The sequence below is a fragment of the Podarcis raffonei genome, chromosome 4 (genome assembly GCF_027172205.1).
Source record: "Podarcis raffonei isolate rPodRaf1 chromosome 4, rPodRaf1.pri, whole genome shotgun sequence".
Taxonomy (NCBI): domain Eukaryota; kingdom Metazoa; phylum Chordata; class Lepidosauria; order Squamata; family Lacertidae; genus Podarcis; species Podarcis raffonei.
Window position 1 is genome coordinate 51,524,330 of NC_070605.1, and position 288,358 is coordinate 51,812,687.

Below are 288,358 nucleotides of genomic sequence, written 5' to 3' on the forward strand. Positions count from 1 at the left end.
CCAGTCAACAGTAAATCAATGAAAGGCAAAGAAACTAACTTAAAACATTTTATATATTATTTCAAATATTTGAGGAATTTTATTTTAACAAATGTAGTCTATTCAATAGTCTGATAGACCACATTTTCCATCTACAGTATTATATTGACAGGCTCCTGACTCTGCTTGTATGAAAGAAATGAGCAGTGTTAAATGAAATTAATTATTGAATCACCCTGTATTTCAATTCAATTCACTGAGTGATAACACTTGTGTAACCAAGTGGAAACAACCACATACTCAGAATGTGCTGGTACCTCTTCTTGTAACTCCAGGTTTTTTGGAAGCACAAAACCCTTGAGTGCACCTCCTAAAACCCGCCAGCAGTACCAAAAGAATACAACTTTTGACAAAGAAGCTGAAAATGGGGTGGGAATGGAATGGCTAGAAAAATATGATGGGAGAAAAAGGATAATAAAAACACTAAAGCTATTTTTGAACAGCCTTGGGACTGGAGAGCAGAAGGAAAGCATGCTGGCTTCTACTACTGGCCAGAAGACGTAGGGCCCCTGGGAAGCTGCTCCCACCCTGCCTATGAGGAATAGCATCATGGTAAGAAGATGACTCACCTAGCCCTATCCACTAGACAGAGGAGGAGCTGCAAGGCACTTGCCCTCCATCCACTGAAGAATATTCAGCTCCAACCACCCAGTTGCCCTGCAAAAGCAAGGGGACCTCATCCCCTTGGTCAAAGAAACAAGAGCTACCAATTTCATTTCAAGCAAGAACACCAGCAAGAGAAGATCAACCCGACTTGAACTGGATAGAAGTGCCCTCTTACAGCTCACCCCTTTCATCCGGCCTTGGAAAACTCTCTTCTACCTTTCCCTGCTCCTACTCGCCTTTCCATGTGTGTGTTCTTTTAGTCTGTAAACCTGATGGCAGGGACAGTCTCTTTTTATTGAAGTGAGCCACTTTGGGAGACTGTTATTGTCTGAGAGTTGGATAAAAGCAGTAAATAATATTAAAAGGGGCAGAAGCAATATTTTAACACAGCTGAGACTGGGCATCAACTATGTCCGCTGCCTAATCCTGAAGGAGGAAAAACCCAAAACAGCCCAATGAAGTCTGAGAATGCAGACTGATTGTTGGAGGAAAACAAGGTGAGGGACAGTGGAATGAAGCTGTCTTTCCAATGAGCAAACAAGGCACAGATTTACATTCAACAGAATTCAAATATCCACATTTGAACAATGAACTGTTTATTTAAATTACAACCGTGGGCCTATTCAACACCTCCAGCCACATTGCTGCTGCTTGTGTACTTGCTATCACATCACTTCTGCTCCTCTTCAAATTTGGGCTCTGTCATATGGAAAAAATGAAAGGAAGTGTCAGTTTATTTTCAAAGTGAAGTTTTCTAAATAGATAGTTTTACAACTTGATTCTATTGTCAATTTGCCAGAAATTAAGTACTGCAGCTTTAGCTACACAAATCTGCAAGAGAGGAGAGGGCCCATCAGCACAATTGGAGCATAACACTTTCTCCTTTTTAAATGCAGGGTTTCCACAGATGAAAAGAGTCCACTTCAGTGTAAATGGTGCAAAAGCCACACTTGCTTCCAAGGCAAGTTCCTACTACATGTAAATATTAGCTGCTTTACAAAGAGATGTATAGAGATGTATAGTTTATTGTTGTTGTTTCAGCCATCATGATCCTATCAACCACAGGGGAAATATATACACTAATGCAATACTGAGGAACAACATCAACCAAAATATCTATTTATATTAAAATATACATGTAACAACAACAACAATTCAATACACAAAATATATAACATACCAAAGGTTAATAAATGATAAAAAATTAAAATACAAATGGTTCAAGGAATTAATAATTAAAATCATCCAGTTGCATAAACCCAGAAAACCAATAGGAACTAAATTGTTTAAAAATAAAGACGTTACAAAAGTATGCTTAAAAATTTGTGAAAACATCTGGGGTTACTGACAGCAACCAGTTAGTAAAGGTTTGTTTAAATCACTTACTTTATTTAACATGGCATTTCTAATATTTCAATTATCTACTCTCATGTTTTTACATTACTAAATGAGTCATAAAACTTAAAAGCTTACCCTGAAATTTGAATTCTGGAAATTTGGTCATATCTCCACCACCATACACCCGCTGGAGCTTGACCATTTGTTCATGCAAGCTTTTTTCATATTCTGGACCAGCATCAACAGGGCCACCAGTTTTCCTACAAATGCAGGAGTTAATTGAGCTTTGTTATATCTAGAGTAACGGATGGTGAAAGAATCTAAATAAATCACAAACACTTGGCGAACAGAGAACTTGTAGCACAAATAGAACAATTCAAGTACAGTGGTACCTCGGGTTAAGTACTTAATTTGTTCTGGAGATCCGTTCTTAACCTGAAACTGTTCTTAACCTGAAGCACCACTTTAGCTAATGGGGCCTCCTGCTGCTGCCGCGCCGCCAGAGCACAATTTCTGTTCTTATCCTGAAGCAAAGTTCTTAACCTGAGGTACTTTTCTGAGTTAGTGGAGTCTGTAACCTGAAGCGTATGTAACCCGAGGTACCACTGTATAGGATCTTTAGTGTATAGTGATGCCTATAATGAGTTTTCACACTATGTGAATTGCAACCCTTGTTACAGTTACAATAACTTGTTACAGAGTAATTTTAAGAACTGTTATTACAAACTGACGAATGATTCCGTAGGTGAGAGACAGCAATGTGTAGAGGTGAGAGTATTTGACTTAGATCAGGGTGGTCCAACATGAGGCCCTTGAGGCCTTTTTGGGTGGCCCTCGGGTGACACCTGCAGCCCTTGAGCTGCCTTCCCAAAGCAAGGTAAGCAAGGTGTTGGGCTTTGGGAAGGAGGTGTGAGGGCTCTGACGGAATCCTAGAGTCCTCTCCCTTCCTTCCTAAAGTCTACCTAGTACTTTCCCAGCTTTGGGAAGGCAGTGTGAGGTGTGTGTTTGTGTCAAATTTTGCTCTTATTCCCTGCCCCCACATGACAAGAGTGTGCAGCCCCCGGGTTCTGTGCTGAAGTATGCTTGTGCCCTACTTGGTATGAAAAGTTGGGCCACCCTGACTTACATCAAGGAGACCTAAATTCAAATCCCACTCAACCCTTATGCTGACTGGGTGACCAGGAACTGATCATATACACACAGCTACTTTAGCCTACTTTCTAGAATGGTTGTGAAAATAAAATTAGAGGGGGATCATGCGGTCTTGGAGTAATTTCACAAAGAACATATAAATCAGGGGTCTGATGTTGTTGGGATTACAACTCCCATTGTCCCTGATCATTGGCCATGCTGGTTGGGGCCAATGCGAGTTAGGAATCTGCAGAGCCACAAAATATAAATATACAAGAAATCTAGGCATTGGTTGCATGATAGTTTTATAAGGTGACTGATGTTAAAAAATGCCAGAAAATGGCATGGGTTTGTATTCAATTTACATGCGTTATGGAAACTATTTACCAACACTCTTCTGTGGAAGTCACTGAAGCCTCAAAGACAGAACAAAGAAATCTCAAACGGGAAAGGAGGCAGGAGCCAGCAAACCTTCCTTTTGATATTAGCACAGCTGCAGAAAAGCAAATATAAGCAGCTGCCCACAATGGAAGAGCATGGGGAAGATTTTCAGCCAGGTGATATGGGTTTTTTGGGGTGGTGGTGGTGGAGGGTGGGTTATGCTTTATTATTTAGAACAACTCTGGTTAAGAGTGTGGGAATATGACTAAGGAGACCCAGAGCAAATTCATGCTCAAATCTTAAAACTCATTGGGGTAATCTTGGGCCAGTCACAATCTCTCTAATGTACCTCACAGGGATGTTGGGAGCATGGAAGGTGAGGAATAACCATGTATACTGCCTTTAACTCACTGGAGAAAAAGTGAGATATAAAATGGGATTAATAAGTATGGCTGAATTTCCCCCCTACATATCACAGGGGAAAATGTTTCATTGCTGGGAAAACTAAATCCTATAGCAATAATACAGACAGCACAACTTTCATATTTGTACTTTATTGTTTACCTAATAATTTGTGAACTTTGTGGAACAGCAACTGTTCAATGTTGAATAACTTCAGCATCCCATGAACAGTTGCTATGACTGACTATAGCAACAACTGTGCTAGGTATGCAAGACCATTATGTGGGAAATAGCATTCTGATGCTTTTATTATGCCAGGTAACAACTTCAAATAACAAGCTGTGTGCAAAGTTGACTCTAAATCATGCCTGCAAACAAATGAAGTGGGACTCACAGAGAGCCCCTTTGGTGCTGAGTGTGTCACTGATCAGACAGTTGGCACTGAAAGCACGCCTTCAAAGGGGGTTGCATTCAGTAAGTGCCCTCAAATGGAGGCCCCCTAATGCAGCTGATCAATAAGTCCTGAATGCAAAGAAAAAAATTGGAAGCTCACTTTAAGCTGCCAGTTGTTCTTTTGTGACCATATTCTTACTTGCTCTGCAGCAAACTTCACATATAATACTGCAGGTGGCATTGTCATGGTCAATTAGGACCCCTGCCAGTCCTAACTGGCCCTTGCCTGCAGGTTCCTGGTGTCTGTTTTTATATATTTAAGAAGATTTATGCTCTACCTCTCAATCTAAAAGATTTTTAAGGTAAAGGTAAAGGTACCCCTGCCCGTACGGGCCAGTTTTGCCAGACTCTGGGGTTGTGCGCCCATCTCACTCTATAGGCCGGGGGCCAGCGCTGTCCGGAGACACTTCCGGGTCACGTGGCCAGCGTGACATCGCTGCTCTGGCGAGCCAGAGCCGCACACGGAAACGCTGTTTACCCTCCCGCTAGTAAGCGGTCCCTATTTATCTACTTGCACCTGGGGGTGCTTTCGAACTGCTAGGTTGGCAGGCGCTGGGACCAAGCAACGGGAGCGCACCCCACCGCGGGGATTCGAACCGCCAACCTTTCGATCGGCAAGCCCTAGGCGCTGAGGCTTTTACCCACAGCGCCACCCACGTTTAGAGGCAGCTTAAAAGACATTGTACAACTCAATGTAGGAGGAGCTGCTAAGGGATATCAATTACAATATCATGCTATGGACTAAAGGACTTTTAGGCTACAGCCCTAATATAATGTATATTATGTGGAGGAGGAATGGAGTGCTCTGTCCATTCTCTGTGCCCAGCATAGAAATACCGCAGGCTGCTGGAGGAGAGACAGAGCTCTCCATTGCTCCTCCACTAGCTCCCACCAGGCAAGTACCGTATTTTTCGCTCTATAGGATGCACTTTTTCCCCTCCAAAAATTAAGGGGAAATGTGTGTGCGTCCTATGGAGCGAATGCAGGCTCCCTGGCTTCAGCGATAGCAACTCAAAGCCTCCGGAGCGCAGGCTTTGCTGAAGCCAGGAGAGTCTGGTCTTTGATGTTGGCGGTGGGGGAAAGCAGCGCTTCCCCCCACCGCCAGCCCCACAGGCTTGGGGGGCAGCGGGAAGGAGTGCGACACCTTCGCGCTGCTCCCGGACCTGGTTTGGAGGCTGGCAGTGGGGAAAGCAGCGCTTCCCTGCACCGCCAGCCCCACAGGCTCGGGGGGGGGGCAGCGGGAAGGTGTGCGACGCCTTCACGCTGCTCCGGGACCTGGTTTGGAGGCTGGCGGTGGGGGAAAGCAGTGCTTCCCCCCACTGCCAGCCCCACAAGCTCGGTCGAAAAGCCCACAGGAGCTGCGCGCTCTTCAAAGGGTGCGCGGCTCCTGTGGGCTTTTGCGGGAGATGGGGGAATTCCCCCACCTCCTGCAAAAGCCGTGCGCTCTTTAAAGGCTGCACGGATTCTGCGGGCTTTTCTACAAGGTGGGAGAATTCCCCCACCTCCTAATAAAGCCCGCAGGAGCCGCGCAGCCTTTAAAGAGCATGCCGCTCTTAGGGGCTTTTCCCCAAGGAGGGAGAAGGGACTGACTGGCCGAGTCAGTCCCTTCTCCCTCCTGTGGGCTTTTGCGGGAGATGGAATCCCCCCACCTGCCACAATAGCAGGGAGAAGGTCTGGGAGAAGTGCACAGGCTACATGCAGCCTGTCCGCTGCTCCCAGAGCTGGGGGGTGGGGAATCATATTTTTTTCCTTCATTTCCCCCTCTGAAAACTAGGTACGCCCTATAGAGCGAAAAATACGGTAACTTTTGAGAACTTATTCAAAAGTCTAATTTATGTGTCTGATTTAAAGCTTTAGATGAATTTACTCAACTGTTTCCATGATGCAGAACTTGATTACTTTCCACAAGCAAACAATTAACGTAAGAAATACATTTATATCCATATATATTTCATAGCAGTCTGTGATTACTGGGAGTCAAGTACTGTCCAAGAACCAACTTACAACAATAAAAAAATTAAATGGAAAATTATCAAAATGCCAACAAGATAATCAAATGATTGGAGCCTTGAAATTCTGCATTTACTACATTCACTTACTGGCTCTTTGTGTTATATTCTCTGATCTTGTCCAAAAAGAGTTTCTGCACAGGATCAAGTTCCTTTGCCTTATTAAAAGCAATGGCCGAAAAGCCGATGTTCCTATGCAAGTGGAAGGAGATTGCGGAACGGAAAACAGAAGACAACCTGAAGAGCTTTTGGAGAATCATGATGTATTTGTAGAAGTTTCAGCTAGAAAGACAAAAGGATCTATCAGTTACATCTTACATACGTCTATTCCTATCTGAACCTCCCAGCAGTTGGAGTTCCACTGGGGAAGCCCACTTTCAAGTTCAGCTGATTGGGACACCACAGTAGTTTCAACCAGACGCAGGGCATTCTAAGTTAGCACTGCACCTTTTTGTGGCAGGGGTGCAATGGAATATGTACTGTTTTTTTGTTTTGTTTAATGTTTCAATATTTCTTTCTGAAAATATCTGGTGACAAGCAGCATATAAGATTTGATGAAGAATTTGTAAGATGCTTGACACTATAACAGATAACCTAGTCCAGAGGTATAGAACCTTTTCCAGCCTGAGGGCCACATTACCAAATGGGCAACCTTCCGAGGATGGGTGAGGCAGAGGTTAAAAGGGGGCAAAGTTAGACGTATAAGTGGGCAAAGCAACAAAAGCAACCCTTAACCTAATACAACACACTACATTCCAACAATGGAAACATCAGGTTTCCTTAGTTCATGGACACAATCCAGCCAGACAAAACCATTTGAGAAGGGTGTGGAGCAGGTCCAGTGATGGGTGTTGGCTGGGAAAGAGTACTCGGGGCCAGGTGGGCCTCATCTGACACCTCCCTGCTCCCCAGGCTCAAGGTTCCCCACCTTCATCTAGCCAAAGTTAATGGGGAAAGTTAAATTTCCAACAGACTGCTCCCCCATGCCCATTAATTTGAATGGAACATTTCCACCACTGCTCCTTATTCTAATGGCTAAACTGAAACATTCTTAGCTTTTAAAAACAATTGATCAATAGAAGTTATGAAGTTCTTTTCTTGCATTCTTCTGACTCAAACAATACATCTATAAAAATGCTTTAAAATTCCATAACTTCTTCTTAAGTGTACTTAGGTCGGGGCACCCACCCCATGCATTTGCATACACACACAGAGAGGTGGACGCCTCAATGGCACCCCTCTGGAGGCTTCACCTGAGGCAAAAAAGGGGCTATCCCCTCCCTCCCCCAATAGCTATGGCTTTGCTTAAGTAAACATCTCAGTCTAGACTATCCTCACATGCAGAGTGACATTCTGGTTCTTCTCAGGGATAGCGTTGTTTGGGGGCAGTTGCAGGTGGGAAATTAGGTCAGAAAGAGAGTACCAAGAAAGAGCTACAAGCAGAGGTTGGGCAACAGGAGCATTTGGTCTAGAAACCTCCCAGCATTGTTGGGCATCTGACAAGGCCCACTTTAGAACAGGGGAGTGGGCGCACTGCCAATCCCGATCCTGCTGCTGCATTTCCTTGCCTGTTCATCTGTCCTCTTAACAGGATGTAGATCATGACAAGAAGGAGAAACCAGACTCAGCCATCCACCACCCGCAAAAGCGAATGGACAGTTCTGACTGCGGGGGAAATGCACCCACACTCAGAGAGCATCCTTTATAAGCAAACCCCCACCTCCACCCTCCAAAAATCCCTGGGGAACCAGCACTGGTCCGTCCTTGCACAATCTAGTCTAACCCAGATAGGTTCGCCTCCCGGAGGTCCGTAAATCTCACGGTCGACCCATTAAAATACTGGGACTCCCTCACTTCGGAGACTGAAATTCTTCAGGGGAGCTGCGCTTATGGTTGATTTGCTACCATTCCCCCTCCTGAGATACCGCAGAAGCCTGCTAATTCAAAGGCCCGGCAAGGCGGTTAAACGCGGGTTAAACTTGAAGGCGGTTTCACAGCGACTGAGGAGAACCAGTAAGGCCCAAGCGAACGCACCCGCCCGCTCGGCCTCCTCACCACCGCGCTCTCTCCCGTCCGGATTCAACCCCGCAGAGGAACCGCCGGTCACCTTGCCAGAGCCCGCAGTGACAGGGAGGGCCTGACTCGGCCCCGCCTCCAACAGGCGCAAAGAGCTTCGGGAGTTTTCTCTTTTGAACGCCCGGCCTTTCGACACAATTCTAAGCCGCCTCGCCGTACTTAAGCCTCAGATTCCCTTGCACCGGTCCCTCATAAAGCCCGTTGAAAGGGGGGGAGGGGAAGCGCCTCAGAAACAGCGACGTACCTCCTTTGCTTCCCGTCCCCGCTTCACCGGAAACGGATGGATTCACTTCCGGCTTCAAGTAGGCGGGTGGGAAAAGAGCAAAAGCTAGTTTGAGTTTAACTGAGGCGCTTTCCTCGGGAGGCGGCGGCAGTTTCGCAAGGGACGCCGGGAGTTGTAGTTTTCGCCCCGACGCGGAGGGGGGGATTGTATGTGTGTGCGCTTTTCCCCCGCCAGGGCCCCGCGCGCAGCCTTCTCTGCCCGAGTGTGAGCGCGCTGCGGCCTTCTTCCCGCAGGGGCGGCGTGAGGGGCTCCGGTGGGGCTGATCCAGCCGCCGCGGCTGGAAAGTTTTTTTTCTTTAAAAAAAAAGGCGCGGGGAGGGGAAGCGGCGGGCGCTGCTCCGCCTGCTTTGGCGGGTTAGCGGGGTTTTGCGTTTTGTTTTTTTTGTGACGGAGGCTGAGGTGGCGGCGGCTGGTAAGTCCTGAGGCGCGAGACTTCGGGGCGCGCGGCTGGAAAGGGAGGGCGGGGGAGAAAGGGAAGCGCCTCGCGCTGTATCCGGGGGGGAAGGGGGGGTCTCGTGGCTTCCTCGCTTCTTGTGTTTTGTTTCCGTTTTCTGCCCCGCGCGGCGCGAGCCTCATTTCCGTTCCGAGTTCAAACAACAAGGAGGCGCCGCCGCGGGCGGAAGGGAGAGGAAGGCCTGGGCTGAGGCGGGATGGAGCCCTGCGCGCCTCAAGGGCCTCCTCGCCGCCATCGCCACCGCGGCGGCGCCCTTTCCTCCCCTATTCCTCCTCCTTCTCCTCTCAAACGGCGGGGCGGGAAAGAGAGACGTCCCCGCTCGCCCGGCTCGTCATCCGCCATGGAAGAGGCCGCCGGAGTCCAAGGCCGCCTTCGCCTCCCTTGGGAAAGAGACGGGCCCGGCGGCGGGAGGAGCCGGCGGACATTTCGGGACCCTTCCCGCCGCCTCGCTCAGCCGCCGCCCCCTTCCCTCACTCCGTGTAACCTGGCGGGGTCATCTCGGCCGTTCGGCCTCCTGTCAAAGGTCGGAGGGGTTATTTCAAAGCGAAGGAACATCACAACAACTTCATCCATCTCTCTCTACATGTGTATCTGAAATGTGTACATGCGACAGCGAGGGTTATTCTGTGCCTTCCTTAAAATGCAAATAAAAGGTACCAGAGATTAGATCAGGAGAGCATGTAGCTCAATTGGTTGGAGCATCATAATGTACGGGACGGCTACATATTCCTGCATTGCAGGGGGATGGACCACTAGAGGATCCTTAGGGTCCCTTCCAACTCTGCGTTTCTAGGATTAAGTCTCTTCATAGATGTTTTGTTACATTAAGTGAAGCAGGCAGTACTGGCACCTGCTGACATGCAATATTTTTATTTTTGGAACGAATGAAAATATATTGATCAGTGGCTTGTATACTGCTATGAAGTATACAGCATCCCCCGGTGCAGTTCTGTATGCACTAGTGTATACACACTTCGAAAAGTGTTCCACCAATAAAATAGGAACGTACTTCCCTGTAGGTGTGTTTTAACATTGGGATGTTTTTACTCTTTTTTAAGCAATACCTTAGTTTGACAGCATTATGTTTACTTTGGAACAACGATTATGTGGCTTCAGAAAGAGATGGTCCAGGAACAAATAATCATAGTGTTTTGTTTTTGTTTTCAAGTGGCAATTACAGCAGTGTGCATAACTAGAAACAAATTGCTTACTTTATAAGAATAGCTGTGCTCTTGCCCCAAAGTGTGAAGGTTTTTACCACTTTAGCTATATTTAAATCATACTGTGATCATTTCCCCAAATCTTGCAGCAACTTATATTAAATGAAATAACATCTTGAAAGTCCTCAGCTTCTTGAAAGTTATATTTTCCAGTTCTCTTTGGAGAAAGATCCAGCTGTGGCAAGTTAATAATATAAAGTCGAATGATAAATAGTGCATCGCTTCAGTGTTTCAGACAGAAACTGCTTCAAGCTGACTTCTAGACATTACTCATAATTCATAAGTTGCATGTCCTGCCTCTGAATTCAGCAGAGGAATGGAAAGATGAAAGGATATGAATGATTAGCCAGCATTTGAGATTTACAGCAAGTTGAAAAAACAGTGTTTTAAAAGAGACATCTGTTTTATACTGTATAAGCCTTTTTTTTAAAAAAAGGATCTGAATCCACAAGCTACCAAACATCAGAATAATTTTAATGACAATGTTATTTTGATATATTAGTGGTCTTAACCATTAGCTCAGCACCCAGTTGAAATCTTGCTCCATATTTATGGCTTTGGATTGTGCCCTAAACAACCTATGCAGAAACCGCACTAGACCAATAGATCGTATTTTCAAGTGAAAAGTAAATGAATAAATAAAGTGTACTTATTTTGAACCTGTTATTTCTATTTGTATGTAATGTGTAAAAACAAACAGACACATTTTATTTTGCAGGTTGCCTCTTGAAACATTTCAGCCATGACTAAAAGAGAAGCAGAAGAACTGATAGAAATAGAAATTGATGGAACAGAGAAACAAGAGTGCACTGAAGAAAGGTATATAATTTGAGTCCACAGGAGTGCACGCATGTATTGCTGTTTCGGGTTTTTTTGGAGCTGCATTTCAAATTCAGGAAAGAGAGCCAAGTATTTACTGTAAATCCAGTTTAGAGTGTTGCAGTAGAAGAACAGTGGCTAATCTGCTGTTTGTGGGGGCCTGATGTATCCATCCAAGCAAATTTTTCTGCCCAAACCCCACTGAATTTGGTATCAAAAAGTTAATAAAGACATTTCTGGGAAGGCAAATATTTAAATCCCAGCACCCTGATATTGATGCAAATCACCGCTCCCCAGTCATCAGATTGTTCATTTAACTAGCAGGGAGGAGCAGCAATACCCATCTTGAGCTGATCTGCCGGGGGGGGGGAGCATTGTGCATGTTCATGTGAGTGTTGGGTGGCCACCTTCATCACTGCCATGTGGCCCATGGAAGGTTGGCAAAGGGTGAATGCAGCCCTTGGGCTGAATCAGATTAGCCCGTCTGGGATAGAATGTTGCCATAAAGAGGCCACGGAAAGTGTCTAGCTGTATTTCAGTAACCCAAAGCTTTTTTCTTATGTTGGGTTCTATACGTTAAAATTCACCCACAGTGGAAAAATTCAAGTTTGTTGAATGTCAGATAACAAGTTGCTGATTGCTTTTTCTCCATTTTCTACTTCCCTTATTTCTGATAGAAACTTTTTCTTCTTTCACCAAAAGAAGCCAAACAAGGAGGAATTTCCATTTGAAAACTCCTGCTCATTTAACATCCTCCATATGAGATTAAGTCTCAACACTTACTCCACTGAGCTAATTTCTCCACTTGATCAAGGGCCAAAAAATCTAACTCTTGGAAGTCTCTCTGAGCATAAATAATCACAACTTTAAAATCATTTTGTTTCTTTCTTTTTTCCAGCTGTATAGTGATTAGATGTTTTCATTTGGCAGAAACCAAACTGTTTTTTGTTTTTTAAGAAAACATTTACTGCATGCATGTTTCTATAAAAACTGAAAGATAACTGTGCATAATATTTCTGTTTCACAAGCTTGTGGGCAAAGATTGGAGGGGGAAAAGATGGACAGATGCATCTCCCTCCCTACAGTTATACTACCTATATTTTTCTTAAAGGGTATACTACTTTACCTTAAAATAAAATTAATTGTAAGTCAGGTTTAGGGGCTTTACCCTGCTTAATCACTGCCATTATTTTTTGGTCCTTGGCCTGTTTCATTATAACCTGTGGAATCTTTGTGATACATGTCTTGCAGTTCCCTTGATATCTTTCCATTTGTGTATCTTTGTTACATAGCTATTATCTTGATCCCAGTTGTACTCTGCTAAAAAATTAGCAGATTCCTAGGATTTTTTTTCATTAATTGCATGATTAGTCAGGTAGTATTCAGATATGACAATGACCTAGATGTCATTGCAACTTTGGATCAACAGTAAGATTCTTCCCACTCCCCATTAAAGTCATGGTTTCTATGTCCCGGTGCATTTTCAGTTCAGTGCAAGTTCAGATCGCTACAGAGAAACATACAGAGCAGTTAAGGGAGTTCAAATCCAGCTTCAGATATGTACTCAAAAATTGTTCCATTTTAAAACTTTCCAAATGAGGTTCAGGTCTCTTACTTGAATGTTTATAGCACTAGCACATTCTAACAGTAGTTTTTGTTCAAATACAAGACCCCTTTTAAACTCTTTTGTTTCAGCATTGTTGAGCAAACTTACACCACTGCAGAATTTGTGAGTCAGGCTATTGATATCAATGAACCGGTTGGAAATCTTAAGAAACTACTGGAACCAAGACTTCAATGTTCTTTGGAAGCACATGAAATCTGCCTACAGGATATACAGGTATAGCAAAAGCATTACAGTTAACAGTTTTAATATAAAGGATGGCCTATACTGAGTAGGACTCCTTTGATCTTCTGCCTACATTTTCTATTGGTGGTTTTATTCTTGTATATATTTATCAATATTAATTGATTGGAACACATTGCATAGAATATAATTATCTCTACCAGGGGATGCACATCAGTCAAGAGTAAAACGGACGTAGATATGTGGCCATCTTTTCATTTAACTCAACAAAACTTTACCTCTGTATCATATCTAGCATATTTTTCAACAACTGAGACTTTTGTTTAGATCAGGGTTTTTGAGTAAGTAAGTTCTAACCAGATAAACATATTCAAGCTACAATTCACTCAGGAAAACAAAATAGATTCAGGTTTATAAGCAAATATGGGAATGCTCAATTATAACAAGTAACCTGGCCTGCCTTTTAGGTGATACATGCTAGAGGGCAGGGTAGAGCTGCAAAGAGACTGGTTTATCCTAAATAACTGTTTTGAAAGGCGAGTCCTGTCTTTGCTGTTGAAAACACACAGTCTCTCAGGAGACAAAACTAGCCCCTGCCTATAAAATAAAACCTTGCAATTCCCCCCCCCCATATAATTTTATATGGATAATTGCAAAAAAAATATATAATGTTAAATAATATGTGTGTTTGAGGAGCAGGAAAGAAACGGCTATCTGGAAACACACAGGCCATATCCTCAGAAATATTAACTGAGTGGTCTAGAACAACAAAGCATGATCGAAGATATTGCAGAGCATACCTCCAATTGTGTTCAATAGGCCTCCCAAAACAAAGGCTATTGCAGTCTGGAGATCATATCTTTGATGCATGTTCAACACTGTGGTTTCAAAAGTGCTGTATGATAAGGGCATGTGATATATCTACATACCATTATGGTGACCTATCAGATGTTGTGTGGGAAGGATTCCATGAGAGAGGAAGGCCACTGAAGACAACCACCTGGAAAATCCCCCCAAGGGTGTTCTCCCATCAACTGTCCTGTCCTGATTGTTGTGAACAAACTCATAATAATAAGTTGACTACCTTTCTTTGAATTTCTATTTATCAAGCTGGATCCAGATCGTAGTCTTTTTGATCAAGGTGTCAAGACAGATGGAACAGTGCAGCTTAGTGTCCAAGTAATATCAAGGCAAGGTAAAAAACTAATTCTGTAGATTTATGATGTTTCCTGCATCTGGTGGAGATGTATGTTAAAAACAGTACTATTTAGTGGCAGGGTTGGTATGCAGCCCTTGTTATTGACCTACAGTAATAGCTTTTTCTGTTCAAATATTATTTCTCAATGGTTGGATGTAAATATACACATTACAGCTTAGTTATTGTGAACTTACTACACAGGGTAAACTTTCATAGTAATACATGTCAGTGAGCAGGTAAGAATGATTAATCTGGAAAATTGGTTTCCTTTTAGTGATTTGAAGGACTTTGTAGACTTGCAAATGCTTTTGCACAGCTTATTGATTATATAGAAGTTGATGCTTAAACCTGCATATGATTTTTTAAATGATGAAATTATAAGGTCAAAGTCGATATTGGGAGCTAGTGGGTAGAAAATGAGACAAAGTAAAAGTTGGTGAGCTGGGAATTCAGCGTTTGTATTTCACAAAATATTAATGAACAGCATTTTTTAGAATTTTAAATGTTAAAAGTGATGACACAGTATTGGAGTGAAGCCTTTAAAATTGAAGTTAAAATGCCATTTATAAAGATTTAATTTTTAAGAGGGCTCTGAAATAAAATTATTTGCTCACTGGTTAATGTATGATTGCTGTTGTTGATTAATTGCCTTCTACATATGTCCCAAGGCAATGTGCAAAATATAATAAAAACAGGACTGTATAGTTAACCTTTTATCAGAACAATATGAAGCAGAACAGAACAAATTAATCGTGTTCCAATTCAATACAATATAAGGAATTGGAACACGATTAATTTGTTCTGTTCCACTTTGTGTAGTTTGCATTTTGTGTGGTGTTTTCTCAATTCTCTTTCTCTGTACAGGAATAGAACCAAAGTTAAACATCCTTGAAATTGTAAAGCCAGTAGAAACTGTTGAGGTCGTGATTGATCCAGATGCCCACCATACGGAAACTGAGGCACACCTTGTTGAAGAAGCTCAAGTGATAACACTGGATGGAACGAAACATATTACCACCATCTCTGATGAAACATCTGAACAAGTAACTCGTTGGGCTGCAGCATTAGAAGGCTACCGAAAAGAGCAGGAACGCCTAGGAATACCCTATGGTAATAAATTCTATACAGTGGCACATGTATATCTTTGTGGTTCTTTTCTCTGTCTCCCCCTCCATTTGCAGATAGTTCTGCTTAGATGTCTGATTTGTAATAATGACAAAGTGATGTTGAATAAATATGGTGCACATTCAGTTTCTACTGTGAACGTTTCATGTTGTCAGTTCAGCATCATTGCCAAGGGAATGACATATGAGCAGGGGGAATTCATAACCTCTTGTGCTGAGGTTTAGGTTTGCATTTTCTCTGATGTATGTAGTAGTTCAGGGAGGGGGAATAAGCTATGGAAATATAATTATTTTCTAATTGTCAAACTGTAGTAGCTAAACATTTCTTTGAGAGATTGGTTTGGACCCTGTGATCATCATCCGAGGCCCTTCTTGGTGTGCCTCCTCCATGAGAGGTCTGGAGGGTCAAAAAACAAGAGCGGACCTTTTCTGCCATGGCTCCTTGTTTGTGGAATGCTCTCCCCAGGAGGCTTGCCTGGCACCTGAATTACATATCTTTAGGCACCAGGCGAAAACATTTCTCTATATCCAGATGTTTAGCTGATTAAAATTCTATGGCCTTTTAAATGCTTGTGGGAGCAGGGTTATTGGTTTGTTTTTGGTTGATTTGTATTTTGTGTTCTCATTTTTATGTTGTGAACTGCCCTGTGATCTTCAGTTGAATGGTGGTGTACAAATTTAGTAATCAATCAATCAATCAATCAATCACTGAAGCACTGGATAGTTCATGTCATTCAGAGTAGACAGCACTAGTAGAGAGCTGGATTGACTTGGCGGTCTGGTTCAGATGTAACACTAAATCTTAGTTTACCATTACAAGGATAAGCAAGTGTGAGCCTTGGGGTTGTTTACTCCTTTCTTCCTGTATATAGAAGGGGAGGCAGTTCGAAAGTTTAATGTCACTATTTAGAATTTAACATTACATCTGAATATGTGATATTGTAGTTTATTCCAGTGACATCTAGTTCAGACATACCAGGATCACACTGGCTTCAGATCATGGTGTGCTGACCAACTGTGGATAGAATAAAATATATTTTCGTATATTTGGACATAAAAAGGAGTGGCAATTTGTTCAAAACCATGCCAAGAAGCTTTACATTTTCCTCCTTTTGCATGGAAAGGGGAGACTGAAGCAGTCGAAAGCGCTTTGTTGTGACATCTGAAGTTAGCAGCTATCAGTCATCTCCATAAATTTATATGTTCAACATAATGATGTAGTCATGGATCTTTGAAAAAAAGACTACACAAGTCCATGAGTTACCACTATGTCTCTGAAAATGGTTGTCATAATAAAGCTATTTTCTGAAAACTTGATACTTAGTTAAGTATAGATCTGAAAGTAGTTGGAAAGTAAGATTTTCATAGATAATATATCAGAATTCCTTTTCTTTATTTTTGCTTCAGCTGCATGAACCTGCCATCTGTTGGGCTTTTATGTTCATTTTAAGAATACTTTGTTTGAATGTATGCTGATGATGGTCTAACATAGCCTGTTGCAACATTGGGGAAAATAAGTAGAATATTTCTCTTTTTTCCTAGATCCAGTACAGTGGTCAACTGACCAGGTACTGCACTGGGTAGTATGGGTGATGAAGGAGTTCAGCATGACAGACATAGATCTCAATACTCTTAGCATTCCTGGGAGAGAGTTGTGCAGCCTCAGTCAAGAGGACTTCTTCCAGAGGGTCCCTCGGGGAGAAATCCTTTGGAGCCACCTGGAACTTCTTCGAAAATGTATGTGAGTTTTCTCAACAAGTATCTTGTTTGATTTTTTAAAATAAAAATTTTTAAATAAAAAGTCTACATCATGGCAGTCCTAGTTACCAAGTAATGTATGCATTCAGTCACTATGACTTAAAATGCTACTGACACTTTAGGGCTCTGTACACATAGCACAATTCAAATTGTAAGGGTTCTGAATGTATCAGCTTCTAGACATGGATAATTTAAACACTATAGCAGTTTAGTTTTCTCAAGATGCAAGTATTCTTAGCATCAGGAGAAGAGTTACTGATAATTTAAAGTAAGATTTAAATCATTCTTCAATCTCTATACCAAGCTTCTATACTTCCTATCCTTCTTTTAGTTAAAAATATATATGAGGCAACAGAAGGTAATTACTTAAAATTACCAGATATGAAAGAAATGTGAAATACAGAATTTCCTATAAATCTAATAACATAAATTTTATAGATGTGTATTTCTTTTTTCCTTTCCCTGCATGGCCTTTAGACTTCAAGCATGTTCCTAATTCTTATATTCTTTATAAAATTAGCACTTTCCTTTGTTCTTTCCTCATTTTTTCAAGTGAAAATGTTGCGAAAGTTTAGTATTTAATATTTTTCTTGTGTATCCAGATGTGCTGGCTAGCCAAGAACACTCTGGAGAAATAGCTACAGTTACTATTGATCAACGTAAGTTGTCATTCTATGATTTTGTTTTAAAGAAATAGTATTTTCAGCAGAGTCGTATCATAGTCTATATAAAAATGCTCGAACTTGAAGGTGATCTTTAACCTTTTAAAGATGAAATCAAATTGAAATTAAGAACATTTGTCTCTAATGGTGCATTCGCACTAGCACCTGACCAGTGAACCAGGAGGTCTATTGCGAGGTATAGTCCCATTGCTGTGGGGCTTTAATATTGAGCAGTAGTTCAATATTAAATTATTCCTGGATTATCTAGCAGCAGCTTACTGGCGTTTCTCATGGGATACTTTAAAAAGAGAGTGCAAACAATTTGGGGGTAGAGAGTAACTAATAAGGTCTGTCCTCCTGGGCAGAGCGAGTTTGGTAAGGTTATTATTTCTATGGTGCTTTCACTCACAGTTCTTTACTTTTATTGGAAAAGACTTTGGATAGTTATTTTCTTCTTAGTTTGGGAGCAAATAAAGAGGAGCAACAAAAGTTTTATTGAAGTGGCACTACAAAAGGTACAGAAGCTTCAGTATCAAGCTCACCTGTTTGCTTCTCTTGGCTAGTAGAAGCAGAATACAGTCGTATCTTGGTTGTCGAATGCCTTGTGACTTGAACGTTTTGGCTCCTGAACGCTGCAGACCCGGGAGTGTGTGTTCCGGATTGCAAATGTTCTTTGGAACCTGAACGTCCAATGCGGCTTCCGCAGCCAATCGCAAGCGATGCATTGGTTTTCAAACGTTTTCAGAAGTCAAATGGACTTCTGGAACGGATTCCGTTCGAGAAACAAGGTGTGACTGTACATGCAAAATCAGAAGGTATTTGCATAAATTAGAGTAGTCACAAAATTTGGGGTAACATTGATGCACACTTCAGATTTGTGGTGGCAGAGCCCTCAAGCTTTTCAATAAAAATAGAAAAATGGTAGTATAGACAGGGGTGGGGAATAGGATTTGGCTGGCAGGTGAGATGCTATGCTTACCCATCCTCCACAGGACACTTTGACAGGTGACTTGGGCTGACTGCTATCACATCACCTGACATCAACATATCAGGTGACCCTGTTTCAAAGGAAAGAATCAGGAGCATGCTCTTAAGAGTGCCTGCATGGAGGCTCAGTGGTCTGCAGAAAGAACCAGAATTTTTAGGAATACTCTATTGTAATAAATTACATGCTGTGGCGCGCGCGCGCACACCCACACACCCACACACCCACACACACCCCTTTGTAGTTATCTCTCTCCTCCCTCCAAATAGACTTGAACTCAAGCTGGGTTGCAGAGGATGATACTTGCTGAAAGAAGCTTGCTTATTGATACTGCCTTAACTCCATTTGGGATAAGCTGGAGTCTGCAGACTCTTGAGTACCCCTTATCCCAGCAGGGTTTTCAGTCAGTGCTGATTGGCACCAACTGCAAACTTAGCTTTTGTATCAGGCAGGTGGCCATGACTTTGGTATACCAGCTTTATGGGCCCAATAACGAACCTAGGTGGGCCTGATTTGGCCCATGAGTCAAAGGTTCCCCCTCTACAGACTAGTTGATAAGCCGTCACTACTTCACAACTCAGAAATTCATTTTGTGTGTAATACAAACTCTTTAATTATACAGAGATTGGTTTCCCTAGTTATGCAGACAAACTGAAAGACTTGCTGTGCCAAAAACCACTGTTTCTGATGCAGCATTGTAACTAATAATAATAAAAAATGAAAATACTTTGTTGTTCCAGACATATTTCTGTAGGGAACTAACTCCATCACAAATGTTTATTTCCAAGTGCTAGGCAATGACACCATTTTTCAGATGACTTATTGATAATGCTGTTGGACGTTATCTGGTCTTTGGTTATAGAAGGGCTGAATAAAGCTGTTTGTATACCCTTCAGAGAAAATATTAAAACTATTCTATCTCCAGTTCAATATCCCTTCATCTGTATAGTGCAGATTACTGGAGCTAAAGTTTAAGAAAATGATCTCATAATGTAAATTCACCAGCATTTGTAATATTTTATTACATGTTCCTCTGTTCTTTAACTAGCTCATATGATTATATTCCATGTCAAATGTCTGTAATATCTTGGGCTGTTCCTGTGTCTTGGTATCTGACATGGGAATTTCTGCTTATGCATCTAATACCCATTTCTAATCTTATGGGTATATAATCGTATGTTTTCTCTGTAGCTGTGCAGATTATTCCAGCATCTGTACAGCCGGCTACTCCAACCACTATTAAAGTCATCAACAGCAGTGCAAAGACAGCAAAAGTGCAGAGAGCACCAAGGATTTCTGGAGAAGATAGAAGTTCACCTGGGAACAGAACAGGTATTTTCTTTTAACTAAAACCAAAAGATTTTAAGTATCCATTATAGTATGAATATTCCAGTCCATAGAGAGTACTGTAGAATTTGTTAGTATCTTAGAAGAACAAAGGTCAGTTTTATTTGAATGAGCAAAGTTCCTATTTCTTAAAATAATTTATCTCAACCTGAAGACTCTTGGAGGAAGAACCATCAAGACAGAAAAAATAATGATTTCATAGCTGGTAGATAAAAGAATGCCCATCTTGTGCAACAGAGAGAATAGACACAACAAAAATAGATTTTAAAATTAACATTAATGAAAGATACAAACTCCATAAAGCTATTTTTTAAATAAAGTTGGGATATGAGGTTTTTAATACACCAGTGTATTGATTGCAGATTTGCTTCAGGTTAAGGGTAATTTTTCTACAATAGTAGGGTAATAGGACCCATTAAAATGGTACACAATGTAAGCAAGCTTTCAAGTTAAACTTTTTTTTTATCAGTCAGGATATTTACTTTATCTTGAGTATATTTTATGTTTAATTTCTTACCCCAAGGAGTTTAGTTTACTGGAAAGCTTATTCACTTAAAGCTTTTTAGTCTATTTCACAAGTGAGGCTCATAATGAGATGAAAAACATGGTTTTACATTTGCATTTTAATCATTTCATTCTCAATAGGAAACAATGGCCAGATCCAACTCTGGCAATTTTTGCTTGAGCTTCTGACTGACAAAGATGCTCGAGACTGCATTTCATGGGTTGGTGATGAAGGAGAGTTCAAACTAAATCAACCAGAACTAGTTGCACAGAAATGGGGACAACGTAAAAATAAGCCTACTATGAACTATGAGAAACTCAGCCGTGCTTTACGGTAAGTTAAGAACATAAGAACTGCTTATACTGGATCAGATCAGAGTCTGATTCTAACAATAACCCCCAGTTGCCCACAGAACTTCACAAACAGAGCATGAAGGTGATGGCTTTCCTGTTGTTTGTCCCTGGCATGTGGTATTCTAAAGTACACTGCTTTTGAATATTCTGGTTCCATTTACATTCCATGAATTTTCTAATTCCCTTTTAAACTTTAATGGCCATATCCACAAACTGTGGCAGCGAATTCTTTTGTTAACTATGTATTATGTGAAGTACTTCCTTTGGTCTGTCATAAGTCCAGTGTCAATTTATGAAGAATAGTAAATTAATTAATTAAATTGAATACTGCTCATCATATTGATTTAGACAATACTTTAAAGTGGCTTCCCCTTCTGAATGTGTGGACTTCAGTGAACTATTAACTTTAATTAACTGCATGCTGTCACATATACTAACTGTACTTTATAGCCAGCTAAATACTCTAGGAAAGTCAGCTGAAGGCAAAATTTAACTATTCATTGTAATAAGGCAATATGTCTAAATGTTGAAAGTTTAACTAAAACCCATAATCCCTCAGCTTCCAATGGTGAATACACATTATTATTTTCCACAAAACTATAATGACAGTGTACATGCAGCCCATCTCCTGAACGTGTATCCATGTTGTCCTATCACAAGCATGGTGATTCTGTTGTGCATTCAGTGGTGTTGAACTCCACAAGACCCAGTTTCGTGCATAAAGCAATGGCAAAGTAGATTCTTTCTGCTGCATTGGTTAAATTGAGCAAACAAGTATGCAAGGCTGCATATATCAGAACACTCATTTGCACTGACTGTTGGTTTCTCTAGGTGATAAGAAAGTAGGCTCAAGTGTCCCTCTGAAGCCTCCATTCAGATAGACATTCTCAAACAGTTGAGGCTGCACTGTAATTCAGGGCCTACAAAAGGAAAATAAGTTTGTGATGGTCTGCAAAGTCATCCTTACATTTTGCCACCTTCGCGATCTTGTTAGATGTGAGGCAAGGGGCATGCTTTAAGTTAGAAAGGCAGCTTATTTTTCTCTTTGTCAAATTTTATAGTTATCATCCGTGTTAGTTATCATCAGTTACTTTTTCAAGGAATTTTTGTTCCCTTTTTTCTAAATGAAGGTATTACTACGATGGAGACATGATCTGCAAAGTGCAAGGCAAGAGGTTTGTATACAAATTTGTCTGTGACTTGAAGACTCTCATTGGGTATAGCGCAGCAGAGTTGAACCGGTTGGTCACAGAGTGTGAACAAAAGAAACTGGCCAAGATGCAACTCCATGGTATTGCACAGCCCGTCACAGCAGTTGCACTGGCTACGGCATCTCTGCAAACAGAAAAAGATAACTGAGTACCAGGACCTAAAAGCTTGGGAGCATGAGGCCTTTCTTGTATATCGAGCAGTTTCTGGTCCTAAAATGGGAGCTACTTCATTCCTTGGCAGTTCAATATGATGCATGGTTTTTCTACGGAGAACTGAGACTCCCATAAATTTGGATCTTTTTCACGTAAAGGTATATATTTCATGTATGTTAAAGGCACTCCAGATTCTTCAGCATGAAGACAGACATGATGTGACAAGTTGCTGGATCGGTAAGAGAGCTCAAAATTGGTTGGTGCCATGTTATGCCATACTCACAATTTGTCCAGCGTTTTGAGAAATTGAAGCATATTTACACGATGTGAACCTGTCAATATTCTGAATTTAGTTCTCTGCACTTCCATTTCTAAGCTACCAAATTAAAAGTAATGTATTTCCAGAGGTAAGGCAGCTACTCTTAACCATGCTCATTATCTAAGCATGTCAGGCTGTAAAAAACACACTGAAAAGTACCGTGCTCCTAAGATGATTTCTCATCGCAAAAGAAGTGTACTATAGGCAGAATTGGGAGATCACTGCTAAAGAGAAATCCAAATTTAAGTCCAGCAAGGTCAAAAACCAATTATGAGTATTTTGATAAAATATGTAGATAACGTGTATTTGAGGGAAAGTGCTCAACTATCTTGAGAGACATTGCTAAGCTTAATGTCTGGCACAAAAAAAGTTTTCCACATTTTTCCTATTACGAGATTAAAAACTTGAAATGCTGTCTCTCATCCAAAGAATAGGTTTTGCTTTGTTTTAATCTACACTGCAGAGTATATCAGCTGATTCTGCGTATACTTGCAGTGTAGCTGACTTTGATCTGAAGACTTAAGTTAATCACAGAGAGAAGCCCCTACCTGTTGAGAAATAAAATGTAATCTGCAGGTAAATTGATAAGAAAAGAAGTTTGACTTCTCAATGTTATATAGACCTCTGTATTAAGATACAGAAAAATGCAGTTTTCTTTAAATTCCTTAAATTTCCAAGTTGTTGTTATGATGCTTTGGAAAGAAAAGGGTGTGTATCACTCATAGTTAATTAACATTTTTAAAAAGATAACCAAATTAAATCTAGATAAGCTTATGCTATTTTTCTTTGCCTTCCCTTTGTTTGGTATAAATATCCCTTTGTTCTGAATGTAGGCTTTTTGTTGAATCATCACAATTAAAAGAACAAACTCGTCTGAAGTTGTGGTTTCACTTAACAATCAGTGAAAGTGCAGATGTTAAACAGGGCCTTCATCTGTAAGAGCAAATCACTCAGAGCTGAAAAACAGGCTTACGGTAAAAAGCACTGAACATAAAATGTAGCTTAGTCTTGGGAATGTAAGATAGTAGCTGTAGTTGCAGCTCGACTCATTTGCTTATTTTCAGACTGCTTAGAAACGTAGAAGATATTCTGGTATTTAAACATCATTAGGCAAAGAAAGTGTTTAAACCTTTGGGTGACATTTAATGTTTCTGATGGCCGGTTAAGTCCATTGACTCCAGTGGGACTTGTATTTAACATTACAGGATTGCAGTTTAAGTTACACTAATATTTTATGCTGTTAGTCAAGCTGGTTAAGAATATGTTTTCTCTCAAAGTCTGAATGATAATTATGTTAAGAGGAAAAAACCCACTTTAATCATATATCAAGACTTTGAACTCCTATGCATCACTGGAGCCATTAGTCCATAGCTGGGGTGGGAAGGGGAGGGGAGAGAAGCTGCATTCCTAAAAATATGGGTTTGGACATTTTATGTAGTGCTAAGGAAGACAAGCAACATAACTTCCATTACTAGTTCATATGCATCTCTTTAAGATGTGTTTGAAGTGTACAGGCATCTAATTTTTCCCTGTAAAAGAAGGCAGCCGGTAAACCTTGGGATAGAAAAGGGTGACCACAAATTACATATATTAATGCTGTCATAAATATACTCTCAGCTATGCACATAATTGCACATAACAGAATAAGCCATATTAGTAAACATGGCACATGGCCTTTTATTATATATACATTGGATTTGTTTTCTGAATTTTAAAATTTCATTATACTTCGTTTGTAAGTTTGCTGCACTTCTTGTAATATTTTCCCCATGTATAGAGTACTGATGTGTTTTAAAAACAGTACATACGTGTCAGATTTATTGTGGGGACAATCTGTGACTAATCGAGGTCTTCAGTAAGGTATGGATTATTGTATGTCAAATAGCATTGTGTGGCTGTCAGAAGAAAAATATAGAAGGTATATTCCCAATTTTTTGTAAAATGGAGGGGGTTTTGCATACATTTTTACTCTTTAAGGACACATATTCTGCTAATTATGTATTTCTTTTGTGTTGAATTTTACATAAAACAATTATTTTCTATTTTTACTCTAAAATATTTGTGCATAAAATTGTCAATATAGTAAAGAAAATAAAATTTTACACAACAAAATGTTTTGTCTTCTGTACATTCACAAAGTGTATATAACTTTTTGCAGTGCTTTCTTAGTAAATTTAGTAGATGTGACATGTAGTAGAAAAGGAAGAGAGAATGCAAATGATAAAAAATATCATTGCTCCAGCATTTCTGCAGTTTGTGCATCTCTTAAATTCATTGGTAGACATTTTGCTTGATTGCGAAACAAATGTCAAGCTGTACAATGGTGCTTTCCTTTCATCGTCTGGGTAGACTTCCATAAAGCCCCAAAATTTGCTCTGAGAATTCCCCCAGACCTAAGAAGCCAATTTTGGGGTCACACAAATGGCTACAGGGAGGAAGAAAAAATCCATTGTGCAGGTTGAAATTGTATGAACTGCCACTGGATGTCGCCCAGTGTAACTTCAGCATAATTTCAGTGTTTGCAATAATAGTAATGGGTAATTCTTGCAAAATAATGGCACTAAGGAAATCAGTAAAGTTCCTAAGACAACAATGCTTCAATTTGTGTATACAACAAATATATCTTAAGTTGGATTTCTTCACCTTTTTACTATCTGAATTAGCATCATTATTTTTCAGTCTATGTATATTGTCACAAATGCTCTAATCTGCTTCTGCTGTTGCTCTGAACCCCAGCAGAGCCCATCTTAGCTATTATGGAAGCATACCTGTAAAACAGCAGAATAACCTCTATTTTTGCTGGATTATTTCACTGCATGTATCAGTGGTACATTTTCAGTCCTACAGCATCCCAAACTCACAGTTGTATTTAAAAGCAGCAGGATAAAATAATAGCCTGTGGGGGCAGCTCTGCACAGCAGCTTATAGATTTGAGCTATTTTTGTTAAACATCTTGTGCCTTCCTTTTGGCCTCGGTGAAACCAGGCAGCTGCCTCAGCAACAGCCAAAGGATGCAGTCCATTAGTAACTGGCTGAGTTGTAGTTCAGAGGCGCACCCCAGAAACCTAAAGATGAAAACTGGCAAGTTGCATTCATTTCTGCTTTGTCCTTGAGTGAAAGACAAGTGGATTGCAAATAAAAATCCTTCAGAAATCCAGAATTTGGTCCCCTCCCCCAATGAAATCTGTACTTAGATCTGATGTGCTGACAAGGGATGAAAGGTTAATCCCCACATAGTCCTTTCTGCTTCCAGCTCAACATGTGCTCAAGTTTTAACTTATGCCACTCTGCCTATCAAAATGCACAGGAGGGGGGGGGGAGGTGTGATTTCAAAGACTGTTCACCGGGCAGGCCTCTTCCCAGACCAGGTCTCTTCCAAGGTGTTCCAGTATGAGTTTATATATCCAGCAAACCCTGTATCTGCAATGTATGTCTGCGCTACTGGTGCCTTAAACTAGGGCATTAATGACTGGTTGGCTTCTAAATTGTCCAGCATTTCTTTAATTGCTGGAGCCTCAGTTGACAGCTTTCCTCTAGATTCAAGAGCTACTTGACAGTGAAGGTACCTTTCTGGACCACTTGCCAAAGTCCTTTGGTGAGCCTTAACAACTTGTGTCTGGGATTCCTCAAGTACTGCCTAATCCCTTACATGCCAGCCTGGTCACTTAGGTCTTCTAGGGAGTTGCTGTTTGTGGTCCTCCATGTTTCAGAATACATCCTTACCAAAATACTAAGTAATGTATAAAAGGACATTTTTAAAAAAACCCATCACCCAAATGTGGGTGTTTTCTTGCCACCGCTAATGCCAAAGATACCACTTGGACACTATATTTGTAGTATTCAGATTCACAAGGTAGCATCATTGAACAAACACCATGCCCCTTATAGGTTGCATGCATATGTCTAAAAGCACTTACTGACTATTCTAAATTTTTGGTTTGATTTGCTGAAATAAAAATTACCATATATAGTAGCTACAATATGCGTGCTGAAAAACCAGGCTGACTGAGAGTCAAAGTGCCCTGAACACTTAACACTTAAGTGGATCAAGGGTCCCATCTAATGAACAGTCTTCTTCTTCTTCTTCTTCTTCTTCTTCTGAGTGTTCCGGATTGCAAATGTTCTTTGGAACCTGAACATCCGATGCAGCTTCCGCAGCCAATCTCAAGTGATGCATTGGTTTTCAAACGTTTTCAGAAGTCAAATGGACTTCTGGAACGGATTCTGTTCGAGAACCAAGGTGTGACTGTACATGCAAAATCAGAAGGTATTTGCATAAATTAGAGTAGTCACAAAATTTGGGGTAACATTGATGCACACTTCAGATTTGTGGTGGCAGAGCCCTTAAGCTTTTCAATAAAAATAGAAAAATGATAGTATAGACAGGGGAGGGGAATGGCAGGTGAGATGCTATGCTTACCCATCCTCCACAGGACACTTTGACAGGTGACTTGGGCTGACTGCTATCACATCACCTGACATCAACATATCAGGTGACCCTGTTTCAAAGGAAAGAATCAGGAGCATGCTCTTAGGAGTGCCTGCATGGAGGCTCAGTGGTCTGCAGAAAGAACCAGAATTTTTAGGAATACTCTATTGTAATAAATTACATGCTGTGGCGCGCGCGCGCACACACACACACACACACACACACACCCCTTTGTAGTTATCTCTCTCCTCCCTCCAAATAGGCTTGAACTCAAGCTGGGTTGCAGAGGATGATACTTGCTGAAAGAAGCTTGCTTATTGATACTGCCTTAACTCCATTTGGGATAAGCTGGAGTCTGCAGACTCTTGAGTACCCCTTATCCCAGCAGGGTTTTCAGTCAGTGCTGATTGGCACCAACTGCAAACTTAGCTTTTGTATCAGGCAGGTGGCCATGACTTTGGTATACCAGCTTTATGGGCCCAATAACGAACCTAGGTGGGCCTGATTTGGCCCATGAGTCAAAGGTTCCCCCTCTACAGACTAGTTGACAAGCCGTCACTACTTCACAACTCAGAAATTCATTTTGTGTATAATACAAACTCTTTAATTATACAGAGATTGGTTTCCCTAGTTATGCAGACAAACTGAAAGACTTGCTGTGCCAAAAACCACTGTTTCTGATGCAGCATTGTAACTAATAATAATAAAAAATGAAAATACTTCGGTGTTCCAGGCATATTGCTGTAGGGAACTAACTCCATCACAAATGTTTATTTCCAAGTGCTAGGCAATGACACCATTTTTCAGATGACTTATTGATAATGCTGTTGGACGTTATCTGGTCTTTGGTTATAGAAGGGCTGAATAAAGCTGTTTGTATACCCTTCAGAGAAAATATTAAAACTACTCTATCTCCAGTTCAATATCCCTTCATCTGTATAGTGCAGATTACTGGAGCTAAAGTTTAAGAAAATGATCTCATAATGTAAATTCACCAGCATTTGTAATATTTTATTACATGTTCCTCTGTTCTTTAACTAGCTCATATGATTATATTCCATGTCAAATGTCTGTAATATCTTGGGCTGTTCCTGTGTCTTGGTATCTGACATGGGAATTTCTGCTTATGCATCTAATACCCATTTCTAATCTTATGGGTATATAATCATATGTTTTCTCTGTAGCTGTGCAGATTATTCCAGCATCTGTACAGCCGGCTACTCCAACCACTATTAAAGTCATCAACAGCAGTGCAAAGACAGCAAAAGTGCAGAGAGCACCAAGGATTTCTGGAGAAGATAGAAGTTCACCTGGGAACAGAACAGGTATTTTCTTTTAACTAAAACCAAAAGATTTTAAGTATCCATTATAGTATGAATATTCCAGTCCATAGAGAGTACTGTAGAATTTGTTAGTATCTTAGAAGAACAAAGGTCAGTTTTATTTGAATGAGCAAAGTTCCTATTTCTTAAAATAATTTATCTCAACCTGAAGACTCTTGGAGGAAGAACCATCAAGACAGAAAAAATAATGATTTCATAGCTGGTAGATAAAAGAATGCCCATCTTGTGCAACAGAGAGAATAGACACAACAAAAATAGATTTTAAAATTAACATTAATGAAAGATACAAACTCCATAAAGCTATTTTTTAAATAAAGTTGGGATATGAGGTTTTTAATACACCAGTGTATTGATTGCAGATTTGCTTCAGGTTAAGGGTAATTTTTCTACAATAGTAGGGTAATAGGACCCATTAAAATGGTACACAATGTAAGCAAGCTTTCAAGTTAAACTTTTTTTTTATCAGTCAGGATATTTACTTTATCTTGAGTATATTTTATGTTTAATTTCTTACCCCAAGGAGTTTAGTTTACTGGAAAGCTTATTCACTTAAAGCTTTTTAGTCTATTTCACAAGTGAGGCTCATAATGAGATGAAAAACATGGTTTTACATTTGCATTTTAATCATTTCATTCTCAATAGGAAACAATGGCCAGATCCAACTCTGGCAATTTTTGCTTGAGCTTCTGACTGACAAAGATGCTCGAGACTGCATTTCATGGGTTGGTGATGAAGGAGAGTTCAAACTAAATCAACCAGAACTAGTTGCACAGAAATGGGGACAACGTAAAAATAAGCCTACTATGAACTATGAGAAACTCAGCCGTGCTTTACGGTAAGTTAAGAACATAAGAACTGCTTATACTGGATCAGATCAGAGTCTGATTCTAACAATAACCCCCAGTTGCCCACAGAACTTCACAAACAGAGCATGAAGGTGATGGCTTTCCTGTTGTTTGTCCCTGGCATGTGGTATTCTAAAGTACACTGCTTTTGAATATTCTGGTTCCATTTACATTCCATGAATTTTCTAATTCCCTTTTAAACTTTAATGGCCATATCCACAAACTGTGGCAGCGAATTCTTTTGTTAACTATGTATTATGTGAAGTACTTCCTTTGGTCTGTCATAAGTCCAGTGTCAATTTATGAAGAATAGTAAATTAATTAATTAAATTGAATACTGCTCATCATATTGATTTAGACAATACTTTAAAGTGGCTTCCCCTTCTGAATGTGTGGACTTCAGTGAACTATTAACTTTAATTAACTGCATGCTGTCACATATACTAACTGTACTTTATAGCCAGCTAAATACTCTAGGAAAGTCAGCTGAAGGCAAAATTTAACTATTCATTGTAATAAGGCAATATGTCTAAATGTTGAAAGTTTAACTAAAACCCATAATCCCTCAGCTTCCAATGGTGAATACACATTATTATTTTCCACAAAACTATAATGACAGTGTACATGCAGCCCATCTCCTGAACGTGTATCCATGTTGTCCTATCACAAGCATGGTGATTCTGTTGTGCATTCAGTGGTGTTGAACTCCACAAGACCCAGTTTCGTGCATAAAGCAATGGCAAAGTAGATTCTTTCTGCTGCATTGGTTAAATTGAGCAAACAAGTATGCAAGGCTGCATATATCAGAACACTCATTTGCACTGACTGTTGGTTTCTCTAGGTGATAAGAAAGTAGGCTCAAGTGTCCCTCTGAAGCCTCCATTCAGATAGACATTCTCAAACAGTTGAGGCTGCACTGTAATTCAGGGCCTACAAAAGGAAAATAAGTTTGTGATGGTCTGCAAAGTCATCCTTACATTTTGCCACCTTCGCGATCTTGTTAGATGTGAGGCAAGGGGCATGCTTTAAGTTAGAAAGGCAGCTTATTTTTCTCTTTGTCAAATTTTATAGTTATCATCCGTGTTAGTTATCATCAGTTACTTTTTCAAGGAATTTTTGTTCCCTTTTTTCTAAATGAAGGTATTACTACGATGGAGACATGATCTGCAAAGTGCAAGGCAAGAGGTTTGTATACAAATTTGTCTGTGACTTGAAGACTCTCATTGGGTACAGCGCAGCAGAGTTGAACCGGTTGGTCACAGAGTGTGAACAAAAGAAACTGGCCAAGATGCAACTCCATGGTATTGCACAGCCCGTCACAGCAGTTGCACTGGCTACGGCATCTCTGCAAACAGAAAAAGATAACTGAGTACCAGGACCTAAAAGCTTGGGAGCATGAGGCCTTTCTTGTATATCGAGCAGTTTCTGGTCCTAAAATGGGAGCTACTTCATTCCTTGGCAGTTCAATATGATGCATGGTTTTTCTACGGAGAACTGAGACTCCCATAAATTTGGATCTTTTTCACGTAAAGGTATATATTTCATGTATGTTAAAGGCACTCCAGATTCTTCAGCATGAAGACAGACATGATGTGACAAGTTGCTGGATCGGTAAGAGAGCTCAAAATTGGTTGGTGCCATGTTATGCCATACTCACAATTTGTCCAGCGTTTTGAGAAATTGAAGCATATTTACACGATGTGAACCTGTCAATATTCTGAATTTAGTTCTCTGCACTTCCATTTCTAAGCTACCAAATTAAAAGTAATGTATTTCCAGAGGTAAGGCAGCTACTCTTAACCATGCTCATTATCTAAGCATGTCAGGCTGTAAAAAACACACTGAAAAGTACCGTGCTCCTAAGATGATTTCTCATCGCAAAAGAAGTGTACTATAGGCAGAATTGGGAGATCACTGCTAAAGAGAAATCCAAATTTAAGTCCAGCAAGGTCAAAAACCAATTATGAGTATTTTGATAAAATATGTAGATAACGTGTATTTGAGGGAAAGTGCTCAACTATCTTGAGAGACATTGCTAAGCTTAATGTCTGGCACAAAAAAAGTTTTCCACATTTTTCCTATTACGAGATTAAAAACTTGAAATGCTGTCTCTCATCCAAAGAATAGGTTTTGCTTTGTTTTAATCTACACTGCAGAGTATATCAGCTGATTCTGCGTATACTTGCAGTGTAGCTGACTTTGATCTGAAGACTTAAGTTAATCACAGAGAGAAGCCCCTACCTGTTGAGAAATAAAATGTAATCTGCAGGTAAATTGATAAGAAAAGAAGTTTGACTTCTCAATGTTATATAGACCTCTGTATTAAGATACAGAAAAATGCAGTTTTCTTTAAATTCCTTAAATTTCCAAGTTGTTGTTATGATGCTTTGGAAAGAAAAGGGTGTGTATCACTCATAGTTAATTAACATTTTTAAAAAGATAACCAAATTAAATCTAGATAAGCTTATGCTATTTTTCTTTGCCTTCCCTTTGTTTGGTATAAATATCCCTTTGTTCTGAATGTAGGCTTTTTGTTGAATCATCACAATTAAAAGAACAAACTCGTCTGAAGTTGTGGTTTCACTTAACAATCAGTGAAAGTGCAGATGTTAAACAGGGCCTTCATCTGTAAGAGCAAATCACTCAGAGCTGAAAAACAGGCTTACGGTAAAAAGCACTGAACATAAAATGTAGCTTAGTCTTGGGAATGTAAGATAGTAGCTGTAGTTGCAGCTCGACTCATTTGCTTATTTTCAGACTGCTTAGAAACGTAGAAGATATTCTGGTATTTAAACATCATTAGGCAAAGAAAGTGTTTAAACCTTTGGGTGACATTTAATGTTTCTGATGGCCGGTTAAGTCCATTGACTCCAGTGGGACTTGTATTTAACATTACAGGATTGCAGTTTAAGTTACACTAATATTTTATGCTGTTAGTCAAGCTGGTTAAGAATATGTTTTCTCTCAAAGTCTGAATGATAATTATGTTAAGAGGAAAAAACCCACTTTAATCATATATCAAGACTTTGAACTCCTATGCATCACTGGAGCCATTAGTCCATAGCTGGGGTGGGAAGGGGAGGGGAGAGAAGCTGCATTCCTAAAAATATGGGTTTGGACATTTTATGTAGTGCTAAGGAAGACAAGCAACATAACTTCCATTACTAGTTCATATGCATCTCTTTAAGATGTGTTTGAAGTGTACAGGCATCTAATTTTTCCCTGTAAAAGAAGGCAGCCGGTAAACCTTGGGATAGAAAAGGGTGACCACAAATTACATATATTAATGCTGTCATAAATATACTCTCAGCTATGCACATAATTGCACATAACAGAATAAGCCATATTAGTAAACATGGCACATGGCCTTTTATTATATATACATTGGATTTGTTTTCTGAATTTTAAAATTTCATTATACTTCGTTTGTAAGTTTGCTGCACTTCTTGCAATATTTTCCCCATGTATAGAGTACTGATGTGTTTTAAAAACAGTACATACGTGTCAGATTTATTGTGGGGACAATCTGTGACTAATCGAGGTCTTCAGTAAGGTATGGATTATTGTATGTCAAATAGCATTGTGTGGCTGTCAGAAGAAAAATATAGAAGGTATATTCCCAATTTTTTGTAAAATGGAGGGGGTTTTGCATACATTTTTACTCTTTAAGGACACATATTCTGCTAATTATGTATTTCTTTTGTGTTGAATTTTACATAAAACAATTATTTTCTATTTTTACTCTAAAATATTTGTGCATAAAATTGTCAATATAGTAAAGAAAATAAAATTTTACACAACAAAATGTTTTGTCTTCTGTACATTCACAAAGTGTATATAACTTTTTGCAGTGCTTTCTTAGTAAATTTAGTAGATGTGACATGTAGTAGAAAAGGAAGAGAGAATGCAAATGATAAAAAATATCATTGCTCCAGCATTTCTGCAGTTTGTGCATCTCTTAAATTCATTGGTAGACATTTTGCTTGATTGCGAAACAAATGTCAAGCTGTACAATGGTGCTTTCCTTTCATCGTCTGGGTAGACTTCCATAAAGCCCCAAAATTTGCTCTGAGAATTCCCCCAGACCTAAGAAGCCAATTTTGGGGTCACACAAATGGCTACAGGGAGGAAGAAAAAATCCATTGTGCAGGTTGAAATTGTATGAACTGCCACTGGATGTCGCCCAGTGTAACTTCAGCATAATTTCAGTGTTTGCAATAATAGTAATGGGTAATTCTTGCAAAATAATGGCACTAAGGAAATCAGTAAAGTTCCTAAGACAACAATGCTTCAATTTGTGTATACAACAAATATATCTTAAGTTGGATTTCTTCACCTTTTTACTATCTGAATTAGCATCATTATTTTTCAGTCTATGTATATTGTCACAAATGCTCTAATCTGCTTCTGCTGTTGCTCTGAACCCCAGCAGAGCCCATCTTAGCTATTATGGAAGCATACCTGTAAAACAGCAGAATAACCTCTATTTTTGCTGGATTATTTCACTGCATGTATCAGTGGTACATTTTCAGTCCTACAGCATCCCAAACTCACAGTTGTATTTAAAAGCAGCAGGATAAAATAATAGCCTGTGGGGGCAGCTCTGCACAGCAGCTTATAGATTTGAGCTATTTTTGTTAAACATCTTGTGCCTTCCTTTTGGCCTCGGTGAAACCAGGCAGCTGCCTCAGCAACAGCCAAAGGATGCAGTCCATTAGTAACTGGCTGAGTTGTAGTTCAGAGGCGCACCCCAGAAACCTAAAGATGAAAACTGGCAAGTTGCATTCATTTCTGCTTTGTCCTTGAGTGAAAGACAAGTGGATTGCAAATAAAAATCCTTCAGAAATCCAGAATTTGGTCCCCTCCCCCAATGAAATCTGTACTTAGATCTGATGTGCTGACAAGGGATGAAAGGTTAATCCCCACATAGTCCTTTCTGCTTCCAGCTCAACATGTGCTCAAGTTTTAACTTATGCCACTCTGCCTATCAAAATGCACAGGAGGGGGGGGGGAGGTGTGATTTCAAAGACTGTTCACCGGGCAGGCCTCTTCCCAGACCAGGTCTCTTCCAAGGTGTTCCAGTATGAGTTTATATATCCAGCAAACCCTGTATCTGCAATGTATGTCTGCGCTACTGGTGCCTTAAACTAGGGCATTAATGACTGGTTGGCTTCTAAATTGTCCAGCATTTCTTTAATTGCTGGAGCCTCAGTTGACAGCTTTCCTCTAGATTCAAGAGCTACTTGACAGTGAAGGTACCTTTCTGGACCACTTGCCAAAGTCCTTTGGTGAGCCTTAACAACTTGTGTCTGGGATTCCTCAAGTACTGCCTAATCCCTTACATGCCAGCCTGGTCACTTAGGTCTTCTAGGGAGTTGCTGTTTGTGGTCCTCCATGTTTCAGAATACATCCTTACCAAAATACTAAGTAATGTATAAAAGGACATTTTTAAAAAAACCCATCACCCAAATGTGGGTGTTTTCTTGCCACCGCTAATGCCAAAGATACCACTTGGACACTATATTTGTAGTATTCAGATTCACAAGGTAGCATCATTGAACAAACACCATGCCCCTTATAGGTTGCATGCATATGTCTAAAAGCACTTACTGACTATTCTAAATTTTTGGTTTGATTTGCTGAAATAAAAATTACCATATATAGTAGCTACAATATGCGTGCTGAAAAACCAGGCTGACTGAGAGTCAAAGTGCCCTGAACACTTAACACTTAAGTGGATCAAGGGTCCCATCTAATGAACAGTCTTCTTCTTCTTCTTCTTCTTCTTCTTCTTCTTCTTCTTCTTCTTCTACAACAACAACAACAAATTTATATCCCACTCATCTGACTGTATTGCCTCAGCCACTCTGGGTGGCTTCCAACAAATTAAAACACAGTAAGGCATCAAACATTAAAAACTTCCTCTATACTGTGGTCTGGTTGTGGGGAAGCAGGCTTCCGAAGACCTTGCTGAAAGTCATACCTAAAGCCATTTGGCTTGCTTAGATAAAAGAAATCGCTTGCCAGGCCTTTTCATCTCCCTGCACCCTTAGGAAGTTTAAACAAATGAAAACAGAATTTCAGAAGGCCAAGTTCTATACCAGATTGCATATTTTGTCACAAAAAATGAAATAACATGACACTGAAATGGCAACTCACCACTTTAAGCTCAACGTCTGTGCAGCTGGATCTTTCCTAGGTCAGTTTGGATGTCATCACTGTCATAGAAACTGGGGGTTGGAACTGTCTAAGGTGGAAGAGGGAGGGCATTTTATAGAAGGTAGCCCCATCAGAATTGTTCCTACCTTGTTAAAACGTTGACTGGGGTGCACCTTGACCTGCCATTTGATGAGCCAACATGTTCTTTCCTCAAGTGTTCCTTGTGCTAAAAAGCAACCAGCGTTTGAGATTCTGGTAATGACCTGACTGAGCAGTAGGACAAGCCATTGCATTTCCAATTTCAATAGGAAACCAATAGTGCTGCACAAGTTCTAACAGAAGAGTGCCATTCAGCGAACAGTTTCCTGCTTTCTACGCTTGTTGGAGAAGCCGGAGTACTGAATTCTGTAATGAATGTACAACCTATACAAACCATCAAGCAGAAAATTCAAGGTAACTGCTACAGACTCACACCACTACAATGGAGCTCCTCCAGGAATGTATTTATTTACATTAAAACACTATTATACAAAATGAAAAAAAGGACATTTTAGAGGGAAGGCATGCCCAAGCAAACAGCCCTCTCACCCACCGCTGTTTTGTTCCACTATATTCAAAATGGGAAATCTATGAATCAGGTCTACTTGGAAAGGAAGAAAAAGAACAAAAACCAACCACCACCCAACCCCCTACGTCTGAACATTTGATGGTCACTGTTAAAGTCACCCCCAAAATACTTAGTTCTTCATTCAAATAAAACTCTTGCCCATTGGTTTTATTTGTAATTTATTTATGTAACACAGTGTAGAAAGCTATCAATTCATAAGCAATGATTCTGTACAATCATCCTGCAGAAACGCTTGTAGGATCCCTGTTAATTTTTCAACCAGCAGGCACTTCCCCCCGCCCCCCTATAAAAGTGCTCACAATTAACAAGGATTCCTTTTATTTTTTTAAAATATGAAAAGATACATGGGAAAGGAAAGTTCATCCCCTTAATGCCTAAGGTGTGCACATAAAACAGGCACAAAGAAACAAACGTGTATTCCCATGATTTCTACATCACTAATACAGCAGAAGCAACAATCTGTACAATAAAATGCAACTGCAGAGGAAAATAATTTCAACTCATCTGGAATACTTTTCTAAAAAAAGAAAGAAGAAAAATTCATCTTGACCTTAAAATGCATAGTGATCAGAAAAAGGAAAACTCAGCAAAGAGAAGCAGCTCAACCCCACGTACACAGAAAGCATCCCCCATCGATTCTTAAAGCATATTTCAATTAGGACTTAATTTCCCCCCTTCACAAATCACAAGAATAATATACAACTGGCTAAAGGAGCTATATGATAAATAATTGGGAAAGAAGCTATTCATGCACTAGTTAAGTACAGCTAAACTTTACAGTACACAAAAAACATTCATTAATAATGTAGTGTAAAGACTGAAATGTAAAGAGAGAGAAGAATACATTACTGATTTTATAATTCAAGTTCAGGCATCTACTTGTGTTACAGCACAGCTGTCAAAAGGCGATAATGAGTAAATAATAAAACAAAGTGTTTGTTCGTTCTTGCTTGTTTCCACATTATTCTCTAACTGAACACCAATGGGCAGTGAAGCAATCATTTTGCTGTCCAACTCATGAGGCTGCTGTGGTGTTCTAGTTCTGCATCTGTTCAAAGAACTTGTAGGTTGGATTCTCGTAGCCATTTTGTTGCATCTTGGACAGGTGGCGTTCCTCTGGTGTCACTGCGGCGTCCACCTAAGGTAGGTAGAAGGAAGACCAGAGTCATGGTCCCACACGGGCAGCACACAACTCTCACGTTGACAGTGTAAATGGAAGAAATAGGGTTGCCCCCCCTCCCACACCTCCTGGTCAACTCTTTGAAGCTCCGTGGCTGTAGCTCAGTGGTAAAGCATCTGCTTTGCAAGCAGAACGTCCTGGGTTCAATCCCCAGCATCTCTAGGTAGGGCTGGGAAAGAACACTGCCTGAAACCCTGCCTGTTATCGTAGAAAAGAGATGGAGTAGTTGTCTGACTCAGTATCAAAAATCTTTCTATGTTTCGAAGCCAGCAGACCAGGGTCTCTGCTGAGGATCAGTGTCCTGACAGTTTGCAAGAGCAACCTCTTTCACAAGTCATGCTGAAAGACTCTAGATGTGTGTGTTTGGTGGGGAGACGCAGTAGGTGTGTACATTGACTGTACATACTATGGTCCCCAGTCACAGAATCTCACAGATTAGCAATAGACACCAATGCCGATGTGTATTCTGGGAGCTACACACTCAGTGCCATTGTGAAAAGGCAATGTGAGGGAGAACAGGATACTGGACTTCACGGGCTTCTGCCATGATCCAGCAGGGGCTCTTCTTGAGGCTAAGTCAGGCATAGGCAAACTCACCCCTCCAGATGTTTTGGGACTACAACTCCCATCATCCCTAGCTGACGACCAGTGGTCAGGGATGATGGGAGCTGTAGTCTTAAAACATCTGGAGGGCGAGTTGCCTATGCCTGGGTTAAGTTTTGAGAAGTCCTTTGTGTGTGAAGCACACCAAGAGTGTATTCATGCTGCTGACAGGCTTGATGCTGCTGTCCCCTTGCATGTTCACAGATGCAGGAGAAGAGTGGGTTCAAACCCTCTGTTCTAAACGTATCTTTTTATTTATAAAAGGATTTATATACTGCATGTTACAGCTGAACTGAGGTACCTTATCAACTATGTTAGTTTGGTTCACAGAATCACAGATTGTAGAGTTGGAAGAGACCACAAGGGTCTTCTAGTCCAACATCCTGCAGTGCAGGAATCTTTTGCCCAATGTGGGACTTGAACCCACAAACCAGAGATTAAGAGTCTCGTTCATTTGAACTGGATTCATTAAACTTGTTTTAAAAGGATGGTATTCATATTAAGTGAGATGCGGGTGGCGCTGTGGGTTAAACCACAGAGCCTAGGACTTGCCGATCAGAAGGTTGGCAGTTCGAATCCCCGCGACGGGGTGAGCTCCCGTTGCTCGGTCCCTGCTCCTGCCAACCTAGCAGTTCGAAAGCACGTCAAAGTGCAAGCAGATAAATAGGTACCACTCCGGCGGGAAGGTAAACGGTGTTTCTGTGTGCTGCTCTGGTTCGCCAGAAGCAGCTTAGTCATGCTGGCCACATGACCCGGAAGCTGTACGCCGGCTCCCTCAGCCAGTAAAGCGAGATGAGCGCCGCAACCCCAGAGTTGGTCACGACTGGACCTAATGGTCAGGGGTCCCTTTACCTTTATTCATATTAAGTAATAAAACAGCAAAATCACAACAATATAAAATAAAATGTGGCAAATGGCCCAAAAGGCACCACCAATTAATTCCTAACGTTTAACTTAAGAAAAGTCTAATTTCTATAGTCACTTGCATACATTCCCACTGGAAGAGGCATTCTTGGTGTCCATAGAAAAAATGCAGCAGTTACGGTGAAGCACTGCAGAGAATATACTGCTCAAGGGTTAATTTTTATTGCTCACAAAAGATGACATTGCGATCATGTGAAATTGTATCGTCTCAGCAGTCTTCAGATCAGGTGTGGGGAACCTTTGGCCCTCCAGATGCTGTTGAACAACAACTCCCATCATCCCTGGCCGTTGGCCAGCTCCCGGCTGATAAGAATGAGACTCCAGCAACATATGGAGGGCTAAAGGTTCCCCACAGCTGCTTCAAATGTTCATTAATTCAACAAAAAATAAAAAAAAAATCCTGCTCTGGGAAAATAATTTCTGCATACTTAGCACAACTGATACTCTCACTAACTGCTGAAATAGAGCGGGTATCTGTATGTCTGCTATGTATTCTACGTATGCCTTTATCAGCTTTATTTTAAAATTTTGAAATAAAAGATCCCTGGACGGTTAAGTCCAGTCAAAGGTGACTATGGGGTTGTGGCGCTCAATTCGCTTCAGGCTGAGGGAGCCGGCGTTTGTCCACAGACAGCTTTCCGCGTCATGTGGCCAGCATGACTCAACCGCTTCTGGCACAACCAGAAATTGTATTCCACCTAAGATGAAAGGCTCCATGTCCCCACTGACCCCCTGATCTCTGCCCATTTCTACACTAGGAAAATGAGAACAATTCTTACATTTTGAAGAAGGTCCAAAACCTGTCATTGATAGAACGTGGGGTTTTTTCCCCCTTTTAAGCTTTTTCAAGAAGCAGAGGAATGCTCAGCCTAGCTATATTAGCCATTCCAATCCATCAAGTTTTGGGTGTCCTTAGAGAATGTCACGGCTTCCCAGCGCTACGCTCAAATCCCCTACATAAGAATGTGCTCAGCAGCAGCTTGAACAAATCTATATTGACAATCTTCAGCTCTTGTTCTGCCTTACCTATCAGTTCATGATGAAATAATCCATAACACTACAGACTTGGTATGGATCGGTCACATTCTGCTTTCAACCCATTAGCTGTAGCTGGGGTTTGAGACTGTCTACAGGCCAATTGCTTGAATTGTTCCCATTTAAACATCCCTTAATGTTTTTTCCCCTGCAGATGCAAAAGTTAGCATGTCACTCAACTGAGTTCTCCAGCATATCCTGGGAACAGGGACCATGTAAACCACACCACAAAACTACAGTTATGGCTTCATGTTTGTATCTAATGCTGTGAGAGCAAAGCTCCAGTCATGTTACAGGACTGTCCCTTCCTATCCTACCCACTGCAGTGCCCCCCCAAATTGCTTCAGAGAGTCCCCCCAGTTCTTTGGAGCAGATTTTCATGGTACATTGATGACCACAGGGAAAAGGAGAGAAAGGGGGAGTCTGTTCTGGCACTGCAGCAGCACTTGATATAATTTTATAATTACAATTTGAAATCAGACTCACAGTATTATTTCCCCTGCGCCCCACCCCCTCCATAAGCCAAACTGGTTTTGCAACTGGAAAACAGAATCCAGTCAGAAAATGGAGCAATCCAGTTGACTTCGTAGAAGGGAATAAGCTGTGTTTGGCTGCTATTGTCCATTCACAGAATAATTATTAGTAATTTTCACTTACCTCCACTACACCATGATGGATAGAGGTATATTGTTTCTTCTTAAGCATCACCAAAGTGATGACAATTACTGTAGCAATGACAACACCTCCCACCATTAGTCCAATGATGGCACCTTTGTTCGAACCTACATCTTCAGCAAAGAATACCTAAAATAAAATTTAAAAATGGCAAGTTAGTTACTGAGTTAGGCAACTTGTTACTTGTGCATTTTACACCTTGCCAAACAAAAGAAAAATTCTCTCGACAATCCAATGGTTTCTGAGCAGCGCTCAAGAAAATACCTAAACTTTGTTTCCATTTAAGAGGTAAATTAGTATTACGGTTTCTCTTCATGTAACATGGGAGAATAGAATCTGAAATTGCTAGCATCCCATCTGCAACACATAGAAATGCACATGTGAAGTTGGGATAACCTGGAGCCACAGAGCTGGTGTTAGGATGTGGACGGGGAAGTGGGAAAAGAAATTTGTTCAGCTTGCATTTTAATATGAACCTACCTAGTTTGCACCTCATGGAACAATATGTAAACCAAACCAAACCCATCTATCCTTCAAAATGCACATTTCTCCTCATTTTGTAATGCAGTTCTCCAGCCATGCATATATTAGAGCAAACGTAAAGAAAAACAAGTGTGTCTGTGAAAACAATATTCGACACATTACATTAGGAGAAACCGCTTGCAAAAATGTGTCTATTAGGAGAAGGGCACGCAAACATGCATACCAGTTCTCACCCAGGCTTTGCAAATTGATGTGGAAGCAGGGAGAACTGAACTTAAGATATAGAAACTGAAATGGTTGGCTCCGTCCATTCCTAGCTGCATTGTAGGAGGAACCCAGGTCTGAAGAAGGGAGCTCCCCAGGCCTTCTTCCCACACAGGCTCACAATGAGGAACTCAAACTGTTCACTTTCAAAAGTCACCAAAAGAGACTGAACAAGAATCCAAAAACTTTCTCCTATGTCAGCCTCTTTTCTGGCACTACAGACGTCAACAAGGGCTATTCTCAACTGCCAGATATATCTGAGCAGTAGAGTCTTCATTACAGACCATCGGGATCCTGTCCAAAGGTGATGGACCATTAAGGAAATTGGTGAGGAAATTTCTACTTCCCAATCTGACAAAACCCTCAACTGTGTGACCATCAATTGTCAATTAGGATAGGGGCCACTCTTGTGGAGCCACAGGCACCTATGACAGTAGAGAAAATTGGTTCCAAAGATAAGCCTATAATGTGCTGAGAGTATGCCGAGCTCAGGTACTGAACTGCAAGGTTAACCAGCTTGCCAAAGAACAACACAGACCTATCAATAATCATAAGAGATTTAGACCCAGAACAAACTTGGTTGGTCTCTAAGGTGCTACTGGACAAATTTTTATTTTTATTTTATTTATTTCATAAGAGATTTAGGTTTCAGTGCTATTCTTCTACTTACCCCCTACCCTGCACTATGATTAAAACAAAAACAAAACTGGTGTAGAATAGAAACAAAAACACACAGATTAATTTATTTATATTGAGGGTTGTTACTGAACAATATTGTGCCTTCAAGAAAAGTGTTTGTTTTTAAAACTGCACAATGCAATTCTGTTTGAATTGCACACGCACCCCAGCACAGTAGGGGGAGGAAACAGGTTTAAATTCTCTTTTTAGTGTTGTTCCCCATTGCATACTAGCTCCCATATAATTAAAAGAGAATAAAATAGAAGTAAATGAACTGAAATACACTTTCCCTCCTCTCCCCACGCCTTTTCAAAACAAGTCCTCCCTTAAATGACTCATAAACATGCTAACTCTTGTGAGCCTTGCAGGCTAGCATTTTACACAGGAGAGCTAATGCATTTTGGATTTTTTTTCCCTAGCACTGGGAATTTTTGATCCCCAGAATCTAAGAGCTGATTATTATTATTATTATTGCACGGAACAATTATCTATCCCGAATGCAAATTGGATTCCCACGCTAATTTTAATTTTCAGCACCATTTAGCTTCAAGAATACGTTCCAAAAAGAAAACCTTTCAAGTTTCAGTATCTGAAGTCAAATACTCCAGTACACTTTATTCCTTAAGAAAACAAGGCGTTTCAGACACAGAGAATGACCAGGATATATTCTGGGTTGATTCACATTTGGCTTTAGTTCAAGTTCCAGGTACACATGAAATGTTTCAAATTGCTTAGGTCAAATCAGTTCATTTTGTGCCAATAAAAAAGTTAAACCAATATTCATAGGCTTAGTTTCTGTTTTTTAAAATGAAATGTTCAAAGTGCTTCCTTGGTTGTTATAATATATTGGGAAGCTGGAAGGAAGAAAGGACAGCTCTGGATGTGGGGAACAGCTCTGGGCAGGTGGAACAAGGAAATCCTTGTGAACTGCCATTTACGGAAGTAAAGCAGCAGCATTTGCTTTTTCTTCCGGCTCCCTAACAAAGGATTTTAGAGAATTTCCCCCCTCTTTCTTCCTGCTTCCTTTTGTGTTTCTGGCATTCCCTTCCCCCCTTTCCACTTCTTGCTCAGTTCTTGAGATGTAACAAGGCTCAAAGCTTCTTCTAAATTATACCTTTAGATTGACAAACCCTGTCTTGAAAGGCCAAATTAGGGATGATGACAACAGATCCGTCCCTTTATATGTGGCCTTGCCCCAGTCACATATAAAGGAGTGGCGTCCCCTGAGTTGCAGCTATTTATAAGCAGATGCCCAATGCGTTAAAAGAATATGCACAGTATTTCACTATTGGTGAATGAAAGATCTTGTGGGTTCCAAGGACAAGGATTTCAATAGTCACAGAAATTGGAAACATCCCCAAGCTATTTTCATGAACAAAGTTAGAGTAACATAAAATAAAATTAGTCTTAAGGAGAATAGAGCAGGATCCAGTTTAAGGAAAGAGGGCGCACTCACCAGTTTCTGATGATGTACTTCGTATCCTGAATCATGTCTGTACTCTGCATCCATCTTTAGCTCTGCAGTCTCTTCTGTCTTGACATTGGTTAATCCAGAGCCTATATCAGGCCAAAGAGAGAGAGAGAGAGAAACAAGCACCAGTTTTTGATTAGCTCTATGTGTACCCTCCGCCACTGCTGCCAACAATCATGAGTGCAAGAAAACATATGAAGAAGCCTCTAATGAAAGTGTGCATGGTGAGATAATGGTAGAAGACGCTACTTTAAAAAAAGGGGTGGGTGGGGAGCAAGAACAAAACCAAGCAATAGCTCTTTTTCTACTACTTACTGAGAGACAAACAATGCACTTTCATCGATAGCCAAGGGGGAAAGAGATTCTTTAAAGAACAAAGCATGGAGATTGTTTCACAGCCTTGTTCGTGTGCTACTTCCGCACAGGGCAGAAGCATAGAGATGTGGGGCAGGGCTGCACTTCCAGTCCCACCCCACCATCGGGCCTTCTTTCAATAACTGCATGTTGTGTAGTTGTCTGCAAAGGAGCTCCTGCTCACATGCAGGGGCTCCGTACAATTATGGGTCCAAGGTGCCTAAAGACCCTACTCATGAGCTGCAGCAACTGAGTTGTTGAAAGAAGATGATCTGATGCCAAGGGTGGGGCTAGGGCACAGCCCCACTACACAGGCTTATCCCTTATGTGCAAGTCAATCATGAATGGCTTGCAAAAAAGGGGACATTTGTGATGGGCTGGCTGAGTGAGGAAAATGCTGGAGAACCGAGTGGGATGTGGGGGTCTCTGCCAAGACTGGGGCAGCTGGACAGTGAAGATCTTTGCTGTTTTATCCATGTCCGCGATGAGAACCGCAAGCTCTCTCCACAGCTGTCAGAGCCTCTCTCTGACACTGCCATGGTGCCTATTCCACTGCCTCCCACACTCTGCCTTCCCCAAAGGGGACGTTCCTCCAGTCCCAGCTGCGTCTCAGGAGGCAGAGCCACTTCAACCGTCACCTAGATCTAGAAGGCACCAAAGGAGAAGGAAACAGAGGGTCCCACCTACTAGGCCTAGTGTGATGGCAGAAATTATTGCTGCACAAAGTTGTGGCTGCCCCATTTCTAAATACAGGACAGCAACGGGGTGTGTCAGTGTCAGATCCACACCCACAGCTTGTTTGAGAACCTGCCTTTGTTGTAGCTGTATTTGTGGCATACACACTAAAGTCTAGATGTGCAAGCAGTTCATTTTTTTTTTTAAAAAAAATGGTTGCATTATCTCAGATATACTTGAACAAGTCAGTCAAAGGCTGTTTGCTTATTGGAAGACAATGCATATTGCCCTTCACTTCTAAAATGTAAATACCCACAATGGCGAAACAGCAACCATACTGGGATGAGACCTGCAATTCATCTAGCCTAGAATTTCTGCATCTGAAAATTGCCAGCTGTAGTTATTAATAGCACAGGCTACTAATACCAATTTAATTCCTGGCAGATTGCTGCCAGTCTCTGGGCATTCACAGTTTAAGGGACACCCTACTAGTCAATTGAACCAAACATCCTTTTGAATTGTTGTAAAAATTCTCTTTCGAGTTGTAACAAATAATACAAGATCACTGAAAAATAGTTCTGCCCCACAAATTATCAAAGAAGTCGTTGTGCTATTGACTGAAGTGCGTATATGTTCACCCTCCTGAACATTTTAGCTATATGTAATAGAATCATGCATCTAGGACTGTATTTTTTTCTAAGAAAAGCTTGCATGGTTTAAGAGTACAACTCTTTCTGGAAAAGTGTACATCCTTGAGACTGTAAATAGCAGAGCTTCCAAACAAAATATGGAAGTTAAAAATTTCAGTAAGATTCCTATGAAATCTCTGAAATTTTAATTCCACTCTCTCAAATGCAATCTCTTAGGTCTCTTTCCATAAGGCAAACCATAGGCTTGTCACACGGGCAGCTTGTTATGTGCGCATCTCACAAAAAGCAATTAATCATTCCAGACACTGGAATGCCGTATGTTGTTTGCGCATAAAGTGCTTCAGACTTAAGTTATAAAATGGTAGCCAAATATGCAGGCATCTTGCTACTGGCATGCTACTGTGAATTATGGAAACCAGCCAACTTCCATAAATGAAGATTTGGACAAAGCCCAAGAGGGGAGAAAAACACACACAGAGCCCATTTCTCTCTTTGGTATGAATCAGTACAACTGCTAAACATATGGCACACAAACTCTTCATGGAAACTAGCTATGCCCTAATATGCTTTCATAACCTAGCACTTTTATTTCAGAATATGAAAAGGATGGCAAACCTGCAAAATATCACACTTTCCGTTTTATTCTTGCGTGAGGAACCCACTGGTTTTAACACCAGGAAGAATTGATTTGCTGAATTATTTAACTCTAACTGCGTAGCTGCACAGTGAGATCCAGATGCCACAGATTAACTCTGAAGCACACAGGTCTAACCTTGGGCCCACTGCCCTCTTTGGACATTACATCAGAGTGATTGCACTATATTAGAGGGGTTCTTGCTTCTACAAGTGTACTTCCTGTGTAACTAGCACACCAAACTATAATACATTACAGTGTTACCTCGGGTTACATACGCTTCAGGTTACATACGCTTCTGGTTACAGACTCCGCTAACCCAGAAATAGTACCTCAGGTTAAGAACTTTGCTTCAGGTTGAGAACAGAAATTGCACAATGGTGGCATGGTTGCAGTGGGAGGCCCCATTAGCTAAAGTGGTGCTTCAGGTTAAGAACAGTTTCAGTTTAAGAACGGACCTCCAGAACGAATTAAGTATGTAACTATAGGTACCACTGTAATTGCATGGCATTTTTTTGTTATCAGCAGTCTCTGGACCACTGCTTAGGGAAGTTAGAGAAGCTGAACTCTTTTTCCCACCTTGCAATTATTCTCACACATCTCCCTCTCAAACTATTTACATTTCAAGGGAAGCCCCTATGGCTCCAATGGAGGTTTCCCTTGAAACAGAAGCTGGAAAATGTCCTTATGTTGACACATCAACCAAATCTTTCTTTTCCTTCCTATTAATAAAATATGATATGAGCCAGATAGATTAAAGGGGTTGCCACCACTAGCAATCAACTGCAAGAGAGCAGCAATTTCAGAATTTTTACTATAAAAGCATTAATTAGCCGGATTTTTGTGAGGAAGGCCTGTGAACTAAATGTGACTGTGGCTGCTGGACTTAATCTGAAACCACATTTTGAAGCAAGCATTGGAACGGTTTTGGATTATTCTCTTTGCAAGTGGCACTGAGTTAACTGCAATGTGCTCATTCCCATTATGCTAAATCTGCAGGAACCTCTGGTAGAATGACTGGTGTGGCCAGATGCAGAAGACAAACAGGGCTCCTGTACCTTTAATAGCCATATGGAGGGGGATTTCAGCAGGTGTAGCTGGTCATGTAAGCTATACCAGCTGAAATTCCTTTGTTAAGGTGCAGAAGACCCGTCCTCTTCATAGTATTGGGCCACCTTAAGGATTACTACAGAGTCATGAACTGTAATGAACTGTAATGTGCTTGCAAGCATACATTTTCTTAGCACTGGTTTGCAGGACAAAAATAATAATCCAGCAGTAATAAGTTAAAATTCATAATGTACGGGAGACGTTTGGAAGGAAAACACAGAAATGTCACATAGAGGAGGGAGAAAGGTTGTTTTCTGCTGCTCCAGAGAAGTGGACACGGAGCAATGGATCCAAACTACAAGAAAGAAGATTCCACCTAAACATTAGGAAGAACTTCCTGACAGTAAGAGCTGTTTGACAGTGGAATTTGCTGCCAAGGAGTGTGGTGGAGTCTCCTTCTTTGGAGGTCTTTAAGCAGAGGCTTGACAACCATATGTCAGGAGTGCTCTGATGGTGTTTCCTGCTTGGCAGGGGGTTGGACTCGATGGCCCTTGTGGTCTCTTCCAACTCTATGATTCTATGATTCTATGACAGTATCAAAACAGTCCACTATCATCTACAAGGCAAGGCATTTCTTCCTGCTAGACAGATGACTGTATAGATGCTATGTCATAACGTTCTATTTCTTCGCACACAAAACTTTGGGGAAAGAGAGAGACAAGAATAGATTCCTTTGACATATGTGATGATGACTAAAGGCAAGAAGTGGGTGCAGAGGCAAAAGCATAATCACTAAGCTGCATTTTAGATAGGCAATAGTAACATCACTTGTTTTTCCACGTGTGGTGTCATCAATTGAACAGGCAAATAGCTCAGCCATTCTGTGATTTATCAGGTTCTATTTAGAAAGGCTAATAAGCTACTTTTGTTCTAGAGTGATGTAATTTTGGTGATAAGCAAGACTTGGTCTTTGTGATAAAAGCAAGGCCTGGCCAAGTCATGTAACAAGACAACTGAGTAGACAGAGATTCCCTGTCTCCTAAGGATACCATTACATTTAATGAAGCCTTTCTGAGCACTCCGGTGCAGTACAGGTGACAGTGAGCTACAAACCAGAAATATGATGTGTCATTGCACAAGTAATGAAAGAAAACACTGAGCAGAGAGCTGCAAATTGATTGCCCTTTTGGCAGATGGAGGCTAATCTTTGGAGTGCTTATTTAGACTTTAGCGTTGTACATTAATTTGTTGTTGCTTCCGAAGTCTGGGAAAACAACTGGTGACATTTCTTTTGCTTATGGTCCCAACAACAACAACAACAAAATGTGATTCCGTACAGATGTCTGGGGAAAGGCATGGTACATATAATTGAACTTGCCATTTCATAGTGTCTTGTGAGTGAATGTGTTGTTCTAGCATTAATTCAATACAAAAGAAACTCCTCTGCGCCCTATGTTACATGGTACAGAATATCTACCACCCACTAATTCCCTAGGCACACTCACTAGTGCAGATTACAGTCGCCATTACTCACAAGAATAAAGGGTGAGGCGTCATTTGCATGTTAGGTAAAGGTAAAGGGACCCCTAACCATTAGGTCGTCGTGGCTGACTCTGGGGTTGCAGCGCTCATCTCGCTTTATTGGCCGAGGGAGCCAGCGTGCAGCTTCCTGGTCATGTGGCCAGCATGACTAAGCCGCTTCTGGCGAACCAGAGCAGCGCATGGAAACGCCGTTTACCTTCCCGCCGGAGTGGTACCTATTTATCTACTTGCACTTTGACGTGCTTTCGAACTGCTAGGATGGCAGGAGCAGGGACCGAGCAACGGGAGCTCACCCTGTTGTGGGGATTCGAACCGCCGACCTTCTGATCGGCAAGTCCTAGGCTCTGTGGTTTAACCCACAGCGCCACCTGCATCCCTTCATTTGCATGTTATGACAAGCCAAATTTAGCAAGAACAAGCAATCATGTGGGAACCCAGATCGAAAACAAGTCCTGCATGTGCCAGACTACCCAGATCTCAGCCACGATCTAGTTTAGCATTATGGCCAAACGTGGATTCAGGGTTATTCTCCCCCAAACAAACCATGAACAAACCTTGGTTATTTGCTTGCTTGATCTTGCTAAGCTATGGCTTGGGCTTAGTGTAATGTGCAAACTGGGCTTGCTGATGAGAATAACTATTATATGCACTCTGAATATGCACACTAGATTGGGGCATTACAGATACTTGTATTTCTACCAGCCAGCAAGGTTACTGTAATGTCTATATCTAGAAACCTGTCTAGACATTGTTAAAGCACTTCTGAAGGAGAATGCATTCATTATCTTTGTTAGAAGTCATTGGGCTTGCCCTCCCCCCCACAATTCTGAACTAAATATACTGCAATGAAGCCCCCAAAATTAAAAGTTACCATTGCCTGGCTCTTTACCTAGAGCTCATATATTTGATGACTTTAACATTTTCAATTTCCAAAACAAAGTATTTATTTTTCATGCAGAAAGATATATCACACAACACACACACACACACACTTTGAATGCCCCCATGGCACTGCCTGATGTTAAAGTTACAAGGAAAATATATATAAATGGGAAAAGGAGTTCACAAATCATCTAACCGCTTCTCTTTTAATTCCAGCATATTCTTGGAATAAATTATTATTTTATGGGTCAGGCAGACATGTTTCAGCAAAATGACCTCATTCAAGAGTTGGCAGGAAGTTACTGAGTTCTAAATCATGTCTATGAGAAGACGCAGGAGCTCAGCAGAGGAGTATTACAAAGAAAAGGTGATTCATTCAGCTGAAGCCAAAGATGAACATGCAGGGCAAACACAGGTTAGGTAAAAGCCATGCAAATTATATACCTGGTCGTGTGGTGAGTCCTCTGTCTGCAGCTGGGCGGGCATCAACTGGCTCAACTGGGCACGTGCAGCCAAGAAATAAACAAATAGGAAAGAAAAAGAGCAAATAAAAAAATAAAAATAAACAAAAGCTTCCAAAATAATTTGCCTTTGGTTTTGCCTGGGACAGTGCAGGAAAGTTATATGCCATAAACAAAGTAACATAAGCCAACAGTTGGAAAAGATCTGCTTTAAATTAATCCTGGAAATGAAAGTAAAGGGACAGGAACTATCACGTCCATCCATTTCTGGTTACTTTACATATCACAAACCACAAACAGTGTCTAATGTTCTCCATCTATTGGAGAAGAAGAAAGTCTTCTTCAGTCCTTGAAAACTCCACCTACCTTTTGCTTAGAACTCTGTAACATAAATATCACGCAAAAATGGCTGCTTCTCATCTCTTAACCCCGTCCTTCCCCTTCTCCTTTAGAAGAATGGTTACATTTTAAACACCACTGAACACTATAAGTTTAAAGGCAAGTTATGCGGCAGTCTGGCTTCTCTCAAAATAACTGAGGGAAACTTAGGGGATAAACATTTATCTCTTATATAGTCACAGTGTTTTGTGTCTTAAAAAAGGAGATGAAAAGGACAGGGAACTTCTGAATTGTAGAAATGCTTTATTCTTTAATATTAAGTGCATGTTCCCTGAAACAAGCCTTGAGGAATTGCGTGACAAATGGAAGAGACCAATTCTGCAGAAGCACATCGCTCTCTAATATGGTACAAAACTTCACCTGAAAGTCTCCAGAAAGTGGAATATAAATACTGACAGATGACAAAATGCAGGACTCTAGCTGCTGATGCAGAAAGCCATGAGTCTGAGCGTATCTGAACATCAACCATAACTTTGCCAGCAATACCTTCTGTACACCATCTATGAGCCAAGATATTGTAATAGGGATTCTCATTGTTGGCTGCATCTTACTACTGAATCTCTCTTTCCTGGATTTTTTTCCTGACTGTGTTTTGAATGAGAATAAGACTCTTTATTTAACTAGGCACTGAGTAAAGTTTTTGAAATAGGGAAATTAAATTAATTTCACTAAGTTTCTTAAACTTTATTTCGAAAAGCAGGTTGTTATCCAGTTTAGGTATAGCATATTCATTCAAATAAATACACAAAATTGGGGGGGGGGGGTGGGGAACGACACACAACAACACATGGAAGAATCATATTTCAAAACAAATATCACCACCACTTTGAATGCCATGTTGGAAGGAAAGCCACTTATCCAACTAACATATCCAAGTACAAAAGGTATTGCCAACACAGATCTTTGTATGCTAGGTATTGTAACTAGATTTTTCTAAAATAACGATCCCCCTGAAAAGTCACAACCCTCTGACATGAGTAAGACAATCTGCATGGACTTCCTCACACCCCCTCACAACATGCTTAGCAGTGATTTATGCTTGTGAAGGAAGCATGTGGACTTACCAGCTAACCTATCACACACTCATTAAATCCAAGAAGAACACCCCACAGCTGCATAATGAGAAAAACTCAAAAACATGATACTACTTGTCCCTTTTCCGTGCTACAGGAGAAGATACAGTCTCTCAAACCAACATATGCAGGAGCCAGAAATGCTGAAGGAATGCTAAGCTTCCATTAGTAGAATGCAGTGAAGGCTATTTCATAAACAGCACAGAGTCAAACCCTAGGTTGCCTTATAGTGTACACTAAGGATGGATCTGCAGCCAACCAGCCCTTGGTGACTGCATCTATGTTTTATTATAGACAGACTAATTTCAATTTTATTGCACCTTTCCTCCAAGAAACTCAAGGTGGCATACATAACTCATCTTCCACATTTGATCCTCATGGGACCCCTGTGAGGCAGGTGAGTCTGAGAGGCAGTGACTAGCCCAAGGTCAGCCAGTAAGTTTCATGGAGAAGTGGGTATCCCACGTTCTAGTCTGACACTCTAATACACTCCACTGGCACTCAGGGATACTCTATACAATACTATTCCTGCAAGCATATGTTGGTCGCATTCAAACTTCACATTTTTAGTTTGGTGTTCACTTAAAGCATCTTAATGTGTACCTCTGAAAACAAAACAGTGAAGTTGCTGCAAGTTCTGCATTTATGACACTTATTTATTCAGGCAGCAAAACCACATTTGTGTATTGCATTAAGAGGACCAAAACGAAGGTTTTCTCTTGAATCTGCAAAGGTAACCTCTGTAGCACTGCTGAATGCACACCAATGAAGTGGAAAGGTAAAACAGGGGCAGCTGTCAGGAAAGCAGAGGAAGAAAAGGGCCCTCTAGACTAAGTTAGAAAGTTTTTGGATCCAATCCACATCTCTTAAATATTCTTTAAGTGGGGGTGGCGAGCTATTTTTCCTATTGATCTTTACCAGGCAAGTGCAATGTGAAGCCACAGGTTTCTAATATCAAGTTTATCATCGGGACCATCGGCTGGGTGAGGACTGCAGGGCCTGCTCCATTCCAGGGCCTTTTCCAACTGGCCCAGGGGGCGTGGCCCAGGCCCTCTCTCCCAGCTATAAAGGGACTCCTGCTGCGGGGAAGCCTCGGACCATCGGCTGGGTGAGGACTGCAGGGCCTGCTCCCTTCCAGGGCCTTTTCCAACTGGCCCAGGGGGCGTGGCCCAGGCCCTCTCTCCCAGCTATAAAGGGACTCCTGCTGCGGGGAAGCCTCGGACCATCGGCTGGGTGAGGACTGCAGGGCCTGCTCCATTCCAGGGCCTTTTCCAACTGGCCCAGGGGGCGTGGCCCAGGCCCTCTCTCCCAGCTATAAAGGGACTCCTGCTGCGGGGAAGCCTCGGACCATCGGCTGGGTGAGGACTGCAGGGCCTGCTCCCTTCCAGGGCCTTTTCCAACTGGCCCAGGGGGCGTGGCCCAGGCCCTCTCTCCCAGCTATAAAGGGACTCCTGCTGCGGGGAAGCCTCGGACCATCGGCTGGGTGAGGACTGCAGGGCCTGCTCCCTTCCAGGGCCTTTTCCAACTGGCCCAGGGGGCGTGGCCCAGGCCCTCTCTCCCAGCTATAAAGGGACTCCTGCTGCGGAGAAGCCTCGGACCATCGGCTGGGTGAGGACTGCAGGGCCTGCTCCCTTCCAGGGCCTTTTCCAACTGGCCCAGGGGGCGTGGCCCAGGCCCTCTCTCCCAGCTATAAAGGGACTCCTGCTGCAGTGAGGCCTCGGACCATCGGCTGGGTGAGGACTGCAGGGCCTGCTCCCTTCCAGGGCCTTTTCCAACTGGCCCAGGGGGCGTGGCCCAGGCCCTCTCTCCCAGCTATAAAGGGACTCCTGCTGCAGTGAGGCCTCGGACCATCGGCTGGGTGAGGACTGTAGGGCCTGCTCCATTCCAGGGCCTTTTCCAACTGGCCCAGGGGGCGTGGCCCAGGCCCTCTCTCCCAGCTATAAAGGGACTCCTGCTGCGGGGAAGCCTCGGACCATCGGCTGGGTGAGGACTGCAGGGCCTGCTCCCTTCCAGGGCCTTTTCCAACTGGCCCAGGGGGCGTGGCCCAGGCCCTTTTTGGAACAAACTTTTTGGGAAGGGTGGGAAGTGTTCTGCCATTGCTTCCCTGTTCCAGGTGGTTAATGTGCTTTAAAATGTCCTCAAGCAGTCGGTGGCAATTTAAATTTTTATTTCTTTTTTTCCTTTTTTCCTTTGTTGGGGGTGGGTGGGATGGATATTTGGTTGGGGATTAATTTTAGTATAATTGTTCTGTTCTTTTTTGTTGTTGTTGTTGTTTTATTGGTTCTGTATAGTTTGCGTTTTGTTTTTAAGGGGCGGGATCAGGGCTGCCTGGGAGTGGGGCCCCAGCCAACACGATGGCTGGGACAAGTTCCACAGGGGGGGAAGCACTGGGACATCCGATCTCGGTGATCATGGGCAGGAGGCGGAGTTACGCTAAGACCAGATCATGTCATTACCGAGGAGGCAGGTTTAGTCGTTGTCTGAAGACTATCCCTGCCTCCGGGTCTGGCCTTGACCGGATGGATACTGGAATCAACAGGGGAAACCTACATGACCTGAAGGTGTTGCTGTGTAATGCCAGGTCAATGATGAATAAAACCACTGCCATCCACGACCTGATTGTGGATGGAGGATTTGACCTGGCATGTGTGACGGAGACCTGGTTGGAGGAAGCAGATGGGCCTGTCCTTGCCGCTGCTTGCCCACCAGGTTTCTCTTACACACAGCAACCCAGGTCATGTGGGCGGGGAGGGGGGGTTGCAGTGATTTTTAGGAAGTCACTAGCTTGCACCAGGCGTCCTACTGGGAAGATCCAGTTTTCTGAGTGCATGTTCTGGAAGTTGGGCAATAGGGGCAGTACAGGATTCCTTTTGGTGTACCGACCTCCCCGCTGCACCAAGGATTCCCTGTCTGAGCTGCTTCAGGTCGTGGCGGATTTTCTCCTGGAGACACCTAGTTTGGTTGTCCTAGGGGATTTTAACATCCATGGCGACACGACCTTACAAGGGGCCGCTCGGGACTTCGTGGAAAGCATGGCCTCCATGGGGCTGTCCCTGAATAAGTTTGGCCCAACTCATAGTCATGGACATGCCTTAGACCTGGTGTTCACCTCTAGTGACGTGGGTGATCTGACACTAAGTAAAAGTGAAACAAAAGAAGTGCCATGGTCAGATCACTTCCTGGTGCAACTGGACTTCTCCGCGACCCTTCCCCTCTGCAGGGAGGTGGGACCAATTCGGATGGTCCGCCCCCGCCACTTAATGGATCCAGATGGTTTCCAGAGAGTGGTAGGGGATGCTTTATCCCATGTTGATGGCCTTTCAGCTGATTCCCTGGTGGCCCGCTGGAATGCGGAGTTAACCAGGGCTATCGACTGTCTGGCTCCGAAGCGCCCTCTCCGATTGCATGGAGCCCGGACAGCCCCGTGGTTTTCTTCGGAGCTGAGGGCGATGAAACAATCGCTGAGACGGCTAGAGCGTCGGTGGCAAAAAACTCACTCCGAATCTGACCGGACACAGGTTAGAGCTCAACTTCGAGCCTACCAAGTGGCGATAGCGACGGCGAAGAAGACTTTCTTCACCGCCTCTATTGCATCTGCAGAAAATAGTAGCAGGAGACTCTTTCAGGTGGTTCGCAATTTAACGGAACCACCTTTACCACCGGGGCCTTGTAAAGACCCCAAGATCTCCTGCAACGATTTTGCAAAGTTTTTTGCAGATAAAATCACTCATATTCGGAAGGAGCTAGACACCACCGTGGGAGCAGGGCTGGGGCGGGAGAGTGCTAGAGCTCTGTCTGGTCAAGTTGCATGGAATCAATTTCAATCCGTTACCCCCGAGGATGTGGACAGGCTGCTTGGACGCGTGAAACCAACCACCTGTCTCCTTGATCCTTGCCCATCCTGGCTAATAAAAGCAAGCCGGGAAGGGCTGGGCGATGGGCTCTGCGGGGTGGTGAATGCTTCCCTCTGTGAGGGAACATTCCCAGATCCGCTGAAAGAAGCGGTCATTAAACCGCTTCTTAAAAAACCATCTTTAGACCCGGCCAGTATGGCCAACTATCGCCCAGTCTCAAATCTTCCATTCTTGGGCAAGGTGATTGAGCGCGTGGTTGCTGAACAACTCCAGGCACGCCTGGAGGATGCGGACCATTTGGATCCCTTCCAATCAGGATTCAGGCCTCATCATGGGACTGAAACTGCCTTGGTCGCGCTGGTTGATGATCTCCGGCGAGCTAGGGACAAAGGTGAGAGTTGTTTCCTGGTTCTGCTGGATCTCTCAGCGGCCTTTGATACAATCGACCATAACATCCTTCTGGACCGTCTAGAGGGGCTGGGAGCTGGGGGCACTGTTATGCAGTGGTTTCGCTCCTTCCTCCTGGGCCGTGTTCAGAAAGTGGTGGTGGGGGATGAGTGTTCAGACCCCTGGGCCCTCACTTGCGGGGTGCCTCAGGGTTCCGTCCTCTCCCCCATGCTTTTTAACATCTATATGAAGCCACTGGGAGAGATCATCAGGGGGTTTGGACTGGGTGTCCATCAATATGCAGATGATACCCAGCTCTACCTCTCTTTCAAATCAGAACCAGTGAAGGCGGTGAAGGTCCTGTGTGAGTGCCTGGAGGCAGTTGGAGGATGGATGGCGGCTAATGGATTGAGGTTGAATCCTGACAAGACAGAAGTACTGTTTTTGGGGGACAGGGGGCGGGCTGGTGTGGAGGACTCCCTGGTCCTGAATGGGGTAACTGTGCCCCTGAAGGACCAGGTGCGCAGCCTGGGAGTCATTTTGGACTCACAGCTGTCCATGGAGGCGCAGGTCAATTCTGTGTCCAGGGCAGCTGTCTACCAACTCCACCTGGTACGCAGGCTGAGACCCTACCTGCCCGCGGACTGTCTCGCCAGAGTGGTGCATGCTCTGGTTATCTCCCGCTTGGACTACTGCAATGCGCTCTACGTGGGGCTACCTTTGAAGGTGACTCGGAAACTACAACTAATCCAGAATGCGGCAGCTAGACTGGTGACTGGGGGCGGCCGCCGAGACCATATAACACCGGTCTTGAAAGACCTACATTGGCTCCCAGTACGTTTCCGAGCACAATTCAAAGTGCTGGTGTTGACCTTTAAAGCCCTAAACGGCCTCGGCCCAGTATACCTGAAGGAGCGTCTCCACCCCCATCGTTCTGCCCGGATGCTGAGGTCCAGCACCGAGGGCCTTCTGGCGGTTCCCTCATTGCGAGAAGCAAAGCTACAGGGAACCAGGCAGAGGGCCTTCTCGGTAGTGGCGCCTGCCCTGTGGAACGCCCTCCCATCAGATGTCAAAGCGATAAATAACTACCTGACATTCAGAAGGCATCTTAAGGCAGCCCTGTTCAGGGAAGTTTTTAATCTGTGATATTTTAGTGTATTTTTGGTTTCTATGGAAGCCGCCCAGAGTGGCTGGGGAAACCCAGCCAGATGGGCGGGGTACAAATAATAAATTATTATTATTATTATTATTATTTATGTACCCAGGTTTGCCAGTATGTGCCCTAAAGTCTGTTAGATCAAAAAATGAATATAACTCACGAATTCAGCACAATCCATAATAAAATAAATGGGAGTTTCTCACTGCACAGCTGATCTGTCACACAATGCCTATTTTCACTGGTTGTTCTGAAGGAGAATCTCCCAACTGACTGTGCTACTTTTTATTTTTTTTATTGTTGTGTAGTGTTGAGCTGTATCCAGCAAAGTCCTCCTGGTTCCACAAGGACTTCTACTAGTGCTATTGAGCAGATTTTTTTGGGGGGGGGTTGCAGGGAGAAGGGAGGGAAAGTTCACAATAGCATAAACCATTTCACTTCCTTTCTACACTGTATTACAATTTTCAAGAAGTGCCAAATTTCTGTAACTGATGTCATTTTTGCATGCTTTATAATACATAAAGGAACTGCATATGAAGTTTTTAAATGTCACAGTAAGGCAATCATCAACCTTCTATGCCATCATTAATCCAGAAGTTACCTGTGAGTCTCACTAGCAACAAATAAATCAAATACAGTATAGTGCCATATATTCTTATATATGTTGCTTTGGGGAATAACAAAAAAGACATAACAGGTTAACACATTTTCCCCACATTAATCTTGCAGATCTTTCTGATGTACACATTTTACTTGGATGAATTCCTTTGGACACTTAAAAACAAGAAGACTGCCTTTTAAAAAAAGGATTCTGATATGGCTAGACCCAAATAAAAGCTGACTTTCCAGAAAATTGATTATTATTAAGTTTATCCATTTATCAACTTTACCTGTTACTTTACACAGAGGAAACTGTACATATGGCAAGTTCAACAAAGACCACAATGCTTTCCTAGCTATTTGGGAGGGGGGAATCTTTGGAGGAATATAACAGTATTGATCACTTATCAAAGAATCTTTAAGAGCAGTAGTTTTGAAATAAGACTACTGATAATGACCTCGTTAGATGTAACACATTCCCAACATTCTACTTCCACAGAGTCTCCAAGGCAGTAGCTCTCACTCATTAACAGCTCAAAGCACCCCTTTTAATTAGACATTATTATTTTGACTTGCTTCCAATTCCTACAAGTTCGCCACATTAATTTTTTAGTGGGGGCAGACATCTCACTTAAATTTTGACAGCTTCTCTGTTTCAAGGCAGTACGTGAACTTCTGAATCTCAATGCATTTGCAGTCTATCAAAAGTAAAAGAAAGGCAAGTGTTTCTGGCAGACCTTTCACCACTCAGAATGAACCATTCTTTGCTTTCGTCAGAGAGGCCAAGACCTTCTCATAATACATCCATCTACAATCCCACACCATCTCCATCCAAGAAACTCTTAAGTCATCTTACATTACCTTCGTTTTCAGTGTTGGCTGGGACTGAATCGACTGCAAAGGGGTGCCATGGCTGAAAGTCATCTAGGCTGATTTCCCCATCGACTGGAAGGAGTTCAACTGTTGTTTTAGTCTCTGTCAAGGAAGGCATGAGGGCATCATTTCCATAGCTGATTCTGGGCTCACTGATCATATTTGCCAAGATATCATCTGAGTAGTTTTGCACTTTTTGAAGCAGTTCATCTGGAGGAAAAAGAAACGAGAAACCAGCAATTAATACACTTCAGGAGACTCTAAGCACTCACTTGGCCCTAACTGGTAAATTATCACAATTGGGGGAGAATGCAGAAATGGTTTTAAACTTAGTTTGCAAAACAGAAACAGAGAGGCTGATGACCACAGCATCGTTGGAGGTAGGGAGGGAAAGAGAGAAAGACAAAGAACATATTGTGGTACTTTGCAGTAAAGCTGCAGAGCAGAAGAGAGAAAGGAAACATGGTTATTCCATTGGCTCTGCTGAGACTCCAGTCAACACAGGCGGCCTTTTGATGAAGCAGGGCGAAGCATACTGCATAGGTGGCAGATCTAGACTCCTCCACTTCCACCCTTACTTGCAGGTCTCCATTTTGAAAAACCACACTGTTACAACTTCAGCATAATTTTCAAATGGGAGACTCTGCAAGATCCTTTACTCCAAATTCAGCAATTTACAGTACAGTCCTATGCATGTCTGCCTATCCAACAGTACATCTCACTGAATTCCCAGGTGAGGAGGAAATCTTATACACATGTACCAGGGAGTAAGCCCCATTGAACATAGTAGAGTTTGCTTCTAAGTAGACATTCATAAGACTGAATTGCTAGAAGCTATTCCGAAGTTATCTGAGAATGGGAGGCCTGAGATTTTATTTGGTAGCCGTTTGCTAATGCCTGTTGGTAGACAGGAGCAGTGTGCACATTTTCCACCCCCTGTACTGATAATGTCAGTCAGTTCTGGATATTCCCACTTCCAGTGAGTGCAGGCTACCAATTACAACATGAAAGCATAAAATTCATTCATTAGTGCCAGTTTATTGGTGGATTAAAAAAACAAAACATCCTCACCTTTAGGAAGTGTTTTGAGACAGCCCCTGAAATGTTAATTGCTAGTACTGGCATACTTTTAAAATACTGAAGCTCTGAAATGGAATCTGAAGCCATCTCATTTTCCCCGAGTTCTCTGCTCCCTCAGAGGGAGAAAAAAAGAAATCTCTCTCTACTGGAGAGTCCCAGCTGGAGTTCTGTCTCTCTGAAATAAGGCAGCCATACATTGGGAGGTCTTCTTGGAAATCCCTGCTCTTAAGAGCAAGGAGGGCAGGAGGGCATGGAGCCCAGCTGGGAGGGCAGGGGCAGGGCATTTTGCCCATAGCAGCAAAATGTACTAGGCAGGCCCCGCCAGTTGCATCCCTCCCCAAAACTGACCTAGCTGCAACCATACCATCAGGCAACTGTTTCCAACTCAGCTGGTCTTTGTAAGAGCTATAGCTTTAAGCACTGGTGCTTTTTAGCATGCTCCCCCCTCCACCCCCCACTCTTTGTTGCTTTGTGTTCCATGTCTTTCAGATTGTAAGCCTGAGGCCAGAGACTGTCTTATTATTGATTTTTGCAAGCTGCTCAGAGAGCCTTCTCAGTTGAAGAGTGGGGTGAAAATATTTTACATAACTAAATGAAATGTGTACAAGCATTGGACCCTGCAATAATTCACTTTTGGTTAATGAAGCTATGCTTGCGGTTCTGTGCATTCCTATTTCCTCATCACCTTTAAATATGCAAACTTACATAGGGAGGAATTCAATGATGCAATATTATGTTCGTTTCATTAGTGCAAGCATTTCAGCTTGACAGATGAACAATCTCTCCCCCCCTCCTCCCCCATGCTGTTCTGGGGTTCTCCCAACACTCTGGAGCCAAATTGGGGGAGGCATTTTTTGGGGGTGGGGAGGGCCAAAAGTCCTGTTGCACTAGCAGTGCGCATTGGACTGGCACCTGGTAGCACAAACTGTTTATCTGAATCTGAGCCAAACATGCACACATCACACAAACACACACACACACACACACACACACAGAGAGAGAGAGAGAGAGAGAGAGAGAGAGAGAGAGAGAGAGAGATAGCCTCCTCTCCAACTTCTAGATTCTATTACTTTCCTGATTTCCACTGCGAAACTACAGTGCAGATAGTATATCCACAGGGCAAACATCTATCAACGAGCAAATTATATTAAGTCAGCTGTGTGGATTGCCAGTCACAAGCGTGACCCAATATGAACCATAGCATGTGTTGGCTCGATGCGCTGTGATTATCACAGGCATTGACAAAGACAGACATATCCTCCTGGGCAACTCACTTGTCTCTGCATTATCCAGCTTTGTTGCAAGGAACACATGGAAGGATCAAATTTCTCACTGGCATCCAGTGACCCCAGGGCTGGCCCAAACCAGCAGCACACATTCACATTTAGCATCAATGCCAGCGCTCCCTTCATTTTCTAAATTGGGATAGATGCTGCACTACGTGCACGCCTAGCTAGCTGGGATATCACTGTAACATTTCATTATGTAGGTAGCTAAGCAGTGAAAAGGGATACAGGAAGAAGCTGAAAAATAAATCCTGTCAGCAAGAACACCCAAGGAATGGATTGTTTTATAATCCATTTAGTGATAAGCTGAAATGAGCAGAAATTATTTGAACTACGCCATAATTAAGTTCTTGGTGCTTTCATGGCTGCACATGCTTCTGACTATTATATTTCAAAATAAGCTTTTAATTTTGCAATTCTTATCTATTTAAGATGCTTCCTAGACTGTCAGAGACCAAAGTAGCTTCCCAATTTCAAGACAAAAGATGTTTCTATACGAACAGTGCAATCCTATCCTGGTCTGTTCAGAAACTAATGCTCCTGGAGTTCAAATCAAGGTCATTCCCAGGTGCGCAGGGTGTAAGATTGCAACCTAACTCTCTTACATTCTTGAATCTTGTACTTACCACATGTCCACATTTCTTAATTGTTTTTAAAAGGCACTGGAGCCTTTTAAAGGCTTTTCTGTGCATTCATCACTTCATTTTAATTAGCACTTTTCACTCCAGCATTTGCCTACCCAGTTTACCAAACAGGCAATACCTTTTTAAACCAGGACAAAGTGGCATTTCAGGAACCAATATATAAATAAGGTGGTACATGGAGCTTGCGTTTGCAGGGATCTCCAAATTGAGACAGATAGCTTTTCACCAGCTCCACTTCAAAGCTTGTTACACAATGATCCACTAACTTATTCCTCATTCCATTACAAATCCATCTGACACGGTCTGCACTCTTCAAGATTGTTTAGAATTTTCACCTGATGGTCTTATTTAGACACACCAATTTCCCCTTCTAGGCACCCTTATCATCTCATAACCAGTTCACGTTATTAAAATCCTAGACATGCTGAGCTAAAGAAAAGACTTGCTACTGACCAAATTCACAGAGAAAACTGGTTTACTACCTCAGACTGCAGCCTTTCCACCACATTATTTTGATGAAATTGCCACTGGCTACAAAGGCTAGCATTTCCATGTCTTTCTTTATTCCTTTTAAAGAAGTCTGGCTCCAGTTTTATAGGAAGCAGTCTCCCTCTTGGTCAAGGTGGTTCACAAGAACTAAGAGTCTCTTGAAAGCAGCTATTCAGGGGTGCCTGCAAATCCTCTGTATTTTCTTGGACTGTCAGTCCAAGAAAACAGGATTTAGGAGAGGGAGGAAAGCGTGTGTATTTTCGCGTGCATATCTGTTTATCTGGGTCAATGCAGATAAACTATTTATTTTACCTGTACTTTTACTGCCAGGGAGTTGAGCTCTGCCTAGAAGGTACAACGCTAGGATGTTCATTTCAGAAATGGTTCCAGGTTCTCCAAAATCTCACAACCAGGCTTGAATAAGCCCCTTATAAGAAGTATAGCCTGGCACGCTGTTATGCATTTCCCTTAAGGTTTGGTTGAGCCTTTCTCATATATTGAGCCTCTCATCACTCATGCTAAGCAGCCCAACTCCAGAGAAAATGGGAAAGTCAGATCAGGGTGCCTAACTTGCACTGTTGGGGAAGTTTTTAATGTCTGATGATTTATTGTATTTTTAATATTTTGTTGCAAGCTGCCCAGAGTGGGTGGGGTAATTATTATTATTATTATTATTATTATTATTATTATTATTATTATTATTATTATTATTATTATTATTATTGCAGCCCCTCCAGAAGTCATTAGATTACAATTCCCATCAGCTGAAGTCAGAACGGTCAGGATGATGGGAACAGCAGTCAAGCAATATATGGGTTAGAGGTTAGCTACCCCTGCTTAAAATGAACAGGTTCATGTCAACATTATTCCTCTGCTCTTGCTCTTACGTAACATAAACTTCCCAAAGCACGTTTAAAGAAAGATACAATCCCTGGGCTGAACACACATTTTAGTTTGTTTGCTGGGTTTTCATTCCTTCACAGATATGGCATCTGTAGCGGAAATTTTTTCTGAATATGTTCAGGCAATTTCCAAAGGGCAGAGTCATTCATCATCTCAGAGAGCACAGTAGAATTTGTAAGTATACCAACACTTCAGTCTTCTATAATGTCAGAATAGATTTAATAAAATAAAATCATCCTATGTAGGTAATGTGTGATATAAAAACCTCACCAAGAAAAATCAATTGCTTGGATCCTAAAATAAATTCACCTGAGAAAGTTCAGGAAAGAAAAGAACAGAAAAAGTTCACCTGTACCCCTGAGAAGCTTCTCCAGAGCATCAGCAGGTCTTCTTGAGCAACGTGGAAATGGAGTGTGGGGAGGAAAAGATGAAATGCTTTCCTTCCATGAACTTCCTTAAGTTAACTTTAGATCCATGCCTGATTTAGAGAGATTGTCTTATGGCATAACCTCCCCCACGACCATCCAACACTGATCAGGAGAGCTTCCTGATCCTGAGAATAAGTTTGAGGGCATGCGTTTGAATGCAGGGAGTAGGAAAACTTCCTTCTGTGAATGTTTTTAAGTCAATGGATTCAAACCAGTCTAAATATTTTTAAATGTTTGCATTTTCTAGCCTCTTTTCTGAGGTGAACATCCCTCAAAGTGCACATCTCCCATTGCTTGCACCAGTTCTGCCAGAATGCTCTCCTTTTGTCCTGATTTGAACACACTGTCTCTTCCTGCACTTTTTACCAACCCGAACGAAAATTGACCCTGCAGCAGTCAGAGACAACCACCTCTAAATTTCAGATCAGTTGAGTTTATTCGAGAAAAATTAACTCTTGACTATTTATTAGCATTAGCAGTATGCAATAAATCTGATAACTTTCTCTTGTCTGTGACCATACTGCTCTCAAGCATTTGGGGATAATTCTGATTCTTGAATAGCAGATCATTCTCCCAGCTCAAATTAAGTATGATAGCTGGGATAACATAAATCAGCCTTCCCCAAACTGGCATCCTTCAGATGTTTTTTGGGGGACTGCAGTTCCCATCATCCCTGACCACTGGGCATGGCTAGCTGGCATCACTGGGATCGGCAGTCCAAGACATCTGAAAGACTCCAGGTTGAGGGATGTTACTGAAACTGTTTCTGTTAATATATATTAATGAACTGCTCACGTCGTTCCTTTGCTACCAACTCTCCCCTAATTTTATATGAACATAATTTTAAACTCTGCTTGTGGTGACTTCACCTTTAACTAGACGATATTTCAAATACTTTAAAAAGGCGGGGGGACCCCAAAGTTTAGCAGGATCACCAAAGAAACAACCACCACTGAAGTGTTTAAGCTGCAGTAACAAACATACAGTTTGGATAGCAATTGTATGAAGAGCTGAGTAATGGAGTGAAACCCAGCATCTGTTGAGACAAATATACTCAGCAACCAGATGCAAGACAGATGTTCATAGTAGTTCCAACCATCACTTAAAGTACAGAAATCATATATCCCAGTCATTCATTAATAACATAGTATTGCTTATTGCCAAAAGTGAGCTACCCTAAAGTATGGAAATGCCTTTGGAAATCCATTTGCATATTTTGAAATGAAAGCCTAATTCATACAACATTTGCTAAGAACTGTCTAACATTTGACTACAAGGGATTAGGTCCTGTTGAAGGGTAGCTTATTACCATCACTTATTTAATGTATTTTATCCCGCTCTCTGAGCGGCTTACAAATGATCAACAATAAGGTTTGCAATCTAAAAGTCAAGTCACACAAAAAAGGAAAGTAGACTGGGATGAAGGAGGGAAATAAGTCATTTCAAGCACCAGCTCTTTGTTAATATAGTTTTATATTTTAAAAAAACTCTTTCATCTGCTGTAATGCTTTAAAGCTACAAATAGTTTTTTATGGCTGTTTTAAATAATTTCAATGTTGCACTTTAGTGAGGTGTTGTAACCCAACTCAAGAGGGCAGATACCCTGAATGGTGGTCTAGAAATCCATTAAATAATTAAAAATGTGTACCACTTTTCTGTCCACAGCAGAACCCAGTTCACTTTAAGAGTTTTGCATACTTAGGGAAGAAATATAGCAAAAGCATTCCTGATTTCAAAGCACCACCCATTTAGGGTGGTTACATAGATAGCAGTTATTTCTCTTTCCACATAGATTCCACATAGATTCCCTCCCAGCAAACCGGCCACAGAATGTGTTGCATTAATTTTTCCCCACTCACAGACTTTTATCACCATTTTAATGTGAAAGCTACCATCCACTCTAAATACTAAAGGACCAAGTAGTTTTTAACTCATCCTCCTCTCCCCGCCACCCACCTGCTACAAATGAAAATTAACAGCCAAACTATTTTCAGGACAACAGATCACCGAGCAAAAAGTAAAGCAACTTACCGACTTCATCCTGAATCTCCTCAGCAACCGCTGGCACATTGTAAAGCAAGGAAAGAGACTGGTTCATGCGCTCATATGTCACACGTAGGTGTGTCATAACCTAAAGAATAAACCCCCCACAAAAAACAAGATCAGTTTGCAGTCATGTGTCAAGGCCAATGAATCACCATGCAGTCCCCAGGGTAAGTTGCATATTTCTCAGTGTGATTAAACTATGTAGCATCTTCCACTCCAAAAGGTCTGTGCAAAAAAGGTGTGCCTTGATGAGACGTCAAAATATATACAAGTGACAAACCAGATGAAACTCAGAGGTTGGCCATTCTACCACTTACCACCGCCCCATGAAGTCCACATGGCATTGCAACTGCCAACAGTGCCTCCCTTGCTCAACACCTGACAGGTCCATATGGGAGATGCTCCTTCAGATATTTAGGGATCAAATAGTTCTTCAGGTCAGCATAAGCACCTTGAATATGCAGGTCTTTTAAAACTGGTGTAATATGTGCCTGGCTAGGAGTGCTAACCAGCACCCTGGTGGCTGCATTCTGCACAAGTTGCATCTTCCAAACTGTCTTCAAGCCCAGCCCCACATAGAGTGTGTTATGATAGCCCAGTGTTCAGGTTATTAGAGCAAGGATCATTGCAGCCAAGCACTCTCTATCCAGGAAGGGCCATCGTTGATGAACCAGCCTGAGCTGGAAATAAGACAGCGGAGCCACCTGGATCTCAAGGGTCAATAGCAGGCCAAAGAGCACCTGCAAACTACTAACACAGTCTCTCATTGGGAGTGCCACATCATCCAGAACAGGTTGTCTCCTCACTTCCCAGACCCGAGAACCCACAACACATATAGAAACTCCATCAAAATGCAGGCATCACCACTGCAGCTCTATATTTTCAGAGAACAAGACAATTTGCGGTCCTGTCAACCTTATTGATTTTGTAGTTGAAAATCCATTAGGAAGTCACTAAGTAATTCACTCCTGTCATCCATGTCACAAAGAGGTACGGTTCTGTGGCAGATGTCTTCAGTGGTATGCTTTGTAGCTGTTCCCACCCATGTCAATGAGGATTAACTCTCATTAAAATTGCCTACAAAAACCAACGTCAGCATGGTGCACAAGGTTGGGAACAGGCAGGTGAAGGAATTCCTAATCCATGTTCAAAAGGAACAATCACTTGCATGGGCTGGATCTGCCTGCCTCGCTCTGGGGACTGAAGGGAAGGTGAAAAGGATAAAGGGAATGTTCCCAGATAAACAGGAAGCAGCAAGACAATTTTAACTAAGAAAAGACAGTTACCACCAGTGCTTTCCTTGCAAGGGCAGAATGAACTTCTGCTTGTACGACGGGACTTTACCCCTCTCGTCCTCCCCACACACCATCAAAATCTGCTCCAGAGGATTGGGAGAGCTTCCAGAGCAGAATTTTTCTGGGGGGTGGGGGTAGTGGTGGCTGCAGTGGGTGTAAAGTCCCAGTGCACTAGTGGAAGTCTAGTGGAAGTCAACTCACACATTACTGGATCCAACCCAGATTTTTATCTTCCCTACCAGTGACTGACAGTTTGCCGAGACTGAAACTTCAGGTGATTCCAGGTCGGCAGAATCCTATGCTCCCATGGTTATTTTCTTAAACTTTAAAATGTTTTTCAGTTTCACAGATTCTAGGGATTGAAGCAGAAGTTCTTAAGAATTTTCAGACGCTGTCTGCTATTTTAATTCTTCTATATTTTCTTTGCCAGTTTTTACTCCTGCATAAATGTGCGAGGGTATTATTAAATCTTTGGCACACAGTCTAGAAAACTCCCTGTTAGGAAGCATCTAATAAATTACAAATGGAAAGAAAAGAATTTTCTCAGCAGTACAGAGGTGTCCTTGGCTGCAGAGATAACTGAATGGTAAGCCTCATTGTTCTACACAGTATGCCACCAGGCCATCAGAAAGCCCTTATTCACAGCACTACCACATACTCACAGAGATGGGAATATTTATATAGTCCCTACTGCACAAGTTGCTCAATTGCATGCGAAACAGATAGGCTAGTGGCAACACACCCCTGACACCAACATGTGTGTTTTGCATCCGACCAGTTCACCCATGGGGCAACATGCATCAAACGATTACTGCTTTAATATGCATAGCCTGGGATTTTTGGCAGCCTGCCAGAAATGTCTAAATCGACCCAGAGGGGATCAGAATGCTGAACTGCTCCTAGTTCTCCCCATGAAAATGCCTCTAAAATGGGGTGTCCTGTAAAATGGGATGCCTCATGAGAATACCATTACAATGCAATAATTACTGGGGTGGGCCACATATATTCATAAGCAGTGCCAAAAGGTCACAATAATGAATCAAGGAAAACTGTTGAACAATATAGGGACATATACAAATATATATATAGTCAGAGAAATTGAATGCAGAGCAGCGTGCAGGTAACTCACAACTTACACTTACTTTACCTATGCAATAGCAGCTATGCATGGGTGGGAACAAGCAAACCCACTCTCCATTTATTTATCCCACCACCACCAACACCAGTGCAAAGCTGTGGCTGTGGGCATACCTGGCTTTGAGAAGGTGGTGCCTAGTAAGGAGGTGCCAGGCTTTCGGAAAGGAGGCAGGGACTCTTAAGACCCTGCCAGAGCCCTCGTACCTCCTTCGCAAAGCTGGGTAACCAGCCCTCCATCTTGCAGAGGGCCTGGTTCCTGGCTTTACACAATTTTGCTTACATACACAATGGCCAAGAAGGTCACCCCTGTGGAAGTTGCGAGTTACCTGTACTACAAAATCTATGTACAAAGCCTGACCTCTTTAAAATTGTTATAAAAACCCCATGATCCTACTACCCGACAGAGAGTATCAAATATTTAGCAGGTATCATCATACAAAGAGGGATACTAGTTGACATTAATCGACTGCAAGCTTTGCAAACTTTTTTTTTTTAAATGCTCTGCTTCTTAATTTATCAGTCTTAAGAAATCAGCATGCGCACACTAATAAAAGTTGGGGGTCTCTGATGGACATGTTACCTGAGATCTGATCTGGGCGGCTTTTTTGGGATCCACCATACGGACGTGCTCAAAGTGCTTGAGGGTGTGCTGCCTATCTTTCTGCTCAGCACGCACGTACTTCTTCAGCATGTTAAACACGTGTCGAGGCTGCGGAAACAAAAATCAAACAAACCCACATATATAATTCACAGACCTCAGAGCAGAGTGTGATTCAAAGTCATCTCTAAGGAACACGTAAAGCCTAAATTCTAAGCGCTAAGGACACTCAGCCTGCTGACTTAGACTAATGGTCCACCTAGTCCAGCACTGTCTTCTCGCAGTGGCCAAACAGATCCCTGTGGGAAACAGGCAAGCAGGACTTGAGCACAACAGGACTCTTCACACACACACACACGCACACACACATATATACATATATATATATATATATATATAGGTAACTTTGCGTTAATGTAACATTTTTATATGTAACTGTATTTTTATAATGTTTTGTTTAGGCTGTCTTTGTTGCTTCTTTTTTGTATACTGCTTAGAGAGGGCAAAAATTATTTACCAGAATAGTTGTGATTCAGGTGACCAAGTAGGGAAGCTTTTGTGAACTGGGAAATATATATAGTTTTAGGTCATCTGCAGTGTTAGAAATTAGCTAGGCGCCAGGCGCGTTTAGCAACTGGCGTGGGTCCACTTGCAAAATGTCAAGAGAAGGGATCTGAAATATTTTCCTTGGAGCTTGAATTTGTTGTATTCTGGGTTGTTTCATCTGATGTTTTAATGTGTTGTAAACTGCTTTGAGATTTGTTCTTTAAAATATAAAGTGGTATAGAAATTAAAATAATAATAATAATAATAATAATTCCCAGCAACTGGCATTCAGAGGCATACTACCTCCGAAGAGTGGAAGCAGAGCACAGCCACAATAGCTAGTAGCCACTGATAGCCTTATCCTCCATGAATTAGTCCAATCCTCTTTTAAAGCCATCCAGGTTTGTGGCCTTCGTTGCCTCCTATGTGAGTGAGTGCCATAGTTCAACTATACACTGCATGCAGCAGTAATTTCCTGAATCTTCTAACATATTTCAGCTTCACAAGATGACCAAGAGCTCTAGTCTTATGAGACAGGGAGAAAACCTTTTCTCTCACACTTGCTCCATGCCATGCATAATTTTATAAGCCTTTATCATGCCCCCTCTTACTTGTCTTTTCTCTAAACTAAAAAAGTCACATCACTGATTTGTTAAACAGGATTATGATATCAGCAGTTTCATTTTCAGTTCCTTTCCTAATGATCCGTCACATGATTTTGACTTTTTCACAGCTGCCCCATACTGGGTTGACATCTTCACTGAGCTTTCTATTTTGACCCAAATGTCTCACTCCTGGTCACTGTCCACCAATGCAGACTCCATGAATGTATATGTTTAAAATTAAGATCCCTGCCCACCGCAACATGCATCACTTTATACTTGTTTACACTGAATTGCATTTGCCATTTTACTGCCCATTCATTCAGTTGAGCGAGGTCCTTTTGGAGCTCTTCATAATCTCTTTTTGTTTTAATGATCCTGAACAATTTATAAATTCTTTTTTAAAAAACCAACTGGTGTTACATTGTCCACTTTCCAGTCTTCAGGTATGGAAGTTGATCTTAGCGACAAGTTACATATTTTAGTTAGAAAATAAGCAATTTCACATTTGAGTTATTTGAGTAATGCTGAATTCCACCCAATACATATAAAATATTAATAATCCAAATCTTGCAGTATACAACAGCTGGAATGCATTTGACAGAATTATTTTGTAAATTAAAATAAAATGTCTGTTCCAGGTTGATATCTAAAAAGCCTTTAGGATAGCATCTAGTCAAGTATTCTAAGGTCTGTCCTGTCATATCCTCCAGCACATTCAGTTTCCACTGCTTTCTGTGCTGCATAACTGCATTAAGTAATACATTTACTCCTTTTTTGAATAAGCACCACAGTTATTTACATGTGCAATGTTAGATGTGCTACTGTTTGATCTACAATGCTTTAATCTAAACAGCTCTGAGAGCTTTGTTACAGACAAATAAAGGCATTTAATAGACAGAATTACATGGTAAAAGTGATTGCTTTGGGCACAGCAAATAACTCATGCCATCCAGGTTGATTTTCTAGGTTAGTTCACAGCAGCAGCACAATGCCACAAGCTGCAATACCATGCATTTTCCTTGGAATGAAGGACAACAACTGTAGTTTTGTCAAAACAAAAACTGTTCAGTACATTTTTAAAAGAAGTTTCATTTGAGCAACAGCATAGAATTTTAAGCTGTACTGATGTCTCTCAGGGGCAGATAAGATTCTTGAAAACAGAACTGACTGCGCTTACATATAACCAGATTGGGTGGGCAATTAGCAATTCAAAGTTCCAAGAAAGCAGAGGAACTTCTGTGTGTAAAAGCAACCCAAATTCAGTTTCTCAAGGTTTAAATATGAATGAGATCACTCAAATTCAACATTTTTCAAGAGTCATCTTCTGCTGCTTTCATTACTAAGGAACGTATTTCATGTAAGTTTCAAGTTCTACAGAATATTACTTCCCACAAAGAGGAAATAATACTAATCTAAACAAATCTGTAATTTACAAGATAGGTAATTAATTGTCAGTTTTCCTGGTTATTCTCAGTGAATACTAGTATTTGGATTGTGTGCAATGTAAACATTTGATTTTAACCTGCAGCTATGGAATTTAGGCAACGGGACGCGGGTGGCGCTGTGGGTAAAACCTCAGTGTCTAGGACTTGCCGATCGCATGGTCAGCGGTTTGAATCCCCGCGGCGGGGTGAGCTCCCGTCTTTCGGTCCCAGCTCCTGCCCACCGAGCAGTTTGAAAGCACCCTTAAGTGCAAGTAGATAAATAGGTACCGCTTTATAGCGGGAAGGTAAACGGCGTTTCCGTGTGCTGCTCTGGTGCTGGCTCGCCAGATGCAGCTTGTCACGCTGGCCACGTGACCCGGAAGTGTCTGCGGACAGCGCTGGCTCCCGGCCTCTTAAGTGAGATGAGCGCACAACCCTAGAGTCTGACAAGACTGGCCCGTACGGGCAGGGGTACCTTTACCTTTACCTTTATGGAATTTAGGATGCCAAGGAGGAAGCTCACATCATACAGGAAAATGTATAGAGATGTGTTGGATTCATTCAGAGCTGCACCTATAATCTAAAATCATGGTTCTAGGATCACTTTATAAATTTTGAGATTTACCTTGTAAAGTAACAAATGCTTAGTACTCTCTGATCTTTGCAAATTGCATTGGTGGTATTAAGGTTAAAGTAAGGATTCGGAAGATAAGATGGCCACCTCTCCAAAATCTGATATCCATTTGTAGTATAGATGATTAAGTTGGTTCTTTTCTCAGGATAACTTGTGGATACAATGGAACTTTGGTTTTCAAGCATCTTGGAAGCCGAACGATTCGGAACCTGGACGCCAAAAACCCAGAACTAAATGCTTCCGAGGTGCGTTTATCTATTTGCTCCATTGAAACTGCTGACCGCCCATTGCACCTCGGCTGTCAAACCGTCTTCCGAAACAGATTACATTCGACAACCGAGGTTCCACTGTAATATATTTTCTGCACAGTGGTACCTCGGTTTACGAACTTAGTCTGTTCCTGAAGTCCGTTCTTAAACTGAAACCATTCTTAAACCGAGGTGCACTTTTCCTAATGAGGCCTCCCGCCGCCGGTGCCCTTCCACTGTTCGTATTCCATTCCTAGACTGTGGTAAAGTTCGCAAACCGGGACCAGTTTTGCGGAGTTCGTAAACCGAATCTTTCGTAAACAGGACTGTTCTTAAACTGAGGTACCACTGTATACTCATTATGTTCTTTTCCCAACCTGCTGCCTTCCAAATGTTTTGGACTCCCACTGCTATCAGCCACAGCCCACACATCCAATGGCCATGGATAATGGGAGCTGTAGTTCAACATTCCTGGAAGGCACCAGACTTGGGAAAAATGAATTAGAGTACAGTTTCTCAAGTACAAAGATAAGGTTAACTACTGATAAGGTTAACTACTGATGCTAGCACTTGTACCCATTGCAAGAATTACACAACACCAATACCTTTGTTTGAATCATTGACCTTTGTGGTTAACAGTCTTTGCTGCCTGATGAAATAAAATGCATTTAATAGCAGCCCCACCAGCTGCCTTTCCAATTGGCTGCAGAAGAGTTCCGTGTTAATTTTTAAAGGCTGGAAAGAACATACTAATAGCAGAATCCAGCTCTCCACAATGTAGCTGAAAGTGCATAGTGCAACAACCTTGCTGAAAATAAGCAAGTCTTGATCTATTCAGAGCTGGGATGGGAAAGAAGGTTGGATGGCTGCCTGCCATGGATGCATTGCAGTGGGTTGGAATAGATGACCCTTGTGGTCATTTCCAATTCTACAATTCTATGAAACTGGTTGGGAACCCTATTTATCCCACCTTGGGTCCAATGATGGAAGGCAGGTAGGATGCAACCACCTGGGAGACCATGACTGCTGAAAGAGAAGTATTTTAAAATATACTAAGCTATTCTGGATCTCTTATTCTCCAAAATGGATAACTGCATCAGCCTCTATCAAAGATTAAGTATGCAACATCTATAATTATTGGATCAATATTGTGTTTTAAATATTTATAAGCACATGCAAAAATCCATATTCCAGATATGGTTTGTCGCTATCCCACTTGTGTGTTGTGTGTCTGTGTGAACTAAACAACTGGGGGGAAAACATTACTCATAGAAACCAGCAGGGGCTGTATGAGCTCTATAAAATAACTTCCCACATATACAGAAATTATTTTCACTCATCTTATTAATCTTTGTCAGAAGACATATTTGTTTTTACAATTCTGATTTTCCTTGTTTACACACATTATACAGTATGCTCATCAATTGTGATGGGTATCCTAAATTATTGATTACCGAGACTGACAAATTTCTTGCCAGTCTCACATCAGACAGAATCATAATTCTCACCTAAATACACTATAAATAGCAATAACACCCCCCCCCAAAAAAACCCACATCTTTGTGGGCCTACAACTTCTACCTACGTATTTCTTCCTCTCCTTCTATAGCCTAATGTATCTTCAGAAAATGCAGAATAATTTTGAAAATATATTTAAGTTCTTGCCTCTCTACATTAAACTGTTTGGTTCTGACAGTGCACAAGTATTCCACTCTGCAACTCTTTTATATCTATCCTAAATATCTGTGCTTGTGCTATGTACCCACAAAACTAGCATGTCCGGCTTTGTAACACCATGGGTGCTAAATGTACAATGCCAGGTTGTTGCATTATTATTTTAATCTGGAAAAAGCAACTTGGGGGTGGTGGTGTCGAGTTATGACCCTTTCCTTATCTCACCATGGTCCTGAGGGCAGCCCTCCCAATTAACACCAAAGGGTGCAAATCTCCAGGTGTAACAGTATCTTTGGAAGGTGATTCCATCAGCACTACAGACGGGAGGAATGGAGCATAAGAATGCAACATCAAGTCACATGTAGTTTGGGTACAGCAGTTGGTATGCTCCATCCTAAAACAGTTCTATACTGGTTCATCAAGTCACTGGGTAAGATCAGCTTTTCTCGACTTTTTCATTTGCAAACCACTTGAAAATTCCTGGGGGTCTCAGTGGACTATTAACAAAACTTTCAAACCAAATAAGAAAGCTCAGTTGGTATCAGGTTTGTCCTCACAGGTATGACAAGAGCACACACTGGCAGAATAGTCAAAAGTTGTGCCACTTGTCACAAACACTGGTTAAGACTGATTTTACCCTCAGGTTCAACCCCCATAGCACTTTTACAAAACTATGTGAAACAAGTAGTGAGCTGGCACAGGAAATGATTGCAGTCTCATTCATACCATGTCATATTAGGGAAAAGAAAACAAGGTTGCTTTGTAGCACATACTGTATTTTGGACAATATATTCTAGTGATTTTCCAACAGCAATAGCGCTGAACTTTTAAAACAATGCTGTATGTTTAAAGGAATGGTACCATTATGTGATCTCTGGTGACTTTTAAGAGATCTTTAAGAGAACTTAAGAAAAGGCTCTCAACTCCATACAAAAGTACCAGATGTACTTATAATCCCAAGCTTGTTTACTCAAACGTAAGTCTCAGTGGGGCTTTTCTCACACAAGTGTGCATGGATTCACTTAGGTGGAGACTAAGCCCCACTTGGACTCAGTGGAACCTACTTCCAAAGAAACATGCATAGGACCGGGCTGCTGACATATGCTTATGCCAATCCTTATTTTGCTTACTTTGGGAGGGACAGCCTGCAGAGCGGTGATGTAGTTCTCCAGAGCAACACGGCGACGGTCATTGAGCATGGCTTCAACTCGTGCCATGTGAGTCTCCACTAGCTGCTGTCTCTCATTTGCAGCTTCTTGTTCCAACGATTCCACCTTCTCTTGGAAGTGCTGTTGTAGAAGAAACACAAGTTGTCACAAGACAGCAACAGGAAACTTGAAACCAGCAGATGCCACCCAAGTGATTCTAAAATATCCCATTTTTAAACTGACTCGGAATTGCACTGAATAAACTGGGAGCTTCTGGCATTTAGCGTTTCCTGCATTTCTTATTATCGGGTGCTGCCAATCTTTCCCACTCTCTAAAAATCATGGAAATGACATTTCCGCATGATCCAGTGATGTGGCTTAGTTTCCACTTGGACAGCCAACAACATAAAAATTGCTTGAGTGCGCATAATCAAGGAAAGAGAACCCATTCTTCACCAAGCTAATGATCAAAAAGAACAGATATCTTTTTCCTTTCCTTTCAAAAAAAGCAGGTAATTCTAAACTGAAGGGTTTTTAAAGCAAACAAGCAAGGGAGGAAGCAAAAAATGAAGAGGTCCCAATGAACACCCAGTTACGTCTTAAGCATGCTTGGCACTAGTAGCTGGACATATCAGGCACTGACAAGGGCCCCAGGGGTTCAGCTCAACCCCTCACAGGCCTGACCTGCCTGTGTTGCCACTCACTGCCACCCCATTGGGCAGCTGTTTTAGCAGTGGGTGAGTGATGGTACTCCTTCTGGATGGGAACTGAGGTGTGTTGCTGTGTTGTGGCAGCAATATATAAAAATAAAACCATGCAGCTGTGTGTGTGTGTGTGTGTGTGTGTGTGAGAGAGAGAGAGAGAGAGAGAGAGAGAGAGAGAGAGAGTTCAGTGTTAAGACCCCATCGGTGTCACTGTACAGATGCTTGCCCTGATCTTAAGTTTGGAACCCAAATACCCAACAGGCACACAGTGTTTTGTATGCACAGTGGTTAAGCTCAGACTTCTTCACAGCTACACCTCACAGGTGATGGGTACCATATCATCTTCATCACAGAATTCAAAGAATATGTAAAGCATCCATGTTAAGATCACAAGGAGCCTCCACCCATGCTTCCTTCAAACCATAAAGATGTGGCAAATTGCACTGACAGGGCTGCAGCATGACTCAACATGGAAGTCCTGACTCACACATTTTTCAAATTACATGGAGAAGATGTAGCAATATCCATCTCTTTTTCTCAAAAGGACTATCAGCTGTATTGGTATCGTATGACCAGGATTTAAGCCACCTAGACTTGTGAAGGCAGATTCCACATTGTGTTGAGGGAGTGATCTCCAAATTCACAGGGCAGAACAAGTAACCCTACATTTTCAAACCTCAAGGTACACAATGGAACTCAGTTTTGCTACACATTTATTTTTATTTTGCAATCCTCATTGGTATGGAACATTCCTTTTTCTCCTTACCTGGATGACTGCCTTTTTATCAGCCTTTGGCAAATTCTTTGCTTGGTGTTCTGCCTCCTCCCATTCCCTCATGACCTGCCCAGACATAAAATACAAAACGAGCAAATTGTATTAGGTTCATACTCAGAAGGTGATTTGAGATACTTGGGTGGTTGAAAAAATAAAATTAATCCAACAAAGCTGGCACCCACAACACTTTTATCAATTTATAATTACAGGCACCTGATTTTTATTTTTACAAAAAAAAAGCAGCATTGTTTTAGTGTATAAATTTTTAATTATTAGCTCATGTATCCTCCCAATAATGAGCCCAGAGCAACAAAACTAAATGTAATGTATACACTGCCTTTCAAGGACAGGTTTCAACCCTGCTACTCTGTCCACCCCACCAAGCTAACTATGACCAATATGAAAATAAGTCAGGTTTTAAATGGAAAGCTGGAAAACAAATGGGCAAAAATTGAGTTTCCCTTCAATATACCACTTGCTGTGAAGTGTTTTAGTTTTTCTGCAACAATGGCATACGGCTAAGATCAAACTGACAAGCAAAATAACACACTTCTGAAACTCTTTCCCACAATTAGCGCTCTGAATTTTAAGGTCCTTCACAACAGGCCTTTTCTTTTTTGATGGGGCAGAAACTGAACAGTTATATGAATTAGTGAGCAGATTCTATTACATTATTATGCTCAGGGATTATGAAACATAGAAGGCAGATGATTTGTGAAACCATATATTAAGAGATCAGGTTCTTCATTCCCTAAATATGTCCGCCCCCCCCCCCCGCTTAAAGACCAAAGTACCTTGAACATTATTGAATCTATAGCATTAATTTAAATAACTGTGTGATCTGTTATTTCATCTAACACACTTTTTAAATATAAAAAAGAAAGCTTAAAAGCAGCCAAGGCATAGGGGAAAGAAGACTGAGACTGTAGGTCCGCTGTAGCTTTGTTTTTTGTGTATGTGAGTGTGTGTGTGTGTAGATAAGTAGATAGATGATAGAGATAGATAGTTAGATAGATGATAGATAGATAGATAGGAAGACGATAGATAGATAGATAGATAGATAGATAGATACATAGATAGATAGACGATAGATAGATGATTGTGTGTGTGTGTGTGTGTGTGTAGTTTTGGAGGGGAATGGGGAGGTTGCCTGCTTTTTTGCAGGGCTTTTTTTTAAAAAGGGGGTACAAATATTTTGCCTGTTGTTCTGGAACGGAGGCTGTAAGCGCTGGAATTTTTTTCTTCAATGAACCTGCTATTTTGTGGTAGTTTTGTTAGTTTATTAGCTGTGCCTCCAAAATGGGGGAGTCCTGAACTAAGAATCCATGCAGCTACATCTTTTGTTTTTGTTACATTAATTACAGACACTGCGGGTGGGGGTGGATAACTGGGCTCGCAGTGTGTGGTGTTTGCCACAACCAGCCCAGGCACAACACACACAGCTAAATGTCACTGGTGCCAATGGGTACTTTTTAAACTACGCCTCATAGCTGTGCCCCCCCCCCAATTTTTGTGGTGTGTGTCTGGGCAAGGAAGGGACAAATCTCCCTTCCCTTCCTTGCTGTGAATCTAATAAGAATCATTCCCTTGCGGCTATAATTTTTAAAAAACAAAAACAAAAGATGAGCTGAATGCTATGAAATTAAGCTTAACATATAGTTCAACCTTAATTTTTTCCTTTACCATGAATTATGATATTTGCATTCATACCCACCAGTCTTGCTTGCAAATGCTTTATGTACTGTTGCTTTAAGTACAATTCTTCACACAATAGGTTTTTCCTTTTGTCTTTTTAACCAACCTTCAAATCTAAAGTGCACATAGTTAACACACTCTGTGGAAATTAGCATTACAGTAGTACCTCGGGTTACATACACTTCAGGTTACATACGCTTCAGGTTACAGACTCCGCTAACCCAGAAATAGTACCTCGGGTTAACAACTTTGCTTCAGGATGAGAACAGAAATCGTGTGGTGGCGGTGCAGCAGCAGCAGCGGGAGCCCCATTAGCTAAAGTGGTGCTTCAGGTTAAGAACAGTTTCAGGTTAAGAAAGGACCTCCGGAATGAATTAAGTACTTTGCCTGAGGTACCACTGTATTGCCAATGTGATAAGACAGTATTTGGCTTGAGCAAGTTTTCAACATCTCTCATCCACTCCTCAAACATTTTAAGTATGAGGAAGGTGAGATTATAAAATGGCAGGTCATGAGGCTGGTCTGAAGAGATGCAAATTGGGAGGCCCAGAGTTCACTCTGGTGCAGGGATGATAAATACCTTGCAGAACTTGAAGAGCATGATTATCTTTTAAAAAATAAGACACTGGCCCAAGCTGTTATTTTAGCAGGCTATGTTTTTGTCATCTGTTAAATCTGAATGGTCTATTTACTCTAGCTGGTCAGAAAAATTCATCAGCTTCTGCCAGACACCATCCACATACATAAGTGTCACAAGAAAAGGAAAAATAAATACATTTTGGGTTTTCGTTTTTTGAAGGTCACGGATTTAGAAATAAACTATTTTTTCAAAAAAATCATCTGTGTGGGATGGACAGACCCAAGTGATAGAAACAAGAATAAAAATCACTAGATTAACATGCATTCACTGAAGAAGGGCTCCCCAAGAACCATGAAGTTGTCCTATAAGTGCTTATAAAGCTATTCTCCTTCATTGAAAATACAAAGCTATCACAGCCATACAGATTTATGATACTTCAAAGACTTGGCTGTTTCATGCCGAGAAAATGACAACTTCTGGGCTGAGATTTAAAGAAGGCAGCCATTTCAAAGTCAAACTGTTCTCAGAATTCAGGACACACAGCATGATATAATGCAGGGAAATGGATGGGGAGAAGAGACAACATATGCCATCCATTATTATCAAGGCATATTCTAATCACACCAACCCCATTGTACTTCAAAAAGGAGATTTTAGATTTTATCCTGAGTAGGTGTTCTACACAGCGAGTTTTACGATTATCAGCAGTTCTGATATGTCTGAGGGAAAGGGCATATGGAAAACACCTGCCAACCATGAGGTAATTCTCAAAAAAGCAAAACAAAAACCCCAAATGTCTCTACTAGTTATATGAAGAACACTGTAAAACCTAAGCAAGTGTTATGGCATGACTGCCAAGAGATTGGGTATTCTGCCTGCGCCTGGACAGTTGCTACACGGCCAGTCCTGAGAAGAAGAGAGCTATTTGCTTCAGACCACAGAGACAGCTGTCCGGAATGAATTTGTATGAGGACATGTTAAAAGAAGCTACAAAGCAGGCAAGCTTATATGTCCTAGGAATAAAAAACGTAAGAAACTGATAAGGTGAAATCAGTGTGCATGATAGGGTTTTACTGACGCTTTCAATGAGGATTAAAAACAAAAACAAAACTCTATACAAAGATTTGAAAACCCACCACCACAAACCCATAACAATCAGGATCCCCTTACCCCTTTCCTAGAACAGCAGTGCACACATAACATTAGAGCTGTAAATGTTTCAGAAGAGGACAACCAAGAGGATCAATGGGACAAACCAATTCCCCTTTGAGGGAAGGCTAAAATGGGGCTTTTGAGTTGAGAGAAAAGGTGAGTGGAAACAGGTGAATAAAATTATGCAATGTGTGGAGAAAGTGCACAGGCAATGAAATACAGTCGCACAAACATTAGAGGGCATTGTTGCATGTTTCCCACCCACCCAAACATCCTTTCAGCTCCAAATGTCTCACTGCACTTTGCACAGAACCATAGTAGAATTCCTGCCCGCCCACCCACCCAAATTGGTTCTATGAAAAATGCAAGTCTAATATGTACCACTTTTCTTTCACTGCATGTCAGTAGACTGACTGTCAACAACAACAAAAACTTGTGCAGTAAATTATGCAAGGAGAGGTCTTCTGACCCATTTTAGGGAGGAGAAAGGATATCAAGCTCCAATAGGAAGATCAGTTTATAACACCAACTTGCAGCTCACCTGAGACATTCTTTCACGGTGCTTGGCTTCAAGCCTCTCTTTTGCTTTTTGGAAATGGGAATGCTCATTCTCATCACCAGGTGTCTCCAAGTACTTGTCAACAGCATCAGGAGTGCTGGCAGCTGTGGTGGGAACTATGGATGGGGATTTACAAAAGGAATAAAGAGGCAAAAGGTTCACTTTAAAAGTGAAATATAGAAGCATCTGTACACTTCCAATATACGGCAACTATTTAAAGCAACTAGCTACGAGAGGAATATAAAAAGAGGATGGTTCATAAAGAGAAGATTTTGCTTCATGGCAGTGGGGGGGGGGACCCCACACAGATAAAAGATTTTGCCCACATTAGGAATTAAGAAAGCATGCAAAAATTCAAGTTATTCCAGTTCACGTAAAATATATAAACAATCAGAAGAGGCAAGGATTTTAAAACTAAGTACAGTACTGTGTTTTGAAAACAAACATGTGCCCCAACACATATGCACATATTTCAAAAACATCTCCAGAGGCAATTTAACTCCCGAGCCATACTGCCTGAGGTCCAGAGGGAGCATATTACCACTCTGTTCTACAAAACCCTTTTCTTATACATAACTTCCAACAACACATTTGCATTTTCTGACTGTTCTATACACCTAACCATTTTTATCATCATGTTAGAATTGCTGAGATATACTTTGGTTCTATGTTTTCTATTTTACTGGGAGACGGAAATAGTGTACTAACAAAGAGTTGATATACTGTATGCAGCTCCACAAATTTCTAACTTCCAGAAAAAGTCCACACACTTCTGTTTCTCATTATATGACTGACATTAACAATTGCTAATGGTCAAATGCCAAATTTCACTGTTAATAATTTGGGGTTTGACCAAACTTTCTTTTACCTTTAAGTGGAATTAGGAACAGCCAAAGCTCCCAGGAAAGGTCTTTAAATTCCCCTGCTACCTAACCCTTTCAAGTGGAGTACTAAACCTGAGAGTTTCTGCAGGGAAAAATATGTTCCTGACTACCACTACACTACAATAATTTCCCAAAATACAGATAAAAAAATCAAAAGCTTATTTAAACATGAAATTGTAATCTGTACACATGCAGATAAGCACTCAAAGTGTCTTCCCTGGGATTTTATTTCCCTATATTATTGTTTATCCAAAACTCAAAATGTATTTTAAGCCCTTTTGCAGCATTCTGAATTTTCAAGAACTGATGGAGGAGTAAACTTTCCAAATAGAAGAAATGAACATGAAATGCATTCGACAATGAATTTAAAAAATGCATTTCCAAACTGAAAGATGCTAAATATTTCACATTTCAGTGTTTCCGCAGGAGCTGTTATATAGTTGTATGTGGCACAACCCATATATGACCATTTTTGAGAACCTCTGAAGGCATAGGACATACACAAATTAGAAAAATGTACATTCTTGTGAGCATGCATATTTGAGTACAACTTCACAGTTTTAGTTTCGAAGACAATCAGTACCAAAGATTTAAGGTACAACTACTTGTGCGATGGCTCATTCTTTAGAAAGACTCAAAATTATCTGCAGAAAGTGCCACCCAAATTACCTATCAACAATAGAAAAGTTCACAGAAGCATCTCTCTACTGTCACTATTATAGGTAGGATGACGACGCAGGTGTTGTATCCTGCAACTGTTGACAGAAAGGTTATCAGTTCCCTGTTAGACAAACAGCTAGTTTCAGCATAGAGTCTATGTTAGGAATGGTACCAATACTAATTGAACAAGTGGGACTGCACAAGCTGTAGCCGTGTCCAGCAATGGCAAATTTCTGTATGTTGCACAAAGCAAACCACATCGATTTGAGGCATGTCCAATTTGTACTGCTAATATTTTCCCACAAGGCAATAGAACCTGTTTCCAATTCTGAGAGATAAATGCATAGCCCTGGCTCACCCCACTGGGGAATGCAGATGGCTTCTTCAAAAGAAAGCACATCTGAGGCAAAGCTATCACATTTTGCTGACATCCAGACTACAGTACTTTGCACCCGAAAAATATTAAGTCCCCTTGACAAAAAAAAAGGAAGAAGGAAAAAAAGAAGTTGCACTGAGAAGTGTTTGCACAGCAATCTTAGGCACTCAGCGGTTAGCGCTTGCGAAACTCGTGATGCAATGCTTTCCATTTGGCGGTCATGTCATTTTCTGACTTTTAAATTTCAAACTTTTTTTAATTAATAGAAGCTGGCTGCTCCACTATCATCCCTGAAAATAGAGCACACTGCAAGTACAGCTGCATCTGGGGTGAGGAGGTAGAGGCAGTTGACCCCAGGACACTACTGTATGGTAGCAAGATGGAAGGACTGGTGCAGTTCAATACTTGACTGCTGCCTGGGGCAACTGCTGTTCACTTTAGGCAACATATTGAATAGCTGTGCCAGAGAGCAACCTAGCCCTGACAAGGAAAGAATAAGAGGCAAACAAGATGTGTCAGCAGCAGATCAGATTGCTTAGCTTTTGTGCTTCCCCATTCACATTTAAGGAGGAGGATACAGGGCCATAGAAGAATATCAGCTAAAGGCAAACTGAAAATTGGATTGGACAATGTGTGTCCTGAGGCATGCATGCCCCACACCCCCAACTATTCACAGAGCACAGGATGTGCACATCTGCATTATTCCCTTCAGAAGTAGGGCTAGATGAACAAGTCAAACTATTTTTTTTTATAAATAATTTTTATTAACAGGCCAATCACATCACATTATTCAAATCACATTGGTTCTGAATTATACAGCCAAATTTTAAATTTTTGAGGGTACCCATATATCAAGCTCCGCACGAGTCCAAAATTCCGGATAAGTCCAGACATCACTCATTTTACTGCATTAATTAATCAGCTCTATCCAGTTCAATCCGGATAGTCCTTTATTACTTTCTTTCTCATCTTGTTGTAGTCATATATTCCTTTCTTTGCGATCTCTGATGATTCTCACAAGCAGACTGAAAGCTGGCGTCTCTGTGTGGGTTTTGTACTCTTCAAAAGCTAAATCAGTCCAGGACAGCCTCTGTTTAACGCTTCCATAAACAAGATTAATCTTCGGTCTGTCCTTTATTTCTCCAGGCTAGCCAAATAAATCAAATAGGTCAGAGGGCTCTGTCAGGTCAAACTTTCAATTCCGACACTCCTTCTCTTTCCAACATTCCTGATTCTCCTCCCCCGTCCTTCTTTCTCCGGCAAGCCTGTCTTGGCAAGATGCCATTTTTTAACTGCGTCATAAAATTTTTCCACTTTCTCACCATTCAAATCTTCTCTCCTGTTGTAATCCATCCCCAGACAGTTCTTAAAATCCTGCTTATGATTCTTAAAAAACGCGACGATCTTGTTTCTTTCTGGGGTGGAGGGTTATTTTATCACAACATATAAAGGGGGGGGAAGGGTTTTTCCTCCACCCCCCATTCGTTCCAAACATACAGTCTCTTAGTGGTGACACATCAAAAAATTTACTTATCCATCCGTCGCTCCCAATCACAGAGATCCATTACTCAGCAGCCTTATTGTCGAGCTTTACTTGATATATGTGCTTCAGCTTCATTTCCAATCATATGTTTCCAATTATAATTCCGAGCTGAAGCAACCAGCACGTGCTAATTGGAATCGGCGTCAGGAAGAGCTGACTTCACCGAGGGCTCGTGCCAAGTGTTCGGCACCCCCATCTCTCGGATCAGGGGGTGCATTATGAACACCGCTGGCAAGACAGGGTCCCCCCACCTCCTGGGGGGAAGGGAAGGCTGCCTACTTCCCATAGCAGCCCCTGAATTACCTCGTATGGGTCAGAGAGATGTTATTGTCGGCCATCTTCCAACGCGCCACCTGGTGGCCCCCCAGATGAACAAGTCAAACTAACAGAGCAGTTGAACTGCAAGAACAGGGACGCCCTGAAATTCAGAAGCCTCACACAATAGCATTTCTTTCAAAGCTTTCTTTCCCTATCTGTTTTCTTAGCTTACATGCTAGCATTAATTCTGCATCCTACTTAGCACCAAGATGCTAAGGAAGCTCTAATTTGGGACATGTATTGGGTTTTTAATACAGATAGAGCACGTTAAATACATAATGTCTTCTTATTGCATGACATTACTTGTAGTGGGGGGGGGAGAGCTACGTTATGTAAATCTTAAGAGGTTGCTTCAACATCAATTCTGTGAATACATTCCAAACACAACACAATACATTCTTGCTGTAAAAATGAGCATGTTTATGCCCTATGTAAAAGCCAAAAGAAGCCAAACAAACAAATGTATGTTACTTCTGTCCACCTCCTTTTTTAAAACTGGATTAAATTGCTAGTTTAACCTCAGACTAGCTCATATGTCTGTCTCGCTTTTTGACTTTACCACGCTTTCCATTTTAAGGGTGATGGAACAGTATTTTAATGTCCAGCGTGATTTTTATTCTCAGCCGCTCCACGGCACCTAGCTAGTTGTAAATTGGCTTGACTGAGTACTTTTTGTCACCTGCATCCAGGGATCAATATCAACTCACACATCACGGGGCAATTTCAAACTGACATGCACTTGAATCATTGCAGCAAAAGGATTTACTACTGTGTGGATTAATTACAGCTCCTCGTTCTGCCACTGCCATGGCACTAGTCCACTGCAGAAATGTGCAGACTAGAATTAAATGCTGTAGTATAAGGTTTAACCTTCAAGCCTCTCAATGAAAGATATTTTAGCACAACTAAATGCTAGTTTAACTACTACAGTTGAAGAGTCCATTTTCAACAGATAAACAATACTCAGAGTGCTTTATGATTGTATTTGTGAAAAAAACACTGGTATATAATCATTACTGTTTGCTTGTTACAATCTTTTCCTGGGAAACAAAAGTAGGGATGGTATATTTCAAAGACAATCCTGTGATCTTGAACTCTGAACCTAGGTTTTCAAAATTCAAGTCTCTTACTCTTTTCTTCCCTGTTCTCTTAAAACTATGTGTATGAATCAAAACAGTTACTTCTTATTATTATTATTACTGCTGAAACTTCATAGAATAAAATGTTTAAAGCTTTTAGCCTCTGTAGCACTTCTGGGTAAGGAGAACACACTCATAAGCACACTGTTGGAGAGGGTAATTACTCGTTAAAACAATGCACCTGCAATTTCAAAAGAAACTGTTCTACAAACCTAATATTTCCAAGCAAGAATACTGTCTAGACTATTCCACTATCAGCTATAAAATGGTTAATGCCAACAAATTTTAAGATATTGCTAAACCACTCAACTCACTAAAGAGACTGGCAAAATCCCCAAAAAATTGTGTTTCATTTTCTGGCAGCTTGAGGAAAACATCCGAGCACTAGAGATAAGGAACATTTTCTTTTAAATAGTTTCTTGATTTCTCTGGAACTGGATGGTGCCAATAAAGCAACAAAAACTGGCTTGGTTGGATTCTCGGAGGAATAAAACTAAAGCAGAATGCAAACCTGGTTTTGCTGAAAATTAACTGCAAAGAGAGAATCAGGAAGCTGTCAGTGAAATCACTAGCCAGGATACACCTTGATTTGGTCAAAAAGCAGTGCCAGTTCCTCACTCCATCAGTACACAAGAGGTGATGTGTTCAATGCTCTTATGTTGCTTGCCAGTTCTTACAGACAGCAGATGCATTTGGGACATTGTTAGAATGAAGGGAATAAGCTGCAGTTCCAGGCTACTCTCCCCCTCCTTCAAAAGCTTTTAATTCAGTTTTTGATTAACCAACATTTAGCATAAGGTCCAAAACTTATAAACAGTGGTTTAACTTAACTATGGTTTCTTGAAGCAAGCCATCTCCATACACTTGTTTAAAGTTATCTTGTTTTAAACAAAGTCAAGAAGAACTAGGGTTTGTTGAGTTTGGACAAAATTGACTACAGTTCATCAAAAATAGAAGTGAATGCTTCCGAACTCCTGCTTGTGGACGTGCTGGAGGAAAGGGTGTGAGCCTGAGTCTTACTGTGACTTGTTTCCTTCACAATAAACAATGGTTTACTGTGATGTGCAAATGCAATTCTACAAGGGCAGCACTGAGATGGAGGAGAAGGAAGCTGGCAAGCAGGGCCAAGAGAGAAAGCAGAAAGACGGCGAGGGGGGGCTGGCTGAAGTTGGTGGGGCAGTGCCCCATTCACCCTGATGGACCCACCTCCAGTAGAGAGCCCCTAATCCAGGCTTCCTCAACCTCGGCCCTCCAAATGTTTTTTGTGACTACAATTCCCATCATCCCTCACTACTGGTCCTGCTAGCTAGGGATCATGGGAATTGTAGGCCAAAAACATCTAGAGGGCTGAGGTTGAGGAAGCCTGCCCTAATCTGATATATTCTGCCAATTTGAGAGTGAAATGAAATTCAACAATTAAAAATAGCAGCTGTGCCATAAATCATTTTCCAACAATACAAATATATGGGCTAGGATCCAACAGAATAAGTCCTGTGATATTAAAGGGTGTGTGTGTAGATTTGCTTTTTAAAAACAGCAGCTACTCCAGACCGCACAGCAATCCAGGCAATTCATAAACATTGGGATTATAGGTTTTAAAGGGAAATATTTGAGTGTGTGTAAGCCCCATTATTGGCATCCAGCCATGTTCTAGGTTAACCCAACCCCTTTCATAATTGCAACGTTATTAACACACACAAAAAACAACAATGTATTACCCATACAATTAATCACACTTAAGGTGCACAGCATGCATTTCTTTTTAAGATATCTTTAATTATGCTGTGCTTTAACAGTTGTGGGGGGGAAATCCACCCTGAAATATAGTATTGAGATTTCCTCAACTCTAAATTCTACTGGAGGGGATGGGGGAGAAACTAAAGGTTAAGTGGATTCTATGCATGCATGCAAGGTAATATTTAAAGTAAGTTCACTGTTATCCACCCAGGTCTGACATTATCTCATTTGTTTGCTAAAATAAACGTTGCTTAGCATTTCTAATGCCTGATGGCTAGCTAATTTCAACAAGACTAGAGAAATAAAATAGAAATTATGAAAAAGTTATACTGTTTGTGTATATCTTGCGTTTCTTTATATAAACTAAATGCAAAAAGGTAATAAATACTGCATAGTAAATACTATTCAAATGACTAGAACAAATTTCAAACAATAAAATCAAAGGGGGAGGGGAGAGATATTCCTCATGAAAATTGGGATACAAACTTTTATCCACATTAAAAGATCAGCAAAATAAAAAGGTCCTAGCCACTCACCAGATGCTTAAAAGACAGGTTGTCAATCAAAAATTTCAAGGAAGTTCTACAATATGGGTGCCACATTAGAAAAGGCGCTGTCTTACACCCCAACTAATTATGCTTCTGAAAGTGGTGAGATGCACTGTGGGGTCTCTAGTGTTGAGCACAGTATGTCAAGATTGCATGAGGGGTGGTTTTCCTTCAAACAGCATTTTACTCTGATATAAAGTTTATGATGTATGATGGTGTGTTCTTGATTAAATGGTTACTATCTCACTCAGGAACACTATGCTGAATAAGCATCTGAGGTGAAAAACTGTCTGAAACTGTATTGGTTTCTAGGCCTTCTTCTTCCCAAAGGAGAAGGAAGTACATTGAGCTGACAAGGAAGCAACTGAGGGTTCTATCGTTAATCCAGTGTCTTGGAAACCAAGAATTCAGTCTGTCATACATCGGCTCCAGTAAATGGACCTTTGAGATTCAGGGCAAATTCACATTTGCAAAAACATTAATTGGTGCAGCCGGTCTTGAATGTTACTAGTTCATACTATAGATTGGATGACTGATGCATGTTTGAATTATCTCTCTAGTTTCTACTCAGATTTGACCCAATAGTGCAACTATAACTCATTTTCTTAATGAAAACTGGTTTGGTTGAATTTAATTTGATGTGCTTCAAGATTTGGAGTCCCTTCAGAGAGTCTACCTGAGGGGGCAACTTATCAGGCTTTCCTTTGTCACAGAAGGCGTGAAGTAGTGTGACATGTTTTAGTATAAAAGTGAGAAGCCTTAACCTTTAAAGTTATCTCAGATGAAAATGAGGTGAAATATCCCTTGCTAGATAGAAGACAAGAGAGAAAGAGAAGCAGCCTATATTTCATGTTGAGAAGAAAAGGCTGCAATTATATCATATGTTTATGAAATTCGATTTGCTCTCTCTCTTCAGGTCCCCCTGCCCATGGGAATTCTATGAGGCACAGCTGAGACAACAGGACGGTTATATCAAAGCTATTATATACCTTATTTAGTTCAGACCACAGTTCAGTTTTTTGGCTTTTAAAACTATAAAAACTATCAATTTTTAATCAATCTCCCCACAATACTATATGACGTCTGCTGTGTAGCTATCTTAAATATATTTCTCAAATGTACATTTTTGTTTGTTTTAATCTTGTACAAATTTGCTGTTGGGTTTTTTGCTTTTGTCTCATCATTCAAATATTTTTAAAAATATATCCTAGGACCTTTGGTTTACATCTTTGGACAGATCTTTTCCAAGGCCACCCTAATGGTCAATATTTGAACAATTTGAGACCTCTTCCAGAAATTGGGGTGGGGGAAGGATGGTGCCAATAGAAGATTGTGTTGAAAAATGGGACATACAACTTTCCTAAGAATAAAGCAGTCCAGATGATCTGAAAAGTTAGTCCAACAAATAGTCCAACAAAGCACACTATAGCTAATGAATCCTTGATGTTTCTGCAAACCAAAGACTTACCACAGTTTAGGGTTTGGGCAACATACTAAACTATGGGTAATCAAAAGAAGTAGTGGAAGTTTCCAATCTCTTCCTTATGACTGTATTGAAAGAGAGGCGAGGGAGAATTCCATGAACCAGAGGCCTGTTCCCAGTGTTTATTGCGACGTCCAAACACAAACGTTCAATTGTTTGCTAGCTAGCCAATGTACAAAATAACAAAAACAATGTGCACACATGTGTGAAATAGACTCTTTCCTTATCACCACCGGTGGGGGGGGGGGAGAGAGATCTGTTTTATAAAAGGAAAAGGAAAGATATAAGCAAACTGAGTAACTTTTTCCACTTGAACCAATTTGTTGTTGTTCTTTATAATGTGAATATATGCATCTTGGCATTTTGATGCATGTCTAGTGTTTTCCCAAAAGAGAACAGCAAACAATTATAAAACAACCAAAGGCAGCTTTACAGGCTTGTGGTTTGTTTCTGTTTGAATCATGCATTGTACGTGCATGAGAACAAAGGCACAGACACACACGAGCAAATGCATTTCTAAAGCAAGTCCTACAGCAGAGACTCTCATTCCAAGTGCCTCATCTCCCTGCTTCCATTACCTTGTGCCTATAACAAGTCACAGATGGGAAAACAAAAGTCGCCAATTGTCAAGCTTGAATAGAAAGAGAGAGACACACGTACTAATGGCCAAACACACTCTACAAGATGTGAGCAATTAAGAGAAGCTGACAGAGGGATGTACGGTTAGTGGTGGTAAAGGCCCACTCCCAGGGGAATTAAGCAGCAGAGCCAAAGTGGCACAAGATAGAAAAGAGAGAGAGAGACTGCCACAGGCCGGAGAGGTCCACTTACTGACGCTGCCACAGACTGCCATGCAGTATTCCTCAGTGTCAAAGTTGTTTCGGTTTCCACCGCATCCGCCGTAAAAGAATGGTGCACATTTTCCGTCAGTCACATCAAAGTACCAGCGGGAGATCATTGAGCGGCAAGGACCAGTCTCAGCTTGTTCAGAGCACACCTCTAATTATAGGAGATGTGGAGGAACTATATTTAGCGTGAAAGTGGAATTGTCAATGCTCTTCTACATACCTTTATTTGTAGTTATATACATAGCCCTAGGAGACCAGGAATTACCCTAGGAAGAGGTTAATCTACTAAGTGTCTCTCTACATGCTTGTTACAGGTGTTTCCTGCTTGGCAGGGGGTTGGACTCGATGGCCCTTGTGGTCTCTTCCAACTCTATGATTCTATGATTCTATGATTCTATACATCATTCAAAAACCAACTGCTTTTAGTCCCACAATTCAAATCGGATTCAAACCATTCAAGCTATTGGTTCTTGTCTCAGTGGAGCGCTGAAAGCCCATCAGGGAGGATCTGAACTGTACACTATTTACTTTGGAAATGCTCATGCATTGCCACATTATATAATCACCCCTCAGAAGACAAAATTGAAGTACAGTGAAAGCTATTTCTCCCTATGCCGAAAGGACTGATACACCGATGAAGGCAGGACAGCTGAAGTTACTCCCAATATAGTCCCATTCTCAATAACGACCCTTAAAACAAGAGGTATCCAATTTTGTTTGCTTCTGTGTATGACAGGGGGCTATGTCCTAATGGAACACATCACACATCTACAAGCTTAAATAGATTTTGTTATTTAGGTTAGCTACTATATCTGCCTCTGAACTAAAAATGTAAAAATAAAAATAAAAATCTATATGCTCATCTTAGAATCCCATTATGCATCAGTGTACATATCTGTAGCCCTTTACCAATAATGTTCCAAACAGGAAATATATATATACATATATATATACAGATACACATACTCCTTTGTAAACCTGCAGAACATTAAATGGCTGAACATAAAATGGCAGTTCTTCGGTTGTCATTCCTTTCCGCTTTCCTCATGGAAATAGAGTTTGCCATGATCTTTATCCTGAACATTTTTAGGAGCATAATTTTGTTATTATTCCATCCTATCACTGCATGTTTCTACGTCATCAAACTGCTAACCAGTATGTCTTTCAAATCACTTAAACTGTAAATAAGCCAAATTTCCCTCCCCACTTACAAATGGTTGCTGAGACTTTCAAAGCACTTTTCACCTAGGATATTTATCTTACCCCATACAAAATGCATTTGATCTTACATTTTTGCAAAATTACAAACATCTTTACACTATAAGCCAAGTCCTTCCACATTCCTCCAGTACTCTGAAGATTATCTTGGCAAGTCTGCTCACATCAACTGGGACCAATGGTGAAGAGCTACTGTGCCTGATAAGATTGTATGTGGTCAGGTTCACACGTAACAATAAGCAAAGAACCCTGGCCTAAGGTTAAACCCAATTACTGCTTCCCGGCTGAGTCGGCAAACAATTTAGGAAGGGGATAGCTTAAGAGTTGCATCCAAATCCAGGAGGGTGGCTTGTTTCACCTTAAACTATGATCTATTGTTGGCTTAGAAAGCTTGGCTTGTTAAGGCAGATAAACGCAATCCCAGGTTCAGACACAACACTAATCTATCCCCCTCCTAATGGCTGGTTTATTAATGGATGGTTTATTACATCAAGGTTCTTGGCTCACTGCTACAAATACTAGGAAAACACAGAACACTTGTGTGCATCTCATATAAAAGCAGTAATGTTATGCCACCTTTTTCTGGTGTTGCCCAATTGGCACAGAACCATGACGGAGCCTTCTCTGTGGCCATTTCACACTTCTGGAATGTCCTCTATAGTGAACTGCATCTGTCTCCCTCATTATTAACTTTCAGGAAGAATTTAAAAACATTCCTGTTCACTCAAGTGTTTTATGACTGTTCCTAACAACCCTGAGATTATTAGCTGTGAAGGTATCTGAGTATCTTGCATGTTTTTAGACATTCTTAGTATTTTTAGATGTTTTGGTTTTTAATTGTGTGGTTGGTGGTGGTGTTTTTACTTTTTTGATGTTTGCTGCCATGGACTCCCTTGAAAGAAAGGTGGAAAAGACACAGTCAAGAAATAAAATTAATATTGGAATATTCAGCCCTAAATGGTATGTGGCACCTTTGGCACTTTAGGGTGTATCGGGTACTGTACTTGATAGACTGCATTTTGTAGAGCAACTGTGTCTACATCTGGTCATAAGAACCATCACACTGCTCTGATGTTTTATTTACTGATATTTTACTGAAATGCTTTATTGACAGATTTCTGTTTAATTCCTTTGTTTCTTTGGTTAGAAAATTGTATCTATATATTTTTCTTTGACATTTTTGTTATGTGTAAACTGCTTAGGGATTTTGCAAATGAATTGGCATCGGAATATTATGAATACTTTATTTGGAATATCCAATTGGCCTTGTGATACGCATGTCTAACTGTACAACACAAGAGGACAAAAAAATGTAGATGTCTTAGCAGAACCACACAACAGTTTTGAAAATATATAAGCCCAAGTCTCTTAAGTTGGCAAGCTAGTACCTGACTGTGCAGGAATTTTATATGGTGTATAGTACAGACAGTTACCTGAGAGTAAGTTGGTTTGAACTTATCAGGAGTTACCTTTAAGCAAAAAAGCACAAGACTGTACTGTGTATAATTTCGAGCACAATCCTATACATGTCTACTCTGATGTAAGCCTCCCTAAGCTCTAGGTTTCCTCTAGGTAAGTGGATATAGAATTTCAGACATATTCCCTGAACAGAACTTCCAAGTTTAATTTTACCAAGAAGAAAATTATTTTTTCTAAAAATACACTTAGAATCCGAAGCCAAATACTAATTTTAATACCCAAAGACAAAAGCTAATTACACAAGAGGCATTTTCGAATTTATCTGGAGACAGCTGTGAAGCTGGCACGCATTTTTAAGAATAAAGCTTAGGCATTAGCTACACCATGGCAATATTCTCCCAGCAGGCAGTTACAGGAAAGAAAATTAAATTATTCGTTTCGACTCCAGTCCAATAGAACAATTATTTCTACGATGGTAAATACCTTAAGACTATAATCTGTACCCACAAATAATTAAAATTAAATTTCACTTCCAAATGTTTATTTTTAATTCAGCGAAAAAGAATAATTAGGACATGAATTTAGCAGTTAGTATAGTGCACCTGGAATATATAGGGCAACATCCAATTAAGTCATACTTTCAATCAATCTGTTTGTATGACTCACTTTGGCTATCACCCATGGCCTTCTAGTTAGCATATTATACTTTAAGAACTCCTGTTTTGTATTCCTGAAATATTCACTTCAAATCAAGGGATCAAACAGCTCCTGGCAGCAAATGTTTTGCACGGGGGTTCTGCTCCCAGCCCCTGCGAGTATTGTTGGTGTGCATCCTGCCCTCTTCGGGGTCCAAAAGGACCCACACGTCCACAAGCATGTGTCGACTGGATGTGCCTAAAATGAGTACCGCCTGCACTGCACAAAGCAAAGAGCACTACTTCAAAGGTTGTTTATTTTACCTAAATTGGCAGACCTACATAATTTAATGGCCAGGAGCATTACATTCATAAATTGCTCTCTTGTTAATGGATTGTATACACCCTGTTTTTAAAAAAATACATGGATCCAGTTCTGCCCATGTCAAACTTTAAGATGGTAAGTGAAATCTCTCCCTCAAATTTGATGGAAATACCAGTGTCTTTATGTAAGCCACTTGGGATACGGACCAATTGTTGTTGCTACTCTGTAAAGTGCCCTGTAAACTGATGGCACTACAGTGGTACCTCGGGTTACATACGCTTCAGGTTACATACGCTTCAGGTTACAGACTCCGCTAACCCAGAAATAGTACCTCGGGTTAAGAACTTTGCTTCAGGATGAGAACAGAAATCGCGCGGCGGTGGCGCGGCAGCAGCAGGAGGCCCCATTAGCTAAAGTGGTGCTTCAGGTTAAGAACAGTTTCAGGTTAAGAACGGACCTCTGGAACGAATTAAGTACTTAACCCGAGGTGCCACTGTATATAAAAACAAGCAACTATATAGAACTGCTAACAGCAATCCCATTTGCTCTGACAATATCCATTTCCTAATGTTCCCAACAGTCATACAAGGACAAAAGAATGATAGTAAAAAAAGGAGAGTATATAGAACTATATTTACAGTAGTGAGAATAAAGAATAATTCAAAAATATCAAAATACCATATATAAGCACCAACAGGTGCATTAAAAATGACAGATCTACAGGACTAGTGGCATTAATCAAGGATAGCCCAGTAAATGCAAATACATGACTCAGACCTTTGTGAAGTCTCCCATAGCTGCAAAATGGTTGCTTACAGGCTGCTGTGTTTACAAGACGGCTGGATGTCCTGTAGCTTCCTTTCAGTATTTCCCTTTAGGAGAGAATTAACCTTAAAAAGCTATTTTGCTTATATATATATATGGAGAGAGGAAGCATCTGAGTAACAACTATCACGAAAGAACAAAAGAACTCGAAATGGCTGCACCAAGACACATTGCTCAGCTTCAGCCAGACCTTATAAAATGGCATTCACTTTTTTCTCTCATCAATATTCCTAATACCAAAGTGACATGACATCTAACAAAGCAGCTGTGACACACAGCAGACCTTTTATAATGGCTGGTGATTAAAGTGTGATTAGAACACAGGTAGGCAAAAGTACAATAAATAGCCCTAGAATCAGTATGAAAGATGGTCATTCACTATTAAAAAATGTCTCATCTTCTGAGGACACTTCCTGTCATTTTTCTTCCTTGTAAACCTATCTGTGAACGCATGGGGAAAAGAGATCGTCTCTGGAAATGTCATGCCAATATGACTTAGATCTGAGGCAAGAACACTGTTTCTCAGCATGCACCTCTGCTTCCTTGCTTATCATTTCTCTAGGTCTTCTTGCCTTGTCACTTTCAGGTCCTTGAAAAGGCTTCTGAGGGAGTGACAAGGGCTGTGGGCAACTGTGTTATCTGTCATAGCAACCTGCAGCTCACAAGTAATAGCACCTGTGCAGACTGAATGCTAGCTAAACGTACAAACCTAAAAGAAAACCAATGCATTAGCAGCAGAGACTCAGTCCTCCGATGCTATTGAGAGCCTCTAAAAACAGATATACGCTTGTCTCATGACGATGCTTATAGAAATGAAGAGTTGTACTACTAGTCTCCCAGGAAAACATTCTTACGTGAAGCCATTCTCTCCTCCTCCACCACTATCCCTGCTTTACTGAAGCAGAACAGCTGTTAAGAACACACCTTTCATATTAATATGTTTGCCGATGGGCAAGAAATAACAGGCTGCCACCTGTCATTCTCCAGGCAGGATTTAAACTGCAATGTTCCTGAAAATGGAAGCATTTTGTGTGTGTTCCATTCCAGCAAGAAGAGGTTTGGCTCCTGCTTATTAAATACGAGGAGAAATTACAGTGAAGAAAAATATACTGGCTGCAATCTTTTCCTGTGTGAGTGCAGCAGTTATGGCATGTGGAGGGATCTCCATTTGAACAACACTTTGTTTCCCCTCCTCTCTTGGTGCTCCCATGTGGAGAAAGAGAGGTCTGTGAGCACTCTCCTTCTTCAATATCCAGCCTACCTTCTCCACTCTGTCGAGGAAGACAAGCTCAGACCCAGATTCATTGATTGAGCAAAGGAAGAGAGACTGTATGGAAGACACATACAACTGTGTTTTCCACTGAGGTCTCTTTAAAACAACTTTTTGATGGGAATGAGGGAAAGCACTTTCTCTGTTTTGACCCCCAAGGTGCTGAATGTCCTTTTGCAGGAGATCTGCATCTGTCCTAATGGAATATATATTTTGTTTATGTCAGGTCCTTAGCCTGATCACTGGCCAAATACAGTTTCTGTTGCATTTGGAGTTTAAAAGTAGGATAAAAATATATATCCACCAACAAAGCAAATGAGGAGTTCCATGGAATGTTCTGCTAGCCACCAGATGGTTCAATACACATAGAAGTAATAAAAGAGGTCTGAATAAGTAATACTTATTTGATCGTTTTTCCACATTTCAACTAAAATGCAATTAGGATCTAGTCTATTCAAAGTATACTTGTTGTAAGTTACTTTCCCATCTCTGCTTTATTTAATTGGCCTACTGCAGAGGTAATGTTGCTAAGCTCAAAATCTTGGCTAAGTGACTGGGAATAGACCAGACTCAGAAATGTCTTCCTCCATTCCCCAGAATGGATCTATCGACTCCTTCCTTTCTCAGCACTAGTTGTGATTTATCAGCACACCTGCATCAATGCTAACTTCAGTCTTGAATCTTGTTTGACAACACTATGGAACCTGGTAATTTATTTGTCATGCCAATTTGTATCTCTGCTCTTCTCCAATTATGTACTCAAGGCAGTTAATAACAATGCAGTACAATGTAATAATACACAACATAGCAAAACATCTATAGGAAACATATTCAAAAGCAACTAAAACACTTGAGTTCTTAGGTAGCACGAACCATGATTACCATTGATACAGGTGCAAAGAGAAATCATGGTTAAAGCCAACAAGGAAAAGGAAGGAGGGGAGGAGTCTGTATGCTGCCTTGAGCTCTCTCTAGTGTGCTTTTGCCTTCAAGATGTTGATAAACACAAGTCCCATCTGTCTCAGCAAGCATGGCCAAAGACCAGGGTTGGTGGAAGCTGTGGTTCAGCAACATCTGCAGGATGGGGGGGGGCAAAGGGTCCCCACACCTGAGCTACTTGAAGGAAAGGAAAGAGATAAATGTGACTAACAAAATAATAATAGTACTGAAAGCTCTCATTTCTACATATGTGTTCATCCCTCTCTCATAAATACTCAGTATCCAGAACACAGAATAGGTTATTCTGTCGTGGAAAATATCCATGCTTCTTCAACTTTCTAAGCATCCTATGAAGTGTAAATCCCCCAAGATTTTTTTTATTTTTTTTTACAATTAAGTGCTATACAAATTCTGCTAACAAAATAAACACCGTGGCCATTCCTGTATCCTATACTTGTTTCTCACTATATCCTGTAAATCTAAATTTGTACCATCTTCTGGCTTCTAAATGATGATAGCTTAAGAAAGGCGGGGGGGGGAGGAGAGTCATTAAACCACCAATCTATTTTTGTTACCCCCAAGAACATTTTTCATTCTTAATATAAGCTGATGACCCAGCAAGCAAACCCCCTCTTGACATGCATCCTTTCCCATCTCATACCTTACTAAAACTGTTCACCACATGGTTGACACTATTTTAAATTAAAAGTTCACATCTATTTTAAATCACTTTTTATCCATGCACACAGAGATAACAATCATCAAAACATGATTTAGGTTGTTACTGGGAGTCTGAGGGGAGCAAAAGGGGGCGGGGAGTAGCACGCAAATTTGGCAAATCACAATGGAAAAGCATGATTGGTATAGCAACTTGGAATATTTTGCTGTTTGGAACATTTTTTGCAGTAATGGGCATATGCACACTGTGAAGATCAGTTCCTTAGACCTCATGCTCTATAAATAACAGCTTACCTCGAACAACCTCTTCTACAGACTCTGTAGTTGTGGTAGTGGTGGTGGCGATACTGGTTGTTCGTTCGGTGGCTTCCTGAAACTGATCATCTGCCTCTTCTTCAGCTTCATCGCCATCTTCATCGTCGTCATCAGCATTTTCATCCTCCACATCTGTAATGTCCTCTTCCTCTGTCAACTGTTCTTCTGCTATCTTGTCATAACTGCAAGCAGCAATGGATTCTGTTAAACTCCTCACAATATGTTTTTAAAGCAATTAATTCACAGCTTTATGCAGATACAGCCTTTATTAAACTGATCACTGAGAAAAGAAAAGAACTTTTCTACAATGAGAAAATAACTTAATGTGTAATAATAGCCATGCTAGACTACGTGACCTCCCATTGCATGGCTGACTCTATGACCTCTGCTTAAGGTTTGGAAATCACTGCTTTGCGTTTGGGGAGGCTGAACATTTGGAAAACATCTGGCCAGGTCAGAAAGTTCATTATGCTACACACAACGAAAATTACATAAAATGGTATTCACAAAAGTGAATTTGTTTCTAACTAACTAAATGAGCCAGGCAAATGTTTTGAAGTTGGGGTTCTGTTAAATTGTTCTCATGTTAAAAATCCTGCTCATGCCATACAACCAACATGTGTTTGTTGTACTCACGTCTTTTACAGGCAATTTCTGCATAGGAAGGGATGTAAACAGAATAGAGGAACATTGGAAACTGACTTACACAGAGATAGACCACTGGGTCCATCTAACTGTGTATTGTCTACTTTAACTGGGAGCAGTTCACCAGGAATTCAGATAGGAGCTTTTCCCAGCCCTACCTGCAGACACCAAGGATGAAGCCTGGAACCTCTGCGTACAAGGCAGATGCTCTATCATTGAGCTAAATTGGGAAAAGGAGGACAGTACTACATCAGGAATGGGGAACCTGCAACCTTCAGGAGGCTATTGGGCTCCAACTTACACAAGGCCTGGACAGCATGACAGAGATAGTGAGATAACATCTGGAGGGTCATAGGTTCTTTATACTTTCATATCCAAATCACCAAAAATACAACAGCAAAATACGTTTGGGACAAAAAATGAACTAAACATTATAAGTATGCTGCTTTGTTAGCAAGCAGAATCATGATTCCAGGTGGAAAATAACTTTGGGGGTAAATCACACTTGCTTTGACATACATCTGAACATGACTATCGGGACAAAGCTGTACTCTATTTTGAACTTCACCATTGTTACTAAGTAGCAGCACACTTATTAAGAGAGCCCAGACCCACCCACAAAGGGGTCAGGTTTTGCAACCCACAAACCACTAGAAATAGATAACACGGAAGGTAGACATCAGTACCATAAATAATAAGCCAGTAGTTATGGAAGAGAGAGAGGGGGGTGGGAATTATATGATCTCATATAAGGCCACAATGGAGAAAAAAATCATTCAGAATTAAGAAGGAAGCTGACCATTGGCCTATCTGCCCCACTATTATTTACCCTGGCTGGCAACAATAGGGCTAGAAAAGGCACCTGCTCTTAAGGAAGCAGCGCTGACTTGCCACTAAGCCAAGAAGCCAGAATGTTTGCATTTTTAACATATAAAATCCAGTTAAGCTATAAATATTATTTATATTGAAACAGAAGATGGGCTTTTAGATACAACTGCTCGATCTTTTTAAAAAAGGGGCGGGGGTCTGAAGAGAAGAGACACCTGGACAAATATACTGGAAGCATTACCAGGTTTTCCAAGATTCCTAATGCCCATCATCCCAGGACTCAGATCTTTAGGGTAATTGTATTACCCAAGCCATTAAGCGCATCTCTAAGTCCACTGATGTGTCTATGTTATCTGTCAGCTTATGTCCATCTGAAATAATAACACATTATCTTCTTGTTTACTCAGTTAACATTTGTGCATTTAGAAAAACTGGAGAGGACTACTCCAAATATAGCATCTTTGCGTGCTTCCTTTCAAAAGCAGCTTATTCAGATATACTCTCAAATGCATAATGGCACAGGACATAATCCATTAGAGGTAAATCTATTGGTCCTTAAATGGTGCAGCAGTGAGCATTAATACGGGAGAATACTAATCTAAACTTACATGGTGACACCTCTTCTTTTGAAGTAAACCAAATTTGTGCATCCTTCTTCTATGAGGTTTCTCAGCTATTGCAACAGCTACTTCCCGTACATACATAAACCAGTACAGTTCCAACCCAGGAATGCCCTGTGGGGGGTTTTGTTGGGGGGGGTTCACACTGGCTGGTAGCTTTCACCGGTGTTTTTCATGCTTTCAGCAGGTACAGTGGGATCTCTGTGGTGGCAAAGACCCTCTACTGGCGGAGTCAACTCCAAATCCCTTCCACTAAGGCAGATTGGGGGTTTCAATTGCTCTGTTAAGTGCTTCATCTGGAGATAAATTCCTTTGGCAGATATTCCTAAGTATTCACTCTCCAGCAGATAATAATCAGAGCTTGGATTAAGAGTCGCAGGCAACCACATCTAGTTTACAGTAAACTGGCTCAACCTGCTGGTGCTAGTAATTAGTTTTCCAAAGCCTATTAAACGTATTAAATGATGCACAGGGCAAATGCTCTCCTCATTCTTGAGGGGAAATAAGAAGGAATCTCAAGTATCAGCAATGTAATGACAATGGACCCTATCCAGCTTGACCCTATCCAGTTTTGTTTTTGGGAGGAGTTTTTTTTTGCTTCAGAGAAGTCTTCCCTCACAATCACCTCAGGAATGATTAGCCTGTGAGTAAACTGGAGACTGTGGGGATGTGGGGTTGCACACACTGGAGGAAAAGTCTGAGCAGGCCAGATGCAACTTATGGGCCTCATTTGCTAGCCTGCAGTAAAACTGTTCCCACTTCTCATACCACACAAACTTCTAAGCAACCAATATATGCAAGATCAATGCTGATCTTTTTAGGGTTCCAAATGGCACAGGAAGCCAGAAAGCAGCAACGAGAGGTGAGCAGAGCTGGCCATGCTTGCCCCCACTCTTGCTGACGGATCCAGTAACTTGCATTTCTCTGTTTTCCTGGCACTGAATTTGAAAGCCAAAGAATAAAGGAGGGGAATAAATATAGCAGCAGGAAGCTACATAAAATGAATTATATGGTTTATTAAATTACCAAGAGGGGTCTATAAACGGATTAGGCCAGTTTTGAAAATCATCAGAGGTTGCTATGTCAGGTGACTTAATTCACTCATCAGAGCTTCAACTTTTCTCCTGAGATTGGGGTGGGAAGGAGTCCCTGTTCGTCTCTACAAACACACCGCGAGGAATTTATGACTGAGGAATTTATAATTCCAGAAATGAAACCTTCCCCAATCATTCTGATAACTCTTTCCAGAACTTTCCCCAGTCTGCAAATATAATTTTCTAGTGGGAGTGTAAAGCAAACGATAGCAAGATTGAAGGACATGAGGTAAACATTATCTTAAGTATCAAGCCATCAGAGCTAAACACTGTTAAATATAACATCAAACATCTAACACCAGACAGGACATAAAACTCAGATCTCTTAAAATATCTTGCTATGACTGAGGACTGCAGTGCAAATATAAAGTCCACACTTGAGTAAAAGTCTATTTTTCAACCTCTGAGATGATGAAGCATAGACACAAATCAAGGTAACGTTCTCATGAACATTCCATGAGAGCATTCCTTTTAGCATCTTTAATAAATAAACTACCATCACAACATCCCTTGTGCTACGTCACACTGAAAGAGCCATATAATATAGCCAAGCAACTCCTCTCTAACAACATGTTCAGAAGAATATAGCACAGCACAGGGAATCAAAGCCCTTTACCATTCCTCAATTCAAGCCCAACTTCTGTTTCTTAGAAGCAAACCCTAAAACAATTTCTCCAAATCTGCAGATCAAACACAAACAAAATGTCAAATTTAAGAGCTTGAGCACATTTGTCTGGCTAATGACAATTCGCTGTACTGAAGCTAAAACCCAACCCTAATGAATTGTAGTTTAAGATTCCATTATGAACAGAGGTTAGAATCTGTGGTTTTTTTAAAAAAAATAACTGTCAGCTTAACAAAAAATCCTAAAGCAGTATGTTCCTTCAAAGTTCTTTTTTCTAAGTTAGCTGTCAGAATGAGAAAGCTTTGCATCTTAGTACAGTGGTACCTCTAAATGCGAACAGGATCCGTTCTGGAGCCGCGTTCACATCTAGAAGCAAAAGTAACCCGTGTCTACATGTCTGCACGTGCACGGGTCACGTTTCGGTGCTTCTGCGCATGACATCATTTTGAGCGTCTGCGCATGCGCAAGCGGCAAAACCCGGAAGTAACACGCTCGCTTACTTCCGGGTTGCCACGGAGCACAACTCGAATGCGCTCATCCCGAAGCACATTCAACCCAAGGTATGACTGTAATTGGAATATATTTTAAATCAGACAGCAAAAAGTGATAGGTTTTTTGTAAACCGCTTTGAGGGTTTTTTTACAATCAAGTGTATAAATTTTAGTGTAGTGTATAAATTTTATGAAATAAATAGAATTAAATAAGATGCAATGAGTCTCTAAGAAACAGATAGATGTTTTCAGCTATTGAGCTGGAAATAGTAGGGTTGTATCTAGAATCAATTACCCCTTCTCCAAACTTCTGATCACTTGGCATGAGACAACAACATAGAACTAAGTCACTTCAAACATAACACCAGCAACATGAATATAGTTCAAAATTCACTTAAAAACAAGAATTCTATGCCTTGCCAATTCCACTGAACAATCTACTTACTTCCAAGTAAACATGCTGTGGACTGAGCTGCATGTTTGTAATTAAAAGATCACAATCTTTCAGTCAAAGACTTTCAGCAAAGGATTCCTCTGCTGAAGTTTCTCATGCAAACTTTTTCTTCAAAAGAACATCTTGGCTTAATAAACTGCCTAATGATGGCAGGAGTAGCGGCCTTACCTGCCATCTGCATAATCTGCATCGGCTCCTCCCCACCAAACATCAGAGTCATCTTCTTCAGCGTCAGCTGAATCTATGTTGTCACTTTCGTCTGCTACCGGGCAGCAAACAAACTCCACACCCCGGAACTTGTCAATCCCACACGGTAACAGCATACCGTAGTCATGCAGATTCATGCCCTTTTCGCTACAGGACTAAAAACAAAATGGGGGGGGGGAGGAGATAGAATATATGGTTACACGAGAGAGAAGCTATTTAAAATATTTATTAGAGAATGGCTAGCAAATTGATTCAGCGTGTACACTTAGCGTTAATTCAACTCTTAGCACCAATTCAAACCTTAGAGCAATAATCACACAGAAGCCCAGGAATTTGCTCTACATTGTGGTGGCTCCATGCAAAGCTGGAGAGTAACAAGGCGTAAATGAATACTAATATATAAAGGTTTTATCAAGACGACATTCCCATGTTAAAGGATTACAGATAAACCACACAGAATATAACATACTTTGCATTTGTATCTTCTAAGCAAGTAAGATGGTGCATTGCAGATATAATCTTGAAGTCAAGAGCACTTGGAAGTCAACCTGACACAGCACTCTCCAAAATATACGGATGTGCCTTCAGATATTCACAGAAAAAGAAAGCACCCCCTTGTGAAAGGAATTAAAAATGGGAAAAGTGGCCTTAAGATGTTTAAAAGTTCCCCTTCCATGATTTAAACCTGCAGTATTTCTCACTGACAGAATTAGATAAGAACTACAAACAGCAAATATACACAAATTGGGTGGGGTAGGAGTGGAATTCAAATTTGGACCATCACTGAAAATCCCTGTTGTATTCTCACTTGTAGAATCAAGGACGGTGGGTTTGTCTGTTTGTTTAAAAAAAAGATGTTTGGTCCATTAAAAATGGACTTTTTAGTTTAAGACAGTAGACTACACAGTCCACTTTTCCAGATGTTGAAAACAAGCAACAACAAGCATAGAACAGCAGTTTTATTTACTTATTCTTAAGTTCTCCATGTTTTTAACATAAAAAAAAATCCATGGTGCCTGTTCAGACACCAGATTACACAATTACCTATTGTATTTATTCTTCTTCTGCCACCTCATTTTCCACCTGAATTAATTTGTTTGAAGAGAACCACTTTGAGGTCCTTGATGTCCAGGTAGGTTAAAATGTGTTCCTCCATAAGTTGATTGTATTCCTATTCTTTTTGTGCCTGATGTTTTTCTTAAACAGAATGTTTTTCTTGAACAGAAACTGCTCTGGCTTATGTAGACTACAGCTGGACAACACTGAGAAGATGCAAGAACCTTGAATATTGTAAATGGCATTGTTACAATGATGTAGCCGATGCTAATCAAAGGGCATAACTGATAATTTTGGTTTCTCGAGGATCTTGTCCCTTCTGCAATTTGTTTGCAGCATGCAGTAGTTTCAAGAGCTCTCAGTAGGCTGTCTGTTACATCCTTCAAGGTGCCATTACTCTCAAGAATGGACTACAGGTCATCAGTAATAATTTACTGCTGCAGCACCTTTAGAGTGAACCTGAACACAGGAGCCACAGAAATTCATTATGTTTTGTTGTTTGTATTGTATAAGTTGTTCCCAGAGTATTTTGCTGGCCTTTGCAATTTGTTTGGCAACTGTTCTAAGCTGGTAGCACTGAACTGTGATTTTATTTTCCGTAAGATTTTCCAAGTGTTTGTCAAAGCCACTAAAATCTGGCATGGAATATAACTGAAAAATTAAAATATCTGGCTCCCAATTAAGGCTTCAGGCAATAAAGATGAACACTCAGCTGTGCCCACAGGCTTACAAAACAATAGATAGGAATATAACCACACATTCCCCTTTTCCCCATAATATCTTATTGCACTTATTTTTATTCATAAGAGAAACATCAAATAAGCTTCAAGGTACTGATTATAAACATACCTCCTTGGCTACTGTGTGCCAGTGCAGGTGAGTTTCACAAATATCCATCCTTTCCTGGTGAAGGAACTTGCACTTATCTGGCACCAGAAGAGCATCACTCACGAATTCTCCAACTGAAAGAAAAATTACGTGACATCTTCATTTTATTATCACCTTGAATGGATGCTTTTCAGAGCAACAGCTTACAAGCAGACATCTTACAAACTGGTATTGGGAAGAAAATGTTCCCTGTGGGCCAACTCACACCTTAATTAACAGCCAGATTTAAAAAATAAAAAATAAATCCTTACTGAATTAAGTAGATTTCAATTTGTGATATTATTGCATAGTGCCTGTGCTTTAAATACACAAATCTAATGGCATGGTATCTCTTTTGCTTCTGCAGTGCCAGTACTTACAAGCCTCATTTCTGACACATCCCCAACTCGCTTATCTTTGTGCCCAAAGGGTAAGAAATTTGACTGTTCTAAAATGAAAACTGGTATTTTCAGGTTATCAAATTTGGTTCTTTTGACCTTGTGTGACCAGAACACAGTGGAATACACAGTCCTAATGGATGGTGGATCCAATATCCCTACTTTAGTTGGCTGAAGCCATCCCTTTCACTATACATTAAAAATGATGAAAATACAATCTGATTAATACAGGAGTCAAAATGATGGGAAAACTCATATTGTCTAATGCCAAGTCAGATGTTCATTTCTTTATAAAATTTCTCACCCGCCCGCCATCAAAAGGACCCAGAACAAGTTAGAATAATAAAATGCACAATTATAAAAATAAATCCATTATAAAAACATGTAATACCATTTGAAATGGAACTAAGCAATAAAAATTTAGCAAAATGGGTAAATTATAAAAACCCAGGATACGGGTTTGCCTATAACTGGTTTTATGCAAGGGTAGTCAATTCAAAGCATCTTAATTTAATACTTTTCTTGTCATGAAAAAGGCTTGCAGGTGCACTTTCAAACAAACATTGAGATGGACCAAAACAAATTGCTTCTACAACTGATGGGATAAGTTTTGCTCATGAAAGGGGAGGGGTTATTCTGTGAGCAGAACTCTCTTTCCATCACCAGGAACACTGGAACACACAACACGGACCCTAACAGGAGACTGATATGATTTAGCTATCATCAGTATGTTTCTTGATGAACCATTTATAATACAATAATTAATAATAATTTATTATTTATACCCCGCCCATCTGGATGAGTTTTCCCAGGCACTCTGGGCAGCCTCCAACCGAATATTAAAAATAATACAGCAGCAAACATTAAAAACTGCCCTAAACAGGGCCGCCTTCTGTTGTCTTTTAAAAGTAAAATAGTTGCTTATTGCCTTGACATCTGCTGGGAGGGCATTCCACAGGGCAGGCGTCACTACCGAGAAGGCCCTCTGCCTGGTTCCCTGTAACCTCACTTCTCGCAGCGAGGGAACCGCCAGAAGGCCCTCGGAACTGGACCTCAGTGTCCAGGCTGGATGATGGGGTGGAGACACATTTACTGTCTACGGCACAACAAGAAACACTTCAGTGCCAAAGTATGGCTCCCAGCTCCAGAGTGTGGCAAGAGTGAAGCCCTCTCTTGAGCACTGCACTTTTAAATGGCCAAAAGAGATCCACATACTTAACTATAACAATGCCAATATATCACCTGCGAAGAAATGTTTACATTGCTTTGCAGTTGTAGAGATTATTCATTGATAAGCAGTATGATTTATTACCTGACAACTGCTGTTTTTCCCTGGCAAGTTTGGCGTTTGTGAGCCATCTTAATTATCCAAGTGATAAATGGTGAGGAAACAGGCTTATAGAAAGTTTACATGAAGAGGAAGAAAAAACACTATCTACACGAGCATTTGAGGTTAGGCAGTAAGAACATGACATAACTGTAATCCACACCTCCTTATGCAGCGTTACGTACACCTATTATTCATATTGTGTGGGATGCCACATTCTGATTTCAACTATATTCATTTCCACCTAGTCACATTGGCCTCATTTGGATGCAATATTAACCTACCATTTAGAATTATGTGAACTCAGTTTTTCCTCCTTTCTGGCATAGTCACAAGATAAAATAAAAGTAAAAATTCTTCCATTGTTATCTGTCCTTCGACTTTTGTACACTCCAGAGGAGGAGATTAAAAGCATCCACTTCCTGTTTAAATTAACCATTATTTGTTCTTATGACATTTGTTTTAAACCTTTTGGGTTTGGTCCTGACTTGTTCCAAGACATCATAGTTTAAACTAACCACTGTTTGGCCTGTCTGCAGTTCTTGGCATTGCATTTTTATATTCTTAGTCTCAATTCCAATTGCTTAAATATCTGCATCACAACTAACTTCTCCTTTAACTCGTCTGGAGCATAAGATACAGCAAGTTAGCATCTGGTCTCCCAAACTCCTGATTTTGCATGCAGATGTGACACATGGGTGGCAGACTATAATAGTTTCATTTTTCATTTGTATCTAGCCAGCCTTGTGAAATTTTTGCATGCAGCTTTCTATTCTGCCTGAATAAAAGTTGTGTTTAACCCAAAAGACTTTGTATTCTTGCAGCCGTACCACAGCATCAACTGATTATGCAGGGCATTTTGATTATTTTACGATCATCAGTGTGCTTCTATGTACTTCAGGTTGTGTTTGGATTGGAGTCCTAGTTATTGACAGCTGAATAAGATCAAAATTCATTTGTTTTGAAGTGTTGACTTGTAATGATAGGGAATTACATCAGAATCAACTTATTGATTTAGGTATAAAATAAGTGGTCTTGTGAAACCATTAACAAAAACGTTCTCTCTGCTAAGAGGCATTCCCATTTTCTATAAGTAGTCCTATAACTGCTAGCAATCAATGACTTCGTCAGGCCACTGTTCCTCAACAAAGGCCTGATTAAGACATAAGGCTTAACTACGGTTTAACATTACAAGAAGCAGCCGTGGGTTTGTCAGCTCCTGCTTCTCTCATCTCTATCAGCTTGGCTGTGAGGAGTTCAGAAGCATTTCTCCCTAAAGCCGCTAGCATATTATGCTTTTCAGGGCTGACTATGCAATCTGTAACATGACAAGCTTCTCTTGTGGGCACATGCTGACAGAAATATATTTTACAATACTTTTCTGCCATTAGACAACAAATAAGCTAAAAGCAAATACATAATGTTTCAAGTAAACTAAAACAGCTTCAGAGGTTTTGTTACATTTTCCGAACACTCAAGCGCAATTATTTTGTGCCTTGGGAACTGTAGTACTTTTATGTTCATACCAATCCCACTTTGAGGTTACTGATGACCTATATATTTGAAGGAGCATCTTCACCCCCATCTTTCCAGCCCGGACACTGAGATTCAGCACTGAGGGCCTTCTGGCAGCTCCCTCACTGTGAGAAGTGTAGCTACAGGGAACCAGGTAGATGGGCTTCTCGGTAGCCGTGCCAGATGTCAAAGAGATAAGTAACTATACAACCTTTAGAAGACATCTGAAGGCAGCCCTGTGCAGTGAAGTTTTTAATGTTTAAAAACATCTCCAAACATCTGGGGTTTTTTGTGGGAAGGATGTAACACTATTGGCATGGACTCGCCTGCAAGACTTTCTTTCAAAGGATACATGTGGTTGGAAGTATGCTTTTGAGTCAGTGTTTACTTTAGAAGGCTCTCAGAGACAATATTAATGATATTAAAGGACATGTAGCCAGTCAACTGTAGATAATGTTGTCAGGCCCCATATACACCACTGGATCCATTTTAATACATAATTCAACAATATACATTTCTCTCAAATTAGCTAAATTGACAAAAACATGAAATGTAATTAAGATACACAGGAAAATATTATAAGCAGCCGCATGGATCACTTAGCAATTTAAAACAGAAACAACTGAATGCAGTTTGCATATTGCTATATAGTCTCTGTGCAATTAAAGCAAAAATCTAAATGTATCCTATTCATAAAATAGACTCTTAGCACTGTTTAAAATGGCTGTGTTTTCTAGGTTGATCTTGCTTATTTAGACTAATCTAAACATTCAAGTTTTAAATATAGAAGTATTCAGCAAATGTTGCTGCTTTTCTGTCTGGTTACATCTTATTTATTTATATTTAACAAAATGTATAGAGCACGTATTCAGCACAGAACAATAATTTCTAAGCAGCTTACATTAAATGGTATAAAATATTTATAAGGAAACACCAGTAAAATAAATAGACTTTATGGGGGGAAAGCTAACATAATAAAATTATCAAAATATATAAAACAAGCAGTGTTTAAAAACCAGTATACACAATAGAAATTACATGCCTAGGTAGGCTTGCATAAACAGAAACCGTTTTAGCAGGCATCAAAAACAGAGCGGAGGTGGCTGCCGAATATTAATGAAAACACATTATTTTTCCAGACACACTAAGTGTTATTCAAATCTTACTCATCATGCATATAAATATGGGGGATGCATTTGCTTAGGAAAAGCTTGTTTAACATGCTTCGTTACATTTGCAGATGCCCATCTAAAATTCCCCTGAAGTACTGTATCATTTTCTTGCTGCTTATTCAGGTTTTGAATAAAAACCTTTTCCCAGTATTTTATTCCTTCAAGGCTGGCGTTTCAAGTCTAGGTGTTTATGTGAACAGGCCTGCCCTGCAACTTTGGATTAATGGGTGCAGCAAGAGAACCACATCACCATGGCTTCTGATAGTAAATCAATATGTAACAAACATCCTAAACATTTATTTTCTGGAGCACCAAAATTCATAAATGGATATTATTAAATCTCTCAGAAAGTGTGCAAGCATTAAGTGTTTCTTCCATCAAGCAGCACAAGAGTCCTCTAAGCTTATGAAGACACTTCAATCTTTCTCCAAGAGCTGTTTTGGTTGGCTCAGGAGACAAGTACCAACACAGTTGGAATCCTACCAGGCCAATGGGTAGAACAGCATCCCTAAAAAGACTAGGCACAGCCAGTAAAGAAACATCTTTGTCAGGTCACCTTACTGTTTCTTTTTCACCAGAAGAGCTCAAAGCATGCTATGACTCAAGCACAGATACACTATTTTAACCTGCACTTCCAAAACCATAAGCTGTTGGCCCTTTGTTAACATTACATGATGGGAGGAGGCTTTAAAAAATAGGTTATGGTATAGCTGAAAAGCCTCTGTGATAGAGGAACTGGGTTACTCAGCACCTATCATTCCAAAGCAAGCTGACTGAAAACCTGTCCAATAAAAAAATGTTTCTCAAAGGAAACACAAATGCATAAACTGATTTTAATATTGTATTTTTTATATTGCTGGAACCTACCCTGGAACATTGTGGTTTGTTTATGGACAACAAACAGGGTGAGAGGGGAGACAACAAATGAACATTGGTTTGAAACAACCTGCAGTTTCTTTGCTCGTCTGGAAGACAAATCCTGCTTGTCCAACAAGCCACGGTTAAAACCAATGGTTTGTGTTATGTCCAAATGGCCTATATCAACCACACCCACAATGCTACTGAGCAATGCAAAAATGAACAGAAAGGTGTGTGGGGCTGGATAAGAGATTGGTCTGTTGTATATGCACCTGAAAGCCTATTGGTCACCACAGAGCCATGTTTAAATAACAAAAGGAGTTTAAGGTGTTTTGTAGCACTTTGAATGACTAATTATTATGTCAGGCTTTGGTGAAGTACAGTTTACTTGATTGGATCCTCAGTTTGTAAGTATTTCTACATAGGTACAGAAGGAATAAAAAGTTGCTGACTGTGGAAATGGTGAAGACGTGCAAAATTATTTGTAACAATTCAATTAGAGCTTAAAGTGTATGCAAAGTCAGTGCAGCAACCATTCACAGCAGTAGTAGCTGAAGACAAATGTGTTAAGATTATAGTGCTAAGCAAATAACACCTGTAGCATACCAGAAAGCCACTGTACTTGCCTATCTTAGTTGACACATCTGCATCTGGCTCACATACTGTAGCAAAACTGTTATAATGGGAACACAGAATAACACATACAACATTTGCCTTGAGTAAGATGATTCTCTAGGGACACCGACAGAAACAATCCAAGATGCATATTGATGAAACTGAAGTATATAACAAAGCCTGAAAGTTCCTTCTATGAATGTCAATTCAACTAACTGCTCTGTCCAAACCACCAGTAGAAAAACAAAGGATCACATTACCTTTTAAGAACTATCCTAATCGTATTAATCCCATAAAGAAAGAGTAGTATTTTAGAGCATCTTTTCCTTTAGTATTCCCAAAAGGTACTGTGTTAAAATGGAAGTCAGTGAGCTATGAAATTAGCACCTCGCTTGTGTTTTTGTTGCCTTTTATTCTGCTGCCTTAAAAAGGAAGCTTAATTCTTATACCCAGACATCAATATTAAGTCAGCCTGAAATATACATGCATATTCCCAAAATGCATGCATATTATGCATAGAACATATCGTGCAATCTCAGGCAGAGCAGAAATTAACAGCTAAAGAACATGACTTATTTTTGAGGAATCACCTAGCTGTAGACCAGTGGTTCTCAAACTATTTACTCTGGGCCACACCAATTTTTTTATTGATAAGAAATACTTCAGACTAGGATTGTCCTCAGTATCACTTGATGCTCTTGCTCTCATTCTGAGAAGATTCTTATCCATATTTTGCAAATATGGCCACACCAGTGTGGTGTGCCACACCCTCTGAGAACCACTGCTGTAATCATTGTGATCCATGCCCCTGATAACACAGGATTTCTCTCTTTTATACTGCTTCATTCTAAAATAGATGCTTGAAGAGGTACCTGCAACATGATACTATTTAGTGGTATTTTTTTAAAAAAAAACACACAATAGAAACAGGTCTAAAATTACACAGCCCAGCTCCAGTTGATGAGAATCTTCACCTTACTAATCATCCAGACCATGTCACTAATCACATCTGCTCAACAACTGAAGAAGCAACCCTAGCATTTAGCAGCTGCTGCAGAATTGAACAGTTCATACTACATTCCCAAGGGGAGGGCTGGCAGAAACTGCATTCCCACTGAGCCTAGGGAACCTTGAACAGGAAGATCAAGAAAGAGATAGGAACAAACAGCTGCTCAGCTCGCACTTAACATTCTTTGAAGCACTTGGAAATTCCTTCACCTAGTGCTTGGTGTTCCATAGTTTTGCATTGTTTTAAGCCGGTCTCTCACTATGCTGGGGCTGATGGAAGTTGCAGTTCAAAACATCTGGAAGGCATAGAGGTTGGTGAAGGCTTTAAGAACTGTATTTTGTACACACGTTGAGGCCTTTCCTGGAACCTGTTACACAAGAAGTTCTACCCTTCTGTAAATGTAAACCTTCCCAAACAAGAACTGTACACAGTATTTGCTCAAAGTCAAACTAACAAGGACTGCAATCTTCCACATGAACCTGTCTGACTGCTTAGATTCTACTGGTGCCAATGGAAAGTTTTTTTTTTAAGTCTTGTAGTTGCAAATTGAGGGGAATCACAACTGAGAAGGGGTGAACCTCCCCTCTCTACAATCTGGGATCTGATGACAATCACTCCCCTCCCCAACACACATGAAATTAAAAGAAAACATGAGATGTAGCTACATGCTATGCATTAAGAGTAACATGTAGTTTGTCTGCTCTCTGGACTTTGCACAGGTTGCCCCTTCTATCTGCTTTTGACCATCTTGCTTAAGCTAATTTGCTTAATTAGTTTTTGGCTTAGCGTTGTGTCCAACTGCAACCACCAGGCATACTATATTGTTATCCTGTTGACTCATAACACAATGACCAACACGCAAATACTGCTTTACATTTGGAGGTTTGAATTTTTTGTGAGGAAGGAACTCTCTTGACATCAGTATTTTTTTGCAAAGGTAGTTGCTTACTCATAAAAAGGTTGATTTTGCAATTAATGTATATTTTGCAGTTAATGCAGAAACAAAACTAAACATTGAGATTTTGCAGCTCTGATACCACTTGCATAAATGATTCGTACATGATTAATTGCATGTTACTTTGAAATAATTATCTTCTTCTCTACTTTTCTCTTGAAGCTCCAACCATGCCACCAATATTGAGATGGACTGGAAATTTAACAAACCATCTACTCCATTTTCTCCATTCCGATGTTACACCATTTCCTTTTTCCACATTAAACCAGTGGTGGGCTACGTGGCCCTTCAGCTGTAGCTGAAATCTAGCAATCTGGATCTTGCAATTTTTTTCCAGGTCTATCTTGTTAACATAATTATTATATTATCCCACTTTATAGATTCCCAGTAAGAAATGCTAATACTGCACAAGCCTAAAAAGAAATATTACTGGTCATATAGCTCGGTTTCGTGCAAAAAACTGCGCAATTTAACAAATAGTTCTCTCACACGCTCTAGTTCCTGTTCCATCTCTAGTTTTCTGACTGGCTCTATAACCCAGATACAATGACTAACACCCCAACCAGCCACGACACTAGGAATATACCCTTTCTGTAGAAGCACACCTGTCACCACTGCAAAAACATACCCTAGAACCTGTGCTGAGAATGTTACATGTGGATGAATGAAAAAAGAAGTGTTATTGTATGCTTGACCTTCAAACGTCAACATATCCATCTTGTAAAAATATTGCACATTTTCACATCAACCAAGTGCTGTAACCTTCCCTGGGGAGATGTTCTGAGCTAAGCGATCATATCAGCTAAAAGCTGGCAGGTGCCATCATTGTGCTGCTTTATGGAAATCTACTAAGAATTGCCAGATTCCAAAATGTGTCATTTCACATAATGCAGTCCTGCACAAAACCATTCCATTAGTTCTCCGCTCTTTTTTCTCTCTCCAAGTGTTTCAACAACAAGAGCTGCTAAGCATAAAACATTAGCTTTTTCTATTGCTACTACAGCAAGGCACAAAGAGCCATCTGAGAAATCTTTTGTCATAATGAAAATGAAACGGACGGTTTCAAATATTTGATCGTAATCCTAACTTCTGACGAGGAAGAGCTAAATTCCTGCAAATCGATATTAATGAACTGGTGCTTGCAGGCTGAATGTGTCGACTTTTGAAGGTCAAGAGCACAAACAGCTAGGCTTTCTATAAAACTGAAAAAGGGAAAGCACGTAATACAGAAAAAATGGTGTCCAAAATTTCACATTATGTTTAAATGCATAGTTTGCACTTGCATCTTTTTAAAACAGGAGCCACTAATTTGGGGGGGGGGCGTGGTATGGGGTTAATGCCTTTGACACTATGATCCTGATTTTAAAAAATTGCCACCTCCAATTGGCTGGGAAGGAGGTGTTAACTGGGGCCAACAACAGCTTCTCTTTTAGCACAAGGATATGATGGGACAATTTTCATTAGGTTGGAAAGTTCAGCCTTTTCTCCAGCCCTACCACAGTCCCAATTATGACCACCTTGCTCCACATGGCTGCTGTTGTTCTTCTTAAGGTGCAACTATAAGCCATGCATTTAATGTAATGGGAGGGATTCAACGTCATGCTAAGTTAAAGCCCCTTAGCAGTGTGACGGTTGCACAAGAGACATAGCTGTCAACTTACAGATTTGAAAATAAGGGACCAGCAGCCTCGAAAATAAGGGATCAGCAGCCAAAATAAGGGATTTTGGCTTCGCTTATGCAGAAATCCGCCACTCATGGAGCCATGCTGGTTTTGCTGCAACTGACTGTGTTTTGCAGGGGGTTGGACTAGATGATCCTAAGGGTCTACAACCCCGACCAAAGAAGAGTGGCAGACAAAACTGATGAACGACGTCGAGATGGCAAAGCTTACAGGCAGAATTAGAAACCAGGAAGAGGACCTCTTTAATAAAGAATGGGGAAAGTTTATACTTTATTTGAAAAGCTATTGTAAAGAGTTACATACATTGTAGGATTGACAGAAAACTTGTAGTAAAAATTTGAACTATGGATGGACAAATGATTTATAAAAATAGAGTTATGAAAGGGATGCAGAGGGGGAAATCACTACATTAAGATGCTGCACTGGTTGGAGGGTATGCTAAGCAGCACGTCAGGGCTGCCGGCGTCCTGGTGCGAGGAGTTCCATCGGCCCTTCCCCGCCCGAGAAAGAGGGAGGCAGGGAGAGAGACTCTCACCCACGCCGCCCACGAGCCCAGCATGAGGCGGTTGCGGCGCCGCGGCAGCCGCTGAAGTGCCGCCCTTCTGTGTCCCTCTTCATCCCCTCCTCTTCCTCCTCCCTCAGGCCGCCTCCTCAGCCGCCACCACCGGCTTCCCCTAGCAGCACGGCGGAAGTGTCGCAAGAGAGGGGCTGCCTGCCCGCCCGCCGCCACCCGTCTCCTCATGACGTGCCCCTGAGGGGGATAAGGGAGAGATGGCGACACGGCAGCTCGTGCACTCTCTCTCTCGAGGCGGAGGATCCCCAAGCCACTGCTTCCCCCCAAGCCGGGCGAGCATGAAACCTGGGAAATTTAAGGGACATCATCAATCCAGGACAGAAGCAGGAAATGGTGCTGGGATAAGGGAGTTTCCCGCCAAATAAGTGACAGTTGACAGCTATGACAAGAGAAGGAACAGGAAGCCAGCGTGGTTTCCGTGACTGGTTGCACAACAGGTATGTTGCAACCATGATACAACCTGTTGCACAGCCAGCTTCTGCTAGTACAACTGTTGCACTGGATTTCAGCCTGCAGACCCATTACTCTTACTCTAGTGCAACAGCTCTTGCATTAGCAGTCACAGAACCAAGAATCTGGGCCGAAGTAGTTTCATCTTAAGTTCCATTGAACCTAAGTGTACAGTTCAGAAGCACTTTTCTATTAAAGCCCCACTGATATGAATGAGACAAAAAGAACACCTATTATAGGTGCAGCATTGGGAAACATGACAAGAAGGCTGCCAATCTAGCTTTCTTCCTTTCTATCTGCAGCAAGAGTTTTGACAAAGCCATCTGCTGATGTGCATGTTACATCATACCAGACAGTGAAAGGACCATACCAGATGCAGTTTGTCTGAAGAGACCATCTGGTCAGAGAATCTGAAAAACTTCAAAGGACAGAAACTTGTAGACCTCCATCTTGTCAATAGCTGAGGAAAAGTGATTATGAACCTTCTGGGTCATTCCTGTAGGCCCCCTGCCATGGGTTGGCTAATGCTGCCCACCACTCTGGCACGCCCCCACTGCCATCATCTCATTGCACCAGCGCTGTGTCCACTACCAATACTAGGTTATCCCATAACTTAAATGTAGTTCTGTTGACCATGCCGAGACTTAATGCATTCTTTATTTAAAAGCAAAATGGAGCTCTGTAAGGCTTGTCTCTCTCAATCACACAGCTAAGTGGAGACAGAACCAATTTATGAGAGCACGATAAGCTAAATCCACAGTGACATTAAAATTCTGAGACACAATTAGTTAATCTTGTCTCATCGATCAGGCAGTAGATAGGAAAGCTACTATCCGGATGTATGGCTCTTCAGAGGGAAAGCTCATTTGAAAGGAGAGAGGCGACTCCAACTAAGGAGAAAAGCCAATAACTGCATCAAGAAACAAGCTAGCAATAGCCACATCTGAGTTGCATGGACAACCCTTAAATGGAATATCCTCAATGTGGATTTATTTATTTTTTGTTTACACCTGTGCTTTTTTATGCCCAGAGCACATATTAAAGTTGCTGCCCATTTTTAGGTATTTGATCCCAGGTAAATTTACTTGGAAGGCTGGCAGTTCCATTTCAATCAATGGGATCTTTACATGTAAATATTACAAGGTCCTTCAGCAAGGCTACAGAAATGCTTCCATATTTGGCATTACACTTCATTTGTCCCAATTAGGAAATTAGCATTTCAAAACATTACAACACAGGCATGTTAATACTTAGTAGGTGATTTGAACTTCAAAGGTGAATATGTGTATGCAAGTGTTTTCCTAAGCTACTCATTAATGACCATCCTCATACTGATACCACATGTGAGGACTAGCCCCACCCATACCCCTGTGTAATAAAGGAGATGGCAGCAAAAACCATTCTGAAACTTGGATATTGAATGAAAAGATTAATGGGGTAACCTTTAGAGAGTATCTAGCGTAGAGCTAGTTCTGTCTTTGAATCAGATGAAAGTGAAATACATTCATCATGTGAAATGACCTGACATTTTACAGTACTAGCAATTTTGACAACATTGCCGCTTGTATGAATGGCATATTTTAAAACCATAACTGATTTTATCTATAAATAAGGGAAGAAAGAGAAATAATCTCTCACCTTTTAGCTGCAGCTAAAGCTAAATATTGGAAACAAAAAACAAGATACCACAAGTACCTATTTCTTACTAAACGATTGGGATCCTGCTAGTGCAGTTTCTAAATTCATTATTCAATTTAGAGATGTATCTACAAGAGATTTAGGCTCCAAGCTTACACCCATGTACCTGGGAGTAAATCAATATGGTCTGACTGTGATGTCAGGTTCATGAGGAAGATACTATTCTTTGAAAGAAAATATTAAAGATTACAAGTGAGATCAAAGGTTATGCTAGTTGATGCAATGGGATTTTCCTTTCTGCCTGTAATTCCACCTTCCCTCCAAATCTGCTTGAGGGCTCCCCAACTTTCCATTGCAGAGGGTCTGGGGGAGAGAAGGGAGGGAAAGTCCCATTGTTGAAGTGTCTGTCGCACAAACAGAACACAATTACTGCATGCCACCCATTCTATTATATCAGGAAAGTCTTGTTAGACAAGACTATTGTAACACCGTGTCGAATTCAACTTAACAGTTGCCCTACCACCCAGCACAATGGGACTTCCCCACCCCCCACTACCACCCTCCCAAATTAACTTGGGGGGGAGAGAGGTTCAGGAGAACCCCCAGAACAATGTGCAGGGGCAAGAGGGAGGAGGTTGAAGTGACAGAACTGACAGAACAATTGTAATAACATGACATGGAATTCTACCCACTGCTTCCAGGTGCAAAGCAATGCAAAACTGGCATTTCTCTTCACTGATAAAAATCAGGATCTCTTATAAATGCGAAATAGTCACAATTAGTGTACAGTTTTCACAGATTACAGGTTTCGTTTTTTAATGGTTTAAAGAATTTATACTTTCCATGCTCTAGCCCCATTAACTCGAAGCAAAACCTGTAATCTAATAAACTCAATCGATATTGCTGGATCTTTTGCTCCGTGCAAGATGCCTGTCATACTGTATAAGCCATTTCACTAAGGAAAAGAGCTAAGGAATCAGTCAAGTGTTGAAGGGCTTCTCTGCAACAAATCCCAAAAGGGCAATGCTGAAGGCCAGCACAAAAATGGATCATGGATATTCTCTGGCATGAGAGCAGACATATGTCTGCTAGTCAAATAGTAATTCTCACCCCTGTGAAAAAGCCAAGCATCTAACTGCATAAACGGACTGAATGAACTTCAGCAGCTCTTGAACTAAAATGTAAATGTAGCTGAAGAACTAATTTTGATGGTGGGTAATGTGCCTAAGAACCCTCACAAGCATGCCCACTAACTAAACTTTCATTAAATTGCTCCATAAAGTCAAGCAAGCACTGTGCTTTCATTACATTCCTAAAGTTCATCTTCTTCTATAAAAGTTATCCACCATCTCACCATTCTGTACTGCTGCGCTACAGTCACAGCATGGACCTAGCAGCCTATGACCTATAGACATTCCATGGAAGCATCAAGTGGGGGTGTCTTCCTTTTCCAAAGAGACTTCCTAGCTGAGCGCCACAACCTGAATTTCAGGGACTTGCTGTTGAGTCAAGAACCTGGACACAACCAGAAGCTGATCATTTAACCACACTAGAAAAGGAACCTCTATAGCGATGGAAGAGGGGAAAGGTATCTTCCTTTCAATCTTCAGGCAAGCAGTTGGGAGGTAAATGATGCAATTGGTGATTGATGAGCAAGACAAAAGAATGAAGCGAGCGGGGCATAACCATTCTATAAGTAGAGAGTAGCCCCATTTGCACACTTATGATTTTTATTCCTGATAACTTACTACTCTCAAAATCATCTAACCCACAAGACAACTGACTCCTCCAGGCATCAACTTACATCCACTACTTTCCATCTCACATTTTCTAGAAGCTGAAAAACAAAGCAACGTGAGAGATGAAATAATGTGAACTAAGACCATGGCAAGCAAAAGTCTTACAATTTATTGCACATAAAACTGCAGCAATTAATCTCACAACAAGCCTACCTGTCAAATTAGGCTGAAAATATTGCAACTTGTTCAAGGCAATTCATTGCACTCCATAGCTGAATGGGGCTTGGAATCTAGTTTCCCCATGTCCAAGCCCTGGGACATTATCTAATGCAGGGGTAGGCAACCTAAGGCCAATGGGCCGGATGCGGCCCAATCGCCTTCTCAATCTGGCCCACGGATGGTCCAGGAATCGGTGTGTTTTTACATGAGTAGTATGTGTCCTTTTATTTAAAATGCACCTCCGGTTGATTTGTGGGACCTGCCTGGTGTTTTTACATGAGTAGAATGTGTGCTTTTATTTAAAATGCATCTCTGGGTTATTTGTGGGACATAGGAATTCATTCATATATATTTTTCAAAATATAGTCCAGCCCACCACATAGTCTGAGGGATGGTGGACCAACCCACGGCTGAAAAAGGTTGCTGACCCCTGATCTAATGCATCATGGCTATGAAAGTAATTCTTAGAACTCCATACAGAGAAATGTGCATCCCTCTTAATGGGAGAGAAACAAGATCTTAAGTCCTATTTTCAAACTGTTTCCTTAAAACAGTTTCTAAACAAAACAAAACGAATGTCTTGACAAAGTCTTTTCAAAATCTACATAACCATTAACAGTTCCTGGGTTTCTTTTCACGCTCAATATAAACCTTTAGCCCTAAACACATTCTCTTTGAAGCAAATGCCAAGGGAGATCACTAGGGCTAACTTCCAAGTAGATTGTTCAATGACTGAGGAGGTCAATGAATTTCCCATTTGTCACCGTGCTACACCTTTCCCAAGTCAGAGCCTAAAGCTTTTGTTACATTAGAATCAATGTGGGACTGTTTCTCAGTTTCCTCGGTATAAACCTTAGGAATGGTGTGATGCCATGCTCATGGGCTTCCAGTTTATTAGGGAGAAGGTAAGCAGAGCCACTGCAGAAATCTGATGGAGATCCATCTGCACCACAGCATAAGCAACACGTGTGCTCCTTTCAACAGACAGCTCTGAAGGTAAACCTGAAAAGAAGCTGGAAATGCCGCACTGCATTGTGAGTTGTCACTCACAATATATTAAGTTACCTAGTACTGACACAATCAGAAGATAAGAGGACAGGAGCCCTAAGCTACATGAAGATGCTGGAGGTGTAAACTCCATCGTTTCAAGTTGACCAGGACACTGAGAAAGGCTGCTTCTCAGTGCATTTGCTCATTCTGGGGAGGTAACTTTTTCACTGAACCCACATGGAGCCCAGTTCCACGAACCTCCCCATAGAATTTCAGAAAACAAACTGTAACTCCTGCCCTTTCTTCAACCAAAGAAAAAAGCAAAAGAAAAAAAGCAAACCTAGCATAGAGATTCACCCTAGAAAGAGATACTATATTTCCATACAATTGTCTTTGATGTGTTAGTCACAGTGGCGTAGCGTGGGTTGTCAGCATCCGGGGCAAGGCAAGTAATTTGTGCCCCCTAACCTGTGGATTTGCGCCCCCTAACCCGTGGATTTGCGCCCCTAACCCTAACCCCAGATGTTGCGCCCGGTGCGGCCAGCCCCCCCTGCACCCCCCACGCTACGCCACTGGTTAGTCACACAGTTATTCTTCCTGTGTCAAGGAGTGTTACGATTTCTCACAGCATACAAACCACAATATTGACTGGCTGGGGAAATAAAATCCCCCCACAAGCTCACATATCCATTCCTATAGACTGTGTTGGTGGAATGCATCCATTTGGGTGCTGCAGGACCATATTGACCAATGCCTGTGACATCACTGCCAGTAAGAAACAGTTCCCCACGATGATGTTTTGTTATTTCCGATAATACTGTGTAAGTTTTATATTCCCCACTATGGAAAGGGCATATCCACATATTCTACATACATAGAAAAAACGCTGTGAAAATGCTTTTTTTTAAAAAAAAGTTTTGAAAAATACATTGAATTTGGCATAGCATACAGTTACCAGCTAGTGTCGCATTTGTACAACACATTCAAAATGTTTTATTTGCAGCTGTATAGCTGAGTCCCCAGTCTGCGCACACACTTATCACAATCATATACTCAGATAAACACAGGCCAGAAAGGTTAGCCCCTCTTGCAATAATATTGTACCATTTCTTCAATTTTAATTGCCACTTTGCAACACAGGTACAAAACTATTATTGCCACACACATATCACACCATGACATTCTACTTTGGTTTAGTCAGTTGCACCAATTGTGTTACAGTGCAAGGAAAGATGATCAAATTCAGTCACCAGTTTTGGTGATAGGGAAATAGTGCAAGTTTTGTGCTTGTGATTTTTTTTAGAGTCAAGAATAGTATAGTTATCTCTTACAGTTTATTTATATGCACGATTTATTTTAAGCTGCTTTGACGGGGAAATGGCAGAATGCTCTAAACAAATAAATCCTCAGCCTAATGCATTCTGTGGAGGTAGGATATAGAGCTAAAATGACCTGAAAGACTATTGAGAGCTAAGTCTGAAATGTGACTGAGGAATGCCTTTACAAAAACAGGAATGCCACAAGGCAATTGGTCCATATGCAAAGGGATTTTTAGAAAAGGCAGACACCAGGAACACTTGAGAACTAACATGGTTAGGGCTTTCTTTTATAATCACAGCTAGGTTATAACCTCTGTAGACTAAAAATAAAAGGAAAGCTGGAATTAAGGCAAATATACAAACCTCAAAATGCATATATGACATACATGCAATACAGCCAGAGTTTAACACCTTTAAGGCCCACTGATATCTATGTAAAAAGTTAAGCAAAAGTTTAAATTGTTCCTACCTGAAACTGAAACTAACTAGAAATGCTTGATTCTGCCTCAATCCTTCTCCAGATTAACTGCACAGGGAGGTAGTGAGAACATTGTGTCTCAGACATTTTCTTGCTGGTTTGTTTAGAAGTAAATACCACTAGTCTACACACTATGCAATTTAATTATTATTTTTCCAAAATGCAACACTTAAAAGAAAAAGAAAATCCCTGGTGTTATTACATAAAATATAGCTTGCTCAGTGGAAAAGTGGGACAGGGGAGTGTTTGTGGAGAAGGATATAGGCAGTTAAAGCTCATAGAAAATATTCACAAAGTATTTGACAATACTCACCTAAGCACCTATATGGAACTACAATGTGAGGGTGACTTCTGCATTGTTTCCATCCCCGCTTGCACCAGTTCTGGATTGTTACAGGTTGATTGGCTTCAACAACATTGGTAATTTGCAGTTCAGGGTAAACCTATTAATCAAAATGCAAAGAGCACAGTTAATTGAAATAAGAGACACATTATTATTATTTACAGGGATGCATATTTATTTAGAATAGAATGCTGAAAAACATTTCCTAACTTAGTTCCTCAGTGCAAACACTGCCTAAAATTTTGGAACCTCTTTTTCTTGATTATTTTCAAGGGAAGATTAGATAAAAATTCATGCAGGAGGCACTGAATGCAGGAAATGAAGGAATAAATGCGTATTTGGAGCTGGAGGTGGCATAGTTTTGTTTCGTTAACATATTTTTATTAAAAATTCCTTGGTTTACAAAAGCGTATGTGCAACGTTTCTTTTTTCAAGTTACATTTTCCACAGATCAATTTCATTTGTTGAGACATTAGTGTTACATTAAGAAGAAAAGGGGGAAAGAGGTGGAGGGGGGCATCATTACTGAGGTTTGTGAAAACTTATTAACATTCTAGTACACATCAGCCTATCCACAGTGCATTTTGCAAGCAGGGAGTTGTGGAGCTATGTTTGCAGCGGCGATTTTCTGGTACTTGTTTCTAAACACAGGGGCAGTCATTTTATTGAATTTACATACAATTTACATGCAACAAAGAAATTAATCATATACCTCCTCAATTAAATGTTAATTTATGGCTAAATAAATTTTGTCCCCAGATTTAGATACCTAATTCCTTGTACCATGTAATGGTAATGACCATGTCCATACATTAATGATACTGATTTCTTGTAGTTTTCTGTAAGAATGATCCATTATGTTTACAGCTTGTGCGTTCATAAAAGTCCAATAAATATATTTCCAAAACCACAAAGGCAGTCAGTTGTGTTTCACATATCCAAGGAAAGCAACGTTATTCACAGCAGAATCAATTCATCTTTCCCCCACAATCAAAATTATTAACCAGCGTAATACATCTCTTCCTTTCTTCATCCCATGTCTTGGTTTAATAACTACAAAAATAAGAAACTCTCCAGTGGGACCAGCAAACAAGAAGGCAGAAGCCATGTGGATGCAGTAGGGTCACATAGGAGGAACCAACATGAGCATCAGAAGTCAGGCTGGGAGTCCAACCTTCATGCGCATATCCAAGATATTTATTCTGTGAACCGCCCTGAGACCTCTGGGTATAGGGCGGTATATAAATTCAATAAACAACAACAATAACAGTGGACCACCATATCAAATCCCAAAGAAGTGGGCTGTAGGAGTGGCTTATCAAGTGGTTGGTTACAAGCTCATCACAATTAATCACCACTCAATCAAGAGTAGTATGCCCTCACCTACTGTGGTATAGGCACTGGATCGAAGGTGCACTTTGATGATAGAGATTACATACTGTCCATCTGTTTCAGTGGCCAAGGAATGGTTTTAAAGGACTAGCAATCTATACAAAATACTTCAGGGGAAAAATGTTTCCCCTGATTTTGTGCACAAAATGAACAGGTTTTGTTAGAAGGAAGATTACCAGGAACAATAATTTTTTAAAAAGATTTTCTTACCAAAAATTTGAAGAATGTTTGGAAGATACAGCTAGTGAAAAATTCAGCATGCCAGCTGTTGACAGAAGTGAATTATGGAGCCTGAATTTGCTTCTTTGTAGTGTTCCAAGCACAATTCAAGTGGCTGTCATTAATCTGTGAAGCCCTAAATTGCTTGGACTCCACACACCTTCCGTGTACTTAATTTCTGAAATGGGAAATGCCCAATTCTAATTTTTCAGCATATGCTTTATTACAGTTCCTTCTCCTATTACTCATTTTCCATACCCAACAATGTATCATCAATCACACAGACACACCTACTTTAAGATGCAGTAAAATATACGCATTCTGCCATTTTTATTTGCACACCTTGGGGAGGAGGGGGTTACCCAAGATCTCATAAAGAACCAGCGTTATGTGCTTAAATGTATTTTCCACTCTGTATACATATAGCTGACTTTGGCTATTAGAATTAAATTTCCCTCCCCCCATGTCACCTTTTACCATTGACTGATGTAGAAAAACAAAACAAAGACAGGCTCCATGTTGCAGATTGAACAAAACAGATGAAGGGAATATATTCCATTTCCCTGTAAATCACAGGTCTACCTGCTGTATGCTGTTGGAGTAGCCTTCTCCCACCATCCACTGAATGAACATTTATGGGATGGAGAGCAGAATCTAATTCTAATCCAAACTTCTTGTGTAGCATGGAAATAGAAAATCTATGGCACAGATTCACAGGGTTAATCATTCAATATATTATAACTAAGGCAGGGTTAAACTCCCCACAGAAGAAGTAGTTGTTGTTTTTAATGTGTGCCTATGTGTGTGTGTGTGTGTTTGCCATACACTCCACAACTCTAAAATCTAGCTTGGGTAGCTAGTCAAGCAAGTCAATTATTCCACAGCAGCAAGATCATTTTTTGTATATTCCAGATGTTGAAGCAGCTGTTGTGATTTCGAAAAAAATAAAATTCTCTCCGAGGTGCAATCTCTTAAGAGCAGCATAGGGGCTGCATTTTCCTACAGCAGACAGTAAAGTGCTTGAAAGATTACTACTCCGTTAAGAAATCCCTGTAGACTACTGATGCACTGCTTGGTTCTAGCATTCACCATTTAAACTAGCATGAATCAGAAGTCTGTATGATGTAATATTTCTGAAACACATGATGTCATGGCAGCACTTAAAAAAAAAAATCCTGTTCACAAATAGTAAGGCCCATCATGAGAAGGTTTAGCTGCCAGTTTTAAAAGCTGTGTAATAATACTAAGGAAACAAGAGTGCGTATTCCAGAAGATCTTAAACCTAGGTGAGAGAAGGCTGTGAGCACACAGACTCCCTCCATCTTGCATGAAAATTCCCCTGCTATCCTGAATTCCTAACCATGGTTATGCTGGCACCAGTATTAAAGACAACAGATGAGAGGCAGGTAGAAGCCACATACATGAGGAGGAGGAAATAATTCTAAATTAATGAATTAAAATAGAACCTGAGTCAAGATGACCATAAATGGCAAAATCAGAGGTTAACACGACTGGAAGTAAACCTTACCTATGTCACCTACAGTATATATTCTTTGCCTTGTGCTGGCAAGCAAGATTATTCCTGCATCTTACATGGGTCATTTGATGCAGCTACACCAGGGATGGGGAACAGGACCTCCTACCTGTCAATCCCCTAAGATTGCAATGACACCCATGCTGAGGAACAGCCAGAAGCAATTTAATGCTCCCAACCGGTCCTTGGCAGACGAGTTGCCACCTGCCCCACACTCGATGTCACACAGGTGGGCATGGTTTGGGGGAAATGGCCTCATGGGTGAAATTAGGACCTAATTAGGAAGGAGGTTCTCCATCCCTGAGCTATAGAAGGCTCTCTTCGCATGTATTGAAAAGTGGCAGTTCAATGAATAAAGGTCTCTTCCAGCCAGCCAGCCAGCCAGCTTTGAGGTTCTTAGGACAACAGCATCTCCTACAGAAAGCAACTGAACATTCTACTCCATCATGTCTATCTTGTGAGTTTGGAACAGGCTTAATTTTCTGCCTGTGCTACCTTCTTGTCTTATTACGTGACCAAAGTATTTTATCAAGGTCATTTTAAAAAACAATCTTTTCTTTATTAACTTAACATTTTTGGCCCACACAGTCTCCCATCACCTGATGCATACTGAGATCATACTGTCCTGCCATCTCTGTAGGCACAACCATCTTATTTCACTCTATTAAAGCAAGTGAAGACAGTGCTTCCTCATCTTCCATCTTGACTTAAGCACAGAATGTCAAGTGGCAGAAATTTAACATATATCCCTTATTTAGTGCTGAAAGTCCACCCCTTATCTAGCTTAAAATGGCTGTATGATGGGTTCTTCACTATGTATTACAACAATGCCACCCACAAATATCCTTGGCAGACACAGAAGCTATCCAAGCAACAAAAGGGACCAGTGTGGTAAGCAACACCGTTTAACAGAAGTGGAATGACAGCGTCACAACAGAGATATTGTTCTCATGAGTCACCACATCACAGCCATAACATGTTGAATATGAATAGGGCTGGGCGATACTAGGTTTTCAACAGTTTGGCGATATCCTGCAATGTTGAAAAGAGCGGCATTGGCCCCAGCCTGTGAGGCCCTGGGTGAGACTGCTTCAGCTCTCATCGCACAGGAGCTGAGGTGTTTTCACCCCAGTGCCTTGCAGGTGAGGGGTGTGAAGGCTCCCACCCTCTAGCTGAACTAGCCCTCCACTCCCCAAGATGGAGGCAGCCCTGTGATGGAGCCTGGCAGGCTCTGTTTGCAAGGCTCCTTTCGCCAGCAAGGTATGAGGGTGGACAAGCGGCCTCCTTTTCTTGGGAGAAAGAGGCCGCTTGCTCTCCCTCGCAGGCCCAAAGATGGAGGTAGCACCGTGACAGAACCTGACAGGTTCCGGAGTCAGGGCTCCCTTCGCCGGCACAGTCCTCTCAGTCATAATAATAATAATAATAATAATAATTTATTATTTGTACCCCGCCCATCTGGCTGGGTTTCCCCAGCCACTCTGGGCGGCTTCCATAGAAAACCAAAAATACACTAAAATATCACAGATTAAAAACTTCCCTGAACAGGGCTGCCTTAAGATGTCTTCTGAATGTCAGGTAGTTATTTATCGCTTTGACATCCGATGGGAGGGCGTTCCACAGGGCAGGCGCCACTACCGAGAAGGCCCTCTGCCTGGTTCCCTGTAACTTTGCTTCTCGCAATGAGGGAACCGCCAGAAGGCCCTCGGCGCTGGACCTCAGCATCCGGGCAGAACGATGGGGGTGGAGACGCTCCTTCAGGTATACTGGGCCGAGGCCGTTTAGGGCTTTAAAGGTCAACACCAGCACTTTGAATTGTGCTCGGAAACGTACTGGGAGCCAATGTAGGTCTTTCAAGACCGGTGTTATGTGGTCTCGGCGGCCGCCCCCAGTCACCAGTCTAGCTGCCGCATTCTGGATTAGTTGTAGTTTCCGAGTCACCTTCAAAGGTAGCCCCATGTAGAGCGCATTGCAGTAGTCCAAGCGGGAGATAACCAGGGAGCACAAAGACACCACCCCCCCCCAGCAAGACTCTCCCCGCTGAGCCTCCTGCTCCCCAGCTGAGGGAGCCCAAATCCTTCTCCTGCTTGCATGCTGTCAGGAGGATTGGGGCTTCTCAGTTGGGGAGCACGAAGCCCTCCCCTCTGCTGAGGGAGCCCGGATCCAGATCCTGCTCGGATGCAAGCGGGAGAAGGATTGAAGCTTCCTCAGCCAAGAGCGGTTACAATTGAACGGAGCCCCCACCCTGCCGCTGGTTCATGCAAGCTGGTGGAGGGTTGGGGGCTCCATAAAACTGCTTGGCTGAGACGAGCCAAGCACTTTAAAGAAAAGGAGAGAGGAAAAAGCTGTATCGGCACCTGGCCGACGCAGCTTGATTCTCCCTCTGCATGAGGGGCAGACAGCAATGGTGGTTTCACTCAGCAGTATATCGCTGGTGAAAATGCAGTGGCTCTGAGTCCCTCTGCCCCCAGCTGCAGTTTGTTTTTCCCTCACTGCACTGGGGGGACTCAGGAGCAGTGGCAGTTTCACTAGCAATATACCGCTGAATGAAATCACCATTGCGGTCTGCCCCTCATACCAGTCCTGGGTGATATATCAATACATCACCCAGGCCTAAATACGAGTGGCGATCATAGCTTCATGGGTAATTTTTGAGGGGCCACATGTCAGCGGTGAGCAGGCCCAAAGCTACTCAACCTCACCTCCATTCACCCTCATACACCCATGCCACTTTCACTTATACAACCACACACACTGGCATGGCCTTTAAAAAACTGTGTTCTTTCAGGATGTTCTTAGTCCCTTATGCATTTTATTCCTAGTTTCCCCCACCTCAAACTCGGGCCCTTTCTCCTGGGAAAGAGTGATAAAAATGGTAGTGGAGATTCATAAATATAGAATTGCTACAAGCAAGCAGTTTTTGCAATAACAGCAGTCACCACTGCTTGAATTCTGAAAATTCAACATCTTCCCTCTCGTATTTCTAAGTCTCCGCCAATGAAGGCTTAGTTAAAAGAACAGTAAATGGAAATAAAACAACCAAACACAAATTCGTAACATCTCAAGGTTTTCGTGGAGCAGACTTGTGATTCCTACATATCTATAATTTGGATTACCAGTGCTTTTTATTGCCCCAATAAATTGGCTGGTAAGCACAGCTGCAAAGAGGCGGCTTTTTTCAGACACTTCCCAAATGTTAAGAAAATTGCTCATGAAAACATCATCCAGGGCACTTCTTCAAAGACACTCAGATTGGAGAAACTTCAACCAGAGCTTGAAGGGAAAGTTCTCTACAGACAGAAAGGCTTGTAGTTAAAAAGGAGAAAACCACAAGCTCTATTCTGGTATTCAAATCTCCTCACATGTAAACACAAAGGAGAAGCAAGGCTGTGCGGCCAAACCCCACCCCCTCCAACAGTTTAGAGCCCTCCAGGAAGGTGACAGTGACTATCTGAAGGAGAGAGCCTCCTCTTCTGGAGGCTTCTCACACAATTAAGAAGACTGCACAGTAGGGTCCTGTACTTTTTAAGTCCTTCATCAAAGAAATGAGATGCATTTCATGGGCCTGAAGTTTCTTCATATGAGTTCTAGGGACAAGTTCATATATGCAAACTCCTGATCATATACACCAGAACATCAGCTTAAACTGGACCCTGAGACTACACCCAGAGACAGCCTTCAGCAATTTCCAGGGCTGCACTTCAGCTAGCCTGCTTTATCATCTCTACACTGGTTCACACCAGTATTTCTCCTTTCAGAAGTGTGCCTATTGCGATACTGTGAGGAAATGAGACTTTTGGCGGTCTGAGAACTCAAGTGAGCAGGAGTAAGACAGCAAATACCTTGTTCTGATTGTCTTTACCTTGCAGGTTTTCCTCAGAGTGCAACACAAAGATCACAAATTCTGCCTTGTTTAAGAGATGGCCACACACAGGCACTTCCAAGCCTGATCTCCCTCTCTATGAAAGGTTCCAGAATCCCGGCTTTGTTTTGTCACTTCCTTCTTAATTTAGAGATTCCATGAGCCCCCTTCATATGCAAATCACTTGAAAGGGGGATCACACAATTACTGGGAAAGCCTCTGTGATGCATCTGCATTGAGAATGCCAGCAGAACATTTCCCCTCCCAGTAATGGCTGAAGGGAGCTATAGGCACTTGGCACTCACAAGTATTCCAGTAGGACAGCACAGAAGTGGGTCCAAATCTATTACGGCTTTATAGAAACCACTGGTGAATTGAAAGAAAGATAAGCACAGCAGAATTGCAAATTATAAGGATGTTGGCAGCTAATCTATCTAACCATAAGTGCTTCTCAGTGGAGGAATTTTAACAGGTACCCCAAATGCTCTCAGGAAATCCTCGCCCACATGGGGATTGCACAAACCCAGTGTTGACCCTCATCACTCAAACTAGCTTACGTGGATTTAACAGTAAGTATTGAAAGTGGAAAGGATTTTGCTCTAGGTGGTGGTTGGAAGCCAATCTAAAAAGGGCTTATGTAATGAAGAAAGGCTCAACAGCAGGGGTCAGCAACCTTTTTCAACCATGGGCTGGTCCACTGTCCCTCAGACCATGTAGTGGGCCGGACTATATTTTTTTTTGGGGGGGGGAATGAACAAATTCCTATGCCCCACAAATAACCCAGAGATGCATTTTAAATAAAAGGACACATTCTTCTCATGTAAAAACACGCTGATTCCTGGACTGTCCGTGGGCCGGACTGAGAAGACGATTTGGCCGCATCTGGCCGATGGGCCTTAGGTTGCCTACCCCTGCTCAAGAGTCAACCACATTGCCTATGGCCCAACTCAAGTGGGAGTGATACTCTGGGTAAAGTCAGAGATCTTCAAAACCTTTCCTCTTCACTGTACCAATCAAGAGATCTGAGTAGTGTAACTTTATTAGGCACCTTAGCCCCTCACTCTGAGGCCTCATGTCTACATCCATCTGAATGGGAGTAACAGAATGGATTGTATAACATCAGCCTAAAGTAAATGGGGTGAGTGTGAGTTCTCAGAAAAGCTAGCAGATAAGGGATGGTTGCTCACAGAGCCTGTACCCAACAAGTCAGTTGATAATGTTTTGATTTAAACCAGCAAACTTTTTAAAGACGTGGAAGACTGATAAAAACTGGCATCCTTCACCTGCAGTCTGAAGGGGTATGCTGCCAACTCAGGATTCTAACATTTAATTTTGTTGCAAGAAAGTGGGGTGTTCTTTTTTTCCTTTCCCCCCAAAGCACCTCAGCCACTGTGAAATTTGCTTGTTTTGCCTCACAAATGGAATAAATTGCTAAACTGCAAAATAAGAGGAGAGTCTTCAAGTTTTGAAACCAAGATGGAGGTCATAAAAATAAGTAAATTAAGCTCTCAAGGTGCCAGTTTTCTATTTCTAATTTAAAGTGGTGGGAATCCTCAGTGCTCCTATGAATTTACAAGCCACTTCAATCAATTGTTTATTATAGAGTCACAGACCAGTTTAAAAAGAACAAAGAATAATAACACAATAATTAAAACATACACATCTAAAATAAAACATAATGCAAATAATAAAAACAAAAAAATACATATTTCAATTAAAATGAGAGTTATAAGCGGCTTTTGCACACATCTATGAAAGGTCCAATTAACCTTGTCTGCAGCCTCAACCATCCTGAGTGAGAACCTCTCTGGTTTGAAAAGCATTTTCACTTTGCTACGGTCTTTTTGGGCCACAAAAAAGGAAAGAAAGTGAAACCTGGATGACTACTAGAAACATCTGTATGTTACAATGTAAGACAGCTTCAGCTGTTTAAATTCTTTGAATTTTGTTGCACGAAAGGTTTCATGAGATTAAAAAATGATCAAAACACAATATTTTTGGAGGCAGGGAGAGGAATTATTAGAAACAAATTTCCCATGTAAAATATCCTAACAAAAATGCATTTTAAGCTACTATTTCCATTTTAAAAGGTTACATCAGATTGCCTCCTTCCCTCCTATGTAGACTGCTTCTCTCCCCTCCCCATGTCCTATTTCTCAGGCCTTCATGAGAACACCACAACCGCTATCTGCTATGTACAGATTTTCCAACAATATCAGAGGGCCTTATTACATACCACTTCACTTGTACTTGCCCATCGTAATTTAATAAAGTCAACCTTCTATTATAAACAGCAAAATATTCTTACAAAAAAATGCTGATTGACATTTTCCCCTGACGGTCTTCCTGATGAACACATTTTTTTTAAAAAACCACCCTTTTATGTCTTCTTCCATCAAAGCTTAGCAATTAGTTTATGTATCAATCCACACATTGTCTAAACGAAGAATTCCTGAACTAGTATCAGTGCAGAAATGGCCTCTAGATACTGTTGGGTAATGTATTTTTTACTAGGTCCAATAGCAGAACTAGCCTACTTTGAACAAATGTTGCATAATGACAAGAGAAAGCACAGAGTATAAAGAACCCTTCTGTTCTATTTTGTTTCAATGACTAGCCTCCTAATTTCTTCTGACAGGGCATAGAAATGAGGCTTTGTGCAAGTCTACAACAGAAAAGCAGTTTTGAGTTTCTCAACTTAATCAAATACCAGTAGCACAGATCTTGGGAAACAAAGGTTCCCATAAGGCATTTCAACCTCAGTGACATTAGGTCATCACGATCACAGTTTGTAATAAAATAAAATCCCTGTTTACTTAGAGAACAGTCAATGGGATTGGGCTGGCCCAAGACATTTGGCTAAAAGACTCAAACTCTTGGCTTGGCAAATCCCAAAAGCTTTATTGATAAAATCAGCACTGTCTCATCAGCTCTAACTACAGGATACATAATTCAATGGTTCATAAGTAGACCTCTAGGAAACATGGCTAGCCATAAGTCCCAACCACGGTTCAAAATTAGAAGGGTGCAAGGCACACTTTGCGCCTAAAGATTCTCCATTTGCAAGCACCTCCAAAAGTCTGGGCGCCATTTTTGGTGCCTGACTGACACTCAAGGATTACAGAAATGTGTGTGCTTTGAAGTTTAGATTAAGGATAGACAATATGTTAAGGAGTTTAACATTAAAGAGTAGAGTGTGTTGAAAACTGGTATGGTACCAATATTTTTTGTTAAACATGCATTAACAATTTCTGCTAAAAATGTGATATTAACAATGTGTCACTTAAGAAGAGAAGAAGAGTTTGGATTTGATATCCCGCTTTATCATTGCCCGAATGAGTCTCAAAGCGGCTAACAGTCTCCTTTCCCTTCCTCCCCCACAACAAGCACTCAGTGAGATGAGTGGGGCTGAGAGACTTCACAGAAGTATGACTAGCCCAAGTTCACCCAGCAGCTGCATGTGGAGGAGCGGAGACGCGAACCCGGTTCCCTAGATTACGAGACTACCGCTCTTAATCACCACACCACACTGGCTCTCTTATGTGAATTGCTTATCAAAATGATAGTATTAGTTCATGCTTATCAAAATAATAAATAAAAAGTGTTGCCACACACCCCCAGTGGCGACTAGACATTCTGTTTTGGCTCCCACAACCCATGTCCCACAAGCCATTTGGCTCCTGGCTTTTCTATCCCAGTTTCTAACACTGACTCACAACATTTGACATGCCCCCGCCCCCCCCACTCTGCTTTTAAAGATTGGGGTGAAACCAAGCAGGTGTGCAGTTCTTGAAGTCAGTGGGAAGTCAGTGCTTGCAAGTGAGCACTCCTATGGAAAGGAGGGCATGTCCTTGTGATGGGACCAAAACCCAACCCTCTGACTCCCGCTCCAACAAAGACTCAGTCAACTCCCATCAACTGGACAGCTGCCTCTATGACCAAGAACTTCATTCTCTGGAGGTGGAGAAGAGACTGACTGAACGAACTCTGAATAACAACAGGCACTCGCCATGTTACAACAGCTGCAACACAGTGCAGGGCTGGGTGCAAGGTGTTGTGGCACAGCAGCTTCCTGGCTCCCAAAAGCACCTGCGCCATACCATGCTGGATAAACATGCTGGGAGAGGAGATACATGGTGGCTAGAGCATGGCAGCGGCATTCTTTCAGTAAAAGGTAAAGCTAAAGGACTCCCGGACGGTTAAGTCCAGTCAAAAGCGACTGGGGTTGTGGCGCTCATCTCGCTTTAAGGTTGAGGGAGCTGGGGTTTGTCCGCAGACAGCTTTCCAGGTCATGTGGCCAGCATGAATAAACAGCCTCTAGCACAACGGAACAACGTGCTGAGTAACAGAGCACACGGAAACACTGTTTACCTTCCCGCCCTTCCAGTTGGGAGCTGTAGTTCAGCAACACCTGGCGGGTCAAAAATTCCCATTCCCCATTCCCAACCTAAACAAATCAAAGCAAAATGTTTTACACACACTCTCTCTCTCTCTCTCTCTCTCTCTATATATATATATATATATATATATACCTTTTCCCTTCACTGATACATCAGCACAAAGCAAGAATGTGAGCAAATGTTGCTTTTAAATTACATTTAGTAATTTAGTATAAACACAAGGAATCATAAACTGCTTTTGATCCCTGAATTTAAACAATCATGAAGAACAATTGTATATTTTGAACTTTAAAATATTCATCTGCTATTCTAAAACCTAGACTGTTTTCTACTCTATCACTAAAAGAAGAAAGGAGCAACAAAGACTTTAAATGGAAATGAAATCAAGGTACCCAACAGATTCAAAACTTGCCATGCTTTTTGTGGGGTTTTTGCAAGCACAGTCTTGGAATCAGCTCTGCAAAATGTATAAAGTTTTATTGATACAGGCATTTCCTAACTTGAGATTGCCTCAGCCACTTGATAGCATGATAACTTCCTTAGGCCTTTACGGAAACTCTCTCTCTCTCTCTCTCTCTCTCTCTCTCTCTCTCTCTCTCTCAGCTTCCCTCTCTTGCTAGTCTGGAACACAGCTGTTCAATTAATCAGTCTGTTTATTTGAGGATGCCAACCCTCAGAAAGCAGGAAAATTGGGATCTTTTCCTTCTAACTCCATATGCAATTTTACTTTAAACTCCTCGTAAGCACCATCATATGTACCGCTTTCTATTAATATGTTAACCATATGAACATTTTCTCACTTTCTTGTTCTCATAAAAATAAATTGCTCATCTAATAATGGGGGGAAGGAAAATTATTTACAAGAAACAAATAACCTTCCATTTTTTCCCTTCACTTTTACTTCCTAATACACTTTAGGCATTTACTAAGTCTTAACACCCTGTTTCCCAATCAGAATTTGATTAGCCCATGGCTGACTCTGCACATAATGTTAACCGTAGTTTAATACTATGTGCACAGTTTTTAAGCACACGTGTTCCCCCTCTCCCCTGGCAGAATATATCTGAGCTCAGACTAACGATGGCTAATGTGAACTATAGTTCTTCATGGTAGGAGTGGCTAACCTTTTCCTTATACAGGGACACACTGATCCATGGTCAACCTTCATGTCTAAGTGGGTGTGGCCATTGTTTATTTATTTTTAAAAGAAATAAGGAGAACATTTTTAAGGTTTGGGTGGAATTGTCACAAAACATCTTGTGGCATCACAACCTATTGGGCAAACAGGAAAGGCCAATAAATAAAAAAATATTTGAAAAATAGTAATATGGTGGTAGTTTTGAAGGCCACAATCTGTGTGTGTAACAGGATGTGTATGAAAATAGTCAGTTGGGGGGGACGACACATTTTTTGAAAAGGAAAAAAATTGGGCCACACCTGGTTAAAAGAAATAAGTCAGCATCAGAAACCATGGTATGAAGTTAGCCTGTTTCCCTAAACCACAGTTTGCAAACAAATAACACTTAACAAACAGATTGTATTAATTACTTAAACTAATTAATTGCATTGTAAATTGTAGATTTTATTTGAAATACCATACATAAATAAAAACATTGTAATATCTAAAACTATTATACTGGGATGTTGATTTATCTCTTGCTGAGAAGAGGAAACCTATCTCAGGAATATGGAATCTGCAGCCTCCAGATATTATTGGATTACAATTCCCATCATCCCTGCCCATTGGCCATACTGGCTGGGACTCATGGAAGTTCAGCAACATATGTATGACTGCAGGTTCCCCATCTATGTCCTATTCTTGGAGAGGGAGAAAAGTTAAAATGCATGCTGCACCTTCTATCAGTGAAAACAATTTCTTTAAAATAATAAAGATCACTAGGGTCTATAGTTGCAAGATGCTGACTACCACCTCAGCAGTGAAGACTCCCTTGAAATACCTAGAGGGGATGGATGAAATTCAATAGGGACCCATAACTGAGTCGTGTGCCAGTGGTTCCTCACTTCCGCTGTAATGCCTGATACAACAGCTTAAAATGGACATGTTTACCAATATAATCCATGTATTCAAATATATATGCTTGTATATATAATTTTCATGCAGTTTCTTTTTTTTATAATAATATTTATTAAAATTTCAGAGGAAATACAAAAATATATTTAAAAAAGAGAGAAAAAAGGAAGGAAAAAAGAAGACAAAAAGATACAAAATACAGAAAAATAAAAATAAAAATAGTTAAAAACAAATCAGTCATTCCATATCCTATCATTCATCTGCCTATTTCCCTGACTTCCTCACACCTCCCTTTTTTTGTATCCTGATTCAATCATTGTTTCAGTAAATCCTTTCTATATTTTATCTTATAACCAATTAATTAACTCTATACATCCTATCCATCTTTCACCATATTCTAATGTTCAATTTACCTTACTTTATTTAACCTTATCTTACCATAAAATACCTTAACCTTATCTTAGCATAAAATACCTTAAAACTTAAAAACTTAATACTTATTTATCCTTATATCATTTCTGCTAAAGCCAGACAATTTCATTCCAACATTCTCCCTAATATTCATTAATTTTACACTAATTCCCAAAATAAAAATTTTTCTTTGTAGATTCTTCCAGTTTTCATCCAACGTCCCTTCTTCCTGGTCTCGGGTTGTGTCAGTCCTTATTATCCAATTCCATCTAGTCCATCAACCTGGTAGTCTGATATCCGAGGCTCTTAAGTCTCTTCCATGCCCCTTCTGCAGATCTTTTTCTTCTTGTTTAAGCTTGCACTTTTCCTTGTCTTTTGTTGGTCTCTTTCTTAGTTTCTTTCCTTTCTCCTTAGGGAGTAGGTCTCCGGGGAATTTCCATCCATACTCATGTCCATCTCCCCACGTCAAACCAGCCCATTCCCCACAGTCCCACTCCCCACAGTCATCAATATAATCCAAAAGATCTTTAACAGCATATTTCAAAATCTCTCCAAAGTTGAGATCCTCCTCAGCTCCAGATTCCTTCAAGCCTAATTCAAGTTCATTCTTCCAAAACAGCGGCTTATACTCCTGCAGGGCCTCGGGTCTCACCATTTGTGTTGCTTGAGGTAGCACCGTAGCTTCCTCCATTATTATCTGCCCTTGCATTTGCCCAGTCGAACCAGTTTCCTGGATTGGTCCCTGTATAATTTCTATGTCAATATTCCATATTTGTCCACATTCACTAGTTGCAACAGTCATCAAATCCAACTTCTCATTCATCAAATCCAACTTCTCATGCAACTGCTCCAGCAAAGCACTTGTCTTGCAAAAAGCAAGCACCAGGACTTCTTCCAAACACATTTTTATTCAAGGTCACAGTCTGGTCCCACGATGTTAATCTCGCAGCTGTGAAATCCCCAAGTAAACTGCAGCAACAATTTGACAAGCTCCCTCTAGAGGATACAATTTCTATTTGTGTCCATCTTTTTAAATCATGTCCAACAAAAGAAGGTTACTTTCAGTTTTCAAATATTTTGTTTCTTTAGAATGCAACAGGCAGCAGTGGAATCAATTTGTTTCTCTTTTTTCTTGCTATCTGTCAAAATGTTCCATTCACAGTCAATGAACGTCTCCGATAATTTCTGTCTCTGGCACCCCGTTCCCAGGTTTGAGACGGTGGAAACTTATTTTCCTTTACTCCCTCTCCAGCAGGCTTGAACAGTTTAATTTCCCCCCCTTTTCTCCTGCTTCCAAGGGGGTGTTTTAATGGTTATAAATGAAGGAAATTTCGACCTTTGTAAAGCGACTTTCCAGGCTATTAGCTTACAAAATTTTTGCTTCAGTCTATTTACAGAAAGCGGAAAGCGGACTTCCTGTTTTGAACCTTCCCGCTTCGGTGCCAAATTAAAATATTTCTTGATCCAATTTTCCGTTTCTACTCACGGGTACTTGTTTAGAATCCAATTGTTGACAGGAAAAAAGTCAGCGCTCTCCGGCAATGGCAATGCGGCTTCCCTCCGTGAAAATAGCAGTCAGTTCGCAGCACCGCGCCGATCACCCTCCTTCGCTCCGGAGCCCCAAAATGGGGTTCCCCGCGAATAGGGGAGGCGCTCCTGGTGCTATGCCGAACCCCACGTTCCCAGGCTTCTTCCACCTGGGATTTCTAGCGGGTCCCCACCTTCGCCGCGGCGGGTAGACCCAATTTCCAAGGAGACAGTTCTTCCGGTCGGAGGAACTCCGCCATTTCACCGATGGCGCTAACCCGGAAGTCCCCATGCAGTTTCACATGCTTACTTTCTTTCCTACTTTTTCTCTACATTTCTGCTACCTTTACATTTCCCCCAGATATTTATTGCAATCTATGCATTATATCCTTTGTGTGAATAGACATATTCTGTGTAGTATTCAAGATGCACAGTCAGGTTAAGTACTTAATTCATTCCGGAGGTCTGTTCTTAACCTGAAACTGTTCTTAACCTGAAGCACCACTTTAGTTAATGGGGCCTCCTGCTGCCGCTGCTGCATGATTTCTGTTCTCATCCTGAAGCAAAGTTCTTAACCCGAGGTACTATTTCTGGGTTAGCGTAGTCTGTAACCTGAAGCACATGTAACCCGAGGAACCACTGTATTTAGCCTAAAAACAAACAAACCTCAAAGCACATACTATTGATATATCAAGTTAGGAGTTAGTGAAGTTAAAATATCCCTCTCCTAAATGACATGTTTGGTAGATCTTCATCTAAAGAGAGAACAGTCACTTGATAATTCAACAGCTGTTCCAAAATCACCATCTTATACAATGACCTACTTTATGTCAACGTTCCCCTCTGGGCCTTGTGTGAGCTGTCACAACTGCACAAGCCTGGGAGCTCTTTTTATAATCATCATCATCATCATCATCATCATCATCTAATTAATTTATGCATTCCTGGTTTTACTACAGAAGTTGCCAAAGGCAATTCACTAATCTAAGAAGTTGGATTCAGTTTAAAGTATCACCTAGGCAACGGAAACAGCTGTGACTTCCCCTGCTTCTGAAACCGACTTTAGGGTCTAACATCAAAAAATATGAAGCTTCAAGATGTAGCAACACTCAGACTTTGAAATGGTGATCCAAATAATAAAAAAATGCATCGATAAATTCAAAACCAAGGCTGTATTCTGTATTTGTCTTCTATTGCAAATAACCTAACATGAAATGCACAGAGTTATCTAGCCTGGCAAGAGAAAATCATAGGCAAGGTGGGCCAAAACAGCAGGGGAGCTGTCCAGCGAAAGAATGCAACAAAAGAGGATGGGCATAAAAAGATGTTGCACCAGCAGCCACTAAGCAGGAACTGAATGGTTTTACAGTCGGACCTACTAACCCACACCCTTCCAAGGGCATAACTTGGTCATGATCCAGAACATCTATTAGCTCTTATCTCTTCCGTGTTGCCAAATGGACTGTCTCTCTATTAGTGGGGCAGGAGAGCTGAAAATTTATTTCACACCTGGCAACCAATGTGCCCCTTTGGTTTCAGATAGTACACAGGTAGATAAGTCTAAAAAGCCTGGTACACACATTTTTGCAGTCCTCTAGCGGCTATGCTGGCTCATTTATGAGAAGTAATGTAGTGTTAACTATGGAAGTGTATACTTGATTCTGACCAAACTAAGCCTCCTAGGACTGGATTTGATCCTGGGCCCATAATTGTCTCTGGTTCTGGTGTAGGATTGTGAAGTGTCCAGAGTTGTGTAGAAGTTGGTGGATAATACATCCCCTAATTCTGCAAACTCCCACCAAAAGGGAGACTCTGCCTTCTAGAGTTGCAACCTCAGGCTATCCCTCAGGGTTTGACAACTGCCTCTGGTCCCAATCTCTGCTAAGGCCAGTGCTGGAGGTTAAACACATCTGGGTCACAATATTTGGGTTTAACCACACACATCTGTATAGGACCCAGCATGTGACCAGACCCTGATCCAGGTAAGACATATTCACACGTGTCCTGTCCTTCCTTGAAGAGCTCAGGATGGTGTGAATGATTCCTTGTTTTGTTTTAATTCACACAATCCTGTGAGAAAGATTGATAATAATTTTATTGTTTATACCCTGCCCGTCTGGCTGGGTTTCCCCACCCACACTGGGTGGCTTAAAGTACATATAAAAACAAAGTAAACATAGATTGAGAAATAGTAACTGGCCCAAGGTCACCCCGAGAGTTTCACTGCTGAGTGGCAATTTGAATTCATATCTTTCTAGCACTCCAGCCACTGCATTATACTGGTTCCCAGGCCATGCCTGATCTTCTCCTAACTGTTCACCTCGCCTTGAGTTCTTGTTCTGTGCTGCCCAGTCAGCATTTCCTGCCACTTCTTTCCACAAAGCTTTTGGTCCTGATCCCAGTTTTTACTGGACTCAGATAACTGACTTGGCTGCAAGCTCAGTTACTTCTGATTTTGTCACCTTGACTGGGCTACTTACCCAGTTCCCAACTCATATTTGCAACCAACTCTAACTTAGTATACAACTTTCTCTGGATCTCCCCCAACAATCCATCCAAACCCAGTCCCGTTCATGTAGAGACTCACTCTTACAGTTCCCTTGTACTGATCTGTCTAAGGCAAAGCATTAGCACAGGACATGCAAGACTGCTTCAACAACTCTTAGGATCCATTGCAAGAAACTGCAGGCTGTGCAGTCAAACAGAACGGCCTGAGGGCAAACAGTCACTGTGGACAGTCACTTAATCCATGAGCTGTCGTTTTACCACAACCTCTCAAAATCTCAAGTTGTGTTTTAATCCAAACTGTGAAGAGTCTGGAATCCCTGAAGCAATTAAGTGTTGCTGTCATATTCATTAACAGTTTGCTCGGAGTCCCGGTCTTGATGGGAAATATGTTGACGTTCATGGTTAACATCAACTTGACATTCTGTCTTAATTTCAGCTCTTAAACACTGCTCAAAGATTTCTAAACACATGTACCGCATTAAGAATGTGCATTTGGAATCACACATTCTGACAACTGACCTCTAAAGTATAAACCCATTTATAAGCTCATTTATCTTAGGCATGCCGGAGGTAGCTCTTTGGATTCTGACCCACATTTTGGAGAAGTAATGGTTTAGAGAGTAACTGGTTTAATCTCAATGAGCCAGGAGGAAGAAATAAGTTTTAAGATTATACAGTATTAAGGTTTTTTAATTTACAGGGCAGCAGCTGAAATGCTTTAAGCATCTATGCACCGATGCAACTTGATTACTAATATCAGAAAAGCGGTGATATAAGTCACTACCCTTCTACATGTTTTGCTTCCTTAACAGAACAGGATGCCTCAGGGTGCACAAGCTATAATGATTACATATTCCAATCAACTAAACATCACAATGGAGTATTCGAGGGTTCAGACAGTGCTTTATTAACCCACAATGTGTGTCGGAAAGTCCTCAACTATGGTTTCACTGTATACAAATGAGTCTCAAGCTAAGAAGCTTCCAACTAGAAATATATATATATATATATATATATATATATATATATATATATATATATATATATATATAATTATTCACTTTACTGCAGTTTGTTACTGCCTAGCTGCTTCTATATTCACCAACTTCTATATTCATCACAAGAAGTGACGTCCTGCTAAGGCTAAGACCTCTGTCTGAAATTTTAGTCAGAGCTAGCAATGGTCTGGCTCAGTATAAAGGCAAGTGTTCCTAGCAGCACAAATAAATACAGAATGCGTTAATATGAGCATGATACAATCAGCTTGGGGCATGACTTATTCTCAGCTGGGGTTGTTGATGAATAAGCACAGCAAGACCAATTGTATAGATCACACACCTAAGGAGGGGAAATTACTTTCTTTAGTAATGTAGGCATTCTAAGGATTTGTCAAGACCCTGATTCCACAGCCCTTAATTTGCTGTAATCAATTCCAATTCTGTGGCTTCACTTTGCTTAGAGGTAGTGGAGGACAGGGGTGCCTGGCGTGCTCTGGTCCATGGGGTCACGAAGAGTCGGACACGACTAAACGACTAAACAACAACAACAAAAGGGCAAATTTAAGGTGTGAGGTTGAAATACTCTTCCACTGGATTCTCCATGCATTTGTACTCTGCCTAGTGCTGGGAAACACTCACTGCTGTGCCTTGCATTGCTTGATTTTTTGACCTCACCTAATGCATATGTATGTATGTGTAATACATTTTCTCCTTCTCACAATGCTCAGGGCATTTATATGCCTCTAATTGCTTTAAATGTGAAATGTGTTATGGCAAATGAAAGCTTAGGCCATTAGTGCTTTGTTAGTCTTCAAGCGCTCCAAAACACTCTGCTGCAATTGCTGCAACAGACTACGTGGCTACCCCTTGGTATATTTCACCCTAGCCTCACTGAACTTAATCGGAGGTACTTCTGAGCAAGTCTGTCCATTTTTATTGGGTGATGTCTAACTAAGCTATACTCAGAGAAGACCAATTGAACTCTAAGTTCAATATCTGCCACAAATTGTTTATAGCTGACAGACACCTACCATACAGCGGTACCTCTGGTTACATATTTAATTCGTTCCGGAGGTCCGTTCTTAACCTGAAACTGTTCTTAACCTGAAGCACCACTTTAGCTAATGGGGCCTCCTGCTGCTGCCGTGCCGCCTCTGCGCGATTTCTGTTCTCATCCTGAAGCAAAGTTCTTAACCCGAGGTATTATTTCTGGGTTAGTGGAGTCTGTAACCTGAAGCGTATGTAAACCGAGGTACCACTGTATATTGGTTTGTCTGTCCATCTGCTTGTTCTCTATACTGTTTGGGGATCAGAAAAGCAGCACATACCTTTCTTGCTGCTAGTGCACATGAACCTACCCTACAGGAAACAAACCTGTCTACACAGGCCAGCAATCATCGAATTAAAAAATTGTTTGACTGACCTAGAAAATTCAGAAATGAAAAAAAATAAATCTATACCCAAGCAAGTTACAAAAATAAAGAATATAGAGAATAATGTCTTCAATCTGTTCTGATCTGCACACAGAGAGATGGTAAAAAAACAAAACAGTACCAGCCAAGAATTTCATGTTTGGAGACAGAGGCCACAATCCTGTGCCCATTCTGCTAGGCGTACACTCTACTAAACTTAATGATGCTTACTTTTTAGTAAACACATCTAAGATTCCATTGTTACTCGGTCTATTAACAGCACAATCCTAACCATACCTATTCAGAAGCAAATTCTATGGATTTCAATGGTGTTAACTCCTAGCAGGGTTAGAATTGCAGTTTTGGGTATGCGGAGCTGTACATACTGAGGCCCCCAGAGCCATATGAGTCGATCTTCTCCAACAACATTTGTGTGGGCAAGGTATAGACACTCTGAAAACAATCACTACCTGCCTGTCTAGCCAATCTTTCATTTATATTAGCAGCAGCCATCCGTGTCATAGAAAGGAGATGAGACTTGGTGAGAAATTATTGTGACTGAGGTGAGGAGGGATGATTTTGTTTGTTAATACAAAGTTGGGGGCGGGAGATACATTTTATGCCTACAGTTACTCATCTGCTTTGACGCTATCACGCTCCCTGCTAACAGGAAATTTGAAAACTTGCACAAATGTCCCCATCTCTGATCTGCCGCACAGTAGTCCTGCTAGCTAGATAATAATTGGCAGAATGAAAAGGAAAAAACTGGGACAGGATATAACATTCCTCCCTCCCTCCCGCCACTTTCCAGAATACAAAGCATGTATGATGTGCGTCAAGCAATGAACAAGACATAGGTTGCCTTAATGTTCCTGTTTGTTGGTATCAGTGTAGTTTTTTTGATGTTGTCATTTAGGCTCCCAGCTTCCTATTCTTCTCAGTAGAAGTACCCATCAGTTCCCATGTTCAATCAGCTGTCTCCAATTACATACAAAATGAACAGCAAATAATATGCCATGTGCTGTGTTTCAGTAAATGGCGCTGTGGTCTAAAAAACTGAGCCTCTTGGAAGGTCAGCGGTTCGAATCCCCGCAATGGAGTGAGCTCCTGTTGCTCTGTCCCAGCTCCTGCCAACCTAGCAGTTCGAAAGCACGCCAGTGCAAGTACCGTATATACTCGAGTATAAGTCAACTTTTCCAGCACATTTTAAATGCTCGGCTTACTCAAGTGAGGGTCCTTTCGGGCTGCTCCTTCTTCCTTCGCCTTTGCCACTGTCAGCAGCAGCGGCGGAGGAACGAGCAGCCCAAAAGCAGCCCTTTGGGGCTGCTTGTTCTTCCTCCGCCGCTGCCGCCACCAGCCTCTGGTGTGGTGAACCGGCTTATACTCGAGTCAGTAAGTTTTCCCAGTTTTCTGTGGTAAAATGAGGTGCCTCGGCTTATATTCGGGTCGGCTTATACTCAAGTATATACGGCAGATAAATAGGTAAACAGTGTTTCTGTGCACTCTGGCTTCCGTCACGGTGTTCCTTTGTACCAGAAGCAGTTTAGTCATGCCAGCCACATGACCTGGAAAGCTGTCTGTGGACAAACACCGGCTCCCACGGTCTGAAAGTGAGATGAGCGCCGCACCCCATAATCGCTCCAGGGGTCCTTTACCTTTTACCTTTACTTCAAATGTAGTTTTACTTTTTAGGGGACTATGCACAGAGGCAGAGCCCTCCCCTCAATCACTGCAGCTGGTCCAGAAGCTGCCTATGGTGCAGGATGGAGCATGTTATTGCGCACATCTGGCACATCTCTTAAATGAGCTGCACGAGCTACCTGTGCGCTTCCAGGCCAGGCTTAAAGTTCTTAAACAGATTTGCAAAAGCCTTAAATCAAGGACAGGGAGCCTCAGACCCAGGGGCAGCAGCAGGGCTAGGGGAGGAGTGAATGCTTGGCTTAGTATTGTGTGCAAACCAGGTCACTGGCTTTGTGATTCTTAAATGAAAAGCAATATAATATATATATATATATACATATATACATATACATATACATATATACATATACATATATATATATATATATATATACATATATACATATATATATATATATAAAGTATCTATAGTTCCATAATCTGGGACTTCATTTTAAACGTATTTATGATTTTCACACCTTTGGACTACAGAAACATATGAGCAAGACACAAATTAAGACATAGTTGCCTGTTCCATCTGCAGCAGGCATGGGGAATCTGTGGCTATCCAAATGATGTTGGGCTACAGTGCCAACCATTTTTATGTATAAAAATACTTATAAACCAAAATTTAATTTTAAAAAGTATGTAACATATATACAACAAAAACTATTTTCTTCTTCTTTAACTGTCAGCAAAGGTTGCTGAGAGCTGCTAGCAGACCCTAGTCCCCTCCCAAAGGTACAATTCCCAAAGTATACTAACATCCAATCCCTCTGCACAGGGAACTTTGGGTACTGTAGTTGTGAATGGAATAGGGTCTAACAACTCTCAGCACCTTTATCTAACTACGGCTCTGAGAATTTGGCCGGGGGGCGGGGGGGAGCCATGACTATTTGAAGAGGTTTCTTAGTGCATTAAAGGTCTAGTGTGAATGTGGCTCTCTGGGATGTAAAAACTGGTATAGCTACTATCCATTTCTTAGCACCAGAAATTCTCACAACATTGTTCATAATTCATTGTTTGGCTGCTGTAGACAAATTGCCCACCACATTGCCATTCACTCCTGCTGAGAATTGCTTGTAGCTGAATTTAGGAGATGTACCTTTCTTACTTAAGCCTACGTTAAGAATGCATGATTCCAGTTCCCCATGGACAGAAGCAGCAAAGACCAGAAAAAGAAGTGGCTTTCCTAGGGCTTTCTAATCATTACTGCCACAAACCTGTCTGACACATATACACACTATGCTTTTGCACTGTGCCAACTAAATGTAATGCTACTGCCATGAATTTAAAACCTTAGTTTTTTTGTGTTGTACTCATACAGCTATAAGGCCACAATGTGGTTTAAACTGAGAAGTCTTGGGGGATGATGCTTGTGGATTTCATTAAAGTCCCTCTTACCTATCATCTCATAACTTGAGCATGGTTTTTGCCTTTCCCCCCTTGTGCTCACTTCTGCCCATTCAAAGGAAAGCATCAGATGATTGGTTACGTTACCATAATTTGTACATAGGTTCTCAACCTCATTGGTTTTTACCATTACTTTTAAGAAAGGTTCTGTTTAGAAGTCTGCAAACTTTTTACACAATTTCATAAACATAGAAAAGAAACAACAACACAGGGCATGAAGGAGATTGGCTGTGCAGTACAAAAAAAGATGAGGCTTAAAACAGTGACTTGGGGGGAAATCACTCATTTCCAAAACCCAATTACAAACCAAAATGGCTATTAATACTTATACTGGGACATCACAGTCCTTCGTATGAAAACTAACTGTCAAATCCATCCTTTGTTGCTTCACTGCCACAACCAAATTATCAACCACCTGGGCTCTAACAGGATATAGAATCACAGAATTGGAGAGTTGGAACCAGGGACCCTGAGGGAAATCTAGTCCAACCCCCTGCAATGCAGGAACATATGGATGATAAACCATTATTTTTCTTGGCCTGCTTTGCAAGGCGAACATGCTGTAGAAAACAAACACAAAGCTCTTTGTAATGGAGAAAGCAACAAACTAGGACTTGACACTGTGTCCTGTTATGACATGAGGAGCAACTTATCTCCATCTCTCCACGTTCCTTCAACGTGAACTAGGGTCTTGATTATACAAGCACCCTCCTTATCCTGAGGAGAGCTGTGCAAACTATTAGCCTGAACAGACTGAATGCCTTTTGTTAGCTTCAGGCAGAACTCACTGGCCACAACTTGAAAGCTAGAGAAATGTTCATTAAATTGAACAAAAGGACAAGACAATCCAGAGGATTGGGAGGGGGGAGAGTAGATGACAGAAGATTCCACTTTGAAGCTGAAAGATTTGCATTCTTGGTGGTTGTTAAAAACTATTTATGTTCAGGCAGAAACTTACATGCTGACAGTACTGCAAAATCCCTTCTTTTGTCGCAATGCAGCTCTTGGTTCCAGAAGGGTCAGATTCCCATTTTCCATTCTGAACATTCATATGCATATTCAGCTTGCCACAGAACATGGCCACTTGGGGCTCCGCCAACAGGCCAGCATTTCCATCAGTAGGCACCTAGAACAGAAAAGGTAGACAGTATTACTTCATTATTGAAACCACAACAACCTAAAGTAACAAACCTCTCTGTGTGTGCGTGCATGTGCACAGACATGCACACGTAAGAGCACCTGCAAAAGTTCAAAAAGCGTAAAACAAATCATGACTTCACACATTAAGGCTGGCAAAACATGCATTTCAGATTTACTCAGCTTGGCTACAGCTGTTGTCAATAGGCCTTTCGTGACATGGCAACAAGAGAAAGCATGGATCTGGCTGTGAACCCACCCACTCATATGCATATGGCAGTCACCCAGAGATTTCAGAAGGCAAACAGCTGACTCTGGTGTCATAGGGAGAAACACAGAAGGAGCACCTGGGAAGGCGCCATCAGTATCTTAGCAGTTACAATACTATAGGGAAGGGCCACACCTATAGCCAGTTGTTTCCTAGCCAAAAGACAGTATTACTCCTCTCCAAAAGCCATTTGTCATGCTGGCTGACACTGACTAAAAAGCTTACCTGTGCCTTCACATAGCAATGGGAGATGCCCCCTCTTTTTTTACCGGGAACTCCCAAATGCACAGATAGTTTTTTCCAGATACAGCAGTTAATGTTTTGGCCTGCACTTTGAAACCAAAGTGTAGGTAGAATACGCTGAATATGCAAAAGCATCTTGGAAGCCTAGGAGCTTAGTGACCTTGAAATGTACTGCTAGCAGAATTTGTGCTCATTATTCAGGGTTGGAAAGGAAAAACTCACAGGCTTTCAGCATCTGAACACATCTGAATGTTTTGCAATGCAATACATGTTCTACAACCTTCATATATTTGGAAGGCAAGAGCCATAGCTCAGTGGTAGAACATTTGCTTTGGGAATCAAAGGTTTTTCCATCCCCAGCATCTCCAGGTTGGGGCTGAGGATGTCCTGTATCAGAAGCCCAGGAAAGTCACTTCCAGTCAGTGAAGATAATACTGAGCTAGATGGAGCAAACTCATCTGACTCGGCATAAAGTCACTGTTGCTGTTTCTATGAGCTACACAATTCCAAGGCAAAGAATGCACCTTGCATGCAGAAGGTCTCAAGTTCAGTTCCTGGTATCTCCAATTAAAAATCTCAGGTAGCAGGAAAGAAGTTCTTTCTTATACTTTGGGTGCACCACTGACAGCAAAGAGTGAAAAACAGAATACAGGCCCAGGTATACCACTGCACAACTTCAAGTACAGCTGTTTGCACAGCTATTCTCACATGTGAGCAGTTACAATCACAACAGCATTCCTCCTTCAGAAGTCAGGAATGAATAAAAATGCTTCAAAGTCCATGAAAATCTGATGGGATCAGTTTGGGATGTGAACAGGAAACATGTGCTTCCAACTTTCCATAGTCACAATTTTTTACACACTTGACCTATGCTGTGTCTGTGCATGAGAAGACTTACTTATGCTTATGCAATAGGCCTTGACCTCCTTCTCCTTCTCCCCTCTTCTTCCAGCAGTCCCCTACACACCTTCAAAATCACCCACCCACCCCAGAGCCTCTGCAGAGACTCTGAATGTGTGCAAGGAGGAAAGCAGCAAGGTCAAGTTAGTTCACCCACTAGTTATAACTTTTAACACTCACTTTGCTAGGACAGGCTTACATATTATCTGATGGTACAGATCGCTTTGTTTACATTTTCATCTCTAAAAAACACATTCATTCCACCTAACCCCATGTTTCCATATATCTTACAATTTTTTGAATGAATCAGTTCAGGTGGCTCAGACAACATTCACTCAGATTATTAAAACTGGTCACATCTTCAAAGGATCTTAGAATGCAGCATCTGCTTTCAGGTGCCTTAAAAGGAGCTGCCATCTGACACAAAGGCTTTTGGTAACTTAATATTAATCCTCTTCAAAAATCAAATTAGCCTCAAGATGCTTAGTGAGCAACAATAAAGCCATGTAACAGTAGACTCATTTGCTTGAAGTGACAGCATCAGCAGATACGTGAAACCACAATGATTCTGACTGCAACTGGCATAAATACAATGGAAACATGTGTTATACATCAGTATGTCAAAGAATATCCATTTCCAGGAGAAAGCGAGGATGTCTCATGGAAGATGTTCCATGTAACTTTAGAGAGAACATCTGAATATGTTAGGAGACTAAAAGAATAGTCGCGTGAATGAGTTTAGCATATAAAGGCAAAAACATGTGGCATCCTGGGCAACTTAAGACAGTGTTTCCAGACAAGGACTAGATGGAACAACTATCATATCATAGTCCAAAATCCACATACCCAAAACCGCATTAGGTTTTCAACAGCCTTGCCAATTTTTCATCAAGGGCTGGTGAAAAGATTGCACTCAGAAATATGCTACCATAAGGAAAGAATAAAATTTGGAGGTCTCTTATAAACCAAGAGAATGCCTACCAAATAAGCACACATCACGGTAAACCACAAGCAACAGTGTACCCATCAACACACAGTGTACAATAAACACATACGCACCACAAACTCAGCTCAATTTATATCACATTTAGCACAACTTGGATGTGACATGCATGTGAGAAAACTGTTCTAGTTTATTTTGTCAGTTCATCAGAAGGGATGACATTTGGGAGTCCTTTGAAGCTGGTAACCAATGTATTTTCTTCAGCATCACACAGAAATGCTGAATGAGAATGTACTGTCTGATGCCCTAAATTCATTAGAACAGAAATGTTACACTGACATCTGCTACCAACAGCTGTAAATATAGGAAATTCATTAGCTGCCTGTCCAATACACAAGAGCCGCATAAGAAAACACATCAACTGTGGAAGTTATACATCTATATTAATCATGATTATGATCTAAACTTTTCTTACTGTTTAAAGTGTCCCTTAATTGCATCCACAACTCCATATGACAAGAAACATTAAACTGTCTTCAACAAATAAGTAATGTGGAATACTAAATATGCTGAAGGCTTAATTAGCAAACGCCTGTCAACTCCAGTGCTATGAAGAAGTCTCAATGTGCTCATGACTTGTCTTAATAATTCAATAAACCAGGGAGTGGAAAGAAAATATGATATTGCCATGATTATAGACGATGGACTATTTAATAACTAAGTCAATGACTAAATCTTTAGTGGCTAATAGCCCAATTTACTCAGAAGTAAATTGAGATTTGCTGCTGGGGGAAGATGCATAAAAGTGCAGCATAACTGTACAATGCTTTACATGTCTACTCAGTAGTAACTGCCACTGAATTCAATAGTATTTATTCCAAGTGGTATACGATTGCCGTCTAAATAATCTAAGCACTGATTTTCTCATATGGATTCCACTTAGCTTCTCCCCCAGCACGAAGAGGAGCAACAAACCAAGATTCCTGACTCAGCCTGACATCTGAACTGGACATCATGGGTTATTGCCCTCCAAACAAACCGCAATGCAAAGCCAAGGTTTATTGTTGGCTTCCCAATCTTGGGTTAGCTTGGAGTGAAACAAACCACAAGGCACAGTTAGACAGAATGCTAAGCCAGGGATTGTTGCTCTCACTAGAGTAGAAAAGCTGGAGAGATCTCAACATTTGCAGGGAAGCATTAACAATGGTTTACCATGATGTGTTCAGTCAAAACTGTCTACCCAACCTCCTCCCTCTGCTCTTGAGCTAATTATACCAAAAGAGTTACTGTATATAAATTAGATGAACATGGGAGCTACAGAGAGCTGTTCTAATTTACAACTAAGAGTAAGATATGCATATAGATATGGATAGATATAAGGGTGGCGCTGTGGTCTAAGCCACTGAGCCTAGGGCTTGCCGATCAGAAGGTTGGCAGTTCAAATCCCCGCGACGGGGTGAGCTCCCATTGCTCGGTCCCAGCTCCTGCCAACCTAGCAGTTCGAAAGCACGTTAAAGTGCAAGTAGATAAATAGGTACCGCTCCGGCGATATTTTAGGAGCTTGTTCGCTCATAGGACAGAGGATGGCCCAGTGGACAAACTCACCTTCACATATTGTTAGTCTCACCCTTACTGTGCAAGGTTGCTAAAAGTTAATCATTCCAACACAGGCTGTAGACATTCACCTCTAATGAAAGTTTATACAGACTCAGATCTTATTTATTTAGCGGAGAATCAATTTGCACTCTGCCTGCTGCATACAATATGCAGCATTAACTTAAAAGGGATTAATCATGGATCACTTAATACAGCCCTGTTAAATTTAACAGGACTACCACAGTGTTGAGCGGTCACCTAACCCTTGAGAATTAAAGAAGCAGAAAAGAGAAGAACCTTTGGGAAAAGTTAGTCAAGGTGAAACATTTTACTCCTGAAAACCCTAAAACACTTGATGTCCAAATGCTGACAGCAATGTAAAAGGGAAGGAATCCTTGAAAAGGTCAGCTGATTCTTGCAACATGGATAGGAGGTACTACTTCTGAGTTTTCCCCAAAGCACCAAATGAGGCGCCCAAGAAGCTCCATTGGTTGCCATTATGCGTGATTTAGGTTATATTTAAAATGTGCTTCTCAGATAACTAAACATTTCTGTGGGGTGTCCTCTCCTCTCTCCGACAGCTCAAATCTGTCACCCCAGAACACTCCAAGCTTGGAAACTTGTGTCTTACCTGAATATCAGTTAAAAGGGTCACTAGACAAACACAGCACATAGCAGTCACAGAAGCATAGAAAGCCCCCTTATACAAAGGCAGACCATCAGTTTACACACTGACTAGCAGCTACTCTCCAGGGTTTCAGACCAGAGTTCTCTCCCAGCCCTACCTGGAGATGTTAGGGATTGACCCTGTGACCTTCTGCATCATCCTACTTACCACTTAGTTTGCACCTAGTTCATTCTGGATCCCAGTGTCCCCAAAATAAGAGTTATGAAGCAAAGTTCCTCAGAAGAATATTTGTGACCTTCCACATGTTGCTGGATTACACCTTCCATAATCCCCCGCCACTCATCATGCTGTTTGGTGCTGATGGAAACTGGAGTCCAACAGCATCTGAAGGGTCACAGGTTCCCCCTTCCCTGCAGTAGGTACTTGAAGCTTTCTCATGCGGTCAACCTGTCTTCTGATACTGAGCATGGCCACGCCCTCCACTTTCAAGCACCCACAGAGAGATGCAAATGGGTGATTACTTCCTCCCTGTGTGGCAACCCAGGCTATGCAGTATGTCTATAAAAGAATCTATCAAGCATTGCCAAATGTTTAGGGGAAGTGGGTTTATTCAGGTATCTCCAAGTTTTAGAGCCTCTAGTTTAATTCAGAGCCAGGCGGTTGGGAGGAAGAAACAGCAGCAGTAATAACCAGGGGTGTGGGTTTTTTGGTTGTTGTTTTTTAAAAAAGTAGGGCATGGGCTTATGGTGGCAGTGGTGAAACAGGAAGTTTGCAAATGGTAAACCATTTGGTTGAAAGCCACAGCATTAAGTCATGCAACTTTAAATAAACACGGATGCAATTTTATGCATATTCTGGGGCTTTCTGAAGCCTCAGAATTGTTTGGTTCCATGCAAGTAATCCCTCAGCATGTGTCATCCATCACTTCTAAAGATAACTTTCTTTAACCAAGAAACTTTACACATCTCTGAATCATCAGAAGTACTACCACGTGGATTACAAGACTAAGTATCCCCACAAATTCCCACAATTGAAGACTGGCTAGGGAAAAAATATGGGATGCTACATTGTTAATCCAGCTAACTTGTTTTTCTAGCAGCTGATCAAGAAAAAACAGACAGATCCATTGAAAATGTGTGTTTATTAATTCGTAGAACGCATCTCAATATAAAAATCAAGCCTTAATGTGTGTTTTTCTTTGCTGCAATATTAGTTTAGAGTTTTATTACGGTTATATCAAATACATCATACTTGCAGTTTTTATAAGATCTTATATTTTGTTTGTAAATACATCTAGCTCGTTACGTTTCTTATGAGTGCAAATTTCTCTTTTTATAATAAAAAGCTGTTTTAAAAAGTGACTAGATAGTGTGTATCTTGTTTATTGTTTAATTGCTAAGGGCTTATGCCCCTGCTAACTCCACTCTCACCAACCTGCCAATCCCTCCATATTAAACCCCTCTCCCAGGCTTCCCACCCCATGCATCCTTTATCTCTCTCACATATTATTTCTTACATGTGAGGAAGCCGAGGAGCAGAAAAGAGGGGGACTTACCTTGCCTCTTCCTTGCATTATCTATAGTATTTCACAGACCAGCTTACAATTTCCTGAACCACCAATACTTTACCTAAACTAAAAATGCCACTGTTCTCTCGTTCTCTCTTAATTTATTCTGCTTATCAGAGAGCCTTGAAGAGGTTTTCCTGCAAAGCCATTTGATAAAACCAAGCACACAACATAATTAATTTGCATGTCTGTCCTGTTATAAGAAAGTCACACTCACACCTTGGAATGGCACTCGCTTAGGGCAAATCCAATATGTATTAACAAACTTGAAAATATTACGTGAAAAACAGTTGCTTTATGTTTCGACCCCCTAACTCTAGTAAGATTTGAAGATGTGCAATTTCTACAAATAAAAGATATGCCCCACGCCCAGAGAGATGCAGTTCAGTTGTGTCCATGGATGAGCCAAAGAATGCCAAGCAAACTGTCAGCTTTACACAGGCTGGGTAAGGAGCAAAAGGTTGAATCAATTAAATAAGTGTCTGCTTACTTTCTTTGCTGCCTGTTCATGGCCCTGTTGGCACTTGTGCTGCCACCTTCCCAGGGACCAGAGTAAGACAGGAAACATTAGCCTCACCAAAATTTGGCTTCATGACAATGCCACAGAGCCAATGAAACCTGTAATGCCTTAACAATGATTAAGAAGTAACACTGGCCCAGCCAGAACTCTAACCATAGGGAATGCTAACCAGTGTTCAAACCCAGGACTTGATGTGGGGAAAATTATTATTATTATTATTATTAAATTTATTTACCACCCTTCATCGGAAGATTTCAGGACGGTGCACAAGACAAAACTACTGTTTCAGTCACATACAAATTGATGCAGTTTTTGTGCAATTTATCTTTATTGGTTTTTAACAGAGATGCTTTCTTAACGTAAGATCACAGTATAAAGTTTCAGTTTCTTGTTGATGTACATGTGTTTCTAAATCATAATAAAGAAAAACAAAGATATATTCTTAATCATTCGACTCATTAATATTCTAATTACTTCTGACTTCCCTCCCCTTCTTTCTTGGGTCCTTTAGAGTTCTTGGCTGGATGCATATCATAATAAATCTAGTTTATTGGTAACCATTTTTTTGCTACTTTTTGATGTTTCTCATTACAAGAGTTAATCTAAACAAGTCAAAAAATTTAATTATCCGCAGTGTTCTTTCAGGAATTGTTTAAATATATGTCAATCTTTACTAAATTTTTGTTTCACTTGATCCATTTTCTGTGCTGTCAGTTTATCCATCTCAGCATATTCCATCAGCTTAATCAGCCATTCTTTTTTTGATGGCATCGTCTCACTTTTCCAATTCAGTGCAATCAAAATTCTCGCTGCCATGGTAGCGTACATAAATAATTTCTTTAAATTTCTTGGAATCTCCCTCCCAATAATACCTAAAAGAAATGCCTCAGGGGTTTGGGGGGAATGAAATTTTGAACATCTTTTTCAACTCGTTATAGACTGAATCCCAAAATTCCCTCATTCTTTTGCAGGTCCACCAGATATGTACATCGATCCCACCGCCTCCTTACATTTCCAACATCGGTCTGAATTATTTTTGTACATTATCACTAATTTCCTTGGTGTTATATACCAGCAATTATATACAAATTGATGCAGTTTTAAAAGGAGGTATATCAAAGCTCAATTTCATTTATTTGATCAATTTGTTTAATCTGTGGCACTAAGAAGTAGAAAATGCATCAAAGCTTTTATTTTAGGAGCACTGGGGTCACACCATACATTTAAAGCACATGAAACACACATGGCTTCCCTCAAAGAATCCTTGGAACTGCTGGGAATTGTAGTTCTGTGAGGAGTAGATTACAGTTCCCAAGAATCTCTGGAGGAAGCCATGTGCAAATTCCCATGTATAAGAGGAGTGGGAACAGCCCAGACTCTTTATCATATTTTGTCCCTCGTTAAGGGTTTATGGACATTATGCCTTCTTGAGCTTTCTACAGTGGTACCTCGGGATGCGAACGGGATCCGTTCCAGAGCCCTGTTCGCATCCCGAACAGAACGTAAGACGTGACAGCGCGTCTGCGCGTTTCGCCGCTTCCGCGCGTGATGTCATTTTGATCGTCTGCACATGCGTGAGCGGCAAAACTCGGAAGTAATGTGCTCCATTACTTCCAGGTCGCCACGGAGCGCAACCCGAAAGCGCTCAACCTGAAGCATATTTATCCTGAGGTATGACTAGCCCTTAAAAGATCCAACTGGCAAATCAAATTTCCTCCAATAAATTCATTGCTAGCTGTAAATCCCATGGATTTCAAAAGAACTTGCCACAACACAGTGAGGTTCAAATTAGCACACAAAGCACTCCAGATGCCCTTATGTCAATCGTTTCAACCCAAATACGCCCATTTAAAAATGCATTCCAAATCACACCGTGCTGTTTCCATCCACAAAATAATTGTCATCTGAAGTACATCTTGACTCAAACCAGCTGAAGAAAGAAGGTGTAAAGCCCACAGGAACTGAGTATGACCGTACCTCAGAAAGCTAAAGAGTTAGCATATATAAAAGGAAACCACCAAAAAAGCTTGCATGGCAACCCACCTACCTGAAAGAAATAAAAACCCAACCAAGAGGGACAATGACTCTTTGAAGAAAGGCAAAATCATGCATCGGTGGGGTAGGCGAGGCAGATCATTTTCATCTTCACTGCACCAGGTGATCTTTTGTTTGTTCCCATTAAGAGAAAGTTATTGTCTGCTAAGAATTCTTTTCTTCAACAGAAGAGAGTCAAAATTATAGGGCTGCACCTGTATAGCTCAGCAATCAACCCTCTTCTACCTGAAAAAAGCTACTGTGGGGGTTACAAACTCCACAATTATACGTTGTCTCTCCCAGAGATCACAGCAACCTGCTTTTTTCTATCAAGCGCAATCCTATATTTCTATTAACCAAGTGGCTGAGGCTCAAGGCAGGGGGCATTGTGAGTTTGGCAAGAATGCATGCAAGACTCAATTGTTCGATTGTGCAATGTTTATTAGGAATAAAGAAGGCCAGGAAGAGAACAAAGGGACAAAGCAGAATATTGAAAATAAAAGGGGCTCTTTAGCTCAAGTCTTTGTTTCCTGATCTTACTACAGTGGTACCTAGGGTTAAGTACTTAATTCGTTCCGGAGGTCCGTTCTTAACCTGAAACTGTTCTTAACCTGAAGCACCAATTTAGCTAATGAGGCCTCTTGCTGCCGCCGCACCGCCGGAGCACAATTTCTGTTCTCATCCTGAAGCAAAGTTCTTAATCCGAAGTAATATTTCTAGGTTAGCGGAGTCTGTAACCTGAAGCATATGTAACCTGAAGCGTATGTAACCCAAGGTACCACTGTACTTTAAAGCCAGTGTCTGGTCTCCTCATGAGTAGAATAGGTGGTCAGTCCCCATTCATGGGCTTTCAGTCACAGTTCATTTGACTGGTAGATGGCACCTTTCAGCCAATTATCTTCCAGGTCACGTTTGCCAGAGAGTCTGCAAACACTTTCAGGAAAGTGGGGAGAGGGGAGATGGCTGTTGTTTTTGCAGATCTGGGAAGTGGCCATCTGGTGATAAGCAGCACCAGCATTTTTCCATCTTTCTGTCAGGCAGCATTTAATATTTTCCTGCTAAACAAGATTTAATGAATAACCTTTGGGTATGAGAAGGGGCCTGTGCCTTATTCAGCAGCCATGGTGGTGGGCAAGAAACCAGTTTTAGCCACACCCTAAAACAAACACTGGTTTCTCTCATGCTCAAAAAATCAATCCCACTAAAAAGAAAGGCAGTTGATTATGCAATTACAAGGTGTTTTCTCTTCCTCCTAAGTTGTGTGGCATTAGAACAATTCTCACCAAGGGTTACACAAGTTTCTCATCAGGAATACAGTGTCACATACAACAACAGTGTTGAGAAAAACAATAATCACAGTAGCAGTATGGTGGACTCCTCGTTTCACCTGATATCATAAAGCAGTATTTAATGTTTAAACAGCTACTATAAACATGCAGGCATAACACAGAGGTTATCTGCTGTAAGCACAAAAGCCTCACACTTAAAAGAAAACAAGAATATAATGGATTGAAGAAATCCTCTCACTAGTTAGAGATGTGACCATGTGCCTCAAGGCAGAAATCTCAAACCGGGTAGCTAGGAAGCAAAGTTATCTGAAGGGGATACAAACGAGCACTTCAAAGCGCAGGCTAGTTTAAAGGAACAAAACAATTTAGAGCACAGTAGCTCAAAGGTCTTTTGATACATGGCAACTCAATTTAGCTGACAGATATACAAAGAAACCAATTCACATGACAGGCCATTCAGTGGCAGATGGCTGGGGGCTATTTCCCTCATCTGACTGCTTGTAGCTGGAAGGGAAAAACAACTCAGAGACACAATCCAAATCATGGATAGGCAAACTAAGGCCCGGGGGCCGGATCTGGCCCAATCGCCTTCTTAATACGGCCCGTGGATGGTCCGGGAATTAGCGTGTTTTTTACATGAGTAGAATGTGTCCTTTGATTTAAAATGCATCTCTGGGTGATTTGTGGGGCATAGGAATTCGTTCATTTTCCCCTCAAAATATAGTCCAGCCCCCCACAAGGTCTGAGGAACAGTGGACTGGCCCCCTGCTGAAAAAGTCTGCTGACCCCTGATCCAAATCTTGAAGCTCCTACAAGTCCTGGAATACCCAGCAGGGGCCATCACGTTTCAGGCACCTGGGTTTACTCATTCTCCGCTGGGGAAACGAATAAGACATGGCACAGGGAAATAAACCGCACCTTCTCAGAGCGCTTCTGTGAACCGCTAGCTGGTGATAAGCATCACTGGGACTTCCTTGCCTTTCTGCCAAACAGGATTTGATCATGAACATTTGGATATTAGAAGGATGTGGGTGGCGCTGTGGTCTAAACCACAGAGCCTAGGGCTTGCTGATCAGAAGGTCGGGGATTTGAATCCCTGCAACAGGGTGAGCTCCCATTGCTCAGTCTCTGCTCCTGCCAACCTAGCAGTTCAAAAGCACGTCAAAGTGCAAGTAGATAAATAGGTACCACTCCAGCGGGAAGGTAAACAGCGTTTCCATGTGCTGCTCTGGTTCGCCAGAAGCGGCTTAGTCATGCTGGCCACATGACCCGGAAGCTGTACGCCGGCTCCCTCGGCCAGTAAAGCGAGATGAGCGCCGCAACCCCAGAGTCGTCTGCGAGTGGACCTTACAGCCGGGGTCCCTTTACCTTTACCTTATTCAGCAGCCATAACAGAAGGCAATTTTGTCACAGATGTATAGACAGACAGATTAAAAGTTTATAGGTAGATATATTTTTAAAACTGAGTGGGGGAGAGATAGCAAAGGTATATAGATAGACTTGTTTGCAGCCATATTAATGTGGAAGGCTGCCAGTTCATTCTGTGGGTGCAGCCTAGTTCATACTAACCTTTTCTCTGGTCATTCAGAAGTCTATGGGAAGCCCACCTGACGGCAAGAGCTCTTGCTTGTTGCTGTTCCCAAACATCTGATATTCAGTGACATTACTGCCTATGAACATGGAGGCTCCATACAGCCATTATGGCTAATAGTTACTGAAGGATGCCTTTTCCCTGAATTTGTCCAGCTCCCCTTAAAAGCAATCTAACCAATGTCCACCATGACACCTTGTGACATTCAGTTCCATAAATTGAATTACAAAAGGTTTGGACAATATTCGAGGCATCAGGAAGCCATTAACAAGCTTTGGAACAGAATGCTCTGTTCTTGTCCTTCCCTTTCCTGTCACACACTGGCTTCAGTGAAAGATCCTGGCTCGTATCAAGTCAGAGTTCCCTGGTTCAGATGTAACAGAGAACTCTGGTTTAATACAAGCTTTCTCCAAGCATGATAGGAAAGGTGAGAAGAGGAGCAACAGGAGGACCTGTCAACCCCAATGTTTATTCATGGTTTTACGAAGCCTTGCATAATTGCACAAACATGCCACATTGTGAATACGTATTTCCTTTGTTTTGTTTTTCCTGAAATTTGTGCCGATCAGTTTCATCTGATAACCCCAAGTTCCACTATTTTAAGAAGAGGGGGAAAATCCCTTTAATCACTTTCCCCTACAAAATGCTATCCCTCCCTCCCTCCCTCCCTCCCAATCCTAGCTACCTTCCCCCGATTCCAGAACTAGAAATACCCAAACATAGCTTGAAAAGAAGAAGCATTTGGTGTGTAGGAAAGAGAAAAAAGTATTTCCAAGAGTTGGAATTGTTAGCCTGAAAGAGAGCAAAGAATAGAAACACAACCTTGGGAATTTGCACAAAAAAAGTAGCGAAGCTAAGATTTCTTCTCAGAAGACTTCTAGCTAACATGACACACACTAACTTTTTCTACTGAAGAAGTGTAAGACAGGAATAAATTACTAGGTGTCTATCCCTCTTTGCATAAAATTACAGAGATGGTTCTTTGCCAGTAGTGAATATCAAGTGAATATCCCCAGGAACAAAATATTAAGCTTAAGAAGAGATCTTTAGGAGAATGAGCTTGTCAAAGTGAAGATCAATAATCTGTTCGCAGTCGTGAAAGCAAAAGTTTAACTTTGTTTTATTACAGAGTACAGCTTTCTTCCATTGGGGTTTAATTAAAAGAAATATATCATAAAGAGGTTAGATTAATTTCCCTTTATTTTTTAAAACAACGGAGCATGAACCAAGCAAAGTTTAGTCCCTTTAGGAATCACTGGTTTCAGTGGGAATGTTAAATATATGGGCATAAGTTTCCTACTGAAATTAAAACAATGTAAGAATACTTAACTTTAGAGGATTTTGCTCAGTTACTTTTTCAACACCACCGAATTGTCAGCAATAATTAAATTTAGCAATTCTGCATGTTAGCACTAAACTTTTATATTTCACCAGGCAACTAGGAATACATCTTTCCACCATGGTTTACAGACGTCTGTTTTCAATTTTTAAATATGGTTTTTCTTGTATGTTTTTGTTCTCTCACTGTAAAACACTTTTTTTATGACCAGGGAGGAAGAAAAAAGGCACCTTTTTTCAATTCCCTTCATTTCTGACCACTGGACATGGTAGATACGACCAATGGAAGCTGGAGTCCAGCAATGTTTGGAGGGTCACAGTTTTCTCATTCCTGTCCTTCAACATTCCTGCCCTAGGGCACTTATTTGTTAGACTTCTATTTCAGCCACTATTTCTCAAGTCAGAGACATCATGTGAGGACAAGGCACTGTGATGCACATCTACTCAGAAGTTAGTCCTCTTAATGAGGCTTCTTCCCAGAAAAGTGAAAATGGGATTGCAGACTTAGGGAGGAAGGGGGCCTTGTCTGAGATAGTGCCATTAACCACACATTGGTTTTTCCCCCAATTATATGCTGGAACAGCAAAGACAGACAGGTGGAAAGGATTCACAGCAGAGATTAATGACAAGCTGTTTTTGAAGGAGATTTATATGTTCATGAAAAGCTGCATAATACATACACCACAGCTCATTTGTGTGAAAGTGTTCAGCTGTGGCATTCTGGCAGCAAAGTTATAAATAGAACCCTCCACAGTTCCCCGATATATACCCTTTTTTTTGTTTTCTTATTAGGACCTAATGAGATGCAGTCACATTGCGAAAGGGGTCATGAATTCCACTATCAGCCAGGAAGGAAATGTCTAGTCCATTTTGTCTCCAGCAGTTCATGTTTCATTATGTAGAATTCCAAAAAACCCTAATGACACCACACAGCAAGAGTGCAGCAGCCACAGCATCACTCACTAATGATGAGCTGGTGGAGAGAAACTGTAAGCAGAGGGGCTCATGTCATTTTTGAATCCATCCATCCATTTCATTTCAGGTTATCAGACATTCTTTTCCACATTCAAGAGCAATCTAAGTTTCCATCTCTATCAGGGTAAAAAAGGTAAAGGACCCAAGGATGGTTAAGTCCAGCAAAAGGCAACTATGGGGTGCAGCACTTCAGGCCAAGGGAGCCAGCGTTTCTCCACAGACAGATTTCTGGGTCACGTGGCCAGCATGACTAAACTGCTTCTGGCACAACGGGACACTGTGATGAATGCATGGAGCACATGGAAATGCCGTTTACCTTCCCACCACAGCAGTACCTATTTATCTACTTGCCCTGGTGTGCTTCCGAACTGCTAGGCTGGCAGAAGCTGAGGCAGAGCAATGGGAGCTCACCAATGCCGCACAGATTCAAACAATGGGGGAGAGAACGCTTTCCCAGGTAAAATTCCAATGCTGAATTTTTCCATAGGAACAAAATATCCATTGCATGAGCTCTTTAGCAACAATAAGTGTATGCCAACTGCTAACACACTATCAGGCGAGCTTGGCAGTTTCAACTTCATTGGTTTGCTTAGTAAACACAAATAAAATAAACAAGCAAAATTAGATCACTCTCTGGGACATCAAAACAATTGCCAGCGCAAAACTGTCCAAAACATTACTGAACTCTAAATCACAGAGGCTGCACTTCAGGTGATTTTCTAAGCCAAGGATGTAGAACCTGTTAACAGATGGCCTCCTCCCCTCCCCTCCTATTCACATGCAAAAGGCTCCATTCCTGACATCCTGTTTGAAATATAGCAACACAGAGATTTGTGCCATACAGCCCAGTCAGGAAGGCAAACCATGTTTTGTTCTTGTTTTACATTCCAGCTTTGGGGGGGATCACTCAAACACAGCGTGTCAATTTGGACATCATGGTGAACTGTGGCTTGGGCTCAACAAGAAGGCGAATTAAGTCATATGTGAGAAATAAGAAGGAAAGGGGAAAGGGGGAACACATGAGCTCAGCAATCACCACAATCCCCTAAAAGAGTGTTTGAAGGCTTGTCTGAATGTGAACACTGAGTGTATACCTGTTTGTACAGACACTGTACAATGTACAAACTAGCTAGAGAATTCTGAACTCAAAGATATGCATCACCACAGGTGAGTATTCCCTCTTTTTAATTACTTTTTCATGCTGTAGCTAAAAATGTTTTTTTCCCTGATCTTTCACTGTCTCAACCATGGACATTGATATTATAATACACAACAGTAACTGCACGAAGCAAAGAGGCATTGTTAGTCTGGAATAAGATGGAAACAAAGTGTGTATGCACTCTCCGAAAATGAGAAAATGAAAACAACAACAACAACATTTGTATGCCACCCATCTGACTGGGTTTCCCCAGCTGCTCTGGGTGGCTCCCAACAGAATATTAAAAACATGATAAAAGATCAACATTAAAAACTTCCCTCTACCTACTTTCATTTGTGAAAGCACAAAGCAACTAAAACTGATGGCCAGTAATTTCTTCATAAACTATATGAGAAAGTCGTTTATAGACCTGACAACTGTGTACAGTTTACCTTTATTTCTCTTGCTTGCCCAGGAGTGGTGATAGTAGCACCCCAAAGCTGAAATCCTAAAGCACGAGTTAGGGAATTAAACCCACTGAACTCAGTGGGGTTTGTTGCAGAGTAGATGTGGTTGGAGGCTGTGTCTTTTCGTTCATTCCGCCTAACATTTGTTCTTAACTGGCAGTGACATGTCATCTCATTAATAGAATGGGGGCGGGAAGAGAGATGCAACGATATACACATTGTTACTATACAGAGGTTTTGCATGTGTATTAATTTATCCCTTCTGAAGGGACCCCCAAGTGAACAGAAATAAGATGCAGGTCTCCAACCTCTGTATATCACTAGATGTCATAAAAGGGTGGGAACCATATGTATACAACCTTTGGTCCCATGGCAGAAGAAAGGCGGAGTGTAGTAAATATAGTAAAATGAATTTCTCAACATGCATACTGTGAGCCTGTCACATTCAGAATAATTAGAAATTTAATATGAGAAGGTATAATTGCCCCTTATAAGATGGGTATTTAGTCAACACAACTTGCAGAAAATGGATGTGATCCTATACATACTTACTAGGAATAAGCCCCATTGATCACAGTGCAACTTACTTCTAAGTAAACATGCACAAGATTGTAGATCAGCCACTGTTGTCTGGCAAGAACCTCCAAGTAGACAAAATAGGAAGGAAGAGTAAAGCACTAAATAATATTTTCATTTCAAATCCAAGCAATACTCATGACTGGAGGATATTTTATTACTAGATAGGGCACCCTTCTCCAACCCCTATCGATCTCAGCAACTGTGCCCCTTGGTTAGGAGAGATGGGAGTTGTAGCCCAAAACATACAAGGTAAAACCAAAATGGGAAAGATCATGACCCAGTTGTGCTGCTTATAAAAACATTCTTTTCATATCATAAGGTTCATCGCTTGTTTAGACTTCATTTTGATTGCCAAGACATGCATTGGGCAAATTACTCACTTAAATCGACTTAATAAGTTTGTTCTTTTCATTCAAAAAGAAAACTGTCAAAACAGTCTAGCCCTCTGGAGCACCATAACACCATTTACTATCAACATACCAATATTTCAAGCACAGACAAGTTGATACGATATTCTGCACCAGTTCTTCCTTAGAATGACAGTTTGCAATAACGGTCATATAAAAGCACAAATTCTTCAAACTGATGTGAAGGAGAGAGAGAGAGAGAGAGATTGAGGGTAGAGAAATAAATCTACAGTTCCTCTTCCCTTTGCCCCAACTGCTTAAGGCTGCTGTTACAAAAAACAGAAAACGTCACCTTTCATACATTCATTTTCTAAAAATTCCGAACAAGTAAATACAAAAACAAACTAACTTTGTTTCCTCAGATCACAGTATTGCCTCCAGTATGGCGGGAGGAGTGTATCCCTCCAGGTGGTGTTAGACTACAACTCCCATCAACCAAAGCCAGCACGGCCCATGGTCAGGGATGATGTGATTTGTAGTCCAGCATTGTCTAAAGGGCCATAGGCTCCCCACACCTGTAATACTGAATTCTCTCTAATCCCTAATTGTTTTACCTACCTACCTACCTACCTACCTACCTACATACATACATCTTCAGATTGACTATCCCTGCAATAACATCCTTATTTTCAATTCAACTCCTTTTCTTGGTGACCTTTGAACAAAGATACATCTTTCTTTACATTAAAGCACATGGCATGCAACAATTACATAAAAAAACACACTCAGATAAACATTTCTGAATTTATTAACAAAGTTGCAGCAAAGTGTATTTACCAAAATTATTAAAAATATGAAATGATGCGTAGTAACATGAGCTCATCTTCCTCTATCCACCATTAGCTTCTCCCTTTCAGCATCAAAAACTTCCTAAAATCCTCATCCTTTCCCTGGACTCTTCTGTCTAACTGCTGTTCTTTCATCATTGTTGCTAAAAGGAAAATAAAATTACCCACACTGCAAGCCTATACATGTCTATTCAAAAGCAAGCCCCACTGAGCTCAATAGAACTTACTCTTGGGTCAAGGTGTACAGAATTCCCGTCTAAGTAATCTTCACCTGCTCTGTTCAACATGGGAACAGCCACAGATTAGCCACCTACAATTAGTATCATGAAAAATAGTGTGGCATATTAAACTATTCCTCCCCAAGCACTGCTGCTTCAGTCAAATTAGAAACCCCGTTCAACTGCTTTAAAAAGAGCATTGGGTGAGCTTGTGGTTTCAAAGCCTTTTGCTTTGTTCACTAAAAGAAAGTTTAAAGAAAAGCTACATGACTATCATGGGTGGGGATCCAATCTGTTTACCACAGATGTTGCTGAACTACTGCTCCCATCAGCCAAGACATAGTACATGCTTGCTGGGGCTGATGGGAGTTGTAGTTCAGCAACAGTTTGGATATGTTTAGTCTATAAAAGAGGAGAGTGAGAGGAGATATGATAGCAATCTTCAAATATCTCAAGGACTGCCACATGGAAGCTTGTTTTTTCCTGCTCCAGAGGCTAGGACCCAAACCAATGGATTCAAGACACAAGAATGGAGATTCCGACTAAACATCACGAAGAACTTTTTAACAGTTAGAGCTGCTCAACAGTGGAAGGGACTCCCTCAGAAGGTGGTGGACTCTCCTTCATTGGAGGTTTTTAAGCAGAGGATGGATGGCCATCTGTCATGGATGCTTTAGCTGAAATTCCTGCATTGTAGGGGGTTGGACTAGATGACCCTTGGAATACCTTCCAACACTACAATTATGATTCTGGCAGGCCAAAGTTTTCCCACTCCTGTCCTAGTGAACTGAAATATTTTCTGATGCAACCTCAAAATTACCCGTTAAATTTACCAGGAAACCCACGCCAACAGATGCAAACTTCCTGGCATTTTAGAAATCTCTGTACTGCACTGATAGCAGAATCAATTGTCTCTTGTTAGCAGAGGGCCTAAGCAAATAAGGTTATTTTCAGTTTATTTCACCAGATTAAAAATCATAACATTGAAACAAAATGAAAAAATGACAACATACGGTTGTTGGACATACTGCAGGTCTTTGACAACAGTATTGTTCTTAAATTTTAAAATAAAGAAACATTGAGTCAGCTGAAAAACAGCATGTAATGTATATATAATAAGTAAACAGAAACAAGGCAGCTACCAAACAAAACATAGGTACATTTATTTTCATTTGCTCTCCTTTTTCCATTCATTTTTGGCAGCACAGTTTGAAGTCTTCCTTTCCAATGTAAAGTCTTAACTAATTTTTCTTTTATTTACATTAAAGACAAAGCTTTGAAACTTCCAAAATATTAGCTAGTCAATATTGGAGGGTGGGGTTTGCTGTCGAGTCCTTTTACTCTCATTTTTCTTTTTCAAAGTGGGGATGGGAGACTTGTTTTGAAAAGTAATACAAGTTTTCCCCACCTTCCTCCAACAGACCAGATTACATGGATGCATTCTGGAGACATTTTACTATTGCAATTCAGTTCTGCTGCTTTCAAGAGCGAGACTGAGTGAAACAAAATATTTCCTCGGCCACAATACGCTTACTGTTTCCAGAGGGAAGTAAGAGGCCCTTTCAGCTTCTCTATTGTCCTATCTTTCTCAAAGATCACTGAAGAGACTTAAAAATCAGTCACAATACAGTACAATATTAGTTAGTTCAGATGAGTGACTAGTACCCAAAATTCCACTTCAATTTAACTTATAAAGGAGAGAATACAGTAAAGGTTCTTCCTGGTCATTTTACAGCCTGGCATGCTTCCAGAGTTCATAGCTCAAATAGAAGGATAACATAGGCTCTGCCTGGGTTCAAACCCAGTATATAAAGCAAGCCAACCAGATGTTGAGCTCCTATTATCCTGTGCTGGCTGGGGCTAACAGAGTTGGATTCCAACAACATCTGGAGGGCCACAGGTTTGTAACCCCTGCTCAACCCCCCCTCCAAAAAAACAAACAAACCCAACCTCAGGCAGCAAGGCTGGCAAAGATCTCCACCTGAGACCCTGAAGAACCACTTCCAGACAGTGTGAACCATGGTTTCCTAAATTTGGGTCACCAGCTGTTGTTGGACTACAACTCCCATCATCTCTAGCTAGCAGGAACGGTGTCAGGGAAGATGGGAACTGTAGTCCAAAAACAGCTGGAGACCCAAGTTTGGGGAACCCTAGTGAAACAATTTTTAGATAGGTGGACCAATAGTTTGATTCAGTGTAAGACAGCAGGTTCATAAGTTTGTATCCTTGCCGCAATCAAAGCCATTAGTGATCCACTGAGAATTTTCCATTCTAACCTGGATGACTTGGGAGTGAGGAGATGAGCTATTTGGAAAGGTGAGCCCATTCTGCCTACCTCCTCCTGCCTCACGTTTGGCTGCTTAAAACCAGAACTATTTCACACAATGGCCTTTCATTGGCCTTGGTTTTCAGTAGTCAGAGACATGCTCAGAGCTGGGGGGGGGGTTCATGCTGGTTACGTTCTTAACAAAGTAATGGAAAGGCAGAAAGCAAACTTCACTCACAGAATGGCAAAATATAATAAGCAAGTCTCCTTTTGTTGTGTATGTGCAAAACGGCTTTGAAATGATGAAACTCCTCCAGTGACAGTGTGTGAATTGTGGACTCAGCTATTCACTTAATTTAACACAGGAATATGCTATTCATAAGCTGAAAGCTCAAGGTAACACAGTACGCTCTTTTTTGTTTTTTAAAGTGCTGTTCAAATCCAATATGTCTAAGCACGCTGCATGGGGGAAGGAGGAAGGGAAAAAAACCACCTCTGTGAAAACTGCACACCACTTCAAGTTTTCAATGCAATCTATGACAAACAAAACTAACGAGAGCAGCTGCTAAACCTACCGGTATCAAATGGGCATCAAAATATTTGGAACAAGCTACAGGATGTGAGTAGTAGAATATCACACAACTCAACATCTGATATGGACACAGCCATGCAGAGTTCACCAAGAGGTCTGCAAGCTTCCCAGCATGGAACAGAGCAGCCACAGAAAAATACTATAAATGCAACGGTTCAGCACAGAGTTGCCTTGCTGAAAAGAGGCATTGTGAGTTATTCTGCATTACCGGACTAGATTAAACAGATGACATTAAACACTGTCTTGATAACCGCAGCCTGCATCAATTCACACCGACAAATTCCTAAACAACTTGGACCTCAAATAACTGAAGGAGCACCTCACCCCAAGGTGCTGATGCAGAGGAGGCCCTGCTGGCAGTTGTTCCACCCTGCAAAGTTCTGTCAAATAAACATGCTAAATCAGATCCCAATCAAGTTAGGACTACTGGAGCATTTTCAAAAATGTTTCCGAATTCATAATTTGCCAGAAAGCCAAGATCGCTTCTGGCAATGGGGATGGAAGGTCGCAGCTCTAAGCAGTTTTATGGCATTTTTAGTTGGCAACTCTTCTGTTTTGCCTAAACTACAAAGTTTTCATCAGTTGTATGGCATTATGTCTGTTATAGCACCCTGCCCCCCACCCCAAAATAAACAATCCCTGGATTACAGTTTGGTGAGTTGTAGATAATACTTGTTACCTTCAGTGCTTTTTACCTCCAGTGCTACTCTCGTTTTCCTACTCATATTGAAATACTGCCCCACAATGAGACCAAACTTAGATTCACAAAATGTTTAGGGGTATGCGTACCCCTGAGTTCTCCCCACCCATAAAATAAGCACTGGTTACCTCTATCCTCTTCATCCCTACCTCTGAGAACAGGAAATGCCCATTTGTCTTTAGTACCAATATGCTCCTGAAGAAATTAGACATCAAAAGAAGTGTCCATTGAGATGCACTGAGCTGGATTCAAATTCCTAAATATTAAATCCCTGGTGGGCAGTGTGTACTGCAAGATTTGAATATCACTGTGCAAACTGCCCCACAAATTGTGGTTGATATTAGCCAATAAAAGGAAACTGTTAGTGTAATGTATTTCCAAATTTTCTTTTACCGCCTGCTTTAAACATGCACAACTGCTGATCTTCTACACACAAACACTTAGTTTTGAGAGGTGACCTGCCTTTGTTCTGCATAAAACATAGCACACAATAATATTCAAGTCACAATAGGATCAAAACAAGGGAAATGAGCATTAAATCAAAGAATTCCGACACTTTCCCTTGTCAGCTGTCTCAAGACAGATGGAGAACCCATGCGGCTGTCCAAGCACAGACGCTGTTCTAAGAATTCACCTCCTACAACGCAATATTAAGTCACTCTTGTATGTCTGCCAAGTCATTCCACAAGGCTGTGGATTTTGGTAGGTATTCAGTCACTTCAGAAGTACTTATGCATCGGTTGACAAAGTAAATTCAACATTGAAGTTTTAAAACCATTTCACACATCTTGTATTCTCACTGATGGAAGGGGTATTTTTGGAGGGAGTACAGAAATCATATCTATCTACGGATACAGTGCAGGTCGAAGAAACTAATACAGGACCTAAGTGACATGACAGGGAATGGTATGACCAGACGCAGGGGAGCAGCATTCTTAGCACACTAGTTTTCCACACAGGATAAATGGCTATGAAAATAACACCCTGCTATTACCTCAGCTATGCCCTGACTCGCTGAGTTCAGAATTCAATGAAAGCACAAAGGGAGACCGAAGACTGCACACCCAAAGATATCACTGAGACACCCATCCGAGAACCTGTTATCTTAGCCACAAAGCAACAAACATCTCTTTTCCAACGCACACTTAACTGTGAGAGCACAGCCCCTGCTTAAAAATAGCTGAATAAATGGCTCTATGTGAACTGAACACTGGAATCTCTTCGTTTATGTGAATACACTTCCCCTATTCAATAATGAACAACTGAAATGTGATATATGCACTGGGACCAAAGCCCTAAATAATTATCACTCAGGGCAGAAAATTACATACGTATTGGATTCAGGCTAAGTGTGCAACAATGCCCCTCTCTGCCATGCTGATGACTGGGGAAGGGGGGCGCATAGATGCCTTTCTGCTGGACTGCACCAGAAGTACAATGGGGGGGATGGGACTTGGCTGCAGCAAAGGTCTGATCTGTGACCAGGTGGATGGAAAGCTAATGCAGACAGTTTGCCTGCCAGTGGTAGAGAATGGGGCGTCTCTGGGTTGTGGATCCCAATCTCCAGGCTGCCATTGCACCTTCCACTCTGGCCAGAGGAAGCCAACAGAGCTTGGCACACAGCAGTGGAACTGAACCACTTCTCGCCAGTCCCACACGATTGCTCTGCTCAGGACTCAAACTTAGCCATGGGCTAACCTGTCGCAATCATTTTAATGGGACTGTACATAACAAGCCAGACTGACAAGGCACCTCTCCCTAAGGAAACACTTTGTTTCATTTTCTAGTTCTAGTGATCGTCTTGTACTATTTTTAAATGTTTTATTTCTGTAAACAACATTGATGTTGCCTCACATAAATGGTGTCATGTAAATACTCTTATATAAATAAAGCAAACACATTTCACCACAGCACCTTCTGCTCCACCTACATCACTGCAGGAGCCAGAATAAGAGGCGGGGGTGGGGGGGTGGATGGGCTGGAGAACAGCTAAATTGCTCTCAGATTAGAAAGTGCTTATTTCTGATTTTAAGAAGCGGAGAGCATTCTTGGATGCCAAAATTTAAAATGCCAGAACATAAAGAATCAGTGCATATATAGGATATATATATGCATGTATTTCCTATAAACATAATTAGCACTGACTTACAAATTGTATTTTTCTCCCTCTTCAAGATAACACCATCTAATTACCGGTGGTCTGCACCATCTGTAACAACACCGAAACCTTTTTCTTCTGGAGGAGGAATCTACTCAAGAGCAGTTATTAAGTTTGGGAAAGCAGCAATTGTACATACAAGGAGTGGAATGTAATTTTACCGCCAGGAGAATTTATATGTGAGTTAAGAGCTTGGGCGGGGGGGGAGGTGGGGGGAGCAGAAGAGAAACACAGTCTTTGCTAGCTCTGCATCTGACCTGAAAATGCCAAAAAAAAAAAAAAGGAAGATGCCTGACTGCTAAGAGCTGAGCAGGTGCATAAACTGCAGGGGACTTTTCTTTCAACGCTGCAGCTTTCAAATAAAATGGCACCTTGAGGCATCGGTAGGTAACAAAACAAAGCTGTGCAAACCAGCCATATGGTCACGTTATGTATTTGTTTCCCCCTGCAAAGTACAGTTCTGCTTCCAGTGGAGGGCATTTATTAAAAACATGCTTCCAAATAACAAGTTTCCAGCAATGCACATCTGGGGCAAATGCTTTATTACTCTGAGTCCTTTGCTCTCTTTGTCTGCCTCCCAGGTAAGAAGACGACAAATCTCCCTGCATTCCCTGTCGAAGCAGCTCTAATAGCTTTGGACCTTTAGCCAGTTTCTGAGCCCTCCACCTGATGGACAGTAGCACCGGCAAAATTGAGGAATGCATTGCAGCAGCAAAGGAATCAATGGCTGCATTATGTTCACAGTATTCGTGATAAAGGAGTTCATTTAAAACAATCATAGCACTAAAAGGTTTTCGAAAATCTGTAAGCAGCTCTCTGCCATGTTCTTATGTCGATACGATTATAAAGGAATATTAAGTTACACAACATTACCCTGAGATTGAAGCCCAAATTTCAAAGGAACCAGCATTCCAGGGCTGGCCAAACATTCCCCAGAGGCAACTCAAATCGCTTTAACAGATAAAGGGAGAGAGATCCCTCAAAAAACCATTAAAAAAACACAAAAAAACACTATACTGTTCTATTCTACAGTCTTGCGTCCTCACACCCCCACTTCCCCCTCAGCATTCAGCTGCTCCATTCAGAAGTCACTTTGTCAACTGAGACGGTCTCCTAATGCCAAGTTATGCCGTGGGATAAGATGCCTGGAACTCAAAGCATCTGGAAATATTCCCTCACAGACCCTTAACACTATTCAAGATGGTAACGTCCTCTAGACACTCCACTATAAACAGAAAGAAAGATGAGAGAGGGGCAAAACAGCAGTTTGCTCTTAGGTTTCTTGGTCATACTGGGGCTCCAGAGCATGGCGGGGGGGAGGCAGAGGCACACACTGAACCAAATTTGGTTGCCATAGCAAACAACTCACTCATTTTTGGCCACTTGCATGAAAGCGATTGCCACTCAGCCTCGATGCTCCTCTTTCACAAGAACCTTTTAAACCCAGCCTGGCCCTAGCTATGCTCACTGGGGCTGACAGAAGTTGACGGCCAAAACATGTGGAAGGGGTCCGATTGCGGAAAGGCTGTTTCAGCCTCTTGTCATGCTGCAGAAAGGAGAAGCAAACCGCTAGAAACAAAGCAAGAAGCAAAAATAAACAACAAACCATGAGGGCAACAGTTCTGCTTTTCTGTCCCGCTGACTTAAATAACCTAAAATACAGGGTGGGGGAAATCCAGTTATTTCAGCTACACCTGCCCCCCCCCCACTTGCAGAGACTCAATGACGCTCCCCCAACTACTAGACTGAAGGGTCTCTGCCCAGCTCCCCCTTGAAAGCCGTGCTTGGACAAAATGTTGGCTCCAGATGTGTAAAAAAAAAAGGTAAAGGACCCCTGGATGGCTAAGTCTAGTCAAAGGCGACTATGGGGTTGCGCTCATCTGACTTTCAGGCCGAGGGAGCTGGTGTTTGTCCATAGACATCTTTCTGGGTCATGTGGCCAGCATGACTATACCACTTCTGGCACAACGGAACACTGTGATAGAAGCCAGAGCACACAGAAACGGTGTTTACCTTCCCGCCAGAGCGGTACCTATTTATCTACTTGCACAGGCATGCTTTCGAATTGCTAGGTTGGCAAGAGCTGCGACACAGCAACGGGACCTCATCGCGGGGATTTGAACTGCCGACCTTCCGACTGGCAAATCCAAGAGGCTCAGCAGTGGAGCTCAAAGACCACCTGGCCCCCACATGCCAAACATCTCTCAGCCCAGGCTTTCCACAGAAGGAGCCATATGGTGCTTGCATCGTGGTTAGGCAGGAAGGTTCTTTGTTGAATTGAGGCAGAAGAACTCCAAACAAGTCATTTGTGACATGATAGCTCCCCCCCCCCTTTTGATTCCCAAGAGCCACACATCTGCCTGGTCTCCTTCTGCATCAACAGCTTAACATTTAATAATTTGAATTATTCTTGCCTGTGTGTGGCAATGCTTGCCCTCCTTGGCCAAGCCAGATGCTTTAATCTAACAGTCTACCATTTACAAAGCCCTCTTTGTGTATCCTCAGCTCAACTCCTCTATTCAATAAGACTTAACACAGAGATCATTTTACAGAGAACTTCAAAAGAAAAGCACCTATACCTCACACCCTCCACAACTCTCATTCCTGTTCCTGCTACCAGAGGTTGGCTACCGGAATAATCAAGAACAGATATTCAATTAGAGATGGAATTCTTTTCTTTGAACAGGAGGCAGAAGCCACTAATACGGAAATAATGGATTTGACAGAAGGTGCGGTGGCTTTAGACTCTAACGAAACCTTACTATCAAGACAATTTAGGCTGCAAAACTACATATAGCATCTGAGTACAGATCGGCTGAAAACAGAACTAGCCTAAGGATAACTTCAGCATGTAAGGTGACAAGACAGTTTAGCGATTATAGAGTAAACAAGGTTAGATATGTTGGGAGCGCGTTCAGATCACACAAACAAGAAGTGCTGTTTATGTCACACTCTCTTACAAAACAACTCTAACTGCAGTATGAGACATTTCCTCGTTGGCCCTTCTCTATTAGAATAAAGTCACAGCAGTTCAAGGCAATGGTATATCTCTGCATTCTTCCCAAAGTACAACTTGTCTGGTCTCAACCTCAGGCCAGCTTGATAAAGACTATGATGTGGGGGGTGGGCACTGAACCTGCGGTCCCCAGATGCGTTGGGCTCCAATTCCCATCAGCCCCACCCTGCATGGCCAATGGTCAGGGATGATGGTTGTTGGTAGTCCCACAACCTCTGATGGGCCACAGGTTCCTCATCCCTTCCACATAGTTCGAGAGGTGGGAAGACTTCTTGCTTGTGGGATCTACCTTATTTTTCGCTCCATAAGACACACTTTTTTCTTCCTAAAAAGTAAGGGGAAATGTCTGTGCGTCTTATGGAGAGAATGTGTGGTCCCTGGAGCCAAATTGCCCAGGGGAGAAAAGCAGATCATGCTTTTTTTTCTTTTTTTTTGGAAAGAGGGAAGGGGGTGTTGAAACAAAGCCGCTAATCAGCAAGTGATCGGGGAGGGAGATAAGGGACGCTAGCAATAAAGGAGGTTGCCTGGGAGGGGGGAGGTAAAGACAGTGAACTTTTCAAGGAGAGGAGATAGGAAGACTAAGGCAATGAGGAGAGAAATTAGAAGAAAAGGAGGAGCAAAAAACTGCTCCAGCTAAGGAAGAGGTACTAAGGCAAACAAGAGTGAAGGGGGTATTGAAAGGAAGCAGGTGATCGGTAAGCAATCGGGGAGGGAGATAAGGGAGGCTAGCGATAAAGGAGGCTGCATGGAAGGAGGGAGGCCCATGGATCCTCAGGATTTTTGCATTGGGTCACCCCAAATTCACCATCAGATCACACAGCATGTTCATGGCTACAGCCTGCACCAAAAAAATCATGCACCCACTGTTTTGTTCAGAATATTTTTTCCCTTGTTTTCCTCCTCTAAATACTAGGTGCATGTTATGGTCAGGTGTGTCTTATGGAGTGAAAAATATTGTACTTTTATTCAAACCCCAAGATCCATCAATCAGGGATCAGTGCAACCACCATTAAAGAATTCCAAGCTGGGGAATATTTATTTAGTACCAGAACTGAGCAGAGCATACAGTCTTCCTACAGAAATTTCCACTCATGTGTGCTATTAAAAAAACCACACCCCACATGTTTTGTTACTCCAAGCTTTCTTCATTTCAGGGGTATAATAAGCAGGCCACTGCTGCTATACAATTGTACATCATAAATCTACTGCAGGCTGCCCATAGGTCTACCAATACATCCAGATCTGCTTTTGGTAAAGACTATATGAACATTCTGGTTTCTTAATTTCACAAGAAACATTTCAGGAAGATGTTCAGTTCTAGAACACATGAATGTACATACATAACCTGCCCATGATTTTTAATTCAAAGTAGATGTTCACATGACAAAGCGGTCAATACAATTCTTTGTTCCTTAGTGTGCACACATGTGTGCTAAAAAATTGTATGTTTTGTTACCATTTGCGGTGATGTTCAGAACTGCTATCTATTATAAACCCCAACCAGTTGGAACTTAGGTTATGTTATGTGGAGTATACAACTCATTATCACAAGCTATCCATACATCAAGGGAATGACTGCAGCATTCCCTGCAGCATTGAGAATTGTATAACAACTATATACATTAGAAATATTCCATGTCAAGATAAAAAACCAACAAACCTTTGCAAGGTAAAAATCACTAAGCCTCTGACAAAGCAACTTTTCTGATTCTGAATATTTAACTATTTTTCTTGATCCTTGTCTGAGAAATTTTCAACTTTTGCCAGTTATGTGGTTCATACAAATCTATTCAAAGTAATTGTGTTTCTTTAGAATGCTAGAAAGTGTAAATTGAAGAGTCGAAATGATTTGCATTCAAATCCCAAATTAAGATATGCACTCTTGGGTAATTTACTCTGCCCAATGCTTTATTCTATTTTCTTTTAAAGACCCAGTAACACACATTTAACTAAAATATAAATATAGCTCTGGGTGGAATCCACACAAGCTGTTCCTCCAATTATATTTATAGTTATAGCAATTGCAACAGAATGAAGTAAATAAGGAATTAATACAGAAAGAAGCAAATCCTTGGCAATCCGTTATTGCTATCATGAGCCATTTGCATACAAAAATTCAATGTAAAAGTTCTACAAGAGTGTCCAGCTGCATTATTGCTAAAAGTGAATAGTCAGTGGTTTTTAGGAAGCCCACAAACAGATTGTGAAGACAACAACTATGTCCTTGTGTTTGACTCTCAGCAACAAGGGTTCGAAATTAGCAGGGGGCCAGGCACATTTTGCACCTAAAAATTCTCCATTTGCGAGCCCCTCAACAGGTCTGAGTGCCATTTTTTGCGCCGGGCTGACACTCAAGAATTACTGAAATGTATGTACTTTGAAGCTTCAAAGTATATGTTAAGGATAGACTATATGTTAAGGAGTTTAACAATAAAGAGTACAGTGTTTTGAAAACTTAAGTATGGTACCAATATTTTAATTGTAAACACCAAATTAAACATGCATTAACAATTCCCAGTTTCTAACACTGTCAGCAACCCATATTTGGAGACTGAAACACTGAACGTTCCATTTTGCATCATCAATGAATCTGTCCAACCTTCTAGAATTTGAAGGTGATAATATGGACTGTTCCAGTTCCAACTGAAAGGGGGCATTAATGCCCCCTTGCATAAAACTGCCTACAAGTATAAACTAGCACATTAAAGACAAAGCAGCCACTCCTTGTTGTTCTAAGTTTCTACTTACAGAAGTATATATTTTTTATGCCGGGAGCCCTTTATGAATTGACCCAGCATGTCCACGCAACCACCTGATTTTCTGTTCCATGTGTGAACCAGGCCCAGGAGAAGAAAATAAGCAAAAGAAAATCAAGCAAATCTAACAGCAAACCTGAAAAGGACCAACAAAATCTTCAGATAAATAATATTTAACAAATGCAAACTAGTTATCCAAACACTTAAGAATCCATAACACACATGCTATGACTATGGAGGTTTGAAACTAACAACCGATAAGCCCTTTCAAAATACACATACACAAACTGCTCCACATTTGAGAGAACCAACCAACTAACTACCAGCGGTTCTCTTAGGCAAATCATAAAATCATAGACACACAAAACTGTAGAGCTGGAAGGGACCATGTAGGTGATTTAGTCCTGCAATGCAGGAACATTTTGCCCAACATGGGGCTCAAACCCACAACCGTGCGATTAAGAGTCTCGTGCTTTACCGAGTTATCTTCATATCACATATTCATGTATAACTGGTAAGTGGGCACTGCTACTAAGCAGGAGAGGGCCAATAAAAGCAAGTACCCATTCAATATATTTTAACAATTTAAAAGTATTGCATCACACTGAAGCCAATTTAAAGACTCACTATCTCTACTATACAAACACTTTCCTCAGGAGTTTCTTTACGACCAGCATGGCAGAATGCCTTGTTTTTAAAAGGATTGCATGCTATCCCAGAATATTAACAGCTCCATAAAACCCAGTGAGTGATCAGATGGCTACAACTTTGAAGACCTTGCATGGTGTTTCAGCTTTTCCAGATCACAAGCGGCCCCCATCACCCCAAATGCATTTACGTGGACAAGCCCAGGCCTGGCATCGGCTGTGCCATGCATCACCCGGCTCACTTCCAGCAGGAAGCAGGAGACTCTCCCAACAGGAAAGGGACTTGCCTTTCTCCAGAACACTTTTCGCTCCCCAAAATCAACATTACAGTGCACAACTGGCAGGGCTGAACCAAAACACTTTACCATTCCCAACAGTGCTTCAACACAGTCTTACAGCATTGCCAAGGATGGTAGGGCAGATTTCTCATCTTCTTACCTTCTTCCCTGGGACCTCTAAAGTTATTTATTTTTAATTGCATTTCTACCCCAGCAATTTCTCCCCGCCCCAGGAGCTCCAGAGGGTATTTAAGGCCCCCCCCTATTCAATCCCTACCACAACCCTGAGCTGAGGGGCAGTCTAGATGCCCAAGTGGGGATTTGAACCCTGAGTCCCAGCAGTGTTCAAGATAAGCCAGGCACATTTTGCGACTGGTGCGGGTCCAATTACAACTGCACAGAGATCTCTGGATGCCAGGTTGGCAACTGACATCTCCATCTGGCTGGCCCCTCCAGCTTTCTTAAGAAGGTAAGCAGAAGAGCTTATTCACTGTATTTATCTCCCACCTTTCTTTCCAAGGAAGACATGGTTCCCATCAGCGTCACAACCAATGGTCAAGGATAACAAGGCTTCTAACAGTGTGGGGAGGACAACATCTGAGAAGGTTTCATTTAGGTTTCATTTAGACCAGGATCATTCTCCACTCCCCAGGGGGATTGGACCTAAGACCTTCTGCATGCAAAGCACATGCTCTATCACTCTTCGTCTGCGATCAGACCACCAACAGGGAGCCCCTAAAACTGTCGTCCGACACATTAACCCAGCTCCCAAGAGTCCCTCTTACAAAGCTTTGGAAATTAATGGCAATCCTACATTCTCAGTATTTAATTAGAAGGGGTGTTGGAAGACACCAAACAGCAGGTGGAATACAGCCTTATGGGTCACTTAAGACAGGTCATGCCTGCAGGTTTGAACCAAGCAGGGTCTGAATTTGTTTTAATCAATCACTTTGGCAGTTCAAATATTTCAGACCCTGAAAGGAGATTGCCATTTTTTTAAAGTAACTATGCAAAAACAGACTCGGAATTAGTGGGACAATGCCTTTATTAGGCCAATTTATCTTAAAAATCAAGGATGTTGATTTTAATGTTATACAAAACTCTTTTTTCTAGGTATTGTTCTGAAGAAAAGAAATAAGCTGAGCACTGCCTACCCAGCCTTTGAACATAACCAATGAATCACACTGCCATCTCTGAATGTTAACAAGTCACCACACAGACTTGACTGGCACAAATAGCTAGTCCCCAAACAAACAGCAGATTCTCAGCCTACGCCTGACCTCTGGGGTCTGGGATATCAACATGTGGAATCAGGGTATGGGCACCAGGCTTCAGTCAGGGCAAATAGGAATCAAGAAAACCACAACTGATGACCACATAACATAGACCTGTATCAACATGTCCTCAGATGTTAACTATATAGTCCTGCAACCTGAGGCAGTAGTAAATGTACGCAAAGTATTTCATGGGGAATACTATGAGGAACATGACCACATACACAGGTACTCAGAGTCAACTTAAGATCAAGACCTATAGATAGCAAGATTAGTCAGAGTGCAAAATATACAATTAGGAACAGATAGTGAAAGATAGGGGAAAGTGACTTTTGCACATCCTGAACAAAAGAAATAAAAACAAACCAGCAATGTCTTTGGTCCATCTTGAAATCAGTCAGTTCTGTTGAATACTACCAAGCTGTCCTGAGGATTATGGCTATGTTACAGGCTCTATTTAAGCAATCATCCAAACTATGGTTTGCAAAATTGGAAACAAGACATCGTTTGTCTGTTCCCTCTTCCCCTCGCATGCAACTTCCTCCTGTTTCCTGCTTAGCACTAACCATAGTTTGCTGCAACATTCAGGTCAGTAACTATAGCCTTTGTGACCTGGGATATATAAAAATGAACTGGAGTAGGAAGTCACATATAAAAGGGTAAGAAAAAGGAGTACAAATTCCTGATTGTTGGCCATGGGATTTTAGTTTTAGACCACAAAAAACTGTATTTAGCATTGTGCCAGCAAATATACCCAGTGCTAGAAATAGCACACTTTGGACTTCTGCAACCCTATACTACCAAAGAACATGTATTTTAGTTTCTGACATCCGAGAAGCAGGAAAAATTAAAAGTTGAAAATAGAAACCACCAATTTTGTAGTAAACAAAAGAAAGTGTATCATTTGGACACAAACAGTTGCATACAGTCACAATACTGATGACTAGCTGCATATTTGGATATTGAGTCTGGTTTTATATTACAATATTAAAACCATCAGGCTCATCAAAAAAACATTAAAAACCCAACAGGCAAAATATTGCTATACTACAGCTATTGTTGCCGATCAAATAAAACTGATGCACTTCACGTCTGTAGCCAAGTTTATTTGTTGTGTCAACCTGTAACTTTCCTATTTAATAAGCAAACTACAAGGCACCATTTCATAAAAGAAATATGGTCATGTATTCAGTTTGTTAAAATATGTAACAAAGAACACTCCGCTAGCTAGTACAAAAGTTCTACTTAGTCAACATGTTTGAATACTTATACCATATAACCGATAAACATTTTATTTGGGAAATAAATTGCAGGCACATGAGTAGCAGAAAGAATGCCCAAGGCCTTTATCTCTTGGTGACTTAAATCATTCTATCCTGCATCTTAAAAATAATCACCTAATGCACACCACTGCATAACATATCTTGTATGAACACCAAAGGCATTTTAAGAGGCATTCCTGCAGCAAGCTACTCTCAGTCACTGGAGGGAACCTGCAGCTCCCCATACATTGTGGGACTACAGCTCATATCATCCCTGACCACTTGCCATGCTGGCTCGGAGTAGGGAAGCAGTGTTAGAAACTCAGATTTATAAGCTAGGCGCTAAATGGCTCCTTAAACCAGGGTCACAGTCACCAAAATGCAATGCCTAGTTGCCATCTGGGAGCCAGACAGCTCGAAAGTCTTATTTTTTCAATACAACTTTTTGGTTCCTGAAATTCATTCTGATTGTGCGGATAAAATATAATGCATAGAATTCTACAGGATGTGAAAACAGGCAAGATCCAGGCACGCACCACCGGATGGTGGAGATGTCAAGTGGCAAATTTCAAACAAGGTAGGGAATTTGTAATCCATTAAAATCTGGAGGCCCCCAAGGTCTTTATCCCTAATCCTGAGTCTTACCAAAACTCAAACCTGAGCAGCTTCCACAGACAATACGTTTTATTTTGGCTGAAAGAAAGCACTTAGCAATACCTATACAAAAGTCCCATACTCAAGCCTCAGGTTTGGAAATTAAATAAGCATCTTTATTTTCTACAAGCTTACATTCTAAGAGTTGCAAATTCCTTTGTAAACATTGGCCTTGGAATGATTTCAACATTCAATAGAAATAATAAATCTTCAGTTAAGGCTGTAATTAACATCTTCAGCACATAATTTTGTTTTATAAAATGAGCTTCACAAAGACAATTTAATTATGTCCAAATGGGTTAACACTGAAATCTGACAATTTGCAGCAAATGATGCCAGAGGGTGGGGGGGGGGGAGAGTGAAAAGAAAATCTATCCAAGGCCATAACTGAAAGCAGAGGCGGCTTTGCAACTGTAGACAATATTGTTCATCGCAACACCCATCCTTTCCTAATGAATCTAACATTCTTCAGAACAAGGCCATGTAAATTAGTTCAGTACAGTAGGATGGTTTCATTTTGTAAAACGAAAAGCAAGTGGGACGCGCAACAATACGTTGCAATGTAAATTCTCCCCCTGGGCACAATGTTGTGTTTTAATTGTTGTAAGTCACTCTTGGAACATGGGGTGAAGGGCTGGTAATAAATTGCAATACTAATAATAGTAATAATAATACAACTCCCATCATCCCTGACCAGTAGCTGTGCTACCTGCTGTCCTGATGGGAGTTGTCCAATAATATCCAGAGGGACAAACACTCCCAAACCCTCCTCCAACAGGACTACTTCTGTCCTGGATGACATCCAGGTAGCCATGCCTTCCTCCAGGATCCTATAAGCTGTCAAAGGGTCAAACCAGGCAATTCACTTTTTTCTCTGGTACTTCTGCAAACCTCTGAGCTTCTTTGAGCCTGCTGATTTTGTTTCAAAATGGCATTATTTTGGCTCCATTTCTCTCGGTACAAGGGCACCAAGTTCACCATGAGAGGGACTGATGTGTCCTTTGTCTTAATTCTTACCCACCCATGGAAAAGGGGTAATAATATTGCTGAGGGTTCAGTTTGAACTAAGGTACAACAGAGTGTTGTGCTTGGGGCCAGACCTTACATGCCAGAGATGGGCTCCGTCACATATGAAGGAAGCTGCTCATCCCGGGGCAGGTAAAAGTAGGGTTCTCCAAGACAGCCCTGGCAGGAAAAAACAGTTCTCTCCATTTCTGAGGCCAGCAGGGACTGACACTGTAACCTAACACACCCGCACACCTTTGTGCCGGGCAGGGTGTGTTTCTCACAACCAGCCACCAACTTGGATTAAAGGAGCAGATTCATGAAGGGTAAGGCTTTCAAAGGCTACTAGCCCCACTGTTCAGAGGCAGTGTGACTTCCAGTTGCTGAAACCACAGGTGGAGGAAAGTGCTGTTGTGTTCTGGGGTCCTGGGAGAACAGGACCTGAACTAGAATCAGTGTTAGAAACTAGGATAGCAAAGCTATTCACCACATGGCTCCTGGAACTTAGGCTATGGGTGCAAAAACAGAAAGTCTAGTCGCCATTTTGTCCTTTTTACAAAGGTGGCTCACGCTGCGGCAGAGGAAGTGGCACTTTGCTGCGTGGCATTGATCCTACTTTGGAGTCAGTAGATTAAATAAATAAAACGCACTGTGAAAGTGATACAATTTATTTGAGAGGGTTGGAGTAGATGACCCTCAGGGTGCCTTACAACCCTACAATTCTATGAGTAAAACAAACATTTGAATTGTGAGCTATTCTGGTGGCTTAGTGACTTGACTGTAGGTCTGTGAAAGCAGGTTTGGGCAAATGACTTGCAGTGACTGCTCAAGTTGCCCTGGGGGTGGATTGCACTCCTCCTGGAAAAGGCAGGCAACTCATCCCGCCTTAAAAAAACAGCATTCAGAAGATGCTCGAAGGCATTCCTATCTTAAAGGTGACACATGAGGCTATGACTCCAATGCTAAAAAAAGGGATCAGTGGATTTCTGCCTAGCTGCTCTTTTGCAGATTGCATTTTGTCTAGATGTTCCACCCACTCCACACAAGTGAAGTATCATCCATCAGTTTGCACAGGCTTTCCCTAACCCATAAGAGTGGGCCCTGCTAGTACTGAATTCCTGCTTTAAGAGAAGGTTTTTTATGCTGCACAGTATCTGTTTTTAGGGTATATTTTATTGTTTTTAATGTTCCATTTCTGTGTGGCACTGAGAAATTCTAAGAATTAAGCAGTTTAGAAATGCTTCTAATTAAGCAAACAGACAATACTCTTACAATGACTCAGAACTAAGGATGCAATCCTTGCCTCACTGAACTCAGTGGGACTTACTTAGGAGTAGGCACGTTTAGGATTCCACCGCAAGTCTCAATAATTTCACTTAGACTTGGCTTGCGTAGCATAGGATTATAGACTACACCCTGAGAGTAAGTCCAATCGAACCCTGGGAGACTCACTTCTGAGCAAAAGCAGACAGAACTGCACTGTGAATTGCAAGGAAGGAGAGGCAGCTAGCCTGGAAGAAGAAAGGTTTGCAAAAACAAGCAAAGAAGATCAAGAGATAATGGCTAACATCCCTCCCTGCCAAAAAAACAAAAAAAGGCAACAGTATTCCTCCTTCCTCTATGTGAATGTATTTTTCTTTTCCCTATCTCTTCAGGACTGTCATATACAGAGATTTGCACATTATTTTTAATGAGCAAAAAATTAAATCCTAGATTCTTTCCCCAACAGTCTCCAAAAGAGGTGTGGCATATTTAGAGCGTCTTCTGCCACTCCCCTAATCTCCCCCACCTTTAAAATAAGAGGGGAGCAGGCTGGTCAAAACCGCAGCCTCGACCATTGAATGATGTCTGGACCTAACAGATTCTTTCTGAAAGCGCAAGTAGAAGAAAAGCAGACAGCCAAGCCAAGCACAAGGCAGACGCCAGTTTAAGGAAGAAGGGGAAGAGCTCCCCACACACACACACTGCCCAGTCGTGTGCCCAGGCTCCAGTACGTCGCACCCAGCCCTGGCTGCCTGACGGGCAGTGAGATGAATGGGAAGGGAGAGTTGTTTCCAACACCTAGCGGTGAGAGGGCTGCTCCAGGCTGCAGCTCGCATTATTACAGCGCTGCCTTGCTGCACTGCAGAGGCGCCATCTTCTTGCTCTTAATCTTCCCCGCCAACCCATTTCCTTTCCATCGGCTCCCTAAACGCCCATCCTAAGAGGAATCCACCCCCCTCCTTGTAACGCGTGGAGGTGCCTCTGAAAAACACGCGCGGCCAAGGCGATTTCCTCCCGCAAGACGGCGGGCGGGGGGAGAGAGAGGTCACCCCCCACGACACACACACACCCTCTCTCTTTCGCATCCAAACAAAGTCTGCAAGGCGCTCTCGGATCAATGAAACGGGGGAGAGTGGAAGGTGCTCGCTCCCAGAAGCAGGTCGTGCCAGCTGTGGGAACAGACGGGACGGGGAGGCTGTCTTCTGCTTTCTTTTTTAGGAAGCGGGGGGCTCCCTTGTGCAAACGGGGCGGCTATTCCGCAGGAGCCGCCGTCCGCTCTCAAGTTACTCAGAGGCACCTGATCCAAAAACTTGACCCCCCCCCTTCTCCCCTATGGACGGCTGGGTAGACGGATGGCCCTTAACCGCCTGCCTGCCGTTTGTTTTCCGCACTGGAGCGCAGAGAAAGAAGAGGAGGAAGAAAAAAAACGAGGCTAGGCTACCAGGAGAGGCGGGAAAGCAGCGGGATGCCTGCCGTCTCCTCTACCGATCTTCCCCGCGGTGGGTCTCTCTCTCTCCTCCGCCTCCTCCCCCCAACCTTCCCGGTTCGGTTCTCCACCCCCAGGTCCGCCACACCGGACAACCCGGATCTCTCTCTCTCCAGGAAGGCAACAAAAGCCACGCAGCAGCCAGGCGACGCGATCGCGGCTCTGCCAAAGCCAAACACTCGGCAGGCGGATCGCCAAGACGGCGCACCTCGAGGGAGGGAGGGAGGGGGGGCGGCGGCGACCTCCTCCTCCTCCCAGCTTCCCGGAGACTGTCGATCGCGAAATTCAGCACCGAGGAGGCGCACGACCCGGGCACCCCCCTCCCTCCAAGAAGGCTCCAAGTCGGCGCGTCCCACCTCCCCGCCCCACCTCTCGGCGGAGCCCATTGTTCAGGCGGGGAGAGAGAAAGACCCCCGTCCAGGCTGGGGGCTGGGGGCCGGGGACGCCCCCTCGCCGGGCCGCCTCCCACGGAGCACAGATCCCGGAGGGCAGCAGCAGCAACCGGGAGGGCAGCCCCACCCCCGCGCCCCTTTATTATGCCGTGTCTCCCACCCCACCCCCGGCGCCCGCCTTACCTCCAAAGCGTCGGCGAGCCACGAGGCCGCGAGCAGCAGCCCGGCTAAATGCGGCAGCATCGCGGTTGGCGGCGGAAGGAGCGGAAGCTCCCGCTGGAGAAGGGAGAGCGGCGAAATCCAGCCGGCGGCTCGGCTTCCTCGTCCCCGCCTCTGCGCTGCTGAGGAATGGAAGGGAGCTGCAGCAGCGGCACCAGCCGAGCTCCGCCGAGGAAAAGGCGAGTCAGCTGATGATATCCCAGCCCACCCAAAGCAGCGGCGGCGGCGGCAGCAAGGCCGGCCCTCCGCAGAGACCCCTAGCGGAAGCGCCGCGCAACTACAACCGCCCTCCGCGCACGCACACAAACACACACGCGCGCACCCCCGAGGCGCCTGCGATAATAATGGGAGCGAATGCGGGGCGGGGGGAGGAAGGAAGGAAGCCGAAGGAGGGGGCGCAGGAGCCCCGGTGGCTGTCTGATGGCTGTCTGGGTGGGGCGGGAACGCTGATAAGGCCGTTTCATTCCTCGTTCTTCCTTGGTTTTTTTTTAAAAACTATTTTTAGAAGCCACGCCGCTTGTCTGTCGATTCGCGTCCAGACCTGGCGTCTCTCCTGACTTTTGCAGGTTACCAGGTGGTCTGTTTTCTTGTTGGACTTGGGGGGAGTAAGATGCGGTTGAGGTTTGGTTACAGGCAAGCAGGGTATAAATCTTGGGAAATAAAAAAAGGAAATAATGTAAGAATAATATTGCTGTGAGTTTTTTGGGGGTGGGGTCATGGGAGTAACCCCAGGAGAACTGCCCCCCAAATCAATACAAATCTGAGGTTCTGCCCCCCCCCCAACAAAAGCCTGCCCCCTGACAAAAATCCTGGCTACGCCCATCAGTGGGGGGGGGGGTTAGACTGTATGATGCCCGCTGCCCTTCTAAACCTCTGGATCCAGCAAGTCAAATGAATGATCTCATTGTTCATGTAGCCAGGCAAGGGACACAGTGCCCCCTAAGTATGGGTCGTTAATAGAAGAAAGGGATTTCCTCTCTGCCAGAGGACATGGAGGTGGGCCCCCACCCTCACCTGGCTGGTGGCAAGATGGATAGAAGCCAAGAATGTGAGAGAGAGCTTGGCTAGAAGCAAGCAGAAGCCAGAGAGTGAGAGCCATGCTTGATTTCTGTTTGAATCCTAGGCTGCAGCTGAGCTGTGGGAGAAACAAGACCTTCTGGGCTATTAATGCTGTGGGGCCCTCCATCAGGCTCAGATTGTACATATGTGTAGATAAACCATACACTGTAAAGACACTGCAGTCTCCTCTGCCCCTCATTCCAGGGCAATGGGTCCCTGGGTAAGTGCCTGGAACCCCTGGAATCACCGCTCAGAGATTGGGGTGGCATGCCACAATATAAACCCTGCAGCATGTGCGTTGTTGCAGTGGATGCAATTTCCTTCAAGATAGTTTGTTTTGAAAGGCTTTCATCCTACCCCATATTTCCATATCCCCCCCCTTTTTTTAACAGCTAGCTTTCTTAAGGAAAATCTGTGCCACTATCCGTATGCTTGTATGTGTGGGAGTGACAGGATTTGATGTGGAAGAGGAAATGGTGCTTTGAACTTGTGGAACAGCATTTTGAGAGTTAGATGTTTCTAATTAACCCTATTGTTTGCCGTCTCTGAAGTGAAAACCCTCTAGATGCAGCCAAAAAGTGTTAGAACCATGTCAATGTCATGTTTTATTCACTTGAAAGAGTATTTAAAGGACAAGATGTAATTACTAGGTATGATTTTTTTTTATTTTAGTGCTTGATGCAGGTTATCCTATTTAATTCCCCAGGAGAATTTCTCACGTATCCAGAAGACTTTGACTGCTGTGTCTGATCTTGCAGAATGACAGCTACAGCCGTCTTGAAAAGCAGGCCACAGAAGTCAAGACCCAGAAGTATTAGTGCAGTTTTAATGTGTGATACAGTAAGTATAGGTAAAGGTAGGGAGGCGGGTGGTGCTATGGTCTAAACCACTGAACCTCTTGGGCTTGCCAATTGGAAGGTCAGCAGTTCGAGTCCACACGATGGGGTGAGCTCCCATTGCTCTCTGTCCCAGCTTCTGCCAAGCTAGCAGTTCAAAAGCATACCAGTGTAAGTAGATAAATAGGTACCGCTGCTGCAGGAAGGTAAACGGTGTTTCTTTGCGCTCTGACACTTGTCACAGTCCTCCATGCACCAGAATCGGTTTAGTCATGCTGGCTGCATGACCTGGAAAGCTGTCTGCAGACAAACGTAGGCTTCCTCGGCCTGAAGCGAGATGAGCGCCGCAACTCATAGTTGCCTTTGACTGGACTTAACCATCCAGGGGTCCTTTACCTATTATTTACAGTACATATGCAACCACACAGTTGTGCCTTGCGTAATTTTGTCTCATACAGACAGCCAGGGAGTAGACAACAGCAGCAAAGTGCAATAGATATTTGCAGGAGCACAATCTGTTTTTTTTCACAAGTGACATTTGTTTATTTAATATAATTTATATACCACTTGATTGTTTAAAAAACACACCAAAGAAACTCAAATCTGTTTACTTATTTACTTGTATCTATTTCTGGCTTGTGTTATTTTGTTCTTTGTTTAAAATATTTATAGTCTGGTCAGCAGCAGTGTTCTCAGAAGGAACTTGTAAGAAATGCAAAATCTCCATTGCCTCAATTAGGGGTGGGAAATCTTTGGTAGCCCAAGGGATGTCTTCCAATGGCCTTGAGTAACATGGGACGTGGCAGTGATGGGTGTGGCCAGAGGCAAAAATGGGTGGTGCAACAGATGTGGCTCTTCTTACCATAGGATAGATTCTTGCTATTCAGAAGGAAGGCACTTATACACCTGTATCTGCTTTCTCCATCTAGGCAAGCAAGAGACATGGTCACAGGTCAAGGGCACATTGAAGGCAGGCAAGAGCATGGAGCAGGGACTATGAGAGCTATGGCTTGGGGAGGGAGTGTGGTCTGAGCATTTATCAAGGGATCTGGACAAAGGGGCCTAGGTAGCCGCATAAGTGAGGTTGCCCATGGATAGTGTAGATTGTGAAATCTTTTAAGAATGACTCTGGTGTGCTTTCTTTTCCACGTGAACAATATGTGGAAGTCAGAACATGGGACGAGTCTGCTGAATCAGGCAAATGGCTTATGTAGCTCAACATCCTGTTCTCCCAAAGGCCAGCCAGATGTCAGTGAAAAACCCACAAGCAGGATTTGAGTACAGCTGCACTCCCAGCACTTGTAATTTCCAGCAATTTCCAGGTGCACTCTGCTTCTGACAGTGGTGACAGAGCATGGCTTCTGTTGCTAGTAGCTCTTGATGGTCTTATTCTCCATGACTTGGTCTAATCCTTCTAAAAAGACACCCAAGTTGGTGGCCATCACTCCATCTTGTGGGATTAAATTTTACAGCTTAATTATGCACTGTGTAAAGAAGTGATTTCTTTTGTCTGTCCTGAATCTTCTGACATTCAGCATCATGCTACAGGCTGCAATGGTTTTCTCATAAGGCAAAGTATAGGTTAGGACCACCAACCAATGGAAGCCCTTGTTAAGGTTTGAAATGTTGCAAGGATTTCAAGAAGTCTTACCATGGCTCTCTCACTGGGCTCCTTTTAAAATTCCTCCCAGTTTATAACATTTCATAGACTGTTCTGATCCGTGGCCACCTATCAGTGAATCTCTGAACTGAATTGGTAGATTGATTCGGCTAGCCAGAAACAGAGCCATCGTTTTCTAAACTAATACATGAATGTTCTGAGAGCATGATGGTTGCTTACACTCTATATGCAAAGTTATGCAAGTATTGGTAGGAGGTGCAACAAAATGCTGCAGTGTGGAATGCTCCTGCTCTGAATACTCCATTGCTTCTCCCTTCCACTCACTTTTCTGCCCCTCCCCCTGCCAGCCCAATCAATCAATCAGCATTCTGTAGCCACTGAGGAAGCGAAGTCTTTATTGAGCTGTGCTTGGGTCTCTCCTGCACCCGCTACTTCTGGTGCTCTTGCCCCACAAAAATATTGCACCTTTACACCTGCAAATCTGGTAGTTCCCCCAAGCCAGCTGTTACTTCCTGCTTGTGCATGGATAATGCCGTTTTGGCTACAAAGGAACCCGCACTCGGATCCTTGAGAACATTCTGGGTATACATGATACATAGCTAGCCTCATTTCCTATCCATATCTCATCACATTATACATTCAATAGAAGAACCAGTACCCCAGTATCTCCAGCTCAGTTCTTCTCTGTCGCTTGCTACTCTTAACAGCACGTCTTAAAGATGAATAGATTTGAGGGAATCAAGCAGTGAGATCTGATAAGCTTCCGTAAAAGGGAAGAATAAAATGGTAACTGAAGGAAGATTGCTCATCTGTTAAAATATATACTGCACAAGAGCTCAGATCTTTCAGAGACGCTGGATTTTTCTGTTTCAGTTAATCCGCTTTGTTGTGCCTTTGATGTCCTCCCAAGGCTCTTTCTTCCTATGGAGTGTATAGATGGAGCTAGATAGAGTATCTGTGCCTGTTTCCTAGAGGCACTTGAAAATACCTTTAGACATACTTTTTCAACCTTGACATATGCAGAGTTGCATTGCACGTCATTTTAAGAACACGATGACGCATTCCTTCTGCTAATGAAGATGGTTTACTCTCATTAAGCTAAGGGTTTTTATTTAGTTATTCATTCATTCTAGAGTTTCTAATCCACACTGTGCAAAAGAAAACCCAAGCCGGGATAGAAAACACAGTACAAATCATAGAGCAATGTTTAAAAGAAAATCCCCATAAAACTAACAAGAATTCAAAGCTGCAGAAATAAGACAGACTAATTTGGCGAGGCATAAGTGGAAATAAAAGTTTTCAACAAACATAGCCATGATAGGGCTTGCTGCACTTCCAGAGTGCTCTAGTCACATCATTGTATGGCAGTAAAAAGTCACTGCTCTATGATCATTGATGACAGGGAAAAGGCCAATATATATATTTTAAAATGTTCCCATCCTATGGATTTCTTTACTGAGACAATTTAGTGCAAGGTCCCAGTGTTGGCATGAGGATGCTAGTGGTCGTAACTCTAGGAACCAGAGCTGGATCTGCTCTACAATCAGATCAGTTACTGGCCTCAAGCTGCACAATTCCAGGAGTGCCTACTCTTCTGGAAGTTGTGGGTGGGCCTCTGTTTTGGTGGTGCTTCCAGCACGGCTATTCCCGACACCACGGGTGTCAAACACAAGGCCCGCGGGCCGAATCCGGCCCGCCAGACCTCGTCATGTGGCCCGTGTAGCCGCCGCCGGCCACCAGCCTTCACCTTTTATTCTCGCTTTTTTTTTTGACACAAGAAAGCTGCCTCTTCAGTGCATGCGCGGCAGCCTACAAGCCGGAGAACGTCTGCCCTCTAGCAGCGCCGGCCGTTATACACAGGAAACCTCCACTTTACATGCATTCAGGAAACCTCCACTTGTTTTTATATTGAGCGCATGCCATCCTGTGATGTGACAGATCCAACAGCTGCCTGAACCCTTCTCTCCTGTACTGTAAGTACATATGATGTATGTGGGGGGGGAGGGGGGTCTGCTTATTAGGGGGGGGTCTGCTTATTATTCTGCTTAGAAGTCTGAGCGGTAAACTTTGGATATACTGACCACTTCCGTGTCACTTTACAGTGGTATAGGGACCATAAACTACAATCAAATAACCCAAAAATGTCCAAGAAAAGAAAAGTTGATGCAGAGGGAAGGCAATTTAATGCCTTGTGTTTGCCATATGTGTAATAAACAGTGTTTGGCAATATTTGTATGTTACTGTCTGTTACCAAAAATCATTTTTCAATAAATTGTACAATAATTGTACATTTGAATATCTACTTGCCATTATTCTGACTATGTTTCTGCTTTCAGAGCTAGTTATTACTTACATTATTACAAAAAACAGTAATAATTGAATGCAGTGACAATAATTTATGATAATAAAGAGTGGACACATAGTCCTACAGAAAAACCGGCCCTTTGAGGATGACCAAACTGCTGATGCGGCCCCCGATGAATTTGAGTTTGACACCCCTGCCCTACACACATGAAGACTTCTCCCCTTTCATTCATGCAGGGATATCTGTGCACCTAAAGAAGAAATACTGTCTTTGGACTGGACCTGACGCCGTTGCCATTAGAAGGTCCTCCTGTGTGTCTTTTTACTCCATTTTGTTTCTCTCTGGGCAATGCAGAAGTACTGGCACTGGTCTTTAGGGGACAAAAGAGAGACTTGTTGCCATCAGCACCTTGGAGAGCATCCTAACTTGCAGTGGAGGCTGGTGTTCAATGGGATAGGTAGGGTGCAAGGCAGGCAGGCCAACAGTAGGTGGAGTGAGAGCCAATGACAGGGCCTCATCCTTGCTGAATTGTACAAAGGCAGCACCTAGATGGGGGGGGGGGGCTGACAGCCAGTGGCCATCCCTTGACTGGCTGTAAGTAAAGAGGTAGGCTTCTTAAACTGGCCAAGAGCAAACAGCTTGGTCGGGTAGATGCCCCATTTGCCCAAATAAATTAGCCTCCACTGATCCTAAGGTGGCCTTCTTGATGAATGGAAATAGGGGACAGCAGGGAAGATAGTGTTCTGAGTTTAGTAATGCATATTATTGCTTGCTCCACTGCAGCTAAAACCAACCTGAAGAATGGGCGGATGGGTGGTTTGCCTGTTTGTCTCTTGCATTTGTTTTGGAAAACTTAGCCTATTCGCTTGTTAGCTCATTTGGAAAACCTTCTTATGAGGCTTGACTTGTTGCTGGGTTTCAACTGCTGTTCTGGTGGGGGTGGGTGGCTGTTGCTCTTACCCTTTTACATATGGTATTTCAAAGATGCACCCTTGCTCACAACTACTACTTGTTGAAATTGTGAGCAAATGTCTGCAGGACTACAGCCTTACACCCTGAGCCTCTAGAAACAAGCTGTTGTCATAGCTTACACTGAGGGAGGTTCCTCTGGTATCCTTGCTTGTGGATCAGGGCAGACCTGGAACACCATTTTATAATTCTGCTGTTTTGTTTTTCACAGAATCATAGAATTGTAGAGTTGGAATTTAAACCGCTATTGTCAGAGCTTCATATCCAAGAGTAGGCTTTCATCGACAATATGTCTTGCTGGCCTTTTAGGATGTCACAGTAAATGAATCCTGCCTTGGACGGAGCCCTGGCCTATCCCCACTCCACCAAATTCTCTGCTGTACAGCACAATCTTTTGACATGCCACCGTTCATCTGGTGAGGGTGGTTCTTCCCAGGGCTGACTCCAGGTTTTGGGGACCCTTAGGCAACATACCCTGAATGGGACCATCTTCACCTCCGTTGCCCAGTCAATTTCCCCCTCCCTTGTTTCCACTTGCATGCTCAGAGAGGGCAGCAGACAGGCAGTGGCAACCAGGAGGACAGCAGGAGGTTCTGGAGGTTGACAGTGGGCCTCTCTTGACAGGTACCTGACAATGGCTACTACAGGCAGCCCTGTATCGGGAAATTTTTAAGTTGTATTTCAATCAACTTGTTTTTATTATTGGCTGTTAGCTGCCCTGAGCCCAGTCTTGGCTGGGGAGGGCGGGGTATTAATAATAATAATAATAATAATAATAACAACAACAACAACAACAACAATAAAATGCCTGATATTTTTTAAAAAATTATATGTGCTGTAAGCCACCCAGAGTGGCTAGGGAAACCCAGCCAGATGAGCAGGGTATAAATTTTATTTATTTATTTATTTATTTATTTATTTATTTCCGACTGGTGCTGTTCCTGGCTGTTGAAAACATCCACCCCCATATAGCAGCAGGCCATTCTGCTCTTGGTTTAGCAACTTTTATAATCTGGATATTCATGTTGATTAAATACAGCCCAGCGTGCTCTGAATCTTCAGGATAACATACACATCCGGATTCAGTTGTATGCATGTCATTTATTCATGGCAGACAAATGAAGGCATAATTTGTTTTCAAAAGAAGTCGAAGTGGAGACTTGCTGCATTACAGACCTGTTATATCATGTTAGCAGACAAATAGCTGCTCTCAGCCCGTCTTCATAATTGGACAAGAAAATGCATATCCACCTTTTCTAATGCACTGAGAGAATGGAAACACGCTATAACAACAGAGAATGCAATCCACATCTCATTGAAGCCAGTAGCAATTTCCCACTAATTTTAAATGTACCCATAATACCCTTATTATTTCTCATCCACAGAGGATGTTTTAGCGGCCTTGTACTTCAGGAGCGCTACACAGTTTTTCTTTAAATAAAAAAACACAAGTTTATTGTGCTGCATTTTGAAGTATAGCAATTATAAATCAATCTAATCTCATACCAGGTAATAGTAATTTATCTCTTTGGTGCCAGAGGACTGGGGAGGGTAAAGTGTTCCAAACTTTACTGCAACGGATGGAGAAAAACTCAATGCTGTACTTTATCCCACAAATGAAACTTTCTTGCTTGGGGATCAAAGTTGTTTTTATTAAGGATAGAGTTCTGTACAAAGAACAGAGAATGCTGACCTCAGTTCTACAAAAGAACTTTATAGTTTGGTTCCAGGAAATGTAGGAAAAAAACAGGTAACGTTGTCATAGCAACAAGAGAGAGAAGTTCTCTTTCAGAAAAAGCTGAAATAGTCATAGCCTCAAATAATACAATGTCCATATAGTTCTTCATGTCTTCAGTAGTGGGCAGAAGGTAGACCGGGATCTACAGGTAGATCTGTGGATGTTTTGCTATAGATTGGCAACAGGTTCTGACTCTCAATTGTTCAGGAAAACAATTCCCCTCCTATCAAATTTAGGCTGATGAAATGAAGAAAGCTAACCAGGAGTAGGGAATGGTGAATTTCTGCATTTCAGTTTCCCTTTTTCATTTCCACAATCTTCAGTTCTCCACACTTCTACACCAGTTTGTAAATTATGTTTTTAAAGTCCTCATCAAAATTTAGCAGCATTTTAGTTGCATTTCTCCTAAAATACATATTTGTCCATGTCTACCCAATATGCAAGTTTTTGCAAAAGCAATTTGCCCCTAATATAATGCATTTTTGTATGTTATTTCCTTTAAAATATGCATTTTTATGAAAACTCTACCCTAGTATATGCATTTTGTACCTCTTACTTGGCAAAATTCAGAGAAATATGAATTTCAAAGGTTGGCTGTGTTTTTGTTCACATGCATTGTTTCAGAATGTGTGAATTAGGCAGATTCACCTATAAATGCAAACCGGCTCAAATTTCTTCCCCATCCCTAGCCAGAAGTGGATTTTTATGTGAAAAGACTGTGACCACAGTTCAATTCTAGTCCTGAAAACTAATGCATAGTTTCATGTCCTCAGAGGCATCCTGCTCAATAATTCTAGCAAGGTAACTTACCAGATTCATCATGGTTTTCCAATATGAGATACTGGTTGTGCTTTTGCTATACAGTGGTGCTTCTGCACCAAAAGGGCAGAACATAGATGTTTTAATAAAATGAATAAATATGGAAAATAGATGTTCAAAATTTCTCATGTCATTACCATGTCAAGAGGGTAAGACAAAATTGATGTGGTTCATCCCACATGTTCCTTTGGATAAGATGCAACAAAATAAACTGTATCTTCCTTAGAAGGTCAAATCAAGGGGTTTCTTAGTTTTTGGATTAGGTTCACCAGTTTGGCCTTTCTAGGTTACAGAATACCTTTCATAACTATCTGAGTGGCAAATTTTGCACCTTATTTGAAGTCGTTGATATTGTCAAAGTAACCTTATGTGGATGACTTTTATGGTGCTTTTCCTGGTCACTAATTACATTTTTAAAAATAATAATAATAATAATAATGACTATATTTGGTTATGCTTGATTCTTGATCCTTTGTGATTTAATCATTATGTGCTATAACGGTCAATTGGCTGAGCTATAACTTTGAAACGTAATCCTGTTACTAAACTTGGGAAGACCTTAGTTAATATAATAATCTCAGAGGGCTGGGAAAGTAACCTTATGTTATGGCAGGACGCAAATGTATACTGTAGACATAAATAGCTCATTTATTTCTTTTCATGAAAATTTCATAAAAGAAAAGCACACTGGATTTATTGATCTTTGTGCCAATAAAATATTGCAGTTGGCAGATATTCTAGTGATCTGTTTCTTCAGCAGCCTGGTTGTGCACAGATTAATAAAGCAGTGTTCTCATTACATTTTATTTCATCAGACACATATGAGGCCAATGGGAAAGCTTGCTCTCTCCAGCTGTAATAAAAATCTGCCCAGTAACAGCATCTGGTCCTGCACTATGCAAGCCTTTTATAAGGCATGTCTTGTGTTAAACATGTGAGATATAAATGCATCATCTTGTACTTTAAACATATAATATTATCTGTGCATCTTAATAGGCATTAAAAGTAAAACACTATTTTCCATGCAAGTCAATCTTGTCATTGACGTCTAGCAACAGGGGCCAAAGTAGATGTGACATTAATTGAGTGAATGCAATTGACATGCACATTTTTTCCTATGTAAATAGCAGCCCTGGTGATATCCAAGTAGCCTCAGGATTGTGGAGTGGGGCTGGATAGGCACATTTTAACTATTTCTCTCTTTACCACAGTCATGACAAAAATCTCCTCCCTGAAAAGCTGCTATTTGCATTTCAAGTGAAGCATCCATTGGTGTCAGCAAGAACTTCCATTAGAATGCAAATAGCAGCTTCACAGAGAGTTCTTCTTTTGGACCATGGCAGAGAAAGTTACATTTTCTCTTTCTCTGCCCCACTCCTCATGGTAACAGTGATGATCAGACTTTCCTGCATTCACACAACCAACATCACATCTAGTTTGACCATGAGGATCTCACCCATGCCTTTTAATGGACCTTCAGCATTGGCCTGGTATGCTTTGCATACCACAGCAACATGCAGAGAGACTCCCATTGACATGAGATTCCTAGACATACGTCGCTCACTGCAATCCTGTCTAGCAATTGTCATTTGTACCTTCATAACTGCACAACTAGACAGCTGCAATGTACTCCATGTACATTACTACGGATGATTGTTCAGAATTTTCAGCTAGTACAGAATGTGACAGACCATTTCCTTAAGATGACTGGCATTGGAAGCATATTATATTATGGTTCTGGTAACTATGCTGATTGCATATTGCTTTCCAGGGATAAATCAAGATGCTGGTTTGAGACAAAAAGTCTTAAGAGCTTAAGACTGTCCACATGCGGAAACCAACCAGACTGGAAGCTAAATCTTACTGCAAATGGGAGATGAGGCAGGCAATGTTCTCTACTCTATCTGAGGGCAGGAGGCTAGCTTTAAGGGGTGCATGTGGCACGCACAGCTTTGTGTCCTCTAACACCATGCTCCTACTCAGTATACATACAGCTGCCTCACTATACAGTATGTACATAGGGCCCTGAATGTGGGCTTTGTGTGGGGTTGCCATACATCCAGGTCTGATCTGAAGCCTCCAGCTTTTCCTCACCTCTTCCAGGTAGCAGGTGGACCACTTGAATCTACAGGTAGGCAAGAAAGCCTTTAATTAAAAGAATATATATTGAAAATGCACACAGTTTGCAAGCTCTAGCCTGACAGGAGCTGGATGCAAATTATCGGATAGACGCTAAGGGAGGATGTCCTACTCTCCCCCATTCTTCTCTCCCGCCTTGCCTCTGTCTCATTGACCCACCCAATTACATCACTAGGAGTCTCCCCCCATGACATCACCACAAACTGCCCCTAGTTCTTGGGTTTGGTCCCTCAAATCTCAAGGATCTGGGAATGCTCCTGACCTTTCAACCCTAGCTTTATAGAATACAGGCGACATAGCTTTCAGCTGTAGGCTCCTCTCCTCTGTTGTGAGAGGAAGGGTCTAGACCAGCCTTTCTAAACCTTGGGTCCCCAGATTTTTTGGCCTACAACTCCCATCATCCCTGACCACTAGTCCTGTGAGCTAGGGATCATGGGAGTTGTAGGCCAAAAAACATCTGGGGACACAAGGTTGAGAACCACTGGTCTAGACAGAAGCACCAGCTCACTGCAACTGCTTATCTATCTAGGCTTGCCATACATACGGAAAATTCCAGACAGGTCAGGAAATTGGTCACCTAAAACGGCGTCCTGAGGGAAAACTTGAATTATAAGAGATGTCCGGAATTTCCCATATCTATGGCAACCCAGGATTTCCCCCTGGTTTACTGTCTCCCCCCCCCCCCCCGCTGAGCAGCGGAAGGAATGTCCACCCTTCCATGGGAGACCCAAAGCGTGCTCCTGCCTCCCCTCATTCAGCAGCCCCAACTGAGGAGGAGGAAGAGGGAAGCGTGGAGGACGGTGGCAAGAGGGCAAGAGCAGCCCCAAGTGCCCACCAGCCACCCAGAGAGGAAAATAAAGATGACTAAGTTATCATGCCCCTTCCTTCCTCCCTGCTCAAGAGCCGCTGCGTTACCTTCTCGAAGCTGCCACAGCTGCTGCCTTGAGGAGGACAATTGTTCCCCTTTCCAGGAGGCGAGGAGCCCGGCTAAAAAAGGAACAGGGTGCCTGTGGCTACTTGCTTGGGAGCAGGTCCAAAGGAACTCACCCCCTCAGTCCCACCCTCCCAAAGTGGGGGGTGGGGATATCAGCAAAGCATCTCCCTTTCTTTCCCTGCTAGTAGTAGAAGAAGAATTGGCTCTTGGAGACACTGGGGGGGGTGTTGATTTTTTGTTTGTTTGCTTTTGGGGAGGGGAGGCTGTGCCTTCATTATACACCTTTAGGCGCCAGGCAAATACGTTCCTTTTTAACCAGGCCATTGGTTGATCCGATCTACATCCTGTGCCCTTTTAAAATGTGTGGGGTTTTTGTGGGGGGGGGTATTGGGTTGCTGTTTTTATTTTATTAGGTGTTTTGTAGTTTCATATCTTGATTTTATTCTGTGAACTGTTGGGGGTGTCAGGAATTTTACTTTTTGAAATATTGCAAGCCTACTGCCCTTTACACTGCTGCTTTCAACTTCCTGTTAATTCTCTATCTTTTAAAAGTCAGGAACAGAACATCAAAACACATCCAGAAATTAATTCAGAATAGAAAAGCAGATTAATCAGTTATGCACACTGAGAATCACTCTTGGTGCTGTGTTGTTAGAATGGAGGGTCTGCACTTAAGTTTCAAATGAGTGCATCCATTGTTTACAAGTCAGTAAGTCTGAAAGGGAAATAATGAGAGCTGATCAGAAATAATATTGTATTTATTACTGCCCTTTATGCATTCACGGTCCCGGCTTATTTTTATGCGGAAGAGAGCAACTTTGCCAAGCACTTTTGAAACATAAACTGGTGAGTATTTGGAAATCAATGATTAATAACTATTAGGAACAGGAAGTTGGATGACAATTGATCATAGTAGTTACTTTATTAGAGTGGTACCTCAGTTCTCAAATGTCTCCGTTGACAAACGTTTCGGAACCCAAACACTGAAAACCCAGAAGTAAATTCTTCCGTTTTCAAACACACCTTGGAAGTTGAACGGCTTCCACTGTGTGTTTTTCAATTTTCTCAATTGAATTTGCAGACAGCCCTTTGCGCCTCGGTTTTTGAACATTTAGGAACTAGAACGGTCTTCTAGAACAGATTACGTTCAAGAACCGAGGTACCACTGTATCATGTTACAATAGGGGCCATTATCTCCAGGCTTCTTTTAGGTATAATTGGGCGGATCTGCTATGAAACTAATGAAGCTTAAATTAATCTCAGAGGGGCCCAGAAGTGACTTTAGTCCATATTGCTTAATCATTTTGCTTCTAGAAGACCCAATTTGAGTCGCATGACTCAAATTGATTGTTGATATTATATATATATAAAACAATTTCAAAGTTTGACAGTCAGTAGCACAGATGTTGTAAAGATCTGTCATGGAACAACTCCATTGAAGAAGATAACAGTGGTTACCCTGGCCTGATTGCTGGCTGCGGAGGCCCCCATAACAGTTCAAGCTCCCAAGAGGAAGTGTCACCTGTCACAAGCCACCACCTCACCTCAGATAGCAGCATGACTTGTGGAAATGCTTCCACTGAAGATCTTAACAACCAATCAGGTTTGTATGGAAGTAAGCAGTTATTGAGATAGTCTAGTCTTAAGCCATTCAGGGCTCTAAAGGTCATGAACATGTTGAATTGGATCTGGAAATAGATTAGGAGCCAGGGAAGTTGATGTAAGATCAGTGATAGTCTCGCTCACACTCAGGATGAATGAAGCTGTCAATTGAATTTCTATCAGCTTCTAATGTTTTCAGTCATAAATTCAACTGACCAGATTTCCACAATCAATGTGTGATAAAAAAAATAAATCAGCATTTTAGTGCCCATTTCCCCTAATACAGTATACATATTCTTGCATGTAATTTTGCCTTATTGATAGATTTTGTAAGCAATTTCCCCATATAAGTCCATTTTAATGGACACTTTCCTCTAATACATGAATTTCTATACACGTGTTTGGGTTGGAGAACTACATCAAAAGAATCGGAGAAGAGTGAATTTTGAAGGATAGTTCCGCTTCAGTTTGTGTCTTGTTTCAGGAACTGCAAATTAGATTTCATTAAAATGTGAACTAAACTGAATTGCTCCCCCATCCCTCACTCATACCCCTTTGATTTCCAATTGTTCTTCACTCTTTCCTCCTAGGATCACTTGTGTGTGTTTTTTCAACTTTGCATGACTAGATCCTTTGCGTTGTAGGTTTGGATTAATATGTTCTAGCTTAGATTGACATTGTGGCTTTAGATTGCCTTACAGCAGTTTCAAAGCTGTGTAGTTCACTATACTGGAACAGCATGATTGTGACAACCATCAGATGACAGCATTCAGATGATTAGACATGAAACTGTGCAACAACCAAGCAAGGGAAACAATTCATCTTGAATATGGAGAGCTTTTAGTGCTATAAATGAGCAGCCGCACCAGTTCCTGGCTGTGAATGCACACAGGTATGCTGTGCATTAAATAGGCATTAATATGCAGCAAAAGCATCAGGGTAGAGAAGTATTGAGACTCTCACTATCACACTACCGGTACTTAAGATCATTGTGATTCCAAGTCAGGCAAGGACTCATGTCTCAAGCTAATAATGCTAGTGGCACCCCAATGATGTTGCAATTAATGTGAAACAATTGGGTTTATATAGTGCCTTGATGATGAGATGATGAATCATCAAAAGAGCCTCTTGAAACAACAACAAACAGCAAAAAACTATCAGGAAGACAGCATGCCAAGTGACGGTAGCTGTTGTGTGTGAATAAACAAAATTATTCCCCTTTGCTGGCTGAGACAGAAACGGTAACTTGATGTGACAGAAGAGTGGAGCTTTTCAGAGAATGATGACATGGTCACAGTGATGAGTAAAGTAACCTTGACAGCAGCATCTTGTATGGGTTACAAAAAGTTAAGGAGTAGCAGAGGGCAGGATGAAGGGATTCATAGAAGACAAGATGGACAACAGCCAACATAAAAGATAAAATAGGACTGCCAAACACCCGGATTTTCCGGGACATTTCAAAGGCGGAATCGACGTTTCGGGGGATCTCAGGCAAGTCAACTGAAAAAGCTCAACAACCTGAGGGTTTTAAAAGTCAGACCAATAATAAATTCAATCAGCAACAACACAAGATTCAGTTTTTGTTGTATTAAGGACTTTCCATGTTTGCACAAGCTCCAAGATGCTGTGAAATTAACAGACATATTATTTTGGCAAAATTGATATGTCCTGAAGGCAATGGTTCTTTGGTGACAGAAGGCGGTGTCTGAGTCACCTCAACTGACACATTAGGAACACACAATAATCTGAAAGCACAAGTTGAGGTTCATTTCAGATTCTGGTTTGTTCTGAATGTGGAAATAATATGTTCTGGGTCCAGAACAAATTCATGCAGGAGGACTTACTTTGCTGCACACTGAGAAAGGAGGAGTGAAGGGGCTGCATGGGCAGGCACAAAACTCATGCATATCTTTGCCTAACAAGCTTTATTTACCAGCCAACTGTTTTCATGCTTTCTAGCCAAAGAACAGCATAATGCTTGCAGTGTGTCTCAGCAAAAACAAGGAAACAGGCCAATAGCCAAAAGGGTGCAAAACGCCTTTTTATGTGTTGTATTAAGAATAGCCAGCACCTCAGTGCTATAAAAATAAGCAGACTTCAGATTCTTTTGAGATGATTAAACAAGCAAAGAGATCTGAACAAACCAGCACATGGCCCCCCAAAAGAAATGTTTTCACAGCGGAAGGAAAAATCACAAAGACATCCAGTGAAATAATAACTGGTTTGCACAGAACATTGCTCCAGCTCTGATTTAAAAATAAAACTGACAATTTTGGGGTCATTTAATACTTCAGGTAAGAACTTTGAAACCTTCAGTGAGAATACTGGAAGTTCCTTTTCGCTACAGAATTGCCATCAAATTAATAGCTGGTGATAACCATGAGTGATATCTCTTTCTCCTTACAGGCAGATACAAATATAGTTACGAGAGCCTCACAGTGGATTTGCCATAAATCTAATTATTGCTGTGTAGAAATGCAAATGAGAATTAAAATTCAAGAAAATGCAAGGTATGTTGATTTCTAATGTTAAGTTAATGCATTTTAACCACAATGGACACATGGCTTGTCTGTTAAACAGATAACTTAATTGCTCTAAACTTCTATCCACACTGAAGGATATCGATAGGGGCCAGTTCATAAATTCAACCATCTGTGTAGGGAATTGCAAGAGACACCACTTTATGGAGGCTGCTCTATGTGGTGAGCCATTGTCAGCAGCCAGGTGGTTCCCTGGACAGTTGTTTTTCAAGTAGCCTGTGACTAGAATTATGTCTGTGCCGATCCCTAAAATGCCCCTCTACCCTTTACCAAGTAGGCTGCAGAGGGTGGAAGTTGCGGTAGGGCATAGAAATCAGGTTTTCCACTTTGATATTCATCATGAATTGCCCTTTTCCCCCTAAGGGAACTGCTTACTTCATTAAATGGAATACTGTAGTATGTGGTTTATCCAGTGGCATTATGAGGTTAGGTTAGGCCTGTCAAGTTAAACAGTCCACCAGCTATGTTTGGTGACTCCTCGAGGCAAAGGAAGGGAAATTTGGTGGGGTAGCAAAGGACACATTTCCTGGGTAGAAAGGCACATTCCAGGGCTGGGCTTATTTGTTTATTTGTTTATTTAATACAATTTATATACCACTCAACTGTAAAAAAACCCACATCAAACCTCAAAGCAGTTATAATACCCCCCCCCCCCCAATTTATGTTGTTAGGCATAAATGGGGAAAATATAGCTGTGGCCTCTTAGGAAATATCCAGCATCCACAATTTGCATTTATGCCCACAATAACTGGAAGATGTTCAACAGTATCCCAAAGGATGTGTCCTCTTGAACAATCAAAATGGAATTTGTCTTATTTGATTTTTCTGGTAATTTTAATGAATTATCTTCCAAATCTGCTTCCTTGTGTGCAATTATTTAGAATGGCGGCAGCATCCTCAGACAGTGAACATGCTTCATATTTCGCAATATTAATCAGTATTCCCTTGGATGTCTTGAAATCAACAAGGAAGGAATAATTTGTAGTTGTATTAATGCAAACATATGGCATCTTCTGAATATCAAAAAATATTCCTAGTCTCCCAGGTGAACTCAAGGAAGACTGAATGTTCAGGATTTCACCACAACAGCTGGTGGGTGGTGGGTGGGGAGTATCAGCAGCTGAAGTATGTGCTTGATTTGCTCACAGTGAAATATCTCTCCTTGCCAGTGTTGATGAGATGCCCATAAAAAGGGGAGAAAAGCAGGGTGGGTTGACTTCTGCTTTGCACAAAATCAGATTGCTTTGACGCATTACAAGGTTAGTTCCCAATTTGTCCAGTGCAGAGATAATGAAATTCACACAACATCCAATGCTCATTCTGTTCAGTTTCATGGTATATACTGTTGTAAGTTGGGGGGGGGGTTTGGTTGTTTTGTTTTGGTGGGGGGAAGGTCGGTCCACTTGGTGCCTGAGGCCCCTCTAACTCATCTTTTATCCCCAATTATTTTTATTAATTTTCCAAATTACTGTATTGCAAATCAAACCAAATTAATTTAATACAATTTCTTAAAATCAGGTTTCCTGCTCCTGTTCCGAACATATGGTCATCGTCATTTCCTCAGATTGCCACATCATTTCTTATTTAGAGTCCAGTTGACATCCTTTACTTGCCGTTAAACATTCTTCCAGCTGGCCGCTTTTTTCACCTTACAAACAGCACCTCCGTTACACAAGGCCCCTCTAAGTCTTGGAGTCATGTACCCAAGTAGGAATTAAGATCTAGTGGAGGACTCCATTGTTGAACCCGTCAGGCAAGTTTCTTTGTGAGATAATGGCCATAGATGCCACCTAAGCACTGACCTTGTGTTTAGGCAAAATGGCTGTATGGTCAAAGGTTAAGTACCATAATCACAGGCTACTGTGTGGGCCTTTCACCACCACCCTCACCTGACTGAGACCTAGAATGACAATGGCAAGGTGTATGTGAGAGAGAGCTGAGCTGGAAGCAGGCTGCAGGCAGAAGCTGAGAGGCAGGCCCATGCTTGATTAATGTGTGATTCCAATGCCTTTGGGGGCACCAATGCTGTGATCTGCTCCATCTTAGGCTCAGGTTGTATGTGTGTGTGAATAAAACTGCCACAGTCTCCACTTTCCCTCATTCCAATGAAACCTAACCCTGGAGAAGTGACTCGAACCCCTGGAATCTCTCAATACTCAGAGATTGGGGTGGCGTGTAACAATACATATTAATATGTTCTCTTGGGTAGCTCTTGTTAGTTAAATTTAGGACACTGATTTTGCACTGTGCAATGAGAAAATTTAAAACTCAACAAGATTTCAAATCACACTGATCCTGCCTGCTCCATCACAGCTCTACCTCAGACCACCGGCTAGAAGATTGTTTAGACTTCAGTAGTAGTGCTACCAGGACAGGACTTTAGGGCAGACATCCAAGGCACCACTCAGCTGAATGAGCAGGAAAGACCCCAAGCACAACAGAGCTGGCTTGCCACATTTAGAAGTAAAGGAAGTCATACACATCTCAAAATTGAGACCCCCAGTAAGATCATGAAGTCAAGAGTCTAAAGTTACCTATCTGCACCACTAGGTTCACATACAAGTGAATCTCTAAGAAAAGAGTTCCATTTTGTGGCTAGTTCTGTGCATACTCTCCGCCTGTGCACTTGGAGAATGAGTAGTCAGTATTTCCTTAGGTGCTAATATATTGCTATGGAGAAGGTGGTATCTTACTTGAAAATTACAATATAATCTTACAATATTAAAACATCTATTGAAGAGGAGGATGAGCAGAAATACTTCGGCCTTTGGCACTTGATAATAATCGGCTCTAAATCTTAATTCCTACAAGAAAGAAAGAAAGAAAGAAAGAATTCAGAAGTGGTGCTGTTAATATGATATTGCGCTTGTAAGAGACTAATTTCATTGCGTCCTGGAAGGAACTAGGCTTCATCATAGTAGATGACTCACAGATGCAGCAATATTTTTGAGACTAACGGTCTGAATAATGAAATGCATATATCAGGGTGCCGCATGTAAAACCACTGAAGCATATTTTGCTTAGTTCTCATCAAGATCAAGCTGGCACTGCAACCCAAACCCCAGTCAACCAAGGATGGGCCTTAATGGAACTGCAGAATTACTGCCACACCCGCAGGCCCATGCCAGCCAGGGGGGAAGGTGGCGGCAGGCTGTTACAGCTGGGAACTGGTGCAGCAATCAGACCCATACTGGGCCCAGTGTGATCAAACTCTGATACCCAGTTAAAGTCTCTCAAAATCAAATTCCAACTCCACACAATAGCATGAGAAGAGGGGAGTAGCATCTGGACAGTGCAGCATGTTCCTGATCTCAAGACAATCGGAAAGATGAAGGGAACAAAAGGGACATGCATAAAAATAACCCCCTGAGAATTGTTGTCCATGGGTATTACTTGGCAAACATCTTATTCAAAACATGACAAACACACAAGTTCAAAGTGTGTTGAGAGTTCATATTACGCTACCGTCAGCTTCTGACATGTAGATCTTTTGAAGGTGACTATTGATTTTCTGCCTGATTGCAGAGAGATAAACACAGAGAAATGTTGCTTATTTTTGTTGATAGAGGAAATGCTGGTTCATATTTTCTTTCTTTCTAAGGAGATTGTAAAATACAATTGGCTGAGAAAAGGCACAAATATTACAGCAAAATGTTACAGTGAAATTAGTGGAGGCTGGTCCATTGGGACCAATGGGGTTCTGCCCCACCAAGACTATTCTGCCCTCAACTAGCCCCTGCCTCCTTGCCTGCCTCCTTCCTTACAGGTAGTTTGGTGCTGTGTAGAATTCAGCAGGGAGGAGCATAAGGCCAAAACTAGAATTAGTTGGCTCTCCCAAACATTGGCTCTCGCTCCGTCTCCTATTGGTCGCCCTCACTTCAGCATTACCAGTCACACTGGTCCCTGGTCTCAGGTCTCAAAATGTAATGCTGTAGCATGACTTCTTAAGTCAGTGAGCGGAATTTAAGCACATGATTTTGCTCTCATTTCAGTTTGAATGTGCATATGTGCATTCCTTAATTTTCAGAACAAGCAACTATTCTGTGCATTCAGTGTAAGTTTCAAATACTAGATCTCCCTTTCTCTTTGAAGAATGTTTACTTCTGTATCCGACAACTCTGAATCAAGATGTTGGAGGCATGTCATAATTTTAAACTGAGGCGAGACGGACCTTTTATTACTGCAGATAAAAACACAATTCAAATAGCATATGATTCTAAAACCAAGCCTTTATTTTCATTTAGCATACAGAGATAAGGGTAAAATAAGCAAATTATCCATTCAAGTGCTAAAATTTGACGGAAGTTCACTGCTTTAGTAAACCGAGAGTGCAGCACTCTAGATATCAGGCCTTTCCATGTACACTGGCTCAACCTCTCACCTTTTACCTCATTTATTAAAACAAAAACAAAGGAAACATCTGTAAGTGCTTCCAGGCGCTATGTTGGAAGGAAAGGCTGGATATAAATTTAATAAATAAAAAATACTTCCATATGTTTCATAGATGTCCCTGTCCCAAAGGAGAATCATAGAATTGTAGAGTTGGAAGGGACCCTGAGGATCAGCTGGCCCAACCCTCTGCAATGCAGGAATATGTCCTGTATGGGGATTAAACCCACAACCTAGGTGTTATCAGCACCACACTGAGCTATCGAAGAAGAAGAAGAGGAGGAGGAGGAGGTTTAGTGGTAAAAAAACAGGTATTGCAGTGTGAAAGGGTCTTTAGAAATTAGAATAGAAGTGCTACCATTATAATCAATAAAACTAGCACAGTAAACCCCCCATGTGAACACATCCCTATCCCACACATTGGATGTACGTACTATTCACCTAGAACACCGAACTGGGTGTCATCACTGAGGGGGGTAACATTTGGCCCGCTGCCTGCCTGTGACTCCCAAGCCTACCCCAAGCCGTCAGGGGAAGGGAAGGAGCAGCGCTGCCTTGCCGGCGGCCTTCCCCCTTTGTTTTGACAGCTCAGGGGAGGCTTGGGAGTTGCAGGCGGGTGGCGTGCCATTGCCCCTCGCTCCCGGGCAGCTTCCTGGGGGGGGGGACCTCCCCTGAGCTGTCAAAAGGAAGAGGGAAGGGAAGACGGCTGCTGGCAAAGCAGCATGGCTCCCTCCCCCCCCCCGCCCAGGAAGTGGTCTGCCATGGGCTCGCTTCACCCCCATGAGTGGCTCGCTCCATTCCCCTGGGATGCTAGCTGTGGGTGGCGCCCCCCTGGGACACTCACCCTGCCCCCATGGCCCCACCCCTGGATGCATAGCATGTGTGCCGTTCCGGGTGCCGGAGCAGCTAGCTCCACCTCTGATACTAGTATCTCTTTGCGCCTTTCCTATACAGTGGTACCTTGGGTTATAGATGCTTCAGGTTACAGAGAAATAGTACCTCGGGTTAAGAATTTTGCTTCAGGATTAGAACAGAAATCACACAGCGGCAGTGCGGCAGCAGCAGGAGGCCCCATTAGCTAAAGGGGTACCTCAGGTTAAGAACAGTTTCAGGTTAAGAACGGACCTCCAGAATGAATTAAGTTCTTAACACGAAGTGCCACTATACTTAAGGAAAATGTTGAGGAGAATGCATCACCAATTTTGACTCCTGAGTGTCCTTTTCCTTCCTGAAATAGAATTTGAAGCCATTTTCATGGCTTAATCCAACTGCCTCCACTAGTCTAATTAGGAACTATCTAGTCGTGAAGGGATGAGAGAGAGACAGAAGAGCTGCCCGTTATCTAGATTGAGAATAATTGTAAATTGTTTTGTGAGTCCACTTGAAAAGTGGTATGTAAATATACAAAATAAATAAAAGTTTACTTATCTTTTCCCTTTGGGAAAAGCAGTATTTTTTCTCCTGGATATGGGTAGATTTGTCTTTCCCCCACACTGGCTCTACTTGTATACAGCTGCTCAAATGCATTACATTCAAATAATCTGTGCAATTGACCAAATAATTAGGAGACCAAGCAATCCCCAAAGCAGCCCTTGTATTTCTTCCAGTAATGTTAGATGGGGCAGAAAAGCCACAATCATGTGGTAATCTGTAGCTCTGGTTGTCAAATAATAAGATATATGAACATGGAAAGCTATTTTACACTGAGTTGGCCTCTTGGTTCATTTAGCTTGGTATAGTGGAGAATATTCACCAATAAAAGAGTATTTCAACTTCTTATGTGCATGCAGTCCACCTTTGGTGCTTGAGTTTACTAGACAAGAAGCATGGCACAAAAACTGGGGGACGGGGGACGGGGGGGACCTATCAAGAAATGCTGTATTGATTATTTCTCAGCTAGTGCAGATCATTTATGTTTATCTTTCTGAATCTTTTGAAGAAACAAATTATATTTGAGAATCACCTAAATATCTTATTTTTCTTTTCTAAGGCATTTTTTAAAGCCACAATAATTTTTTAAAATAAAAAGTAAGCATATATTCTTCCCCTTGATTTGTTATATCTCCTTCTACCTAAGCCCTTGCTAAGGACTTGCAAAGAAGTTAGGAATAATGAACAAATTAAATATGATGCAACAGATCTACTAACAGGATCTCCCACAAGTATTAACAGTAGCCGTGGTGTGTGGCCCAAGTTAGATTAGGTTAACCATTCTCCCGTGCTACCACCATTAAAATTGTCACACACATCCCAAGCTGCTATTTGTTCCACATACCCATATGTTTCCCATCCCTTGTGGGGCATGCAGAAGTTTGGAGAGAGAATTTTAATTGCAAAAATGGCACGGAGCAAATGGATTAACCATTTCTTCTTTTCAAGTTCCATGTTGGTTGATCCTCATAGCTGCTATTCAAAACTCTGAAAACCCCTATTCACCAATTTCTCATATCACCCTTAGGTTTGGTCTGAATATGTGTATTGCAATTATAGTTCTCTTTTTCTTTCTTTGTTCCACAAAGGGGATTTGGTCATATTCATAGACTACTGTAGTAATAATAATAATGATGATGATGATGATGATGTTATTTATACCCCGCCCATCTGACTGGGTTTCCCCAGCCACTCTGGATAGCTTACAGCATATATAAAACATAATAAGGCATCAAATATTACAAACTTCCCAAAACACGGCTGCCTTCAGATGTCTTCTAAAAGTTGTATAGTTCTTTATCTCCTTGACATCTGAAGGGATTGTGTTCCACAGGGAGGGTGCCACTACCTAGAAGGACCTCTGCCTGGTTCCCTGTAACTTCGTGTCTGGCAGTGAGGGAACCAGCAGAAGGCCCTCAGAGGAGGACCTCAGTGTCCAGGCTGAGTGATGGGGGTGGAGACACCAGGGTTTGAGTTTGGATTCCTGGCAAGAGCTTTGGGAAGGTACTCTATATTGGCTTTATTTACATATCAAAGCAACCTGCACCTAGATGGATGGACTGCCAGAAGGTGCACTCTTCCAGGGTCTCCTGAGAAAGATAGATGCCAACCAACCTAGATGGAGGGATTGCAGAGCATTCACATCCTATGAGGATTTGGCTTCCCCCTTAAAGGGGAAAGGTTCTCTAGGGAGTATGTGGAACATGTGAAGTAAAAATGGAATAAAATGTCCTGTGACCAGAAAGATATAAGAAGGCAACAGAACACATCTTTGGATAGCAATATTAAATCAACACAATTCAGTCCCACTTATACTGGGATTTTTTGTTTGGTTTTGTTGCCTTCTGAACACATTTTATTTAGTAGCTAAATGAGAAGTGGGGCTTTGTGCAACTTAAATAATTAAAATAAGACTCCAGATAAATTACTGTATTGATTTTTTCTTTGTCAGGGGTATCACTGTAAGAAATACACTTTCTAGACCAAACTTCATTATTTTACCTAATATTGCTTTAATAGGATTTTACTCCTGTGTTTATTTTGTTTATCCTACTTAGAATATCATTTATTTTACTGTCTTAACTATTAACTATCATTTATCCAAGCCTTAACTATAATGAAATCAAGATCAGTACCTTGTAACAGAACTTGAGTTGCATCAAGGCCAAGTACTTTATTGGCATTCTTTATTCTCATCTTTTACACCAAAGATGTACCGGTATATTTTCAGGACCCATCCTATTTCTTTTGATTTCCTGGGGCTGAAAGGCAGGTAATAAATTAAAACAAAACAAAACAACAACAGAGGGCTAGACCCAAAAGTGGCCAATCCTCCATGGGGCAATTTTACAGGTGAGTAGGGCCACTCACTTGTAACTTGTCAAGCTCTAGGAAGAACTGCAAGCCCACTTTAAGTGCACTCCTAAGTGCCTTGCAATCTCAGCTTAAATTTAAAAGAATTCAAGCCAGGGTTCCAAAGATACTTCCTTTGCAATTCAAGCCCAAATCTTCCTAGGCTTGAATTCCAAAAGGAATTCTTGCTTTTGACCTTGGCTTTACCTGTTTTGTGCCTGATGTCATGTGATATCAGGTGATGGGGAGGTGGGGAAGGTTTGGGCCAAACCATGTCCTGGGTTACATGCCAAGGCCTATGAACAGATTTAAGAAGGAGCATCATGTGATGCAGGAAATAAATTACCTTACATTCCAAACTTCATATTATTATGAGTTTGTGGGTGCCAGAGTGACACACATAATTCCTGGATTTAGTAAGTGTTAGAATTTAATCAATGCTTGGAAAATTAAACTGGAAGTCAGATATATGTATCTTAATAACTGGACTCAACTTCCTGTGTTCAGGAGATGCCTGAGAGGTGGGCCATCCCATTAACAGAGAACAAAGACAGGGAAACGGGCCATCAGACTCTGTGCCAGCTGGCAAATGGGTGGAGCCCATCCCTGAGCTCTGAGATAGCAGAACTAAAACAGAGTGGAGAGTTTAGGATTGCAGTTGGGGATGATATGGGCTGGAGGAAAATAGTTGCAGTCTGTAAAATGCAGCAAGCTGGAGAGAGGCTGAGCCATGGCTGGTGACTTTTTAAACTCAATGCTGCTATGATGGAAGAAGCAAGAACCTCTTTGGGTGTCAATGCTGTGAGACCCTCCATCACAGGCTCATGTTGTATATATGTGTAAATAAACCATATATCAGAAAGACACCACAGTCTCCGCTGTGCCTCATTTCCAAAGGAAACACGAACCCTGGGTGAGCTCCTGGGCCCCTGGAATCTTGCAGTGCTCAGAGACTGAGGTCGCTTGTAACAATATCAACAAACTGAGTGCCACCTTCATGGCCTACTGAGCACAATCACCTGAGACATGACTGCTGGTAAAGGTTTTATTATTCGGAAAACTTTCAGCCACATTTTCGAGTTAGATAGCAGCAGGAGACTTTCTCCTGCTACTCCCCCCCATCCCCTGCCAAAGTATTAAGTCTCATACATTTTAAGAGCTGCATGAGGCCAGAACTGAATGACTGTATCCAAATTGCATTTTCACTGCTAGAGCCTGCTAAAAGGAGGAGAGAGTATTAGCAGATTTTCTGCTTTCTTTTAAATGGCAGAAATGCAGTGAAACTAGGGGTAGGGCCCATATCAGTTGTTGTTCAGTGTTGTACAAAAACGGAAGTAATAGGAAAGGGCACAGCGAGAAGGAAGTTAAAGTAGTAGTATGGTTTGTGTTTCTCATTTTTCCAATCTTATGTACAATTTGCCCCATTTCTGTATCAATTTGTCCCCATTTCTTTTGAAAACACATGAAAGTCAGCTTGCATTTTTGTGTGAATTTCCCTAATGGTACACAGTTTTGTCATGCATGTATTTTTTTTGGGGGGGGAGGCAACCATTGCCTCTAATATGCTGCAGGATTGTTTGTTATGCACACTAAACTTTCATTTCTGTGTTTGTTCTGGGATGAGGAAGTAGTGGCCCTATAGATGTTGTTAGGCACCATCTTTGACCATTGGTTATTCTGGCTGGGATTAATGGGAGTTGGAGTCCAACAATATCTAGGAGGCCACAGGTTCCCTATCCCTGTGCTAATGGAACCTAATTGCTTGTAGCACTGTGACACAGTGAACATGAGCTAGATAAGTGTGTGGCAAATTCCAGGTACCCACCAGGGCTGTCTATAGTCATTTCTGAAGTGTAGTTATACCCACCCCAAATCTCCAGGGGCCTTAAGAAAAAGGGGGGAAAGCCTCGTGCACTGTGTACAGAGGAGATAGCCTGTAGTTTTGGAACGGAGGTTTTAAAAAAAGTTTCCTTATGTGTGTTGAAATCTGTACATTCCTGCTAAGGATGTCTTGGAATCAGAGCCCTTAAGTCTAATTGATTTCAGTGGGAGTAACTATAGAGGATTGCAGTATAAAAGACAGAAATAGTTTGCCTACTTACTTATGGATAGGAAAGACACACATTGTCTTTCAAACAGCCAAATAAATGAAAAGGGAGGTCTATTAATATTAAATATATGTATCATTTTGATAAAGTAAAATGAAATAGTTATTTGCAGAGACTTATTTCCAACTAGGTGGTTAAATAAATCCACGGATAAGCAAACAAAAGGAAGCAGAAAGTAATTGGAAAGCCACACCGCTGTTTGCAATAAATGGTCACTTGTGTTAACGTTTATAGTCAGTTTGTCTTCCTGAGGGCAAAAATCCTGGTGCTGTGTCCTTCATTAATATTAATGAAACCTTTAATTAAAAAAAACAAACCCACACAAATTCTCAGTGGTGGGATAAAAATTACTGCAGAATTGTGTTGCATGACTAATGGTATGGTCAGAAAACTCACTGGTTTGGTGAGCGGGGGAAGGTGTTATTGAGGAAGCATTAGGAGAAGATCGGTCTTTTAAGTTGGAGAACCGAAGTGTGAATTTTCATTGGAAACACCCGCGTGGGAAACTGTATGAAGGGCAAAGCTACCAAGCACCATGAACCAGGAGGTCTGGGTCACCATGTCAAGTTTGATCCCCAAGTAAGACAGTTTAGGGGGCGGGTCCTCGGTCTTTCTGCTCGTCAGCAGGACTGCTGCTAATGATTCCAGCAATTTCCCCTAAAATAATTCATTTTTGTATCTTATGTGGCTGCAGAACTGCACCGCAAAAATTGTTGAAACATGAATTTTGAAGGATGGCTGTGTTTTGGTTCACATATGCTTTTGCAAAGTGTGAATTAGGTATGCTCACCTTTAAATGCAAATGGAATCGAATTTCTTCCCCTCCCAGCCATAAGGTTTTCCTTACTGTTTTGGCCACCTGGAGTCAGTTTTTGCTCTTGTTAAAACCAAATGTTCATGTCCTACGCCAAGGTCAAGATCTGTTAAATATGTCTCTGTTGCCTCAGGCCTATCTCTCCCCTCACATTTAAAAGACATAACTGCCCCCTTGCATGTTAATTCCTGTGTGTGAATCAAAATATGTGCAAATGTAATGTGAACACGGGGACAACTACCTAGAACTTCTTAAAACTGTGAGATTCTAAAGGTCAATGCTTGAATTGTTTTCTGAATTTCATATATTTTATTTTTGTCTGATTAAGTACAGTCATTAATCTTGGTGTCTTACTATTGATTTTTTTTGGCTGCAAAGGTGACTTGCAAGGTTTCCCTGACTTATTTCCCCACATTGAGATCTACTATAAGTGATGCTTAGTTAGGGTTTCTGGGCCTGAAATTATTGCTGCCAAATATAAGAAGCAATAACCTTTTTCCTGTTGCCATGGAAAGATGCCACACAAAAAAGAGATTTACATTTATCTCTTGGGTGGAATCTACACAAATATAAAAAACGCTATGAAAATGCTCTTTTAAAAAAATGTTTTGAAAAATGCATTGAATTTTGCATAGCTCATTGTCGCCATCTTGTGCCACATTTGTATATTGCACTTTACAACACATTTAAAACGTTTTATTTGCAGCTGTGTAGCTGAGTCCTTAGGGACGCGGGTGGCGCTGTGGGTTAAAGCCTCAGCGCCTAGGACTTGCCGATCGAAAGGTCGGCGGTTCGAATCCCCGCGGCGGGGTGCGCTCCCGCTGCTCGGTCCCAGCGCCTGCCAACCTAGCAGTTCGAAAGCACCCCCGGGTGCAAGTAGATAAATAGGGACCGCTTACTAGCGGGAAGGTAAACGGCGTTCCGTGTGCTGCGCTGGCTTGCCAGATGCAGCTTGTCACGCTGGCCACGTGACCCGGAAGTGTCTGCGGACAGCGCTGGCCCCCCGGCCTATAGAGTGAGATGGGCGCACAACCCTAGAGTCTGGCAAGACTGGCCCGTACGGGCAGGGGTACCTTTACCTTTACTAGCTGAGTCCTTGCACTCTAGATTCTCTGTGATCTGTCATCTCCATACCTTTTCCCCGTTGCTGACAAATCAACTGAGAGGAGGCGGTTTTACCAGACAAATGGCCAGAAGGGAAAGAATTAAGCAATTCCCCTCCCACAATTCTTTCACATTGAAATGCAGCCTTCTAAGGCTATTTTTCAGGAACTCATCCAACTCCCCTCTTTCAAAACCCAAACCATCAGAAATGCAGAATTTCACATCACATTTAGTTTGGCACTGATTATCTCGGAAATGTAAAAACTTTCAAGAATACAGTGGTACCTCGGGTTAAGTTCTTAATTCGTTCTGGAGGTCCGTTCTTAACCTGAAACTGTTCTTAACCTGAAGCACCACTTTAGCCAATGGGGCCTCCTGCTGCTGCCACGCCGCCGGAGCACGATTTCTGTTCTCATCCTGAAGCAAAGTTCTTAACGTGAGGTACTATTTCTGGTAAGCGGAGTCTGTAACCTGAAGTGTATGTAACCCGAGGTACCACTGTATAAGAACACATTGCCTAAGCAACCACAGGGCATTATTAAGTCTGTCAGATGACTAGCAGTAATGCTTTTGTACACATAGAAACAACAGGTATGTCAGGAAAATGCTAATCATAAGGCAGGGCGTGGGGAATTTGTGTGTTGCTTTAACTGGAAAAGCCAGCGACTTGGCTGTGATACAAAATACATTTACCAGGGAGTAAGTCCTGTTGAATTCAGTAGGTCTTGCTTTTGAATAAACAGACTTAGTAGGACTACATCCATGTAATATATTTGAAGTGCTCTACAGTTACCTTCCATAAACTAAAGCAAGTTGAAAATCTCACTTGCTAGCATGAAATCTTTCCGCTAAAATGATTATTGGAAGAACTCTGCTTCTATCCTGTTATCAAATGGACTAGAAAATGCTTCTACTGAAAGATTGCTTACTGTTTGGAACAGAAAAACATGGTTTCTTGAAGTGTATGTTTTATCTCTCAGCCCAAAACCATAAAGCAAGATAACTGTGGGAGTGGAATGGTTGCATGATATATATTTCCCAGCCCCCCAATAAAACATGGGTTAATACTCCTCATAGGTTTGCACAATGGATTATGAAGGGCAGAGTTTTCCATATGACTCCAATGAGGATTGCTACAGTAAAAATCGTTTTAATTATTCAGCCTATTTGGCCAGATGTCCAAATCCAGGCAACCTTTCTGTGTATTCTCTCTCTTCTCTTCCCCTGCCTTTATTGTTCTCTCACATCTATCACTTCTGCCCTATTCAAGGGTCCTAAATCACAAGATTACAACTGTGTGAAGTGGAAAGTGGGGTCATGGCTGCTGCTCCCATCTTCCCACTGCCCACACACTGAAGAGGGGAGGCTGCCTGTCATCCACAGTGCCCTCTGATGACTTGGAATCTGCATTGCACGCAATTCGAAATTACAGTGGTATCTCGGTTTTCAAACGTAATCCGTTCTGGAAGACTGTTCAAGTTCTGAAACGTTCGAAAACTGAAAACTCAATAGCCAACAGCCAGGCCTTAGGATCTTGCACTCAGTGGAAGCCACGTGGCATGTTCGACTTCTGAAGCATTTACTTCCGGGTTTACGGCGTTCGAAAACTGAAATGTTCGTCAATGGAGATGTTTGGAAACCAAGGTACCAGTGTATTGTGGTGGGGAACCCAAGTGTGTAGAGCAGGCTCTCTGCTTCTGACTCCCTCCAAAGTGCAAACAGTGGCAGAGGTGCCAACTTAAATAAAATACTGGGGATGGGGAGCAGGTAAGCCCCGCCCTACATAATCGATCACATAATGTGGTGCAGGCACACCCTTTGAATGGAAACGCCCATCAAAGATTTTATGGGGGGGCGGCAAAGCCCCCTCGGCCCCTAGGAGTTGACTCCTATGACCAGTGGGGAGTTAGGAGATGTGACAGTAATGGCCCCAACTTTCCTAATTTACTATTTGCACATTCTGGAAACAATTGAAGACATTTTTGTTCTGATAAGCTCTGATAAGGTCTCTGCCTTGGGTGTCCATTTTGAATTGTTTTTCAAATTCACATTCTGTGGTTTTTAACTGGGCTTTTAAAAGCCGTTTTTATTGTATTTTCTGCATGCTCTCACACACATAGTGATTTATAACATCTGGGCAAGGCTATTCTCCAATAACAGTATTTGTGAATTGATTTTTACCAGTATGTGTTGGACAATGAACTGGAATAAATGCATCTCAAAGTGATCCATGAAAACCTAATTTTCCTAAAGAGTATTGGCTCAGTATGGATTTTTCCAATGAATCAATTTTGTGTTGGGAACTACCGGTATATTGGCCAACTAATTCTTCCTGATTGATCAACTAATTCCTTCTGATGGTATCTTGAATGTATCTTGAAAACGTTAATAAACATTGGGGGAAAAGATTATTCAGCAAACATGGGCCACCTTCATGTCAATGGACTAAGTGTCGCATCGCTCTCCTACACTAGACTTTCTTGAGCACTCAACTTCTGTGCAATAGAAAACCAAACCTCTGGATCAACAAACATGTGCTTGTGCCAAGCCACTGTTTTTATTATTTAAACTGCCACAGTACTGTGACATCACCAGTGTTGAGTGCAGCTCACCATCACAGATAACTAATGTAGTGTAATAATGATTTTAGGTTGGGAAAGTGGTTTGTTTTTTTTTACAAAATAATTCTTGTTCATTGTAAGACAAATAGCTGAGTCTGATCAACATAAGCATAAAGCCAACCTGGTGTCTGAATGCAGTGGCGGATTGGATGATGGACAATAAACTGTGCTTGAATTCTGGGGAAATGGGGGCTCTTTGGGTTGGTTACTCCCATGTCTGGGAGATTAGCCTGTTTTGGACAGGGTCACACTCCTCTGAAGGAGCAAGGATGGAGCTTGGGGGTATTCCTGGATACTTCTTTTTCACTAGAGGCCAATGGCATGCCTTTTACTGGCTTTGTCTGGCTTGCCAGCTATAGCTGTTCCTGGACAGGTGCAGCCTGACCACTGTAGTCCAGGTGCTGGTAACCCCAAGGCTGGACTACTACCATGCAATCTTTGAAGCTGCCCTTGGAGCTTGTCTGGAGACTCCAACTGGTGCAGAATGCTGCTAACCTGCAGCTCCATTGTTACACCGTCCACATTGGCTGCCCATTTACTACTGAGCCAGGTTCAAGGGACCTTGGGGACCTCCTGAACCCTTCCTTTCCAGCTCCAATCAACTGCAGGAGTGTTGCTGGCTGTCCCCCTCAGTCGGCAAGGCTCATTTGATTTTGACAGCAACAAGATACAGCCTGTAGTGCATATTTGAAATAAACAAAAGGTGATTGTTAATCTAATGAAATCAAGAGGCTTATATTTGACATTTCAGTTTCTGGTCTGTGTTGTTTGGGATATAAATTAGGAGAAAAAGACATGCATTTTGTTTTCCTAAAAAGGAGGAGCATGAGGCCTTTTTGCTCTCTTGAGAGCTTGAACATAAAGTAGACTGTCTTGCAAAGCAAAACCTTTAACTAGAGTCTATGAAAGCCGATTTTAGGTGATGACTGGTACTTTAGAGGATACAGATTTAAACAAAACAGAAAAGACTCCAGCTCTTTGCAACAGTGGATTCAATTTTCTCAGGGAAAGATTCCAGCAGGGCAGGGAAGCCATTACATGGATCATCTTCTTTCATCCCCTTGCATAAACTTAATACTCTGAGATTGCAGCTTTTAAGATTATTTTAGTAATTTCCATTTTTCAATGTCATGCAGCATTTCTTTGAGGAAGAATTTCTTCTGTGAGCTTGCACTAAATTGAGTTTAAGATTTTACAATAATACCACACATTTCACTTACTCATTCCATTTTGATTCATTAAGGGTGCTTCAGGAAAATGTTGTCTAGCTTTAGATAATATATTGGGGTTGGTTTTTTTTTTTTGTATTTTGTGTTCTCATGTAGCATGTTTATGTCGTGAACCGGCATGTGATCTTTGGATGTAGGGTGATATACAAATTTAGCAAATAAAATAAACAATTTGGGATGTTTGCTTTGGGATCATCAGTACACTGTAGCTATTCAGAAAGAAGACTGAACCCTATAACCACAGAGCAAGCTTGGTAAGTTGTGAAAGGTAATATCAATTCATTTTGCTTATCAACCAATATGTTGATCAACTCTAGCTCTAAAATTCTAAGCAACACACTGCTCACCACAAGCCCCCCCCCCATTATGTATCAGTGCCATTGTATCTGGTGGGCAGCTATTTGAGGTCCCCTTGGCTGTGGGGGGTCCAGACTTGGGCCCTGGAAACCACTCCAACTGGACCACTGCTTAGGAGGAAGGACAGTGTGAGCTAACCAGCCCATGTGTTTATTGTTTCAGAGAGCTAGATATCAAAGTATGCACTCTCTAGCAAAGAAAACCTGTTCTCCATTTTTAATAGGTGTGAATCCCAATTGAGGAATTAAAGTGACAAAACATTCAGAAGCGTTAAATCTTCCTAAATATAGGCATACTTTCCCATTATCTAGGTTCAGTGTTTTACCTTCTGTACAACTCCAATAAAGATTTCAGGGTATCCCTTTGGATTATGTTTATGTCCTAGCAGGATTGAAAATGCTGTGTCTGACATGCATTGGCAGTTTTACACAGAGAGTAGATAAAACTTATTGCTAGATTTAAGGAAATTATTGCATGAGTTAATTGGATGTTTTATTTCTATCAATGACAGGTATCAGTCCTTATGTGTAAGTACACAAGTGTGCAAGTAAACATGTGCTATTGTATTATACTACTGGGTATACTTGTAAGTAAACATGTGTAATTGTATTATAGATAAGCTACGTGAATGTCATTGCTCTCTGCAATTATACACACATCTGGCTATCTGACATCTGGTCAGGCAACCAAGCAAGTGGTGTCATAGAAGGGAGCAAACATATGGTAATCTAGAAAATAGCCCATAAAGAGAAGGCAGCAGCATCTCCCTTGGGGCATGCATGACAAAGGAAATAGCATCTGACTTCTTTTTTCAAGATCAATTTATATTTCCAAACTGAAACACAGGTCCTAGTTACTCCTGAGAGCAAACACAAGAAATATTTAGTGCTAAGTTCTGACTACAAAGTTTGCTTTAATGGTTTCATTATTACCTGCTGATGCGGCAGAGCGAACACTTTCCACAGCAACAAGTCAATAACAATAATTCCATATATTTTAATGAGGAGCTTTTGTGATCTTGGCAGATATTTGCTTAAGACTTCAGAGTGTTACATTGACTATCTCATAATGTTTAAGAGCTCAGAGAGCATTTTATTTTAGTCTTTGCTTCCGAAACAGAAGGCCAGACTTCATATTTTCCGTAAGGCAATTAAGCAGTCATTCCAGTCATAGCTGCTAGACCAAGGAATTACGAAATGCATACCATAACGTTGGTGAGAATTAAAGAAACAGTTTCTATGTGCTCAAATGCCTGCTATTAGCAGCTATCAAACTGGGACTGCAGATGGCAAAAGTTTCCTTTGATATTTTTTTTTCCTACGTGAAAGTAGGTCTCTTGGTCTTAAAAATATAAAAGTCAGTTCAAAGTTATTAAGCTTAACAAGAGACGTTTAGCTGAATGCAAACTCAGAAAGATTTATTACCACTTTTAACCAAGAGGTCAGGAGCCTGTGACCCTTCAAGTGTTGTTGGACTCCAACTCCCATAAGACCCAGCTGCCATTGTCAATGTTCGGGGTAATGGGAGTTGTAGTTCATCAACATCTGGAGGGCCATTGGTTCACCATCTTCTTTTTAACTTCTCCCTCTGCCATAGAGCTTAAGAAGCTGTTTGATACCAGGTCATACCCATGAAGGCAAGTATTGCCTATGCTGATCAACAGCAGTTCTGCAGCCTGTGACACAAAGGTCTTTCATATTACCTTCTCCCTGATCCTTCTTTTTAAAAAGACTGGAGATGCTATCAATTGAACTTGGTACCTTCATACACTCCATCACTGAGCTATGGTCCTTCCCATTGTTACATTAATCATATGTGGTACCTTCCCCCCTCCCCCCATTGTCAACAGATTAGGAGGGGGTGCAGGCAAACGGTCTACCCAGTCATTCTTACCTTTGAGCCAGTTGCCAGACATTTCTGTTTCTGTTTCTGTTTCTGTTTCTGTTTCTGTTTCTGAAACAGTTTCCTCCCACCGGGATCTTTGCTACACTGGAAATTCCATATATGTGCCATGGTACAAGGAATACACAGTCTGCTGGACTGAAATCCAGTAGTGTCCAATGGGCTAACTCTGACCTCATCACCACCCTGCCTTCCCTTAGCTCTTCCCTGCTAAGCTGTAGCAATGCTGGTTCTGGGTGAGGCAGATGATCTGTGGCTCTAACTCACCACACCACCCATTCCTCCAAGAGGCTTGTGATGAGTTGGCACTGAGATATAGGAGACGGGGGGGGGGGGTTTGGCACAGAGACTGCTTTCGTTGTTTTGGATCATTGTGTTCTGGAGCTAGACAGGGCAGCAAGACGGTGTTGACTGTCTTTGTCCTCTCAGCTTGACAGGTTATGTTGGCTTTCTATCCACCTATTGAACAGGCCTTGTTATGGCATTTGCAATAATTTTTTTTTTTAATAAATGGGGAAAGTGTTACAAGACAAAAAAAACACAAAACCCTAGTTAAAAAGCAAAACAGCAGCCCTTCACCACCCATTTGGGTATAATTCTCTATTTTGTGCTACGAAAAAGATATATATCCTTAGTGACCAACAGTGCAATGTTTCAATCACAGGATAATGTACAGCCCACATATTTGTGTTCTGATTTTTTTATGGCAGCTCTTTTAAGCTGTTTTCCAAAGGTGACAAGGGAGGCATGGTTTTGCTAAATTTGGGGAGGCATGGAGAAGAGGCTAGCGCATTTTATTAAGGCTCCGGATCCTCCCCACTCTCAAATTCAAGCCCTGCCACTGATGATGTCTAGCAGGTTCACATCAAATATTGTTAACAATCTGCCTACCCTTCTATCGCCAAAGGCATTCAATGTACTTTTAAGCAACATGGAAAAATCAAGCTTTTAATTTATGTTTAATGGTGCATGGAAGTAATTGAAGGCCTAGTTCTATTTGATTGTCAGAACATTAAGGCAATGCAATGATAGTGGTCTGGAGAACAGGTAAGTTAACATTTTGAGCCAAGGTTGTCACCAGCAATCATTTTCTTGTTCCACCAGGATGATTTGCAGAGGATTTCAATACCCTTTTCTTCCTAAATGCCCATTTAGGGGAATTTAAACCTGGTGAGACCAAACATAAGCATGGATCGGAAGTCAGTATCTTAAATAATGTTTATTAAAGATCCTGCATTTTCCCAGAGAAAGGTAGATGGAAGAGCTTTGCTGCATCATCTCTCTCCATAAAGTCCTTACCAACTCTAGCTGCAGAAATTCTTCATGTTTCTGTGCAGAGAGTCATTGCCTCTCCTTTCCCTTCAAGAGCCTTGCGATACTGGATTTAGTATGTGCAGAACCTCTACAGAAAAGGATGGCATATGAAAATGAATTGGCACTGGCAAAAATGGGAAAGGCAGATAGGGCATGTAGAGGGGGTGCTTGCCTTTCCACTCTAGTCTACAGGCTGGGGGCAGACCAGAGTGAAGCCTTCTTCACTCCAGTCCACTCCCAAGCCCCGCCCACTCACCCCAGCCAGATGAGCCAGGATTCAAATAGTTGGATGGTAGGAAAGCCTGCCAATCCAAGCTGCCGGCCTGTAGGTTCCCCAGCTGCTGTCCGCCTAGCCCCAGCATTGCTCCCTTGGTATCTGAACCTGCCACGATGAGCTGCAACAGCCGCTCACCCCATGACTGGGTAAACAGCCATTGTAGTTCATACAAAAATCAGTATCTGGGTGATTACGCTTTGGACTGACTTAGAATTTGTAGTTCACAAGTAAAGCCTACGGGCAGTTTATGGCCAGTTCTAACAAATGAATTACCTTAAGTGTACACTTGAGAAGAATTTGCAAATATTATTCTCTCTCTGACAGCAAAACTATTTGGAAGGATGCCACATGTCCTAAATCCAAAAATACTTTCTATTGATCTTATTTTGGTATTAACTTTAGAGCTTCATGCTTCTTAAAATAAATATATTGAACATTTGTTTGACAAAAATCTCTAATTGGCTCCAAGTCATTTTAAAAACCTGTTTGGTTCCAAAGCAGAAGTTTACCTTGGAAATTATTGTGGCTATTTTGAAGACTATTCTACTGGAAGATCTATTTGTTATATGTCCAAAAGAAGCTAACTCAATGAAGTTGTTTGTGTGTGCATGGATGTAGGGAAATGAAGTATACCACCTTATGTAGCAGGAACACTTTTCTCCACTGAGGTGTTGATTTGAATGGGAGGGCTTGGTTTCAATGCAGCCCCTGATCTGCTCTTGACATACATCTAGGAAGCATTTCTCTCTCTCCATCATCCAAGCACTGATGGTAGAGGACCAGCATCAGCAGTCCTTTGTGCACCAGAAGGGATGGGGCTTCTATTGAAGAGATGGGAAAATGTGTGTCACACTGATTTTGTGGTAGAGGGGTCTACCCAGCTCTGTTGGAATATCAGTTTAACACAGCAATCTTATGCACACGTAGGTTTCAAGACTGGTTTATAGATATTCCCTTTTTTTACCATTACACATAATAAGTCATCCTAGCATCTTACACCATGTGAATGCCAAATTTCATATTTCTATATGTTAGAGAAATAGTGCAATAATTTTAATACCTGCCCTCTGAGTGAGTCAGCAGGTGAGCAGCTTTATATGTATAATTTTGCTTCAGGGTAAGATAGTATCTAGCTTTACACAACTTAATATTTTACTTCTCCACTAAGGTGGGTGAACAGAATGGCCAGTTACAGGTCTATTTTTGGTGTGCCCCCAGGCGGGCTTTCTGAAATGATCTTGTAGGTGGCTTGTAATTCCATCTCTGGAAACATTATGTGGAAAACATTTTCTTGTTTATGCAACTTATCTGTGCATTTACAATGTCATTTCAAAAAGGCATTCTTTGAGTGCCAAAGGTTATGTCAAAATAAATGTTTTTTGTCCTACTTCTTAAAGACAAACTTAAAGCCATTGTAACTAACTGATGTGCTTAGCATCAATCAGGATCACACACAAAACCGAAGCAGAAATTAAATTATCACTTACATTTCCAAGAAACCCCCCCACACCTGCTATTTAAACAGTAGACCATTCAGTTTTGCACATTGTGTTTACTATCTGCATCTTGGTCTTAAGACTATTTGACTATGTGATTTGTTAAATCATAGGAGGTATTTGAGGAGGGGGATACATTTGGAGGTATTTGGGGAGGGAGATACATTGTCATCCTTCTAAGGTAGTTTGTCCACCTTTGGGCCACACCCTGCACTCAGATTTCCTGGAAGCTGTCAGCATGCAAAAGTGGCCAAACCCTAGATATGGCTTCAACTGGCTGGCTAAACCAGGTGAGGGTAGCCTCTGGGTCTCAAAGTCTCAGTGAGTTAGGGACTTCCCCTGCATGAGAAGAGATCTCCAGTGGATTGAGCGGATGAGACCAATGGTGGGTCCAACAGTTAAGGAGGCAGTTTCTGCACATGCTGTAAAGGGAAGTGAGGGGCAGATGGCTTGGTCAACCTGGGAAAGCAGCTCATCCAGGAGAAGGAAAACTCTGATCCTAAACCGCACCTGCCTTGCAGGATATCTCTGGGAGAAGAAAAGGATAAAGAATAAACACTACACAAATCTGGATTGGTGTCCCCAAGATGGTTGGATGGCACCTTGTACACCTCCTTCCAGCAACTCCTGCAGCCAAGCTGGTGCCCAACATATTACTCTGCTTTCCTTTGTACCACATCAGCAAGACCGAGAGGGGGGGTCTTGTTATATGGGCAGTTCAGAACTTCCATACATAATGCCCAGGCTTGTGCCCCACTTTGGTGCTGCTAATGCAGCAATTTGATTTGACCCTGGGGGCACACTCCACTGTCTCTTGAGATAGATGGGTGTCAACAACAATTGACCAAGGACTACAGTAGAAGCCTATTGTCTTGCACCTGACCAAATAATATCTATTAATGCTTTGGAAAATATGGACAACCAGAGATTGAAAACAAAGGGAAGAATTCAAAGTCACACTAATTTAAAATTGCTTAGCAGTGTATTAGTTGCAGTAATGGAATGACTATGTGCAAGAGAAGCCACAGGAAGCCACTGTGGTTCTCATCACTAGTTATCCAACAGCTTGCTTCTGTGGTCCCAGTACTTCCTGTTGCACAAGGTCCCATTAGCGCAACAGTTGTGCTGCATTTCATATTTCACAACCTTTATTTGTCCTTACGCTAGCGCAAAAGCCCTTGCACTCGTGACCCAAAAACACTGAATCCCAGCCAAATCTTTTATCTTAATTCTAGTACGAACTAGGTTTTCATTATCTGGGTTTTCTGTTTGTTTTGTTTCTTTACAAAGATCTTGGCTATCTTCTTACCGCTTCCTCTGAGAGATGACCTTCCCTTTATTCACAGCTTCACAAGCTGTATTCCTGATTCAGTCAGACCCAGCTTAAACAGGCTAAAGACGAAATACCCATGCCCCCCTCCCCCCCCAATGTTCTTTCAATTGTTATAACCCGAAGGCAGAAGAAACATTAAAAAGTACTTTCAAGGGCAGCATCATGTGGTCAGCATCATTTGTATCCACCAGTCAGAAGAATGATGTTTTATCTCATGGCCATTAATAAAAGATTACAAACTCTATATCCTGTGCATATTTAGTATTTCGTGAATCTACATTTGCAAGTTGGGCTTTTAGGAGTGCTTGTCATATCTGCATAGCAACATGCAAAAATAACAAAAATGCTTACTTTTAAAAACCCCAGCTTGAAAAACACTGGGAAAATATAAATGACATAGGTAGTGGAGGTATATGTATCTGCATATGGGGATCAGGAAAACAGGCAGTTAACTGGGATGCTAGGACATAAAGCAGGATTAGCGCAAAGCAGTACCCTGACAACTCATTCTCCTTGTGGTTTATAAAGTCTGGCAGGAATTAAGAAAAACATAGGGCACTCCCCGGGCTATTGCTAATTTTGGTTGGGATTCAATCACATATTGGCAAATTCAGATGGCACAATTAAATTGGGAGGTATTGTGCAAAAAGCCAATTGCCCTCAAAGACTGGACTTTTTGCAATAAGTGGCAAGGAAATGCCCTGAAATTGTGCCATGACGCTTGCTTTTATGCATCGTCATCTAAGTTCCCCACAAACATTTATTATATTAATTAAATTTGTATACCGCCTTTCATCCTCAGATCTCAGGGTGGTTCTCAACGTAAAATTACAATATAAAAATGACAAAATACATAGTAAATAAGAACAGGAGGAGGAGTCACAGGCAAGAGAGATGAAGTAGAGACTGAACAAGCTGACAGACTTCATACATGACTGATTCGCTGGCATCCTTGTCTGTCAGTTTAAATTATGCAACTAGGAAGCATGAAGTAATCAACTGTGGAGGTTAGTGTATTAGCATGAATGGGGCAGTCTGTTAGATGTGCATAGACCCCTTTTTCACCAGTGCTGAATGCCTAGAATATTGGAGGCAGGGCCATCAGATGCAACCTCACTTCAGCTCCATGTATTATGTGTGGCAGGGAAATGTGCATGCATGACATCAGTTTCAATTCAGTCTGGTTTCTTACAAGTGGATGTGTGTGAAGGGACAAGCCTCAGGCTTCCACTATATCTCCAATTACACATAAGCCCAGCTGACACAATCTGTGTGCTGCAAAAAAGGGACAGGGGGGATCACATGGGTGGCATCTAATTCCATATGCCATAGTAGTTCATACTCGAGGTTCTGGGCATCCTAAGAGAAGGTGCATGAGCATAAAGTACACTTCCTTGCTCCACCATATGGAAAATCTAGATGTTGGAACCATTTATGAATCAAGACTCATTGTGCCAATCTGGGTGTCATGCCCAGGTGGATGGCCTAAAACAAGCTCTACACAGATTTGTATTAAAAAAAAAAAATTAAAGCTGAGATTCTGTGCTTTAGATTCTGAGATCTAAAGCTTCTCAGAATCTAAAGTACAGAAGTTCAGCCACTTCAGCAAAGACACTGATTGAAAACTGTTCTTTGCCCACATGCAAAAAGGGAGCTTACTTATAGAGGGAAGACATTAAATGTTCCGTAATCCCCAGTTCTTCTTTAGAAAGTATAATGGCTGAAATCATTTCTGTTCCCTTTTCACATTTACATTTCTCTGGCGAGAAGGATGGAAAACAGCAACAACTATGTACTCAAGTTTCCTCATTCCAAGCAGCCATCGTAATATGGCAATGAAAGTGGCAGGCTGTAAGCACTGATCGGAGCATTTGAAATGGCATGCTGTCTTATCCCCTGAAAGCATGATAAGATACTGTTCTAAATAAGCAGCCAGTCCCACATTGTGCTAATGCAATATTAATTATTAGAGAGGCATAATAAAGGAAATTCAAGTCGTATTATTAAGGCTTTCCTGCATCACAGCTGAGAAGACAGAGGGCGGCTTCTAAACAAACAGATTATGTGGCCCAGGGCAGAGCTCAGCAAGCAATCTGCAATTATGTTTGCCCACAAGAGTGCTGTATTGAGTTATTGTGGGCAGTCCCAAAGGGAAAGGCTCTAGTGGCATAATGATTATTACAGATGCATTATTAAATATCCACATTTTGTTCATTTGATCAAGGTGCCAACGGTATACTTCCATTTCTATTCTGCAATTAATATGTGTTGCATGAAAGAAATGGCAGATGAAATGTACAATTCCTTTCAAAAGCCGAGACAAATAACCATGAATGGGGAAAGACTAAACATAACTAAAAGTATTAAGCTTTTTCTGTTTTGAATGTGTACATTGACTAAGTGCTACCTGAATAGATCAATAAAGATTATTTTTTATAATAAAAAAAATGAGGGGCATTTGAAAGACACTTTGTTAATGTTATAATGGACCACGGCTTTAGCATATAGCAAGGTATAAAAACAGATTGTGAAAGAAAATTTTGCAGATTTATTTGCAGGTAATGAAGAGCTCTGAAGAATTTTGTGTGTGCAGATAAAACAGAGCAACAAGGATGTAAAAAAATTAAAAGGAAACTTACCGGTAACTTTTTTTAAAAAAATCTATGTTGCTGTGCTTTAACAAAAGTAAAATAAGAATTCAGTGCTCATCAATGCTGCACAGGTGACAGTCTCACTTCTTGCAAAGCCTATGGACCTAGAAATATACCTGATTGATTTTGGTGTGTATGTGTTAATTGACATCATGCTTTGATTTAGGAGACGACAAACATACCACACCAGATCACCCCAGTTGGCCTTATTCAGCTCCCATACAGAGCTGAATCAAATCCCTGGGTTCTACTAGCAGAGGAAGCCTGGAGACTGGTTGTACTTAAAGTTAATTCTTTCTGCCTGAATGCAACACAGTTCTCCTCCTCCTCCTCCTCCTCCTCCTCCTCCTCTTCCTCCTGTAAATAAGCCACAAAGTGACAGAATGCAAACCTCACTTTTAGAACGCTGTATTCAGTAAGCTTTGGGCTGCTTTGGTCTGGTTGCCTTGGGGGTAAGACAAAATAAAATAAAATATTCACAAATGATTCGTCCATATTGTAAGTGACAGGGTGTCCATTAGGAAATCAAAGGCATAAGTATACACATCTTACACCCTGGAGAGATGTCAGCGTCTCAGCTTCCCATCATAGCATTATTTTAAAGTCTCAATGTAAAAGCTGGCACCATCATGGGCCCATTCCAGTCATTTTTTTATAACAAAAGAATTTTGAAAAACTTTCTTCTTTTCCAGACCCTGTTAAATCTTGGCTATTATCATACCCTGCAAGTGTCCCAGAAAAACTGGGATATCCCATTTTTTTTATAGTGAGAGGATGATGGCCACTGGTTTTGCAGGCAGCAAAACCAACACAGCAGCAATGGTAAAATTCTCATGTTTCTTCCTCCCCCATCTCCACATTTTCAAAAAGTTTCTCAAGCAGGTTCCTGCTGACTGTTCCATATAGCTGGCAGGCAACAAAATGGGTGATAGACAATTCTTGCATTTCTTCCACTACTTCCACAATGGGTATCATTGAGCCACTTACTATGGTATATCTCAGCCTAAGCCTACCTCACAGGATTGTTTTGAGGATAGAAATGGATCCAAGGGAAACCCATGTACTCCTAGGACTGGATAGAAATGTTATAAGCAAACAGACAACTTCTGTGGCTATATATTTTGCTCTTGGACCTGTCTTGCTGCCCCCGGTCATTCCCCAAGCTCTGGAACCTTATGAGCTATCTGCAAGTGCTGTAAGAGACTCTCGTAAAAAAAGAAGGGAACTTAAAGTATCAAGGTGCCTTTTAAATTCAAGATCTCTTAAGATATGTTGTGCCTCTGTGCATGTTCTTACAGTCTATATTTACTTCCATTTGTTAAGGATCTAACCCCATGGTGCCTATTAAAGGGCTTCCTAAAAGCCCAGAATCACATAAGGATTGCTTAGTCCTACCTCAAAGCAAATAACATAAAAAGGAGTGTGCATTTTGACTGAATTTCCCCTAATGAATAGGACCCATAAAAAGGAATTATGTTCAATGTAAATTATTCATACTTCAGCAACTAAACGATGCAACCTCAAGTTATGGCTCCCATCCACCAGCAGCCATAAACAGCCATTTCGGTAAGATTGCAATGCATGTTTCTCACTGTCAATTAGAATATATATCATGCACAAAGCAATAGAATGTGACAAGAAGAGGTGATAAGGCACAGTAGCCACAAGGGAAATGCATAGTCAAGACAAGGCAGGATTGTGTTGCTTTGTTTTTTTACAGGACTCTTATCTACAAGCTGCTTGTTTTGAAACAGTGACCTCTGAGGGACAATGAAAAAAGGCAAAAGGAGAACCTCTCTGTCACTGCTTGTTAAACATATTTCTGAAGTGACTCAGAGTTTTATAACTGAACATAGTAAAACAATAACAACAACAATGAACTGAAGATTTGTCCCATGTGGGGTTCTGAGGAAGGACTTCCTGTGTCATTGTCTTGTGCTGTAAAGCTAGATTGCTCATTATTTTGAACATGGTCAGATAGGAACATTGGAAGCTGCTTTATACAGAGCCAGACCATTGGTCCATCGCATATTGTCCATGTTGACTGGCTCTCCAAGACTTCAGACAGGAGTCTCTCCTAGCCCTACCTGGTGATACCAGGAATTGAACCAAGGACTTTCTGCATAAAAGTATCTACTCTATCACTGAGCTATGGCCCTTCCCCAAGGATTTCTTCCTTTACCATACTCTGATGCTGATAGAAGGAAATACTGAAGTGATTTCAGGAGAGGGAACTTTGAATTCACTTTGAAGTCTACCTCACCAAAGAACCATTGCAGTTTCTGTTAAAAATAATCAACCTCTTGCCACACTATTTCCTTCCACAGGGCTGTGAGTGGAGAGGGGAGCAGGCTGTATATCCAAGACCCTTCCAATTCCTGTATCCGGCAAAGACTTATTTGCTAGAATGGTCAGACAAGTTTCATGATAACAGCCCTCTAAGTATGGACCTTTAAGGTAACAAAGGAAGTGGCTCTGTACCAGAGAACAAATGGGTAGTCCCCCTTTCCTCAACTGTCTAGTAGTTAGAAAGATCAAGGTCACCAATTGTGACTTACACCAATGTTAACTGTGCTAGAACAACAACTCATAATAATAGGCCATTATTTAGAAGAATCAGTAGCGTAGCGTGGGTTGTCAGCACCCGGGTCAAGGCAAGTAATTTGCGCCCCCTAACCCGTGGATTTGTGCCCCCTAACCCTAAGCCCCAGATGTTGCGCCCGGTGCAGCTGGCCCCCCCTGAACCCCCCACGCTACGCCACTGAGAAGAATGTGTATTGATGAAAGATGAGGCATAAATATTAAGAGTGCATAAAACATGAACATATATTATGATGATCTGAACATATAAACGGCTTCAGCCCTGTATACCCAAAAGAGCATCTCCACCTGCATTGTTCAGCCCAGACACTGAGGGCCTTCTGGCAGTTCCCTCACTGCGAGAAGAAGTTGCAGGGAACCAGACAGAGGACCTTATCGGTAGTTGCGCCCACTGTCAGGAGCACCCTCCTGTTAGATGTTTATTTCCTTGACAACTGTCTGACTTTTAGAAGACATCTGAAGACAGCCTTGTATAGGAAAGTTTTTCCATGTTTGATATTTTACTATGTTTGATGTTTTAATTTGATGGAAGCTGCCCAGAGGGGCTGGGGCAACCCAGTAGGATGGGCGGAATAGTGATGATGATGATGACGACGGTACACCTCTGCTCTTCATTCACCCAAGGACCTTAGGGCCATTAAACTTTTAAAGTCATTTAAAATAAATTATGTTATGTTTGCAATTTTACCTTCTGCTTCACACAAAAAACTGCCATCTCTGAGCATACTTAGAGACAGGTTTTGTTTTTCAAAATGTTTGGAACTTTTAATGTTTCATTTATTTGTTTTTCTTTTTTACAGGTGTATAATTACCTTAAATATCACTTTATGATGAATGGATCATTAAATAATGATGGTTCAAGGAATTAACTTCCCTGGATTTTGCCTAACCCCTTTATCTTTCTTGCCAATTGTTACCAGATTGGTAAAGCCCCTCAAATGGGCCATTAGAGATTCAACAAATATCTTTTACTGGCTCCTAATGTGCTTTGGGTATAACAGGCACATTAGTAGCTAAAGACAGGTGTGTGTAGCAAGTGGCTCACTCATTCTGAATGGAACTCTTGAGGAAGACCTTGAGAAGCATCCAGGGGGAAAAATGACCTTCATCACTGCTATTCAAAATAATCTGATCTGAATCCAGCTGAACACATTCATCTGCCCACATAATATTAAAATACATTTGGAAGTCCTCCTACTTGCTCTTAATCTCCCAACCCTCCAGGACAAGATTTGCACCTTCCGTGTTGCTTCAGAATACCAGATCAGTCTCTGACAGCTGCTGTATCAGGTCTTTGAAAGAGGGACTAGAATTCTCCACTGACAGATGACTGATGAAGAGAACTGCATGTTCTTTCCCTGTGGCTAGATAGTTTGGTGGTGGTTCATGGGAGAAAGGTGCAGGAGTAGAAGTAGAAAATAAGTCATTAGTCAAAAAGACCTAGTACAGGCAGTAAAAGCAATAGCATCATTGGCAGATCAAGTATGAAGACCCAAGATCATTAGTGGCATCTGTAAATTCAATGCCAACTGGAAATAGAGGCATTGTCCACAGCCAGATTAAAAGGCTACATGAATTGCAAGCCACAATGCCATGTTGTATTATTCTAGTTTAACAAGCAACACACCATTGGATAGGAAAGCAGATGTGCCTGATCTTTGGAATAATCTATCAGGTGGCAGATGAATCTGAACTGTTGAATAATTATTTCTAAATCGCAATAGCAAAACTTGAAGGACTTGGCAATTGAGTCAGAAGATTATTATCAGCGTTACAAGCTCTCTGACTGCCCCCTAAGCCTGCCCCCGAGGCCAGCTGAAGTGAAATCACACTGGGGTAAAAGACCCTCTTCTACCATTCCCTAGAAAAACAGATGGCAAAGTCATAGCTTTCATCTACTCTGAGTAAAACTTAGTTGCATACCAACTAATACCAATATGTTCAGAACTATAACCCTGACTCAGTAATTTTTTCTTAAATCTTTTATTTAAATCCCAAAATATTCCACCTTTCTTATTCTGACCACCCCTTTACACACACACTCTCTCTCTTTTGACACCTGTTGACACTTTCTAGAAAATTCTCTAAGAAATCCAGTTGCTAATTTATACTAATCGTCAGGGGAAATAGTTCAACCATGACTGACTATGACTCATGTATTTTTGTCTAGTTCTGTTCAGCCAGATAAAAGGATACAGTTGAAATAAGTGACTGACACACTGATTAAAAAGTGCCTTTAGAATTGCAATCTGAAACACACCATTTGCATATGTAGGAAGGGGGGGGGGAAATTCCAAGAAAGTGGGTGGAGGGATTTTGTAGTTAATTCAGGGAGACTTTACTTTCCCAAGGGCAGCCCTCTTGGCACAGAGGTGTCAGTAGGCTTAATCAGCTGTAAAATGGCATGTGGCACCATTGAAGCTGTGCCGCAGTTCTGCAGGGACTTTATGCACAGAAAATGAGGTGTGCTGCATTCCGCAGGCTGACCAGTAGTTGAATCTGGCATACTGTCAGAGGCACAGTCATTCTAACAGATGGTCAGAAATGTTTCCAGACCAGACGCTATAGTCAGAGCATCCGACGTACAATCCCAAAATGGCAGTCTCTTGCGAGAATATCCATGTTAACGCCTAATGTGACATGACATCATTACTCGAGCCCGTCACTGGATTATAAACAAAACAGTTTGGATTAGATTTCACATAGCAGGAGCAACGTGAGATAATGGATGTACCATGCTTTCTGGAAGCTCCAATAGAATTGACTTCGTGAAAGGATGGTCCGTTTTCTGTTTACAGGTTAATTATTGCAGACTAGTGTTTTGCCTGATGAACATTTGGCAGAGACCTTGCTGACTATTTCTACTGCTGCATAAATTCACACTGGCAGGATATATTTTTTTCTTCCTACCAGTCAGCTTCATGACAAAAATTTAAAACTCAGGTTGCGTGACTTTTAAACATAACTACACATCACAGGCTAACATACTTAACAATGCTCTGAATCCCTTATTTAAAATAAGAAATAAAGAGGTGCTTTTGACTTTTAATAGTAAATGCTTGACCACTAAAGTAACTATATCAGTATTGGAACTATAGTAATTACATCTTTACTGCCTTGGTATCCCAGCTAATTTTGTTTCCTTGCCAGATATGTACTGTGAGTTCAGTCTAATGGAAAAGCATTTATCTACTCAAAACTATTATTCTTTTAAAAAAAGAGTAACAGAACCATAGGGTTGTAAGGTGCCACCAAAAGTCATCTAGTCCAACCCTCTGAAAAAAATTATCTAACCACTTGCCAAAAACTGTAGTAATTATAGTTTCTGAGCAAAACAGATTAAAAGAGATCCTTTAGTATTGATGTGCTTGATAGAATTCTTAATGAATGACATTTACCAGAGTGTCAGAAAAGTAATTCCAAAGGAGGAGGGAAGAGCTGTTTGTGCTTTAGTGTCAACTGAAAACTCTTAAGCAGAGCGGCAGATCTCATTTCCATATTTTCTGTTTCCTTTCTTAATCTAGGGAAGCAAATCACTTATATTGCCAGAGAAAAACAATCCTATATATATCCGGTTGACAATGATTTCAATAACATTGTGGCACAAGATAGGACTAGAACTAATTCTAGCCTCATCTTCAGAAAGTGGCTCATCATATGCAACCCATTTACGTTGTATAACTTGCGTATCATTCAGATGGACTAATGTAAAATTCGGATAAAGAATGCAGGAAGTACTATTAAATGTCATTTAAAAAAATGTAATCTAAATGTATATTCAAAGCCTGTTTTGATTTATGCAACATGAATCCACAGTTGCATCTTATGGCTGTGCAAGCAGACAGAAGCTTGCAAAACCACTCCCTTCTCCTCCCCACAGCATCCACGGAAAAGGCTCTTTGGAGACCCTGTGGGTCATTCAGAAGAACAGGTGCTATGATCCACTAGGCTGTAACAGAATGGTGGAATCTCCTAAAAGCAGACATAGGCACAAGATGCTTTGATGGCATTTTGAGCAATTCTCCCTTCTTTCAGCAGCCTTTCACGTAGCAACGCCTGGACCCCCTGTCTACCCAGAGTGGGGGGTTTTTTATGTCTTAAAGACCGTAGCCATTCTAGATTACTTAATTCATATAAAAGTGAAAACTTGAATATGTGTCACCAAAGTGGCTACTCTGGAGTGGGGAAGGAGTGAAAGTCATTTTGTCCTCTGGTCCAGGGTAGAAAGTTCTGACAATTCCTACACATCTTATTTATAGAAAGCAAGGGGAAAGCAACTTCCCTTCGACACCTCCTACGGGAATCTGGAAGAGGAAGCAGCGTTTCTTCTTGAGACATTTTTTTGCCCCTGAGATTTTTGGAGCCTCTTTTATTCTTCAGCTTGCAGCTTCTGGTGGCTCTTGGGATTCTAAAGATGCTTCATCAGCAGTTTTATGGTTGTGAATCCTAATGACTTCTCTTTATTGCTCGTTCTCTATCTGGCAAAGTAATGCTGCTGTAATGAGGATGATTACAACCAGGTTTACCAGAGTGGGATTGTAAGAGAAAAGGAGGGAAAGATAAAATAAGCAGAGACATAAGAGTCGGCAATAAGGTTGCAAATGGATATGCGAGCTGCATAATTGAATGGGAAACTTGCCCAAAATGTATAATACTGACTGGGGCAGTGGTGACCAGACTTATGAGCAGACATATTTTTATGGGTCAAACTTAATATGCCTTGTTATTTGAAAAGTAACAGCTGGTGGGCAGTGGTGGTAGAATCAGAATTGTTATTATTTATTCTTGTTAGCAACTCTGAGAACTTGGCTGAGGGAGCTCATATGCTTTATTAAAATTAAAATTCACTAAACATACAACAACAACAAAATAAATCCAGCAGTATTAACAGTCAATACAAAATGTAACTTAAAAAGTTATGGCAAATGGCTGTCAATTAGTAGCCAATAAAGGCCTCAGTAAATACTAAACTGTTGTGTTGGAGGTGTATTTTCCCCATGCGCAAACACTAAATAAATAACAGACAAATATCTTCTGTGGCCCCAAATCCACGTCTCATCATGCTTTTTCTATCCTGCCTATCTTTGTACCACTAGATATATTTATTAAGATACAGTTGTACCTTGGAAGTCTAACGGAATCCATTCCTGAAGTCCGTTCGACTTCCAAAACATTTGAAAACCAAATTGCGGTTTCTGATTGGTTGCAGGAAGCTCCTGCAGCCAATCAGAAGCCGTGGAAGCCCCGTCAGACATTTGGGTTCCAAAAGAACATTCACAAACCGGAACAATCACTTCCGGGGTTGTGGTGTTCGGGACCCAAAATGCCCGAGTTCCAGGGCATTCGGGTTCCAAGGTACAACTTTAGTTTTATAACAGCCAATTCACATATGCACATGTAATTTAAACATGCAAGCCACCACTTGATGTGTGTGCATATGTGAACTGGCTGTTAGATTTAGCATCCTTCATTAGGAGTAAATTGTATTGCAGCCTGGTGCTACTGGTTAAACATTTAAAGGATTAGTAGTTAGAAGTACCTACACTGTGATTTAGAGTGTAATATATGGGATCATCCTATACATCAGCCTTTGTCTGTCAAAATGCAGTACAAATGACTTCTGGGTTGGCGCCTCCGGCAATGGCGGAATTCCTCTGATCGGGAGGAATTTGCTTTGTGGAAATCAGGGTCTGGCCGCCACGGCGAAGGCGGAGACCCACTAAAAATCACAGGCGGGAGAAGCCTGTGAACCTGGGATTCGGCTGGCACCTTTTGCGCCTCCCCTACTCATGGGGAAACCCGGTTTCGGGGATCCGGAGCAATGTGGGGTGAGTGGCGCGGTGCTTCGAATTGACTGCTTCTTTCACGGAGTGAAGCTGCATTGCTGTTGCCGGAGAGCGCTGACTTTTTCCTGTGGACAATTTGATCTTAAAACAACTACCCGTGAGTAGAACGGAAAATTGGATTTTTAAACGTCTTAATTTGGCACCGAAACGGGGAGGTTTCAAACAGGAATCCGCCTTCCCTTTTTGTAAATAGACTGAAGCAAAGAGGCTGCAAGCTAAAGTCTTGGAAAGCCTTCCGTAAAGGATTAAATTTCCATCGGTTAAAATCATCAAACCCCCCTTGGAAGCAGGAGAAGAGGGGGGAAATTTTGGATCACGTAAGCCTGCAGGAGAGAGTGAAGAAAGTCAAATTACCACTGCTCTGAACCTGGAAACGGGCTGCTAGTAAGATTGACATTTTGGAAATGTTCATTGACTGTGAATAGAACGTTCGTTGACAGCTAGTTAAACAAGAGAAATACATTGTTTCCATTGTCTCCTTCTGTGTTGAAAAAGGAGTAAAAGTAACTGAAAATTGAAACTTACTTTATTGTTTGAACTGTGCTTAAAAGGATTGATACAAATAGAAACTGTTTCCCTCTAGAGGAAGCCTTTGAAACTGTTACAAGAGCTGAGCTGGGGGAATTTCCAGCTGCAAGATAAAAAACTGTGAGAATCTGAGACTGACCTTGGATCGGTTAAGAATGTTGACAGAAGAAGCCTTAGTGGTTGCATTATGTAAGATAAATGATTCACTGGAACAGCTCTACAAGAAGACGGATGTGATGACTACCAAAATTGATAACTTGGGACAAAAAGTGACCAATTTGGGACAAAAAGTGAACATCAATACAGAAACTATTCAGGAATCGATACAGGAATCTACTTTGACATGGCAAATTGTGGAGAAGGCGAGGGAGAAAGTTGTTGTTGTTGAACCTAAAGTAACACAAGTGGAGAGGGAGAGAGCCCCAGCCTTTCAGATGCAATTTGATGACTATAAGTTGATGCCTTCTATGATTGAATTTAGAGAAAGTCAGATTTTGAGGACTGGAGCCCTGCTTGGACTGGAGAAGGAAAGTTGGATAGATCCCCTCATGCAGGGATTTACTGACCTTTGGGACCTGGACTTGGGTCAGGAGGAGATTGGAGTTGTGGGGACCTTCAGATTTGGAGGAATTTTGAAACACGTCCTGAAATATCTCTTGGATCCTAGTTTTAACTATGGAGATTTGGCTGACCTGTCGAGAAGGAATAAAAACATTGCTAGGCGGGAGTTTCCCCGAGATCTACTCTTCAGCATCAAAGGATGGAAAATAAGAACAAGATCAGTAGAAGACAAAGTAAAGTGCACGTATAAATATGAAGAAGACCTGCAGAAGGGACTTGGAAAAGAGTTAAGAGCCTCGGACAGAAGATCACCAGGTTGATGGACCTTATGGAATTGTCGGAAATGACTGGCAGAATCCGAGACCAGGGAGAAGAGACGGTGGAAGAAGATTGGAAAAAGTTTAAAGACTATTTATAGAAATACTGTAAAATTAATGAGTGTTAGAAAAATGTTGGAATGAAATTATATGGCTTTAGTAGAAATGTTATAAGGAATCAAGCATAAATAAGTATTATAGTATTAATGGAAAATAAGGTTAAAATATGTTAAGATAATTATATGACAGAAAACAGAAAGATGGAAAGGAATTGCTGAAACAATTAATAGAAGTGGAATACAAAAAGGGAGGTGAGAGGAGGTCGATGAAACAAGGGAATGAAAGATAGGGTATTGAAATGGTATGATGTGTGTTTTTAAATTGTTTTTGCTCTGTCTTGTTTAGTTTAATGTGTTAATGCTGTGTTGGGTATTGTTTATTGTATTGTTTTTCTCTTTCGTTTGCTTTTTTATGATTTTTTTCCTTTTTTCTTTTTTGTAAGGTTTAAAAATAATAAATATTATTTAAAAACAAAATGCAGTACAAATGAGCAAATCCTCTGTATAGGTGGGAGTCTCAACTGAGCTACCTCTACTGTAATGCCAAAAATTGCTGCACTCTCTGTGGCGTCCCACCTGACCCCCACAACTCTTCAGTAAATATCAATCAGTATGTTACATAAATTACCCAATGTTAAATAAAGTAACAGTTATACTATGAAGGATGATAATCAGTGGTGCTCTTAAATTAAGTGATTGTTTGAAATTTGCTGTCATAGATAGGTGAGTAGTTTATAATGTCAATCTTTCAATAAATTTGCTTCATGCTATTGCATGGTCTGTCTGGGAAAACAAGTTGGCTTTGGGCTCTTGATGTGGCATAGAGAGTGCTCATTCTTTGCAGCTTGGGGGAGACGGGACTTCAGATACATGCTTACAAATACAAATGCCACAGGCACACAGCCATAAGGAAGCTCTCTCAAACTATTTGGGAATTCTACAAAGTTGAAAACCCCTCTATTGTCAGATTTCAGAAATGTAATAGAAAGAAGAGCATGACAATACAAATTCAAAAGACAGCAAGTCTGTTGTTCCCAGCTAGAACAGTTGAGCTTGGCTGATCACAAAAGACAGGGTATCAATTTTAGTACTGAGTCTCTAAAAGAGCAATTTGCTAAGGCAGCTCCTCCTCTGTGTTGTTATTAGGAGAAGCAGGCAGGCTGCAAGTTACTCTCAGTGAAGCTCAGTATGAAGACTGACAGGGCTGTGTGTACCCCATTAATCTATGTACCAGCTGCAGTTTGTATGTATTTGTAGAGAACAGAAACCTGCTACTGTTGCACCGTAACTGGAATTGGGTAGGCATGCGGAAATACTGTGCTTAAGTAAAAATATTCTGCTCATGTGTGAAGGTGTTACCATAGAAAATTGAACAACATAGCTATGTGCATTCCATGTAAATGTAAAATCTAAGTCTGGCATGGAATTTGCTATATTGGTATATTGAAAATAACAGAAACTATAAATAGATCAATATATAGACGGTGCTTTTGGCATATTGGTTTATTGAAAATTACACACACACACACACACACACACATACACACACACACACTACTTTCTTGGGGGGGAAATGAGGTGCTGCTACTCATATCTTAATAAATCGTTAAATGCCTCTCCCATCACTCCCCTCTTCCCACACCTCCCACCCTTATCTACTGAACAAGCACTTCACTGTTGCTCATCCTGTATTCTAGAATAGTATACTATCACCCATTATTTCTACCCCAAAGATTTTCTTTCAGACCTGAAAATATAGATTTAAGAACTTGGAAGCTGAACTTTGGAATTCTAGTTGTCATGCAAAAAGAAGGCAATCAAACTGAAAGCTAAAGGCAAGGACCCTTATTTATATCAAAATAAATAAATTGCTGTAACATTTCAAGGTACAACTGACAGACCTTGCAGTTTATATATCCATCCAATTTTTCCTCGGGTGCAAAGTTGCCAATCCATAAAACAAATGGTGCAAACAGTAAGCTTCTAATGGTATGGAAAACTGTCAGTGCAACTGTCTCTTATCTCTCCTGAGCTCCCTTTTGACGCTACCACAGAAGCAGTACAATATAATGAAAGCGTCATCTATTATGAACGATTGCAGAACTCTTAATACTTTCCTCTTACATAAAGAAAATGAATCACTGTGACCTTCCTCAGGGAGTGCAGTAGTGGAATGCTACAGAAAACAATGTGGTGATGCACCAGAAGATATCCTCCTAAGAAAGCGTGAATGAAAATAACCCCTATATAGAGAATTGGGGTAAGCTTTCAGATTTCCTCCTCTAATTGTTACTGTCCTAAGTAGGGATGGGTAAGCCGTGGTCCTCTAGATATTGTTGGACTACAATTCTCCTAATCCCTGACCCATGTCCATGCTGTCGGCAGTCCAACAACATCCAGAGGGCCACATGTTTCTCATCCCTGAAGCAAACCAGTAATTATTAAAAGCAAAGGGGGATTTTTAGAGTTAAAAAGCTGGAAGAGGGCACTAAACCCTTTCTGCCCCCTGCCGCTGCTGGAGCTGATGACCTTTCCTCCGCCTCTGCATTTGAGAGGGTGGTGGTGGCGGCGGCGGCTTCACACATTACTAGTATTTCATATGCCAAATTCAACTTCCTTGCATAAACAGGAAATAGAACAGGGATTGCTGCAGGGATACAGGAGCTCATGGCAAAAGGCATTCCTAGTCTCTTCCTAACTTCCAGTTTCCAATTGCTATGTCTCGCTTGCTGCTCTCTGCAGACCAGCTCAGTTTGCAAGCCAGTTATGTTCTTGGTGTCTCTTGCCTCTTTCTAAAACCATGTTGCCTTCTGATTGTGCTTCCCCTTCCTTTGAGCCCGGCTTGTCCACGCTGGTTCTCTCCAGTTTACTTTTATAATCTTGGTGGAGCATGTAGGTATACAACAGCTGGAAGCTATTATATCAGGGGTGGGGAACCTGTAGCCTTCCAGTGGTTGGACTCCCATCAGCCCTAGGAAGCATAACCAATGGGCAGGCATGATGGGAGTTGTAGTCCAGCAACATCTGAAGGGCCACAGTTTTCCCACCCCTGAACTAAAGGAAGGTCAAGCAGAGCTGATATTGACCTTAATGTTTTAGGTGATCTGTACTCTTGCCTGCTACCTCTTAGCAATCCTCATCTTCTCTATAATCACAACTCAATCTTATTTTGCCCAAACCTAAAACTGCATACAACACCTATTTTCTCCCCTGCCATAGTTCTTTAGAGACTTTCCTCTGTTTCAGTAGCCTTCTGCCTATACTGTTGTTTCCTTATCCTCCATTCTGTTATCCTTCTTCACTCTAATTCTCATCTGATTTAAGTGTATTTTCCCCCACACTAAACTTCTGTGTTCTGCTGCCTTAAGGGCAAAGGAACCCATAATGGAATTTCTGCTTTTGAAATACCATGTGTTCTGCTGCTTTATGAGAAATGTGATCTGGATTCTGAACTTATACTAGGGAAAGTACAATCTTCCCTGATTGGTTCAATCACTTTTTCTTTGCTAAGGGAATGGTCTCATTTTCTTCTAGGAGAGAAAAGCTCGCCTCAGTCAGCAGTCAAGAAAAGATATAGTGAGTACAAGAAATGGAGAAACTTTTCTTACCTGGTATCTTTTGAATAGCCCCAATCTCTCTTTCATTTTCTAACAAAACTCACAGCCAGTCTGATATGATATGGTTCTACAGATTATATTTCAACATACTTGGGCTCATTTATTTGAAATGTGTCTCATAGCTTCTAGCTACTGTTGTTTGGAACATCTCACATAATTTTTACTACATGAAACTCAACCCAAAACATGTACCATACTAAAACAAAATAAAAAAACCTCCCAGCAAATACAAATGTCTATGATGAATGCAGCTGGAAAAGGAATGAACTGACAAGAGGAATAAAAATGAAAGTTTTAAACACCCAGGAGGCAACAAAAAATAGTTTTAAACCTGAAAAGGTTTGTAAGAGTCACTTTCAAATTTATTGTTACTATAAGGTCACATATGGACAATCTCATAGTAAGAATTGCATTTAATGACATACAACTTGCATTAAACTATATTTCATTCTCCTAATGTTCTGGAAAAGCTGGAATCCAGCATGGGATATGTTTTCCTTCTCTGTGGAGAAGGAACAAACAAAAGCCTCCATGAAAAAGTAAAACCTCTCCGTACAGAAGCCTTATTCCAAACCAGAATAATTTTTCCAGTACACTGTTCCTCTCTACATAGTTATGTACTTAAATCACCAGAAAGATTTAAAAAGTACTGCCAAATGTATATTACCTTGCAGATTCAAAAATGCAGAAGAGACCTCAAGAAATAAACAACACCAATGCAAAATAGAATGCTTTATAAATAAAAGTCCCTATAGACACTTATCTTAGTTCCTTACTTTTCCACAGAAGCAGTTAGGATACTGGAATCATTAAAGGTTCAACATTAAATTGCAAAAACCAAAGGGCAAAACCCTTACTTAAAATTCTGGTTAGAAAGACTGGAGATCATGGTCTCTATATATACGAACACAAGACATGGTGGAATTGTGGCTCAGGAGTATAAACCTGGTGCCTATGAAAGGCATCAGTGTAGAATTGGAGAGCCATGGGTAGCGCTGAACAAACACCCTGTAAGTAGTTGTTGCTTCACATCTTGGTAGCCTAGTTTGTTAAGCTACTGGCCACTGGAGTCAACAACAAATGGCCCAACCGAGGCTGACACAATGAGAATTTCTTCGGGGGAGCTCGAGGACCAAATTAATGAGATTCAAGCTGTCAAGTGATTCGATGCTTCTAAAGCTTTTCAGTTTTCTGCCAAAGGAAGATGTCAATCCAAAACACCTTTTAAAGAAAGTAACAAAAAAAAAAATCCAGCCTGATTTCTATTGAACAGACCATGAAACAAATCCACATGTTGCTGCTTCATATGTGAACATAATACAAGTCTTGACCTTTAAATTCAACCAAATTGTGTCTTTAAACATGTAGTTTTAAAATCTCTTGAAATTAAAGCAACTATTAGTGATCTCCTTTCAGATTGTCCTCCCCCTGCTTTGCCTAGAGAGAAACTAGCCCTAGCACTGAATCAGGACACAATTAGACATTTTGAATGTGCCATTGCATCTAATATTTGCAGGTGTTTAACTTCTAATAACACATGCCATGCTTGCCATGTAAAAGTCGATGCTGCAAGTCTATATCCCAAGTGCCACTTGTTTACTGTAACAGAAGCTATGCTACATTTTTATTGTATTGTATCTTTCTGCAATTTAGAAATTGAAACAGTTGTTTTGGTTTTATCATTCTACGTTGGAATAGTTCAATTATGAATGTGTTTCTTTCTAGACATTGGAATTTTAAATTTCTATTTTTTTCAAAAAAACAGAAATTTAATTCCAAAGTGGCATGAAGACTTTTTGGGATAGTGTGTATAATGAGTTTAAAAAAAGATATTTAGGTACACCTTTTATAAAAAACCAGAGGCATTTTTGCTAGGAATGGTTGGAGAGGACATTAAAAAGGAAGATCAGAAATTCTTCCTGTATGCCACAACAGCATGAAGACTACTCCTTGCACAGAGAGGGAAACAACAGGATATCCCGACAATTGAAGAATGGCAACAGAAAGTATTGGAGTATGCGGAAATAGCAAGGCTAACTGGAAGAATCCGACAGCAGGACAATGAGAAATTCCAAAAAGAATGGTCCAAATTTATGGTATACTTAGAGAAAACTGTACATAAATAAAGATACTCACAGGACTAAAATAAATCTTATAACGTTTATTGTAAATATTTGGTTAGACCACAAGATGTAATGCTGTATTATAATAAGGAATGTATGTCTAAAGTATAATACAAAAATTTATTAAGGAATTATACACACTTATAGAATGTATATATAGTAATCACGCTTAAGCAAGAGCAATGTAGAGAAGCCAGAAGAGGGGTGGAGGGAAGTTAACTCAGATAAGATTAGATTTAAAGGAGAATAATATTGTTAAGCTGTAGTGTGTTTAAGATATTTGGAAAAAAATAATACAAATTATGGGGTGTGTGTGATTTTTTTTTTTTAAAAAGAGAGAATTTCTTCACCCACACAGTGGCAGGGAAGTCAGTTTGCTGGTCAACTTGACCACCTAGTATTTGACTACTGACAAATATCCACAAAGGAACTGATGCTTGAGTGTGGTGTAGTGGTTAAGAGTGGTAGTCTTGTAACCTGGGGACCGGGTTCGCGTCTCCACTGCTCTACATGCAGCTGCTGGGTGACCTTGGGCTAGTCACACTTCTCTGAAGTCTCTCAGCCCCACTCACCTCACAGGGTGTCTGTTGTGGGGGAGGAAGGGAAAGGAGAATGTTAGCCGCTTTGAGACTCCTTAAAGGGAGTGAAAGGCGGGATATCAAATCCAAACTCTTCTTCTTCTTAGCACAACTTAGCCTGTACAAACTGACTTCAGGATTTTTAACATGCCTCCCCACACCTCCGGAGTATGTTTGTAACCTGCTTTAAGAGAGAATACTGCTATATACGTAGATATAGAAGAGATGCATAATGAATGACTCCTGCATCTTCCTTTCATACTTCAAGTGCAAAGTCCAAAAGAGAAATTCATATTTCCTCACAATGGAACGTGTGTACTAACATCAGTGCCCAAAGCACATGAGTCCAAACCATCTGTAGGAGAAAAAAACTTATAATTTAGCTAACAGGACAGAAAAATAGTTTTGAGTCTAAAACAGCACTGAAGGTGAAACATGACTTCTATAATACGATAGGAGCGTAATGCAATATTCTTGAAGCAGAAAAACACGCATCATAAAAAGTAAACACCACTTCTCAGAAGCGTAATCCTGTTCATTTTTCTAAACTTATTTAGAAAGAAGATTGTAGGTGAGACAGGAATTTGCTTATTTAGTATTTGATTTTCTATTTTTCATGCTCTTAATGCAACATTTTGCCAGACTTGATCTCTGATTAGTCATCCTCCCAGAGAAGGTGGAGAGGAACAGCTTTGAAACTGTATTGTTTTTTTCTTTTTTACACTTTCCCTGCTCAGCCTGACGGTTCATGCAGCCACTTTATAATCACCCACTTAAATCCTATAACATACTCAAGCCTGGCTGCTTTTCAGTTGATCTGCCCTTGCTCGTATTTGTAAACATTCAGGGGCAATTTCAAGTATTCTGTTAAACCAAATGTTACATTGCATAGATGAGTCACCACCACCACCACTAGCAAATACTGTCAAAATATATCTTTCCCCTTGGAGTTAATGCTTTGCTTGAATAAGCTGCTAGGCTGTCTGAATAAGTGAGGATAACTTGTTCCACTTGCAGAATGAGTCCTGCAGGAGGAAAAAGGACAACCGAGGCACAACTGTGACCCAAACACAGCACATGACCTGATAAGCTAAATCCATTAGAATCAATATAATAACTATTCCTAGCAATAGTACCATAAGCGCAACACATTACAAAACAAGTACCAGTCTTTCAAAGTCCATAAAATGCTATTAAAAGGAATTAATATACAAAAATTTACACCAATAAGCAATGGAATGAATCAGCAGCAAATAAACCAATATGTAGGAGAGGAAGCCTCAACGTAGATAAAAAACATGAGATTAAGGTAAAAAAAAAAAGTCAGGGAAAAGAACAAAGCATCATCCAATATTTCTCAACCAAAGATAATTCACACCTGTCCAATGATTCTGCCTCTCACTCAGAAAGATAGCCATGCCCCTCTGTGTTTTAGCCCCATCCAAATCTCATTGCTGAGCAAGCAGGGACTAGGAGTCTCCAAGGATCACTGACCTGAGATCAGAATCCACATCTGAAGAGGAATCTACATCTAATGATTGGGCAGGTGGCAATCCATAGTCAGGCAGTCCAGATGATTACAGAGCCAAAGGTCCTCATGGAGAGCAGGCAGCAGCAAGGTGGGGCTGCCAACCACAGACATTGTTTCCAGCATCTGGCTGCTGCTGAGAGATCTGTTTAAGAAGGCTGAAGCCAGCTTGTTATCATCAGTGCCTTCTGCTCTGTGTCCTTGAAGGCTGATCAGCTGCAGTCTGCAGGTGGAGTCATTCCACCTTTCTCCCCTTCAGGCTGCTGTTCAACAGGAGAAGCTGACTCCTGGCCCATGATACTCTGTTACCATAGCTTTCCATTCCAATCTTCTTCAGGATTCCCACATTAAAATCTCTCCTCATGTGTAAAACAGGTGGTATCTCAGCCTTACTGCAACCAAAAAAGGCAACTGCAACAGGAATAAGCCTGTGGACTTGTCACTTTTTGGAATCAGCCACAACAGTCCATGGGGATATCATTTCCCTCTCCCTGCAGCCAGACATGGTGGTGATGGCTGCTCCCCAGGCAACAAGATATTGATAGTCCTTGAGTTGGAGGGGGCTCCTCAGCCAGGCTGGCAGTGGAAGAGGTGCACACCATTTGAAAACTGAAGGCTGCTAAGATACATAGCATGCAATCTCATCATGACTGATATGAATGGACAGCTTGGACACAGAAATGTGCTATTGGTGACTGTAATATCACAAGCAGAACTTCCATAGCATCTCAAACGCAATGCTTTTTGATGGGAGTTCACTCACCCATTCAGCTTCTTGTAGGGAACTGAAATAATATACGTGTAATAAGCAGTATGGCCCCCTTTCTCAACTGCATGCAGTGCTCCGATGTGCCATATCTGAGGCTTAGCAATGTTGAACATTTTTATATTTGCAACTGAGAGTATCAATTTGTAAATCATGAGTGTAATTATCAACTTTTAAAAAAATATAAATTCAATATCTAAAGTCTTTCCTCTGGTTTCCACTACATAGCTCTGTCTTTCTTACAGCATGTTCAGGTGACTGCTCAAAGTATGGATAGCAGAAGGAGCATTTGTGCAAACCCCTCCCCATAAGCCACCACACACATCACACACTCCTCAGTCCCTGACAGAAGCACCATCTTCTCAAGTTGATTGAGGGGGCCTGCCGCAACATCCTGATGCCACATGCACAATGTTCAGATGTCATGCACACAACATCCTGATGTTGTGCACGTGACACGTATGGCTTTATGACATTATGCGTGTGATGTTGTAAGGAGCCAGGGGGTGGAGCCAAACACCCTCTGAACATAGAGGGGGGGCAAGCCTCCTCAAAAATAACCTGGGGGGCCGCGAAACTGCCTTGACTCCTAGGAGCTGGAATGTATGGTTGCTGACCATCCTGAAGTTAATGAAGAAAAGTCTACAGGAGCCTTTGATATGCATTTGCTTGAACATGAGGAGACCTCTTAACATGATCAGGAACACTGATGGAGAAGGCTACTCATGTTCAAGCAAATGATACAGAGATGATATGATAGTAAAATGACAGAACTATCAGCTATACAGCTATACAAATATATCAGGGTTGCCACACACAGTATCAACAATCTTATTACCTAGTCCCATAACAATCTCCTTTCTTTCTTGCTTGAGCTTGGATAGGATATTTTGCTCTTTCACAAGTGTTGGATATCCATTAAATGTAATTTGCTTAAAATCAGTGACAATGGCCTGATCTTGGAAGGCTAGTGAGAATGGCAACAGAATAATTAACTGCTAATTTCATTAAATTTTAAAATGGGGAAAAATCTGTGCTTAACAGAACTGCACAAATATACAGTTAAGTTTTATCTCTTGGTGAAGAAACCCCATTTGTACTAAATTACTCCATGATTTATATTTTCCATTTCACCAGGTCATGAAAGATTCAGCAGATAGCTGAATAAATTGTTTAAATATGCAAATCTTTGGGGCATTTAGTAATATTTCTCCAAGGATTTCATTCCAGTGCTTCTTGCCTCATCGCTCAAAAGAACATGAATCAGAAGAGGAAGTACCGGGTATATTGCATTTTAATTTACTACATGTTTATTTTAGCAGCAGTTAGTGCATATAGCGCATTCTCATTTTCTCGGGAGATTCTCAGGAACATCCAACACTTTGGGAATAAAGAAGGAAACTGAGATCATTCAGTCATGAGCTGGCAGGGACAGAATATAATATGAAGACGGTACATTAATATTGTTATTTGTGGCTTGATTTACTAAGTGCCTGGGAAGCTACCAATTCCACTTAAGTCAATGGGAGATGCAAGTGTTTAGTACTCCAGAAAAACAAGTCATTATTGTATGTAGTAAAATATACAGTAAAACCTATTAAACCCTCATAAAGTTGCAATTAATGAGCTGCAGCACATGCATAAGTGCTGAGCACCTCTCTCTTAGCATTTCTATATAATAAGGTACCCCTTAAATAACATGCAGAAGATCTTGAGATGCTAATGAAATACACCTGTCAATGCAATTTTAAGTTAGAACTCAAGTGTGGTTTATTTCACTGCTGAAATTTGGCAACACAAATAATCAAAACCACACTTTGTGTCACAATGTAAAAGACAGGCAATGCATGCCAACCATGTGTTTAACAAGAGAAACACAGGACTGAATGCAATTAAAGTTTACTCTGAGCCAACCCACTGCAACTAATGCACCTAAGTTAGTCATATCCATTCATTTTAATGGGTCTACTATGAGTACGATTAGAATTGTACGCAACCCACACTATCTGATTACTTTGCAATTCTACAGCCCTGCTCACTTTTACCCCTCACCAGCCTCCTCCCCCCTCCCTCTTCACACCCCACTAACCCCCATTTTATACCTTACTAACTCCCCTCTGCACCTTACAATAATCCGTGACTGTTGGCCATGCTAGCTAAGGATGATAGGAGTGTCACAGCATCTGGAAAGCACAAATTTGAGGAAAGCTGCTTTATTCAATTTGCACTTGTGAAATGCCCCCTCCTCAGAAATGTATTACAAATTTAATCTAAAAAGGTCCACTTCTCTTAAGGAAGAGGGAATACACTGTATTGTTGCACACCAACCCAATCTCCAAGCGGTGTGAGATTCCAGGAGTTTCAGATGATTACTCATGGTCTGCGTTTCCTTTTAGGAATGAGGCATAGCAGAGGCTGTGTATACCTGAAGGAGCATCTTCACCCCTATCGTTCTGCCTGGACACTGAGATCCAGTGCCGAGGGCCTTCTGGCGGTTCCCTCACTGAGAGAAGTGAGGTTACTGGGAACCAGGCAGAGGGCCTTTTCGGTAGTGGTGCCCACCCTGTGGAACACCCTCCCATCAGATGTTAAAGAAATAAACAACTATATGACATTTAGAAGACATCTGAAGGCAGCCCTATTTAGGGAAGTTTTTAATGACTGATGTTTTAATGTATTTTTAATCTTTTGTTGGAAGCCACCCAGAGTGGCTGTGGAAACCCAGCCAGATGGGCAGGGTAGAAATAATAAAATGTTGTTGTTGTTGTTGTTGTTGGTTTATTTACACATATATACAACCTGAGCCTACGACAGAGGGGTTCACATCATTAATACCAAAAGAGGGTCTTTTTTCTCACATAACTGCTGCTTCAAATTCAAACAGAAATCAAATATTGCTCTGACTATACCTCCAGCTTGCTGCTTTTACCTGGAACTCACATCACTGTCAAAAACTCCCTACCCTCAACTCTAGCCGTGTCCTTGTAACTATTCATGAGTAGGGGGAATGGCCCCACCCCTTTGCCACCTCAACATACGGCCTACTTCCCCCCTGCCAAATTCATAACATTATGTTGGAAGTGCCACTTGTAATGCTACAAACCAACAGTGTGTTTTGATTGTCCTTGGAACTCAAAGAGCATTACTTGATTAAAACCACAAATGCACTTTCCAATGCTTAAATCTTCTTAGAAGAAAAATAGTATATTATGCTTGAAGCCCATCAATAAACATAACTCAAAGCCCTATCGTTACAAGAGATTTCTGTTCGATTAAAGGGAAAAAAGCTTCAGGATTGCCTTATGTGAATGCAAAAGCATTTCCTTGTTCATTAAATAGGACCACAACGCCCTATAGCTAAGGAGCTCCAAATATGTGTCCAATATGCTACAATGTCTGCTGAAAACAAAAGGAAATACTATCAATCTATATTTTCCTCTTACAGGTCAATAGTATGTATGTTCCACTGTGTACAGTGGTGTTTACATTCAGGTAAATGTGAACTGGATTGCAGCCTTTCAGCAGAATCAAACACATGTCTACTCAGAAATATGTTGCATTGAATTCAATAGGGATTGTTGTTGTTGTTGTTGATGTTGTTTAGTCGTTTAATCATTTCTGAATCTTCGTGACCCCATGGACCACAGCATGCCAGGCACTTCTGTCTTCCACTGCCTCCCGCAGTTTGGTCAAACTCATGTTGGTAGCTTCGAAAACACTATCCAACCATCTCGTCCTCTGTTGTCCCCTTCTCCTTGTGCCCTCCATCTTTCCCAACATCAGGGTCTTTTCTCTTCTCATGAGGTGGCCAAAGTATTGGAGCCTCAGCTTCACGATCTGTCCTTCCAGTGAGCACTCAAGGATGATTTCCTTAAGAATGGATAGGTTTGTTCTTCTTGCAGTCCGTGGGACTCTCAAGAGTCTCCTCCAGCACTATAATTCAAAAGCATCAATTCTTCGGCGATCAGCCTTCTTTATGGTCCAGCTCTCACTTCCATACATCACTACTGGGAAAACCATAGCTTTTACTATACGGACCTTTGTTGGCAAGGTGATGTCTCTACTTTTTAAGATGCTGTCTAGGTTTGTCATTGCTTTTCAATAGGGATTATACCTAAATAAAAAGGTATAGAGTTCTATATCCACTTGTCTTTGAAAAAGCCCTATTGAACTAAGCTGGATTTTCTTCTGAGTAGACATGTTTAGGATTTCATTGCTAATCTTTTGCCTTCATATGCTTAATAACATAAAATGTTTACAATTCCAAACGATGGTTAAATACGGTATTTCTATACAGCTTCTGCAGTGTGTTCTTCCTTGGAGTGGGGAATGGAATCTGATGACTCCTTTACTTTTATATAAAAAAACCAATTTGTGCCTCCTTAAATCCTCTTACCTGAAAAATCAGCACAACACCTTCCTAGTTTCTTTTTTAAAGGAAACAAGCTTAGTTTAAAAAGCACTTCAGTAGCCCAGTTCTCTGTAAGTGCTTCTTCCTTCTGGACTCTGTGTTTTCACATTTCAAGAGAAAGAATATAAAGTGTGAACTCATATTAAGTAACAGAGTTGCAAACTGCATCAAAAACACCTAGGGGGAATATAATTTATTCTGACCAGACCCAAACTGGCTTAGCTTCAGTAAAATGGTGGCCTCATGTGCCTTGCGACACAAGGGAGTAGGGAAAGTAAATCTCTTTTTCCATCAGAGCAATGCTTAATGATAATAGTTCTTATTTAACACTGAAGAACAAAATGGGAAAGAGGGCCTTCAAAATACTTGCAGTACAATCCCAGGCAAGTTCATTAAACCTGCTTAGTTCAGTGTGTCACTTTTTATTAAAAGCATCTTAAATATACACACTTACTGCCAGGTAAGTCATACTGAACTCAATTTAGAGCAGATATGCATAAAATTGTATTGAACTTTTTTATGTACATATGTGATGTGAAAGTGTGTGCACTTTTTAAAAGGTTCTATTAATTTTAAAGCATGAATATAAGATTTAGTATGCACACATCTCAAATCAATATTTCTTGTATATATGCCATACAAGATTAATTTAACTTTAATTAAAATTAACTGTACTACACCAGTTTTCATATTTCACCCAACCACTCAGCTTTTCTACTTCTTCCAATGGGAAGGAGCAGAGAAAACTCTCTGATTTGCCAATGTTTCATATGACTAGATAACTTTTTTCATTTCTGAAATGCAAATGTGCTCTCATGAGTATTCACAATCACAAGGCAAAGCATTGACAGGAGCTTATGATTCACCATTTAGACACTGCACTAAAACAGTTGTTTTGAAGGCGTGTTCAAATTCACTAAGCTCTCACCCTGTCTAAAAGAGCTTGTTCTAAACTACAATAGTTTATAACCTTTTTAAAAAAATATAGCAGAGTGGCTTAAAATATGATACAGACATTGCTGTTTCAAGCCATTCAACCTTACTGGCATTCCCATTTCATTCAAGGGTAGAGTGACACCATATATCTACAATCTATGCCAAGTATAAGTAAGGGCACAGTCCATATGAAATATCAAATACCTATGACTGAATCACATTTCATGCTTTTTCTATCATGTTGGTTAAGAGACAATGTTCAAGGGTGTTTGGTTCTTAGATAATTCAGAAGGTACTTCCTTTTACATCTGTATGATGCAATACATTTGATCCTGGTTAGCACAGGCAAACATTAAAAGCATCATATAACATGGCACGAGATAAACATAGGTATATCTCATCATACAATATACCATAACTCATGACCTCAGTGGTGTAGCTAGCTGCTCTGGCACCTGGAGTGGCAGGGGTGGGGCGAGCCGCCCATGGGAGCACCACGGTGATCTGCCCAGGGGTGGCGGCCCAGTGATCCACCCAGGGGGGTGGCATGGCGAGCTGCCCACAGGGTCCACCTGGCGGATGCAAGCCCCATGCTGCCATTTTGGTCAGGGCCCCGAGCCACCGCATCACTCCCAGGCTCCGCTGTAAGTGCTGCCATTTTGTCACCCCCCTCAAGGATGACACCTGGGGCAGACCGCACCCCCCTTCCTACACCCCTGCATGACCTAAACATATTTTGATCTAAAGTTCACCTGCTCCATTACACATGTCTACATTAGAGCAAAGCCCTGGATTATTTTGTTGTTGTTGTTTAGTCGTGTCCGACTCTTTGTGACCCCATGGACCAGAGCACGCCAGGGACCTCTGTCCTCCACTACCTCCCGCAGTTTGGTCAAACTCATGCTGATAACCTCGAAAACACTATCCAACCATCTCGTCTTCTGTCACCCCCTTCTCCTTGTGCCCTCCATCTTTCCCAGCATCAGTGTCTTCTCCAGGGAGTCTTCTCTTCTCATGAGGTGGCCAAAGTACTGGAGCCTCAGCTTCACGATCTGTCCTTCCAGTGAGCACTCAGGGCTGATTTCCTTAAGAATGGATGCGTTTGATCTTCTTGCAGTCCATGGGACTCTCAAGAGTCTTCTCCAGCACCATAATTCAAAAGCATCAATTCTTCGGCGATCAGCCTTCTTTATGGTCCAGCTCTCACTTCCATACATCACTACTGGGAAAACCATGGCTTTAACTATACGGACCTTTGTTGGCAAGGTGACGTCTCTACTTCTCAAGATGCTATCTAGGCCTGTCATTGCCCTTCTCCCAAGAAGCAGGCGTCTTTTAATTTTGTGGCTGCTGTCACCATCTGCAGTGATCATGCAGCCCAAGAAAGTAAAATCTCTCACTGCCTCCATTTCTTCCCCTCCTATTTGCCAGGAGGTGATGGGACCAGTGGCCTGGATTATACTTTTTATTATATGTATTTTTCCTTCAGATGTTGACAATTTAAACCGATTTTAGTTGAAGTTCACTGTTTTAAGGGAAACTAGATTGCTTAGAGGATTTGTAATTAGATGAAAAGAGTTATAGCTCTAGGGAATGCATTTAAAGGTTTCAGTACCAGGTCCGAGTCCTGAAATGGGGGAAGGAATAGGCCTCTGAACATGTGCAGAGTTCCTTTCTCCCAACACTGTACTTCCTGGCACACTTAGAATTCAGAAGCAGGTTCCTGTTACTTAGGCAGGATTTTCAGCATAAGAGCTAAACTCTCCTGCATATATATATATATTCCATTTTCCCTCTCACTCCTCCATCAATACATCCAATTCAGAAACGTTTTCATTCATTCTTTTTTAAAACAACCTATTAGGATAGTAAGAGAAGGCGCTTTTCATTTTCCAGCATTCACTCTGATGCTTATCAATGAAAACGAAGGAAGTGGAGGTCATGAAATATTCCATTGCTCAAATTGCTCCTTGCCATCTACCTCTCCTCGCCATAAATTTCCAGCACAGCTCTGGGAGAAGCAGAAAGCTAGCCAAGAGCAAATTGAATTGATTTGCATTTCACCGAAAGCTTCAAGGAGGAAAGTTCAGAAGGGTTGTGGGGAGCAAATGCATTTTAAAAGAGGTTGTATTGCCATTTCTTAGCTTGCCTCAGACCACATGACACAGTTATGTGGTAAAAGAATTATGATTTTAGTATCACTATAACCAATGGTATGCAAGAGATAAAAAGACAGAGATATGCCATTTTGATAAATAGCCTATTTGTGTTTCATAGCCAGGCTTCAGCTTACATTATTAATATGCATAGTACAAAAAAGCAAGAAGAAAAAAAGAAAAAAGGAGGGCAAAAGTAACAAATATGGTTGCTTCCTGAAAAGTGGGACATTTGAGACCAAATGTGGGTGCTCTGTTTACTCGTACTGTATGAGCTTTCGTGCATAGAGAATGTTTATCAGATAAAAACTTTGCTCTCTTGCTTGGTGAATGCTCTTGCTGTACTTCATGTGATTGTTTCCATGTGCATACTGTAAATGGAGTGTCTTAATAGGGGCAGTGGGCTTTCCTCAAAAGAAGAAAGTTCTGAAAGATACACTACCCCCTGGTGAAATAAGGGCAAGACTTCTGCCATTCAGTATGCCATAGGGATATGCCTCACGTACTTCCTTCATAACTGTGATAACCCAGATATATGGGAATCTGCTGATATTTGTGTTCGCTCCAAATTAATTAATTAATTAATTGCCTTTAGGGTAAAAAACCATAATGTATTGTGTTTAACAGCATTTGTTGTTGTTTCTTCATAAAACTCAAAGCTTAATCCAGAAGCTAAGAAGATATATGGGATTGCTTTAAAAATAAAATAAAACACCAAACGCTTGGGTTTTTGCATTTTTAAGTTACAACTATAAATCTGTTGATCTTGGAATTAAGTATTTAGCCAAAGATATGGGCAAAATTAGAAACATTTTAAAAGACAATTATAGGGAACTTCGTTTTGTGTTTCCTTAGAGAACTTCAGGAAATTGATAGGTTCAGTATATCCTGTTGTTATATTGCTACACCTCAAACGTCCTCCAATGAAAATTAGACCACTATCCTCTAAATGGTATAAGAACAATGAATATAGCATGTATATGTCATATGTATAGTGGCGCCCGCCCTGTGGAACGCCCTCCCTTCAGATGTGAAGGAAATAAGCAGCTATCTTCTCTTTAAAAGACATCTAAAGGCAGCCCTGTTTAGGCAAGTTTTTAATATTTAATGCTGTATTGTTTTTATGTGATCATGGTATCTCCCCTGCCAGGTAAGTATTAATGCTGTATTGTTTTTAACACTTGATTGGAAGCCACCCAGAGCCAGCCAGATGGGTGGGGTATAAATAATAAATTATTATTATTATTATTATATTATTACTTGTCATGAGTCATGACACAAGTTGGTAAGAATCCACACAATGTGTTGTATCCAGTGCTGCTGTTCTGCTCACACAGCAGACTTGCATAGGGGAACTTCCCTCTCGTCTTCCCTGCAGCCTCCCTGGCGCGCCGTCCAGAGAAGATACGGGGAGTATTCAGGGAGGAGGAACAGGAGAAGTCCACTTGCATGAGCAGAACTCCATTTGTGCAGGATTGGTTACAATTGGCTACTTTCATCAAAGAAATATCAGAGAGTAGAATTCTATTCTTATATTTCAAGACCCTCCCACGACCGCCCACCAGCTATTCAATTTAGCAATGGAAATGTTATAATAAAATATAGATACCACAAAAAATGCCTTCTCAAAACTGGAACTAAGACTCTGTTCCAAAATGGTTAAGTTCTCATAAAACCAATTATGCAGAAGCGAAACACTGCAGTGTAAGTTTTACAAATACAAGAGAAATGCTTGTTGGGAGACTTAGCTGGGAATAAGTCAGACTGAACTCAGAGGGACTTACTTCTGAGTAGACATTTGGAAGCTTGTGCTGTTACATGATCTAGCTTCTTATTTGAACAAACTAATTTACACACATGATTATTTAATGATAGCTAAACGGCTGAAAAATCATAGACGCAATCTAGTGTGTGTGTGTGTGGGGGGGGAGTTTCAGCTGGAAACATTTAATACATTATTAACAGCAAACAATCCTAAAATGTTTATTGCTGAGACACAATGGATACATCTTTGAGCGAGTTAAACTTGCACCGAGCATCAGTATAATGAACACCAAGTATTGCTATTTCTGAAACCATGTAAATACTTACAAGAGTACGATAGTATGCTCTCAATATCAGCATAGTAAGGGCAGCGGTAGGGAGCAGTCCCATCACAGCAGTATGCTTTGCATTTATTATCACACTGAGCAAAGCAATCTTCTGCTGGATAAAAACAAATTTAGGAATATAAAATTGAATAGCACAGTGATTAAAAAATGCATTCCAACTCTTTGATGCCTCACTCCATTATTTAAATCAGACTTGGCTACAATGCTATACCTGCATACTGGCAAGTAAGTCTATTGAATGCAGGGAGATAATTTTAAATAAACATGTCTAGCATTGTAATGTTCATCAGAGGCGTGACCTGGCCATGTAATCCATATGCAAGCAAATTCTCAATAACTTAGAAAAGATATGCAGAAGCAGGGGCAATTCTGAAGTTCATTACATGGATCTCTTCTTCCTTTCACTAAACTCATAAATAAGACCTATACTCAATCAAGGCAGTCTTTCTTACTGTTGAGATTAATTCAGAATGACCGCTCCCCACATCAAATGGTTTCAGGCCTTGGGCAGAATCCTTTAGTCTATCTTCCTAAATGGGGGGGGGGGCGTGAAGCACTGACCCATGCCCCCCTTGCGGCTGTGATACCAGGGTTCCCCATTAAAGGGGACTTGAGGGGAGGCATTGGCCATACGCTGAGACATCGTCATTGCTCTCCCCTCCAATGGCAGCAAAACAGGGGGCAGGCTCTCTGCTTGAACATATATTCTCCAGAGCCAGCCCAATTTCCACACATTCTGGATAACCCTGAAGTCTCCCCAGATCCACGGCTGGGGACTGGGAAGGATAAACGCCCAATGCCTGAGCCAAGGTCTCCCTACATCTGAAACTTAATAAAGTTGTAGCCAATTTTAATCCCATAGCACGTTGTCTTGAGTCATTATTCTGCTTGGGGGTCGCCTGGGGTTGGGGGGACTCCGCCTGTCCATGCAATTTACCATTTACTGTAAAGCCAAAAGGACTATAATGAGATAGAAAAGTAGTAATTTGTTCTGTTGACCTATAACGATCAGAAATACATGTCCAGACTTTCTGGATAATGAGCATGTGTGATAGCAAGATTTTAGAGAGAACATTATTTCTCTTAAACAAAACTGCATTATAAAAAAAGTTTATTCAGCATCTGTTTCTGATAGGATTTCTACAGTACAAAAATCAATTAAAAATGCACAAACCTTTCTTATGTATTCCTACAAGTGAAAGCTGAGATCAACAAAGAAGAAGAAAAGCTTACACAATCACTCAGCTGTTTAGAAAAATTAGATGTAGAAGTTCTGTATGCAGGTTTCTTGGCTCCACTGTATCATAGAATCTACTGTATCACCTTATCTGTGTCCTCCCACTCCCCGAGAAGTCTGGAGGGTGACAACACAAGAAGAGAGCGGCTTGCCTGGTGCCATCATTTCATGTCTTTAGGCACCAGGCAAAACCATTCCTCTTTACCAGGCCTTTGGCCATTAAACAATCTAAGGCATTTTCTAAGTGGGGCAATGAGAAGTAAGGAGGGCAGCAGCTCTTTTCCTCAGCTGTTCCACCTCAGCTTGGCCCTCCAGGTGGGCAGCAGGTGCAGAGGGTGATCCAGCAGGGGTCAAAGAAGGGCCAGAGCCCACAAGTTCAGCCTCAGAGAGGTGAAGGGGCCTGATATAGATTAAAGTTGGATGCCTCGCAGCATGTCCCTTAGCCTCTTGGGGCAGGCTGGCTTGCTCACCCAGTCTCCTTCATTGTCTTGTTGCAGCGGCTGCTCTGGCTTGCTCCTGTTGCCTGAAGACGACACCTAGCCAGGCTGTGGTGGTCCTGAGGGCTAACCATGTGGCAAGGTCCAAGTCCAGTCCGAGGTCAAGGGTGCGGTATGGATCCTGTCCATCAAAGCTGAAGCGGGGTCCAAGGCAGGGAGTCGGGTGAGGTCAGGAACTCTGGCAGAAGAGCAGGACAGGGTGCAGGCAGGAACAGGCTACCAACAATGTTGCTCCCGCAACCTGGGACTGGGCTGGCTGGCTTTTATCTGCCCCGAGGCATAGGGCGGTCCCGGTCCACAGGTGACTCGCCTCTCCTGGCCTGGAGGCGAGCACTCCTCCTGCGGGAACTTAGTTCCCTCCACCTCTCTGCCCTGAACCTCTGCAGCTCAGGAGAACCTGGAGGGTTATCGGACCCATAGGCAACCTCACCTTCCCCTGACGGGGCTGAGAGTGGAGCACCTGCAGGCAATGGGTCCTCAATCACCTCAGGAGCCCGAGCAGACTCAGCTGGTGCCTGCACCTGAGGATCCAACACAGGTGAGGACCCTTCAGGCTCAAGCCCCAGCCCCGGCTCAGCTGGTTCTGGAGGCGGGAACTCCTGTGGAGGCAGGGATTCCTCAGGTTCAGCCTCTGAGTCTGAATCCCAGGCCATCACACATGCTTTGCTTTCAGCTCACTGGGGGCTGCCACCATACTTCACAAGGCCCTCAGTAGCCCCCCTCATCTCTATGTTGCATACGCACATCTCGCTTCACTCCTGCTTGCCTAACACAACAAGGACTCCTTTCTCTCTCTGTGAAGTAGGTGCTGCATCCTGCAGCTAATTAGGCCACAACTCTGTCCCGCCCAACGAAAGAAAACTCTTGGAGTTCTGCCAGTGATGTACTGTGGAGATTCTCAGTATTTTCCATTTTGCTCTGCTTCTATGCACATTTCACTTCTGCATGCAGGAGACCAGAACGTAACCCTTGCGTAATTGGAGAGTTGCCTGTACATTCATACCTTGAACAAATTGGCTCCGAAACGCAGAAAACCCGGTTGAGTGCAGGAAGCTCCTCTAGCCAAGCAGAAGCTGCACCTTGATTTTTGAATGGTTTCGGGATTTGAACGGACTTCTGGAATGGATTAAATTTGAGAACCAAGGTTCCACTGTACTGCCTTCTCCTTTGAAAAGGTTGGAACATGCAGTCGCCTCTTTGTGCAGTAGCCAATGCAAGACTTCATGAAGGTGAATGATGTGCCAGCTCAACTGCTCAAGTGACAGAATTGTAATATATTCTTTTTTGGTTGGTCATATTCTAACATTTCTTTTATATCATGCCTCCATAGCTTTGTGGCATTCATATCTAGAAGCCAGGAGGGAACAGCATTGTAAATTCCATTTAACATGCAGCACAACTGCCAACACGAGAGTAATAAGGGAAAATGTTACTTGATAGAAAATTACACCTACTCTCTGATAGCAGCTGCAGAGGTGCCTATTCTTATGATTTTATCGCAAGCCATGCAATAACCTGTGCTTTGTTAAAACTCCAGGGACTCTGGGAATCTGCGAAAACCTCTTTCATTTCAGAAAGCACATACCTTGGTTGCAGAAGAAGCAAAGGCACGCCTCTCTCTCTCTCCAGAGGGGAAACATAAAAGCTTAAAAGTGAAGCAGAAGCAAAGCAATTAGTTATGAGTATCTTATATCCCATTGATTTTAATGAGTCTAAGCATGCCTAATAGCCTGTTTAGAAGAGAACTCAAGGGTTAGATTCAGAGTTAATTTTCTAAAGATGACATTTAATGTTAGCCATACTCAGTCCTGCTGAAATCAATGGACAAATCCATTGGGGCTTGCTGTGCTTGGCCATCACCCTAAAACTAGTGTGTTAATAGACTTCTCAAATGACCCCTTAGTTACATCTGCTGAAATCTCTTATTTTTGAATTTTTTAAAAAATTGTTACAAAAGTTGGGTGCCTGCCCCTCGCTCTGCCAAGCAGTGGCAAAACCCCATGGGGTCCCAGTCACCCATAGAGGGTCTGCGTCCCTTTGGATAATAGAAGACATGACGGAGAGTGTCATGGCTTTCATAAATATGTTTTATTCACCTATTTACACCTTCAGTCTGCATGGAGGGAGTCCAGATCTTACAGCATAGTCATTTCCAGAGGCAGTAGTGCAGGCAACCTTCAATCTTCCTCCCCCCCCAAATGGATTTCAGCCTTTCTTCTTGTTTCATCTTCCCAGAAAACCCTTTTCCTGTCCCCTCAAACATGCACCCCATCACCTTGGTAATCTTTCAAACCCCTATCTCTGTTCACACCAGGGCAAGGGGGAAAGAGCTCTTGCATTGGCCATGACCCTCAATGGCTCTCTATTGTTCCCTTAATAGCCCTAGTTTGGCCAGGCTACTCATATATCTCTTCTTTCCCATCCCAATTGACCACAGTCCTAGAATTTAATAATCTCTAGGGTTTACTCTAAATCTATAGCAATACTTATGGGGAGGGAGAAGGGAATTGCAGCATAGAGTAACCTTTAAGTCTTACAGACAGTTCACATTTCATGATCACACACATTCAATTACTTCAGGAGAAAGAAGATAGAATTAGGATTATGCTCATTAGGTAGCTAAAACTGAGGTTTTAGGGAAGAAATTATGGACACAGTACTACAGCAGTGCTGAAAATAGATGCCATTTAAGAGACTGCGCCGTGATATATCACTTTAAGCACATATTTGTTTTCAGAAACCTAGTCTTTCAGAAATGCCCAGTCTTTAATCTTGGTTCCTGATAGCTGTATTTAAATCTAGTGGTAATGGTACTTCAATAATAAAGGTAGGTAGAGCCTCAAGGCTCAAATATTTACCCCAGGTCACTGGGAAACATAGAAATGGTTTGGATTTCATAATGAGAAATGGCCTAAAGCATGAGCTTTCAAATATGAAGGAATGCCACACAAAAATGCAAAAAATCCACAGGTGCTTTTGTTCATAGAAGACCTGCTGGAAAGGCAAAGGGAAGAATGAAATGGCTTTTTCTAAGTGTGTGTGTGTGTGTGTGTGTGTGTGTACACACACACACGGAGGCAATGACCATTTTGCACACATTCAAAACATGAGCGACCTTGCACAGGTGCATTGCCACAAACCCGGAAGTGGCAGGAAACGAGGTGTGGGCAAGGTGGGACAGGGATGTAACAGGGCAGGGCTGCCTTATATATGCTCTGCCATCACACACGATGACCTGGAATGCAACCCCCATGCAAATCAGGGGTTGCCTGTCTTAGAGCTCTAGAGCATTTATTAGATAAAGTTTATATACAGTAGTACCTCGGGTTACAGATGCTTCAGACTCCGCTAACCCAGAAATAGTACCTCGGGTTAAGAATTTTGCTTCAGGATGAGAACAGAAATTGCGCAGCAGCGGGAGGCCCCATTAGCTAAAGTGGTACCTCAGGTTAAGAACAGTTTCAGGTTAAGAACGGACCTCCAGAACGAATTACGTTCTTAACCCGAGGTACCACTGTATATGCCCGCTCCTACAAAGGAATGACTAATCAAATCCTTTCAATTCCTACTGTTTTCGCCATATGCTATCGAGTCACATGTTGGCTTTTTGTGCTCCTCAAACTGTACTGCCACAATAGTTCTTCCATCCCTGCATTATAAACACCCTAGATCTCAGCAATAGCTTCCACCAGCTTCCGCCAGAATAAGAATCAAAGAGTTGAAGTAGGGCTGAGGGGATTCAGAAGGCCTTCTGGTTCAACCTTCTGATTTAAGTCAGTGCAATATATCTAAAAGCAAACCACAGCTCAGATCAGTCCATACAATTCTATACCGCAGTACATCAGAATCAGCATGCCCTAAAAATTAAATTAACATTAATGAATTCCAACACTGATATGTTATTACCAGAATTATATGCTTGGGTTATAAAATGTGTATTTCCTTGCAAGATGTGCATTGTTTATATTCAGTGTCCTAGCTCCACAGGTTTTTGTTTTTTAAAAAAAGTAAATGCATACTGTATTAAATTGTAGCATGCTATCAGTCAACATGTGCACACAATTTTCTATTAAGCTGTTAAAGGAAATAATCCATTTGTTTTATCACCGCATTTCCCCATTGTTATATTTCAATATAAATCTGAACTTACATAAAATGAGCTGAAATATGCATAAGAGGTCCTGCTTGGGTAGCTGCCATTAGAGAAATCAGGCAGGCAGCCATGAGAAAGAGGACCAATCCGGCTGCGGTCCCTTCTCTATGGAGGTTTTCCAGTAGAAATACATAATGACCCATCACTGCAGGCGTGGGCTTTAAAAGCAGATTCTCTTGAATGAAGAACTTCTTGAGCTGCTGGAAATTAGGTAGCTTACAATTATTTGATTTTACCATTTTTGCAAAGCTGAATACTGCTTGTGATTAGTATTGTTGTTGGTTCTCGTTTTTCACAATTGCATTTTTTATGATGTTTTATAGTTTCAAAATCTGTATTGGTCTTATACTATGAATTTATATGTTGGAAACTCCAGTAGGCGTTTGACTGTAAACGACTGTCTGCAACTAAAAATACATACATTTAAATTTAACAATCTATTTAAATGTCTCTTGTTAACCTATCATTCTTTTTTTCAGGTTTCATTCCTCCCTTGTTATTGTTTGATTCATTATTAAGAAATTATGTCCTTGTACTACTGCTATTTTCAGTGTTTCTCATTGAATGTTTGCTGTTCTGTAGTTCTATAACTGCTTTATGTCTGAGAAGCACTAGAAGAGGAATGAAATTTGTCAGTAGCACAAATAGTCAATCTCTATCATACCAACTGCATGGAATGATGCATTCTTCTTCTTCTCTACCTTCTGCTATGGAAATCATTGGCTATGGCCTTCTTTATGTAGCAGATAGCAAGGTGATGGGACAAAAAGCACAAGCAACACCTTTGTCTGACTCTTAGTTTTGCCCCAAAGTAAGCTGCTTATAGAGGTCACACAAGGATGTTACATAAAGACACCTCCTGTCAGTTCCCTTGACTGGACTGAGCATCTTATGACCCTTTCTGTCAGCTCCAGTTCACTGAGAGGTTTCATTTCCTTGTTTCCATAATTTGTGGAAATAACTAGCAAAAATCTTTCTTCAGACTCACATTCACATTCTATTTTTCTTGTCTGCTGGCAACAGGGAAGACGTGGTTTATTCTTCATACCATTCTGTATGTCACTTAAAGAATTCATGTACAGTAAAGCATGCCACCTCACCCAGATAATAACATTCCTATAGATTTGGTTTTTTTTAAGGACAACTGAGAAAACTTTCAAAGACCATATATCTTCTTCTTCTTCTTCTTCTTCTTCTTCTTCTTCTTCTTCTTCTTCTTCTTCTTCTTCTTCTTTCTTCGAGTACCAACTAGTGATTTATACACTGCTCTGACAGATTCCATGTGTTTAAAGATTTAATTCCTTTCAGTCTTGTTACACACTGTTTAAAAATATAGTCACTCTTGTGCTTTATTGCTTCCCTTAATGAAACATTTGTTTAATAAACCAACATTAATCAGCAGTGTTTGGTGAAGCAAAGAATAACAACATCTGGGGATAACTTTCCAAAGCCTTTGAGGGCAATTACCCATACCAAGGAAGTCTTCATTTTTAAAAGGGGAACTAGGAATTATGACAGTCATATCTCTACCACCAGAAGGACCAGCCCCATGTTTCCCAATGAAATATCCTTAACCTGCTTTCTGTAATCCACTATGAAGGGATCTTGGTGAAATTCTCTGGTCAGGGAATTCCACCCCTGGGATGCTAGCACTGGGAACAGAGATGACTAATAATAATAATAATAATAATAATAATAATAATAATAATTTATTATTTATACCCCACCCATCTGGCTGGGTTTCCACAGCCATTCTGGGTGGCTTCCAACAAAACACTAAAATACAATAACCTATTAAACATTAAAAGCTTCCCTAAACAGGGCTGCCTTCAGATGTCTTCTAAATGTTTGGTAGTTATTTTTCTCTTTGACATCTGGTGGGAGGGCGTTCCACAGGGCGGGCACCACTGCCAAGAAGGCCCTCTGCCTGGTTCCCCGTAACTTGGCTTCTCGCAGCAAGGGAATTGCCAGAAGGCCCTAGGGGCTGGACCTCAGTGTCCGGGCAGAATGATGGAGGTGGAGATGCTCCTTCAGGTATATTGGACCGAGGCCGTTTAGGGCTTTAAAGGTCAGCACCAATACTTTGAATTGTGCTCAGAAACGTACTGGTAGGTCTTTCAAGACCGGTGTTATATGGTCTCGGCAGCCGCTCCCAGTCACCAGTCTAGCTGCCGCATTCTGGATTAGTTGTAGTTTCTGGGTCACCTTCAAAGGTAGCCCCACATAGAGCACATTGCAGTAGTCCAAGCAAGAGATAACCAGAGCATGTACCACTCTGGCGAGACAGTCCGTGGGCAGGTAGGGTCTCAGCCTGCATACCAGATGGAGCTGATAAACAGCTGCCCTGGACACAGAATTGACCTGTGCCTCCATGGACAGCTGTGAGTCCAGAAAGACTCCCAGGCTGTGCACCTGGTCCTTCAGGGGCACAGTTACTCCATTCAGGACCAGGGAGCCCTCCACACCTGCCCGCCTCCTGTCCCCCAAAAACAGTACTTCTGTCTTGTCAGGATTCAACCTCAATCTGTTAGCCGCCATCCATCCTCCAATCACCTCCAGACACTCACACAGGACCTTCACCGCCTTCACTGGTAGAGCTGGGTATCATCCGCATACTGATGAACACCCAGCCCAAACCCCCTGATGATCTCTCCCAGCGGCTGAATGTAGACGCTGAAAAGCATGGGGGGAAGGACAGAACCCTAAGGCACTCCACAAGTGAGAGCCCAGGGGTCTGAACACTCACCCCCACACCACTTTATGAACATGGCCAGGAGGAAGGAGCGGAACCACTGTATAACAGTGCCCCCTGCTCCCAGCCCCTCTAGACCGTCCAGAAGGATGTTATGGTTGATGGTGTCAAAAGCCACTGAGAGATCCAGCAGAACTAGGAAACAGCTCTCACCTTTGTCCCTAGCCCGCCGGAGATCATCGACCAGTGCAACCAAGGCAGTTTCAGTCCCATATGAGGCCTGAATCCCGACTGGAAGGGATCCAAATGGTCCACTTCTTCCAGGTGTGCCTGGAGTTGTTCAGCAATAACTTGCTCAATCACCTTGCCCAAGAATGGAAGATTTGAGATTGGGTGATAGTTGGCCATATTGGCAGCATCTAAAGATGGTTTTTTAAGAAGTGGTTTGATAACCGCCACTTTCAGTGGGTCTGGGAAGGCTCCCTCACAGAGAGAAGCATTCACCACCCCACGAAGCCCATCGCCCAGCCCTTCCCAGCTAGCTTTTATAAGCCAGGATGGGCAAGGATCAAGGAGACAGGTGGTTGGTTTCACTCGTCCAAGCAGCCTGTCCACATCCTTAGAGGTAACAGATTGGAACCGATCCCACGCAACTTATGTTGCATTGTTTTGCATTGTCTACTTTTTTATATGTTTACAAAGCAAGAGACAACAATGCATTCTCAGAATCTCTAAAATGTCAAGGTGTAATTATAGCAAGCAATTCTGGGTATGGTAATGACTATAGGCTCCTTGCTGGATCAGATCATGGTCCACAAAGCTCAGGTGTTCCTAGCATTGTTTACAAGAACCCCAGCAACCAGAAATTCATAGCTGGTCCTTCAGATATTGGTCATTGGTCTATAAGTACAAAGCGGACAGGGTGTGTTGCTAAGTTTAATCTCCAATCCTATAATGCAATCCTCAAAAAGCCTACGAGAAACGGGGTCAGAAAACATCAACACACTTGCTGCTGCATTAAAATAACATCGTGCTTTTTAAAGGTCTGAAGCATGAAATGCAATTTTAACTGACTTCCCAGCCCTACCTGAATCCCGCTATGCCAATTATTATGGCTTCTGCATAGTCTACTTTTATAGCTTTGTGCTGCCAGACATGAAGGGATCTCAGGGCCAAAGGTACCTACTTTTGCATACTTCTTGAGAGTGATACTGTTCACATTTGGGAATGCACAGAGCTGTCATGGCAGGGATGTCTTCTGCTACTTCTACCCAGGCAGCCAAAGGGAATTCCCTCAATGGTCGCCTGCCCATGTGCACTCTGTTTTTTCTGCCCTGGGATGACGACTGAGCACGAGGATCCACAAAAGCTGCCCACCCAGTGGAATGGGTAAGTGTCCATTACTGGTATTATCTACATTAGTCTCTACAGTCACAGCAGGTGCTGCAACCTTCCAATAGCTTGACCTCACCCCCAAAGGTGTACTCCAGGCTTCCTCAACCTTGGCTCTACAGATGTTTTGAGACTACAATTCTCATCATCTCTGACCACTGGTCCTGCTAGCTAGGGATCATGGGAGTTGTAGGCCAAAAACATCTGGAGGGCCGAGGTTGAGGAAGCTTGGTGTACTCCTTTATTGTCTCCCGAGACAGATGGATACCAACACAGCACACTGGTATTAACTAGTTCGCAAGACCGCAGAGATTTTAACAGTCACGACATGTTCTGTTTCTATTCCTCCTTTATAATAGCAAACCCTCTCAGTTTTTTGTTTTTCTTGGTGGAAGCAAGTGTATGTGTGGTGACTTTGCTGGGTGTGGTAGCTTATCAGCTTTGTGAGGCCCTCCTCTTCTTTGACACCTTCAAGCCACTTTTTGTTTATAACTCTGCTGTTTCTCCCTATGCTGTTTTGTTTGCTTGACTTCAGACTTCATAAAGTTCTAGTTTTACACCATGGAACTCTGAAAAAAAAAACATGTTTAAGCTGCCTGAGGTTTGGGAGAGGAATTAAAATAACAATACATGTGCATGTAACCCTATATCTACTCAAAAGTAAGTTTCACTGAGTTCCATCAGATTTCCATGTAAAAGAATATCCATCTTTGTTTTGTACAATGCAACCTTATGTAGGTTTATTGAAAAATAAGCCCCACTGGATTCAGTAAGATTTACTCTCATGTGAGGATGCACACTTATTTAGGAGTAAGTTCCATTGAACTCAATTTGGTTTAGAAAACATGCATTGGATTAGGCAGTTTAGTTTACTAATTCATTTATTAGCAGCTGTTGCTCTGCTGGCTGAATTTCAACTTTGTATAGATGACCTTTAAAGAAAAACGCCTCTGGAATCTATCTGTATTTTCAGAGTTTCAGTTGGGGAATTATCTAGCTATTTTAAATAATAATCTAATTTTTGTTACTGTTGTTATAGTCTTGATTCCAATCAATAATGATCTTTCTTCTATAACAATCACTTTTTGCTCTGTCTCCTGTGGTAGCTTAAAAGTCAGGAACCAAACTGAAGAACCATGTGCATAATTTCTGTCTAGCAAACAAATAGTTTATCCTCCAGAGGATTGTCTGGGGGGTATAAGCTATGTAGAGCAAGGGTGGCTAACCTGCACTCCTCCTGGTGTTGTTGGACTCCAACTCCCATCAGCCACAGGCAGCACAGAAAATGGACAGGGATGATGGAAGCTACAGTACAGCAGCAGCTGAAGGACCACAGGGATTGGCCACCCCTGATATAGAGCTTCTGACACAGGATTCATACTCTTTCATACTATGTTTGTTGGTGTTTTGTGGGAGCAGATATTAATACTGAATGATTATATTATTATTTTTTGCTTCTCATTGATTATAGCCACATGTGTCCAGATCTAATTTTTAATAAAATTTAATGCTTAAAATCCAATATATTTCCTGAAGAGTCATAACCAGCTGGTGAGTATTCAAGTCATAAACCCAGCCATTCATTAATCCCTAACCAATGCCCTACTTTCCACTGAAGTCCTTTAAAATTACTTTTTAATGTCTTGTTCTCTGCATTTTGACATAACGGATTTCAGTACCTCAACAGCTTCCCACCCAGCTTTAAGATTCTGCAGCTTCCTCTGTGCTTAGAATAGAAAATCCCTATGGTATCTATTAGAAAAATAGATGGTGTGTGTAAGTTTAATGTAGAATAAAGGATTAACATTTACAATAGAATTCCCATCATCCCAAGGATGGCTTTCCTTCTCTGTGGTCCCATGTCCTCCTAGCCCTGTTGAAATAGCACTAAAAAAGCCTTCCCTCCTTTGTTATTGGCCAAAGCTTAGGTTTGATTGCAACAGGATACCAGAAGTCTGTTTTGATCCATTGTAAAAATGTTAATAAGGCTGTGTGAGCTCTGTTTCAGGATTCCCATCTCTTTGTTTCTATGCAATGATTTTAATCACACAGGACCTGTCAGAAGCCAGTCGAAAGATCAGAGAGGAAACTTCTTGTTGATGTCTGTCCCTAACAACTGTACAAGGAAAATGTTTTCTCTCTCTTTAAAAACTTGTTTGCATAACTATGACAAATATGCTCACTCATTGAAAAAAGTGGATTTCTAGAGTTGCAAAAACAACAAAAGAAAGATGTTAATGGCCTGGAAAAATATTGCATCGCTCACACTTCAATCATGGCTAGTTCAGATGGCAGATCTATCTGTGTGTGGAATGACAATCTCTAAAAAGCATGCTAGGTGGAGAATATTTGAAGCCTTTTGTCTCTTTATTTAAAAGGCAAGTTTTCTCTTTCAGTGTGTTGGTTTGTATTCAAGATGGTGGTTCTGGCAGGGAACTGGGTTTTTTAATGTTGCTTAGATTTCACCGTTTCCACTCAATCTCTTGGTAGTATGATGCACGGAAGAATTTCATAAGAAAATATAGTAAACATGGTAAATGTGAAAAACTAGACAGATGCTACCAAAACAGGAAGAGTGACTACAACGTATAGGTTGGATTTATATGGAACAAACCTAAAAATGAAGAGTATCAAATATACAAACAGTGTGCCATGGGAATTTAAACTGAGGAACTTTCTGATGCAATGTGCCACACATGGAGATGTGCAAGAAAGTTACCTCTCATTAATGCACTTTCTAAGTATTATTTACTACAGAGCAATCTTACTACTGGGGTAGAAAGGATGTTTATCAAGGGACATGAGGGGCCTATTTGCTACAATGATAGGCATTTTGAAGAATTTCATTGTATCGGGATCTGGAAAGCTGTATATACATACAGATACATAATGATTCTTTTTGCTTGTTTGTTTCCATCTTCCCCTACTGGAATTCCAGTTGCTTCTCCATTATCTATCCCCAGGCGAACCTTAACCTAAAATCTCAACTTCTCAGACAGTCTGGCAAAATGGTAATAAAAATTTACAATCCTTGGCTAAGCCTGTGCCAGGATGATAGAGAGTAATAGTTAAGGCCTAAAATGGCACTTGATTCGCCTGTCAAAAGTAATCATTCAGTCATGAGAATGCTTAAAATAAAAATTTCAAGGCTGCTCTCAAAACAGCTGTAGGCTAGACCTTGCAGAACAAGTTCATGCTCAAAACTTCAATGTTTCTTATTAAAATACACCTGCAAGGCAAAAGGGGCTACAAAATCAGATGGATTATAGAAAATTAGAAAGAAATATACGCAGAGGCCTGGCATCAGTTTTCACCTCACATGTGTTCTAAGAGAATTGTGATTTACCATCACCTCTCATACTAAGATTATTCAAAAATATGAAAGAAATTTCAAAAGCAATTTCTTTTCCAAGAATTGGGGGGGGGGGGGAATAACCCTAGCCAACAATGAGTAACTGATTCACAGAAGTTATATCCCTTCTTCAATTCCCTATTGGGAACATTTCTTGCTGGATTTTCTAAGTCCAGTATACTGTATGATGATTGGATTGCATTAACCACGAGTAACTTAATCCACAGATTTTTCAGTGTATCTGAAGAAGTGTGCATGCACACGAAAGCTCATACCAAGAACTAACTTAGTTGGTCTTTAAGGTGCTACTGGAAGGAAAAAAAATTTCTCGTTTTTGCTTAGAATGTGACATAGACACAATCTAAAACTGTAACCAGAAATTGGGAACTTGTGGACAGAAATAGAAAATACCTCTGTTTACACACCAGAATGATGTTGTATGTGGATAGTATAATCAAACACATGCAGATGTATGTTATGCACACATTGGTGGACTCCACACTTGTTCATAAATTGACACAATCCTTTAAATCAAACCAAATGTTTGTAATTCTGTGCATGGTTGCCTGAAAGTAAGCCCAAGTGAATTCAAATGGAGTTTACTTCTGAGTTGATATGCAATGAATTACACTTTATTGCCACTTATTTCAGTTAAAAGTACTTGGTTTGAATGCAAGCATGTAAACTTAGGTTGTGGATTGCACTGGTGGTTAATATCTCAGAACACAAAAAAAATCCATAATATCCACAGCATGTTTTTTCATTAAAAATACAACACACATAGAAAATCAATGGCTTTGAACTATCCTATTAGGTGGCAAATCAAAACTTGAATATAAAAGAGAAAACTGCCTATTACCAGATCAACTCTAGCACATTTTGCATTGGGTATATATGGCATGTTTTCTCAAAAGTCTAATTGCACATTTAGTTGATAGACTAATAGCTCTATTGGAAACGTATGACTTATTAACTTATTGTGTAAATATATAAATTTACATAAGATAAGATTTGCCTACTTTTGCTTTCCACAAAGCAAATGAAGAATTGAGTGAACAAAGCATATAACCACATCACCCTCCCAACCAAATAATTATCAATCTAGTTGAAATAATGCAGTAATAAAATAAACCCATGCACATACTGCAAAACCAGGCCTTCAAGTTTAAAATCCAGTTTTAAGGGGGTGCTGCCCTGGAATTTTAAAATTATCTATAGTATACAGTAGTGCTGTGCTGAGATAGATCCTCCAATTTCTTGATAGTTTTCCTCCTCTGTTAAAGAGGCTCCTATTTTTTCGGCCTCATTATCAGGTCACTTTAGAATTTCTTTAGAATTCTGGTGGTTGCGGGGTTTTGAGCTTATCACTGAGAGGTGGTGAGGGAATGGTGCGTATTTTTCTTCCTATTATACATTTCTCCAGGCTCCCATGCTGCCTGAACCCCGACCTAAAAAAACCTCTTGTGGGATGAATTGTCTCATAATGTCTTCCCCTGGGCTTTAATTGAAGTGCAAGCACCGGGGGGGGGGGGGGAGGCTACCGAGTGCAGATCAGTGGTGAGATGATTTGAAGACTGAAGGAAAAGCCAGTCACAAAAGCTCTCTGTCGCACTGAAAGAACAAAAACTCTGCACCCACTTATCAGAATTTCTCTGAAATTTCCCTTCCCCTTTGGTAATTTTTGAATGGAGCACAATTCTATGTGGTCTCTGTCACTGTGACTGGCATTCTGAGACACGCTACGTTTGCTCCTGGAGGTAACATATAGCCATCATGAACCAATAGTCATTGATAGCATTTGATGGAGCAAGCAGTTGAACAAAATCAGGCAGTGGGATTGATTTTTTTTTGCTGCCTATGAGATTTTATACGAGTGTGAGCCAAATTGTAGTATATCGAATACAATGCAGTCTTTTGCTTGGCTATTATGAGATGAAATTGTATGACTTTGTTACCTCTGCAGGACACTATAAAATGTACCTTCTGGTTTCTTTCTTGAGAAAAGGGGAAATACGATTCTGATAGCTGCCTTGCTAGGTTTTTAAAATAAGTTGTATGTGCCTTATGACAATGGGGTTGCCATGGAGACTTCTCACTCCAGAGTACTGCTATAATTAATGTAGAAGAATTTGGTTTGTGAGCAATAAAGGTTCCCTTTTTTGGGCTGTCTTTTATGCAAAAAAACATAACCCAGCTTTTTTGCTTTTTTCTAGTATGTGCAATGGAGCAAGGTATGTAAATTTGAAAACAGACTTTGTCCTAGACAGCAGCATATCAAAGAGGATAATACAATCTTCATCTTTGCAAGCAACTGTAGATCTTACAGATTTGTGCAGAATATATCCTTGCTAGTACAATAGTCGCTACTTGAGGTGAAATGAAATAAGAAGAGAAGGGGAAGGGGAATAACAAAAAAACTGTTTTCTCCCATAAGCTTCTTGGTTATTTTTAGATGCAGAGGAGTTCTATGGAGTTCAAAATCTTGCACATTCTTACTGACAGAAACAGGAAAGTCTGCTGTGGCTTATTTTATTTAACACACATGTAATACCTCAGGGAATTATGGGGATAGGAATTCTGAAAAACCTCCCTGAGTGCAATGATTTTAGTCACACACACACACACACACACACACTGCCCTCCTTAGATGACCATGTGTGTGCTGCAGTTGTTACAAAGCTCACAATTAACACTTCTATTCTCTCTCACATGGAATTTGACACTTTATAACACAGAAGCACAAAACCCGTTTGCCAACCCTGATTAGAAAGAAAGAAATACTCTGATCAGGTGCAGTTTCCCATCTTAAACTTACTTAAATCATAGCACCATCCTGACTACAGAAATAAAATGTGGTTCGCATTTGCTGCCAGGATGCTCAACACATTTACTTGGAAACGTGCATATTTCAGGGTAGAAAATATTTTAAAGTAATAAAATGAGCATCTCTGTAACCTGAATATCCCTGGTCAGCATCCACAGACTATAAACTATTTTTACAAATAAGAAGAAAGAAAGGATGCTATAGCAACCAGCATCAGCTCCAATGGACCCTGACAATGGCACGCCAGCCCAGGGGCAGATTCTGGGCCAGTTTCCCTTTGCCACCATCATCTGTTGCTTTCCAGGTGGTCTTTTGGGGGTCCCAGACTTTGACTCCACAACTGGTCCATGGTGTCGAATGTTCTGGGCAGATTTTAGCTCCACCTTGTACTACAAGGGCTTCGATTCGTATGTTCCTGGTTAAGGGTGGGCAAATTTGTCAATTTCCATTTCTCTCATTAGTTTCTCATATGTCCAAACTGAAGTTCAGTTTGTTACGGAATTTACGGGGGCAGGGTGCATATCTTTAAAGTTGTTAAATGTTACAAATATTATGCCTGAACGTATTCTTTCGACTTGACAGCTGAGGGAAGATTTATAAATCATATAAAATCAACCCCCTTTCCAATTTCCTCCATTCCAATGCCATTTTGCCCTTGGAAAAAGGACTCTTTCCCCCTGCCACCTCCTGCCATAATCCCTCAAGCGTGAGGGTGGCCACCCAGGGAAGTGCCCAGGGATGACAATTGCTGAGCAGTTAGGTTCCAAAAGCCCATCACCGGACTTGCCCCAGGTTATGGATGTGCAAAGGGAGCTGCAATATACTCGGAGTCCTGCAGTGATTTCATGCTCTTTACTGCAGCTTGTAAAACAGTGATGCAATTGCCCCCCAAACCTCAGGCTTTTATATACATTATTTACACAACGAGTCCCGTCTGATTGGCTGATTCTGCTTCCCTCCTGGGGCCTGATTTTTGTACACACTACTTGACTGGAGAACTTCCTTACTTAATTTGGAGAAGTGTAAATGCCAAGACATGACAGTGTTTTGTTTCATACATTGTTATTGAAAGTGCAAATTAGACAGGTTTGCCTTTAAATGCAAACTGAATTGAGTATCTCCCACATCTTCCTGATTTACCCTAGCTAAATAGCAATTAATATCTGCCCACCTCTGCACCACTAAAAACAGCAGACAATTCTGACAATGGAACCCAAACGCAGCTTCCACAAAGGAGACCCTTTGAGTAATACTGAGCTAGAAATACTGAGCTAGAAAATGCAGGAAACAAAAGTACAATTGGCTCATTGTTATTTTCATAGCTTCTTATAACTAGGTGTGGATCTGGGGTGGATTAAATTTCTATTTTAGGCTTCATCTATGTGTATATTTTCCTGAGAGAATGAAGGAACTTTTTGTTCTTCCATTAAAGACCAGAACCACTGTAATAGTTATGCCCTCTCTACTTCTAAGCAGTGTGGGTTTAAAAGGGCAATACTACAGGTTTTAGTTGCCTTTGTATTAGACAGCAATGGAGACTTTCTGGCTGCATTCAGATGGAGGCTTTCGTGCTTTATGTTTCATGGTTATAATGCTAGTGCTTCTGCCCGATTGGGGTGTTTGGCAGCAATTCTACACACCCAAAGCATAAACAGTTCATGTGCCCTTTTTACATTGTCACAGTCCCAATAATAAAACTCTTAGTCTGTGAAATTAACAGCCATTTCCAGTGATTAAAATATTACTGGCTATAGGTTTTTAAAGACTTCCTCCTTTCAGATCTAAAAGCATTTTTTTTTTTGCCTAGTATCAGGCCTATACAGTGCAATTCTATGCATGTCTGCTCAGAAGAAAGATGAATAAAATGAGGATTTGTTTCCAGGTAAGAAGGTGTAGGATTGTAACTTTAATTCTCTTTTCAGAGATTCATGGTTTTTACAAGATAGGATGAATGGATTCATATGTATTTCCACCAACAATCATGTTTCTGTAGTGCCAAACAGCTTTGCCTTTTGAATGAATTGCAGATGTCAAAATATTTTGAAATCTATGAAACATCTTTCTTGGATGCAGAAACACCTATTATTAATAGAATCACCTGGGGGGGGGAACTTTTGAAAAAAATAATAATCAAAGAGACAGCCAGATTGCAAATAATTTGCATTCTATACATTTTCTGTTTTGTGCATTTTTTTGAAGTCTGGATACCACTTCCCCACATTGTGGAAGGAATGGTCACTAGAATACAGTCATACCTTGGGTTGCGAATGTGATCCGTGCGGGAGGCATGTTTGCAACCCACAGTGTTCACAGCCTGAAGTGTCGTGTCTGCACACATGCGTGATGTGATTTGGCACTTCTGCACATGTGCGTGATGTCATTTTGTGCTTCTGCACATGCTTGAGTGCCAAAACCCAGAAGTAAGTCATTCTGATACTTACGGGTTCAGCGCAGTCCGCAACCCAAAAATGCGCAACCCGCAGCGTTCATAACCCAAGGTATGACTGTACCATAAATAAAGATCCTATGACACCAACCCCTACTTCAACCCCTACTTCATACAGCTACTGAAGCTTTTTTTAGTACAGCAATAATGTGCATCCAACCTTTTTTGAAAAACTAGCATATAGATTTCTTGTGAGTCTTATTTTCTAAGTTAATTTCATTTTCAATAGACTCACAATGATTTTCTCATATAGTAATAACATGAAGTGTTTAATAAGAAATGTGGCACAATCTCTAGTTTGTTGTGCTCCTTTTGGAGCCCAATCGCTGAGGTCTTCTGGGGTGTCTCTGCTTGTGGTCCCTCCTGACTCAGATGCATGGCTTACATCCACCAGGGACCAATTTTATGGAAGTTCCTTCCAGCTGAAATCAGATGAGCCCCTTTCTTGTTAAACTTGAAGCACCAGTTGAATACTTTTTAATTGTATTCTAGCAGGCATTTTCAGTCATTTGTGATTTTATAGTTTTTAACCGACTTTTACCTTTCATATGAAGCTACTTGTATGTCTTTTAGAGAAGATGTTTGATAAGCAGTATATAGGTTATCAAAATAAATAAGAGCACAGGCATTACAAAAGAACAGAGTATACTGCAACAGCCATTTCCCAGTCCGTGCAGAATTAAATCAGAAGTACAATCCAAAGCCCATAAAATAGCCTTCCCCACCTTGGTGTCCTCCAGATCTTTAAGTTTAAAAGTCCTATCAGACCTGGCCAGCATGGAATGGTAGTCCAAAACAGCTGGAAGTCAAATTATGCAAATAAAATTAGTTTTTGTTTTCTTTAATGTTCCTTGCATGGTGTGATGGCACAGTGGCACTTTCCCCCCTGGCACCGTCGGCCCGCCCTCACTTAAATAGTGCACCCACCTTGCAGAACACCAATCCCATGAATTCCCACAGACTACCTTAGGTTATCTTGTGGGAGACTTGTGTGAGGTAAAATTTAATAATTTGGAGTCTCAGGCAGGATTTGATCAAAATAAGAATAACGATTTTATTTAACAAAGGAAGTTTATGACACAAGTGGGTAAAACATAGGATACTTCAGATTATAATGTTATTTCACTTCAGTGCTTTCTCAGTTGTTGCACAGCAGTCAGTGGCATAGTGTGGGTTGTCAGCACCCGGGGCAAGGCAAGTAATTTGTGCCCCCTAACCCTAACCCCCAGATGTTGCACCCTATGCGGCCGGGCCCCCCTGCACCCCCACGCTACGCCACTGACAGCAGTTACCATTTAATACTTTGGTTCTTAACTTAATAATTTGGTTCTTAAACAAGGTGGTATTTTCTGTCAGTTACACACCCCTTAGACAACCCTACTCCTGAGGTACTCCACGTAACAGACCCAATGGATCACTGGTTTGGTAGTCTTCTCTTTCTAGAAGAATCTCTCCCCTCCTAACTGGAATGAGACCTAAGTAGACTGTCTCTTTACTGCTTCTACTTCACCTGTCTCAGCCTCAGCCTCCCAGTTAATTCCTGGCCTAATTACTCTTACAGGACGCCACACACTGTCCTTCACACTAAGCTCAGAGACTCCTTCTCTAGCTTGTGATATTTTCTTCAGAGTGGATGTTTCTACCCAGAACCAACTCTCTCTCCTCTCACCCCCTATCTCCCTATCTATCTCCCATGCTCAATCCCAACCTACTCCAAAAACTATTCCCTCAACTAACTAATTGTCTCTCTAAATACTCTCCTTTTCAACTCCCCCTCCTGGAACCTTGGCCAATCAGAGGCTGCCATACATTAACCATTTGCTGGCAGGGAAAAAGAAAAAGAAAACACTTGGGGACTCAGCCTGCTCAGCAAAAACAAACTTTTCCATTATGCATGGCATAATAGTTGCACCTTTTATTGTATTGCTTTGGCCTTCGGATACATTGAGAGCTCATTAACTTCATTTGTGGGGAGCAGTGGCAAAGTACCTGGGATAATGATGAGGTGTGTAGATCGGGGTGAATTGTGGAAAACAGATTAGCAGTGATGTGTGTGATAAGAAGATGAGTGTGGATAGGTGGAAGTAGTATATTAGGAATTGAACATTATGGATCTCATAGCTAAGAAGATTGCTGAACTGCCTTTGAGTCTAATATCATTGGCAAAAATAGAAATTGTGGGAAGATAGAAAACAACAGATGTCCCCACCAAAAATAGACATTCTATGGAAAGCATGGTCTGTGTCAGACTGAACAAAAAATGACAAATGATTTGGGTCAAGAATGGGAGCACGATGAATAATAATTCTGAAAGGAGTGGTAGGCACTCATCTATTTCTAGAATTAATTTAAGGGTCAGTAGGAAATATATTTTAATGTGCAATCCTACACATTTCTACTCAGAAGTAAACCCAACTGAGTTCAATATAACTACATAAGTATGTATAGAATTGCAATCTCGATGTCTTTGCACTGTCAGTTAGATGCATTTATTTGGTTTCTTCATTGTATTCTTTGCTTTCATCATTTTAATGTTGAGTATTCTCTCTAATGAATATATTCTGTTAAGAAAACCTTGTGAGGACAAAAATAACGACGAGCTTTCGATAGGAACCAATGATGCCTGTCAATGGTACAAATTAAATACAACCAATAGATGTTTCACAACAAATGTGATAGCACAAGCCCCATCCTGCCTCACAGAAGGTACTTCCTATATTTTTTTGTGTTGGTAGGCAAAAGGTAAAGGTAAAGGACCCCTGGATGGTTAAGTCCAGTCGAATCATGTCAGACTAGCTGTAGCTATTGTGTTTTAATGTTGTAACCTGCCGTGGGACCTAAGGGTGGATGGTGGTTAATTAATAACAGCAGCAGCAACAACAACAACTATGAATATGTGTTTCATGCAAAAGAGAATGTTCTATGGGTTGGACCCAAAGATTCCCTTCTTTGAAAGGATAGAGGCTTCCTCAGATGGATGAAACTCCTTCCATTCACAGATGGATGATTTTGGAGCCAAACAATTGCCTGAAAAATTCAGGATGAAATTCTTAGTGTAAAGGAGAGCCTTCTGCTCTACATTGGATAGACCTTTGAGAAGTTTCTTCTTTGAGCAGTGTGTGGATAATGCAAAGCACTTGCTGATAATGACAAAGCAATAAGCAGATGCTGCTGCTAATTGAGTTTTACAACATTGTGTTTGATGGTTTCAAGCTACCAGAACACACATTGCTCAGTGCTGTTAAGACTGCACCAGCTTATCTGCAGAATTCAGAGATTAGAGCTTCATTTCTAATGTCGACAGAGTGAAAAACGTCTCCATCTCCCTCCCCTGTTGCTTTTCCCTATTAATCTCAAGACTAGTTATGATGCCTATTTTAAAATTGCTCTTCAATAATTTGGCTAGCTAAGTTATTCTTTAAACATTCTAATTCTCATAGCATACTGTTATTATCCTTTCCTGGGCAGTTATCTTTTTGCATTTTATGGGTCAGAGGCTAGAGTATAAGAAAATGCTCTCAGGAAGAAAACACATAATACCAAGCCAATCCCTCTGCCTAACTTAATTAGGCTATCGCACCATAAAATTGCTGCTTCTTCCCACTGTCATGAATTTGCAGCCTGTTTAATGCAGAGGTTAAGTAAGCATGATATAAAAGGTGGTCTTTCATGAAATAATATGCTGATCAAGGGGTAGGGGGAGAAATAGAGTTGTGAAATGATGGCCTTTGCATTTTTGAAGGCGTTGTTGGTATCCATCTGTCTTGAGAGACAAAGGAGTGAATCTCCAGGTGTGAAGTAAAACCACTATCTTAGCAGCACGGAAGTGACCTCCATGGTGTGCAAGCCTGGGCAGTGTGTATGGTGGCCCTGGGCTGCCCAGATGATAAGACACCCCACCCCTGGCCTCATTGATGTGGTCCAAAGCAAAGCAAAGCAGGAGTTGCTAGAAGGAGGTGTACAAGGCACTTTCCAACCACCTTAGAGACTCCACTCTGGGTTTGTGTAGGGTTCACTCCTTAGCCTTTTCTTGTGTGCCAAGGCCTTGTGGCCCACAGTTCCCTAGTGATTAATAAACACACGGACACAAGTATTTAGGTTTATGGGTTCAAATAAGCCACAACTTTATTGGTTACAGATGTGAGCAGTTTGGCTAAGGCATTGGGTAAAGCCAGGCTATATCTCGACTCCCGCCCATCTGCAGGTAGTTCATCTAAGGGTAAACCACCATAGGGGGTGTCCTATGACGTACATCAAATAGGGGCACCCCGAGGGGTCCCTGTTGGGGTTGGGGCATGGCCCTAGCCCACGTCTGGGCATTGGACAGGATCCACACCCCCACAGCAGAGGAGGTCCCCCTGGCTGCACCGCCCCCTACTGGCACTGATTGGTCAGTGGGGCCACACTGGGCATGGCCCCGCCCAGCGCTGGTGACGCAGCTGGGATGGCATGAAGGGGTTTTCAGCTCCCCGCCCCCACGCCAGATCACTGCAGGGGCCTGGATGCCTGGCCACAACACCGCCCACCGAAAAAGGTGAGCAAGGCAATGGGAATTTGGGGTCCGAGTTTTCCTTCTCTTAGATGGGCAACCTTTCCAGCCCTACCTGGAGATGTCAAGGATCGAACCTGGGACATTCTGCATACAAATCTCATGCTCAACTGCTGTACATTATTATTGTCAGCCTGTGTCAAAGTGGTAAGAATATGTAATAGTGAGCATTTTGAGCTAAATCAGAGTCATCATAAGTTTCCATAGTTCACGTAAGTCATGCGATGATTGGAAATAACATTCTTCCACTGTTGAAAGTAGGCTGATCTCTTCTTAGAAACAAACTTGGAACTGTTGAATTGGGTTAGTATGTTGCAAAAAGTGGACCAAATAAATCCTTCATCCTTAAGAGAGAGACAGTGCGTGTGCAAGGGAGAGTAATAAACAAGAGAAAGAGTGCCTCCCCCTAGAAGCAAGAAGGGTCCATGGAAGAGCAAAATAGGAAGAGGAAGAGGAATAAGAATGATGCAGGATTAAAATCATAAGAATAGGAATAATGCAGGGATCACAGTGATATCTGTTTTTTTATTCACAATGTTATGCACATAGAAAGGAAGGCATAGAGAAAATACTTAGAAGCTTAGAGAAGAGCAGAAAATGACAGATTCTCAAATCTAGCAATGTATCTTGATGGAAGGAACATGTAACCCAAAAGTAGTTCAGGTCAAATAGGCAACTCAAATAGGTCACATAAGCCAAATCTTTGCAGCTTCTCAGTAAAGTGTCGGCAGCTGCTGACTCCTGTGGCCAACAGTGCCAGTAGTTTCTCAGTGAAGAACCATTAGGACTGAAGCCACATTCACACCATACATTTAAAGCCCTATGACACCGTTACATGAATGGTGATGATCTGCCTCAAGTAGTGCATTTAGTGGCATATATATATAATCTCAGTAGGAAAACTGTGATCAGCTGTCAGTGTAAATGTACTTCATCTTCACACTTTCCAAATGCCTCCAACAGGGAAACACCCAAGTGAGGGAAATAAATCATAGTTGGAAGGGATCCTCGAGGGTCATCTACTCCAACCCCCTGCAATGCAGAAATCTCATCAAGCGGTCTCCCATCCAATTTGAAACCTTACTGGACCCTGTTTAGCTTTGCAAAATGTGCTCGCAGTTTTGTAGCTGCACTGCATGGCCTTACATAGTTCTGTGTTCCTATGCTGTAACCCAGGGGTCAGCAAACCTTTTCAGCAGGGGGTCAGCAGGGGGCTGGTCCACTGTTCCTCAGACCTTGTGGGGGGCCGGACTATATTTTGAATATATATATGAATATATATATGAATTCCTGTGCCCCACAAATAACCCAGAGATGCATTTTAAATAAAAGTACACATTATACTCATGTAAAAACCAGGCCCCACAAATAACCCAGAAATGCATTTTAAATAAAAGGACACATTCTACTTATGTAAAAACACGCTGATTTCTGGACCGTCCATGGGCCGGATTTAGAAGGTGATTGGGCCGGATCTGGCCCCTGGGCCTTAGTTTGCCTACCCATGTTGTAACCCTTTCTGTAATCCTCGGATGGTGGACGGTATAGAAATTTAATAAATAAAATAAATGAATGAAATAGCTTCAGCCCGTTTAGAAGTACGGTAATTGTCTTGCCCTTTGGAATGCTTGAGCAGTGCAAGTAGAAGTGACTGACTGCAATATTGCATCCATGATCTTTTGACTTTTTGTTTTGTTTTTAACTCATTTGGTTCTCAGGATGGTAAGCTTGGACAACCTTGCTGATCTAAATTCTAATATACCTAAGAACCAGTGCATAACTACAGTAGATCCAGACCTCAGCAGAAAAACTGCTGTTGGTAATTTACTTTGGTACTCTGCAGACCAGAGTGCCCTTGAGTTTAGCTTGTGAAGCTAAAGCGCTCAGTGCAGTCAGCTATTCCACAATAATGTCTGTGTCATCAGGTTTTTACCATTCAGTTGCCACCATCTGTCGCCACACACCATCAAGACGCCCGGCCTGTCTCACATGAGTAATCAGAGGCTGATGGCACATCATTCCCATAAATCAGAGTGATTCAGGAGGAAGAAACTGTTCTGCTCACCAATAGCTAAGCTATTGTTGGGGTTTATGGTGCTGGGAGACAAGCTGAAGAGTGAAAATGTATTACAAGTTGCCATGGCCTTACAAACATACACACACACATACACACCTCTTTCAAAGTTATTGGTCTGTCAACATTTTAAAGATTCTGTAGTAAATTTCCTGTCTGATTTCTAACTACTCAGCTTTCCTCTAAACAAATACTGCAGAAATCCAGGAAAAATTTCCACACATCCCTTTTGGCCAGCAGGTGGAGAGAACTCTAGAAGTATAATACAGGGAAACAGAAATCTACCACATGAAATTGCTCTTTAGCCAGCCACACTAGATCAGGGTTGATGTCAGTCTCCATTTATGCATTAAATGTTTTCAAACTTATTTATGAAAATTTGAAGCCACACTTGGCCATGTGAAGCCACACACCTTGCCAACAAAGGTCCGTATAGTTAAAGCTATGGTTTTCCCAGTAGTGATGTATGGAAGTGGGAGTTGCACCATAAAGAAGGCTGACCACCGAAGAATTGATGCTTTTGAATTATGGTGCTGGAGGAGACTCTTGAGAGTCCCATGGACTGCAAGAAGATCAAACCTATCCATTCTGAAAGAAATCAGCCCTGAGTGCTCACTGGAAGGACAGATTGTGAAGCTGAGGCTCCAATACTTTGGCCACCTCATGAGAAGAGAAGACTCCCTGGAAAAGACCCTGATGTTGGGAAAGATAGAGGGCACAAGGAGAAGGGGATGACAGAGGATTAGATGGCTGGATAGTGTTCTCGAAGCTACCAACATGAGTTTGACCAAACTGCAGGAGGCATGGAAGACAGGAGTGCCTGGCATGCTCTGGTCCATGGGGTCACAATTAAACGACTAAACAGCAACAACAAATGTTTGGGGTTTTAGGGTGTGTGTGTGTGTTTCTGTCAAAAACTGCATTTCCTCGAGATTAATCTGTCCAGGCTGAAACTGGGAATGGGTGAAGCCAAAGTGGCTGGAGGACCCATTTTCTCTGTCTTTGAACACGTTATTGGCTTAAAGCGCAGCTGGGCCATTCTGGTTTGGGGAAAACTGCACCAAAACACAATATTTCCTTAAAAAACAACAGGAATAGATACAGGATAGATTGAGGCTGATGTTGTGTTTACGCCGCTTCCCAAACTAGGTGGGTGAGTGCACTGGATGCACAGTAAATGAGAGTGTGTGTACAGCCTCCATTTAGAGCTCAAAATATATAATGTGACCTATATATATAAGGGGTAGTGAACCCACAAACTAAATGCAACTCTCAGCCTGCCAGACCCTGGGAAATGCCTCTCCTTTTCCCCACTGCCCAGCTGATCAGCCATCAGCTCGGTGGCAGGGGGAAAGATTGCTGCTTTTGGGGAAGCAGGTTTGTGTGGATCAGGGATGCTGTGGAAGAGCCTTCAATCTCTCTCCTGTCTCCTAGTGTAAACAACAATTGCTGCCTCCATGCTCCATTAAAATTGTGCCCCCACCTTCCATCTGCCCTCCATCCAAATAACAGCAGACATTTCACTGCAGCAGCATTTATAAATGCTTCCAGTGCAGATAAATGCCGGCACATGTTAGATGCATGCTAATAATGGATGCTAGCATACAGTAAGGCCAAATGTAAATCCAACGGGAAAGTTCAGATTGCAGAAGGTATTGGCCCAGTGTGGTCCTTGCACTTCCTTTGACACCATGTTTGTGAGGATTTGTTGTCTTCCATCCTCAATCTGGCTAGAGACTCCTCTAAAAACAAGTAAAACACGCAAACTAGAAACTATTTTCTTTCCATTCCTTATTCTTGCTTTCAGGGAAAATAAAATTGTGAAATGTTCTCCATCTTGATACTTGAAACGAACCCACCCTACACTCTTTTTCCAGCCCCTAGCTATAAAGTGATTTTTCCTTTTAAGTTTTTATTTGTGTAAAAGCCATTTTTTTAAAAATGGGGATTGGATCCACATGAGAAGTTAGCTGAACTAGGCCCCTGCTGAAAATCAAACTTAGTCATGACTAACTTTTCCTGTTGATATTGATGGGGTCTAAGTTCAACTAAATTCCCATCTGGATCCAGCCCTAGGTGTTTTGCTTTAGCATTTTACAAAGACCCCTCTTAAAATTTACTGTTGGTTTTGGGTAGGCAGACTTTTGATGTCCTCTGTTGGCTTTCAAACCTTGCAGAAAAGACCATAAACATTGGAACAGGAGGAGGAGAGCTTTATGGTTCTTTCTAAGAATTTCTAACATAAACTGGCCATTGTGATAAAAGCAAAATTCCTTCTGTTTGATTTCTAGAGAGGTCACTGTGTGCAAAAACCAAGACTGCTGAGCTGGACTATTCACTGGACAATAAATTGTTCTACAAACCTGTCACCTTTTGTGCTGAAAGATGAGATTTACTATCTTTGCTTTTTAAATGCATTTGCAGAATCAGTACAAAAAGAAAGTAGGTGATGCAAAACTCTGGGAGATGGGAAATTTAAGTGTTTGTGCAAAGTGTAACAATGTTGGGTATTTGTTTCACAAGGCACATTAAAAGGTGTGAATGGCTTTCTGTTCTGTGATTCTGCTCAGGTTAAGCAGGGATGATTTGTCATTGCTGTGCTAAAGAGTGAGAGCTGTGAATCAGGCAAACCCTGGTTAAAAATTTTAAAAATTGTGGATTAGCTCAGCATCAAGCTTTTCAGAAAATCTATCTATCCCTACTGAGAGGAAAGGCCCTTTACAAATATAACTTACAACCAACAGGTATGCTGAACATCCAAAGCATGCTAACTTGTAAGTTAATGCCAAAATAAATAAGATTTACTTCAGAGGCAGTGTGGGGAAGGAGAGAATGTTCAGGACAGGAGAACAAATGTGAAGTATACCTTTATTTCCTCTTCAGAAATCTTAACATGAGGGACAACACTCTCCCTTTGAAATATCATCTGACCCTTTTCTTCCCCCTTCCATTTCCTAATGGTGACACTGAATTTTATCCTGAGTAAATGTGCATAGGATTTTTCCTTGTGTGGGAAAGAGATCTGCTTTTGGATTAGGGCAGTGGACTTTTATAAGCCGGTGCTGTCAGTGAGGTGGCAAGAGTGAGCATGTAGGCTCGTTCATATTTGAGTGGATGGGTAAGGTTTTTTCATCCTGTTCATGAAAATAATGAGCATAAGTAAAGCCTACTCAATCAGGCCAATAGCCCATCTTGCCCAGCATCCCATTCCCACATGCTCTCCATCATTTCTCCGATGAAAATAGGGACGTCCCATTCCATAATGATAATTTCACTATTTATACCCCACACATCTTACTGGGTTGCCCCAGCCACTCTGAGCAGCTTCCAACATATATAAAAACATAATTAAACGTTTAAAAACTTCCCTATACAGGATTGCCTTCAGACAGCTTGGGGGGCGGATAACTCCATACTCTCCAACATTTCTCCAATGAAAATAGGGACGTCCTAAGGAAAAGTGGGACATTCCAGGATCAAATAAAAAACTGGGACAGATTCTCTAAATCAGGGGCGTCCCTGGAAAATAAGGACACTTGGAGGGTCTGTTCTCACAGTGGCCAACTAGAGGTCTGTGGGGAGACCCACTAGCAAGACCCAAGTGCAAAGGAACTTTCCCCTACTGGAGTTTCCATCAGAAGAATATTAACTCTGGAGGCAGAGCAAAGCCGTCGTGGTTTGTAGCTATTGATAGATGGATCCTCCATGAATTTAAAGTAAACAGCTTGACACAGGGTTTGAGGCAAGGGTACAAGCTCCGTGGTAGAGTATTTGCTGTCTATGCAGAAGACCTGAGGTTCAATCCCCCTTCCTTTTTTTGAGGTTCAGGTAGCAGGTGATGTGAAAGGCCTTGGCCTGGAGCAACATGCTTTAAGGAGCACTGTGAAAGCAATAGATGGGGATAGGAATTGGTGTCTGAATGGTGCCAAAAAACATTTGTCCTAGCCATGAAGGGGTCTTTCACATTGTCTTGGACTAGCATTGGCTGCTGCTTGTTTGGTAGCTCAGTTGTGGGTCCCAGGTTCTCTAGTCCTGCACTAGACACTAGTAGGCTAGATGGACCAAGGTCACATCCATACTATTTGCATTTAAAGCACTCGTCTACCACTTTAACAGCATGGCTTCCCCCAGAGAATCCTAGGAGCTGTCATTGGTCAAGGAAGCTGGGAATTGTAGCTCTGGGACAGGTTTCCTAACATCTCTTGGCACCAAAGAGGTCTAAGAGTGCTTTACATGCTTGGTGTGGATGTAACCCAAGAGTCTGACTTGGTATAAGGCTGCTTCCTAGGCATCAAAGATTACTTTACAGCTCCCAGTGGCTAGTTACTGTTCTGTATTTGAAATTTGGTTTGGATGCTTTAAAAAGCACAGTGGCCGATTTGCACACCTTGAAATGAGCTTTTTTAAAAGGGCTTCCTTCAAAAATGTGATGCTTCAAGGCAAATCCATGATGCATAAAGAGGTATGCTGAGTAGAAAAGCCACATTCTGTTCAAAGACGGAAACACAAATTCACATTTTGTGATATGGTTCAAGAGTTATTAACCACTTTCTCTGATTAATCTGGCAAGGCTGCTATCAAAATTAATGATGGGCATATAAGTGCCATTTATTCTTCTGAAACATTCATGTAAATCTGGAAGTGCTGAAGTGAGGGTTATGTTTTTTGTGGCAGGTGGAAGTTTAAATGCAGTCTAAAAAGCAGCAGACATGATTTAATTCCAAGGATCTTGTTTCACACCATGTGTGGTTGTGACACTGTCGTGTCTGCTGCACAGCTGTGAAGACAGCATTTCTGCTGTTCCTCAGCCTAAGTGAACACAGGTGAAAGGCTGTAGGTCACTGGTAGAGAATCTACCTTACATTCAGAACGTCCCAGTTTTAATTTCTGGCATTTACAGGTAGGGCTAGGAGATGCTCCCATCTGAAATTCTGGAAAGCCAGTCAGTGTAACCAATACTTAGTAGACAAACCAATGGTCTGACAGTAGAAGATAGCTTCCAATGTTCTTAGCTGCAATCCCATCATCTCCCCCCCCCCAGTAAATATACCCACTTCATTTTCACTTCCCCTTTGTGGTCAATGAGAATAACTTTACCCTTCATTGATCTTTAAAGTGTATTCCCATTTTCACAATCAGCTGCTGTTAATAATGGTGCCAGGACTTTGGTACTTATTTTAGTTAAAGCCTCTGTTCCTAGATGCAATGTAGTTCAGACTTTCTATTGATAGGCAAGTAATATTGAACTTAATATACATATATTCCCCTACATAAATGCACTTATAGCCATCTTACCTGCCACCACATAATCAGCAAAAAGAACTATTGTTATTTATTCCTTTTGTTACTTGCCTTATACAGGGCAGTTTCCAGGAAATTTAACCAAGTGAAGAACATAAAAACATAGCAACCATTAGTAATTCAAGACTGCACGAAGCCAACCTCTTCTCCACCCTTTACATGCCTCTTCTGGTTCTGGGAGACAAGTGTGGAGGGGGTTAAACTTGTCACAGCAGGAGGGGGAGACGCTTCGTCAGCCTGACTCATCTACCTCCTGGTCTTCCTCCTCCCACTTTAGCTTCTGCCTCTGATTCTGGGATTCTCTCTGCCACAGACTCTCCCAGCTCACTATGCCCTGTCACCTCTGCAGCTTCCAACACCTCCTCTTTCCAGTCTTCTTCCTCCTCTCCCTCATTCCACCACCAATCCCTGGGCTCTGAACCTTTCTTTCTCAGCTGGTTCCTCCCGTCATTCCTTTGTGTCCAAGCAGTCCCTGACACCAAGTGTCCAGATTGCTTACATTTCAGAATTGTTGCTTTGGGCACACACAATAGTCACATTTGTAGAAAGATTTTCTCTGTGGCCACATGAGCTAGAGATATGTTTTTCTAACAAAGCTGAGCTTTTCCAATCCAAATACGTTTTTTCTTTTCACTCCCCACTGTAAAACCTCCATGCAGCTGGGATTTTTGTATGCCTATTTAAATGAGCACTGCTAACATTATTATTAATGTACTTTCTTCGATATTTTTTTTCAACTTGCAGGAAATAGTAACACAGCCATTGTTTAACAGAGCTTTGTGTACATCAGGGCACAGTAAACTAGTAAGACTTTCACAGTCTTGAAAGAGTACTAAGATGGAGTTGATCCTTCTGAGTTGGGGGCGTATTATGGACCTTCTGCGTGTTCCTAGTGCTCTTCATCCCCTCAGTATTTAACAACCATCAATCTTCACTAAAGTTAATCCGAATACCAGTCAGACCACTGCTGTTGATTTAATTCCCTGCTCATTCTACTTATAAATGTATTATAAAGCTCTGATGACACAAACAGAGAAATGATTCTGCTCTCCTCCACAAAGAATCAGATCAGCCTTTCAGAAAGGCTGCATGACGCAGCCCTGGAAAGACTGCACCATCTAAGCATTCACATGTGGCAGATTTCCTGCCTGAATTCACATTAATCTTGTTCCCATGAGAGGTGGTCGCATGTTCTATTGAGTGAGTGAACAACCTGTATACCTGGCAACAGAAAGAGTTGAGCTGTACATAAGTAAAATAATTCATGTGTAAATATTCAGTGAGTGTACCATCGATGTACAGAATAGTAGAAATCAGCAAATGTACACTCCTTCACACAAAACTTGTATATGTGTAGAGGCAGCTTGTACCTGTGCTCAGTGTAATGTACGAACAAGCCTTCTCCCTCCATGCATTCACTGAAAGAGTGGAGAGAGTAGCAGGGTTGTATCAAACGTCTCTGCAACCACCCAATCCCAATGTGATTAGCAAAAATCTGGAACAAAGGTCAAATTCACACAAAAAGACTACACAAAATCAAACCACTTTATGCATTCTGGGAGCTGCAGTTTGTTAACAGGGCTGAGTGCTGTTAGGCGACCCCTATTCTCCTCTCATTGGTTTAGCAAGCAATCCCTTTACACAAGGAACTGTGGGAATTGTAGCTCAGGGAGGCGAATAATTTTGGATTGGGATGCATTCAAAGAGTAGTGGACAGCATGATGGGATGGTTGTGCTCACCTGACCTGATAGCTAAGTAATTGCTGCTTACTGAGAGGGGTAGGGCCAAGGTGCTGGGGAAGTCAGTGCAGTGCAAACATATTGGCAAAGTCAATCTGGTGCCCCTGCTGGCGTGTTTGCACTGTGCCAACTCTGCCTCCTCCTCTTCTTCCTTGTAAGCAGCAGTGACTCAGCTGTCAGGGGAGTTGATGCTGCCCCATCATACCTTCTGCTACTGCATTTGAATATTCAGTTAATATCCACCCTCATATTTCTTTCTTGATGAAAGTTCCTCCTCCTCCTCTTCTTTGGGAGGCAAAGCTTTAAAAACCTGGAGGATTCAGTCTTGCAAGACCCCTTCCCACCTGAAATGAAAATTTCAAAATATTTGCAAAATCCACATGTCAGTCTTCTAGTCGGTTGTATGTTTCAGCTTTGAAATGAAGGGACATGAAGTCACATTCACACTCCTTAGATACCAAGTTATTTCTACACTGTGAAGCCTCTCTTTTTTTGTAATATACAGTACTGTATGTTTTATGCCTTGCTCTATTCAGAGGTTAATTAGCCAGCATATCCATAACTAATTACAGCAGCTGTGGTAAGATGCTAGGGCAGTATTTATTCCTCTGCAATCTTTTTGTTCCATCTCCCAGAAATGGATTAATAATTACTTTGATATTGTTCTCACATCTCCTTGTCGGCCTACATTTTCACCGTAAGCCTTTAAAAACAAGGCCTATCAGGACAATCAAATGAATCTTAGCTTGCCAACTGTAGTGTTAGTGACAAACATTTTTTTTAAAGCATGTTCAGTAAAATCTTGAACAAGCTTTGCGTCCCTATTGCATTCCCTAATTTCCTGTCAAACCCCAGAACTCATGTTTCACTTATGAATAGGAGAGGAGGGGTGCATTCTTGTCTCCCAGCTGAAGTTCCACATTTATTCTTGTTTTCTAATTTCCTAATGACATTCAAGTCAATATGAGACAGGTACTCTGGAAATGGGCAATCCAATCTATTAATCCAGATTCCTCTCTGCTCTGCCAATGTGGAGAATATTTTGAAAGTATCTATTTCCTCATAATGAATAACATATGTTTAGATTATATGACTGACATAGTTTTTGATACAAACTCATTCCTTTTGTCCCACAGAATGACTGCAACTGAAGTAATTGTCTCTTATCTTGGCCATCAGCAGGGTTGCTGGACCTCAAGGTCTGACCTGAAATCTCCAGGCTTTCCTGGCTCCTGGGTGGCAGATGGTGAGCTTGAATCTCCAGGTGGGCAAGAGTGCCTTTAAAAAAAAACATTAGTAGGAAGACTGTGTATGCAGTTTGCAAACTTCAGCCCAGTAAGAGCTGGTTGCAACTTATAGCACAGATATTTTGTAGGGGTCGGCCCTTCTCTCCTCTCCCAATTTACTTCCATCTCAAGGTCCTGGTCACATGACATCACCAGGGCTGCCACCAGGTCTCAAGTTTGGCCCTTGAAATCTCAAGTCTGGCATGTTCCTGACCTGGCAACCCTAACCAGAAGTAGAATTAACCTGAATGCTACTATAGGGTGAGCTCCAGATCCATGAAATGCTCTATGTTCTCTTCTTATCCAGCATTGCTTAGGATTTCTAAGAAACTAAAAAATCGGTGCCATTTCGAAAAGTTCAGTCCACCACGATGATTCAAAAGAGTCTATCATTGAAACCAAACATAGATGAAAAACTGCTCCTTAATCGCAGGAACTATCATGCAAAATTTGATTATGCAGTTTTAAGAGATTTACAAAAGACTTTCCAAAATATGTAGCGATGGGCATGATTTAGCTAAAGGTAACCATATTTAAGTTTCATTGATTTGACGGGAAAAGTTGCATGAGTGGTTAGGTCTATTGCACTGAGATCAGATACAGGAGGTATCTAATACTGGAGCCCCCAATGTCAGAGGTGGATTTAGGGCAGCACAACCAGTTCTGCCACACTGGGCGCTGAGCCTAGGGGTGCCACAGGGCATCACAACTATGATGTACTGAATTGAGCAGAATGGATGGTGAGAGGTAGGAGGTGCCAAATTTTGGGCTCACACAGGGTGCCATTGAATGTTGAAAGACCGAAGTGTGCCCCTGCCAGTGTGGCACCAGCTGGCACCATGGCACCATAGAAACACACTCCCTCTAATTTTTCTTAAATTAAGAATGAGCTTTGAGGTTGCCTGTTTTATTTTTAGCCTGTGATTATTTGCAAAAGTGTTTTATCTGCTTTTTATTTTAGGGGGGCCCTGAGCTTAACTACTTAAATGGGTATTTTTGGTTTCCATGACAGTTTCTTAGATTTCCAAATGTGCCTCTGGGCCCGGAAAGGTTAGAGTCCCCTTTCCTAACTTGACTATTGGTTATACAAAGCACTGCTTTTCTTTATTAAAAAAAACATTTTTTTACTCTGCTTTCATACAGCTGTAGTCTTTGCTACATGAGGAACCAAACACCTTGACTCTGTGCTGTTGTGCAGGTAATAAATGCTTGGACTGGGGAGAAGTGGCCTCTGAATCAATTCATGTCACATGGCAAGTTGTTTCAAGTGCTGAGGCAGATATAATCAAGGTGCAAATGTACTGCATTAGTTGTTTTTGCTAGTAATGGCTGAAGACTCCCACTCTTCGCTTCTTCCATCACAAATACAGGATCTTCTGTCCAGGGTGATCCTTTCCCACATTCCTGTTTTTTGACTGCAAGCCTCTCCCTGCTTAAATCCTTGTACTTTTTTAAATGCCAAATACATCATTAGACATTATTTACTAGTCAGGCTATGTACCAGTAAGCATTATAAGCTCAGTAGTTATTTGACATTTACTGGTGATATTTAATGCTCTATCGATTACTAATAGAGTAACAAATCTCATTTTAAGTTTGTACATCCAGGGATTCATTCAAGTTTGAATATTCTGACCTTCATATGGAAACCGATTCCTCATTTTCCACATGAATTAGGTATGAGCACTGCTCAATAGTACAGCAGGATGAATAAACCTAGGAAAGGGTATGCCACTCTGAAGGGACCTTCTGGACAATAAGAAATCTTGGGTTTCACCCTTGATAGATATGATATATGCCTTGTATTGTATTGTGTTCTCCTTTTTTGGTGCTCACCAAAA

The 288,358-nt window shown here is 41.5% G+C and overlaps 4 protein-coding genes, 2 long non-coding RNA genes and 1 other non-coding gene across 16 annotated transcripts; 5 read left to right on the forward strand and 2 right to left on the reverse strand.

Moving 5' to 3' along the window:
- Positions 1-1,194: 1,194 nt before the first annotated feature.
- ATP5PF (ATP synthase peripheral stalk subunit F6) lies at positions 1,195-8,785 on the reverse strand. 4 transcript variants are annotated; one of them, XM_053386534.1, is made up of 4 exons: positions 8,680-8,785; positions 6,450-6,641; positions 2,119-2,243; positions 1,195-1,344 (listed from the first exon to the last, which is right to left on the reverse strand). In XM_053386534.1, exons 2-4 carry the CDS (start codon positions 6,617-6,619, stop codon positions 1,316-1,318), a joined length of 324 nt encoding a protein of 107 aa, XP_053242509.1. In that variant the 5' UTR covers positions 6,620-6,641; positions 8,680-8,785; the 3' UTR covers positions 1,195-1,315. The 4 variants fall into 4 exon arrangements, with proteins under 4 accessions (XP_053242509.1, XP_053242512.1, XP_053242511.1 ...); XM_053386537.1 differs by lacking the exon at positions 8,680-8,785 and adding an exon at positions 8,467-8,617; XM_053386536.1 differs by lacking the exon at positions 8,680-8,785 and adding an exon at positions 8,415-8,616.
- A 143-nt stretch (positions 8,786-8,928) lies between these two features.
- On the forward strand, positions 8,929-24,744 carry GABPA (GA binding protein transcription factor subunit alpha). 3 transcript variants are annotated; one of them, XM_053386525.1, is made up of 10 exons: positions 8,929-9,129; positions 11,110-11,210; positions 12,906-13,050; positions 14,128-14,212; positions 15,080-15,325; positions 16,882-17,076; positions 17,700-17,756; positions 19,936-20,076; positions 20,737-20,929; positions 22,080-24,744. In XM_053386525.1, exons 2-10 carry the CDS (start codon positions 11,134-11,136, stop codon positions 22,306-22,308), a joined length of 1,368 nt encoding a protein of 455 aa, XP_053242500.1. In that variant the 5' UTR covers positions 8,929-9,129; positions 11,110-11,133; the 3' UTR covers positions 22,309-24,744. The 3 variants fall into 3 exon arrangements, with proteins under 3 accessions (XP_053242500.1, XP_053242502.1, XP_053242501.1); XM_053386526.1 differs by lacking the exon at positions 8,929-9,129 and adding an exon at positions 9,576-9,824; XM_053386527.1 differs by lacking the exons at positions 16,882-17,076; positions 17,700-17,756.
- Positions 24,745-28,238: 3,494 nt separating this feature from the next.
- On the forward strand, positions 28,239-33,054 carry LOC128412941 (GA-binding protein alpha chain-like; the record flags this gene model as incomplete). Its single annotated transcript, XM_053386538.1, has 3 exons — positions 28,239-28,386; positions 29,047-29,239; positions 30,390-33,054. Coding segments are annotated over 3 exons (570 nt in total), but the record flags the coding sequence as incomplete, so codon positions are not given.
- Positions 33,055-35,896: 2,842 nt separating this feature from the next.
- APP (amyloid beta precursor protein) lies at positions 35,897-183,109 on the reverse strand. 4 transcript variants are annotated; one of them, XM_053386539.1, is made up of 17 exons: positions 182,861-183,108; positions 145,261-145,428; positions 120,888-121,017; positions 103,619-103,731; positions 101,675-101,868; positions 96,729-96,931; positions 89,109-89,276; positions 79,572-79,705; positions 75,595-75,669; positions 74,107-74,265; positions 67,828-67,956; positions 64,801-64,900; positions 57,928-58,149; positions 49,581-49,634; positions 43,335-43,435; positions 40,436-40,582; positions 35,897-37,174 (listed from the first exon to the last, which is right to left on the reverse strand). In XM_053386539.1, the coding sequence occupies exons 1-17, from the start codon at positions 182,918-182,920 to the stop codon at positions 37,073-37,075; spliced, it is 2,259 nt and encodes a 752-aa protein (XP_053242514.1). In that variant the 5' UTR covers positions 182,921-183,108; the 3' UTR covers positions 35,897-37,072. The 4 variants fall into 4 exon arrangements, with proteins under 4 accessions (XP_053242514.1, XP_053242515.1, XP_053242516.1 ...); XM_053386540.1 differs by lacking the exon at positions 49,581-49,634 and having other exon boundaries at positions 182,861-183,109; XM_053386541.1 differs by lacking the exon at positions 89,109-89,276 and having other exon boundaries at positions 182,861-183,107.
- On the forward strand, positions 37,310-37,378 carry TRNAA-UGC (transfer RNA alanine (anticodon UGC)). Its single transcript has one exon. It is a non-coding gene; the product is annotated as a tRNA-Ala (tRNA).
- LOC128412944 (uncharacterized) lies at positions 163,207-169,399 on the forward strand. Of its 2 annotated transcripts, none has more exons than XR_008330199.1 (3): positions 163,207-163,536; positions 168,662-168,823; positions 169,226-169,399. It is a non-coding gene; the product is annotated as an uncharacterized LOC128412944 (long non-coding RNA). The 2 variants fall into 2 exon arrangements; XR_008330200.1 differs by lacking the exon at positions 163,207-163,536 and adding an exon at positions 163,670-163,871.
- A 7,550-nt stretch (positions 183,110-190,659) lies between the features above and the next one.
- On the forward strand, positions 190,660-193,125 carry LOC128412364 (uncharacterized). The gene is made up of 2 exons (XR_008330062.1): positions 190,660-191,572; positions 193,059-193,125. It is a non-coding gene; the product is annotated as an uncharacterized LOC128412364 (long non-coding RNA).
- The last annotated feature ends 95,233 nt before the right edge of the window (positions 193,126-288,358 follow it).

Bases quoted from the DNA above. Each gene is read 5' to 3' on its own strand.
- ATP5PF (XM_053386534.1), bottom strand. From the start codon at position 6,619: ATGATTCTCCAAAAGCTCTTCAGGTTGTCTTCTGTTTTCCGTTCCGCA. The intron at 2,244-6,449 runs GTAAGTGAATGT...CTGCATTTGTAG, and splicing joins GAATATAACACAAAGAGCCA to GAAAACTGGTGGCCCTGTTG. The intron at 1,345-2,118 runs GTAAGCTTTTAA...TCCATATGACAG, and splicing joins TCCAGAATTCAAATTTCAGG to AGCCCAAATTTGAAGAGGAG.
- GABPA (XM_053386525.1), top strand. From the start codon at position 11,134: ATGACTAAAAGAGAAGCAGAAGAACTGATAGAAATAGAAATTGATGGA. The intron at 11,211-12,905 runs GTATATAATTTG...CTTTTGTTTCAG, and splicing joins CAAGAGTGCACTGAAGAAAG to CATTGTTGAGCAAACTTACA. The intron at 14,213-15,079 runs GTAAAAAACTAA...TTCTCTGTACAG, and splicing joins CCAAGTAATATCAAGGCAAG to GAATAGAACCAAAGTTAAAC.
- APP (XM_053386539.1), bottom strand. From the start codon at position 182,920: ATGCTGCCGCATTTAGCCGGGCTGCTGCTCGCGGCCTCGTGGCTCGCC. The intron at 121,018-145,260 runs GTAAGTTTCTGC...TTTGATTAATAG, and splicing joins TTTTGCAGTACTGTCAGCAT to GTTTACCCTGAACTGCAAAT. The intron at 49,635-57,927 runs GTAATGTAAGAT...GCACGTGCCCAG, and splicing joins AGCCAACACTGAAAACGAAG to TTGAGCCAGTTGATGCCCGC.